Source organism: Choloepus didactylus, chromosome 23, assembly GCF_015220235.1.
Source record: "Choloepus didactylus isolate mChoDid1 chromosome 23, mChoDid1.pri, whole genome shotgun sequence".
NCBI classification, from domain to species: domain Eukaryota; kingdom Metazoa; phylum Chordata; class Mammalia; order Pilosa; family Megalonychidae; genus Choloepus; species Choloepus didactylus.
The window spans coordinates 12,356,642-12,600,434 of record NC_051329.1 but is presented as its reverse complement, the minus strand read 5'-3'; the positions used below and the strand labels follow the sequence as shown (position 1 = coordinate 12,600,434).

The following is a 243,793-nucleotide window of genomic DNA, read 5'->3' as shown; positions in this document are numbered from 1 at the left end:
GTTTTTTAAAATTGAGTGCTAATTATGTGCTAGGTACCTACATAATACTCACTAATCTTCATGACCGCCCTGAAAGGCAAACCCTGATGCTCAGAGAGGTTAGATGGCTTGCCCATGTTCCCACAGGGAGTAAATGGCAGAGCTGGGATTTGAACCCCAAACCCTGTTGCACGTCTTACAGCAACACGCTGCTTCTGTGTTTGTTGAGTGACTGACGAAGGCACCCAGCTGAGGATCTGGTATAATGTGGTCCTTAATGGCTCCTTCCAACTGGATTAATATCCAACTAGGCTGTGAACATCTTGGAGGACAAAGCCTTGTTCTGGGAACCTGGGAGAAAAGGATTTCAAGGAGGAAGAAGACCTATCTGGACTTCAAGGGGTCACTGGGGAGATGGCTTAGAACCACTGGAAAAGCCAATAAGGCAAAAAACAGTCAATCAATCATGAATTCATTTTTTTTTGTTCTCCCACCCATCATCCATCCCTCTATCACCCATCCATCCATCCATCTATCTATGCATTTATCCATGCAAGTACCCTTCCTTCCTCCCAACCTCCCTCCCTTCCTTTCTTCCCTTACCCCACCTATCCATTTATCCGTCCATCCATCCATCCAGCTAAAAAAGACTGAACCAGGTGTGGCCCATGTGCCGAGATAGAGACAACCAAAATAGCTTAGTTCCTGCCCTCTCTAGTCTCAGTCTACAGGAAAGTCAGACATGAGTCAAAGAGATATGCAAAGTGTGATTGTAAACTTTTATAGGGGCCATAAAGAAAAAGTTCAGGAAGACATGAAGGCATCTAGCAGGGGTCCGACCAGATCAGGAAGTCAAGGAAGGCTTCTCAGAGGAGGTGACATTTCAGCTGCTCCCTGAAGGATCCGTAGGTCTTACCTTGGCTAAGGAGGATGGGAGGCTTGTGGAGTGGGAGGAAGAGCATATAAAGCAGAGGAAACTGACAAATGCCAAGGCCCAGAGGAGGGAAAGAGCTTGGCTGTCAGAGGAACAGAAAGGAGGCAGGAGCAGAAATTGAGAACCGAGCAGGGGTGAGGGTGGGGCAAGATGAGGGCGGCATGTATGGCTGTGGACTTTGTGTGCCCTGGTACCAGCTTGGAATATTATCATGAGTGTGATGGGGAGGCACTGAAGGGGACTGGATGTGGCTGAATTTGTGTTTGAGAGTCTGAAAGTATCTAGACTTTATTAAGCACCTACTGTATGCCTAGCCTGGGCTAGGCAGGGGAAGAGGGGCCGTGGGAGGTGTTTTGTGGGCACGCAGAACAAGATGCATGAACTTGAGGGCCGTTCCAAAGGTCTTGTACAATTGGGTTTCAAGCCCTGGGAGGCAGATGTCTCCCCCATCCTCAACCCGGTGGAGCAGAGTGAGTAAGACTTTTCTGAGCTCTTTCTCTCCAGCCCCCTAGATTCTGGTACATGGACCATCTGTGACCTTCCCCCTTTGGCAGTTGAGAAAAAGTTCAAATGGAAAACAGGAAACAGTCACAGAGAGAAGGACTGTTTGGTTGCCTTGGGGAACTGAAAGGGGACCCCCAGAACTCAAGAGATTTCTGCTGAAAGCAGGGGACTTTCTCAGGGCTGCAGGATGAGGGTAGGGTAGGAGTGGTAAAAGGACATTTGCTGCCAGCTGAGAACTGGCAGTGGAATTAGCCAGAACTTCAGAACAGAGACAGTCCACAGCTGGCCTGGTGGGCAGGGGCTGGGCGGGCTCATGTCCAGGTGGTAGACTTGGAAGAAGCAGAGGGTGGAGGCTGGTGCCAGGCTGCCATGCAGGATCTTGCTGAATACAGATTCCTGAGCTTTGCCCTAGAAACTCAGCTTCACTGGGGTCTGGGCACGTCCCAACTGGGAGTACTGGTCTCACCCCTGGCTGCACACAAGAACCTTCTGGGGAGTGTTTGAAGAATGCCCATGCTCAAGCCCCACCCTCAGAGGTTCTGATTTAGTGGCCTGGAGGTCCGGCATTGGTAGTTTTTGGCCAATAGGTCCTTTCCCTGGGGGATTTGGGAGAGTAAAACCGAGTCAACTCATGGGTAGCTGCGCTATTATACATATTGTGAGCTCTTAGGGCCTGTTTGGGTCATCTACCCACTCATTCAGTCAGAATATGCTTATTGAGCACCTACTATGTGCCTGGCATTGTTCTAAGCACTGGGGACACAAAAGTGAACAAAACAGACAAGTTCCCTCCTAGTGCTGACGGCACAACTAAATAAGTAAAATAACCTAGTATACCATAGTGTATCATAATGCATGTCATAGTAACATAGCATATCATAAAGTATATCATAGTAACACAGTGTATCATAAGGCACTATGGAGGAAAACAAAGCCCTCTTAGGCACGGCTGGTGGGGATGTGAATCGGTGCTACCATGTTGGAAAATAGTTTGGCTTTATCTCCTAAAGCTGAGCACACACATATCCTGTGACCCAGCAATTCTACTCCAAGTGTACCCCCTGGAGAAGTTCTTACCCATTTAAAAAAGTCGTGTAGAAGAAGTTCACAGCATCTCTGTTCACAGTGGCCCATCGGAAACAACACTGATATTCATCTATGGGAGAGCACATAGATAAACTATGGTTTATTCCCACAGTGGAATATTACATGGCAGTCAAAAGGGAGGAACTATAGCTATACACAAATCACAAATACATGGAGAAAATCTCTGAAATAGAATATTTAATAAAGCATGTCTCATTATATAAACATGATAGCTTTTTTGTAACATTGAAGGCAACTAAAATTACATATTATGTGTGTATATATATATATATATATATATATATATATATATATATACCACACACATGCAATAATGAACTATATAAAAGAGAAAATAAGGGAAGAATACAGGATTCAGGTTTCAGGATGAGGTGGGGGCCGTGTGTGGGACAGGGGAAACCATATGACTATTAGATGCAGGTAGTTGTCAAGTTCTAGCTTTTGTTTTGGGTGGCAATTTCACAGGTGTTTATTGCATTATCAAAATTAAGTAATTAATTAAAAGCTGATGAGAGTGGGCTATGAACCAAGGATTATGATCAGCCCACTTTTTGGTGAATCAAGGTTAAAGGCAAAAAGCCAGCCAGCAGGGAAGGGGCCGTGAACATCCTGGGGCGCGGGGGAGTTTCCCACTTTCAGTCACAGGTCAGGGTAGCTGCTGCTAGGGTGACGTTTGAGGAAACACCCCAAGGAGGGAGGTGGTGAACTCTGCAGGCCCCTGGAGGAAAAGAGTCCCAAGTAAAGGGCACAGCCAACGTGCAGGCTGGGGTGGGGGGGAGTGAGCTGGGCATCTCTGGGAATGGCAGGGAGGTCAGTGGGCGGGAGAGGAGTGGGTACAGGCTCCTGGGGAGGAATGATGCAAGGGAGGGAGAGAGAGAGGGAGAGAGGGGAGAGGAAGGGAGGTGGAGAGCGAGGGAGAGAGAGGGCGGTGGGGTGAGGGGAAAAGGAGGAAACCTCTGGGTTCCCCGAGGGGTCCAGCCCAGAGGCTGAGTCTGGGCTTCTCAGCCCTTAGATCCACTGTTCATGTTTCCTTGGGCCCCAGGAGGCACCCTAGAGTCCCTGAGGGGGTTTACCTGGGTTTCCATTACTTGCAAACGTGATGAGTCCTACCTGATGAAATCCCTCACCTGTGATCCTGGTTGGGTTTCCTGAGGAGTGAGTGCAGATGGGAGATGGACGCTGATGCAGTAAAAACCCACCTGGAGAAGGGAGGGACCCAGGCTAGCCTGGGAGGGGGGCATGGAATGCTAAGAATACAATCCACTGAGGGCTTACTGTGTATCAGGGATTTTATCAGTTCCTTTAACCTCCCCACCAACCCCATGAGGTATCACTACAGATGTTACAGGTGAGGAAGCCGAGGCCCAGAGAGTTTAAGGCACTTGCCCAGTGGCATGCAGTGTCAGGCAGTGCTGAAATCCCCCAGGTCTGGCTGACCCTTGGCTAAGAGGTCTCTGATCCATTTCTGTTGGGGTGTCCCTTCTTTGTGGGCCTCAGTTTTTCTTCTCTGTAATGTGGGGCAGGTGAGTACTTGTCACCTGTCCCTTCTTCTCCAGCCCCCTGTGGGCAGCTAGGTGAGGTGGGCTGCCCCACGCAGGACCCACTGCGCCCCTAGGATAAGGGGAAGGGACCCAGAAAAAGAACAGGGCTTAGAATCAGGTGTGACTGGAGACATGGCAGGAATGGGAGCTTTTTTGTCCGTCTACAAATCTCAAGCTTTTGTCCAATGGGGGCCGTGGAAATGAAATGGGAGTGGGTGCAGAGCGCCCCCTGGTGGCCTCTCTTGGGCCACCGTCCTCTTGCTGGAGGGATTTCCAGGTACGTTTGCTCCCGGCCATTCAGGGAGGGCTAATCGTTTACCTGGCACCTGGCACCTGGCACTCACTTGCTGTCATTTAGTCCTCCCATTAGCCCGATGGTGAAAGTGTTAGCCTTGCCCACATTTTACAAATGGGGACACTGAGGTTCAAAGGGACAGGTAAACTCAGTGTCACCTAGCAGGTGAGTGTTAGGTCTGTAAAGGGCTTGAACCTGTCTGATGCTCAACCCAGGGGGCTAACGGCTATCCTGTAGGTGCCCATGAGGACACCTGGTACTTATGGCGCGTTCTCCCTGTGCCGGCGCCGTCTCAGCTCTTTACGGAGCGGTGCTTTAACTGATTTAATCTTCAGAACAACCACATGCGATCCATACTATTATTCTCTCATTTTCCAGGTGAGGAAATGGAGGAACTGAAAACTCAAGGTACCAGCCCAAGGTCATATGGCTACTAAGCGGCAGTGCCAGGATTGAGCCCAGGATCCTATTCTGCCTTCAAATGGGCACATGTAGCTTCAAGCAAATCCCACCCACGAAAATCCACATTTCCCCCAAGGTAGAAATGAGGAGGGGTTTTTGCTTCAATAAAAGCATCACCACTATGACTGTTCTGACTGCACAGATGCTGTACAGTTGGCAAAGGACGTTCACATGTCTAGTGGGTTGAATCCTCAGGCCATCTTTGTCAAGGATGTACTAGTTTTGAGTACAAGAGGGCTTATAACTGACCCCAGATGATCTCTGGCTTCCCAGGGGCTGGGACTCCAACCAGGTCTCCCAAGGAACACCCAGCCATTTGCATCAGTTTGAATTCTGGCTCCCTTCCTTTTTTCTGCTTAATTTTATATTTTAAATTAATTTCAGACTTATAGAGATGTCGCAAAGAGTATGATGAATTCTTGTATACCCTTCTCCCAGATTGCTCAAATGTTAACATTTTGTCCTATTTGCTTTATCCTTCTCTCTCTGTGATTTTTTTTTTTTTGTGAAACATTTGAGAACAAGTTGAAGACATGATGTCCTCTTACCCCTAAAGACTTCAGTGTGTTTTTCCTAATAACAAGGACGCTTCTTTACCTAATCACAGAACAATTATGAAAATCAGGAAATTGATACAATACATTACCTACTCTACAGCCCTTATTCAGATTTTGCCAGTTGTCCCAGTTGCTTCTATACATAGCACAAGAAAATCCAGGCTCACACATAGCATTTAGGCAATGTTGGATGGTTCGTCCCAGCCAAGCCGCATGATGTATGAGCGAGCCCAGTCGAGATCAGCAGAATGGCTCAGCTGGCCCATAGATATATGAGAAATAATAAACGGTTGTTGCTGTAGATCACCATCTGGGGTGGTTTTCCATGTTGCAATAAAACTGATACAGCAGGTACATTAATCAGTATGCTCTGGGCAGCAAGTAACAGAAATCCAATTAAGAGTGGCTTATATCATAGGGACACTTAATCTTTACTTCACAAGGGGTCTTGAAAGCAGATCCAAGAAGGCCTAGTGGCCCATCAAAGCCATCAAGGCTATTCCAGTCTTCTGCTTTCTCATCCTTGACAGGTTGGTATTTCAGCCTTAGCACTGTCACCTCAAGGTCACAAGATGGCTGCTGAAGCTCCAGAAATCTCCTCAGACAACAGCATCCCAAGCAGGAGGGGAGAAAGAAGACAAAAAAGGTCTTTTCCTTACCCACTTCCCTCTTAATAGGAAGACAGTCATCCCAGACTCTCTTGGTAGATGTCCTTTTATGTTTTATTGGCCAAAACTGGGTTACATGCTCACATCTAGACCAATCACTGGCAAGGAAAACAGGATGCCAGGATTGGTTTAGACCAATCAAAGTTCACCTTCTGGGGCTGGGTGGATTTGGCGGAGCAAGGAAATAGGGAGGAATGACTACTGAGTGGGCAACCAGCAGTGCTGGCACGCAATTAATGCTGGTTAAATATTTGAGGAGTGAATAAATGGATGACTGAACTTTGGTGGAGGCAAAAGTCCCATAAAAGAAGATGAGCAGGTAGAGGGTTGGCTTCGGTCTCCTTAGCAGGATTAGCTTCCGTGCCAGCTTGCCCAGTGCCCTTGACGGTTAACAGGCTGTCTGGGGAACATCACCTGGTCAGGTATCACATTTCACTCATTGGCGCTGTCTCAAAAAATACCATTTTTACTCATCACTACTTTGCAATGATGATAGTCATTCGATTGGACTCCTGGTTTTAACAAATGCCCGAGGGCTGGATGGATGGGGGGGGGCCTGAGGAGCTGTGGTGGAGGGTATGCATGTGCTCAGCCCTTTGAGGTCTCCCGGGATGTGGATAGGGCTGGCCAGCTCCATGGGGGGCCAGGAATGCTTTGGAGGTTTCTTATCACTCAAGGGAGAATCCTTTTGTTTCTGATCACCCATGGCTCTTGGAACCTCTTTCCTGCGCATGGTCTAGAGTGGTGAACTAGCATGAGATAGGCAGAGGCTCGCCGAAAGCCAGCTGTGCCAGTCTGAATGTATTATGTCCCCCAAAACGCCTTTATCGTTGATGTAATCTTGTGTGGGCAGATGTATCGGTGTTCAATGGATTGCAATTCTTTGAGTGTCTCCATGGAGATGCGACCCACCCAACTGTGGGTGATGACTCTGACTGGATGGTTTCCATGGAGGTGTGGCCCCACCCATTCAGCATAAGCCTTGATTAGTTTACTGGAGCACTATATAAGCTCAGACAGAAGGAGTGAGCTTGCTACAGCCAAGAGGGACACTTTGAAGAATGCACAGAAGCTGAGAGAGGAGCTGCAGATGAGAGACAGTTTGAAGACAGCTGTTGAAAGCAGACTCTTGCTCTGGAGAAGCTAAGAGAGGACAAATGCCCCAAGAGCAACTAAGAGTGACATTTTTGAGGAACTGCAGCCTAGAGAGGAATGTCCTGGGAGAAAGCCATTTTGAAACCAGAACTCTGGATGCCAGCCATGTGCCTTCCCAGCTAACAGAGGTTTTCTGGACACCATTGGCCATCCTCCAATGAAGATACCCGACTGTTGATGACTTACCTGGGACACTTTATGGCCTTAAGACTGTAACTTTGTAACCAAATAAACCCCCTTTATAAATCCATTTCTGGTGTTTTGCATTCTGGCAGCATTAGCTAACTAGAATACCAGGCTTTCAGAAGTCCATATAATTAAGGAGCTTAACGCTTGGACTCTGGAAGCCAGGAGCCTAGGGTAGCCTTTTGCCAGGCTGCATACTTGCTGAAGACTCTTGGGCAAGGGACCTGACCTTGCTGGGCCTTGGTTTCCTCATTTGTTCAATGGGAATGATGACATCCAACCTGGAGGGCCCTTCTGGGGACTTCAGTACCACGAGGCACCCATCACAGAGCTTGGCGCAAGGGAAGCGAGTGCCCCATCGATAGTTGCGGCTTCTCCCATGCCCTCACCTGGGCAGGCTGCAGCCATCCCGCCTCGCTCAGCCTTACCCTGCAGCTGCAGTGGATGCCCGGGAAGAGCTTGGCCAGTCTTCAAAATCAGGCTGAGCAGTGAAGCATGTACTGCCCATTAGCAGGGACGTTGTGACTCAGAGCCACTTAGGAATAGCAGGACCGGGCAGTGCCCTGGAATGAGGTTTGCTGATGAAGTTTCTGTCTCGGCACTTGGCCGTGTCTGGGCTGTTTACCGCAGGAGGCTCAGAGACGCAGCGAGAGCAGGGAGGAGAGGAGGGACTTCGGGCCTTGCCTGCAAAGGCAGACTGAAGATAGTGGGGGTCCCCAGCATCCAGCCAGTGGGGGCCAGGGTCTCCTACTGTGGGGATTTGTGGGAAGCATGGGAATGGGCAATTAAGCTGCTCCGAGCCTCAGTTTCCCCTCCGTCATTTGGAGATGAAAATAGCTACCTTGTAGGTAAGAATCAAATAAGGTCGGCTGCTACTGGGCTCTCCTTCCTGGACAGAGCACGCAGAGCTGAGCCTGGCTTGGCCTGGCCTGAACAAAGAATGGGGCGGGGGTGCAGTCAGGTGTATTTAGTGCACCAGGATTTCTCAAGAGCTCTTGAGAAGAGTCAGCGCTCTGAGCTAGCACTGAGCCTGACTCGGACCTGGGAAGTTCAGCTGGGTGGGAGCTATGCCTGGGGAGGGGGTGGAGTGTGTACTCTGGAGAGAACAGTGGTGTTGGGTTGGGAGCGGGTGCATGGATTTGGTGGCCGCAGCACTGGGAGGAGACAGGCCTCAGTTCCTGGAGGAGGCCCCTGGGGGGAGCTGGGAGAGCTGAGGAAGGACACTGGGTACCCGGCCCCATTAAGAGGCAGGTGCTAGCTCTGCATCAGGGGCTTGCCATGGCATGGAGGACCCCTGCTTGTACTTCATGCTCTTGGAGTGTTGGCCTTTGGGCCTCCAGGCCAGATGGACATTGCAGCTATAGACATGATGGCATGTTCAAGGCTAAGTAAGAGAGACTTGGGTGGTGGCAGCAAGCTTCTCCCTCTTATCAGGGAAACAGAAGTATTCTAAAGCCCCCCAGAAGGCTTCCCTTTAAGCCCCAGCGGCCAGCACTGAAACCCAGGGCCACTCGAATCTGTGAAAGAGGGTAGTAAGAGCCTCAATTTTTCAGTCTGTGCATGAGCAGCAGCAAGGGAGAAGGAAGTGGGAATGGCAGTCGCCTCAGCCACGCTAACCCCACTGGCACCCTTGGGTCCATCCACCATGTCTTCCTTCCTCTGAACTTCCACTGGGCACTCTGGGCTCTCGGCTCCTGCTTGGCATCTGCTAGCTGTCAGCAATGCCAGGCCCAGGTTTGTGGGCTGTGGCCTGTGCAGTCACCCAGGGCCCCGCACGCAGAAGTGCGCTTGGTCTACTGCCCGTCTTCACAGTTTTGAAACTCTTAATGAGTTTTTAAACTAGGGCCCTGCATTTTAATTTTGCACTGAGCCCTACAAATTATGGAGGTGGTGGTGGCTCCTGCTAATCGGTGCTAAGGTGGGTGGTTTCTACAAGTCCAGGGATCCTTAGTTTTCTGTACATTCATAGTCTTGGGGAAGCAAAAGATCTTGAGATGCAAAATCATTCACCAATAAACTGACCGTTATAAAATTAGTGTAAATTCCAAGTCATGAGAAGGCTGATCTCCAGCTTAGAAGCAGCTCACTCACATGGTTGGTAGGTTTCGATTCCTCTTGGGTGGTTGCATGGAGGGCCCCTGTTTCTTAACTGGCTGTTGACCAGAGGCCACCCTTGGTCCCTCACCATGGGGGCCTCTCCTTTAGGGCAGCTCACAACACGGCAGCTTCCATCAGCAGAGCAACCAAGGGAGAAGGCTACAGAGAGGGTGAGAGCAAGATGGAAGTCAGTCTTCTATGACCCAATGTTGGAAGTGACAGCCCATCACTTTTGCCTATTCTATTTATTAGAAGAGAGTCCCTAGGTACAGCCCACCCACAAGGCGAGGGGCTTACAGTGGGGTGTGAACACTGGGAGCCACTTTAGAAGCACCATCTGACAGTTGCAATGAAAAGCCACGTGGTCATCTGTTCTCAAATGCTTAATCATATCCTTGGGCCTTTGTTAGAATGAAGATTCCTGGGTCTTAACTCCCAGAGATTCTAAATTGGGGCAGAGGCCAAAAATCTGTGTTCTTTACAAGCACGCTAAGGGTTGATTTAGGAGGTCCAATCATTCACCAGTAAACTGACTGCTATAAAATTAGTGCATGTTCAAGGCCACGAGAAGGCTGATCTCCAGCTTAGAAGCAGCTCCCTCACATGGTAGGTAGGTTTCTCATGGGCTGTTGGAAAAACCATGTTCACTGGGAGAATCTCACAGACTACAGGGTACCCTGCCCAGGGCTAATCCAATTGAGATACAAACAACAGTACCCTCCTTTGTGCTCGTGGGAGACAGTTTTAGAAAGCTATAAACAAAGTTTATCGGAATTCCAACAGAAACAAATGTTTCCCAAGTCTGAAATTCTGGTCCCTCATCCATGCCCCTGAAACAATGGTTTTACACCATTATTTTTGTGATTTAACATGCTCAATCTCAGATTTATACACATAAAAATGCCTATAGAGATACTGATTTATGATCCCATATACTGCTTGGTTATATATCAAAATTGTTTGATTTAACAATTTCAGACTTAGAGAAAAATTGCAAAATAATATTAAAAAATGTCCCAATACCCTTCACCCAGATTGCCCAACTGTTAGGATTTTGCAATATTTGCTTTATTTACACCCCTAAGTCCTGGCTCTCTTTCTCTCTCCAGACCTTTTGAGAGTGGTTGAAGAAATAATGTCCCTTGACCTATAAATTCTTCTCTGTGTATTTCCTAAAGGGAAGAACATTCTCTTACATAACCACAGTATGATGATCAAAATCAGGATATTAATACTGATACGATGCTACCTGTCTAACCCACCAATATCATATAAAGCTCTCAACAAAATCCTTTATGCTGAAAGTAAGTCCAGGATGATACGTGGCCATCAGCTACCCAGTGTCTGTTATCTCTTCTAATCTGTAATAGCTGCCTAGTTTTCTTTGTCATGATTTCTACATTTTTGAAAAGGACAGGCCTGTTATTTTGTAGAATGACCCTCAATTTGGATTTTTATGATTTTTCCTTGGGATTAGATTCAGGTTATATATTTTTGGTAAAAATACAGGAGTGATGTATCCTTCTTGGTGCATGTATCAGGAGGCACATAATATCAATTTGTGCCACTACTGGTGATGCTAGCTTGATCATTTAGTGAAAATAAATGCTAAGTTTCTCTACTGTAAAATCACTATTTCTTTCTTTGTAATAAGTGTAGGAAGATGATGCAAATACTGGTTACTTCTCAAACTTTTATCCATTAAATTTAGCATCGATTGATCATTTTTGCCTCTCACAGTTATTACTATGATGGTTACCAAATAGTGATTATCAAATTTCTTCATTCTTTCTATATTTATTAGTTGCTTTTTACTACAAGGAAAACATTTGTTTTTCTGATTGATCCATATCAGCATGGATTCATGAATTCTTATTTTGTTCCATGGACTGCAATTCTTTATTATTATTTATTTTGATGTTCAAGTTGTTCCCATTAGGCTAGTGGGAACTCTTTCAGGTTGGCTTGTGTGTCCTTTGACATGTCCCCATCGTTCTTCAAGCACATCCTTACTTTCCGGAATAAGATGCTCCAGGCTCATTTTGTACTTTCCCTGCCCCAGCTGGGTGAGCAGCCATTTCTTCAAGAATCCCTGGTTCCTTTAGTGGAGAATGATATTTAGAAACCAAGAACTGGGTGCTCTGTGTGCAGTCCTTGCTTCTATACTCTCTTAGCAGATGGTGCTAGGAAATAGATGCATGTGTGTGTATCTGTGTGTGTGTGTATGTGTGTACCCCCACATCTGTATCTATTTCAGTATCTACCTATCTATATTAAGAACAATGGATCCACACTGACACATCTGATTCCAGTCCAACAGCCCAGGGTTCATTCTATCTCTTCCCATTTCTTTCTTTGTAACTCACCTGCCTGCCATCATTCACAAATGTATGTAAGTTTTGGAATTGCTAACCCAAGCTATGAGAAAAAAACAGCACATTGGGTTCAAAAGTTACCTGAGTTAGTTCTCTTTCCCCTCCTTCAGGGTTACTCATTTGAAACATGGTTTGATCCGTTTGTTTTTGTTTGTATTTCATTTTAGAGTTTTCCTCCTACTTTTGTCCTCATTTCTTTGAGTATGTGGAAATTAATGTGGTTCCAAAAGTCAAAACTGCACAAGAAAGTATAATCAGAGTACCCCCCCCCCCAAATTCCTTCTATCCTTTCCATCCTATTTCCACCCGTTCCCTGAGGTAACCAATTTCAGTAGTCTCCGGTTTATTCTTCCTGTGTTTCCTTTTGTACAAATAAGACTAATGTCTATTTCCTTGTTTTCCCTTCTTTCTCACACAAAAGGTAGCATGCTATAGGCACCCTTTACATTTTGCTTTTTTTACTTAACAGTGTCTTCTGAAAATCACTCCAGTTTATATAATTTCTTACGGATATTTCCTGTTCTTCTTTCTTCTTCTCCTTCGTCTCCAAGTCTTCCTCTCCACTTCCCCTTCTCCTCCTCCTCCATCTTCTACTCTTCCTGACTTTTCACTTTCTCTTCCTCCTTCTTATAGCCACTCCTCGTCCAATGTACTGTAGTTTGTTCAACCATGTACATATTACTACATTTTAGATATTCTCTAATTTCAGTTTGTGTTTCTACTTTCACCCAATAATTATTTAATAGAAAGATGAAAAATTTTTAGGTGGAAGGATCTTTTAAAAACTTTGTTAGCAAATTCTACTTTTATTGCATTATGATCAGAGAGTGGTGTCTGCAAGATTTCTCCTTTATGGGGCTTTAGGTTTTCTTTGTGACCTGTGATAAAGTTTTGCACATTTTCCGTGTGTATTATCTAGGGGTAAAATTCAATATACATCCCTAAGGTCTATCTTACTGATACACTGTTGTTCTTTTATTTCCGTACTTTCTTTAGTCCACTTGCTCTGTCTTGCCCTGAGAATGTTCCGGTCAAATGTCTTGTTATCAGCAGGTTTCCACGTTGTGAGAATGAGATTAAGTTTAGCTTTCACACAGGACAGGTGTGCCTAGCAGGGTGGGGCAGTTAAGGGATTGGTAGAAGGTTAAAAAGACAAACTGTAATCCACAGTCAGTCCCCCTGCTTATCTGCCCACTACTCACAGTCAGTCCCCCTGCTTATCCGCCCACTATCCACAGTCAGTCCCCCTGCTTATCCGCCCACTATCTACTATCCTTGCAGGGTGGAGCCTCGGAATAGAGGTTCTCAAAATAGCCTCATAACTTGTTACCAAACTAGCCCAGACTGGCTCTTAAGAGGCCTGGGCATACCCATTATAGTCAGGGGTGGAGATTTGTTCCAATGGTTCATAATGTTGCAAATTTGTGGGGGAAACCTATTTCAAATGTTTCCAATTTGCGTGGCTAGTTAGGCTTGTCGAATAGAATGTAACCTCTGGAGTATCCAGCCAATGGAGAAACAGGGGAGGGACTTGCAGTTAGGTGTAGGGAATAAATACTGCTGAATCTATTGTTCTGTGCGCCAACCCCCACATTTGGTTGGGCACGGGTTCTTGCAAGACCGTGAATAAATTCTTTTCTTCTCCACAATCGGGTGAGCGTTTGTTCCTTTTTAGGAACAGTGCTTGTTTCTCACAACATCTCCTTATTTCTTTGGGTATTTTGCTTTATAAGATGGTTGCTATGCTGTTATTGTTACGATGAGTGATTTTTTTGGAAATGTAACTGTGGCGTTACCAATGGTATTGATGAAACAGCTGAAAGCTGATTTGTCTGACGGAGTCACGTGTAAAAAGGCTGGTCATGTTCATGCCTTAACAAATGACAGCTACAGTTAAAATTCTTTGTCATGGTGTCTCTCTCACCAGACTGCTCTCCTTGCCTAATTTATTCATCTCTGCACACCCAGCAGGCTGCACAGCTCATAGTAAGCCCTAAAGCCACTGCGCCATAAATGTAGACTCAAATAAACACAGCAGTTTAGGTTTCCCCACGCTGGACCATGCTTGCACTGTTTGCCCAAAAAGCTGGCCGCTGAGTAAGGTGTTCACATACTTAAGAAAGCCATTGGGATCCTGTTTCACAAAGCGTCAGCCTCCTCTTATACAAGGAATCTTATCACAGATGACTCGTTCCTCTGTGTGTGTTTGTGGAGTACCCCCTAACGTCAGCTCCCCTCCTTTCATTTTCTTGGTTCCTCCAACATCACAGAGCAGCATTTATTTTCAAATGCTCTGTATCTGCAGATGGAGCGTCATCAAGCATGCCTCCTCTTTTTTTTTCATCTATAGTAGCAGCAGCCTTTCACTGATTTGGTGGACAAGTAGTTCAAGGCTTGCAAAGTGCTCTGAGTTCCAGTGCCCCAGGGCGCCTTTCCCTTCCCTGAGCCAAGCCATGCTGCTTGATTTCTTCCTGTACCAGCTGTTTTCTTCCTGTAATCACAGAGAGCCCCTTTCCATCTCCCTGTCCTCACTGCAGCCTACTCATCCTGCCCTCCAAGCCCCAGAGGAGCTGGGTTCCTTAGCATGGAACCAATGGTTTGTTACACTTGGTGGTGTTTGCTTTTTTTTTTTTTTCTTTCAATAATTAGAAAAGTTGTAGGTTTACAGAAAAATCATGCCTAGAATACAGAGTTCCCATGTTTTATCACCCTATTATTAACACTTTGCATTAGTGTGGTACTGATGAGAGAACATGGTTATAATGGTACTATTAACTATAGCCCATCATTTACATTAGGGTTCACTGTTCGTGTTGCACAGTCCTATGTTTTTAAAACTTTTTATTCTAGCAACATATATACATCCTAAGATTTCCCCTTTTAACCACATTCAAATATATAATTTAGTGCTATTAATTGCATTCACAATGTTGTGCTACCATCACCACCATCGATTGCCAAAACTTGTCTATGACACCAAATAGAGACTCTGTACAATTTAAGCATTAACTCCCCATTCCCAACAGCCACGCCTGCCCCTGGTAACCTATATCCTAGTTTCCGACTATGAATGTTCTTATTCTAGATATTTCATATAAACGGAATATTTGTCCTTCTGTGCCTGGCTTCTTTGACTCAGCATCATGTTTACAAGGTTCATCCATGTTGTAGCACGCATCAGAACTTCACTCCTTCACAGAGCTGAAGAACGCTCCCTTGTGTGCATACACCACATTCTGTTTATCCATGTATCTGTTGACGGACACGTGGGTAGCTTCCATCTTTTGGCCATTGTGAATAACGCTACTATGAACACCATAGACAAGTATCTGTTTGCGTCCCTGCTTTCAGTCCTCTTGGGTGTGCACCCGGGAGTGGGACTGCCGGGTCAAATGGCAATTCTACATTTAACTTTTTGAGGAACCGCCAAACTTTCCAGTGGCTGCACCGTTTTGCATCCCCTCCCTTGGGCAGTGATTGAGGAGGGTTCAATTTCTTCATACCCTCAACACTTATTTTCTGTTTTTAAAACAACGAGGTTATTTAAATTTAAAGTAACTGAAATTAAGTAAAATTAAAATTCAGTTCTTTAGGCCCACGGCTGCCTTTCAAGTGCTCAACAGCCAAGGTGGCTGGTGGCTGCCATGCTGGACAGTGCTGGCCTCCGATATCCCAGAAAATCCCACTGGACAGCGTCACCTTTGAGCCCATGCCCGTGGCATCCTCGGGGCTCTGCTTGGTTGTCTGTGTCTCACTGAGTTTTGCGAGTGTTCTAGTTTGCTAATGCTGCTGGAATGCAAAACACCAGAAATGGATTGGCTTTTATAAAGGGGGTTTATTTGGTTACAAAGTTACAGTCTTAAGGCCATAAAGTGTCCAAGGTAAGGCATCAACAATCAGGTACCTTCACTGGAGGATGGCCAATGGTGTCCAGAAAATCTCTGTTAGCTGGGAAGGCATGTGGCTGGCATCTGCTCAAAAGTTCTGGTTTCAAAATGGCTTTCTCCCAGGATGCTCCTCTCTAGGCTGCAGTTCCTCTTCAAAATGTCACTCCTAGTTGCTCTTGGGGTGTTTGTCCTCTCTTAGCTTTTCCAGAACAAGAGTCTGCTTTCAACGGCCGTCTTCAAACTGTTTCTCATCTGCAGCTCCTCTCTCAGCTTCTGTGCTTTCTTCAAAGTGTCCCTCTTGGCTGTAGCAAGCTCACTCCTTCTGTCTGAGCTTATATAGTGCTCCAGTGAACTAATTCAGACCCACCCTGAATGGGTGGGGTCACACCTCCATGGAAACTATCCAATCAGAGTCATCACCCACAGTTGGGTGGGTCGCATCTCCATGGAAACACTCAAAGAATCACAATCTAATCAACACTGATATGTCTGCCCACACAAGATTACATCAAAGATCATGGTGTTTTGGGGGGACATAATACATTCAAACCCGCACAGTGAGGAACAAAGGAGCTGGGGTCTCCTGGGCATCTGGCACATGCGGAGAACTTAGGAAATGGCAGCTGCTGGTTTTATCATTCAACAACCCACACAGAGGTACTTCTGGGCGGCTGGAACAGTAGGGTTAGAGGCATCATTTGATTTGGTCCTCTAACTCTCAACTTAGTCATTGTCCTCAAAGAAGTACATTGCAGCTGGACTTATTTTGGACAAGTGACCCTAATCAAATATCTGGCACAATATTTTCAAAGAGCCACCCTTTTGAGAGAGGAGGCAAATAGTACCACATTTTATTTGACCTTCTAAGAGCCTTCTGTTGGCTAACCTCTCAGGATAGGCGTCAGAGGCTATATTCATGAATCCAAGGTGTATTCCATTTCTGCTCTTGAGGAACTTAAAATCTAGAATAAACGCACTACACCCAATCATGCAGTACATTTAGCACTTTAGTAACTGGGTAAACTAATACGAGCATCAGTCCTTGTTCTGGTTGCCTTGTTCTGGTTCTAGCTGTGTCTCAGGTTTCTACATGAGTCACCTATAGAACAATGAGCTCCTCTTTGGCAACCACTGAGATGTCAGTTGATTATTGGTATGATTGTTAGATTAGAAACCCCCTTCCTCCCAACCAACAGTGTCTGGAAGTAGACTTTTTTTGCAAATATGTCCAAAACCAGAGATGCCAGGTTTTCCTGGAAAGTGCATCACTCAGAAGATCGAGAAGGACCTAAAGGAGGTGGGGTTTGCACAGGCACTGGAGATGTGGGTGCATGTCCACAAAGGAAGGGGGGTACGGGCATTCCAGGTGTGACGGGCTGAACTGTGGCCCTCCAAAGATATGTTCAAGTCCTAAGCCCCGGTCACGTGAATGTGACCTTATTTGGAAATAGAGTATTTTTTTTTTAATTAGAGAAGTTGTAGTTGTACAGAAATAACATGCAGAAAATACATAGTTCCCATATTATTATTACCACCTTGCAGAAATAGGGTCTTTGAAGAAATGATTAGCTAAGATGAAGCCAAACGGGATTAAGGTGGGCCCTAAATCCAATATGACTGGTGTCCCTATAAGAAGAGGAGACTCTGGACATGCAGACAGATACGGGGAGAAGGCCAGGAGACAGCGAGGCAGAGAATGAAGTGCTGCAGCTTCAACCAAGGAGTGCCAAGGACGGTGGGCAAGGACCCGAAGGGGCAAGGAAGGCTCCTCCCTGAGAGCCCTGGGAGAGGCCGCGGCTCTGCAGACACCTTGAGTTTGGACCTCTGGCCTCCAGGACTATGAGAGAAGACACTTCTGTTGCTTTAAGCCACCCAATTTGGGGTACCTTGTTACGGCAGCCCTAGGGAACGAAACACCAGGTGAACAGAAAGCGCGGGCAAGTCCTTGGAATGCGTGTGCAGGAGATGCTCATATTTGGTTAATGATTCAGCATCCCGGGGTCCTCTTCCTTTAAGGCCCTGGTGCCACAACAGGGGGACAGATGAGTCATGCAGAAGAAAGTGCTGAAATAGACCCAATAACAGGGAATTTTGCGTATGATAAAGGCGGCACATCTTACCTGGGAAAGTGGTAAGGGCTTAAGGCAACTGGCCAGACATGTGGAAATAAAATAAAGCTGGATTTCCACCTAATTTCTTACACCAAGAATCAGACAGAAAATGTAAGAATTGAAACTATTAAAATACTACAAGTGGAGACCTTTCTAAGCATGACATAAAATCCAAAGGAAAAGAATGAACAATCTAACTACTAGAATTTATAAACAAAGATATTAGGGGAAAATGTCTGCAACACTAGTCCGAAAGCCTAAATTATTAAACACGGAAAGCATCTGCACAAGTCATTAACCAAAAGAGGGCAAGGCAGAGAACTGGACAAAGGACATGAAGAGGCGGTTAATAGAAGGATAAATGCAAACAAGTACCAAATCTTTGATACGATGCTAGACACAGATCTTTTCTTGTGCATAATGACCTTGACAATTTTGAGAAGGACTGATTGGGCATTTTGTATAATGTACCTCAGTTTGGGTTTGTCTGATTTTCTTCCTCCTGGTTAGACTGGAGTGATGGATTTTTGCAGAGGTGAGTTGTTTTTTAAACATTTTACCACCTAATTTTGCATCTCTAAAAAACAGATTTGGGTTTTGCTTGTATGAGCAGAATCATACAGTTTGTGTTTTTTGTTTGTAGTACTTTTGCACCTAATATATATATTTTTAAGGTTTATTCATGTTGCGTGTGGCTGAAGTTCATTCACTTTCTCATCCCATTATGTGACTATGCCACAACTTACTTATCCATTCTGTTTATCAACATACGGGTTGTTTGCAGTTTGGGGCTATTACCAGTGTTCTGTGTCACTGTGCCAGGCTCCTTTCCTGTTGGTCCCGCAACTCACAGGTGGCCATATAATTTATTGCACAAACTAGGACACTTAGGAGTGAAACAGGGCACTACAGAACCTTATGTCAAGACAGGTGGTGTAAACTGTGATTGTCCTGGACACACGAGGACATGCGGCTGCTGGCCGGTTGCCCCCCTTCTCCACTGGGGACCAGCAGCCCCAAGCCTGGGAAGCAGAGTCGGGTGATCCGCCAAGAACTTGAGCCTCAGGCGTCCAGACAGAGGCTGGGCATGACAATAACTGTGATCACGGAGTAGATGAGGCTGATTCTCCAAGGGGCCCAGCCCCCTCGCCGCTTACCGCCTGGTGAGACAGGTGCTGCCGGACCAAATTACCACCAAGTTAAGGCTTAAAACAGCATGTGCTTATTAGCTCAGTGTTCTGCGGGTCTGGGGTCCGGTAGGCTCGTCTGGTCTCACTGCCCCAGGTCCCCGAGGCCATCATCACTGTGACAGTGGGCTGTGCTCCCTCCTGGAGGCTCTGGGGAGGAGCCGCTTCCAGGCTCATGCCAGCTGTTTACAGAATTCAGTTCCGTGCAGTTGTGGGGCAGAGGTTCCTGCTTTCTTGCTGGCTGTTGGCGGGGGTTTGTTTGCAGCTTCACAAGGACCCCACATTCCATGATTCGTGGTCCCCTTCATCTTTAAGCCAGCAGCAGCTGTTTAGGTCCCTCTCTTGCCTCTTTGGGGGACTCTAACTTCAGCTGGGGAAAGATGTTCTCTGTTTTTAGGGACACATGATTAAACTGAGCCCACCTGAATAATACAGGAAACGCCACATCTCAAGGTCTATGAGCTTATTCACTTCTGCTAAATTCCTTTTGCCATGGAAAGTAACAAAGTCACAGGTCCAAGGGATTAAGGAAAAGACATCTTTTTTTTTTAAATTCATTTTTCTTGAGATATATTCACATACCACGCAGTCATATAAAACGAAGCGTACATTAAATTGTTCACAGTACCATTATATAGTTGTGCATTCATCAACAAAATTAATTTTTGACATTTTCATTACCACACACACAAAAATAATAAGAATAAAAATTAAAGTGAAAAAGAGCAATTGAAGTAAAAAAGGAACACTGGATACCTTTGTCTGTTTGTTTGTTTGTTTCCTTCCCCTATTTTTCTACTCATCCATCCATAAACTAGACAAAGGGGAGTGTGGTCCCTATGGTTTTCCCAATCCCATTGTCACCCCTCATAAGCTACATTTTTATACAATTGTCTTCGAGATTCATGGGTTCTGGGTTGTAGTTTGATAGTTTCAGGTATCCACCACCAGCTACCCCAATTCTTTAGAACCTAAAAAGGGTTGTCTAAAGTGTGCATAAGAGTGCCCACCAGAGTGACCTCTTGGCTCCTTTTGGAATCTCCCCGCCACTGTAACTTATTTCATTTCCTTTCACATCCCCCTTTTGGTCAAGAAGATGTTCTCCGTCCCACGATGCCAGGTCTACATTCCTGCCCGGGAGTCATATTCCACGTTGCCAGGGAGATTCACTCCCCTGGGTGTCTGATCCCACGTAGGGGGGAGGGCAGTGATTTCACCTTTCAAGTTGGCTTAGCTAGAGAGAGAGGGCCACATCTGAGCAACAAAGAGGCATTCGGGAGGAGGCTCTTAGGCATAATTATAGGGAGGCCTAGCCTCTCCTTTGCAGCAACAGGAAAAGACATTTTTTTTGAGAGAGGGATATTCGTTTCCTGGGGTTGCTATAACAAAGTACCATCAAATTGCGTGGCTTAAACAACAGAAATGTCTTCTCATGTGGTTCTGACCATAAGTTCCAAAATCAGGGTGTGGGCAGGGCACACTCTCTCTGCAGGCTCTAGGGAAGGATCATGTCTTGCCTTTTCCAGGTTCTGGATGTCACTGGCAGTCATTCGTTCCTAAGGACCCCCACAGGAAGCCCACAGGAGAGAAAGCCTCCTTCACCTTTTCCTCGTCTGAGGTTCACCCCAGGCCCCGATGCCTATGAATAGAATTGATGGACAGTAACTTCTTACCTGCTCTCATTTGAGCAAATTCAGCAGAAACCCTCCAGCACGCAGGCTCAGGGTAATCCTTTTATCCACAAACACAGTCCGCTGCTCAATCTCTCCCCAAACTCCTCCTGGGCCATTGGCCACTTGCCACGTGAAGTCCTGCTTCTAAATTATTGCTTAGCTCCTTTGAGGTAAGTGGGGATCTCGTTGCTGGGGCAACCAGGAGTGGAGTAGGGGCCTCGGAGCTTGACCTTTCACTCTACTTAACCGGATTCTTGCTGTGCTCTTGGCTCATTTCACTTTTGTGGTTGTAAGAATGCACACAATCCCACATTTCCATCCTGGTTTCTCCTTATTTTTCATTCTTTTTATGATGTCTGTCTGGTCTACACATCTGCTCCTGAGTTTGCTAATTCAATTCCTTTTGTTTCTTACAGCCAACGTTGGAGCCGTTTCTTCCTCCTTACTGCAGGTCTGGCCTCGGAACGCCCCTGCTGACCCATAGCTTCCACTCACCGGGGTGCCTCGCTGTGACGGCTGGGAATGCACAGGCTGGTGTCTTCTGAAGGACGGCTGGACTGGTTCATTCCTTGCTGTTCATATGGTGTCCACCACGGATGTCTGATGCTTGTCTTTTCCTGCTCCCCTGGCCTCCCCTTGCCCCTAGATAGTTCCATAGATCCCTTGAGTCTCCGTCCCATCCTTCCATCTGTCTTTTGATACCTGCAGGCCTTTGTGCAGAAGGCAGTATCTGTGGAACTTTGATGGGAACGCCACGATCAGGTTCTCCAGATCTTGCCCTGACCGTATCAATGGGAACTAAACACAATTTTGAAAATCCCTTCTCTCTCTCACAGAGTCTAACTTTCTGGCTTACTGAGATGCTAAAAGTTCTATTTTGTTAGCCACAAGTTGGGAATTCTCTTTGCATATCCTCTGTAACAAAACCTAGTCTTTCCCCCGGTAGATGGATGATTCGGGATAGCTTGGGAGAGGGCCATGTCCTTGGGAAGGCACACAAGAGAAGTCTACTAATAGTTTTACGAAGCTCTTACCTCTGTTCAACATAAAATACACTGATATTACACCCAGCTCAGACTATGCCTCAACAAATATTAATTTCTGTATTATAATTATTGCTTTGACTGGGTCGTCCCACCAAGGGTTGGCTTGGTCTTGTTATGGAATTAACGGATCTGAAGGCTGGTGCTTCCGAGGGTGGTTCCTTGTGGCTTGTCTGCTTTTTGTTTGGCCTCCTGGGGCATCTTGCCCCTGGCGTGAGTCCTACTCTGGAGCACAGCCCTCAGGATGGTTGGTGCTCCCACCTGGAAGGTTAGGTACGTGTCTTCATGGCCCTAGTGGGTCAGTCCCATCTGATACCCAAACCTCAAGCATAAAACAAGAAGGCCAATATCTTGGAGAGCAAGAAATGAAACTTTCTTCCTAGCATCATACTCAGAAAACTGATGGCATGAAGGGTAGTTGAGCATGCAACATGCTGGCTGTCAGGTTGGGCATCTTTTTTCCACAGTGGCCTGACTGCACTGGGCGCCCCACTGCAGCGCTTAGTAGGGACTGTGAGCCCACAGTAGGGCAGAGGACTGTGCCAGGATCAGGGCTGTGGACAGCCTCTGCCTCGTGCTGCTCTCTCTAGCAGTCTCTGCTGACCTTCTCTACACTCCTGCCATTCTCCTGAAGATGCAGATAAGATCTTCTACTTTCTCAGTTTTTTTTGTGGTGACCTTACCTGGGATGAGCTGTGCTTGCCTGACTTGTTTCTCATGGCCAAGTTCGTCCAATCTGTAATTGCCGAATTCCTGCCCCAAATGCTCCAGTATGTGGCTCGCAGTGATCCTCTTCTGACATGCGGCCATCTGCCGCGAGGGAAATCACAGCCCACAGAGGTGCCGACTGCCTGCATTTGTGATCACATAAACCAACATCTCAATTATCATCTCTGGAGTCACCTTGTGAACTTTCTATTTTTTCCTGTTTTCTTTATTTTGGAAATTTTCACACATACACAAAAATAGAGAGAGAAATATAATAACCCCCCATATATCCTTCACTAGATTCAACAGTTGCTTCAGCTCTTATTTTTGCTGTTGTTATTTCTGGAGTATTTTAAAGTGAATAGCAAGTATACACCTCAGAAGGCATCTCTAAAAAATATGGACATTTTCTTATATAACCACAATGCTATTATCACACTGACAAATTTAACCATAATTCCTTGCTGTCATCTAACACCTAGTCCATGTTCAGATTTCCCTAATGGCTTAAAAAAAGACTTTTTATGGTTGATTTGTTTGAACTGGGATCCAAACGAGGTCCACACATTGCATTTTGCAGTGACAAATATCAAGTCTACTTTAATTTAGCGCAATCCCTTTTTCTCCATCCTTTTTTTGTTGTTGTTTATGCCACTGACTTTATGAAGAAACCATAAAGTCTCCCAAACCAAGACTTTCTGGACCTTGTAGTCGTAATTTCAAAAGGATCAGTTTCCTTATAGAACAGAGGTCTACAATTCCAGTCCACGGGCCAAATCCAGCCTGACATCTCTTTTGGTCAATAAGTTTTATTGGAACGTAATGACTACGGCATCTTTCTCCTCACAATGCAGAGCTGAGTAGTTATGACAGACTGGGTGGCCTGCAGAGTCGAAAATGTTTACTATCTGGTCCTTTAATTGGTCCTGCCCTGCTGTAGAACGTCCTGGATTCTAGATTTCTTTGTTTACATCCTTGTGGTATCATTTGTTTCTTAATTCCCCTATATTTCCTGTAAACTTAAAGTTAGTGCCACAGGCTTGATTAAATTCGGGCTCTAGTTGTATATGTATAAATACGCATTTATATGTGTATACGTGTGTCTGTATGTGTGTATATGTATATATACACATATATACACACACACAGTTTTTGATTTGTTAAGAATCCTTAGTGGCGGTGCTGCGTGATCCATGCTGCCTTGTCCCAGGAGGCACACCATGTCCGGTTGTCTCTCTCTTATCGATGCTAAGATTAAACTGTGGATTCTGTCGGAGGCAGCCTGACCACACCCTCTATTTTAGAGCTCCCCAATAGCATGTCATCCAGTGGTTTCATCCAGTGATAATCTCAGCCTGAATCATTTATTTCATCAGAGCTTGCAAAATGATGACATTTCTAATTAGTCATCCTTCTACATTTATTAAGTAGAATTCTTCTATTAAAAATTTTAAAAATTCCCTTGTAAGTTACAGCTGTTTGTTTATCCTCAAATACAGATTGTACAGGAAAGGCAGGAGTCTTTAATTCATCCTATTCATTGCCATTAATTGTAAACTTTCTGGAGAAAGGGTTGGTCATCCATTGGATGACCAATGACAACAAGTTTCCTGATGACCGTGAACTCTTTCTTCTCTTAATGAACTTAAATGTCTACTGAGCGCCTGGATGTGCTGAGAAGACACTTGTGAAAAATAATGAAATGGTCCCTCCTTGCCTTTGTGTGGCTTTGAGTTGCTCACTTCAGTCTTACTGATCTAAGACCATTATGTACACATCACTTAGCACATGATCAAAACTGTCCTTCATCCCTCTATAGGGGAGATAGGATGAAGTATCGTAGTTCCTCTACCTACACCATAAGCCATGAGAGGATGGGGACAGTGTCTTAGACTTTTCTGCTTCTTGTTTTCCTGTCTATGTATCTAGCACAGGTTTGGGTATCTAGATGGGTCTAGTAACTAGCTGTATATACTGAGTAGATGTGTGCCTGGAGTCTCCATTCTTTCACTCTTCAACCTCAAGTCACGTCTATTTTTTTCACCCTCATCCTGGTCAAAAGTGTTGGTATATGTGGTCTGGTAGTAACAACTGTTTCAGTGTGGTTATTTGAGGTTAAAACGTTAAGACTTTGTGGTGGCTTGGAGTTATGCACCCTAGAAAAACACGTTCTTAATCTTTATTGCTGTGGGTGTGAGCTCATTATAAATAGGACCTTTTGATGAGGATACTTCACTTAAGTTGGGGCCAGGTTGAATCAGGATAGGTCTTAATCCTATTAAGACACATACACAGAGAAAGCCACGGGCAGAAGCCGGTAGCCAACAGAACTCAGATGCCAGGAGAGTCCGCCATGGGCACTGCCATGGGTTTGAAAAGCCAAGGATCAAGGATCACCAGCAGTCAGCCTCAACGCCACAGTCTTCTGGGAGAAAGCATCGCCTCGGTGATGCCTTGATTTTGCACTCCTCTTAGCTCCAAAACGGTGAGCCAATAAATGCCCATTCTTTAAGCCAACCCATTGGATGGTATTTGTTTTAGCAGCCAGGAAACTAAAACAGACCTTCAAATGTCTTTGAAGCTAAAGCCAGAGGGAAATGCCTTTAGATTTGGCGAGAAGATACTGCTGGGTAAGGGGACAAAGCTAGGTCAGAAGGAAAAGGATGGATGGGCAATAAAACGGCAGTTTGTCCTCTAGAACTCTGGAGAGTTTGATTGTATAAGGAAGGGGTTAGCTAATACTGGCTCAGAAGGAGACCTCTGAATCTGCAAGGGCAGAAAGGGTTGTGTGTTGGGAGAGGAAGAGATTGGGGGGGGATGTGAGAGAGGATTATGAGGCAAGACCATGGGGTTATGGGTCCCAAGGTGCAAGTAAAGGCCTTCACTTTGGAGACACGGAGAGGTGCCTTTTCTAAGATTTGAAGGAAAAGGGAGGCACTAATTGGAAAAATACAGAATATTGACAGAAACACAGGACACGTAAAGCTGGACGAGAGCAAATATTTTAATAAAGTAGGACACCACAGAGAGAGGTTCTGCAAGGACAAGACTTCATGGACCCTGTAGTTGTGATTTGAAAAGGATTCAAAGAAGCAAGGGAAGGAGTAAAAGAAATAATGGGATCAGGGCTACCAATTTACATGGGGAGCAGATTCTTAACAAGCAATTGCCAAATCCATAAAATCAGAAACTGGAATGTAGGTTACCAGAGCTGACATGGGGGTAGGGAATGAGGAGTTAATGCTTAAATTGTAGTTTCTATTAGGGTTGATTGTAAAGTTTTGGTAATGGATGGTGGTGATGGGAGGAGGACATTGTAAATGTAACAGCATTGAATTATATATTTGAATATGGTTAAAAGGGGAAATTTTAGGTTGTATATATATTACTAGGGTAAAAATTTAAAAGAAAAACAAACATAAGACTGTACAACACAGCAAACCCAGTTGTAAATGATGAACTATAGTTAACAGTACAATTATAACAATGTTCTTTCATGAATTATAACAAATGAAGCACACTAATGCAAGTGTCAATAATGGGGTGGTATATGGGAACTCCACAGGTTATGCATGATTTTCTGTAAACCTGCAATTTCTCTAAAAAAAAAAAGGGGGGGGGAGCACTTGCAAGATGACCTCGAAGTTTCTTTGTACATTATTATTCCAGGGTCCTATGACTTCTGAATGAGAAGATCTCATAGACAATAGAATGCATCCTAGCTCTACAACTTCCTGGTGTCTGCACTGCTGGGAAGAAAGACATATATGTAAGAGAACGATGCTTCCTAAGCAGTTAAAACCGTTGGGTAAAAGGGCCAGAAGGGAGAGAAGGAGTGGGGGGAGAGGGAGAGAGGGAGAGACGGAGAGAGGGAGAGGGAGAGAAGAAGAAGGGGAGAGAGAGAGAGGGAGAGAGAGAATGAAATGTATTGAGGAGGGTAATTATTGCCAGAGATAATTTTTTTTCTGTCCTTACAAATAGTGAGACTCTCAGTAACAGGAGCTAACGCCAGAGGAAGGTGTTCGCTCCTTTAAAGCGGTGGTTCTCAAAGGGGGTGAATTTGCTCCCCCAGAAGACAGGGGACATTTTTAACTGTCACAACCTGGTGGCATCTAGTAGATGGAGACCCGGGATGCTGCTAAACAGGCTCCAATGCACAGGACAGTCACCTACAACAAAGAAATATCTGCCCCAAATGTCAGCAGTGCTGCAGTTAAGAAAGCCTGCTGTAAAGCAACACAGGTGGTGAGAACCAAAGAACCTCTGAGAGGAGGAGTGGCTTGGACAGGTGTGGCCAACACTGCTGGTTCACAATCATCTTCACCCCCTTCTTTGTAGTCACCTTCAAGTTAAGGGTGACCACAAGGCAGTTCTAGGCAACAAAATGTAAGGGAATTTGCTGGATGAGGCTTCTAATAAAATCCCTCGGGTATCGTCCCCCTTTCTGTTCCCTCCGACTGGAAAGTGAACGTGGTGCCAAAGCCATTTATAGCAAGAAGAAGATTCAAAAGCCAGAAAGAGCTGGGCACGACTGTGCTCCCCAGGAGACAATGGGCAGTATCTGGAGACATTTTTGGCCGTCACACTGTGTGGAGTTTGGCGGGGGGAGTGGTATGTGCTGTTGACATCTCGCTGGTAGAGAAGATCAAGGATGCTGCTAAACATCCTACAATGCACAGGACAGTACCCATAACAAAAAGCTATCTGGCCCCAAATCTCAATAGTGCTGTGATGGAGAAAATCTGCTCAGAGAAATCAATGTTGAGCTATTGCATAAGTCCTGGACAGCCAGCCTTGGGATTTCTTGTAATGCAAAGCAAATAACAGTTGTTTAAGTTCCATGAGTTGGGGTCACTGTTATTTGTAGCTGAATTAACGCCAAGTTGAAAAAGCAGGACACGTCTTTCGATTTAAGCCTGCCACACAGGACTACCTCCAGATTACAATACCTTTAGAGTATTCTTACTGGAACACTCCATGGCTGTACTGGGTGTCCAGTTCCATCTCTAAAGCAGAGAGCTGATAACCACACTTTAGCTTGTGGGCTAGAAGATGCCAACATCACCGAAGGCCTCCACCCATGTTGCCCGTAGGTCCAGCTAGGCCCCAGATCACAGGCCTAAATGTGGGGTTCAAAGGCATTGGACGATGCTTTATGGAGCCAGCAGCTTGAGAATGTTTTGGGCCTGTTCTGCCTTAATAAAACACTATGTGTCTAAATTAAGATGACAATAATTCAATCAAATATAATATTCCCAAGTAGTCACAGCCAGTGGTAGGCAACTTATGCTATCTTGTTCTCCTCCACGTTCCCCTCCTCTATTCTTTCCAATGTGCCTTTCTTTTCTCTTGCTTCTGTTGTTTTCCACCCCCTGCTAGTGGCTCTGAGTGGACATACCGAGATTCCTTAGTATTCTTGAAGGATAAGGGTTTTGCAGGACAAAGGTCAGAAAGGATGGACAGAACCAAACTATAACAAATCCTGCAGGACGAATGGGTCCTGGAATGCAAGCCTCATTTCTCAGGGACACATTTACAACCCCCGCATCTCTTAGACCTTCTAATGAATCCACAGTTTTTCTTCTGATCTAGAAATATGAATGCAACTCAGGGATCTAGTGTCTTAGTCCTCCCTTCTCTGGATAATGTCTTCTCATGCTTCGCCTAGGATTTTTTTTTTTTAAATTTTATTTTGAAATAAATTCAAAGTTATAGGAACAGTTGCAAAAACAATACTAACCCCATACAAAGAATTCCATCATACCCTGACCTCCCTCCCCCGATAGCTCAATCCACCAAACTTAACATGTTGTCACATCGCTATTTCTTTCCCTCCCTATCATCCATCATCTATTGCTCTGTCTTCTGAACATATGAGAGCTAGCTGCACACATCCTTGAACATACACTATAATTCATGTATACACTTCCCATGAACAAGAACATTCTTTTATGCAATCCCATTAAGCGCAACTTAGAAGTACAAGAGGTTCAACAATGATACAAAGCTTACATTCTATATATCCTTTACCTTATGTCTCAACTGTGTCCCTTTGAGCCACCTGTCCTCTATCCTCTAATTCCATCCAAGTTCATCCTTGGCATTCAATCATCTATTTAGACTGTCTTTTTTTTTTTTTTTTACTTGTGGGAACATATATACAGCCTAAATCTTCCCATTCCACCCCCTCCCTAGCCTTCCATTAGTGGGATTAATCACCTTTAGAATGTTGTAATGCTCTTTCCCACCATCCATTACTAGAAATTTCCCTTCACCTCAAACAGCAACTCCATCCTCATTTCTTAACTCCCCATTGCCCCTTCCCCCATTTCTCTTAACCCGAACTCTACAATTCATCTCTATGGTTACATTCTCCAATAGTTTCTTTGTGTTTGCTGTGGGGGTTAAAATTAACCTCTTAAATCCGTATCAATCTTGTTTTTCTTTGATACCACCTCCACTTCAATAGGACACATAAACTATGCTCCTATACTCCTCCATTCCCCTACCTTTATATAGTTGTCTAAAATTACATATTTTACATTGAGTTCAAAACCACTGATTTGTCATTGGGGTTTGTGTAATTTATATCATGTAGGAAGTAAACAGTGGAGTTACAGTTCAAAAATTATTGACTTCTATCTGTATTCCGCTGTGGCCGGAGAACATGCCCTGAGTATATTCAAAATTTTTTTTTTTTTTAAATTTCTTGAGGCTTGTTTTATGTCCCAGCTTACGGTCCCTTCTGGAGAAAGATCCGTGATCGCTAGAGAAAAATGAGTGTCCTAGTGCTTTGGGATGTAAGGTACTATATATTTCTGTTAAAATTCTCTATATCTCTTTCTTCTTTCTGTTGTTTCTCTGTTGGTAGGGTTCCCTTTACAATCTGAAGTAGGGCAGGTCTTTTATTGGCAAAGTCTCTCAGGATTTGTTTGTGAAAAATTTAAGCTCTCCCTCGAATCTGAAGGAGAGTTTTGCTGGATAAAGTATTCTTGGTTGGAAATTTTTCTCTCTCAGTATTTTAAATATGTCATGCCACTGCCTTCTCATCTCCATGGTGGCCACTGAGTAGTCACAACTTAGTCTTATGTTGTTTCCTTTGTATGTGGTGCATTGCTTTTCTCTTGCTGCTTTCAGAACTTGCTCCTTCTCTTCAGTATTTGACAGTCTGATCAGGCTATGTCTCGGAGTGGGTTTATTTGGATTTATTCTATTTGGAGTTCGCTGGGCATTTATGCTTTGTGTATTTATATTGTGTAGAAGGTTGGGGAAGTTTTCCCCAACAATTTCTTTGAATACTCTTTCTACACCTTTACCCTTCTCTTCCCCTTCTGGGACACCAATGAGTCTTAAGTTTGGACGTTTTCTTTTATCTATCGTTTCCCTGAGATCCATTTTGATTTTTTAAATTTTTTTCTCCATTCTTTCTTTTGTCCTTTCATTTTCTGTTCTGTGGACTTCTAGGACACTGAGATGTTGTTCAGCTTCCTCTAGTCTTGTATTGTGATTATCCAGAGTCTTTTTAATTTGGCCAAGAGTTTCTTTTATTTCCATAAGATCTTCTATTTTTTTATTTAGCCTTGCAATGTCTTCTTTATGCTCTTCTAGGGTCTTCTTTATGTAGCTTATATCCTGGGCCATGGTCTTCTTGATGTCCTTTAAATACTTTGCCATGCTTTCATTCCTCGATCGTGTTTCTTCAGATAACTTGATTTGTGTGTTTGGAGTTGGATTCTCCATATCGTCTGGTTTTATCATATGCATTGAGATTTTCTGTTGTTTTTGGCCTCTTGGCATTTGCTCTGCTTGACAGGATTCTTTTAATTTGTAAAAAAAAAACAACCCTGATTTTTCAGAAACACTGTTTGGTGACATACACTTTCTCTAACTAACCAGCAGATGGCGTCTGTGAGTCACCTACACCTCTCAAGTCAGTTCTCCACTTGTCCCCGCTGTGAGTGCGGAAATGATTCTTGTGGGGTCCAACCGGAGAACTCAGCCTGGGTGTGTTGCTGGAGCTGTCGGCCCTGAGTGCGGGGCACTTGTACGGGTGGTCAGCGAGGATGGGCAGCTTCAATATTCAAATCCCCCTGGTTCCCAGAGATTCAAGGCCGCCGCAAGAGACCAAGCCTTCATTTAATTTCAGCCCCAGCCCCTGCCCCTCTCTCTTGATGTCCCACAAACCACTAGATGGCGTATTGTCTCTGGGATCTCCGAGCAGGTCCCCCTGCCCAGCCGTGCTCCTCCAGGACCACTGCTGAGGTAATGCTGTGCTACCTCATCAGCGCGCGCTGTCCCTCAAGGGAAGCCCCGGGCCCCTGGGCCGAGCCCGCTCGCTTTCAGCCTTATGCAAAAATGCCCTAACGGGGCGTCTCCACACCCTCCTCCTTGCACAGTTCCTCCTTCCCAGCTCCGGGACAACTGGCGGGGCTCTGGGCTGTGGGCACGGCCCTGGGCAGGGGTTTATCCAGCCCTCCCAGGAGCGAGCTGCTAGCCGCGGGGATCTTTTGGCTTCAGGCTCTCCGCACTGTTCCCCCGGCCCCAGGGATATCTGCAGCGGACTTTCTTCCAGGCCAGTCACCGAGAGGCCGGCCCAGCCCCCTCTTGCTGTGTTTTACTGTGTGTTTCCCACGATCGCACCTGCAGCCGCTTGTACCTGCAGCTGCTCCTGGGTTCCCCCCCACTTTTATTTTCCCAGACGCCAAACCCTGGCTCCCCTGGATTGCCGCACGGCTGCGGGACTTCCAGCCAGCTTACTCACTCGTTTCAGAATGCAGACTCTCAGTTTCACCAAGTATACAGCCCCTGGGAACTAGCAGATCTCATCCAGCTGGCACATCGCTGTAACCGGTATTCTGGGTCACTCTCTGGTCCTTATTTAGTGTTTTCCACGGAGGTGTTCCTTAGCTCTGTCTCACCTAGCCACCATCTTGGTTTCTCCTTCGCCTAGGATTTTATTGCTGGAGATCGTGGAGGTTTCTGTTGGTTAACATTTACCCCCTTAGTGTCACATGAAGATCTGTGACCTCAGAGGAAGAAGACTGAGGTTGCTGAACTAGTGTGGAAGGAAGCAGTGTGAGAAAAGGAGGGGTCTAGGGTTTGGGGCACCTGGGTTTCTGGATCTGGATCAGTGGGAAGTTCTCCATCTTTGGTCCTCAAAGTTGTAGTTGACTTCCTGAAGACAGAGCTGCTGCCATTTTATGACCAACTCCAGGACTGTTCGGAAACCTTCCGTGGCATCAAATCCAGCCCCACTCCCCTGCTCCCCTGCATAAACAGTTAGCAGCTCCAGGGCACACTTTGGGGGCAGACCCGTTTTCTTCAGTTTCCTTTCACACTGAGGCAGACTGGGAACATTGGATGACACAATGTGCTTGGTGACTGCTGTACAGACTGCACGTTCAGGGCTGCCAGGGACACACCAGGGAAACTGAGTCAGAAGGCTCAGTGCTGGTGGGAGGAGGCTCTTGAAGGCCTCTGCAGTGCAGGTTTGCAGGTGCTCATTTATCACACAGCACACGCAAGGTCTTTGTTTTGCTTTGCGCCACATGTGCCAAAATGGGGTAATAATATGGCTACCTTTTATTGACGCCCTCTCACCCCTGCTGCCGTGGGCTACTTATGGTGCCAGGTGTTTTACCTGTGGCATTCCCAGTCCTCCCACCAACCCTGCAGAGCTTGCATTATGATCCCCACTGTAGTTGAAGACAAGAGGCTTGGAGAAGGGAAGTGATGGTGTAGCCCTATGCCCTCTGCACAGTCATGCCACCCCACTGCTCTGATTTTCAGGGGTGAGAACCATAGAGCTCAGTCTCCATCAGTACTGGTTTGAATCTATTATGTACCCCAGAAAAAGCCATGTTCTTTAATGCAATCTTGTGGGGGCAGACTTATTATGGGTGGGATCTTTTGATTACATTGTTTCCATGGAGATGTGACCCACCCAACTGTGGGTGAGTCTTCTGGATTAGATCATTTCCATGGAGGTGGGACCCTGCATTCAAGGTGGGTCTTGATTAGTTAACTGGAGTCATTAAGGGAGCTCAGGGGCTGACCACAGACCCAGACACTTGGGGATGCAGAAAGAAAGATGTTTGGAGATGCTAAGCCAAGAGATAAAGCCCTGAGTTTGCCCCAGAGAAGCTAAGAGAGAATGCTTAGAGAGAAATGCCCTGGGAGGACAAGCAAGGATGCACAGGAGCTGAGAGAGAGACACTAAGAGAGACAGAAGCCCAGACACATTTTGGAGAAAGCCATCTTGAAACCAGAACCCAAGAGCAAAGGACCAGCAGATGCCAGCCACATGCCTTCCCAGATGACAGAGGTGTTTCGGACGCCATTGGCCTTTTTCAGAGTCAAGGTATCTTTCTCTGGATGCCTTAGTTTGGACACTTTTTTGGTGTTAGAACTGTAAATTCGTGAACTAATAAACCCCCATTGTAAAAGCCAATCCATTTCTGGTATGTTGCATTTCTGGCAGCTTTAGCAAGTCAGAACACCATCTCAGGGCCATGGGAGCTGGAGGTACAGAGGAGGGGTCTCAGGAAAAGAGCTGAAGTGTGCTTGAAGTTTGCGTTCATGACAATACTCGGAAACCACCCTGTGAGCAGACAAGTTGATGCAAGTGATGGGTGGCTAACCAATACAGAAAAAGCAGCCTTGTCCCAGCCTGGAGCCTCCCTGGACTGTTAACTGCAGGCAGCAGATAAGCCAGCTGGCAACTGGTAGGCATGTGCACCCCAACTTCCACCCTCCCTTCTACACATGGAGGCTGGATGCTTGGATTCCTGCAGAATTTTTGGTCAGTGCAAGGAGAAAAGAAACCACATTACCAGGTTTGTTGGTTCTGGGTGCTTGTGCTTGGCTGAATGGTGTTCCCCCCAAATTCACATCTACCCGGAACCTCAGAATGTGCCCCTATGTGATGCAGGGTCTTTGCAGATGTAATCAACTTAAGATGAAGTCAAACTACAGGGTGAATCTAAAGACTGGTGATTTTATAAGAGAAAGAAGAGGGGGATTTGGAAACAGAGACGTGGAAGAGACGCACAGGGAAGACGATGTGACAACGGAGGCGGACACTGGAGTGAAGATGCTGCAGGCCAAGGAGCACCAAGGATGGTGACAACCACCAGAAGCTGGGAGATGGGAGACGGGAGTCTTCAAAAGGGGCGTGGCCCTGCTGACACCCTGATTTCAGGCTTCAGGCCCCCAGAACTGAGAGACAATAAATTTCTGCTGCTTTTAGACACCCGGTTTGTGGTTCTTTGTTATGGCAGCCTGGGAAACGACAGTGCTTTAAGCCTGACGCAACTTAATGGGGTGGGTGATGGGAACTCCCCCAAGTTACCCAGGGTTTAAGGAGTGGGTAGTCCCCAAAGCGGCTCACCCCTAGCATGCTGGTAAGTGCCACTTCAGTGGTCACAGCGTTTATGTTTATTATGTTTTTTACGATAAACATAATAGCCAGAAAGTGAGAATAAGGGCTGCCGTACCTGTTTGAACCAGTGCTTCACCAGGAGAATTAAATTCTTCAGTTTGGTAGGACAGGAACCAATGAAGTCCCTTTGCAGCTCAGTGAAACAGGCAGCCAAGCTCCCCCGAGGTGGTCTGGTGATTTCTGCAGATGGATGTGACCAGCACAGACCCTGGGGCTGAGTGCAGAGCTAGACCTCACCTGACCGAGCCTGGGGGAGATGTTTGCATTATGCCTAATAGGTATAGTGATTAACAGATTTCCAAATATTTTTGATGAATATAACTTAATTCTACAAAATTACTCTGACCTGTATTAGTACATTTGAACAACTACATCTTAGCTATAGGGAGGCTCTCTAGAGCAATGAAATATTAAAATACATATATGGCCCACATGAGTACAGGTAGCATTATTAAAGTATTATCTAGACCTGCCCTGTCCAATATGGTAGTTGCCAGTGAGCGTGGCCATTTACATTTAAATTAACTAAAAGGAAATGAAATTTAAAATTTAGTTCCTTAGTCACACTACCACATTTCAGGTTCTCAATAGCTACAAACACGGATATAGAACAATTCCATCACTGCAGAAAGAACTTCTGGACAGCGCTGATCTGGAATTTGCAAACTGTGGCCCCTGAGCCAAACCCAGCCTGCAGGCTGTTTTTGTAAATAAAGTTTTCCTGGAGCACAGCCATGCCCATGTGTTCACATATTGTCTATGGTGGCTTCAGACTACACCGGCAGATTGAGTAGCTGCGACAGACACAGTGTGGTCCTCAAAGACAAAAATGTTTACGATCTTGCCCTTTACAAAAAAAAAAAAAAAAAAAAAAAGCCTTGCCATCCGCTCATCTAATACTGTGATTCTCTCTCTGAGGGAAGGTTCCAGAGTCTTCATGATTTTGATCTTGAAATGATTTGGAAAATGCTGGAAATAACCTTGCTTTCTTTTAACACACTATTATGTAGCTGTCATCCATTTGCATTGAATTTCTAAAGGATATTTTTGCCCCCAAATTGAAGGCAGATGCCCAGATTACCTGTGTCTTTGCTTCCAAATTCCTCCTGCAGCCTTTTCATTAGCTCCCTTCTTTAATACTGGAGGCATTTTAATCAATGGGCATGTACGGAACTCCTTGTACCCCATTCACTGATGGATACTGTGGGTGACATCTGAGGAGTGTAAATGCAGGCCCTGGGGTCCTTGGGACACAAGAGGAATGAGAATGAAACTTGCCCAGGTGTAAGGTCTTAACTGCTGGGGCTTCTGCGCCCAGGACTGGTGTGCTCTTTTGTGCCCATTACTGTCACGTGGCTTTCAACCCCGCTTTCCACCATCATGTCCGGAATCCATCCTCCTGCTACAGAAGCTAAGGTCCGAAGGGCCCTACCTGGGGCGTTAAAGCTGGCAGAGCACCAAGCTGGCGCTCTCTGGTTGAGCGTTTTGGATCTCAGAGAGAAGCTCAGTGCCTCCCATTTTGAAATCTCAAACTTCAGTTCCAACTGCCTCTTCTGCTGACAGGCTCCCAGCTGTTCCTGGATGTCCTGGGTGATTCTGCATGGCTTGTATTTCTGGGAGGCGAAGCTTGTGAGTGAGTCGGGGAGCACCACTCGGTTGGCATCAGAGCCGCTCTTCAGAGCTGTGCTTTGGGTGGCTGAGCCTCCCTAAGGGGGAGAGGAAAGCTGAGGCAGGGCATTTCCTGGGCAGCAGGGCCCTGGCTCCACGGCCGGCACCAGGCTGCCCAGGGCAGGCTCCACGTTAGGTCAGGTTAGGACTAGTCAAAGCAGAGCATTTCACTCTATGAACTAACAGAATTTTATGGCTCCATGAAGGCAATAACTCTTATGCCCTTTGGTGAACTTACATACACACCAACAACTGAAAGGAGCATTAGAAATGACCTACTTCTCAAGGCAGTTTTCTGAAGCATTCTCCTAAGGAATACTCAGCCTTGTTTGAATTATCATCACCTTAAAGAAATCACACTGAATGTAATCATTATGTTGAAAGTTCTCATCTGTTCCCTGATTTATCAGTTTCCTCCTGCAGTCTGGGGATCATTGAATGAATATTCATAATTTAGGTCCAGGGCTCGGCAAGCTTTTCTGTTAAAGTGCCAGACAGCAAATATTTTAGGCTTTGCAGATCACATAATGTCTCTGTCTCATACTCTCCTCCTCCGTCCTCCCCTTCCTCCCCCCCTTCTCCTTTCCTTCCTCTTTCTACCTCCTCCTCTGCCCTCCTCCTCCTCCATCCTTTTTCTCCTCCACTCCCTCCTCCTCCTTTTTCTCCAGCAACTCTTTAAAAACACAAGCACATTGCTTGCCCACAGGCAGTGGTTGTCAAGCCCCGGGTGTGGCAGCGGACAGGCCCCTTGTGTGCTGGGAGGAACTCTGCGTGGAGGCACAGCTCCTGGGCTGTTGCCTCTTTGAGGGTGAGTGCGGCAGAAGCTGGCACCAACCCTCACCTTGCTGCATGGTTGCTCCCAGAAAGCTCACTCCATTCTGTAGCGAAAATTTAAAAATGACCTCTGGGCAGCTAATGCCTGCCTGCACGGTTTAGGGACAGGTGGGGTCTGTCTCCTGTCTCCAGATCCTCAGTGGATCCCGTCCCAGTCCACTTCATTTGTACAGCTGGTCCTCGAGCCTGGTCTTCATGGCATGCTGCCCGGTTCCAGCCTCGCCGAGGTGCAGCCCCTCCTCCCTCCTGCTGGGTACTGCCTTCCTCGCCACCTCCAAGGCCCACCCCTTTCCAGCTTGCACCTGACATCAGGAAGGGAGAAAGCCATTTCTCATCTCCCAATGGCTTGCCTCCCATTTTCTTCTTTGCTGTGTCCTTATAACATTTCTTATTTATTTGCTAACATTTTCATGGGGTCTCAGGAAGCAGAGCAGATCTATTCTCAACAGCTCTAACACTGACCACGAACTCAGCCTTGTCTTCAGCTCTATTAACCTCAATGAGATATTTTGTTCATCTCTCATGGCATATTGGTTCAGTTTCCCAGACCCGTGTCAGCGTAGCAAGAGCACAGATCTGTTCTTGCATCGCTCTAGACGTTTCTGCACAGATATCACCATTAACCGCCCCCCTTTCTTGTGACCACAGGCACAGGTTTGTCAGGTCTGTGGCCAGCAGACAGAGTGAAGCCTTTGAGCCACCCGCAAGAATTCTCAATTCTCCGAATCTCTCACTCAGTTGATGGGGTGAATCAGGCCCCAGTCAACGAAACACTGAGAAGAGGCTACTTTCTGGTTTAATATACACTGAGCTTCGAATCTCTAATGGGTTGAATGGTGACTCCTAAAAAGGAACCCTGGTCTTTGCAGATGTAATTCAGTTAAGGATCTCAAGATGAAATCATCTTGAATTAGGGTCCTAAATCCAAGCATCCTTAAAGGAGACGAGAAGGGGAGAAGGCCCAAGGAGGAGAAGCCACATGAAGACAGAGGCAGAGACTGGGGAGACACATATACAAGCCAAGGATGGTGGCAGCCCTAGGAAACCAATAAAGAATTGGAAGTGTGATGTTAATGCAAAGTCTGTATTTCAACATCCACCACTGAGAAACACAGTCCCAGATGCCCGAACTCCTCGGCTTCCCTGCCTCTAACCTTGGCCCTCAAGTTCCTGGTGGCCGAGCTGCAGTCCTGCTTATCTGCCTTCCAGTAATATCCCTTGAGCCAAAGGCCGGTGCTCCCCTTGACCATGTCCTGGATCTTTGGAGTTGAACATTGTAATAGGTGGGTTCATGTGCCAACTGGCCAAGTGACAGGGCCCAGGTGTCTGGTCAAGCAAGCACGGGCCTAACCATTACTGCAAGGACATTTTGAGGCTGGTTAATAAACCAGAAGGCTGGTTTATTAAATATCAGTCAACTGATTGCATCTGTGGCTAATTACATCTACATCAACTAAGGGAGTATCTTCCATAATGAGAGAATCCAATCAGTTGGATTTAATCCAATCAGTTGAAGACTTTTACGGGAGAAGAGAGAACTTTCACTTTTTTCTTCAGCCAGCCTCTCCTGGGGAGTTCACTGAAGACCTTCATCCAAGTTGCCAGTTTGTGGCCTCCCTCAGGAATGTGGACTTGTGCATCCTGCCCTTTGGAATTTGGACTCATGCATCCCCACAGCTGCATGAGACGCTTTTTATAAAATCTCATATTTACAGGTATCTCCTGTTGGTTCTATTTCCCTAGAAAACCCTAAACAAACATCGAAAGCAATCTTATTTAAGGAATGTACCGATGATGTCAACAGCTTTCTTGATCTGGTCTAGGAAACGCTGGTCAGGCTGGAGAAAGTTACAGATGATCTTACCCAGGTGAAGGCCTGGAGTTGCATGGAGGGGTCCGGGCTGGGTGGAAGACAGAGGAACTGAACTGGGTGCGTATCCCTGCAGGCAGACCCTGCGGCTTCCTTCCTGAGCGGCTCTGGGGCCTCAGCCCCTCCTCTCCCTGCTGCTCTCCAACCCTCCTGCTGGTGGCACCTCTTCCGTCTTTCGTCTTGCACTGACATGGTGCAAGAACACACTTCACAGTTTAGAGTGGGACTCACGAAGCGCCCTCTGAAACTGAAGCTCTCCTAGTTGCCCCTCCTTACTCCCTAGGAGACACTTGGAAACTTTTCTCGACACATTCGCAATGCCCTGTCTCCGAACTGCTCTCTGGTACCTGCATCCAGCTATGGTGTTGTTTATGAATGGCGAGCACCTTTTTGCTTTCCCGACACACGTGCTCCTTCCTTTTTTTCCTGTTCACTGTGGGTGCCACAAATCTCTGATGATCATATTCATTATTTTTAAGGTTGAAACAGCCTTTGTTAAACCCACCATACTGGGGGATGCTTTGCTCTCCAAGACTGGGTTCATGGGGGCTGTGTTCAGTCTGCAAGGACAATTATCTGCTCCTTAGTCAACTGGGACCATGAGGGTGTGGCCCGTTCACTCTTGCCCCTGCAGTCACTACTGGAAAGCAACTGTCTTCTTATTTCTAACTGCATCTAACACCTGCACAGAAGGGCAGTTCTTTCCTTGGTAGATAAGTGCAGATAGTGGGGTTGGCTCCACATACAGTAAGATCACAGTCACTCCACCTGAGACCGCCTTCTGCTCCCCGATCCACCTGCTATAATCAGTCTCCCTGCAGCACTAGCCTCAGGAGGAAGGCTGCTTACTGCCCATGTTCGGCACAAGGGCCCCCAGAGAGGTCTGGGTCCTGATCCGGGAACCTGTGACTAGGTTACCACACATGGTAAAAGGAATTAAGTTAAGTACCTTGAGATGGAAAGCGTCTCCTCGATTATCCGGGCAAGCTCAATGTAAACAAAAGGGTCCTGACAGGAGGGAGGCAGGAGGGTCAGAGTTATATCGACAGAAAATGTAAGGATGGAAGCAGAGGTGAGAGAGAAGCTGCCATGTTGCTGACTTGGAACCAGTGGGGTGGGGGGCTTGGGGAGGACAGGACAACTGCTCAGAGCATCATGCTCCTTCTTGACTCAATTAGGGGATTTGCCCCATTCACAGACTCCGCCTCCTAGAAACCCCCCGAATTTTGTAAGCTCGACACCAGAATTTTGCTCAGCTGGCCCTCAAATTTCTGTGGAAATGGAATGTAGATCTGCGCCTCCCAAAATTTGGATATAATGTGAATGTGGAGTTCGGTTTACCCACATGGCCTCAAGTTATACACTTGGTCTCCCTGTAATCCCCTATACACTTGGTCTCCCTGTAATCCCCACAGAAGCTGAACGGACCTAGCAGTCCACCCTGAGAGCAGATTCAGTGGGCTGCCCTGCTCTGCAGGCTCTGAGAGGGAAGGGGAACTCTGAGGCGAGGGACTGGCTTCTCCATTTGGGGATGGGAGGGGAAAGCCAACCCATTGGCTTCACAGTCAGCTCTGTAGTTCTGTGTCCAGCTTCATTTTTCACTCTTGCCCTTCACACCTGCTTGACTGGAGCTCAGACCCCATCCAGGCACTGGTAGGGGTGACAGCCACCCACTTCCTTTGGGCTCTGCTCCTTTTCATCTGTCACCTGCTTTCTCTCTTGCAGAAATTAATTGGAGTCTCTCATCCCTGCAGCATGACAGAAGCTGCATCTGTAAAGACCTCCCAACGGAGCATTCTAGGATGGTGCAAGTGACTCGTGATTCAGGCTGGGAGAAGACACCCAGATTTGAGCTTCCAGTTTCAGCCATTCCCAGCAACTCCTTTTAATCTCTACGCACGTTGTTGTTTGGGTCAGCAGGAGCCAAAATTACTGGTCGACGAATTCTCTTACATTAAAAAAAAAAATCTAGTTGAGCTGCTTCTGGGAGAAGAAATGAGTTTTGAGGGAAGAGGCCTCGGCTGGGAGTCTGGAAACCTGGATTTCAATTCCAAGCCTTTCTGCCCCTGCCATTTTCTGCTTTACAGAGCTATTCCATTAATTAAATAAAGAAACCTCCTCCTCTTCCTTCCAACCCCTTTTTCTCTTAGCCCCTTCCTTCTACAAGGGGATGTGCCTCTCCACTGGTTACTACTGGGACTAAATGTGACCACAATTTGGAACATGAAAAACACTGCTCAGGCTTCCCCTCTTTCAAACAGACCCCTCCCTGCCTCCCCACCTGCTGCTGCTGGCTCTTTTCTGGCGCATCATAGTTGCATAGGACAGGACAGAGACCTCATTCAGCACACAGATGAAGAGGTAAAGGGATAGGGCTGCGGGAAGTTGGCACCTCAGTCACGGAGCTGGCACAGCATGGTATCCGGAGGGTCTCATCTTCAGAGTCGCAGGTGACTGTTGTCCAACAGACACACAGATGCTCCCACTGCCCAGAGGGCCCCAGAACAGTTCAGACGCCTTCAGCTACATCAACGTCTTTTGCTCCGTGCCTCTGTTCCCAGGTGAAAACTGTAAGTGGCGCCAGGGCATATGGGGGCAGCAGCAGGAAGGAATCCCCCAGCTTCACCTGGCACTGTGGGAGACCAAAAGGGCTGTGGTTAATTTGGAGACCCAGTTCCCCCGATGTCGAGCCTTTGAAATCAAGAAACCAGAAATTTCTAAGAAGTCCCAGCCTCCCAGCAGAATGCCTAAAACTAAATGGATTGACAATACCAAGTGCTGACAAGGACGCGGAGCAACTGGAACCCTCAGACACTGCTGATGGGAGTGTAAAATGGTACAACATTTTGGAAAACTGGCACTATTTTCTAAAGTTATATAAATAAATATATATATATATATATATACACACACTATATATATTCTTATATACATATATATCATGTGTATATGTGTACACACATACATACATATTCAAATACACAGACATTTACCTTATAACTCAGAATTCCACTCCTGTGTATTTACCCAAGAGAAATGTGTACTTAAATTCAGCAAAAGTCATGTGGGAGGATATCTACTGCAACCCAATTATATCAGCCCCAATTTGAAAACAACTCCAATGTCCATAAACATCAAAATACACAAATGTGTGATACATTAATACCACAAAACAATGAAAAACTACCGCTTCGTGCGACAACATGGATGAATCTCTTAGACAATGCTGAGCAAAAGAAGGCAGACACAATGCAAGTAGAGTAGGATTCCACTTATGTCAGGTTTGAAAACAAGCGAACTAATCTGTGGTGATGGGGTTGGAACAGTGGTTCATTTTGGGGAGTACCGACTGGGAGTGAGCTTGAGGCAGCCTTCGCGGATGCAAGAAATGTTCTCTATTTTGGTCTGGGTGTTGCTTTTAAGGATGTAAAAAGGTGCAGAGACTGGTGCACCTTCCTGGATGCAAATTATCTCAATAAAGAGGAAAGGAAGGTGACAATGCATACAATATGAAAATTACTTGTTGATATCAGTACTTTATCAAGAGGATCAAATACTTCAGTTTTCTGTTAAAAAACTCCCACAGGAGTTTTGTGGAGCAGGCTGAGAACTCACGGGGGGAGGCTTTTGTCTCATCCAAAGATCTTATAGGATCTTGACAGACCGAGGAGCTGGGCTTCTCCCTTCAGCTGATGTGAAAGAGAAACAGAGGCATTTTGGTCGTCGTGTAAGCTGGTCTCTGAGAGCCGGGACACCCACGGGTGCAGGGCAGCTGCAGTGAGCAGCACCCTGCCTGGTCTGTGGAGGACTGCAGATTCACACGACGGGTAATGGTGAGGGTGGCTTGCCTACTAGATAATAAAATGCATTCTAAAATTACTGTAAGGAAAATGGGTTGGTATTGGCCTAAGATCAGCAGAACCGAACTCAGGAACCTGAAACACAATTATAAATGTAAAAGGGGTTTTCTAAATTAGCAAGGAAAGGATAGTTTCTTTATAAAAAATGGCATTGATATTAGGCTTTCATCGGGAGGAAATAAAGTTTAGATATCACATACAATAAATTCTGCCATTAAGCCCATCCAGGAAATGTTTTATTTCAGAGAGCTGAGGGTATAGGTACTTCTAAAATTTTATTTTAACTTTTTATTGTAGTAACGTACACAACTCAAAATTTCCCATTTTAACCACTTTCAAGTATTTGATTCAGTAGAATTAATTACATCCACAATATTGTGCTACCATCGCCACCTTCCATTACCCCAATTTTTTCATTACCTCAACCAGAAATTCCAACCCATTAAGCAACAACCCTTCTCTCCTCACCTGCCTATAATTTCCTATCTGTCTGTATGAAATTAGATTCTTCTAGGTATTTCATGTAAGAGCATACCATATTTGTCCTTTGGTGTCTGGCTTATTTCACTCAACATGACATCTTCAGGGTACATCCCTGCTGCAGCATTTCTTTCCTTTTTTCCAGCTGAACAATGCTCCATTGTGTGTATGGTAAAGGCACCTTGTGGGGGCAGATGGAGGCAAGGCCACGGAAGTCTTGGGGGTAGAGCCAGTGAGGGCAGCCAAGGTGCCTGCTGAACTGGGCCCCCAAGGCCACGTGGTACAGGGCAGTGGTTCTCAAAGTGGGGTGCCTATGAGAACCCCCCGCAGAACTAATGTGGACCATGGAGGCCCAGAACTCTCCCCTATCAATGAGCCCGGGCCTCTGGGTTCCAGCTTAGCTTCGTGGGAGGATTCTGATGCATGAGTGGGAGAGCGCGTGGGCCTCTGTGTTTTCATAAGTTCCCCAGAGATTCTGAACCCAACTGAAGTTTGAGAACCACTGGTGTGGGGTGAAATAAACACGGTGGGAGAGACATCAGAAGGTTATGGAGTTTAATCAGGGGTTTTCCACTCTTGCAAGCTGAGCTCCACAGTTTATAAACACATTTAGATAAACAGCCAGGAAAAGCAGTCTGCTTGCTTGTTTCATTCACCCAAACTGGTGTTTACTGACCCCCTTCTATGTGCCAGGCATAGTTCCGGACACTTAGCATGCAGGGAAGTTGAGGGAAAGAAAGTTTCTGATAATTACTATAATGACAATAATTCAGCTGACATTTATTGCCTTGCCTAGTTTAAGCAGGGCAAACTGAAAAGCCTCACAAAACTCTTACGGGGTTAGGGCAAATGTCACTGTCGATTTACAGATGAGGAAACTGACACACAAAGAAGTGAAGTAAACAGATGTGTCCTGGAGTCAAGCTCCCTGGGGAGAGAGCAAGGGTGGCCTGGAGCTGCGGAAAGACACACAGAGTTGCAGGAAGCCTGACTGGACCTGGTGTTAAAAGTAGGTCAGTTTAAATTAGGCTAATCTTTTGTAAAGAAAGCAATTTAAGAATTCGCCTGCAGGTCACTTTTCTCACAAAGTGATCATTATTGTTTCTTCTCGAAAAGGGATTTTCTTTCAGAATGTGCAGCTCTATCACCTTCTGGCAGAGATTTCTGGATCCCCTGTGGGAGCAAGGGTTTATTTCTGGTTCTCGCACCGTCCCTGCAGGCAGGGGTGGACCCAGCAGAGGGCGCTCTGGCATCGCCTCCATCCACAGGCTCCCAGCGAGGGGAGGGCACAGGTTTTCCCAAGACCCCAGGGTCACGCAGTGTCTCTTCACCTTGGTTCGGCCCTTGTTCGAGGCAGACTCGCTCACAGCCCAGAGCATCCTAAGGGCCTTGCCACTGGCGAAAGTCGGTGAGTGGTGCAGCCAGGATAAAAATCAGGGTTGCCTGCCTCCCAACTAGCCAAACTCCTCTGAGCCAGGCCACCCTCCCATGAATGTAAGCCGTCAGGGTGTATGTGTGTCTATCTTTCATGATTGTGGTTGGATCAACTGTTCATCAAGTTTCCTTGAAACCTGGAAACTCCCTAATACTACGGGTCATGGAAGGTACCCTGGCCTGGGCTTTAGGAGGCCTGGGCTTTCATTCTAGTTGTCAGGAACCAGCTGGGTTGCCATGGGCACATTTCCTTCCCTCTGTGTCCCCACCTGTTTAATGAGGAGTTGGGATTTTGACTCTGGAATTCTTTAATTTTGTGATTATATGCCTGTCTTATTGATCAATCAATTGATCCATAATTTATCTATAGATCTATCCATCTATTCATCCAATCAACTATCTATACATCATCCATCCATCCATCCAACCATCCATCCATTCATCCAACCGTCCATCCGTCCATCTGTCTGTCCATCCAACAACTGTTACTGAGCATGAACATTGTTCCAGGTACCGGAGAACAAACCATCATGGACTTGTCCTCATGGAGCTCACATGAATGTAGAAGACTAACTAAATTATTTCAACATCAATGATAAAGCCCATGATAGAGAAAGTACAAGTTGCTACTGGAACATACAGGGGGTGGATCTAACCCAGACTTGAGGAGTTAGAAGACTTAAATGAGGAGTTGGAATTACCCAAAAATAAAGGAAGAATGTTCCAGGAAAAGAAAGAGCATATGCCAAAGCCTCAAGTTGAGTGAGCATGGCGGGCTTGAGGAGCTCAATAAAGTTGAGAGTGGCTAGGCACAGAGAATGAGTTGGTGGTGAGTGGTAGGACTGGAGAGGTAAGTAAGCAGGGCTGGCAGGACATCAAAGTCTTATCAACCCTGCCGAGAAATTTGCCCCGATCCCAAGTGCAATGAAAAGCCATTAGAGGGATTAATGCAGAGTGGGTCACAAAAACAGATTTTTTCCTTCCTTTGGAAGGAGCATCAGTGTGGAGAGAGACAGAAGGCAAGGAGATAATTAGGAGGCCACTGCCAGATCTAGGCCAGCTCTGATAGTGGCCTCAAGAGGGAAGAAGCAGTAGAGGGGGAGAGAAATGAACCAGATTTAAGAGCTAGTTGGGCAGAACTGGCAAGACCTAAGGCGGGCTGTGGGTGAGGAGGAAGGGGGAGTTAGAGATGCCAGCCGGGCTCGGATGACAGGCAGGACCATGAGGACAATTGCTGAGACAGGGAACACAGAAGAAGGGAAGGGCTTGGGGAAACAGGGATGGAGTGTGAGGTGCCCCTCAAGCCCTGGGAGACAGTTACCCATGGCAGTTCTTTGCTTTGATGTTGACCTTGCAGCAAGGCAGACTTCGAATGCCTGCCCCCGCTGGCCTTTCCCAGATACTGGCCCCATCTTCTTCCTCTAATCACCATTTATTGTCGTCTAAAAATTCAAAGCATGGTGCACGGACCAGCAGCACTGGCCTCACCCCAGAGCTGATTAGAAACTCAGAATCCTAGGGCCCTTCTCCAGAGCTCTTGAGCTGGAATCTGCATTTTAATAAGGTTCCCAGGTGATTAGAGCTTACATTCAAGTTTGAGATGCTCTGCTCTAGATTCTAGAGTCTAGAAAATTTTCTCCAAAGTCAATTAGGAGATGAAGGAGAAGTTCCAGAGAAGAGAGTAAGCCCAGGGTGAGATGCCCCCGTCCCCTAATGGTCTATGGCTCCCTTTCAGAAAGCACCAGTGGTGGTACCCCTGTCCCCAGTCTAGAGAACCCAGTGCAGCACTCTCTTCCCTGCTTTGGCTTTGCCCCCTCAACGTGCCTCTCCGGACCTGCCCTGCACACACACACCCAGGAGCGCTCACCAGAGGGCTGAGGACAGGCAGCTCCTCAACGGCGACGCTCTGCCGTCTTGTGGGCAGCTGGATCTCAGCTGGGCTGCCAGCGTCTTTGTGCACTGACAGACTCTGCAATTTGCAGATTTCATTCAGGATTCTGTGTTGGCTCGCCTGCTGACCTCGGAATCGTTTCAAGTGACTGAAGAAAAGGAAGGCAATACCATCAGAATTGCCCCTGGAGACAGTTTGCCAGCCGTAGGAACCACCCTGCTGGTGATAGAGAAAGAGACGTGCAATCTGGACCCTTTGGGGTGCTGGGAGCTTCAGCAGGCAGCGATATTTCACAACGGTAAGCAAAAACCAGAAAAAATCACTACAGTCTTAAAATTAAGTGGCAGTCATTCGTCTGCCAAAAGACCTGAATCAGCACGTTCATAGTAGTTTCTTACAGCTGAACACTCAACAAACTTGAGTGGCTACTAACAACAATAGAATGGACAAATGCAGTATGTTCACCCAATGGAATACTACACAGCAATGAAAAGGATAAACAGCAATGAAAAGGATAAACACGTGACTCTTACAAGCAAGATGCGTCAAACAAACCACACGCTAGGCGCTCCCACTCCATTTCTATAGGGTGACCAACTTATCCTGGTTTGCCCAGGACATTCCCAGCTTTCACACCAAAAGTTCCCTGTCCCAGGAAATCCCTCAGTCCTGGGCAAACTGGGATGCTTGTTCCCCCTATGTTTACATAAAATTCAGAAACAGGTGGAATTAGTCTACACTGCTAGAAGTCAGGAGAGGGGTTGCCCTGGAACAGGTGGTGACTGGAGGGGGCCAAGGGGGGCCCTGGGGGGCTGGGAATGTTTCATTTCTCCACCTGGGTGTGGATTACACAGGTATATTGTTTGAGTTCACCCACTTAGATCTGGGCATTTTTTTTTAACTTTTAAAAATCTATTTAATATCAGTCAGCTCCAATGCCAATGATCTGTGCACTTGTATTTTTTAAAAAAGTTAACAATATAGAGAGACAGGATAGCACCATCACATGGTTAAACATGGATGTTCCAAAGCAGATGACCTGGGCTTAAATCCCAGCTCTGACACCAGTTGCTAAGTAATTGTTGTCGCTCGACTTCTCTGTGCCTCGGTTTCCCTACCTGAGCCAGGGCAGGGTGGCACCAAGTGTCCAGCTTTCCTTTCCATTAAGGCTAACGGGCATGAGGGGTCAGGGGCTAGAAAGTGCCAGGACCGCAGAGAGGGGGATTCCGGAGCTGGAGAGTGTAATGGTGGGGGACCTCGGCAGCCCAGCCCCAGCCCCAGCCCCAGGGTCCCAGCATCTTCCCAGTGCCCCTCTGCCTTCAGCCCGGGCCCTGGAGCCTAACATTTCTAGCCGATGGCTCCCCCTCATCCCCTCTCCTGGAGAAACCCCAGAGCCACCCTGAGTGGTTTTTCCAAGGTCCTATAGCTCCAGTTTACTCCTCTATAATGAGGGGAGGAGAGGAAAACACACACACACACACACACACACACCAGAAATAATGATAATGAGTAATCACGGCTGGTTGATGGAGTGCTAACTCTGTGCCAAGCCCTGGGCTGGGACCTCTCTGTGCCTAGGCCTCATAACACCCCGAGGCAGGGCTTCTTCCTCTCTCCCCTTTACAGCTTCAGAAACTGAGACCAGGAGAGGATGAAAAACTGCCCACTGTCCCAGTGAGGACGGGGCAGAGCCAGGGTTCAACCGAGGCAGCCTGGCTCCAGGGCCTGTGCCCCTAACGTCTGCCTCTGGCATCTGTCCCAGGAATGGGGAGGACAGGATGACATCCTGGCTCCCAGAAGCCCTGATCCCAGCCCCCGATGCTCTCTGGCCACACCCTGCACTTGGGGGGACTGCTTGGAGTTTGATGGTCTATACAGAGCAGCACGAAGTTCTGGATAAACTCAGCCAGGCACTTGGAGGCACTGAGGACAGCTGTGCCTCCAAGTGCTGGCTGCTGGTGTGGCCCAGAGAGCAGGGTGGGGACAGAGGAGAACAACCGACTCCAATGCTCAGAGCTGGGAAACCGAAACTCACCCAGGCCCCCGCCCCGCCCTGGTGGCTGTGGTTAGCAACCCTTCAGCGGTGCCCGAGGAACCAGACTCAGTGAGAGGAGAGAGGAGAAAGAGACCCAGAGAGGGGCCTGGCCAGCCCAGGGACACACAGAGAGGCAGGGGAGGGCCTGGACGCCAGGCTCTGTTCAGCCTCTTGGCAAAGGTGGGGCCCGGAACGGGTCATGGGCAGAAGTGTCTCTGCCCAGTTTCTTGTGCACACTCACAGGCCTCATCGGGTATGTGCCCCACCCAGCAACGGCAGAAAACAGACCCAGGCTGCACGAGCCAGGCCTACAACCCCTTTTTCCAGAGCCAGGAACTCGAAACTCGATAGAGGGTCCCCACTCAGCTGCCTCTGTCCAGCAATAAGGAGTAATCCTGAAGGTAAACTCCCCCAAGGTGTGGGACAGATCTTTGCTGCCCGTCAGCTCATCCAGCTTTCCAGCAACAACGAGAGGGTCCCGGAGACCCAGCAGGGATCCTAAGACCTTTTTCCCAGATGGGAATATGAAGGCTCAGAGAGGCGGAGAGATTTGCTCAAGGTCACACAGCTCTAAGCTGTCTGCCTCGGTTCTAATTCCACACTGCCTGATGCCAAAGCCCATGCTTTATTTATTATTGTTTTGTAAACATCTTCTTTTGAAATAATTTGAAACACTGAGAAAAGTTGCAAGATGAGTACAAAGATTTCCTTATTTCTTCCTCCGAGATCATTTGACCACATGCGCCCATTCATTCTCTTTATATACATGAGTATTGTATTACTGAACCATGTGAGTGCAAGTTGCAGAAATAATGCTAAATACTTTGACATGGCTCTCCTAAGACAAAGACCTCCTCTTACATACACATAAAACAATGATCCAATTCAGAATTTCAACTTTGATAAAACGCACTATCTCCGATAGGGCTCATATTCAAATTTCACCCGCTGCCCCAGTGCTGTTATTTAACACGTGCTGTCCCCAGTCTAGGCTCATACACTGCAGCTGCAGTTAGTTGCCTGGTGTCACCCATGGGTTCCCCAGGAAGCAGACTCTGAGAACCAGGAAAGGATACTGTTTTTTTTCCCTGGGAAAAGTCCCCTCAGTGTTCTAACCAGCGATCCCTGAAGAATGTTGGTGGCGTGGGGGGAGGAGCACCCCGGCTTGCGGCCCAGCTATCCTGCCCCAGGGCCTCCGTGCTTTATCCGCCATCTCCGTGACTCTGTGGGTCAGGTCCTCTCGGCTGCCCCTCCCCTGACTCATTATAAGAATTGTGTCCACCTGATGCTTCCACTTGGCTGCTATGAATTCAGGGTCTCAGCTTCCCCACTGCTCTCAGCCAGCCTGGTTCTGTAATGGCCCCTCCTGCCTTCAGCCCTGGTCAACAGAGGAGGCCATCTGAGCCTCTCAGCCGTGCCAGCGACCCTCTCACGGACGCTTTCCCTAGGGTCTCATAAAGGTGCACCCCCCCCCCCATGCCTTTCCATGGCACGTAATCATCAGTGGCTTTTCTGGCCTTACATTCTAGCCCATTTCCCTGACTTAAAAGAAAAGTTATTGTGGTTATATGCATGTATATATGTAAATGAGTAATGCATGTAGTTATATGCATGTATATATGTAATGTGTATATGCATGTGTGTGTATAACAATTTGCCATTTTCACCATTTTTAAGGGTACCATTCAGTGACAGTTCCATTTACAATGTTGTGCTACCATCACCACCAGCCACTCACCCAAATGGCCAAATGATCCAAAAAGAGGGACCCATCGCATGCCTGGCGGCACTCCCTCTGCCTCTGCCCTCAGCAGACAAAGCCAGACTCTGCTGGCAGCTCGGCTCAGAGAGATACACTGGAGACCTGTGAGCACCTTCTCCTCCCTGCATCCAGGCCAGACCCTGCTAATTGGTCATGGCTTTTGTGCCACCACATTCCCCTCCTATGTCCACGGCAGACACCACTAATTGATCAGGGCATGCTTCTCTCCAGAATCTCTCCCAACACAGGCTCCACTGCAGGCAGCCACTACCAACTGATTGGGGCTGACAAATGAGATGAAAGCTCTTTGGATCTGGGAAAACGCAGAAGTCACTGGTAGGTCAGCACGGGTTTCAGCAGGAGGAGGGATGTGAGAGGGTTGGGTGGGCAGGGAGCAGTCAGGGAGCAGGCAGGCATTCTTGGCAGGGGCAGGGCACAGTGTGGGATGCAGGAGTAGCACATGGAGGCTGGCCCTAGAAGACTGTTGGGCTGGGGGTGACGGAGAAGTTGAAAACCTGGGCTGGTGCCAAACCAGGGAGTCGGGACTCAGTGTGCACACCACAGGGGACAGGGGAGTGTGTGAGCTGGGCAACGCCCATCTGATACAAGGTGGTATTTAATGAGGCTCAATCAGGCTGGGTAAGCAGAGGGGGCTGCGGAGAGGAGAGGGGAGGGCTGGAGTGAGGTGGAGAGCGGATTCACTGAATGACACACACAGGCTCATCTGGCAGGTGATCCTGAGTCTCCCCACACTGGGGGCTGGTGTCTGTCCATCTGTCCATCCAGTATGACCACTGATCTCCTGGGCATCACACAGCAGCCTCAGGGAGAGGAATTAGAGAAGGTGTTGGTCCCTAGAGAAACTGGGACCACACAGATAATAGGAAACGGAAGCCCAGGGGTAGCCTGGGGTCTATGACCCCCCTGCCCACACTGCCCCCCACCTCTCAGGTCTCTCACCTTCTCTGGCCGTGGCTGGATGGGGGTGCCATCCCTGCCCGTGCAGCACGGGGTGGGTGTGTAGGCTGCCGCTTCCTTGGCTGGCAGGTTCCAGCAGGCTCTGTGGCCCAGGCTGGGTCAGCCAGATACAGGATGATGGGTCTGCAATTACCAACAAGGGTCAGTGTTATTCCTGGCAACCTGTGGGGTGCTCTCTTCCTTCACCCGACTCTGCAGCAACCAGGGGCAGGGCTCAGAGGCTCCTCCATGCTCCAGGTGCACACTCTAGGAGGCAAGGAAAAGAAACCACACTCCTCCATGCTCCAGGTGCACATTCTAGGAGGCAAGGAAAAGAAACCACCGAGGCAGACATTACTCATCAATCACAGTGCTCTAGACCACTTACCCCTTCCGCACAGACAGCAGGCATTGCTGATCAATCACAGCCCCAGCAGCACCATGTACCCTGCATCCCTGGGAGACCTCACTAACTGATTAGGCTACTCTTTTCAGCTGAGCCAAATAAACCTCTGAGTCTTTCTCATCCCATTACTGCCCACTCACCGGAGAAGCATCACGCGTTTGTGAAGACATCTCTGCTGGCTCCATACCCATTTCAGAGGTAGGCAGATTACCAAATAATGAGACACATTTATGTTACCTGCTGGGTTCACAGGTAGGGCTGCCAGATTTAACACATACAAATACAGCACACCCAGTTAAATCTAAGTTTCAGATAAACAATGAATACTTTCTTTCAGCATAAGTATATTCCAAATATTGTACGGGACATACTTATACCAAAAAATGATTCAACGTTTGAAACTCAAGTTTAACTTGGCATTTAGTATTTTATCTGGTCACCCTAAGCACAAGTGACCAGGAAGCTGTCCCTCAGGTGCTAAGGATATCACTTCTAGAAAGGAATTCACTTCCTGAAAGAGGATCCTTCTGACTCTGCTCTCTGCCCTCAGGAGGAGGGAAGACAGTGAACATCCTGGGACTCTGGGACACTGGGGAGGGGTCTGAGCATGGGCATCTGAAGACGCAGTTCTGGGAGGTCTCCAATGGTTGTGTTCTCAGCATCGTAGCTGATGGTCCCGTAGACGCAGAGCTGGCAGTACTGGCTGACCAGCTCCGGGATGGTGCAGAAACCCTTGGCCACATTGAACTAGGAGCCCTTCTTGCCTTGCTCCCAGGCGTACACCATTAGAAGTTTCAGCCCTTTCTGGGGGGCCTGGGGCCTTTTACCTTGGGTATCTTGTTGCACTGGGGGAAGAGGGGAAGGATGTGTTGGCCCCTCTTGGCAAAGATGAAGTGTATGAGGAACTCTTCTTTGAAACTGGCAAACCCACCCCCAAATTTTATTGAGCACCCACACACGCCAGATGCCTTGCCATGCCTTATCCCATCAAATCCTGGGACATAGTTATGTCACCCCCATGAGAATACCAAGAGAATATCAAGGTCTCACAGCTAGGAAATGGACAACTGCTTTCTGTCCCACCAACCAGGGTCCTGGCCAGGGCTGAGCTGTGCCTCCTCCCAGGCCAGTGCTCCAGAGGCAGAGCCCACGGGCAGCTGGTGGGGGGGCCCATCCCTGTGCCAGGCCTGGTGCTACTGGTGCTTCACTGGCTGGATCAGACACTTTGGCTTGGTGGGACAGGAGATGATGAGATCTTCCTGGTTCTGTGAGGCAGGTGGAGAATGTACCTGGGTTGCTGCAGCTCTGGGTGACATGAATGTAGACTTGAGGGCTGGGCTGGGAGAGCAGCTGGCCTGGAGAAGGCGAGAGAGGCAGCCTCACTCCACTTCCTGCAGTGTCCTGGGGGGCCAACTTGGAAAGGACTGCTGAGATCTTCTACCTGAGCATTCCTCTAAGGGTGGTCTGAGACCCACTGGGAGGACACGGGGTGTGGTCAGGTGGGACATGGTCCAGCACTGAATCCCTGCTGAGAACCTCATTCCCCTTCCTGCCCCATCTCCACCCACCTGATAACACATCATGGAGAAAGTCTCAGTTTGGAGCAAACATGTCTTCAGTGCCTCTGTGGCACTTGTTCACCCTGCTGTCTAAGAAAGGGAACGCAGAGCTGAAGTTTAAAGCCTTTTGCAGGTAACAAAACTGTATGTGGCCAGAAGTTGACGTCACCATTCTGGTTTCACTGCACTTAAAGGTATTCCTTGATATTCAAACTCTCAATATCTGAACTGAGGAATTGAATAGATTCATAAATGTTTTCAGATGAACCCCTGCCTTGCTACTTGTTCTTTGAAACTCAGGAACCAAATACATTCAGACACTCTCCAAACTCTCCTCTCCAAACTCAGAACTGAATAGATATGAATAATTCGTGTGTATTTTGTTCAGGGCTTTTTCTGGGTGCCTGGAAGTGCACTGGGTGCACAGCAGGTGCACATGTTGAATGAACCAATGAAATGAGTATGACCAGGAGGAGGTGGCACACACATCCAAAGCTGGGCACGTGCCAAGGCACTTCAACTTCCTCCTTATTAGACGAGGACACTGGGGCTCAGGGCAGGAAAGTCACTTATTCAAGGTCACCCAGCATGTTCCTGGAATTGCTGGGACTAGAACCCAGATCAGGGCCACTCTGCCAGCCCGGAGAAGGCCTTCGTGCACATTAGAAAAGGGCACCCTTTTCTCGATATGCTTTGCTGCCATCTTCAGGAAAGCTGTGATCACACATCTATGATGCCCACGACGTGAACAGACGCGGCCTGGTCGTGCACCGTACAACCTCCTTGACTGTCCGCAGTGGCCCTGCCTCTTCTCAGGCCCGCGCCCAGGCACCTCACCTAGGGCACCCAAGGCTGGCAGCATGCCAAAGTCCACACTCTGGTCCAGCGTCGACTGGGATGCCAGCAAGAAGCTCAGCACGTGAGGATTCTCCCTCTCAGGGATCTTGAACTTCACCTCCTGCTGACATGCCTCCTGCTGACCTCCGCCCACCTGAAGCACCCAAGGGGCACCACTTGGTCGGTGTTGGAGTGGCTTTGCAGAGCTGTGCCTTTTGCTGAATTGCCACCCTAGGAATGATATGGTGGTGGCTTGGCTCTTTGCTGCTCAATATCTCAATATCCTTCTGCCAGAGCCTGTGGGCTCTGGGCTCTGAGTCACAAACCCGCTGTGTGATTTTGGACAAGCCGCCTAACCTCTCTGTCTTAAATGTTTTAATATGGGGTTAATATGGAGCATGGTTGTGAGGAAAAAAAAGTGCAAAAGGTGAGTTTAAGCCCTTCAACAAATGCAAAATCTCTCATTCCATCCTGTTTGGGAGCTGGGAGGGATTTAAGAGAGATTTTTTTTTAGGCCTGTGGTTCTCAAGACTGTCCCTGCACTGGAGAGCTTTTAAAAATGACTGATACTTGATCCTGTCCTCCAGAGAATGTGATTTAATTTGCCTATGATGGGGCCTGAGCATCAGTATATATTTTAAAAGCCTCTCCTGTGATTCTAAATGAAGCCAGGGTTCAGAGGCAGTGAACCAGGCCCCTCTCCTCAAGTGTTAAGCACGAGGAGAGACAGGACCAGAGAGGGGAAGCTATTTGCTTGGGGTCACACAACATATCAGCAGGCGCAGGATTTTTCACTGGCTGACTCTATGCTGACACTCTCTAGAGCTGACCTGGGTGACCAGTGACTTTGCAGTGGACAATGTGACATTTTGTACATCCTAGCATCCCTTCCATCTTCTGGGATTAGCATTCCGCTTTTCTTTGGGGTATCAACCACCCCCTACACTCAGCCCATGAGGTCCAGATGGGGCTGAATCCACCATGTGACCAGGCCTGGCCAGTCAGGGCATGACGTCTCCCCAGCCCCAGTGACTGGTTCTGGGATGGGTATGTAACCCAAGCCAGGCCGAGACTCAATTCCAAGACTCACTGGAATTTTGAGAAAAGCTCCCTTTCTGGAAGATGAGATAAAATAAACTTGGAGATGCCAAGGACCACCATACCATATGGAAAGGGCCTATCCAAGACAGAGGAAAGCAGAGCCAAGAGCTAAAGAGAAAAGCTGAGTCCTGGTGAGTTTGTGTGAGCTCCTTGATCTTGCTGTGCCTGAAGGCAGCGCAACCCCAGGGCTTTTCAGTTACATCAGCCAATACCTGCCTTTTGTTGCTTCTTTTGAGCTGTGCCACTAAAGACCAAAACAGACTTGTCGATCACATCTGAGCCTTCCTTCTGCCATCCACCCATGACCACTTTCTGGCTCCTTCTTTCTGTCTGGCCTTGTGCTGGTCTGCAGGACACTCTTTGCCCCCAGTTCTTTGAGACTCACCTTGACCACCTTGATTACTTTCGTGGGACAAGTCCAGATGCAATTTTCCCTCAGGAATGAGCAGATGGTGTTGATGGCCTGGCCCGGAGCCAGGAACTCGCAGTTGGGCTGGAGAAATTCACTGGTGAACTTGTCAAGGTCCCTGGTGGGGGTTCGGTAAAGGAAGAGCAGGCTGCAGAGGAATCCAGATGGGGTCAGCAACGAGACAGAATTTCCTATGAACATACAGGCACTACCTTTTGGCAGGTTCTTGAGGTTGCATCAGAGGGACTGAGCTTGAGTTCTGGTTCCACCACCAGCACACAGCCTTAGTTTTCCCAACTTTAAATGGGGGCACTAGTGAGGCCCTTTTCTCACTGGGTTGTTTTGAGTACTAAAGCCTGGTTGTGAGAACCCTCTGCAAAAGCAGCAGGCATGGTAAAACATTTCTTCTGGAGCTGCAAATGATTTCTTCCTAAGGTGAGGTTCCCTAGAAGCAAGCCGCAGATGGCCATGTTTGTGCATGTGATGAACTGGGGGTGTGCTCTAAGAAAAGGCAAATGAGGGAAGTAGGATGGGGTGGGGAAAGGGGGTGAAGGAAAAGTGGTGTCTCAGATGGAAGAACGTTTTCACCTGATCTCATGGGTAGCTCTAGATTAAAAGTTCAATAGTTTGGAAAGATTAATAAAGATGACTCACTAGAAAAATTTCTAGGTGACCCTAGGTAGGAGTGAGGCAATTGTAAGTATACTGGTAGGAAGTCATAAAAACTCAGAACTCTGTTCTCACATGGCTTCACAAGATCCTTAAGGTTTTGTTTTCCTTTCAAGAAAACAGAAACTAGGAAAGAGATATTAGAATCACCTGGGGAGCCTTCAAAAATACCATGCCTGGGCCCCACATGCAGAGAAGCTGATTCTGGCCCAAGCATCGCTATAGTCTAAAAGTTCCCCAGGTGATTCTGGTAGGAAGCCAGGGCTGAGGACAACTGATGTGAACGAGCCACTGTGAGTGTGATTTATGCAAGTTAGTAAACATGGAATATTAGTCTTTGGGCCCATTCAAAAATTAATCTTGATCTTAAATAAGAATGTTAGTGAATGAATACATATTTATATGTATTGAATTAAAATAAAACTAAGGTGTGTATGCATCACTTTTGAAAATGATATACCATTTTAAATGACTTTTCAATTAACCAACTAATTTCTAGTCCATCTCACTGGTAAGAAGTTCTAATGTACCATTGTTCATAATCATGAAACCCCCTCAGAAGACAACACAAGTAGATCACCGCCATGGTGGAATACAATGCAGCCATTATATGTGATGGCAAAATTTACCTGTCAGCATGGAGGGGTAACTAAAATTTTTTTAAAAATTAAAGTGAAAAAGCAGGTAACAAAACAGGATGGGCAGAACCCCATCGTATAAAAAAGTCTACAGGCAAGATGGCAGACTGGTGAGCTGTAAGTTTTAGTTACTCCTCCAGGAAATTAGGTAAAAAGCCAGGAACTGCGTGGACTGGACATACTTCATACAACACTCATGAAAACGTGGAACTGCTGAGATCAGCGAAATCTGCACACACCACAAAACTGGGCGTGGACATTAGCCTTCCCTGCAACCTCAGCTGAATGTCCCAGAGCTGGGAAGGTGGAGCAGTGTGAATTAACAAAGCCCCATTCAGCCATCATTTGAGCAGACTGGGAGCCTCCCTACACAGCCCAGCAGCCCAGAACTGCCCTGGGGGGACGGCACTCACCTGTGACATAGCACAGTCATCCCTCAACAGAGGACCCGGGGTGCACAGCCTGGAAGAGGGGCCCACTTGCAAGTCTCAGGAGCCATACGCCAATACCAAAGACTTGTGGGTCAGTGGCAGAGACAAACTGTGGCAGGACTGAACTGAAGGATGAGACTATTGCAGCAGCTTTAAAACTCTAGGATCATCAGGGAGATTTGATTGTTAGGGCCACCCCCCCTCCCCGACTGCCCAGAAACACGCCCCACATACAGGGCAGGCAACACAAACTACACACGCAAGCTTGGTACACCAATTGGGCCCCACAAGACTCACTCCCCCACTCACCAAAAAGGCTAAGCAGGGGAGAACTGGCTTGTGGAGAACAGGTGGCTCGTGGACGCCACCTGCTGGTTAGTTAGAGAAAGTGTACTCCACGAAGCTGTAAATCTGATAAATTAGAGATAAGGACTTCAATAGGTCTACAAACCCTAAAAGAACCCTATCAAGTTCAGCAAATGCCACGAGGCCAAAAACAACAGAAAATTATAAAGCATATGAAAAAACCAGACGATATGGATAACCCAAGCCCAAGCACCCAAATCAAAAGACCAGAAGAGTCACAGCACCTAGAGCAGCTACTCAAAGAACTAAAGATGAACAATGAGACCATAGTACGGGATATGAAGGAAATCAAGAAGACCCTAGAAGAGCATAAAGAAGACATTGCAAGACTAAATAAAAAAATGGATGATCTTATGGAAATTAAAGAAACTGTTGACCAAATTAAAAAGATTCTGGACACTCATAGTACAAGACTAGAGGAAGTTGAACAACGAATCAGTGACCTGGAAGATGACAGAATGGAAAATGAAAGCATAAAAGAAAGAATGGGGAAAAAAATTGAAAAACTCGAAATGGACCTCAGGGATATGATAGATAATATGAAACGTCCAAATATAAGACTCATTGGTGTCCCAGAAGGGGAAGAAAAGGGTAAAGGTCTAGGAAGAGTATTCAAAGAAATTGTTGGGGAAAACTTCCCAAATCTTCTAAACAACATAAATACACAAATCATAAATGCTCAGCGAACTCCAAATAGAATAAATCCAAAAAAACCCACTCCGAGACATATACTGATCACACTGTCAAACATAGAAGAGAAGGAGCAAGTTCTGAAAGCAGCAAGAGAAAAGCAATTCACCACATACAAAGGAAACAGCATAAGACTAAGTAGTGACTACTCAGCAGCCACCATGGAGGCAAGAAGGCAGTGGCACGATATATTTAAACTTCTGAGTGAGAGGAATTTCCAGCCAAGAATACTTTATCCAGCAAAGCTCTCCTTCAAATTTGAGGGAGAGCTTAAATTTTTCACAGACAAACAAATGCTGAGAGAATTTGCTAACAAGAGACCTGCCCTACTGGAGATACTAAAGGGAGCCCTACAGACAGAGAAACAAAGAAAGGACAGAGAGACTTGGAGAAAGGTTCAGTACTAAAGAGATTCGGTTTGGGTACAATAAAGGATATTAATAGAGAGAGGGAAAAATATGGCAAACATAAACCAAAGGATAAGATGGCCGATTCAAGAAATGCCTTCACGGTTTTAACGTTGAATGTAAATGGATTAAACTCCCCAATTAAAAGATATAGATTCGCAGAATGGATCAAAAAAAATGAACCATCAATATGTTGCATACAAGAGACTCATCTTAGACATAGGGACACAAAGAAACTGAAAGTGAAAGGATGGAAAAAAATATTTCATGCAAGCTACAGCCAAAAGAAAGCAGGTGTAGCAATATTAATCTCAGATAAAATAGACTTCAAATGCAGGGATGTTTTGAGAGACAAAGAAGGCCACTACATACTAATAAAAGGGGCAATTCAGCAAGAAGAAATAACAATCGTAAATGTCTACGCACCCAATCAAGGTGCCACAAAATACATGAGAGAAACACTGGCAAAACTAAAGGAAGCAATTGATGTTTCCACAATAATTGTGGGAGACTTCAACACATCACTCTCTCCTATAGATAGATCAACCAGACAGAAGACCAATAAGGAAATTGAAAACCTAAACAATCTCATAAATGAATTAGATTTAACAGACATATACAGGACATTACATCCCAAATCACCAGGATACACATACTTTTCTAGTGCTCACGGAACTTTCTCCAGAATAGATCATATGCTGGGACATAACACAAGCCTCAATAAATTTAAAAAGATTGAAATTATTCAAAGCACATTCTCTGACCACAATGGAATACAAATAGAAGTCAATAACCATCAGAGACTTAGAAAATTCACAAATACCTGGAGGTTAAACAACACACTCCTAAACAATCAGTGGGTTAAAGAAGAAATAGCAAGAGAAATTGCTAAATATATAGAGACGAATGAAAATGAGAACACAACATACCAAAACCTATGGGATGCAGCAAAAGCAGTGCTAAGGGGGAAATTTATAGCACTAAACGCATATATTAAAAAGGAAGAAAGAGCCAAAATCAAAGAACTAATGGATCAACTGAAGAAGCTAGAAAATGAACAGCAAACCAATCCTAAACCAAGTACAAGAAAAGAAATAACAAGGATTAAAGCAGAAATAAATGACATAGAGAACAAAAAAACAATAGAAAGGATAAATATCACCAAAAGTTGGTTCTTTGAGAAGATCAACAAGATTGACAAGCCCCTAGCTAGACTGACAAAATCAAAAAGAGAGAAGACCCATATAAACAAAATAATGAATGAAAAAGGTGACATAACTGCAGATCCTGAAGAAATTAAAAAAACTATAAGAGGATATTATGAACAACTGTATGGCAACAAACTGGGTAATGTAGAAGAAATGGACAATTTCCTGGAAACATATGAACAACCTAGACTGACCAGAGAAGAAATAGAAGACCTCAACCAACCCATCACAAGCAAAGAGATCCAATCAGTCATCAAAAATCTTCCCACAAATAAATGCCCAGGGCCAGATGGCTTCACAGGGGAATTCTACCAAACTTTCCAGAAAGAACTGACACCAATCTTACTCAAACTCTTTCAAAACATTGAAAAAAATGGAACACTACCTAACTCATTTTATGAAGCTAACATCAATCTAATACCAAAACCAGGCAAAGATGCTACAAAAAAGGAAAACTACCGGCCAATGTCCCTAATGAATATAGATGCAAAAATCCTCAACAAAATACTTGCAAATCGAATCCAAAGACACATTAAAAAAATCATACACCATGACCAAGTGGGGTTCATTCCAGGCATGCAAGGATGGTTCAACATAAGAAAAACAATCAATGTATTACAACACATTAAAAACTCGAAAGGGAAAAATCAATTGATCATCTCAATAGATGCTGAAAAAGCATTTGACAAAATCCAACATCCCTTTTTGATAAAAACACTTCAAAAGGTAGGAATTGAAGGAAACTTCCTCAACATGATAAAGAGCATATATGAAAAACCCACAGCCAGCATAGTACTCAATGGTGAGAGACTGAAAGCCTTCCCTCTAAGATCAGGAACAAGACAAGGATGCCCGCTGTCACCACTGTTATTCAACATTGTGCTGGAAGTGCTAGCCAGGGCAATCCGGCAAGACAAAGAAATAAAAGGCATCCAAATTGGAAAAGAAGAAGTAAAACTGTCATTGTTTGCAGATGATATGATCTTATATCTAGAAAACCCTGAGAAATCAACGATACACCTACTAGAGCTAATAAACAAATTTAGCAAAGTAGCGGGATACAAGATTAATGCACATAAGTCAGTAATGTTTCTATATGCTAGAAATGAACAAACTGAAGAGACACTCAAGAAAAAGATACCATTTTCAATAGCAACTAAAAAAATCAAGTACCTAGGAATAAACTTAACCAAAGATGTAAAAGACCTATACAAAGAAAACTACATAACTCTACTAAAAGAAATAGAAGGGGACCTTAAAAGATGGAAAAATATTCCATGTTCATGGATAGGAAGGTTAAATGTCATTAAGATGTCAATTCTACCCAAACTCATCTACAGATTCAATGCAATCCCAATCAAAATTCCAACAACCTACTTTGCAGACTTGGAAAAGCTAGTTATCAAATTTATTTGGAAAGGGAAGATGCCTCGAATTGCTAAAGACACTCTAAAAAAGAAAAACGAAGTGGGAGGACTTACACTCCCTGACTTTGAAGCTTATTATAAAGCCACAGTTGCCAAAACAGCATGGTACTGGCACAAAGACAGACATATAGATCAATGGAATCGAATTGAGAATTCAGAGATAGACCCTCAGATCTATGGCCGACTGATCTTTGATAAGGCCCCCAAAGTCACCGAACTGAGCCATAATGGTCTTTTCAACAAATGGGGCTGGGAGAGTTGGATATCCATATCCAAAAGAATGAAAGAGGACCCCTACCTCACCCCCTACACAAAAATTAACTCAAATGGACGAAAGATCTCAATATAAAAGAAAGTACCATTAAACTCCTAGAAGATAATGTAGGAAAACATCTTCAAGACCTTGTATTAGGAGGCCACTTCCTAGACTTTACACCCAAAGCACAAGCAACAAAAGAGAAAATAGATAAATGGGAACTCCTCAAGCTTAGAAGTTTCTGCACCTCAAAGGAATTTCTCAAAAAGGTAAAGAGGCAGCCAACTCAATGGGAAAAAATTTTTGGAAACCATGTATCTGACAAAAGACTGATATCTTGCATATACAAAGAAATCCTACAACTCAATGACAATAGTACAGACAGCCCAATTATAAAATGGGCAAAAGATATGAAAAGACAGTTCTCTGAAGAGGAAATACAAATGGCCAAGAAACACATGAAAAAATGTTCAGCTTCACTAGCTATTAGAGAGATGCAAATTAAGACCACAATGAGATACCATCTAACACCGGTTAGAATGGCTGCCATTAAACAAACAGGAAACTACAAATGCTGGAGGGGATGTGGAGAAATTGGAACTCTTATTCATTGTTGGTGGGACTGTATAATGGTTCAGCCACTCTGGAAGTCAGTCTGGCAGTTCCTTAGAAAACTAGATATAGAGCTACCATTCGATCCAGCGATTGCACTTCTCGGTATATACCCAGAAGATCGGAAAGCAGTGACACGAACAGATATCTGCACGCCAATGTTCATAGCAGCATTATTCACAATTGCCAAGAGATGGAAACAACCCAAATGTCCTTCAACAGATGAGTGGATAAATAAAATGTGGTATATACACACGATGGAATACTACGCGGCAGTAAGAAGGAACGATCTGGTGAAACATATGACAACATGGATGAACCTTGAAGACATAATGCTGAGCGAAATAAGCCAGGCACAAAAAGAGAAATATTATATGCTACCACTAATGTGAACTTTGAAAAATGTAAAACAAATGGTTTATAATGTAGAATGTAGGGGAACTAGCAGTAGAGAGCAATTAAGGAAGGGGGAACAATAATCCAAGAAGAACAGATAAGCTATTTAACGTTCTGGGGATGCCCAGAAATGACTATGGTCTGTTAATTTCTGATGGATGTAGTAGGAACAAGTTCACTGAAATGTTGCTATATTATGTAACTTTCTTGGGGTAAAGTAGGAACATGTTGGAAGTTAAGCAGTTATCTTAGGTTAGTTGTCTTTTTCTTACTCCCTTGTTATGGTCTCTTTGAAATGTTCTTTTATTGTATGTTTGTTTTCTTTTTAACTTTTTTTTTCATACAGTTGATTTGAAAAAAGAAGGGAAAGTTAAAAAAAAAAAAAAAAGAAAGAAAAAAGACAAACAAGGAAAAAAAAAAAAGATGTAGTGCCCCCTTGAGGAGCCTGTGGAGAATGCAGGGGTATTCGCCTACCCCACCTCCATGGTTGCTAACATGACCACAGACATAGAGGACTGGTGGTTTGATGGGTTGAGCCCTCTACCGTAGGTTTTACCCTTGGGAAGACGGTTGCTGCAAAGGAGAGGCTAGGCCTCCCTGTATTTGTGTCTAAGAGTCTCCTCCCGAATGCCTCTTTGTTGCTCAGATGTGGCCCTCTCTCTCTGGCTAAGCCAACTTGAAAGGTGAAATCACTGCCCTCCCCCCTACGTGGGATCAGACACCCAGGGAAGTGAATCTCCCTGGCAACATGGAATATGACTCCTGGGGAGGAATGTAGACCCGGCATCGTGGGATGGAGAACATCTTCTTGACCAAAAGGGGGATGTGAAAGGAAATGAAATAAGCTTCAGTGGCAGAGAGATTCCAAAACGAGCCGAGAGATCACTCTGGTGGGCACTCTTACGCACACTTTAGACAACCTTTTTTAGGTTCTAAAGAATTGGGGTAGCTGGTGGTGGATACCTGAAACTATTAAACTACAACCCAGAACCCATGAATCTCGAAGACAGTTGTATAAAAATGTAGCTTATGAGGGGTGACAATGGGATTGGGAAAGCCATAAGGACCAAACTCCACTTTGTCTAGTTTATGGATGGATGTGTAGAAAAGTAGGGGAAGGAAACAAACAGACAAAGGTACCCAGTGTTCTTTTTTACTTCAATTGCTCTTTTTCACTCTAATTATTATTCTTGTTATTTTTGTGTGTGTGCTAATGAAGGTGTCAGGGATTGATTTAGGTGATGAATGTACCACCATGTAATGGTACTGTAAACAATCGAAAGTACGATTTGTTTTGTATGACTGCGTGGTATGTGAATATATCTCAATAAAATGAAGATTTAAAAAAAAAAAAAAAAAGTCTACAGAGAGAGAGAGAGGCAGAGTCATAGATGAAGGTAGAAAGACAGGATCAACATTTTAACAGGTTTGAAGGAGGGACCATGCGGGGGGGCATTTTAATGATTTCCCTGTTTATATTTGCTCATTTTAATGACAAATATTAAATAGTAGAAAAAAAGATAAATGTAAATGGAATGAAGTAGAAAATGAAAATCAACCTCTGACTACCACCATCAAATAACCAAATATTGTTTCTGGAGTAAGGAAAAGTAATTTAATAATATTTTTAAAATAGTAAGACTTTCTTCTGAGGTCCAGAAGACCTGTGTCCAGGAAACACATGCTAGGAGGGGGCCCAACCCCCTGGAAGAGACCCTTGGAAGTGTGCAGGTTAAATTCAGTTTATAAGAACTTCCAAGGCCTCACAGAGTGAGAAGACAGGAGACAAAAGCAAGTTCATGTATACATTGTGCCCTCGTTCCTTCACCCAAGTGCCAAGTCCCAAGTGATTTTGAGAGACGAAAGTGTATTTGATTATGCCCAGACCAGGGAGGGTTTCCAGGGGAAAGGTCAGTGGCCAATGCTAAGTGAGGCCTTGAAGGACATCTGCGACCAATTCAATGTTAAGAGTAACAGTTGGCTCATTGGTAGAATCCAATCAGATGGGAGAGAGAGAGAGAGAGAGAGAGAGAGAGAGAGAGAGAGAGAGAGAGAGAGAGAGAGAGAGATGCTGTTGGTAGCTGGAGGTTTTCATTTTCTACTTGATTCCATTCCCATTTATCTTTATTTTCTACCACAAGCATGTTATTCATAGAATATATATATGTATATTTAACTATTGCAATACCTTAGACTGTTATATAATATGTATAGTCCTCCCAGTCTCTAAGGGGGGTATGTACTTCCTTACCCCCAATTTGGGGCTCAGCCATTGACTTGCTCTCACCCAAAGGGACATCAGTGGATGTGACACAAGCAGAGGCAGTGGATGGAGTGGGTGGGACCTCTTGTGTTTCTGACATTGCCATGAGAAGAACAGGTTCCAGTCAGCTTGGTGGTCCAAGGAAGACAGGTGGCATGTTGAGAAGAGCTCGACTAGTGAGTGAGGCAGAGCCTCCTTTGCAGACACACAGATGAGTGAGAAATAAATGCTCATTGTGGTATGCCAGTGAGATTTCTGTGGTGGTTTATTATGCAGCAGTAGCTACATACAACTATGTAAAACTAACAGGGAAACACTAAAGGAAATATACAACCATACTTTAAAAAGGAAGGCATGTCGTCCATGCTGGAGACCCACTGCCACACAGTGTCCACTCCGAGGGTCTATTTCCCCATGAGTGGCCTTGAGTCATTTAGCATGCTAGGTTCCCAGGGAGCATGAAGAGACCCCAGCCCAGGAATTCACAGATGGAAGCACTCCCTAGTCAGAGTGGTGACAGGAGAAAAGGAGCTCGGTTGCCTGGGCTTCAGAAACCAGTCATTTACCAGCTCTGGCTCCTATAGCTGGGTGATCTGGGAACGATTTAGGAGCATTCTGCTTGGGGTGAAGCTTCACTTTCTCTGTTCTGGGCAATTCCCAAAGCTCCTTTTCTCTCCAGAACACCATCCTCTGGCGTGGCAACCCCAAGGGCTTTGGAGCGTCTCCTCCTCCTGCCCCTGAGCTCACCTTCCCACAGACGTGAGGAAAGATCTCAGAAGCCTCGTTTAGTTCACTGCTGCCTCACTTTAGTACAAAGCACCTGGCAAGATGCCCGACAGTTAATGAATGGTAGCTGCAGTGACTGCTTCCCACTTTTCTTCTTGTTATTTTTAATAAAAACAAAAGAAATGGAACTCACGCCAGCGGCGGAAGATGCTATGTGGCTGTGAGCTGGTGGCACGCGGGGCTCGGAAGAGTGCATGAAACGTGGGGTAGAGGCAGGAGGGCGGGCTGAGGAGGAGAGTGGAGAGATCGGAGGAGGTGGCTTCTTCGGCGAGCCCGTCCCTTCCGCAGTTGGCGTTTCAGAAAATGTACGAAGTTGGGAACGGGAGGCTCATGTGTCAGCTCCTGTTGCAGTTAGGAATTACCGAAGAGTGCACACCTGCCGTGAAGCTGGTGCTAGCGGTGGCTGGAAGATCGTCTAGGTCCTCCATGAAGCAGAGGCCGAGACAGGATGAAATGTGCAAGGATGTCATTAGGGGAAGCACCCGTGTGAAGGCTCACGTGGAGGGAGCTGGGAGGCGCTGAGGGAGGGGGAGATGGGTGGAAGCTCTTGGACCCCCGCGCCGCCTAGAGGAAGTTCGGCCACCGCGAAGTCCCTGCCTCCCCGGAACCGACCTGCCTTCGTACCCCCGCGACGCTCCGTCACCGCCCAGAAGCAGCCCGTGGGAAGCGACGCCTTGTACAGACACCGAGATGGACTCGCGACAGCAGCAGCCAGAACCCTCGGTCAATTACGACAATTGCGTCCATTACGACAATTGCGTCCATTACGACAATTACTTCAATTACGGCGAGGCACGTTCTCACCGTCCGGCACACAAGGCGGTGAAACAAACTTTAGAGGGTAGTGGACGTAGAAGTGTGAAATGGTCGAGAGCGTGAGCTTCAGTGAGAAAGGTGAGGTTTCACGTTCACACTCTGCTCCTCACCAACCGGGTGACCCTGAGCAAGCACCTTAACCTTTCAATACTTCAAGTTCCTCGATTTATTACTACGATGGTAACACTCAAACCCATTTCACAGGGATGCTTGACACACCACAGACTGCTTGTCACCGTTCAGGTGACCTGAGAGGAGCGTGCTTGGTTCTTTTGTGGGAGTGGTTATATTTCAGAATCTTAGGCGATGCTGTTTCTCGGCACCAAGGACAGCGTGGCGGTGCAAATTGTTATTACCCTTAATCCAGCCCTTCGTTCACCTTCTAAACCGGCGCTGCTCAACAGAAATATAATGCAAGCCCCATATGTAATTTTATATTTTCTAGTAGCCACAGTAAAAATATAAAAAGAAACAGGTGGGATTAATTTTGATTTAACTTGAGAAAATGAAAATTATGTCCACATGCAATTAATGTAAAAATGATAAGTCATCAAGACTTTTTGTACTAAGTCTTTGAAACTCAGTGTTTATTTTATATTCAACAGCACATCTCAGTTTGGACCAGGCACATTTCAAGTGCTCGACAGCCACGCATGACTAGTGGCCAGTGGATTGGACAGGGCAGTTTAGAATTTTTCCTAGAGAAATAATCAGAGATACGGACAAAGGCTTATGAACCAAGATGTCTGTCGCAGGCTTAAATGTAATAGGAAAATGGGAAGGATCCTAAATTGGCCAACATTAAAGTGTTCTCAAACATCAGTTCCTCAAGGACAGGGATTTTTGTCTGTGTTCAACATTGCTGTGTTCTCAAGGCCTAGTACAATGCTTGGCACATAGTAGGTGCTCCATAAACATTTCTAGTTGAATCAATGAATACACACATGCACACACATGTACATACATACATACAGATCAACGTGTGCACAGACACAATATACATATACACAATACACATATAAATAGCTCTGTGCTTGCTGTTAAACATCCAATAAATGGTATTTGCTATTATTTTTATTATTAGTGATATTGAATTAGACCATAACTACTGCCAAGTACAGAAAAGAAAGTCAGGGCTGGGATTCCACTCTTGTCTATATCTCTTTATTGTCTCTCAGTGATTGTCAGAGATGAGATTGAGGTGGAGCTGTGTGGAAATGCTATCTATGACAGGAGTAAGAGAGCTTAGAATAGTGGAAGGGGCAGGGCTCAGGAGACCTGGATTCTGGTGCTTGATCTGATACCAGCTCACTGTAACCTTGGGGCAGTCCTTTGCCCTCTCTGAACCAAGGGGCCCACGTGGAAGCTGGTGGGCTGGCCCCCAGACTCTGGAGGCCCTTCCCCCTTGTTGCACTGGAGTTCAGAGGATGATGCATATCCAGTCCTCTTCTGCGTGAGCACAGGTCACCTGGTCACCCGCAAGAAAAACCATGATCACATTAGGGAGCTGGTGTGCCCACCTTAACGCTGGGTCTCTGGGTATTTTTGGTGGATCCTGCTTTAAGGAAGGATTTGTTTCCAGTCAGCAGACAGCCTTTAGCTCTTCGCCCCTTGGGGACTGCCTCAGCTCCAGGGAGAGCTGCCTTGCACAAGGCCACACCCCTTCCTGAGTTGCCCACATTCAACGACTGATCTACGTAGGGAAATAAAGGCCTGGCCATCTCAGGCCACTGCAGGACAGCCCTGATGGGCCATTCAAGCACTGGGTCTCTCTGTGGAGTTGGCTAAGGCTATCCTTGGGTCTGGACTGTGGTTCAGCTTCTCCCTCTGCCCAGTCCTGCCCCCTCTCCCTCCTTTCTAAAGGCATTGGTTCCGCGGGCACTCCCCAGTGAACAGCGTGTGTGCTGAACTCCATCTCACAGTCTGTGTCCTGGGGAACCCACCTACATAGCACATCATCAGTCCCCTGGCATCAGAATGGTCCCCCAGAAAGACTGCTATCCTGGGGTGGACAGACCCAAGTTGGGTCCTTCTGCCCCTACCTAGCTGTGTGACCAGACCTAGGTCAGTCAGCTGCTCTGAGACCTGGATTCTGGTCCTTGATCTGATGCCAGCTCACTGTAACCTTGGGGCAGTTCTTTGCCCTCTGTTTGTCAGATAAGTGAAGATGATATGGGGCAACTTTAGTGTGGTAGAATGAGCACTGGCTTTGGAGTCCACTGAGTTTGACCTCCAGTTCCACCACTCCCTAGCTGAGTGTCATTGAGCAAGTGACTCCACCTCTCCAAGCCTCAGTTTCTTCATCTGTAAGGTGAGGATGAGAGAAAACATACCTCACTGGGTGGTTGTGAAGATGTAATAAGATAGTATATATTAAAGGGCTTAGGACAGAACTTGAGCCCATAGCAGATGCTCAGTAAGGGGTGGTTGTTAGTATTCATCATTATTTTTATTGGAAGAGCCAACTGGGGCTGTCAAAACAGTTACCCCAGGCAAAGGCAGCTATGATTACAGAAGGAGCTCTGGACAAGGGATGTGAGAATTCCAGGAACCATCTGTTTGGGACCCAAATGACTGTAAAATATGGAACAGAGCTTGTAACTACATGAATATGGGAGAACTCTAGCAAGAGGCAATTCCTTTGGACAGAATGGTCTCCAGCTACATGCCCCAAGCCGTGTGGGGTGGGTGGGTGAGTGGGGGAATGAACGACAGGGAGCAGGCAGAAAATCTCACCGGCACATCCCAGGAACACACTGCAGATCCATCCCCATTCCTAAAGCACGGATAACTCAGCCAGGCTCTAGCCTCTTGTGCCAACCGCCGCCAGCCCTCTAGGTCTTTCCCACCTACATTTCCTGTGGGGTCGGCTGGGTCCAGGATGACAGGCCTGAAGGAGAAGGGTGGGAGAAGGACAGGTGAGGAACTGGGGCTGTGTCCAAGGCATCAAGATGCTCCTGGGGCAGGTTGGGACTCGGGGCTTGATGAGGGGCCCAGCAGGCCCTGCTCCCTGGGGTTATGGCCTGCATGTCTTGCAGGGCCCACAGTGGGCAGTGGGCATGAAGAGAAAGGGCCTGGCACTCGGGAATGGCAGATGTGGGTTCAAATCCCACCTCTGCCTTTTTGGAGCTGTACCCATGGGCAGATCACTTGACCTTTCTAAGCCTCAGTTTCCTCATCTGTGAAATGGGAAGAGTTGAACATGCCTACCTCCAAGGTGTGGTGTTAGGAGAGAGACAACGGACGTGAAGTGCTCAGTGCAGTAAGTGGAACATAGTAAGTGGTCAATAAATGTCAGTTATAATAATAAAATAATTAATGTCATACTAGAATATGGTTAGTCTTACAGTAAGCTTGCAATGTGTGGGAGCAATTATATTGACGTGCTGTTTATTTCTGTTCAAATTCCAACTACTTATTTTCTGCTAAGGTTTGGGCAAGCTCCTTACCTCTCAGAAGCTCAGTTTTTTTTCATTTATAAAAAGGTTAGCTTAGTGCCTGCCTCACAATGTTGGAGGTGGTGGTTTGAGTGAAATTAGATGGCAGTAATAAAGTGCCTGGAACTGTGCTTGGCAACACAAGATGCTCAGTAAATGTGGGGCCCTCCCACCTCCATCTCCAAGGCACCACAGCTATATGCAGGGACGCATGTATTCGGGGAGCCAAGTCATATGGGGCTAGGGTACCTGGATTTCCTGAGCTGATTTTTCAGGTACTGTCCAATAATGTCATTGTCAAAGTTGTAATATACTGTCCAGCAGATGCAAAGCTGTTGATAGTTCAGGACTAATTCCAGGACGGTCCGAAATCCCTGGGCTGTGCTGAATTCTTTTTGATGGCTTCCTTGTTCCCAAGCGTAGACTGTCAGGAGCTCCAGAGCATACTGTGGTGGCAATGGCTTCCCAAGCCTCTCCTTACACTGAGAAGAGGAAACAACCAGGAAAATGGGTTTGTTCGTTTTTTTTTAATGAAGCACAGGGCCTAGTACATGGCATGGTACCATATTTAAGAACAGGGGTCAGCAAACTACAGCCTGCAGGCCAAATCCACTCCACTACCTGTTTTTTTTTTTTTTTTTTTTTTTCCCTCACTACCTGTTTTCATAAACAATGTTGTGTTGGAACAAAGCTAGGCTCATTCATGTGTTATTGCCTATGGCTGCTTTTGTGCTACAAGGGCAGAGTTGAGTAGCTGTGACAGACACCACAGTGCCCACAAAGCCTAAAATATTCACTGTGGAGCCCTTTATAGGAAAAGTTTGCTGACTCCTGGTTAAGATCACAGGCTGTGGATTCTGAATGATATGGGCTTGAATCCTGGTTTCACCACTGTCTGATTCTGGGCAGGTAACTTAGCAATTTTTCTTATCTTCCAAATGAGTGCTAATAATAGCACCCATCTGATAAGGCTAATAAGAAAATTAACTAAAAATTGTACTGGTAATGTCTCCAGGAGCCTCACAGAAGCAAACCAAAATACTCTCTGGAGAAAAAGACATAATCCAAAGCCTCAAATTATTTTATAAATATTTTTTCAAATACAATGACCAACACATAGATAACCAGGCACACAAGGAAACAAGCCACCAAGAGTAATGACCAGCAGAAAAAGAGAGGTAATAGTAATAAGTCCAGAAATATTTAAATATTAGAGTTTTTCTATCAAACATGGAATTTAAAATGACTAGGAATATTATGTTCAAAGAAATAAAAGGAAAACTTGAAATAGTCAGTAAGGAATTAGAAACCATGATGAGAAACAGCAGATTTGAAAAAGAATGAAATAGAAATTCTAGAACAAAAATGACAAAAACTGTAATTAAAAACTCAACAGCAAATTTGACAGAGCTGAATTAGACCAAATTGGACACAGCGCAAGTGAAAATCAGTGAATTGGAAAGTAGATCAGAAGAAATTATCCAGAATAAAACCAGAGAGAAAAAAATATGGAAAATACGGAAGGTAGAGCTATAGAAGATAGAGTGAAAAGTTGAACATGCATTTATTTGGAATTCCAGGAGATAAGAAGAGAGAGGAGGGAAAATATTTTAGGAGAGTGGCTGAAATTTTTCCAAAACTGATGGAGGACATCCACTTAGAGATTCATGAAGCTCAAAGAACCCCAAGCAGAACAAATAAAAAGGAATCGTTATCTAGACACAATAGAGTGAAACTATTCAAAATCAAAAACAAGGAGAAAAATCTTAAAAGTAGTCAAAAGAATAAGACAGATTACCTACAAAGCAGAAACAATTAGATTGACAACTACTTCTCAAGGGTGATGCTGGAAGGTGGAATTATATCTTTAATGTGCTCGAATGACTACCAACTCAGCAAAAAAAGGTAAAAACCAAAGCATTTTCAGACAAACGAAAACAGAGAGAATTCCCTACCAGCAGACCATTACCAAAGGAAATCCTAAAGGATGTACCTTGGGCAGAAGAAAAATTGTCCCAGATTGAAGGCTAGTGATTCAGGGAATAATTAATAGTGACAAAAGTAGTAAATACGAGGCCATATTAAATAAACATTGGCTGTCATACAATATGTTTTGAAGAATTTGAAAACATATAGAGAAGTGAAGTACACAAGAATACATATATGTTGAGGTGGTGGTGGTGGTGGTGGTGGTGAGTGGAGTTAAAAGTATTGTAAGGTCCTTGTATTATTTGAGAGGAGGATAGAGTTGAGAGAGAATTCTTTGCTGTTCAGGACTGTCTTGCTCATTGTAAAACACCAAGATTTTTGGCTTCTTTCCACTAAATAGGAGTGTCTGTGCCCCCATCACTGTGCCTACCAAAAATGCCCTTGTGAATTTCCAGCATGTCTAGACTGGGGGCAGTGCTGCTCTTGTCGAGAACCACTGTTTTAAGTTCTAAAATGTTCAGGCCCCATGATTAAAATTCCTGGAACATAAAAAACTGAGATGTCTAGCAACTAAATGATTGTCTTGCTTCCTGGAGGTGGTATTTTTTAAAGTGGAGATATTATCACTAATTATTTTGATTCATTCATTCATTCATTCATCCAGCAAATATATATTGATCACTTGTTATGTCAGGCAAACTCTCAAGTCAGTAGACCCAAATTCGTCTTAGTTCTGCTACTTATTAGCTGAATGAGCCATCTGACCCTCAGTTTCTCTTGCTGTAAAATGGGTTTGATAACAACAACTACTCTTACCCAGCTCACAGAATCACTATGAAGATTAAACAAGATCTAGGACATTTAGAAGTAAAAAGAAAAGCATACTGCACCCAGAAAATATTAAATGCATTGAGGAGCCCGGTGTAAGCAAGCACATGATACATGTTAGCTTTTATTATCTTTACTTTCGTGGTGGCTAAAAGAAGCCACATTTATTAGAACCAGTTATTGCTATGCCATGCTACTCTTTCTGCAAATGAGAAAACAGAGCACAGAGACTAAGTGACTGGCTCAAGGTCAGAGAGCTGCTAAGTTGGAAGAGGGATCTGAATACATTAAAGCCCTCAATCAACCCCATCCAACTTCTGAACAGTGTGGTGGACTCTGCGAGGGAGTGTGTGTGTGGTTGTAGCATTTATTGTTAGTTCGTTCATTCCTTCATTCATTCAACAATTATTTATTGAGCAACAGTTAGATGCCAGGCACTGTCCTAAGTTCTGGGGATACAGCAGTGAACAAAACATAAACTAGGTCAGTTTTAATAAGTGCTGTGAAGCAAAATAAAGTGTAAAGTGGTGAAGAGTGATGGGTGGGTGTGCTATTTTAGACGGATAGTCAGGGAAGACTTCTCAGAGGAGGCGGTATTTGAGCTGAGATTTAAAAGAAAGGAGAAAGAGAAGAGCCAGGCGGCCAGCTGGGGGAAGAGCTTTCCGGGGGGAGGGAAAGGCCCTGAGGGTGGGGCAGCTTTGCCTTCTTGGAGGAACGAGGAGTACAGTGTGGCTGGGGGCGAGGGGGAGAGAAAGGGGGCCTTGGAGAGGTAGAGGGTGAGCCTGTGAGCCTCACTTGATGGCGTGGACCAGGGTGAGAGTCAGAGAGGTGGTGACAATTGGTGAATTGTGGATGTATTTTGAATCCACGACCAACGTCATTTGCTGACTGACTGGGTGGGGGCGTGGTGTGAAAAAGAGGAGTCACAGGAGACCTAAGGCTTTTGGGTGGAGGCACCGGAAGGCAACAGTAGCCATTTCCTGAGACGGGGAAGAACTGGGGGGAAGGAGGTACCTGTGTCCACGGGGACCTTCCCAGACCCTGCCCCTTCTTCTCCCTTCCTTCCTTCTCCCCTGTACGCCCCTCTTCCTTTCCTGCTCCCCCTCCTTGTTCTCCTGTCTCCTTCTCTCCTATTTTCTTCCTTCCTCCCTTCTCTCCCTCCTTCTCCCCACTATCTTGCCTACTCCTGGGTCTCACCTTCCCTTCTCTGCACGCCCTTCTGCTCATCCTCTTTCCTCTCCTTCCTTCTCCTTCTGAGCCTCTCCATCCTTTCCCCCTCCCCTCTCTCCTCCCCCTCCCCTTCCTTCTCTTGTCCTCCTCCTCTCTCTCCCCCTTCCCCTCCCCCCTCCTTTTTTCTCTCCCCTCCTCCTCTGCACTCGCAGCTGTCCAGAGCCCACTGGGACCGGGCGGGAGAGCCATACCCTCTGGTACCAGTACTTGACCAGGCGGATGAGGCTCTTGAGCTTGGTTGGACGCTGCTTCAGGAAGTCTCGCTGCAGCTCCGTGAAGCAGGTGGAGAACTCGCCCTCTGTGTTCTGTCTGGTGCACTCCTCGATGAGCTGGATGTAGATTTGGGGATCAGGTCTGTATCCTCCAGTCACTTGTCCTGTTAGGGACGAACCCATAACTGTAAGATGTCAGCTCTTCTCTGAGGTTCTTTCAGTCTCTCTGGGGGGACCAGCTCAGCAGCCGTGGGGAGCAGTGGAAAGGGAGTCAGCCCCAGACAGGGCCGGGAGGCCCGACGTCCAAGGTCCTTCTCCCACCTCCACTGCCCCGTCCAGGCCACCAGCGTCTCTCACCTGGACCATGGCAGCAGCCTCTCCACTGGTTCCCCCACAGCCCATTCTCCACCCAGCACCCCGGGTGAGGGGTCTGATCACGCCACTTCCTGCTTCTCTTGACGTTAGAACAAAGTCCAGGTGGCCAAGGTGTGATCTGGTCCCCATCCCCTCTCCCATCCCACCTCCTGCCTGGTTCTCCTTGCTTACCCACTACCCTGGCCCTTTCTCTCTTCCTCAAGTGTGCCAAGCTCACAGCTGCCTCAGGGCCTTTGCACTTGCTGGTTGCTTTTCCTGGGACCCTCAGATTGTGCTCAGCTCAAATGTCACCTCCCAGAGGAGTCCTTCCTCATCACCCGGCCTGAAAAAGCCCTCCAACCTTCATCACTCTCCATTATATCACCCTGTTTAATTCTTCTCACCACTTGTACGACTCCAAATTTATCTTGCTTTATTGTCAGGCTCTAGGAGAGAGGCTCCCTGTATGGCTTGTTCATGGCTCTAAAGTAGTGCCTGGTACACAGTAGGTGCTCAATAGCTGTCACGCTGTGCTCCCTGTCCTGGCTGCCCATTGCCCTCAGCATACATTTATCGCCAAGCACAGGTTCCTGCAGGGTCGCTGTGCTGGCTCCTTCCGAGTGACTTCCTCCTCCCCCTCCACTCTGTCCAACTCCCTACAGTGCCCCGAATGCAGCGGCCTCTTTTAGAACCTCTAGGCTTTTCCTGTGCTGGCCTCTGCCAGGAGGAGTCTCTCTCTTTCTTTCTGTAACTTTGTGCCCCAGCACCCAGCTTGACAAAGGGGACAGGTTCCCAAATTTTCATGTTCCTTGGTATCTATAAAGTATTTTTTTTGTGGCTTCCCTAGGCCGAAAGAAATACCTAACAGTTTCTGTTATTAAGTAGTTAATTCCAAACAACTTAATAGTAGTAATTTGTGTGGTGTCCGACAGATGTCGCTGTGTTTCCCTCAAAATCGAAAGTCTAAACTATTCCTCGGTGCCATTGTGAGTTCACTGTTGGGTTGTGGGGTGCTCTGGGGTGCCTTGTGCACAGATGGGAAGCTCATGTTTTTCAACACCTATTGTGTGCCAGGCCCTGTGTAACAGCTTCGTGTAGGTCATTACTTAATACTTTAAATAATCGTATGACACGGGTATTGTGGTTTTATGTTTTCCTAGTGTGGAAAGGGAGCCTCTGAGAAGTTTTGTTTCGTATATAAATGTTCCTGTAGAAAATGTGTATCTCAACACTCAGGATAAATTTGACGAGGATTCCTCTTGTTGGGAAAAAATGAGATTAACATGCTGACTTTAAGCCAGATCAGTACTACCCTGTTCTTAAAAAGATAATTCACACACCTTGCCTTAAGTAGAACGGGTAAGCCCCGCAGATACCCTAGAATAAACATCTCTGTCCCCAAATTGTGTCAATTTGCTGTTTGATGTCCATCCTGTGGCTGATTATGATCTTGTCCATTCTTGCCCCTGCAGAGATTCTAAAATCTCCACTCACTTCAAAGGGGAGAAATGAGAAAAGAGAAGGAAAGAAGGCCTGTTGTGCTGTCGTAGGACAGGGGCTAAGACCCCTTGTGGCTGGGAGCACTCACGCAGGGCGTCGAAGGCGGGGAGCACGTCAAACTCCACCCCCTCCTTGAAGTCGGGGGGCGTCAGCACAAAGCTGAGCACACGGGGGTTCAGCCAGGAACTCTGGACCTCAAACTTCACACGAAATGTTTTCTCTCTTTGACAGGCTACCAACTGTCTCTTAATTTCCTGGATGAAGTATTTCCGCTGCTCTAACTGCTCCTGAAAACTTGTGAGATTGACGAGGAAGACAACGAGGTCAGCGTCAGATCGGCCTCTGAGGGCCGTGCCTTTGCCTGAGGAGCCACCCTAGATGACAGGAATAATAAGGAACATTTATTGAGAAGAACCTCCCTAAATAAAATGATGAGAACATTCACTAACATGACTGAGCGCTTACTATTGCTAGGTTTTGTTCTGAGGGCTTGATAAGGATTTAGCCTATAACCCTCACAATGACTATGACTTAGGTCCTATTACTAGTTCCCATTTTAAATGGGGGATGCTCCGAGAGATTGTGTGACCAGCCCAGTCACACAGCTAGTCAGTGGCGGATTTGGGATTCAAACCCTGGCAACCTTGTTCCACATTCTGTGTTCCTACTCCCTGCCCTTTACTACCTTATATTATTATATATCCCAGACTGGCCCATGCCAAGTGCTTTCCATACCTATTTTACTTAATCCCAAGCACTATGGAGCATTGGGAATTATTATCCCCGTTTTATAGATAAGGAAACTGGCACAGAGAGGTTAAGTGGCTTGCCCAAGATCTTACAGCCAGTGGCTGCTATCTGGTCTAAAGACTTAGATTATTAACCAGCTCGTGATATTACAGAAATGGCCAGTCCTCAGCCTGGCCACTAATGAGCTAGGCCTCGGTTTCCCTATCTCTGAACTAGATGTGGCTTAGAACAAATGTTCATAAACTTCACCCAGGGTACCTGTTAAAAATACAGATGGAGGACCTTGCCCCAGAATCTACTTTAACAAGCTATGGTTGTATCCTTAGTATGGAGAAATCAGAAACTCAGCTCTCCCTTGTAACTTTCACCCCCGCCCCGTTCTACATTTTTGCTCTCTCTCTCAGTGGAAGCTCTTGCCCATCCAAGAGTCGGACCTAGTGGGACTCACCTTCACAACCTTTGACACCCGCACAGGGTGATCAGCACCTTGGAAACACCTCTCCTTCAGGAAGCTGCAGATGATGTTGACAGCTTGTTTGACCTGCATGCGGAAAAAGGTGTTTGGCAGAAGATTGTCTTCGATGAACTTGTCCAGATGCCTGGCTGGGATATTTCTGAGGTCTTCCATGATGCTCGCGGCGGGCCGGGAGAGGCAGGGGAGGCAGAGCTGGCTCTGGAACCTGTTAGCTTTTGTCTGCCGGCTGAGCCCGGGCTGCTGATGGTTTCGTTTCCTAGGAAGGGAGGAGCCTTGCCTCTGCTCTTGGCTTTCCTGCTTAGCCGAGCAAACACTCAGAAGGAGGCTCCTCCAATCACTGGCGGAACAGCATCTTCCCTCCCTGCTTGCTCCTCCACTTTCTGGAACTTACTCTGTCCTTTAATCAGCCTACAACTCCAGGTTTTTCTTTGGCTCACATTCTGAAAATGTTTCTTTACTCCTATGAATAACTCTGCTAAAAGAAATAATAATTGGAAGCAGATTTTTGTTTTCCTTCTTTGTTTCGTTGTTTACAAAATTGCTTTATAGTTGTCTATGATTTTTACAGTATTACATGCATATTGCACAAAGAAAAGTCAGAAAAATCAGGTGGTCTAAAGATCACTCCTAATCCTAAAACCCAGAGACTACTGCTATAAAAATTTTGGTATAGATCTATAGATCTTTTCAGATGTTTTCCTGTTTATACACACACACGCGTGTGCACACACACACACACACACACACACACTTGCAGTTCTCTTTTCTTTTTTTAATGGCATCAAACTATACTTTTTATATCTAGATGTATTTTCACCCATATAGATTCATAAGCCATTTTTTTCAGGGAGGATAGATAAGCATTAATAAATAGTAAGCATCTTTCTTTACCACCTTCCTGATAATTGGCTCATTAATTAGTTGGCACTCCCCACACTCAGCACAGCATGTTGATTTATGCCCAAGGCAAGATGTAGCCCTAAGGAGGTGGGTCTCAGACTATGCAAAACTCGATTCTTTTCTTGCCAGTTGGGTTATATGTTTATCAAAGTCAGTTCTGCTTGTTCCTAAGCAATTTTTTTATGGTAATTGCACTTGTTATTGAAATGTATAGTTTTGATAAGATATATAAGCAGATCAAACACAAGTACAAATGAGAGCGGTCCTTAAAAAACCAACACTGAGTTTTCTGGAAAGATGCAAGAAAGGCAAGTTGCTTAAAAACTTAAGTAGTATTAGAAAAAAGAGTGGGGCAGCTGTGAGAGATGGAGGAAATAATTGTGAAAATCCAGGATTATGTCCTCATGCCCTTGCAGGTGGCTTTGAGGTCTTGTCCCCTTTAAGGAAACAGTATCAGCAAACTACAGGCAGCATTCTTGCCTGTTTCATGCAAGAGAGATAAAGCTGGGCTCCATGGGGGGGTGGGGGCTGCCCTCAGGAAAGGTCTCCTTCTTCACTGGATGGCTGGGAAATTAAGGCCCCTTTGTACCTGTCTGGGGTGGGCCCTGGAAGCAGTTGAAGAATCCCAGTACTTCCGTGTGTTACTCGTCTAGTCAACGGTAAATCTCAGACCCAGGAGGCAAAGGCGACTTCCTCAAGGTTACACGGTAAGTTTGGGCGAGACCCAAGCAAAACGTACCTCTTAGGCTGCTTAGGTGGCTCCTGATGGTTTTCAGGGTGCTCTGACCGTATCGGGCCAACGTCCCGGCAAAAGCAGATCGGGCTGAGGGGCCACCCTGGCGAGCTCCCGAGCACTAGTTAATCCCCCTGGCCGTGTGCCCAGCCGCGGTCGGGCCTGCTCTGCTATCACCAGGCACCAGCAGGCCCCTGAGCTTCCCTTTTCCCCGGCCTCGCCTTTGTCAGCCCTAAGGGGAGACTGGAACTCTCCAACTTGGTCTCGCCTCTAACTCCCGCTCAGAATTAATACCACTAACTGTTGGTTGGTTTCCTGTCGGCACCAGCCGGGGACGCTGCCCACATCTGAGCGGAGGCCTTGGAGACTTGTCTTCTGCCCGGCCTGAGCCTCTCCTGCGCTCAGTGCCAATGTCCTGTTTGGATCATCGACGCCAGCTGGAAGGCATATTTCCCTGGTGCCAACTATGGGAGGGACTTTCCATGGATTATCTCGTTGAAATCTCTCAGCAACTGCCTATTTTGTCCCCATTTTCCAGATGAGGAAACAGAGTCAGACTAAAGTGCTTGTCCCAGCTTCCACAGCTGGAGTGTGACAGATTCACGACTGGAAAGCTGGACTGATATGATCGAAAAGCTCTTCTAGGCAGGTGCTCTCTACCACACCATGTTGCCTCTAGCAGGGTGCTTTATTTCAATAGGGAAATAAATCATAACTAACTGGCCCGATCTACCAACACTTACCTGTCCTTGGCTGGTTATAGTCCTCCCAGCCTGTTAGGCAGGCTCCCTGCCTGGGGAAGGAGATCAACCACTGGGGGATGGAAACTAGGTCTCTTTGCAACTGCCACTCACAATTGCCTCGTGGTTGCTGTCTGGAGTGCTTTGATGAGAAGAATCAGAGGCCATTTGTAGGCTCTGTGGAAAAGACAGCATTCGATTTCTGAGCCTAATGGGCCCCTCTCCACCTGGTGGCAGCTGGCTTAACTGCCGGCAAAACTGACAAACTTTTAGGGCCAGTGGTTTTCAAAATCATGGTGTGGGTGCGAAGCACAAGGCATCAATCAGAAAGTAATTTCAGATATTTTCAAGTACGCCCTCATCCCCAGGGTGTAGCAGAATCTCAGAGCAGGGGTGGTGAGGAAAAACCCTCCCCAGCTGATTCTAATATGCCAGCCGCTGCCCCCAACACTGAGAGCCACCCTGGGGTGGGGGTTGGCAAGAAAAGAAATTGTCTCAAACCTGGTCGGGAAGAGAAGTTTCTGTGGGATATAATACACTGTCCCTTCTGGGGGAGTAACTTTCCTGATCAATTGTTTAAGCACCTTTTTGATGGAGTATGGGGAGATTAAGAAGCCTTCTGGGAAGTTAGTTACTTACCCAGCTGACCCTCAGACCTATAACTCTCCTAGTAATCTCTAGCCAGACATTTCTTCATTGCACTTACTCGATAAAGATTCCACGGCCATCTTCTGTCTTTGCAGAAATGTGTCCACCAACAAGAAATCTGACTTGGATTCCCAGGCAACCTTTCCTTATGGCAACCTGGAGAGAAAACTTTGAGCATGTGCTTGTAATTAATATTAGTATGAGAAGCTGTTTTGACGGGGGCATGTGCCTTGCAGATTTGTCCCTAGCTCCATGATAGCAAACACTTATCACTGCGTGATTTCCTAGGTGGTCCTAAGCCCCCTGGGGTGCAAATTCGTTGATTATATATATATATACCCCTCTCCTTGAATCTGGGCAGGCTTGTGACTGCTTTGATCAAGAGAGTGTTGCACACAGGGTGCTGTGTGCTTGCCAAGACGGAGTCATAAAAGGGGAGGCGGCTTCCATCTTGTTTGCAGGAACATTTGCTCTCGGAGCCCTGACATGCCTTCGGAGGCACTGTCTGAGTGCTAAGAAGTCCAACCACCCTGAGGCTGCCATGCCGGACATGAAATGTCCCCGTCAAGCGCAGCCATCCCAGTCAAGGCACAGACCCTCCAGCCCAGCCCAGCTGCTGAGTCCTTTGGGTGACCTCTACCAAGGACACGTGGAAGAGAAAAGTTGCCTGGCCGAGCCCTGCCTGAATCCTAGCCTACAAAAGCATGAGGTACAATGAAATGGGGGTTGTTTGATGCCACTGAGGTTTGGGTAGCCTGTGACCTAGCGCTGGGTAACTGGAACAGCACCTCCCGGGAAGGGCGGAAGGGTGGCCTGAGGCACCAAGCAAGCGGCTGGTCCTCTCGGAGGCCCAGGGTGGGAAATGAAGGCAGATCAGGTGGACGACGGGACGGTGCTTTGGTGCGGCTGGGGGATTAGGGGTCAGAGGCTGTGACCATCGGGCAAAGGCTGCGGAACAGGCTATCGGCATTGTCTGGTCTCCAGGCTCAGACCGGAGGGACGAGGAGAGTGGCACTGACATCGCCAGGGGCAGCAGGAAGAGTGGGTCACAGACCCAGATTTGACGCCAGGCTCTGCCACCTACCGGCTGTGGTGACCGTGGGGGAGGATTTTACCTTTACAGATAAGGCCTCAATCTCTTTATCTGTGAAACAGGGGTGTGAATATCCATCCTGGTAGTCTCTTGAGAATCTCAAGTGAGGGGCCGGCGGTGCAGCTCACTGGAGGCTGGAGGCTGCGAAGCTGTGTGGGAGGCACTGGAGGATCCGTGCTATTAGTGAGTGTGCAAAGAACACTCAGCTGGGAGTCCAGCGAGGTGGCTCCTGTCCTGGCACTGCTGCCGTGAAGCGCTGGGCACGCCATCCCGTCCCCTGGGCGCGGGAGTCTTCATCTGCCTGAGAAACGGGTTGATGGACAAGGCCGGGATTCATGTCCACCGTCTCTTCCAGCTTCGACAGCATCTGATTGCACAACCGCTTGGGAGCTTCCCCCCGGGGTTGGGGTAGGAGGGAGAGGACGAGGATGCCGGCCCCTGAGAGGAAGGGTGTGGGTTTAGCCAAAGTTACCCCGAGCCCACCTGCCCAAGATGAAGACCAGCAGGAAGCAAACTCCCCCGGGGTGGGGGGCAGAGACCGCGCCTGCCTTAGTCACTGCCGTGTCTGTGTCTCCAGGGCCGGAACGGAGTTGCTCGTTATACACAGACTCTCCGGGTGGCCACGTGTCCTGGTGGGGAGGGAGCCCTTCCGGAAGTCAGAAAGGAAAGACACAGACCACCAGCGTTCCTGGACGTTCCTATTTTATTTTTGGCTACATCATCACGAAGGAAGGCGGTGGCCGGTTCTGCATGCACCGGAGAGTGTGTGTGTCTTCCAGGCAGGGAGGTGGTGGCATTTAGGGGTGGGGGTGGGGGAGAGAATGTGCCCAGACCGGGGCACCGAGAGCTGGCTGCATGCTGATTCCAGCGCCAACACCAGCGAGAGGCTCGGGTGACACAGCCAGCATGCTTTCTCCCCCGGGAAGACCGCGGAGGGGAGGGCGGCTGGGAGTGGGTGCCAGAGGGGGCTTAGGAGAAGGAAAAGGGTCAAGAGGAAAGAGGGTGGCTGGAGAGCTGTGGGCCGCCTTGGGGAAAGGCTGAGAGTGGGTGTCTAGAGAACGGTTATTCAAGGCAAGAAAGGAGTGTCCTCCAGTGAACTGTGCAGGGAGCTGGGGGTCGAGGGCATGAAAAGGGAAGGGTAAAAGGCGTGAGTGTGAGGAAAGTGAGAATTTTGGTGTGTGTCTGATGACTTTCATAGAGAACGGTGGTGACTTGATGGAGTGGGGTGGTTCTCAGGGTGGGAGACGTGACGGAAATTGGGGCAACCAAGCCTTTTGCCAGCCATGGGAGATTGCCCGGCCCCAACTTCAAGTTGATGCTCATCTCCATTTCTCTTTGGTTCGTGATGGAGCCAAAGCCTTTGGTGTCAGATCTGCCACTCTCTAAAGGTGTGAATCCACAGTTATTTGTTTCTCCCAACAGACTTGGTGTAGAGAGACAGACAGACAGAGAGATGGAGAAACTCGAGGTGGTTCTGAGTAAGAGACAAGATGCAAGAGAGGCCAAGAATCGGAGTCAAAGAGTCGGGAAGGGGGAATTTTGTCCGTCTAAGTGACAGCAGAGAGTCCTGGAGGAAGGCGACGGGGTGGGGGCTTTGGAGGAGGCTCCCCTCGGACCCCCAGCTCTGACGTCTTCTAAAGGCCTCCTGTACCCTTGGGATGGCCGGCGGCTGAGGAAGCCCCTGTGGGCTGAGTCGGCACCACTCAGGGGGATGCCATGTGCCTGGGCTGCGCCAATGTCCAGGCCGTCTGGCTCTGCCCGCAGGCCAAGTGGGAGGTTTGGAGATGCTGCCCAAGTGGGCCGGCAGGCTTCCTGCCAGTTCTCCGGGTGTGTGCGCGAGAGGAGGCAGGGGTGAGGCTGTGTTAAGATATGCTGGGTTGGTTTGTTTTTTTGCTATTACCCCTCCTTCGAGAGGGAGAGGCGAGGAGAAGCAGAGAGAAGGGAGAGGGTGAGAAAGGGAGTCTCTAATGTGGCAAAGGAGGCAGGGATAGGGCGAGGGAGGGGGGAGGCGAGAGGGAACAGGAGATATTTTTGGCTGGGAAGCAATTAGGCTTCATCCCGAAAGGGGGCTACCGAGTCCGTTTGCGTACTGTGTGTGGCCATTACTTGATCATCTGGAGCAAGGAGGGTGGGTTCCTCGTCCCTGGGTAGTTTGAACACTGCGGCCTCTTTTCCTGGCAATCGGGGGGTGTGTTTTGGAGGAGCAGTGGGGGCTTGGATGTGCTAGTCCTGCCTCCTCCGTGTGTGCTGGCACCTGAGGGCATTGGCACCGCCAAGTCAAGTCGTCCCTGCGTGTCTGTTCAAGGCCAGGAGGGTCTAAAAGCAGTCCCCAAGGATGAAGAGCCTTCACAGTTTATCCAAACGGAGAGGCTATTAAATTAACACCTTCCTTGTAAAACTAACACCCGTCCCATGCCGACTGCTCCATCTGGAGGGACCAAGGAGCCTGCCTTCCAGCATCCGGGAGAGCAGAGATGGTCTTTGGTGGCAGTGCCCAAGGGGAGGGGAGACCTCCAAGGCAGGCTCGGGGAGGGTGGCAGGAGATGTGGGAGGAAGCGAGGCATAAAGGAGGGGACCAGAGTGCAGGGGGCAGCTGGGGCAGGCTGGGGGGTGGCCTGGGCCTGGGGTGGGGCCCGGCCTCCGGGACCTGGGCTCCGTCCTAGTCGCTTGCCACGTGGTTCTCGTTCTGTAGCTGGTGCCAGCGCTCGATTTTCTTGTCCTTATTTTTTAGACACTCGTACCAGTGTTTTAAGCGCTCTCCCTTGGCCGAGATTCCCAGTTGGCAACCTCCTGGCGGACAAGGTGAGAAGACAGAGGCGGGTGTTCAGGGTCATGGGATGGTGCACGGGGTCTCTTTCTGGACCAAAACGTTCAAGTGGGGGAAACTGCTACCAAGCAGTGGCCCCCTCAGCAACTTGGGATCTGTTCTCTATATTGTTATTGATAATAACAACATTATAATCGTTATTAAAATTGGTCTTCCCTGCCCGGAGACCACCTACTCAAGAACCTGCTGTGGCTCCCCACTGTAGCACCAATTTACAACTTCAGCTCTACACTTCTACAAATCACCACCCTCCTCACTGGAACTTTCCTCCCACTGCTTTTGGGGACTTATCTTCTATTTCCCGAGTCAGTTTCACCTCACTGCTCAATACTGCCTCCAACCCTTGGCTCAGGCTGTGTCCTCACCATTTGAAGTGGGACTGGGAAAATTCAAACCTCCATCCTGGACTTGCAAAAAGATTAAGGGGACCTTCTCTGCATCCTCCTTTCTGTAGAAACCACCCCCTGTGACTTAATTATTCCACTGGAGGTGATAATTAAATCACAGCTCAACCCTTCCAGCTTTGTAATCCCTTTCACATAAAGATGTTCCCAAATTCACCAAAAATGGGAGCCTGTGCACCCTTAGTACAAAAGGAATGAAGGAGTGGAGTTGGTGGCTTCCCCTGGGAGCTGGGCACACTCACCGATGTAATCGTTGGACTTGCCGATGTCGTAGTCCCAGACCGAGATGTCCAGTGACTTCTTTGCCAGGTCACTGTGTTTGATGTCATAGAAAAACTCCTGGATGCAACAGAGGAAGACATCTGTCTGAGGGAGCCCCCAGCCTCAGCATCGGGAGCTAAGAGGCTGAGTCCTGGGGGCTCCTGGACCAAGGGGAGGCCCTCACGCTGGGCGTTCTGGAAGCAAGGGGGCCTTCCTGCTCTGAGCCTCTGGCCAGGCCCAGCAGCTCCCCTTCAGCGAACACCCTGTATAACCAAGTCCCTCCAGCCCTGTAATCCTCTCTTCAGTGGACTCTCTGAAACTGGGGAAGGTCAGTGGGGTTTCGTCAAATAGAGCTGGTCCTGCTGAAGCCGTCTTGAAGGCCGATGACCACAGCCCAGGAGCCCAGTCCCTCCCTCCTGGCAGCTTCTGCAGTGGGTTTCTCCCTCTTTCCATTGTTTAGGGATTAGCGGTTGTCCAGGGGACTGAAATTGCTAAATGGATCCGTCTCTGAGGACACGTGACTGTCTTAGGTGGTCAGGGCTTATGTCCCCATATAATCTGACTTTTAAAAATAACTTTTCTCCCTAATTACAAAACAATTCATGTTTATTGTTAAAACAAATGAACAAATGATGCAAAAACTAAAAAAACCTAGAACCCAATAATCCAAGAATAACCACTGTCGGTATTTGCCAAGTTTGTGCATATGGATGCCTTTTTTTCAAAAAAATGAAATAATACTGAACATAATGCATTGTTGTTTCCTTTTTTCCCACTTTATAACATGATAAAGGCCAAATTATCGTAGTAAAATATTTTTTAGTTTTTACTGTGGTATATGTACTGTCGGAACCTTTTGTGTACAAAAAGAAAACTGATGAGGCATATATTGGCTTTATGTATACTTCCCAGAAATGGATAATATTGTTGCTTCAGAAGAAAAAGGAGTGGGGGGCTGAGGTGGGAGGGAGATTTTGACTGGTACCCTTTTTAACTTTTTGAATTTCGAAATAGGTAATAATATTACCTACACCAAAAATAAGCAGAATTTGTATTTAAAATCTTGAAGGCTTTTGGCATGTGCTGACAAATCTCCCTTTGAAGTTGAACCAGTTCAGTTTCTCAGCAGTCACGTGTGTGTCTCCCCACAGGCTCCCCAACACTGGGTACCAACATGGAAAAATATTCTTGTTCCAGTTTGTCATGTGAGATGGTGTCTGGCCTTGCTTTGTGATTTTCTTATCGTGAATGAGTTACACTTTTCATATCAGTTGGCCATTTGGGTTCCTTATTTTGTGGCTTGTTCAGACTCCAGGAGGGGGCAGAGCAGGGCAGCTGTGATCCACTCCTTATGCACACCCCGTGGGTCAGAGCCCAGATTTGGGGAGCAGCCCGAAGGGGGGCCTGGGCGTGGCAAGGGCTGGGCTGGCTGGTCGCGGATCGCCCTGGGCTTGTCTGGTCGCGCGGGACCTCCCTGCTGTCTGTGCCTCTGGATGTGCGCTAGTGATACTGAACGCAGGGCACCGGGGCTTCCTTCTCCCATTTTGTAGCTCACAGTAAACACGAACAGCAGATCGCAGGCGTGGGGTCAAGCAGGGAGAATTCAGTGGCTGGAACCAGCGCCTGGAGCTGCTCCAGACCTGGCGTGGGGATCAGGGCCTGTGGGCCAATGTCTGCTCTGGGCGTGGAGTGAGGCTAAGGGATGGGGGACGGAGGGGGCCCAGGTCCAGAATTGCAATCTCATGGCTGCTGCTGCTGCTGCTTTTTAACCTTCTCTTCTTTATTTTTATGGTTTCTTTCTCTTTACAGCAAGTGATTCTGGGTGTACATTTATGGTAGTGGTATAGCATTTCCTTTCAAAATATGTTTATAACAAGCTACTGAAACAGAAAAGTCTTCTCAACTGTGTACTTCCCTTCAGTTTAGGTTTGAGCTGGGAAGCACACAGCATGGCTTGGATTAGAACTCCCGAGCTCCCCACTCTTTCCTCCACTCGATCCTCTGCTCATTCAGCAGATATTAACAGACCCCTGCTCTGTGCCAGGCCCGCTAACTGCTAACTGCGCTCCAGAGGGACAGCACGAGACGGAGGAGGCACCGTCTGGAAGCACAGCGGAGGTGCGTCTGTAGGAGGGGGCACGTAAGCTGAGTCCTGAGGCATGACCGGGAGTTTGCCAGAGAGGAAGATGAGAGAGAAGGCAGTCTGGGAAGAGGGAGCAGTGGGGGCCAAGGCCGAGCGTACCAGGGACCCACGTGGAGTTGGAGGTAACTCGAGGATGGGGTGGCGGTGACAAGTCGGGGTCTGTGTGTCAGAACACTCACATGCATGGGGAGGGTGTACCAGACACTGGCAAGTGGCCAGGTGTCTCCTGCAGTGGTACCAGCACAAGATGCCAGGGTCTGAACATAAGGCGGTGACGGTGAGGACAGAGAGGAAGGGGTGCATTCAACGGGTACCTAGACAGTGGCTTCCAGGAGGACTTGATGCACTGAATGGGTGTGGGGGTGACAGAGAGGGAAGGGCAGAGCCCACTGGGTGGAGGGGAAAAGACGTTGTCCTGATTTATTTCTCAAATTTCTATTAAAATTGAGAAAGATGTTGGAAATGATTTAGTTCAATCTCTCTCTGAACACAGCTTCCTTCTTAGGCCATTGCTAATCTGTGGGCATTTGGCTTAGGCCTGATTCCCTCCAGTGACAAGGAACTCATTATCTCTCCTTAGATAAATCAAGCTGAACTATGAGAGAATGCTTTTTTTTTTTTAAGTTCTTTAAAACATTTCAGCAAGGAGTTTTTCTTTCTTCACACATAGGCAATATCCCAGGGTCTGGCAAAGAATGGGGGAAGTTTACCTCATTAAATTCAGGATTCAAGGTTTTCTTCTTAATTTGAGTCTTGTGTTTGGCTTTCTTTCCCATGTCAGGCTTCAGCCAGCTGAAGAGACACATAGATTAGGTTTAATGAACAAGAACAGTCCCCCGAAGACCCTAAGGGCTCCTTCCAGTGCAGGGTAATAATTGATGGAAAAATCAGAAAATGAATCAACCTTGACAATGACCAATGAGATATTGACCAATTAGAGCTTCCACTCATGCCTGGCACTGCACAAAGCACCTCAGGGGCCTTTAATCGTCACACAGACCTTGCTCAAAACTATGCCAAGACCTCCCTTCAAACTGAGGTTAAAGTTCAAAATCCTTGGCATGCGTGGCTTTCGGGGGTTGGGTCTCCGACAGCTCTGCGTGGCCGGGTCTCTGCTCCGTCCCAGCCTCATGTCACACAATGCTCTCAACCCTCTCGCTCTCCTTTCCACCTCAGGACCCCCTGCCTGGAAGGCTCTTCTCCACAACATCGTTCATCTCATTTAACTCATTTTATTTTTTGATTCAACTTGAATGTCACTCCCTGGGAAGGAATTCCTTGCACCCCAGTGTAGGTAGACCCTTCCAGTCCTTGGGACTTACTTTTCCTTCAGAGCTTCCATCAAAGAATTTGCATGGTTATTTGACCATTATCTCTTTAAAAGCAAGGTCCATGTCCATCCTGCTCTTCTGGTAGCCTCAGTAGAGGCCCAGTGCCTGGTATATATTAGGTGCTCAATTGTTATTTTCCAGGTGAATAAACAAAATGGGCTAAAAATTCCTAAATGTTGGGTAACCTTGGACATGAGTGTAACCTCACCGTGCCTCAGTTTCCCTGCTTATAAAGAGAGCAAATATTTCTTTCTCACTCATAGAACTGTTTTTGAGGATAATTTTCAAGAAGAGACACATATAGGTACCAAGCTCTGGGTAAAAAGGAAGAGTAATTATGATTTTTAAAAAATGTGTATTTCTAAACTGCTTAATGGTTTCCCATTTCCTTTCTCTCATTTGCAGCCACCAGGGAAGTTAACTGGTGACCACAGCATCTCTATTTCTTCTGGAGGGATTGGGTAGCTGGGAGAGGAGGTGGTGGGGAGAATGATTCAAGAAACCCATTTGCACGTGGCTAGGATTTAATGGAATGACAGATGCCATGCTATAAGCTAATATTCTCTCTTGGGTCATGTAAGAAAATAAAATCAAATTGCTTTTAGAAATCAAACCCATCCCTGGCACATGTGTTCTTTTTAAATCAAATGCCCATTCAAAGAAAATCTGAAGGAAAGCCCCCACTTGTTTCTCAGCCATGGACTTAAGGGAAGTATTGCTTTCGATTATCAGAGGCAATGGTGGAGAGAACAGTAATATGTCCTCTTTGCCATGGGTAATAACAGTGAAGGCACTTACTCAAAATCAGAATGGTGGGTATTTACTGGGCACCTACTATGTACCAGAAGCCATGAAAATGCACCTCTCAGATCCCCAACTGCAGGGGGTGGAAATGACAGAGGCACTGGGCTTGGAGTTCACCACCAGGTTCGTGCCCAGGCCACGCTTCCAGCAGGCTGCCTTCAGCCAGTGCCTGGGTCCGGCAGGGATACTGAGGCAGACCCAATTCCTGGGAGATGCAGGACTCTTCTGATGGGTGACTGTGAGCTCCATCACCCAGGATGAAATGTCCTTAGAACTGCACTGTGACCTAAGATGACGACTCCTGCACCCCCTTCCTCTCCATCTCTTCCTCAGAGGTCAGACTCTGCACTGGGACTGGGGGCCCCACCAGCCTCCTCCGGCTCCTCCCAATTCTCCTTCACAGGCAGTTACCCCAACACGTCTCCTGCACATCTAATCCTGTCTTGGTGCCTGCCTTTTAAAGGACCTGAGCTGATGCATAATACAAATCTCCCCATTTTACAGACGAGGACACTGGGGATGAGCAGAGTTAATCCATGAGCCCAAAGTCACACAGCTAGAGGCTATCTGGGACTACTGGAGCTGGGGATGCAAACCCAGGTGCTCCAGATGCAGAGCCTGCACTCCTAACCGCACCTGGGAAATACATTTTGCTACCATAAACCAAGGAAGAATTCTATTGATGAAGGCAGACATTTTTGTACCCGGCACAATTCTAATTGCTTTACATATGCTATCTCATTTGACACCTACCCCCATGCCTGGAGATAAGTGGAACGGTTGTCCCCATTTTACCAATGAAGAAACTGAAGCTCAGAGAGCCTAAGTAACTTCCTATTGTCACACAGCTAGCAGCTGGCAGAGACGGGCATTGAACTCCATGCCTGACACGGTGGTGGCCACAAGAATGCACCTTGCAGACCTCCAGCTACAGGGACCGTAACCGACCAAGGGCCCCAGATGCTGCGCTCGGACATCTGTGCTGTGTGTGGGCCAAGGTCATGCCCCCAGCCGGCGACAGAGCAAGGCAGGGGTACGCAGACGGGCCTGTGCCTGGGAGACGTGGGACTTGTCTGGTGGCCCATCTTGGCTTGAGAACTCCCTGATGGCTTCCACCTGGCTTCCCTCCCTCTTCCCTTCACTCGGGGTCAGTCTTGCCCTCTGTCCTGGCAGCTCCCCCAGTCTCCCGACTCCCTGCCTGCTCTCCCTCACACAGGCATTTCGCCTCATCAAATCCCATCTTGCCCTCTTCTTGGAGGACCCAGATTAACACAGGTAACAATGTCTCTTATTCCCCATGATGGAGATTACTGGGATAACTTCAAAGTCTAAGGTCTTCGAGCCTTTCCAGATTGAAGGTGGGAAAAGCCAGATTGCTTCTCTTACAGTGGGGCTCTGAGCTGCTGGAGGGGTGTGTAGCTGACTCCCAGGGGCTACACATGGGGTTACACAGCTACGCTGACCCCCTCTCCAACAGGAAGGGACAGAGCCTCAAAGCTTGTCATACGGGTGAGTGACACACCAGCCTGAGAAGCTAAGACTCCAGCCCCACTGTCCAGCTGGTTCTGGGCATCCATCTCACTGTGTGTCCTTGGGCAGTGTGATGGTTAGGTTCATGTGTCAACTTGGCCGGGTGATGGTGTCCAGGTATCTGGTCAAGCAAGCACTGGCCTGTTACTGCAAGGACATTCGTGTCTCTTGTTGATTCTGTTTCCCTAGAGAACCCTAACTAATACAGGCAGGTTCCTTCCCCTCTCTGGACCTCAGTGTACCATGATCAGGGGAAGGTCTCTGATTCTTCCTTTCCAAGGACCTGGGACCCCTTTTGGGAACCATTCCTGGTCCCAGGGCACCGACTCACAGCTTGACGAATGGGTCTGAGTAGCCGTTGGCATCCATGGCGGCCAGGTGCACACAGCGTATGATGCCCACGATGAGGCCTCCCTGCTGCGTGCTGTACATGAGGGACACCAGGATCTTGCCACGTTCCTCGATGTCACCAATACGCTCCACCTGCTGCAGTAGGGGGAGAGGGCGCGTGGGCCTAGAGGGAGGGGGCCAGCCAACGTGGATGGCAAGTGTTAGGGCAGAGCCTGGGGAAGGAGGGAGGAGCTAGGCCACCTCGAGTGGAGTTAGCACCACAGCAGCAGATGCCCCCTCAACCTCCAGGGAGAACAAATGATGGTTAGGTCGGGGGAGAGGCAAAGGGTTAGAAAAGCCAGTGGGGTTAGACTGAGACACATGGGGACTAGTCGGCTCTACTCTGACTTGGACACAGACTGAGCCATGACTGATCCATAGGTGAGCTTGATCCCACTCAGTGACTGGCTGAGACTGAACCTCAACCCTGGTCATTGACTGATCCTGACTCTGACCCAGGACCTAACCTCAGCCCTGGTCATTGACTGATCCTGACTCTGATCGAGGGCTGAACTCTGACCCTGGCATTGACTGATCCTGATTCTGATCCAGGACTGAATCTCAACCCGGTCACTGACTGATCCTGACTCTGACCCAGGGCAAAACCTTGACTCTGGTCATTGACTGATCCTGACTCTGACCCAGGGCCGAAGCCCAACCCTGGTCATTGACTGATCCTGACTCTGACCCAGGGCTAAACCCTGACCCTGGTCATTGACTAATCCCGATTCTGATCCAGGACTGAACCCTCAACCCCAGTCACTGACTGATCCTGACTCTGACCCAGGACCGAAACTTGACCCTGGTCATTGACTGATCCTGACTCTCACCCAGAGCCAAACCCCAACCCTGGTCATTGACTGATCCTGACTCAGACCCAGGGCCGAACCTCAACCCTGGTCATTGACTGATCCTGATTCGGACCCAGTGCTGAACCCCAACCATGGTCACTCACCGATCCTGACTCTGACCCAGGGCTGTACCCTGAGCCTGGTCATTGACCAATCTTGACTTTGACCCTGGTCCCACACAGACTCCTGACTCTGATCTCAACCTTCTCTGACTCAATTGTCTTCTCACAAGTGTGGTTCTTGGGGTCACAAGCGGGACCAGGGGAGAGGGCCTGGATATTTAGTTCAATCCCACCCCCTGCCTGACCCAGCTCAGACAGCCTGCCCTACGCCACTACCTATGCCATCCCTCCATTTGCATAAAATTGTTAGCATAGACTCTGTCAATGAGGCCAGGGAACTCAAGGGTGTGTCCCAGGTGTGGGAGGAAGGGAAGATGATCCACATTGGTCTCAAGTTCTTTGCCTCAAGCCTGAGACAAAGAGCAGCTCTTGCAAGGATGACAGGCAGTTGGGAAAAAGAGTGAAGGAAGGGGCCAGGGAGGGAGGGAAGAAGGAGACACTAGACCAGCCAAGCTGGAGAGTTGACCTGACCATGGCCTTCAATTCCCACCAAGGGCTCACCTCCTCCTCGTAAAGGGCCATGCCTCGAGCTGACCCCGTGGTCCCTGCGCGCTTCATCTGAGAAGGAAACAGAAAGGAAAGATAACATTGTCAACAGGGCTCAACTCCCAGACAAGAGGGACGAGAACTCCCTCCAGTCTCCATTAGACCCAGACCCATGAGGGGTTTCTCCAAGCCATTGTAGTCCTCCTGCTTTCCCCCTTTCAGCTGAAATCAACGTAACACTAACCATATGGCAAATCATGTCAACACTCAGCAACCTGTGACATAGGTTCTAATTCCCACTTGACTGATGAGGACGCTGAGGCTCAGAGTAGTTAAGCCCCATGCCCAAAGTCACACAGCTAGTAAGTGGCAGAGCACCCTTTCTCATACATAAAAGATCAGATTTCCTCTGCTCTGGTTGAAGTGGCATGGGGGTCTCTGGGGTCTGGCCTGCCAGGGCCCCCCACCCCTACCTAGATCATGAGGCCCTTTTGCTGGACGCTAAAACTCGGGTTAAAACCAACCTCCCCACTTTGCAGATGAGGACAACTGAGGTCCAGAGGGGAGGGAACAGGGTTACTAGACCCTAGTACTCCAGGGGGAGAGTTGGGGGAGTTGGTGGTGAGAGGCTCACAGACAAAAAGTAAGGGATAGTCAGCTGAATTCTGTGGCTGCTACAGCTCTTTCCCTGTCCTACAACCTCCGTGCCTGGGGGACGAGCTGCCTCCACCAAAGCAAGACAGATAAACCCAGGAGCTGATGATCCAGGCGTGTTCCTGGCCAGTGTCCTGCCCAACTCGAAGGGGTGAGGAAAGGAAGAAGGAGCCTGGAAAATGAGCTGTTACCAGGCAAAGACCCACAGGATATATTTCAGTTCCTTGTTGTGTCTGGTTCCTCTGCCTGTGCTATAAAAATGTGGCATGGCTCACAGCTCATCCATCCTCGAGCTGGCCAGCTGGTGGGAGGCTGCTGCAGGACGTCCCCTTCCGCCCCCCCATGGCTTCCCCGAGGCAGCTGCTGGTTGCCCGAAGGCTGGGCCCTGGCCGGTGCGCAGGGTGCAGAGCCATCCTGCCTTGCCCTGAGGCCTTGGCAAAGTCCCTGCCTCTGGGTCTGACTTGCCCCATTATCTGTAAAGATTCCTGGGTCCCGGCCTGCCCCACCAAGTCAGAATCTCTAGAGGGAGATCCCTACACATCTTCATTTTGAAAAAGTCTGGTTTTTTAAATCCCCAGGTAATTCTGAGTGGCAGCGCAATTAGAAACCTCCATCTGGTCCTTGTTCTTTCTCAAAAGGTGACTCACATCTAACAACGATGATGACAATAGTTCTACGCTTTATGGGTACTATCACATTTAATCTTTTTAAGGCCTTCTGAGGTTGGTACTAAATTATCCCCATCTTGCAGATGAGAAAACGGAAACTGAGCCCCCATTCTGAAGTGCTGTGCTACTCTGCCTTCTGTTTAGCTACGGGGTGCTTTACGACTTCATGACTAATCGCTGGGGGAGATAGTGTATTTCCCCTCATAATAACAGTTAGGAACTTCTGACCAGTAAGGACGTGTTAGGTTCTGCTCTAAGTCTTTTATTTCACATAGTTCTCCGATGAGGCAGGTACTGTGATAATGCCCATTTGACAGATATGAAAACTGGGGCCCAGAGTAATGCAGTCCCTTGGCCAAGGCCAAAGGAGCAAGGAAGTGGAGCCGGGCATTGAGCCCCAGCGGGACACACAGCCACACCACGCTGCCCTTCCCGGTTTTACCGAGGAGGACTCCGCCTTTGGAGAGGTGATGTTAACTGATGTTATCACAGGGTTGGTGAACGGCAGAGCAGGGATGCACCCCGAAGCTCTGACCTGAAACCTTCACCCTCCTCTCTCTCGAGGCCGCTGCAGCCCCCTGCTGTCTGGCACCCCCAAACTCCCCTCCCCACCTGGAATCTTTAGGGCAAAGGCGCTCACTGGGATCACCCGCTCCAGACAGATATTGAAATTCTTCCTCTGGTTGGGCTTCAGTTTCTTGAGTGAGAATCTGGTCTCGCCGATGAACTCGTTGTGGCCAAATTTGTCCTCGTCGCAGACGGAGATCCTGTGGTGGACATTGGGTTGGTGAGAGAAAGAGGAACATATATCAAGCTCCTACTATGTGTCAAAAGCCATAGTTGATGCTGGGAAGGAAAGTGTGACGTGTATAGGCATGATACGATTTCCTGTTTACTGATCACTGGGCCACGTGCATGTTGTTTCTTTGTTTTAGCAGAATTTAAATGCACACAAATCTTAAGTTTTAGTTTGCTATATTTTTACATATATATACACCTGGGTAACCCCCACCCAGATTAAGATATAGAACATTCCAGCCCCAGAAGACCTTCACCATCCCTCTGAGTCACTAGCCCCTCAAAGAGAACTGCTGTCTTGACCCCTAGCCCCATAGACTCATTTGCCCGTTTTTTGACCTTTTTAGAACTGGAATCATTCCAGATAAATGGAATCTTTTATGTTTGGCTTCACTCAACATTATGTTTGTGAGCTTCATCCAGGCCCGAAGGAATCTGTCGTTTTATTGCTGTATAGTATTCCATGGTGTAAATATACTATAATATATCCATTCTGCAACTAATGAGCATTTGGGCTGTTTCTAGTTTTGCGCGGTTATGAGCAAAGCTGCTATGAACAGTCACGTTTGTGTCTTGGGTATACACACGTGCATATTTCTATTGGTTATATTCCTAGGAGTGGAAATTCTGGGCCATAGTATATACATAAGTCTAGCTACAGTGGTAGCTGCCAAACTGTTTTCTAAATAAAGCAATTATATGCCTGACAGCAATTTAGGAGGTCCCAGATGCTCTTCATTCTTTACAATTTTGATTTTGTCAGTCTTCAATTTGAGCCTTCCTGGGGTGGGAAATGGTATCTCATTGCGGTTTTAATTTACATTATTTTCTGATGGTTAATGCAGTGGAGCACCCTTTTCACATGCTTTATGGCCAACTGGGCATCTTCTTTTGCAAATTTAGGCTAAGAACTTAGCTCACCTTTTTCAAGCAATTTTCTCTGCCCCCAAACATCTGAGTTTCCCACTTTGGAGAGGAGACCTGGGGCCCAGAGAAGATAAATAATTTTACCCAAATAAGAGGAAGAACCAGGAATTGAATCTACATTTCCCTGAATCCTAAAATATCTTTTGTTATCTGCTCTGGGTAGCATGGAGTAAGACAGAGGCACAGCAAGTGGAGGTCATGAGAAATGTCCCAGGGGAGGAAAAGAGCATGGTAAGTCATCCTGACACATCCTAAAGGGGAGAAGGCCTGGGAGGCCCCCTGGGGACAGGCAGGGACTCTAACTGCACCACACTCCACAGCCACCAGCATTTGCTGAACAATGCTCGGGGCCCTGGAGGGTCAGGACACCCTCCTGAGTCCCACGCTCTACAAGATTAGAGAAGGACATCGTCTCTACTCAGCAGGGCCCTCTTACATCGCCAAAGACCTAAGAATAATCACTGGTTTTGTCCCAGTAATTCCACTTCTAGGAATTTATCTCAAAGACATAATGAGATAAGTGCAAAAAAAAAATTTAGCTCAAAGATGTTTTTCACAGTCTAGTTTATAATTGCAAAAAAGCAGAAATAACCTAAAGAGTCTACATACGGGGGTCTGCTTAAAGAATTTTGAAATACCCATAAAATGTGATAGTATACATTAAAAATAGTGTTGCAATCAGTCATCAGGGAAATGCAAAAGCACGGTATAACACCACTACACACCCACTAGGATGGCCAAAATGAAACAGTGTTGATGAGGACGTGGAGCTGCTGGGACTCAAATGCACTGCTGGCAGGGGTGAACAAACATGATACAACAGGCAGTTTCTACTAAAGCTGAACATGAGCACATCTTAGGACCCAGCAATTCCAATTTAGGTATATATGCAGCAGAAACACATGCACATGTGTACCAAGGAGCAGCTACTAGAATGTTCCTAGCAGCATTATTTGTAATAGCCCCAACTGGAACCATCCAAATGCTTGTTAATTGCAGAAAAGTTAAGTACATGGTGTGAAATTGTGTGAATTGTGATATATTCACACCATGGAATGCTATCCAGCAATGAGAATGAACCGTCTACAACAACACATAGCAACATAAATGAATATCACAAATAAAATGGTAAGCAAACGAAGATAGACACAAAAGTCATGCTGTGCGTTTCTGTTTATATGAAGAACCAAAACGATGAAAATAACTTATTAGGACAGTGATAACCACCCCCCCGGGGGAGGGCATCTGCTGCAAGGGGGCACACAAGAGGCTTCTGTGGACTGAGAATCTTCTGTTCTTTGATCCCAGAGACAATTTATCAACCTATGCAGTTCTGAATGGATGTTACACTGAGATTTTAAAAAAAGTTTATTTAAAACAATATGGTAGCTGGTGGGAATATACCTGGAATAACCCATTTGGAAAGCAGCCTGCGCGCCTTGTAGGAAAAACAAAGCAAAAAACAAGCCATATACCGTATGATCCAGTACCACAGTCCTCCTTGGTTTCTACCCTAAGGAAATGCTCACATGTACACAAGCAGGCCTGAAGAATGCTCACTGCAACCTTGTTTGTAATAGAGAAAAGCTGGAAACAACCGCAGTGTCCATCCATAGGGAACTGGCTAAATACACTAGTGGACAGTTACAGAAAATGTAGGAACATGCAAAACAATACCATCTATTATTTACAGATACAAAATGGTGTAGCTGAAGCTTGGAAATGATGGCCAGAGAATTCGGGACAGTGATTAGCACTGGGAGGGGGTGGGGAAGGAAGGGACTGAGACTGGGGGTAGATTCCAGAAGGCGAGCTTCAATTTGTATCTGTTGTGCTTTATTTCTTAAAAAAAAAGGGCTGAAGCAAATACAGCAAAATATTAAGATATTAATATTTTAAAAGACTGAGTATAGGTTTTAGGAAGTTTTTACATTATATGCTTTTCTGCATTTTTATACTATTTAATAATAAGAACATTATAAAATATCAGTGAGAAATCTGTTCTGCGGAATACTGCAATAGTTAGAAATTAAGTAGCTCTCAACATCTTCTCATGACTATAATTCCAAGATGTAACTTTATGAAAAAAAGTAAGTTCCAGTTATACGCAGCATGATACTTTCTATGTTTTTAACTATATATATGTACATATATGTGTGTGTGTATGTATATATATAAACAGTATATATATTCTTTTGGGATGTACACATGTGTATATGTATACACTCATGCAAACAGGAAGGAACCTCACCCTTAAAAGGAGTTTATCTTTCTCTTTACAGGAGAGTGTATTCATTTATTACATATACATTTAAAATGCAGTTTAATTCAGCCGTGCAGAATATGAAATGATATAAATATATTGTTAACTGAGATAGGCTACTCAACTGATGTTCCATATTTATAAGCATTTTTACACACACAAACAACCGGGATGCCCAAACACCAAGATATTAACAGTTTCATTTAACTGTGTTTTCAAAAGTTTCTACCAGAGACACATTGTTTCTGTAGAAGAAAAAAAAGGAAAGAAAACTAAGGAAAGATGTTTTTAAGCACCGCACCCACGCCTCGGCCCCCTCTGGCCTCCCTGCCTGCCCACCTGCCCGGCCGCTACCTGAGGGTCTTTCTCTGCACGTCCTCGTCGGTGATGCCGTGATAGACGAGGGTCTCATTCCAGATCGGGTTCCGGGTGTTACGCAGGGTTTTTGTACGAAGCTTGTTGGACTACATCCCGGAGAGATGGACAGACAGACGTTTGCCTTCGTGGGGAGCCAGCCCTGGAGCCCCATCTTTTGGGCTGATTCTGGGGACACTTCCCCCTTGGTAGTGTCCAGGGGTTCAATTGTTCCGGGAGGGGCGCATGCTCTAGGGCGGGGGCTATAGACAAGTTAACGATGCCTGACGCTGTGCCCTGCAACCCTCCCCTGGGCCCGCTCCTTGAACTTCCCATGGTGAAAGCAGAAACAGCTTCTTTAGAAAAAAAAATGTCATTTATAGGCCAGGGAGGTAGAAATGAGAGTCACTCACTCCTAGGCAGTGAAGATACAATTTCTGGGACATTGAGGGTTATTGTTCTCCCAAATATCACCCTCCATGACTGAAATTCCTTGAAGAGGACAATAATTTTTATTTTATTCTGAGAGAAGGCTACAATGCAACTATATCCAGAATAGGTGACCTGGTGGCATATGTAATTCACACTAACATGTAAATGACTCACATCAGATGCTTTGGCAAAGCAGTTTGGATTTAGGAGAGGGCAAAGTGTTCCAAGAGTAAACAATGTCTCTGGGGCACTAGAGGGAGTGATGACCAAATACGGCACAATTTTGTCAAGGCCAAGTGAGGGACTATCTCTCCTTGATCCAGAGTGAGGCAGTGTGTGCATGCGTATGTGTATGTGGCCTCTTTTGTCTTATGACTTGCAGAGTTTTTTAGCAGATGTCTTCCCAAGACCCTGTAACTAGGTATGCCATCTCCCTTGCTTAAGGACATCTGTGTCAAATTAACACAACAAAGCAAAATGATAACACCCAAGAAGGCACATTTCTATTCCACCCATGTGCTCTGGGTGGGTCAATCCAGACAGGAGAAGTAACCCCACTTTCCATCTCCAAATCAAAGTAATGATCAGCAGGGCAGCTGGAAGGGGAACCAGAAGTGGGTGGGGTGGGGTCCACTGCCTCTCGGTAGTGGAACATTAGGTAACATGATTAGACACAAAATCTGGAGAGTGTTGTTCATTTCTATCGGGAGATGAGGAGTGTTTGGTCGGGGCATATAATGGGTGGGGGAGCTGGGCCTGGGCCAGCACTGGGGAGCCATTGAAGGTATTTGAGCAGGGGAGGAGCATGATCAGGGATCCTGTTTCTCTCGTAGCCTTCAGCAGCTCCCTGAATCCTGGGTTTCTGGGTTGGAGAAGTAGGCAGAGTCCCCGCTCCCCAAGGAAGAGTGACTTCTGGCTCACTCTTCCCCCCTCGCAAGGACTTCGCCACTCACAGGGAGGATTTGGGGCACACAGGACTATTTTAGGCTCTGAGCTGAGAACTGTGGGTGCCTGCCAGGGCCCGTGTGCCCAGCTTGCAGAGAGGCCCAGGCCATATGGTACCTTGCTGGCTCCCGGCAGGAGGTGCAGCTTAACATAAGGATCAGCCAAACCATTGGAATCCATGGGCTTCAGTCCCTGCAAGAGAAGAAGGCGGTGGCCTGAGGGCCTCGGGAGGGCTGGGCACTTGGTTGCCATGGGCAACGGGCAAAGTTCATTGGCCTGCCCTGTGCACCTCGTCTTTCAGCTGCAGTGTCCAAATGCCTGGAGTCAGGCAGACAGAGTTCAAAGCCTGGTCAGGTCACTTCCTGGCTGTGTGACCTTGGACAAGTTTCTTAACCTCTCTGAGCCTCAGGTCCTGCTTCATGAGGTAGGGAGATTTAAGCACAATCTCATCTGTAGAATGCTTAGCACTATGCCTGGTATATAGATGCATTCCATCAGGATTTAACTGTCACTGCCGGCATGAGAGATGTCTCAGAATAGCAAGGGTTGGAGAGAAGGGAAGGCTGGGGGAAGGAGGCCTGAGGTCTGGCCCTGGCCCCGGCACTCACTTCTGAGACCTCAGCTTCTCCATCCATACAATGGGGATAGTGGTCTCTGCCTGGTCGCCTCACGGGGCTGGAATGAGGCTTGAGTGAGAATGGGCAGGGGAAGGAGCTTTGTCAGGGTTAAGAAGTGAGATTTGTTAATATGAGTGACACCAAAATTCCTCGGGTGCAGGCACACCCTGTCCATCTTCTCCAGGCCCAGGCTGGGGCCGGTGGCTCACCTCTGGACTCCCCCAGTCCCAGCACTAAAGCCATATTGCATCCTGTGATCTCTCTGGGCCTCAGTTTCCTCATTTGCTCAACAGGGCTGACAGCAGCCCCTGCTTCATGGGGTTCTTGGAACATTAAATGAGATTCACCCAGACGCCTGAGCTCTGTGCTGGACACATGGTAGGTGGGATCAATGTTCACTGCCGCTAGGAGGGCAGAGGATGCCACAGCATGGGGGTGAGGGGGGAAAGCTGGCACAGTGGCCTAGTGGGTAAGGGCTCAGGCTCTGGAGCTAGATGCCATCAGTTCAAATCCAGGCTCCACCCCTTCCTGGCTGTGTGATCCTGGGCAGGTCACTTAAATCTCTCTGTGCCTCACCCAGTTTCCCCACCTGCAAAATAGGAATGATGGTGGAACCTTCCCCATAGGCTCATTGTGAAGATGAAAAGAGACAAACTAATGCATAGAAAGCCCCAGAGGGGTGTGATCAGGAAATGCTGGCTGTGGCAACTGTTTCTAAAGAGAATCCCTGCCCTAAAGAGAAATGCAGGTCCTACGTACCGCTCACTCTGATATCCCTGGGGTTTAGGATGGCATCTGGTACAGAGTAGTACCTGGGAAATATTTCTGGAATGAATGTTTGGGGGCCTGAGAACGTGAGGTTGCAAGCAGACAGGGTGCTTTTCTGATTTGAATTTGAATTTGAATTTGAATTTGAATTTGAATTTGGGTGGGGCCTTATAGTAGATTGAGCTCTGTACCCAGAAAAAACATGCCCTTCATCCTAAGCCATTCCGGGAGTGTGAACCCTGTGTGTATGAACCCAGTGTAAACGGGACCTTTTGAAAATGGTGTTTTCAGTTAAGGTGTGGCCAAATGACACAAGTTGGGGCTTAATTCTATTGCTGGAGGCCTTATAAAGAGAAAGCCATGGGAGGAGCCCATCTGGAAGTCAAGGGAACCTGGAAGAGAAAGGAGGGGTCATTGGCGGGAAAGCCAGGAACCTGAGGTTTGCCAGCCAGCCAGGACACTACCAACCCAAGAGGAAGCAAGCCTTCCAGCCTCTGAAACTGGGTGCCAAGAAATTCCTGTTGCTAAGCTAAACCACTGGGTCTTAGCAGCTGGGAACACTAAGGTGGGCCTACTTACTCTAGTTAACCACAGTCCCTGCCACTCCCTAATGTCTCCCACCCAACCTGCTCTCCACCACTGGCCTGGACCATGGGCATCTCAGAGGGGGCCGAGACAGTGTGACTTTCCCCTAGAACTGGAGAACGAGGCTGTGTGAATTAGTGGGTAAGGACCCCAAACTATAGGGGAATGGATTTGGATTCAATCCAGCTCCATCCCTTACCCATGGGGTAGCCTTAGGCTTTCACTTTCTAGGCCTCAGTTTCCCTATCTGTGCAATGGGCTAACAACAACCCCTGCCTCAGAGGTTCCTATGAAGATAAACAAGATCATGAATGCAGTCACCTCACTGGGCCGCTGGGAGGTTTAAATGCATTTTGGTGCTGGTTGCACTGGCTGGTATATAATAGGTGCTCAATAAATACTTGCTGAAGAAATCTGACTTGGGGGGGTATGTTGAGCTGGGAGTTGTGTTAAACATTTCATACCTCATTTGTCATCCAAACTGGGACACTTTTAAGAGTGAAAGGGGGAGCGGTTGATTATGACAGCAAGGCAGAAGGAGTGGATGAGACCACGCGGGCAAAGAGGGACACAGGCCACCGCTCATTTGATACAATCATCCTCACGGGCTGGGCACTATTATTATTCCCAGTTTACAGATGGGCAGACGGAGGCACAGAGGGTATAAGTAACTTCTTCCAAGTCACACAGCAAGGAGGTGGCAGTGCCAACATTGCAACCCAGGGCGCCTGGTTCCTGAGCCCTTGCTCATTTTTCTACGTGGACCAGACTGGAGGGTGGGGGAATCCTACTCAATTACTTTCTGGGAATTGCACTGGAAATCACCCAGCTTTCCTCAGCATCTGGAATTGACTCAGCTCGCTACCCCTGGAGCCTGGCAATGCATTTCCTTCCTCATTTGACTTTCCTGCCCCCTTGGAAGCCCATACTAGTGTCCTGGTATTTGCAACCACAGGCCCCTGCTCCAGCCTGACAGCCACATCAGCAGAAGGAGCCTGGGCAGACATTGAGGGTGGCGCCGCTCCAAGGCCATGCCAGCTCCCAGGCAGTGGCAGTGCCTCCACGGTCCCCTCCATCATGGTTGGGGCTGGACAGTCTCCACCCTGCCCTTCCACCCCAGGAGGAGGCTGCAGGTGAGTGAGAGCCCTCTGGGATGACCCCTGGAGGAGGTCCTCACCGAAAGGAATTTACAGTGGTCAATGACTGCCGTCTTTCCATCACCGTCACTGTCACAGATGGACTCGGCAATGGCAGGAAACAGGCCTGGTAACATGTCCCCTCCCCAGGTCCCTGAGGAATGCCAGAACCTCCTGAGTGGTCACCCACCTTGGCCTTTATGATGGTGCACTGTAGGGAGCTGTTGTCCTGGTCGTAGAGAAGGCTGAATTCCAGGGCTCCCAGCGTGGCTGAAGGGGGCCGAGACAAGAACCAAGAGGATGTTTGTTCAGTCATTCAACAAATGTTCCCTCAGCATTCACTACATGCCCAGTCTGGGCTGGGCACTGAGTCTACAGAGGAGAGGAGGGCTCGGTCCCTGCTCTGGACACCCTGTCTGGCAGAACCCCATCTACTTTGGAGCCTTCAGCACATCTGTGATCAATTAATCATCTGAGCAATTGCCTAGTTAATGGCTTTTATCCTGCTAGGTTGAGAGCCTGTTGAGGGCGAAGGCTGGGACTGTCCTGTTCACTGTGCACAGTGCAGGGCACAGAGTAAGTGCTCATTTATCTCCTGAAGGAATCAATGAATCTTCGCACTTGCTGTTCCCTCTGCCTGGAATGTTCTCCCCCTAGATCCTCACAAGGCTGGCATCTTCTCATTATCCAGCTTAAATGTCACCTCCTCAGAGAAGCCCTCCCTGATCATTCCATCGAATGCAGCCACCCTCAGTCTTTCACCCTATTTAATTCCCTTCATGGTGCTCTATCTCTAGTATTATCAGCTCCGTTAGTCCCATTTGCCAGGGTGTCCCTGGTGCCTAGAACACTTTGAGACACCTAATGGGTGCTCAATTAACACTTGTCAAATTTAGAAATGATTGACTGAGGAGCAGAGAGTCAAGTACAGAGGCAGGCTTGTTATAACCCCCCAGGAGGCTCATCACAGGGACAGGCAGCAGGCTGGGAGGGTCGTCCATGCTTGTGGGTCAGCAAAGGCACTGCGGGGAGCAGAGGCTGGTGCTCCAGAATATAGGACCAGCATGAGGGAGGCAGAGAGATGGGGGGAGGGGGTGTAGTGCAGCCCCCAGACAGGCGGGAGGGGGCAAGGTACAACTCCCCCTACTCCTTCAGGTTGAGACTGCAGACCTGACCCGTGGGAGAGCCCAGGAGACCACGGGACACTCCACCCGGCCCCAGCCCTGATGGGCCACCGCAGCGGGACTGATTGTCAGCCCCTCCACTCGCTGGCTGGGGGAGCTCGGGTGAGTCCCTGAACCCCTTGGAGCCTCTGCCTCCCTAGCGGTAAAGTAGGAATAGTAAAAGCAACTGCTTTGCAGGGTTGTTGGGAGGGTAAATGAGCTTATGCACAAGACACACAGAATAGTGCCTGGCACCAACCCAGAGCTCACAGGTTCTGACTCTGCTCACCCCTGATGCCCCTGTCACATCATGTGTGATTTTTAGCTATAGAATAATAATGGTTTCCAGATTACAAAGCACTTTCTCAGGAGGCACCTCAGTCTCCCCTCCCCTCAGCCCTGGGTGGGAGGCAGTGCTCTGCTTCCCATTTTACAGTGAGTGACAGGACGATGGACTAAGGCCAACCAAGGACCACAGCCTTTGGTCCATTTCTTCTCCATGGGTCCAGACTTTCCACTCCGCTGGGAGCTCTTGGAGTGTGCCCCTGCCCATCCATGCCTCCCTCCAGCTGATAAAGGCTGCCCCAGCTTTCCCCTGCTGCTCTCAGCCACATCCAGGAGAAGAAGTGCCACTGGAGTGTGTGTGTGTGTCACACGTGGCTCTGGGTCTGTGTAGGAGTGGCATGGAATAGAGGCTTAATGAATCATTGAATGGATGGATGCAAGAGGAAATGTCCAGCAATTTCAGAATTACTTGTAAAAGACAAAAATTGAAATCTTTTGAAAACTATTGAAATAGATATAGCACCTATTAGTTAGACAGCTGATATCATTTTTTGAATTTAGTATGATAACTTCGTATCTTTATAACTCGGTTAACCCATTGATTAGGTTTGGCATGTTGGGGGTCTGGGGGTGTACAGGGCTATGCCTGGAATGGTTGCTGTTTTGCTGGGGTTGATCCTGAAGCTACTTTTGCCAGACACTTCTCAGTTAAGTGCCACCTACTTGCTTCATCTGAATCATAGCTGTTGGTTTCTTCATCATCATCCTCTGGGGGTGGTGGCTGGTGGGCAGGAGCTACAGCAGGCTGGGGTGCAGCAGCAGAGGCTTGGGAATAGGGGCCTGGGGGCTGGCCGGCTCGGTCCTCCCTGGCTCTCACTGCTGAGTAGCCTCCAACTCCCCCAGTTCTCTCTTCCCGTGGTGCAGCAGCAGCCCCCGTATAGCCAGGGTCACTCGGAGCCATCTCTGCAGGGTGATGGGGAGAAGACAGGAGAGAGGCAGTTGAATCACTGCTCCGTAACAGCGGCAGCCAGTGCTACAGCATCTCCATGAGTTAGGAGCACGTACTGTATACCAGGTGCTTTGCAAACGTTGCACCAGAACCACCCACAGCCCTGCAAGGGGTGATGATTACTTCCAGTTTACAGGGAGACCCAGGATGTCATTCACCGTTCGCAGAATGTTGCCTTTGTCAAAGCCACCTAGGGAAGCTTATGAAAATGCAGGTCCCTGGGCCCATGCAGACTCAGCAGGCTGTGCAACAGACCTTGGAATCTGCAAGCTGACTCAGAGGTAGGCAGAACAGGCCTCTTGGGGGTGCTGATCAGTGGAGTGGGTGCTGGAGCCAAAGGGCCTGGGTTGGAATCTTGGCTCTACCCCTTTCCAGCTGTGTGACCTGTGGCCAGTTTCTTAATGTCACTGAGCCTCAGTTTCCTCATCTGTAAAATGGGAATACCTGAAGGTGCCCCAATAAATGAAGCCATTATTTTAAAAAATTATCTAATATATGTGCAGCATCTAGGACAGTACTTGGTGAATTAGAAAGCATTGAATCAGTTGTAGAGATGACGACGATGATGATGAGGCATATAAATCACAAGTAATCATCACTATTCCTTAGTGTGGACTTCATACATTCTGAGGCAACATGCTAAGGTTTTATATGTATTGGTTTGCTCAATCCTCCCAACAATTCTGTGACGTAGGTCCTATATTATTGCCATTTTTTAGATGCAGAAACAGGCTCAGAGGAATTAGTGCCTTGCTCTGGGTCCCACGGCCAGGAACTGAAAGGTGGGGTTTGAACCCAGGTGGTCTGGCTCCAGCACCCGAGCTCCTAACCACTGTGCACCAACATCCTCCATCTGATCTTAGCACAGATTTTCGAGGGGCACCTAGAGCTCATCAGGAAGGCCTCGGGGTGCAGACTGGACCAAGGCCTCAAGGGGAGCGGGAGAGAGATTAGCATGGCCACCCAGCAGCCTGGGATGAAGCGAACACTTGCCTGCTCTCCGATCTGGAAAGCGACCCGCTGGTCTTGGGCCAGGGCTGGGTCTGCTGCCTCCTGGTGGCCCTGAGTACGGAAAAGAGAGAAAGGGATGGAGCAGAGAAGGCTGCATCTTTTTGGTGTTCCCTCCTTCTCCCCAGAGTGTCCAACGTCCTCATTTCACGGGTGTGGGCACCGACCCAGGGGCAGCAGGGGACGTGCCGAGGCGGCCGGGGCTGTGGGACCTCCCTGACCCTCAGTTTCTTCATCTGCCAAACAGAGATGGGGCTACTTGCTCTTCATGTTTCACTGGTTTTTATGTGCTTCATGAATGATCAGAGTGAGAATAGCTTGTGAGATGATGGAAAAACTGGTGCTTTGGGTTCATTTTTGTGTGGGGTCATTACTGGTCCAGGATTCTTTACATTTCCCAAAGCACGTGTGGGGTGCGAGGGAGCCACAGGGATGGGGCCTGGCATAGCTTTCAGTTTCAAGTTGAGAAAGCTGACTTCTGACACTGGTTCCACCATGGGGGAAGTCTCCTGGGATGCTGCTCGGTCTCTAACCTCTCTCTAACTTTTGTGCATTTCCCTTTTGAATAGAGAACAGGCCTCAGGCCCGGAACCTTCCACAGGCCAGAGTACCTAGTAGTTCATGACACTGTTTGATATTTTTACATTTAATTTTATGATCACTCTCTCTTTATGGCAAGAAATACTAGTTTTCCACTTGTGCCATTGCCATAGGCTGTTTTTTTTTTAAACATAATTAAAAATTTTAACTGTACAAAATAGGCATTATTTCTATGGTCCCACACAATCCATATTTGTTTAGATTTTCCCATGTTATTACCCATTTCTTTGCTCACCATTTCTTCTTGACTTTCACTACACTACTGGGAAACCTGCATTTTTATTAAAGTCTAATGGCCTTAAAATTTCCTTGGGAGACAGAGAGAGGATTTGTAATAGCAACCTCTCTCAGTTATATTTTTTTAAGTGTGCTACTTTGAAGAAAAATAATAAGGAAATAAGAGGCTAGGTGGTACATGTATACGATAAAAACATAAAGTAGACTGTCAATGTCCAAAGGTGGGAAATACGGATCAATGAAGTATTGTCACCTCTTGCAGTTAAGTGGGTAAGACACACACTTACACACTCACATGTGCTCACACACTCAAACTCACACACTCCAGCTTCCAAGCCCAGAGGATTGCTCATTCTAAGGGTCTCAGAAGACCTTAGGATTTAGCAGTGGCGGCAGATTTACAGAAAGCCCAGCGGGCTCTGCGAGCAGGGAGGGGAGTCGGGCAGGGCCGGCTCACGGGTGCATGACAACCTGGGCAGGTGGCTGGGCGGGTGGGTGGCAGGTACCTGGCTGCCCAGGCTGAGATGGCACTGGGCTCTGCGTCGAGGCCGGGGCAGCTCTGGAGGCCTGGACGGAGTTGGCCCTTCTCAAACCTGCACAGGATAGAAAGGGAAACAGCTCGCCATTTTCCAGACACAAACACGGAGGAAACGGAAGGAGCATGGGTCTCGTTAGCCTGGCTGACGAGACAGGCCGCCTGGATCTGGAAGGCGCACAGCTGCCGCTAGCTCAGTCCTGAGACTCTACTCCCTGCTCCAGTGGCTTCTCTCTTTTTAATACTCAGACACCCTGGGTGAATCACAGCAGTGACACGATCGTGAAAAGCACAGGTTCTGCCAGCCTGACTCCACCATGTGCAGACTGTGTGACCTTGTGCAAATGACCAACCCTCTCTGGGCCTCAGTTTCCTCTTCTGTTAAATGGGATGATGGTCCTACCTCATAGGGTTGTGGTGAAGATACAATGATGCAATATATGAAAAGTGACCAAACTGCCTAGTATGTGGTAAACACTCAACATGTCCTATTATTTTACTATAGTTATTGAAAGAATCTGGTCTCTGTCTTCGCATGGACTTGGCTTTGCATCCCAGCCTTTTCCTTTATAAGCCGTGTGACCTTGGGTTGGTCACTCACCCCCTCTGAACTTCAGATTTCTCATGTATATAAGGGATCTCACAACCCCACCAACCTCAAAATAATAATGGGTTAACATTTATTCAGTACCTACCATGTGCCAAGGACTTCACATACAGGAATTTAGTTAATCTCTACAATCATAACTCCTTGAAGCAGGTACTACATTATCTTCATCTTACAGATGGGGAAACCGAGGCACAGAGGGTTTAAGGAGCTCACCCAGTGTCTCTTGGCTGGTTAGTGGCAGAGGTAGGGTTTGAACACAGGCAGTTAGTTTGTAAGCCTGTGTCTGTACCTGAGCCATCACATACTATTGCTTCCTGCAGAGCTGCTGGAGATCGAATGGGGCAAAGTACTAGGCCGTTCCTGGCACCCAGAAGGTTTGACATTCAGGGAAGAAAGCCCCACACTCCCTTGCTTCACTGGGCTTGATTGCACCTTTCCTAAACTCTGCTTTCTGCTGATAGATGCTTGAACATTTGTGACAGAGGGCACTTTGCCACCCCTGGCTGGGGGCTTCCAAATTACCAGGTTTGGTCCCAGTGTCCTGCATTGGTATCACGGTTTGTTGGTTCATTTGGCTCCTTGTTCATTCATTCATTCCCTCATTCAACAAGCATTCGTTGAATCTACCAAGTGCCAACCCCTGAGCAAAGATAGGTAAATGGCATCTTATTTCCCCCAGGAGCATAGGGCCCAGATTGAATGTCACACACTGAAACAATGATTTTAGAAACCAAAAATAACCAACATTTGATGAGTGCTTCAAAAGCATCACCTAGCAGAATCCTTGATGTCATGGGTGATATTATGGTCTCCTTTTTATAGCTGAGGACACACAGCTAGGAAGCAGCCAAGGTGCGACTTCCGTCCAAGACTGCGTGACCCCAGCCTCCAAGTCCTTAGCAATTAGGCGATTCCTGCCCCAGAAGGCAGACAGCAAATAGCAAACACCGAGCCCGCGCCACGTGCCGGGCACTGTCCTGGGATCTCTCCAGGTATCGGTTCACTTAAATCTTTAGAGTAACTCGATGAGGTAAAAACTATGATTGCTATTATTCCCATTTTACAGGCAAATGGAAGCCCAGTGTCTTGGTTTGAAATGGGGAACACGCAACCGGTAAATGGCAGAGCTGGGATCTTAATCCACACCATCTTTGTTCTTAACACAGAACAGAAACAGCCATATATGAAAACAAGTGACATCACGGGGGATGGAGAAGCAGGAGGCACCTCTCACGGCAGAAATGGGGACCGCTTCAGAGCGGAGGTGGCTTTTGCGCTCAGTCCTGAAGGTTGCACGGGTTTGGGTGTACCAATATGAAGGGACACTGACAAAGAAACCACCTCTTTGTAGCATAAAGAAGAGTCAGAATAGTTGTGATTTATTTCAGGGCTGTGGGATGGCAGCACTGGCGGGCGCTGGGATTACTGAGGGGAAAATGCAGAGCTGGGTAGCTTCTTGTCAGGAGTTAGGGCCAGAGTTACTGCTCAAACTCAGCCTCTCCTCATGGAATTACTTCTGGGGTTTATTCTGGTTTGCAGGTGAGGGTGGGTGTCATGACTTCTATTGCACTGGAAGGGCACTGGGAGGGCTTCTGGACTCCAAAAGATTGGGAAGGGCTCTAATCATCCCTTCCTGAGGTGGCCCAGGTGTGGGGGAGAGGGACACAGACATGTCCCTTTGACCAATTTTGTGTCACCAGGTGGAATTTGAGTACCCAGCACGTGACCACACCTGTGCTAGATGTGGGTGATATAAAAATGTAAGAAGGTGGCCTTTCCTCTGTTCAAAATCTATCTATGGCTCCCTAGTACCCTCAGTATAAAGTCCAAACTCATTTACCTGGTTTTTAAGCTCTCAAGCAATTGTTTTCAAACTTCAGCATTCATTGGTCATCTGAGGAGTTTTAAAAATGCAAAGTCTTACACTAATACTAGGAATAAATAATTAGCAGCTGTTAAGAACTCTGGGCTGTATTATGTTATGACAATTTTTTAAAGTTTAGAGTGATGGGGATTCTACAACTAAGTGAAGATAATATAAGAAACTGACCATTTAGCTTGGGATAGAATATATATTAAGTGAAATTAGGAACCCACTACTTAATAAATCAAGCCCTTGACTTGAGGCTTGCTCTTGTAAAACTCAGGGTTGTAAATGGAGGCTGAGCCCTCCTATAAGTATGCCTAAGAGGCACCTCCAGGGAATCTCTTTTGTGGCTCAGATACGGCCTTTATCTCTGTAAGCCCAACTTGGCAAATAAATTCATTACCTGCCCCCCCCCCCCCACACACAATGAGGGACATGACTCCCAGGGGAATGAATCTCCCTGGCGACATGGGACATAACTCCCAGGAATGAGCCTGGCCCTGGCAGCGAGGGACTGAAAGTGCCTACTTGACCAAAAGGGGAAAAAAGAAAGGTAACAAGCTGAGGTCACAGTGGCTGAGAGATCCCAAATAGAGGTGAGAGGCTATCCTGGAGGTTTCTAGCTTCTGCAAGCTCCAGCTAGACATCCCAAATGGCCACAGCATCCCATGCCCTTACCAAAAGTAGTCCCCAAATACCTAGGTCCCTACCATCAGATTCTATTTGTTTTAAAAATGTAAAGTCTGTGGTCCAAACTTTGGTAATTCTGATTTAGTAGGTCTGGAATGGGTTTGAGGGACTGGCCCTTTTAATAAGCGCCCCAGATATATGTACCTGCATCCTCTTCCGCTGCTCATTCATTTTCCAGCCGGATTGTCTAACACACACTCCATGCTCTTCTGCCCTTTACACATCTGCTCATGCCATTCCTCCCATCTGAGATGCTCTCCCTTTATCTCTGCTTATCGAACTCCAGTCAGTTCTTAAGGCTCAGGTTAAATGTCACCTCTTCCAGGAAGCCTTCTTGGATATCGTTTCCTTCTCGAACTGTGTTTGATTTCCTTGCTGTCTAAGTTCCCACAGCACTTGATACTATTATGAGTTCCTTTCACGTTGCCTAGTGCTGGGGCTACCTGGGGTTATAGATTTTCCTCCCATCAAAGGCTCTGAGATCCTAGAAGGCAGGGGCTACGTCTGCTTCTCTCCATTCCCTCTATGGCCTCTAGAACCTTGGGCAAATGGCCTAACTTCCTTGTGTTTTAGTTTCCTCACCTGTAATGTAAATGGGCCTTTAAACATTTAACTTCATTTTCTGATTGTTTGCTTTTCATATATAAAATTACAACTGCTTCCTATATTTTAATCTTGTATTCTGTGACCTTATAGATTTTCTACAAAAATAGTCACGTGACCTGCAACTAGAGACAGTTTTCCTTCTTCTTTTCCAATCTTTATGCCTTATATATACATAGTTGCCTTATAACAATGGCTAGGACTTCCAGTACAATGCTGAAAAGAAAAGATGAGAGTGGACACCTCTCATTTGTAAAACGGGAATAATGACAGCACTTGTCACCCAGCCTCATTGAGAAGATGAAAGGGCTCACCCTGGTGTCTGACATAGAGTATGTGCTGTACAGACATTTGCCGTTATCAGGACAGTAGGCGATCAACGAATGTTGGGTGGGTAAATTAATACTATCAGCTACTGACAGTTCAACTGGGTGTGGAGGGAGCAGGATAATCTCACAGTGGAGAAGGAGCCTTGACGATTTTATTCTCATCCCCAAGTCAAAGACCACCATGGCACATTGGGGATGGAAGAAAAAGTCTCAGGGAATTAGCCTGGGGCAGAAGCAGAACTACCAACTGGGCATATTGGGGAGGCCATTTTGGCTCCAATAAAAGGTGATTTTTTTTTTCCCCCAGTTCAAGCCCTTTTGCTTGGCACAGGAAGTCTTGCACAACCTGGACCCCTGCCAATATTCCAGGCAGGGCTGTGAGGTACAGTTGTACAGGTTGTGTACTGCACAACTCTGCGGCAGGGTGGGGGAAGGGTGGTTCCTCTCTCACCGCTCGCCCCAGCAGTGCTCAATGCCATGACCATGCTGACTACTTTTAGCCTTCTGACCTTGCTGTGTTCTCTCCCTGGGCCTTTGCACATGCTATGCCCTCTGACTGGAGCACTTTCACCCCCCTCAAGCTGCATCTCCTGTCATTTGGCTTGTTGTTTTCTAAGTTCTCCTTTAGAAGTCATCTCCTCTATGAAGCCTCTCTGGAACTCTTGAGCCCGGGTTAGGTGCTCTTCTGGGTTCCCAGACTCCTTCAGGGTTCTTTTGAGGGTTTCATGTGGCAATGGCAATGCATATAAAATATTTAGGCTAGTGCCTGGTGTGCAGTAAGCACTCTCAACTTGAGTTGTTGTGGTTGTTCTCCTTGCCGTCATCGGCTCTGTATGGTGGCATCATTGCTGCATTGTAACGCCCAGGTTACTCAGCTGTTTCTCCCACTGGACCTTGAGCTCCCAAGGGGAGGAACCACAGCTGTCGATCACTTTAGCTCCAGTACTTACTTCTAGGCTCGGCAGGTAGTGGGGGTTTAATATCTACTTGCTGAATGAGCAATGTGTGAATGACAGCTGGAGCCCACCAACAATAAAATGGGCAGGTTCCTGAGGTGGTGGGTTCCCATTACAAAGAGCATGAGCAGAGAGGGTGATCAAGCCTCTTCCCAGAGAAGCTCTGAAGGGATTTCCACCGTGTGGTTGAGGGTGGATCCTCAGGTTCCAGGATTACATCCTGGGACAAGAGAGCTGTACTGGGAATTTGTTACACTGAGCTGCTCTCAGCCCCTCAAGTGGGAGTTACAGGGAGCAGCTAGGAGCAGGGGCTCTGTACAGGGACCTCCTGGGTTTCAACACTAGCCTTGCTTCTACTTCCACGTCACTTTGGCAAAGTTGTTTCTTTGAGCCTCTCTGGGCCTCATCTATTATTAGGATGGTTATAATATTACCTACCCCCAAAGAGTTATTGATGGCATTAAATGAGGAAATGCATGCAAAGGCTCAATCACAGGCCTGAAGCAGAGTAGGTGCTCCGTGGAGCACCTATTGTTGTTTTAACTACTGATTCAAATCTGTCAACACTCAAGAGCCCACACTCAACCAGAATCTTACTGCTGGCTGGAAAATGAGCTACAATTACGGCGGATGCTCAAAAAAATATTTGGAGATACAATGAATTAATGGAAAAAATCGTGTCACTAATATCAAACCAGAGGGAGAGATTTTGGCTTTAATATGTTTTAGATGGTGATAAATGCTACATTAGACTCTGTGTGGGGACTCAGAGGAGGGAGCAAGTATCTCTGCCCGAGGTGCAGCAGGTGGATACTAGAAGCTTCAAGGATGAGGGCAGCATTTGTTCAGACTCCTAGAGGACAGCAGTTCCAAATATGGCTGAGGAATGTCATGTGACTGTCTCTTTCCTTAGGAGGCAAAATAATATAGAGGTTAAGAACACAGGCTTTAGTGTTGGATAGAAATGAGTTTAATTTCTGTTTTAACAAATTATGAGCTGTGACCTAGGGCAAATGGCTTCACCTCTCTGATCCTCAGACCATTTTCTCTAAAATTGGGATAATAAAAGTCTCGTACCTGGATGATAGGGTTGTGGCAAGGATTAAATGATACAGTGGTATGTGGAGAGCTTGGGACAGTGTCTGGCACAGAGTAAGCACTCAATAAATATTCTATGATGTTGCAGATGGACCTGTCTCTGTCTGTGTGAGCCATGGTGAAATAGGGGTCTGGGAAATAGATTAAGCACAGGATATGCACTCAGACTCACTCTTCAAGAGGAATAGTGATCGAGGTGCTAAACCAGTTCAGAGGTAGAAGGCCAGAGGTCAACATGGTACCTAAATATTCAGCCCCTGTGACTTAGACCAAAACTCATCCCCTTGCTACAAAAGAAATAAACCTGCTCCAAGGTCTCACATGAGGAGTTATGGGTATGGATCTCTCCAATCTAGTGGACATTTCATCCAAAATTCAGGAATCAAGGACTCCCATCAGTGGACACTTGCCAAATAAATCCACCACAGGGGAGGCCAGAAGTTCTGGGCATCTGATGACAGCCCCCGTGAGGGATCTCCTGACCAAACTGACCACGCTTCAAGGACAGTAGAGGCCACTTTCAGGGGAAGAAAGAACTTAGATAGACCTGTGAGAGTGAAGTCTCCTTGCTTTGCTCAAAGCCACGGGCATCCCCGCCCCCCAGGTAGTTTTTGGGGGATGGAGGGCAAGAACTTCACATGCTTTTCTTGCATGTGGTATTAGGGTAAGAAAAGGAAATAATCAAAATTAGGGATGCGTGGAGTCAGAATTGCCTCTGAATACTGTCCTTCCTCTACCACAGACTAGGACCAGCCACTAGAACGGAACATGACACATAGTAGGTGCTCAATAAGTACTGAATGAATAAATGAGTAAAAACACCACCCTCCTCACTCGCTAGGATTCGCCTCCTCCAGGAAGCCTGTCTGGATTTGCCCAGCCCTCTCACCTGCTGGGCTCCGGCTGGAGTCACTGGCGGCCCCACCCTGGCTGTGGTCCCAGCTCTCCGACTCCCGGCTAGATGAGCTCATTCGTGCCTCGGAGGCCCTGCGTGTGGGAGGCCCATAGCTTCCTCGCCCAGGAGCAGAGGCCAGGTCAGGGCCTGGAAGGAAAAACACACGTTAAATGGAGAAAGGCAAGGCAGGAATTCGGAGAACGACTTCCATTCCAAAGAATGAGACAGAACAGCAGAACCCACCTGTCTTCTGACCTGGACCCCTCCTGTCTTCAGTGTCACCCAGAGAGAAAGAGAAATGATGGGGAGTGCTGGTTTCCTGGTGTCCGGGGAGCCATTACTCAAGGAGCACACTAAGGGGCCCATCCGCCACTCCCAAGAACATGTGTTAAAAAATTAAAGATCCTCCCTCCTAACCTCCTCTGATGTAGCTCAGGTTTACAATCTCATATTATTTCCTTTGCATATTAAAAACACATATGAGGATATATAAGCTGATAAAAGAATAAAATGGATTCATTGGGTACATATTATTCTAGAATGTGCTTTGTTCACTTAATTAGATTGTCTCCAGGACTCACTAAGCTTGCGCCTACCTCAGGTGCTTTGCATACAAGATTCCCAAATGTTCTACCGGCTCTCTCTACTTCGGTGTCTTTAGCCATGTCAGGTGTTTCTTCAAACGCCTCATACAAGCCTTCTCTGGCCATTCTACATAAAATGGAGCCTCTGATCAAGAACTATCTCCTTTTCCTGCTTTAGTTTGCTCCCCCAATCTTATTGCTACCTGACATTATATTAAGTTTGTATTTGTTGTTTTTTGAGCATCTGTTTCCTCCACTAGAGGTGTAAGGGCAGGGATTTTGTCTGTTCACCAGTGTATCCCTAGGGCATAGAATAGGGCTTGGAACTAGTTAGGTGTTTAGTAAATGTTTGTTAAAAGAATATTGAAGGAGGACATCATGGACATAATTCTAAATCTACAATATACATTTATATCATCCCATTTTAAAAGATGCTTAATATACCATGGGGTGGATATACCATAATAAAGCCAACAATTCTCATATTAATGAACATTTAGATTTTTCCATTGATTTTTTTGCTACTACAAACACTGATGCAATAAATATACATATATTTTTACATCGGTACTTTTATTGCTGTCAGATATACTCCCATATAGAAACTGCTGGGTCAAATGGTCTATGTACTGCAAATTTTAATAAACTCAGCGATGTTACATTCCAAGAGACTAGAGGGGACTTATAGTCCTACCAACAGTATATAGAGGACCCAGTTTCCCACACATGCACCAGCACTGGATATTATTATCAATATTTTGTTTAGGTGCCACTGTGCAAGTGACGTTGTTGCTTCTTTCTAATGGGGGGAATGAGTATTATATCAACCACATTTTCACAGTTATTTTTTTTTCTAGAGTTTATCTGATAAGTTAACGTATACCACTTATGTATGTATATGAGTCTGTGTTTAGGTGATTAACATTATATAATATTAGCCAATATTTACTAAGAGCCCTACTCTGCAAAGCATATTACATCTAGTGTCACGTTTAATCCTCTAAATAACCCAATGAATTACTAATCTTATAAATGAGGAAACAGAGTCTCAAAGAGGTTAGGTCACTTGTCCAAGCTCACACAGCTAATAAGTGACAGAGGTGGAATTCAAACTCAGAATTCTGGCCCTCAGAAATCCAAGCTCTCAACAGTTACGCTATATGACAGTCTTTTCAGCCCACAGCAGGTAATGCTTGATCAGGAAGAAGGATGCTCAAGTAGTGGGAACTGGGGACTCCTTGGGGGCTCGGTGTATGTTGACATTTTGGCTATTTTCTGCAAGGAGTAGAACTTTCTCATGCCTGGTTAGGAAGAAAATATCTGCTGATTTCCTTTTGGTTGCCAGGCACTGTGCTGGATACCTCAAAAAGTTATCTTATAGGAGATACAGTTTGGTGCTTCGATTTTTGAGACCTTCACCTATAATCTTTCTTTCTGAAGCACTGTCTGCACTCTACTTCAGAAATGTCTTTCAGACCAGATTTCATTTCTCAGTGTTAACTGAAATTATTGAAAGGAATTTATCTGATCAGTCCTAGTGGTCTCATTCAAGTAAAATGTAGTCATCGTCGTTTTTAACTGTGGTTGCTTTATTCAAAAAACATATTGACACTCCCATTTTATCATTTTAATAATCATATACTTGAGTAATAGTGGTAATATCAATATTAGTGCTAATTTCCTTTCTATTCATCTTTCCCTTTTAATTAGTCTAATTTCAGATTTGCTGATGGTTGATAGAGGAAATATCAGGGGGTGGGAGGACTTTCTCAGCAACTCTCAAATCCATCCTGGCTCCAATGTGTATTTTGGTGGTGGTGGTGTCTCTCCCAGTTCCTAACTTTAATTCCTACTTCTGTTGTACCTCTAACTACTCTACCAGGCAGCCTGGCATTGCTGGAGAGTTCCTTGTGATACCCTCCTGGGAAGGATGTATGGTGAGCTGTGAAGGGGACATAGGCTGACTGTCCACCGACTGAGTAGAAATACAGACATGATGACAGGACAATCTCCAGGTAGACCAGTTGGCCAGGAGCTGTCCTTCGTCCTGAAAGGTTGAGCTGTTTTGTCCTACCTCGAGCTGGAGGCCGGGCAGTGTGCTTGGGCTCAGGGATGGGCTGCTCAGGGGTAGCAGGCTTGCTGATAGGTGGCTGGGGCGTGGTCTTCTTTATAGGCATGGGCTGTGGGAGGACCTGTTTGGGGAAGCCCTTGAAGAACCATGCTCCGGAACGCTTCCACACCTGGGCGAGAAGTAGGGGACAAAGATGTGGCAGCCCAGCACTGCTGCTCCTGCCTTCACGAGTGCCAACTGTTAACTTTACTCCTTGCTCTTAGCATACCGACATAAGAGCCATCGCAGTTTCTTATCAGTACACAGCCTTCATCTACACAGCAGCTCTGAAGGCTCAATAACGAGGGTCTGAGTGTGCCCATTTTCATGATGGGGAAAGTTGGATGCCAGAAAGGTAAAGGAGGGGCCCAAGGTTACAAGGTTACACAGCCAGAGAGTACAAGGACAAGGGCTGGACACCATGTCTTCCGTCTCTCAAATGTGATACTCTGCACGGGCTGTTCTAAAGAGGGTTACCCACCCACGACCTCCCTAAGGCCTCTGGCCTCCTTCCCTGCCTGTGGGTTTGTGTTCCACCTAGGAGGATGTGCTGAAAATCTTCTATTGGACCTTCAGATCAGTTCTCCATCCTTCTCGCCCCTGCTCTGTACCCTAACTGGAAGGCTGGCCAGTATGGACTGCAGTAACCAGACTCTCTTGACTTCTGTCTCCCAGGTGGCTGTGGTCAAGGAGCTCACCAGTGGAAGATTAGAGGAAAGGAGGAGTGTGAGGTTGGGGTACGTATCCCTGTGGGCCCCCACTGCCAGGCTGACAGTGATGGCATTCCTCTGCCAAAGGTCATGGCTCCTGCTGGGGCACACCCACCTTCCAGTCTGGAAACTGCTTCCTTCTCCAGCCTTTGCTCCTAGGAGTGGTAATGGCTCCCCTGGGGTGCTTTACTGTCCCTTGCTGACTTTCCTGGACTGCCCAGTCCTGTGTAGGCAGCACCTGTATGTATTGACCTCTCCTTGGTTACTCTGTTGGGCTTTGCCATCTGTTTTCTGCAGGTTTGTGGCTGATACTGAGGGGTCATGGTCATGGGACATTCTCAAAGGCAGGACTCTGCAGCAAGGGTGAGTGGTGAGGAAACCGAGAGACGGAGAAGGGACTTAATTGGGATGACATGAGTAATAAAAGGCCACATTCAGGGCTGGGGAAAAGAAGGATTCCCTGGGAGAAACAAGCAAAGTAAAGAGCCAGTGCAGAGAAAGAAGTGTGAAGGGTGAGAGGCAATGAGAAAATGAGGAAGAGGGAAGAAAAGGAGGTAAGGATGAGAGGAAAGAAGAGCTCAAGTAGAATGAGGCAAAAAAAAAACTGGAGACAAGAAGTGGAATAGAGGGTAAAAGAAAGAAAAGACGGTGGGAGAAGAAGACCCAGGAGGTTAGAAACGGGGAAGAGAGAAGAACTGGTTCCTAAGGGTGAGGAACAAAGAGGGAAGAAGGGATGGAGAAATGGAAGAGAAAGGTCCCAGAAGGGGAAGAAGAGAAAAGAAATTCATTCAAAACTCCCCGGGGCCATCCCACCAGTGTTCACAGTGGATCTGGTTCCTTTCATACCAACTGCTTATGACTCAAGACCTGCTCAGCTCCTCCAGCCCACAACTGCTACCTGATTTCCTTGGCTCCAGGGAGAAACGGGGAGCTGGGAAAAGAAGGGAAGGACCACTCACCTCTCTCTGCTCGATGCAGATTTTGCAGAGCCACACGGGAGGTGGGCAGTTTTTGGAGGTCTCTACCCCACATTTGGTGCAGACATTCTAGGGACAAAACATAGCCAGGTGCACATTCAGGGACGCCAGGTTCTGAGCCGACAGGAAGGGAGGAAGGGTTGGGAGGGGTGGCAATGGAGCCCTGTTCTCTCCCGCTGAATGTAAAGAGCTAGAACACCCCTCCTTTCCTCAAATTCCCTCCATGAGCAAGGCCAGTTAGAATAAAGTTACAATTTGAGTCTTCATATCCAATAACAAGAACTTGAGTCGTTCCCAAGCATTGGGTGAAGGAATTCTCCAAGGTGCCTCTGTGGTCTGAGTTTTCAGCATCCACACAGGGGATATCATTGATATGGGGAGGACTTTTTAAGAGGAAAGGCTGGAACTTCATTTTGTTCATTAAATTATTCTTTCTTTCCAAGATGGGTCTGAGGCCACCTAGAGTATAATTAGAAGTTCAACTGCCCAAGAAGGAAGTTATCTGAGTAAACGCCACACCTGTTGTGACAGAACATGATATTTTCAGGTGAGTTTCATGACTGTCAGCAAAAATAGGGAAACCTAATAGGTCATGACATTCTCACCATCTGGGGGACTTCTGGAGACACATTTTCAGAATGGATGAACTTTCCTCAATATTTAATTCTAACTGTTCAATGGAACACCAAACAGGAGATGCCAAGTGACATGAAAGATGTCTCCAGTTGGGTTGCTCCCCTGAACTACTTTCCTGGGAATCAGACATACCCAAGGACAGTCGTATCCTTGCCCTGGAATTGTCAGGCACAGACAGTTGAAAGGCTGGGGGGAGGGCAGAGAGAACACAGAGAGACTCCCCTTAAAGAACAGGTGTTCTTGAAGCCCCATAATTCCAAGTTGGCTGCAGAGGGGCTTTCTAAGTCACTTGCACTAAAACCCAGAGTAAGAGAATACTGGGTAAACCTTCCACATATACACGTGCCCTGCATGCTCTTTAGGCTGGCAAATAACTTACTAAGCCACAAGCAGGATACTTGCAGGCTTAACCATAGCTCATGTCAAACTTTAGGCTCCTAAGGTCATCCCAGGTGGAGCTCAGCTCTCGGGTGACAGAGGGAGCACAGTGACTTCCAGGGGAGGATGGAGCATCAGAACAGCTGAGCATGGGAGCATCCCAGAAAGATTAAGTTCTGGTAACTACCCCCAGGATCCAAGCTCCACTCCCAAGCCCCAGGGCTCCCCCAGGCTTGGGCCCCGGCCCTGGCCCCTCTGCAGGTACTGAAAGAGCAGGAGGGGGTGGAGGGTGATGGTACCTTCTTACAGTCTTCGCACACCACACAGGTGGAGCCCAGCATCCCCAGCTGTTCTCCACACAGCATGCAGCGGTTCACCCCGTCCCCAGCCACATTCTTCCTCATGTTCTCCAGGCGGTCCACCAGGCGCCTGGAAGCAGAGACAGGTAATGGGGACATCGTAGGACAGGAACCACAGCGCATCTGTCCCACTATGCCACCTGGAGGCTCCTAACCTTCCAGGAGTCAGCAACTAGCGTAGCTGATGATGCTGTGAATCTTTCTGCAGAGAAAGGCACGGGCACACAACATCCTGATACCTCTTCAGAGCACTGCAGACCCTCTCCTCATGTCCTCAAAGCCAATCTGTTTCATTGACTTCGCATTATGAACATTATCTCGTCCTTTCTATATCAGGCCATCTCCTCCAAGGAAACTGCCTTCTGAGCTCCACATCTGATTATCTGATTGTCTACATGGATGGCTTCACAAGTTTTCTCTTCACCTTGGCTGCTCTCCATCCCCATCCCCAGCAAACCTGCTCTTCATGCTCAATAAACAGCACTACCTTCCACTAATTTGCTCAAGCTGGGAATCTGGGAGTCCTCCCTGACTCCCTCCTCCCCTGACATTCAATAATCTAATCAGGTTGCCACATCATATTGAGTCTACCTCCCTAATGTTTCTGGAACCCACCCATGTCTCTCCATCTTCACCTCAACCAAGCCACCATCATCTCCCTCCTAGACTATTGTGGTAAGCTCTTAATAAGTCTCCCCGCTTTTCTTCATGTCCTTCTACAATCTGTTCTCCCCACCACAGCCATGGTGATATCTCTAAACCATAAATCTGATCATTTATCCACTTAAAAACTTGTCGTTGGCTTCTATGATATCGGGCTTCCATGACCCTGCATGGTCTGGGTCCATCTGAAAGGTCACCTCTTCTCCCTGTTGGTCTTGCTTTTAATGCAGTGTGGTCATCACACCACCAGCATCAGCATCACTTGGGAACTTGTTAGAGATGCAAATTCTCATTTCCCCCCCGGACCAACTGAATTAGAAACTTTGGGGGTGGAATATGGGTCTTAACAAGGCTTCCAGGGGTTTCCACGCATGCTCGAGTTTGAGAGTCACACAACTACTAAGTGGTAAAGCTGGGATTTTGCTCCAGGCCTTCTGGCCCTGAGACCCTCTTCTTACTGGCTGTATCACAGGCCACCACACAGCTCTGTACCAAGCAGAGCCCAGAGGGTGGAGAGGCTTCCTGAACATGGGGGTCTGCGGCTCAATTCCCCTGCCTTGTGCACCCCAAGGGACCATCAATCGTTGGCAAGTGGCACACACACGGTCACCCCAGCTGGTTCTTTCCCATCTGCCTCTTGCTTCCCTTGGGTTAAGACAAGACACCCAGTAACTGCCCCATCACCTTGTTTCCCTAAAGAACCCCCAACATGGGGTCAGAAAACCTGGATTTTAGCCCTGGCCTATGCCTCTCTGGACTTCAATTTCTTCATCTGTGGGCTAGAGCAGAGGTTGCCAAACTGGGGTCACTTCAGGTTTCATAGAGCCAGTGCAGGGCAGTGATTTTGAGGCGCTGCCATACCCCATTTTATCCAGAGCATGTCGGCATTTGCCACTTTTGTTTGCTTGGGCTGCTGAATTAGATTTCCGTAGGAAAGTTGGTTCCACGGTTTTAAAAAAAAACAGTTTGAAGTTCACTGAAGCAGATAAACATCAGCATGCCTTTCAATGCACCAGAATTATAAAATATTATGAGACAATGGGGTGAGATAACGGAGGCAGGAGCTGGTAATTGCAGGTCATTTTTCTTGTACACACCTGTTCTCACCTATTTTCTCCTCCATCCATTGCCTTAGTCAGACATGATCCGACTCCCCACTGTTGGGGATCCAGAAGCACAGAGAGGTTAGAGGCTTGCCGGGGTGACTCAGCAGGGCCATCATCTAGTTCTCTGCTTCAGTAAATCACCTCTGCTTTCCAGGAAGCCCCCATGACCTCTCACCGCAAGTCAAGCTTTGCCAACACAGTCCAGGAAGAGAGTATGGGTGGATGACCCAACAGCAAACTGCAGTGGGCTCTGTGCTTTGTTAAGGAAACTTAGAAGGCTTTCCTGCCTACTCTCTGAAAGTAAGAGCTGTGGCTGCACCCACCACCTGCAAGCCCACCTGGCAGCTGACTTCCCAGGATACCTGGTCCTTCCATCGTACAATCCTAAATGCCAGAAGGCCTCATTAACGCACGTTGGACTGTGAGTGTCTCATTGGCTTCCGCGAGTGGCAGCAAATGGCATGGAAATACAGCAGATTTAAGATCATTATTAGATGTCTCAGCTCAGGGACCCTTGTTATTTGTGAATTCAGTCCAGACCAATTAAGAGAGGTGGATGTGTAGGGGAGATGAACAGATCTTCCTTCTCTGCTTGGAGGTGGGGAATGGGCAGGGGAGTCCCAGAAGCCCCCCTGTTTGGACACCCTCTCTCTAATCCCAAATCCTGGGGCTGCAAGACAGAAGCATCCAATGGCCAAAGATTTTTAAACTTGGAAATAAAACTTTGCAGGAAGTGAAGTCAAAATTATGTCATGGGAGATCCTGAGCTACAAATGGATCTTTATCCTGGTGAGAAAACATTTCAGCTGCTTCAAACCAGGAGAAATATGTGTTTTCCCTGTCTCAGCATGAGAGCCCTCTATGCACTACTGGGGCTGCTCTCAACCCTCCCTATATCTCACAATCACCCAGGGAGTGTCAAAAAGTATCAGTGCCTGGGACCCCAACTCTAACTTCCCAGCTATGAATTGGATTAAGCCTGGATGTCAGTATTTAACATGCAACCCTGTTGAGAGCCACTGCATGGGGGAACGCTCCCAAAATGTATGGTGCATCTGAGTCACCTGGGGAGGGTGTTCAAAATTCAGAGAACATTTCTGCAGCCTGGGCACCTGCATTTTAAAGTGGCTTCTTGTGTGAGTCTGATGCTGGTGAATCCCTGCCCACAGTTTCAGGAATGCTGCAGTAAGGAAAGAAGCTGTGGGGCAAAGAAAGTCATCAGGGTAAGAACGGAACACACAAGAAGACGGTCACTGCAAACTAGGTTTATGGAAATTCTCAGGTCACATGGAAAAATGCCCTCCTTATTATGTTAAGTGGGGGAAAAAAAAAAAGAACCCAGGATGCAGAATTCTTTTTATTAGATTAGAGTGTGAGTTTGGTTTTGGAACACACTCACCTTCATTGTGTGCACTGGACAAAAAAAATCAGGAAGGGACACACTAAAGCGTTCACAGAGATTTTTCGTCATGTGGTGGGATGAAGAGTAACTTTCATTCGCTTCTTCTAATGCTCCTGCCAGTGTCCCCACATTAAGAGCCCAATGATCTGGACTCCACATTTTCTTAACCTTCTACAGTTAACCTGTATTACCTTAATATTAGAGAAGTTATATTTTTGAAGATCGAGAACACTCGAGGCCAGGAGTTAAAAGATGTGGGGTTTCTTTTTAGGTTCTAATGAATTGGAATGGCTAGCAGTAAATACCTGAAACTATCAAACCACAACCCAGAACCCTTGTATGTTGAAGAGGATTGCATAAAAATGTAGCTTATGAGGGGTGACAATGTGATTGGGAAAGCCATATGGACCACACTCCCCTTTGTCCAGTGTATGGATGGATGAGTAGAAAAATGGGGGCAAAAAAAAAAAAAAAAAAAGGCACCCAGTGTTCTTTTTTACTTGAATTGTTCTTTTTCACTTTAATTTTAATTCTTATTATTTTTGTGTGTGTGGTAATGAAAATGTTCAAAAATTAATTTTGGTGATGAACACACAACTATATAATGGTACTGTGAACAACTGAATGTATGCTTTGTATGACTGCATGGTATGTGAATATATCTCAATAAAATTGAATTAAAAAAAAAGAAAGATATGGGGTTGACTCCTACCTCTTACCAGGTCTACGACCCTGAGAAACCATTGTTCTCTGGGTCCCCTTTTCCAGACTGTAAAACGAGGGAAAGTTAGTTGAGATACCCTCTAGCTTCCCCAGTGGGCACCGTTCAGGGATTCTCTGATTCTGGTGCTGAAATACCAAGATCTCCCCTTCTGCTTTGGCCCGAAGGGACCCTGAACAACAAAGAGAACACCCATCCCTGTGGCTGGCAGGCCTGGTTTTGTTTGCCTGTCAAATGTCTCCATCCCTCTTTGCCATATTAAGTGCCCAATTAGCTGGATAGTAAGTGGCTGTCACTCTGTAGATATGTTTTCACATGCCTGATAAACTTTACGACTACTCCTCACACTTGGCATCCAGAACACATCCATCACCAGGGTTATGCTTATGGGGCGCCGCTGGTTCCTTGGTGAGGTCAGGTGGGCACCTCCCATTTCGTAGGAAGCTCCCCAAAGCACCGGAATGGGGCACCTCTCCTCCTCTGGACACCAAGGGATGACCTCTCAAGGTGGTGGGAAGTGGCTGTCATTGGGCAAATATTTATGGAGCACCTACTATGTATCACATAGACACCGAGGACTGAATGACAGACAAAGCAGATGAGATCTCTGCCCTAACCAAGCTGAGCAACTAGTGAGGGATTCAGACATTATAATCATAATTACATTCCTGAGAAGACTTGAAGGGTAAGTTGGGTAGCTATGGGAACTCATAATAGAGACACATGACTAGTTAGGAAGGCTTCTCAGGGGAAGGACCATTGGGCTAAGATCTGAATGATAAAGAGAAGTCGACCTGGCAAAGAGGGAGAGGAAGGGCACTGCATGGATGAAGAACTTGAGGGACAGTCGGCGTGGCTGGTGAGATGAATGGAGGGGACAAGGCTGGAGGGGTGGGTGTGGGGCCACACCATGCAGGGTCTTTAGTTTAAGAGTGACAGCATGAAAGGGTTTTCAGCAAAGGAGACTCAAGCCTTTCCCCATTTTGAGAGGACACATGGACACGTGAATGGAGCCCTTGTGAAGCTCAGAGCAGTCAGAGTTTCAGATGCAGCAATTCCAGGCAGAGAGGAGAATTCATTTCCTGGCCTTTTCCAGCTCCTAGAGGCTGCCCACATTCCTTGGCTCATGGCCCCTTCCTTCATCTTCAAAGCCAGCAGCGTAGCATCTTCCAGGCTCTCTGTGACTCAACCCCCTGCCTTGCCTCCTTTTTATAGGAACCCTCATCTCCCCACCTCAAGGCCATGCACTTAACTATATTGCAAAGTCTCTTTGGCATGTAAGGTCACATAGTCACAGGTGCCAGGGATTAGGACACGGACATCTTGGGGGGGCATTATTCTGCCCCCCACAACCACATTCATGCCCCATCTGCCACCCAGTTGTGTTTCCACCTGACTCGGGTCTGGAGCGGCTGTCAGCCCTCCCTTCCAGGGCAAGGCTAGGCAATTCCTCCCTGGCTGCCTGCAGATGTCAGACAAGCCAAGCTTTTGACTCTGCAAGGTTCCAGCCACCTTCTCCGTGTGCTTAGGCTCAACCCCAGGGAACTGTGGACTCCCTGTACACATGCGTGCACACACACACATGCGTGCACACACACAGATTTGGAATTTTAAAAATAGGAGGCAGTCCTAATGCCGGGGTCAGGGTGTCATTTCTGGATGAGGTTGCCTGGGTGTGTTTCTGGGTTTTGCCACTTCCTAGCTCTGTGACCCCAAGAAAGTTACTTAACATTTCTGAGCCTCACTGTTTCAATCTATAAATTAGGGAAAACAAAGTCCTAGCCTCCTAGGATTGTTGCAAAGATAAACTAAGATAGTATTGGTAAAATTCCTGGAACATTCCAACTAGTTAGTGGTTGCTGCTAATTTTTTTCTCCTGGAAATCTGTGACTTTTATAACTCCCTGTACTGACATTTTTCTGTACCTAACCAGGGTGCTATCACCTGGCTGTGAAATCGATCTTTCTAAAGCTTTGGAGGGAGGTGCAATGACTAAGAATTTATAGAGCTCATGTGCCCATCTCTAAATATGCACAGACAGACACATGTACACATGTAAGAATGCACAGGCCCATGGGACAAGTGCAGAGGCACAAGTCCACACACACGTGAGCACATACATATGCAAACTTAGGATCAGGCAGGAACACGGCTGCACACACCTTGCTCTTGTGGAGAGCCCAGCCCCAGCTGGCTGCCTTCTACAAACAAGGATATAAGCCAAGAGGATGGACAGTCACTTGCTTTGTTAAGCTCACTAGAGAAAGTCCAAACTGGCCCTAGAAACATAGAGGCAACCGCTTTTGAGCTTTCAAACCAGTCTTGCTACAGCATCTTGATGAATGTTGAAGAGAAGGCTGATAAACGCAAAACTGCACCAGGTCGGTTTCACGTGCCTGCCTCAGAGCCCAAGGAAGACCCCTGGACTGCCAAGGTTGGGGGGTTTGTGCGCCAATCCCTGAATCAGCGGGGAAATGGCTAAAAGCCGGGGTTCCACCCAATGAAAGAATGGGACTGGAGCAGCTGCCTTTAGAAGCAGCCATTGACTATGATTACACAACATTCATAAAAAACCCAGTGAAGCAGGAGAGTGGAGGCTGCGTTGTCTGTCTGTCTGGGTCGGTCTGTTTCTCTCTCTCTCTCTCTCTCTCACACACACACACACACACACACACACACATATCACCAATTCAACCTAACTGCCAAGGGGGGGGTGGTTTACTGTTGAGTTTATTAAACTTGGTGCCTGCTAAAGCCAAGACTGGACCATCTGCTGTGAATGGGGAGTGTCTGCTCTGACGGGGCCGGGCCTGAGGGTCTCAGGACCGGGGTCTCCCAGGTGCCTGTCCCTGAGTGACTCAGCTGCTCCGTCAGGAAGCCGAGGGGCTTGTCTTGGGCTGTGTGCATTTCAGACCCATTAATTCTCCCTCATGCTCATTACTGTCACCACCCAGGGAGCCACAGATCCTAATCTCTTGCCTTGATGAATCGGTGAAAGGGATTCCTGCCTGAGCCTAGGGACTTGGGGATGGTCCCCCCCTCTCAGAGTTGGGGAGCCGAGACAGAGAGACAGCTAGTGGGCTTCGGTGGCCGGGTGCAGGTGCTGGGTGATTATAAAACCAGCAATAGTAATAGATGCTGCTTATGAGCACTTACTACACAGGTGCTGTGTTAACCTGCGAGGTCAATTCTATTTTTCACTCCCACTGTACAAATGGGGAAACTGAGGCACACAGAGGGGAAGTCCCTTGCCCAAGAGCACACAGCCTGTGAGTGGCAGAGATCGCTGGAAGCCAGGTCCAGCCGCCCAGATGCTGTTACTCCCCGTAGAGGCAGGAAGTCTCTGTTTCACTGTGGCTCTTTATAACATCTCTGCCTGCTCTTCCCCACCTTAGGAAACAGAGTTGAGAATGAGGTGCTGAGGCCTGTAGGGGATAAGGATGACTGTAGTGGAGAGGGACAAACCATCCCCTTGATGGATGAGGTATGGGAGACTGTACCGATTAACCAGATGCACATTTGAAGCATCCGGTCAATTACTGATTGCCCTCAATGCCTGAAATCAGTTGTCATTTGCCTTCCCCATCTGCACTCCCAAAAGACAAAGGGGGAAAGTGGAAAACAGATTTGAATTCAAAGCCTGCTTTGGTCACACGAAGGCTGTGTGCTGTGGGCAAGTGTCTTAGCCATTCTGAGCTTCAGTTCCCTCAGCTAGAAAGCAGAGCTAACAGTTTCTCTCGTAGTGAGGACATTACAGGAATAATGAAATGTAGCATATTTGACAGTTCCTAGGCACAGTGCTTGGCAATAAATGTTTGTCTCTAAGGAGCAGCAGATAAAGGTGATCTTGGTTCCACTGCTTATTAACTGTGACCCTTGGCAAGATGCTTAACCTCTCTGTGCCAGGTTTCCTCATCTGTAAAATGGGAATGATAGTAATTGGACATCTTCCATAGGATGGTTGTGAGGACTGCATGAAGGACTTTACCTGAAGCTGTGAGTAGAGTGCTGGCCCGTGGCTCTTTATAAAAGTGGACCACTGTTATTATCTTCTTAGAAGTTGATTTTGGCTGCAGGAAAATTCTGTCTGCTTCTTCTCCCCTTTGTGAATTACCCAACAATAGGGCTAGAGCAATGGTTCTCAACAGGAGGCAATGTTGCCTTCCAGGGGACACTTGACAATGTCTGGAGACATTTTTGGTCGGGACGACTGGGGGTGGGGTGGTATTACCACAGGCTTCTAGTAGTGAGTAGAGCCCAGAAACGCTGCCAAACACCCTACTAGGTACAGGACAGCCCCCCACAACAAAGAATTATCTGTCCCTAAACGTCAATAGTGCTGTGGTCGAGAAGCCCTGGGCTGGGGGAACTTGGAGACCACCTTGACTAATTTTATGGGTGTCCCCGTTTTATAGATAAGGCCAGGGAAGGCTGTGAGGCTGAAGTGACTCAATGAGAGGCTTCCTCAGTTTGGTCCCTGGCTGATTCACTCAACATGTATTTTCTGGCTCTGTCTTTTATGGGCTAATTAAACTGTTAAGAAAACTTCCATTCTCATCTTGTACGAACAGATTCATGCAGTATTAAGGCTGAACGGACATTAGAAAACAGTGGTCCAACCCCTGGGAAAACTGAGGTTCTATACTGTAGTCCTTAACATCGTGGGGGTGGATTCAGAGTCTCCCCCAAATCTGATGAAAGCTATGAAGATTTTTTTCTTAAGAAAAAAAGCACCAAGAAAGATGGATAAATATGCTTATAATGACAGGATGCCCCCATAACCTGAGTCCCATCCACAGAACGCCTAGGACTCCAGGCATAAAAAAAAAAAAACCCAAAATAAAATACCCTTTTTCAGAAAGAGGAGAGCATAAGGGACCTGACTTCTGTCACCTTGTCCACCCATAGGTGGATGCCTACCTAATTGGATGCAGCAAGTTCCCAGCATTGTTATTCACTTTTCTCTCTGTCCCCAGTTTGGAAAAATTCTGTGCCAAAAAGATGGGGCATGTTGGGGCCAGGATGATGAAGTGATGGGAACACAACTGATTCTGCCAACAACAGGTCTCCTGCACCTTTCTGATGTCCTCTTCCATCACAGCATCTGGACACCAGGGTTAATGACAAGTCCCAATTACTTTTTTGGGCCCATCTGTTGAGGGGAGCTGACCTCGAATAGAAGCCACCCAGCTGCCTGTCCCTTTGCAGACAGGATATACGAGCAAATGCCTTTGAGATGGCCTCAGGGAGCTGAGGCGCTGGACAGAAGGGAATGCAGTGTGGATGCAGGGGACCTACCGATGGAAAAAAACCAATGCAAATACAAACTTCCCCAGGCAAATGTTTAATTCCAGACAATACAGGATAAAACTCCTGAGACACCCCGTGTGGATTTCTGTCCATTTCTCAAAGACTCCTGTCATGCCCAGGAGAAGCACTCAGTAGCCATGTTTGTGTAACACAGCCTGGCACCTTTGGGCACTGCTGATTGGACAAGGGGCGGGCACTGAGTGCAAGCTTGGCCAATCGGAATCCCTTCCCTGGGATTTTGGAATGAGGACTAAAAGGAGTAATAAAAATTGGGGAGTAGTAGTGTGGATATATTTTCTGACCTGTGGGATGGGAGGGAGAATGTTTCTGAAGCTAGACTGTGTTCCCACCCTCAGATTCCTTGAGACATCTCTGATTCCTTATATTAAATTCCTCCCTCTTTTTTTTTTTACTTAGGGTGATAGACTCTCAAAGGTGGTCCCCATCATGACTTTCCTCATTGTGCATGCACGTGTCCCTCTTCCCACTGGGAGATGGGATCCATTTATCCTCCCCAAAAGAATATGGCAGAAGCAAAACCCTGCCATTTCCAGACCTAGCTTCGAAGGGGCCTGGCAGCTTCCACCTTTGATCTCTTGGGATCCAACTAACCCATAAAGAAGTTTAGGGCAAACTACTGAATAAGGAAAGATCTCCTGGAGAGAGAGAGGCCACATGGAGAGCATCAAGACATCAGTCATGGAAGTGACACTTTCTTGGACTTTCCATCCCAGCTACCAGTTGATGGCAGCTGAGCAACCCCCACCAACAGTGTGTGGAGCAGAAAAACTGCCCAGCTGAGCCCTGCTTGAATTCTTAACCCAAAGAATCATGGAAAAAAAAAATGCCGCTGTTGCTTTAAACCACGGGTTTTGGGTAGTTTGTCACACAGCAATAGATAAGTGAAACAACCTAGCTGGAATTGGTTTCCTTTCTTGCAGCCAGGGTGTCTTAAGTAATCTAGAAAGTCTGCAGCAGTCAAGGCATGCAAAAATCAACCCTGAGATGCCATTTAGTGCTTGAATAAGGAATGGAGGTAGGGGGATGAGGCTTATAATGATTTTCCCTTTTAGCCATAGTCCCTCCACCCAGGAGGCGAAAGAGAGCTGAGGGCTGAGTAGGAAGTGAAGGTTATAGGCAGAAGCAAAGGGGCTCCCGGGAGAGAACCAGTTTTGCTCTGCTGCCTGGCCTGGGGCTCCCTGGAGCTCCCTGAGGCAGATAACTCTAGCAAAACTGCCCCAGGCAGTGAGTGCCTCCTGGATGGCCTGAGGGCTATTTTTACCATAGGAGATGCTGGGAGCCATGGCAGGATGGAGAGCTGCTTCTGGCAGCTTTGGAGGCACAGACAGGCCACTAAGAGCTGGAAAGAATCACTGGGGCAGCACTGAAGGGATTCCAGCTTCCAGCTTGCAACATGTACCTTCCAAACCTGGATATCACTTGCAGGTTCTGCAGAGCCTAGGATTTTGGGGGAAAGGCCTTCAGGAGACACACACCTGCATAGTTTAGAAAATCAGCCAGACTAGGAAGTGCCTCTTGGCTCTATGTTACCTTAGGCAAGTGACCTAGCCTCTTTGAGCCTCAGTTTCCCCACCTGCAAAATGGGGATGATCATAGCACCTCTTTCCTAGGGTTGAGAGGAGCAGATAATGAGGTAATCCATAGGAAGTTTGTAGGTGAGGTACTTGGCAAACAGTAAGTGTCCAGTGAAATGTCTCCATTATGATGGTGATTTGTCATGCTTATTCCAATGATTTCACACCTATCCAAGATTGCTTGTACTCAGGATTAGAAAAGGAAATTCAGCATTACAGAGCTGGTGTCTGGACCTGGAATGGGACATGGATACATCTGCAATTTTAACACAGCCTCTCTTTTGTGCTGAGAGGCACAGCTAACAATGCAGAGTGGGGTTCTCCCCCAGACACCCCCAAATACTGTAGTCTGAGCAGGAAGGATCCTGAGGCTTGGACCGACTTGCCTTATTGGTGGTAGGCGAAACTAAGGTGCCAAAGGCTCATGAAGCGGCAACCTCGGTTTCCAAAGTGGGAGCCCCAGATGGCACCCCATCCTCAGCCTCGCTCCATGCCTGATATTTCACTTCCCTTTCATCTGACTGTATTCTGATCCCTTCCCAGGAAAGCGTGGGTAGAACAGGAATCAGGGCAGGTGTGAGCTTATGAAACACAAGCAGCACTGGGTTTGCCTCTGGCAATGCTACCAGCGAAGGCTGGTTGTTGGAAGGGTGCAGTGACACAGTCACGGTGGAATCCTCTGGGACCGTCCTCCCCAGTCTGGGAAGCCTGGCAGAAAACACGTCATCTCAGGCAGGGTACATTCTGTCACCAAGGGCTTGCCCCAAGCTTCCCTGGAAGCCTCTCGAATCTCCTTCAGGAAAAGTCAGGGGCTAATGGAATTCTAGGGCTTGCCAAACAGGAATCCTGAGGCATAATGCTAGCACAGAGGTCTTGGCCAATGTCAAAACTTGAGTTTCTTCAGCAAACTCATCATTAAATAATTTGCTGCCATTTATTGAGCATTTTCTCTGGGCCAGGCACTAGGATAATCCTTTGCATGTTAATTAAACAGTCATTGAGAAGTATGTGTTAATGTTATTCATGCTTTGCAGAACGGGAAACCGAGGCACCGGGAGGTAAAATGGCTTAGCTAAGGTCACACAGGTAGTGAGTGGCAGAACTGGAATTTGAACACTGGCCTGTCTTTGGGGCCCCAGATCTCAACCATTATGCAATTCTGCCAGTGTTACCAGGTTAGTCTAGGGAACATGGCAGGATGTGGAGTACAAGGCAGGGACCCCATTTACCCTGGTGCAGGACATTCCAGCTGGGAGAGGTCCAGGCCACAGGGACCCCCTTAGCTTTATCCCTAGCAGCTGCCCAGTAGCCACGTTTGCAAAACATGGCCTGGCACCCCTGGTCATAGCTCACTGGATGAGGGACAGCACCTGACATGAGCCAGCCAATCAGAGTGCTCTCCCTGGGAATTTGGACCTTGGACTACAAGACTCTAAACTCTCCAGGCTCCTGGCAACAGGAGATGGAGAAAGGAAGCTGCATGGGGAGGGGGCAGTCACTATTCACTCATTCACTCAAATATTTTACTGCTAGACCCTGGGGTGACAGTAGTGAACAAAACAGGCAAAAAGCCCTGCCTCTGAGAAACCTATAACCTAGTGGGGAGAGACATAGAGTAATCAAATAAACATGAAAAATATTAAATATGCTAGCTGGTGGCAAGTGCTATGCAGGAAAGAAATGTGTGGGGGGTTCTTGCTTCCAAAAGCCAAGCATTAACCTTTAAAATTCATCCCCCTTCCTCCAGCAAGGCTGAGATCCAATGTTGGCTGTGTGAAGTGAACACACACACACACACACACACACACACACACACACACAGACACACACTCACACAACCTCCCAGCCTGGAGAACTCCACTCCTGATATAACCAAATCTGAAGCCTATATGCAAGCCCCTCAGGACACCTCCCGTGGCAACTGTCCTAGGAAGCTGTCAGAGGGTGGAGCAAGAAGCTGGCATGGCGTGTGGCATGTATTTGTCATTTGTCAACAGCACCCTGATCATCCCTGCCTTCCCTGAGTGAAATGATCTGCAGAGGCTCAATTCAAAGGCACCCACTTCCTCCCTATCCAGGGCGTTTTCCATCTAGGAACTTCATTAACCCGCAGCTGAGCATGTGGGTAGGGAGATAAGCGGCCACGTCTGGGCCTAAATCCTTTGTCTGCAGGTGGCAAAGGCAAAGGTGGCAAAGGAGGGCCCTGGGGATGTAGGTGGGGTCCCAGCACCCCTCCCATTTCTGGTTTGAGAGCTCAGGCCTGGGGGCCTACCCATTCACCTCCCGCCTCCTAGCAGCCTCTCTGCAGGAGGAGCTCCTTCCGCCCAGTCCGAGAGCTCCCCATACACACACGCTCTCCTTTCCTGCTCCCCTCTCTCCCTCTCCCACTCTGATGATCACCCACACTTTTCCCCTCTCCCCACTTCTCAAGCCCACCCATACACTGCTCGCTTTCTCTCCAGCAATGTCCTTGCTTGTAGATTTCATCCCTCTCTTACATCACCCTCCACATCCTTCTTATATCTGTTGCTTCTCCCCCATACATGTTTTCATTATCTTTGCCCTGTGAATCCCACTTTTTTCCTGCTTCCTACCATTTATGAAACACTTAGTATTGCCAGAGCCAGGAATGGTGCATGCATCATCTTGCGTAATCCTTCCAGCAACCCTGGGGGATGATTACCATTCTTATCCCCATTCGGCCACTGAGGAAACTGGCTCAGAGATGGGAAGGAACATGCCTGAGATCCACGGTGGATCTCTCAGAGTCCGGAACCCACTGGGGTAACCTCTGCCACTCCATCACATGCTGACTGCCTCTGGTGATCGGACTGTCCAACACTTGCCTCTGATGACAGTCTCCTACTTCCTTATCAGAAGACCCCTCCTGCCTCCCCTTTAACCACCTCCAGCCAGGAAGCCCCCTTCCCAGCCAGCAACCAGCCCACTTTCCTCTCTCTTGCCTTTTTTCTTCTTCTAGATCCCCCCACCTCCTGCGACAAGGATTCCAGTCCTGCCTGGGCAGGTGGCCTGGCCTGGCCAGATACGACCGACAAACCCCAAAGGTAGCCCTGCCCCACCCCAGCACCCCACAGAGCAGCCTCCTGGGAAGGGGCCCTGGGATCTTGCCCTCAGGCCTCCCCAGCTCTTGGGGTGGATGAGACATGTCAGGCCTTACCCGATTCGCTCCTGCTCCATCTCTTCCATTTTCTCAGCTCGTGCAATCACCCTGTTGATGATTTCCTTCTCCTCATCTGTCAGCTCTTCCTGCTTCCTCTGCCTGTCGGGCTGGCCGCTGGGGCCAATGGACCAGCCTGCCTGGAGCCTGAAAGGTCATTTGGGAAGACATAAAGCTGGTTGGAAAACCGGCAGGCAAGCGAGTCATGGTTAGTGTGTGGACCCTGGATTCTGGTCTCACTTCCAATTCCTGCTGGGAAGATCTCCGAGTGGGAGACTGGGGGAAAGACTCAAGTCTCTTAGAACCTCATGTGGTGGCTTGAAGCTGTACGGACCCCAGAAAAGTATGTTCTTAAATCTAATCCATTACTGAAATCCATTCACCGCATGTAGGACATTTTGATGAGGCCACTTCAGTTAAGGTGTGACCCACCTCATTCAGGATGGGTCTTAATCCTCTTACTGGAGCCCTTTATAAATAGGATGAATAAAGAGGGAGAGGGGGAAAGCCACTGAAGCAAGAAGCTGAAAGCAACAAAACCTGGAAGGGAAGGGAGAGACCAGCAGACGCTGCCATGTACCTTGCCATGTGGCAGAGGAGCCAAGGATCACCGGCAGTCAGTCTTCGGGAAGAAAGCATTGCTGTGATCCCTTGATCTGGACATACTCACAGCCTCAAACTGTAAGCTAGCAAATTTCCATTGCTTAAAGCCAGCCCATTTCATGGTATCTGCTTTCAGCAGCCCAGGAAACGGAAATACCTCCCAGAGAGGGTCCTGATGAGCTTGTTTTTATTCGGTACTTAGCACATGGTGGACCCTCTGTAAGTGGTATCTGTAGGAAGCTCACGACCTGGAGAAAAGATTCCAGAACAGCAGGATTCTACAGCTGGAGTAGAAACAGCTCTGGGTGGGTGTCTGATGCCCTTAGTCCCAGGTCGACTCCAGTCCCTGCCTGGCACAAAGACATTGGGTTTGGGTCACACAATCTTTATCTTAGAAATTTAGAGTAGTTGCTGACCAGGTTTATAAAAATCTCTTAATTTCACATAAACATCCACATTTACATCCTTAAAGGCTCCCATAGCATTCTGAGTTCCAGCCTCTGCACCTCTTGCCTTTATAAAAGTATAACATACAATTTCCCCTTTTAACTACATTCAAATCTATAATTTAGTGCTGTTAATTACACTCACAATGTTGTGCTATCATCACCACCATCCATTGCCAAAACTTTTCCATCACTCCATTTTTGTTTTAGAGCAAACACTGACATAGCATCTAATGTGTACCCACATTACCCCATTAAATCCTTCCACCAGCCCTACAAGGAAGGGACTGTTATGATTCCCATTTTACTGGTGAGGAGACTGAAGCATGGAGAAATTAGATCACTTGCCCAGGATCACATGGCTGGGAAGTGGCAGAGGCGGAATTCTGACCTGGGGGTCTGCACATGTGGCCTCCACAATTCGTGGGGACTTGAACAGCTGCCTTGCGAGGCCCCAACTAGTGTGCAGAGGATCAGGGGATGCTGGATGGAGAGCTAGTCTGTGCTCTATGGCAACTCACCATCCCTGCACTCATCACCTGCTCTAGGCCGGAGGGCACCGAGGTACATCATCCATGGGCAGAAGGCAAGGCTACACACCACTAGAAATCCTTATCCCTGTTATAAAAACAAAACCAGGAGCCAACGAATCCTCAGGAGCCAGAACCAAATTAGCTGCCAGCTTCTATTCCTTCTAGTCCTCTAATCACGTTGGCAGGCATGAAATTGCCTTTTGATTCTCCGAGCTGGAAATGAAAGGTCCCATCTTCCTCCTGCCTCCCATATCCCTCTGCCAACCCCCACCTTAGCTGTTTTGCTCTGAAAAGCAGAGAAGGAAGAGTTTAGAAGGAAAAGGAGAACATATCTTGGGGCAAGTCTTGTAGGGAGAAAGGGAAGGAGGTGTGGCCTAGGGAAATTCTGGTAGAAACAACCTGCCTTCCCAGGGCCTGGCCTTGGAATGTTTGTCTCTAGGCAGGAACGGATGCTAACTGTGCTCAAGCCTCCCCTCCCCCTTGCTCAAAACCCTTCAATGGCTTCTCCTTGACTTACAATTAAACCCCGTCTTCTCGCCTGTTCTACAAAGGCCCCTTATCTGCCTCTCTGCCCCCATGGTCTCCTCGCTCCCTCTTGTCACTGTGCTCCAACCACACAGGCCTTCCTGCCCTCTCTCTCCAACACCCAAGCCTAGTTTCTGCCTCAGGTCCTTTGCACTTGCTGTTGCCCCTGGATCTTCCCAGTGCTGGCTCCCTCTCCTCAACTCAGTCCAGGAGCAAATGCCAATTCTCAGAGAGGCTTTCCTTGATCTTTCCATTCCCTCAGGTTTACTTCCTTCACTAGCTGAAATAATCTTGTTTTCTTGTTTCTTGCCTCTCTTCCACTACCAGGATGTATATTACCGGAGGGCAGGGACCTTGTCTGGGTCTGGTTCACTGTTGCATACACAGTATTTAGAACCGTGCCTGGCAAAGAGGAAACACACACAAAGAGCTTTTGAATAACATGGTCCCTGGTGCGGAGAAGGGATGTTAAACATCTATGTATAAGTGTGACCTGTGGGGACACTGAAACAAAGGATGTTACTTAATCTGGACCAGGTTGCACTCCATGAGGAAGTAACATCTAGGTTGAGACTCTGAAGAGGATTTCCTGGGATGCTGGGGCAGCCTATCTGCAGAGGCACCTCCCAAGGCCCTGGGTAGAGTCCTAGGAATGATTTATAAAAGCAAGATACTTTTTCACATCTTCTTTCTTGAAGGGGACCACCCAAATTATATAAGCTTCAGGGCCCACAGAGCCAGAGCTGCCCCCTGAAAGGTAAGCTGGAGTCGGCACGGGGAAGGTAGAGGAAGAGACTGTTTCTGGTCTTTGCAAGGACCGATGGCCAGAATCCACCTTCTGGCCATGTGAGTGGCCCCCCTGGCTCCCACCGAGCCTTCAGATGACGGTCATCCCAGCTGACATACACCTACACCTGTGTGAGAAACCCTGTGCCAGGACCACCCAGAAGGCCACCCTCCAATTCCTGCTAACAAAAACTGAAAGATAATAAATGGTTATTGTTGGTTTAAGCCACTAAGTCTGGGGTGATTGTTCTGCAGCATTAGATCCAGGAAAAATCCTGGAAGACGCAGAGATGGCACAAAGCCCTGCCGACAGCATCTGTATTCATTTCCTTTTGTTGCATTAAAAATGACTAAAAATTTAGCAACCTAAAACAACACATATTTTGTATCTCACAGTTTTTCTGTGGGTCAGGAGCCCAGACATCTCTTGACTAAGTCCTTGGCTCAGTGTCTTAAAGGGCAGAAATGAGTCATTTGCCAAGCTGCATTCTCATCTGGAGGCTTGACGGGGGAAGACTCTGCTTCCAAGCAAATGCAGGTTGCTGGCAGAACTCACTTCCCTTGCAGCTGTATGACTGACGGCCCCAGCGCTGGCTGTTGGCTGAGGCCACTCTCTGCTCCTAGAGACTGTCTGCAGTTCCTAGCTAGGCAGGCTTCTCCAGCATGATCATGTGGGCTGTTTATTCCATCAAGCCACCAAGGAGAATCTCTAGCTTGAGTCTCCAAAGATAGAGTCTTCTGTTATGTACTATAGACATGGGAGTGACATTCCTTCACCTCTGCCATCTTCTACAGCCTAGGAGCAAGCCACAGGGCCTGCCCACACTCAAGTGTGAACACCAGGAGACGGAAGTCACGGGAGGGGAGCACCTTAGAGTCTGTCACAGCTTTCCCAGAAGCTGTTCTTCCAGCCCTGCTTGAATACTCCCTGCGACGGAGGCCTCACTCTCCCTAAGAAGTCTGAGCTGTTGTTAAATGGTTCTGTTAGAAAGGTCTTCCTTAGGGTGGGTTAATATCCCTCAGCCTGATATATTTCCTCACTATGTTTAAAAGATACAGTGTACTCCACATAATGAAGACCCCCATCATTCCTAAAGAGCAGACATACTCATGGAAGGATCCTTAGTCATAACCTGAGTCAGCCATCTCCCTGGATCCCTTTGGTTTTCCATAGAAATGGATGTCCCAACTGCCCTTCTCCTTCCTTCCTTCTTCCTCATTTTTTTTCCTTGATTGCTTTTCTGATCCCCCTCAACTGATTTCCTGCCTCTATACAGCAGCTCAGTAACCAAAACTGAACATGGGTGAGTCCCAGCGCCCAGAGCAGACTGCCCCAAGGACGTGTTCCTGCAGCTCATAGTCTGGTGATGGACATGGTCACCCCGGGCCACACTCAAGCCAATGCCTCCACCCCACCGCCCAGCTCACTGGGGTCACTGTGCATAGGACACACGTGCTACTGGACAGGCACGGCTCCAGAAACAGAAGCAGGTGTTTCCAAGGGGATGGGGGTCCCCAAGAGTGACTGCCTGGGATACTTGCCTCCATCTGCAGATGAGCAGAAGGCCTGCCGGAGGCTGCCGGCATCTCTCCAAACCCTTCCCCCGTCCTCGGCTCCCAAACGTGCGGTTGACAAACAGCTCATCCAATGTTTGAAAATGTCATGGATTGGTCGCAGTGGGGACTCACAAGCCTCCTGTGGATTTTCATGTCTTAATTCCAAAAGCAAACAGAGGGAAACGAGATGCAAGATCCGATTCCCAAACCAAAGCCTTTGCTCTCAGGGGAGAGAATGGACCTACCTACACTGCCCCTGAGCTGGGAGCAATGCAAGAATGGAAACCCAAGAACCTCTTCTTGTCAAGGGCTTCTGGGCACACAATTCCAGTGCCATGTCCTTAAAGCCAGAGTCCAGTGTTTGGATCTTGTTAAAAACCAAAGCCAGAGAGCAAAGTATTGCTTTCTTTGGACAAGTTACTTGGGGTATTGTTTCCAGTACAGAAAATAAAAATAATAAAGGGCCTACTGTGCACCAGCCTGAGCTCTCCTTGACTTGGCTGAGTTAATGATTGGAATCCTGGGTCTGCACTGATTAGAGGGGCACTGGGGACCTACCCCTCTCTGAACATCAGTTTCCACATCTAAGTGGGAATAATAATAGGATCTACGTCACAGGGCCTAGAGTTAATGACTGTTTCTTTCTAGGCCCCTTTAAGTGTACCCTGACCCTCAGGGCCTAAGTCTCAGTTTACTGAGGGACACTGACCAGCTGAGACAGGTCAGGGTGCATGGGGCTGGCGTGTCTTCACTCCTGCTCACATACTGAGGGCAGTGCTTCCTGGAGAAAGGAACACTGCAGGGCACTGGCAGCCTTGTCTCCAAGATCTCCTAAGCCATGTTTTCCAAGCTGCGCCATGCAGATCCCTGGAGGATCTCAGAGAGCTGCAGGGGAGTGAGCCTCGGAGGGACAGAGTGGGCAGGCAAACAGGTCCTCCAGCCTCACTGCAGCAGAGCGGCAACGCCAGATCACCCAATTCTAGCAGAGAAGGACCAGCAAAGAAAATAAAGAGAGAAAAATATTTGAGAGAATTTCATATTTTCTATTTCAATAAAAGCATAAAATGTGGCTTTTTGCAATGACATCACCCTTTGCCCTTTGCCATGTGGCTTTGAAATTCCTCTTGTCAAAGAGTCAGAGTCCCTTTCCCTACCCCTTGGAAATAGCCTGGACTGGTGACTTGCTTTGGCCAATAAAATGCAGAGAAAGCAATGTTATGCCAACTCTGGGACTAGGCCTCCAAAGGCCTCATGTGTTTCTGCTTACTCTCTTACATCTCTGTCATCACCGTGAGCACGCACCCAGGAAAGCTTGTTGGAGGATGAGAGACTTGTGGTATGAAGAAAATCCTTCCAGCCAAGCCCATCCCAGATCAGGCCAACCCTTAGATGCCTGCGTGAGCCCAGCCAGATTAGCAGAGCCCTCAGCCAAGCCCAGAATCCTGAGAATAAATAATTGTGGATCCAAGCCATTGAGCTTTAAGACGGTTTGTTACACAGCAAAAGCTAACTGATACAGTATCCACCAAGGCAAAAGATGGGATGCTCGTTTGACTTACCTACACTTATTTTAAAATACATTTGCATGACATTTACTATGATATTTTGAATGCTCTCAGCTACTAAAAGTCTTTAACAAGCTCTACTCTTATCTGTCATATATACTTAACTTCTTCATAAAACTTTATTCAAATAAAGAGTTTTACTGCTAACCAAAAAAAAGGCCAATGATTACTGCAGTTGACCCCCTCATTTTCCAGCTGCCTGGGGTTCAGAAGAGGGAAGGGAATTGCCAAGAAATGTGTGGGAGAGAGTATGGACAGGGACTGGAGAAACTGGCCGTCTAGGCACATCTCTTCGCTACCTGAATGTACCTGCCCAGGTATATCTGGAGAGAGTCAGAAGGAGCCCCCTCATGAAAGGCCAGCATCACAGAGGTCTCCAGGACAAAAGCAACTAGTCCCAACTCCAGGTACAAGCCCTTCACAGATATTTCTCCCTAAAAACTGCAAAGCACAGACTTCCACCTCCTTCCTGCCTCCCAGACTGATTCTTTGTTTCATGAACTCAATAGTCACATAATAAATACCCCACCAGATGTCTCTACTAATATATTGTAACTCCCAAAAGGAGTGGGATGATGGAAGTGCTGTCAGGGCATGGAGGCTTTGAAGCATTAAACAGCAGTGGGGTGCAGAAAATTAATCCTTTTCTTTTCCTTTCTTCCCCTCCCATGCCCCACTTTCCCCAGGATACCAGTATTGGCAGGTGTCAGCAGGAAGTCTCTTCACAGCCCAGTGAATGGGATTTCAATGAATCCTGAAGGAAAGGATGGGGAAGGAGGGAGCAGCCACACATGCCCAGTTGGTGTAAAGACCCTTTGGGGTGAAATTTATCCCAACCAGCTTGTTAACCTTTTCAGCCACAGAGAATTCTACCAGTTCTTCCAAAATTCCATGTTCTTGCTCATACTTGGACTTTGCACACACTGTTCCCCCTACTTGGGACCCCCCATGTCTCTTTCTCATCTCACTCTTCCTTCATCTGGTCTCCGCTTATACATCACTTCTTCCAGGAAGCCTTCCCAGCATGGCCCCCCAGTCTGGGCTGGATGCCCCTCTGTGTGCTGCCACAGCCGATTGTGAGTCTACTATGATATCTCCTAACGCACTAGAGTTTATTTGTTGGTGACTGGCTGTTTATTTATTTGTAGACCCCAATCAGCACATGCTCTCCTGGTTTCCCACCCCCCCTCACACTGTGGCTCTCCCTGTAACCCTGGTGGTTAGCACTGTGCTTAGAACACAGGTAGGCATTTAGTAAATATCTTTTAATAAAGGAAGAAATAAAGAAAGGATGGAACAAGGGAAGGAGGATTGACATACATTCTATCTTTCAACCTGCAGCACCCGGGAAGCCTCTAAGCGCCTTGGCACCCTCTGGAGGCATGAACTGCTCTCTTGTGATGTTCATATGTTAATCTGACAATGCCCCGGTGTCTCTCCTTGGCTTGTCTGAATAATATACTCACGACATTCATGAAAAGCAGGTACTGCCTGGCCAGGGTCTAACCAGCCTACAACGGAGATTGTGGAGTATCCCAATGGTCTTTAGCAGTCAGCTTGTTCAAGCTCCCATTTGACAGATGGAGAAGTGGAGGCACAGAACATGGAGAAGAATTTCCCCAAGTTGCTGGTGGTTTAAAGCTGCAAAACCCTAGAAAAATATGTTCTGAAACCTAATCCAGTCCTGTGGGTGTGAACCCATTTAGGCAGGACCTTTTGATGAGGCTACTTCAGTAAAGATGTGGCCACCTCAATCAGGATGGGTCTTAATCCTATTATTGGAGTCCTTTATAAGAGAATGAAATTCAGATAAAGAGGAGAGAAAGGCACCGAGGGAGCAGCCAGAAGCTGAACATCAAGAGAACCTGGGGCAGAAGGGAGAGACCATGAGACACCATGTGACAAGCTAAGGACAAAGGCTTGTCGGAGGCTGGCTTCAGAATGCCACACTCTTCAGGGAGAAAGCACGCCTTGATGATGCCTCTAATTGGGCTTTCTTTTAACCTCAAAACCATGAGCTAATAAATTCCCATTGTGCAAACTAACCCACCGCATGGTATTTGCTTGAGCAGCCTAGGAAACTAAAACCGTGTTTCTCAGCATTAAGTAAAAGATTTAGATGGTTCTGGGTCTGACAATGCAGTCATTTGGGCCCCAAACTGAACCAATTATGAAAGTGCTATATATATTAACATGAGGGTAAGGGAAGGCTGTGAGTCACACCTCACCTGACTTCACCCGGTGCTGTACAGTTTCCAAAGCTTTCCTGTGCATCACATTTGATCCTACAACCACCCTGTAAGGAAGGATGTGATAACCCATTTTATGAAAGAGAGAGCCAGGACTCAAGGAGGTGACGGGCTGTGCCCCAGGCCACATGCCAGTGGGCAAGAGAACAGGACCCAGACCTGGGCCTTTGGATGCCAGGCCCAGTGTCCTTCCTGTAGTTCTGCGAGACCCTCCCTATCGTGGGGAGGCCACAAAGGACTTTCCATAGTTTCTGACACTGTGCAAACAATTGTAGACCCGTCGGCTTTGCAGCTTGGCTGATCATTTATTGGACCCAGCATCCAATCTGTCATGCATATTTAGGAAATGAATCCAATTAAAAACACAGAAGTTATGAGCAAAGATGGGGTCTCTGAGTCAAAGGCATTTCACTGGGGCATCAGGATGACCTGCAGTGAGGTGACAGAGACTGTGTGTACAGCTCATAACATCCTGAAGTTCTGTTCTGTTCATCATCATCTTTTATCAATGACAGCAGTTATTTGAGTTAACATTTTCTTTATCTAAGCAGAGTGCTGCAGAAACAGGGGCATGGCGTGGTCAATACACTTACTGAAATCCCACAAATTACTAATAAGGATTAAATTGAGAGCTGCCCTAAGGAACATTTGCCATCCTTTTATCAAGGTTTTTTTTTTTTTTTTAATTTCATAATAGTTTCTTTGAGATGAATGTGTTTTCAATAACTTGGACATTTTTTTGACATGCAAATTTTGCTAATTCTTTTTTAACCCACTCTCTTTAGGGACAAGCTACCTTGATCAGAAAAGAGATAAAATGCAGTTTGTAGAGAAATAAAAGTGTCATAAAATACTCACTGTTCTTTATCACTGAAGGTAGGCAAAGAAAGGGGAGAAAGAAAAAAATGAATAAAGTTAGGAAAAAAAGCTTGTAATACTGCCAACACTGTATGCAATGATCACACAGTTCAAACCAAGACCTACTTCCATTTTTTTTTCCATCCATTACTCTCTCACTTCAACACATCTGAAACACGGCTGTTTCAATGTAAGGTTATCAAATCCAAAGCTTTAAGAAAATTGATCTATCAGGTCAACATATTGATTATCTGAGTTGATCATTTATGTATCTGAATAATGATTTTGGCAATGGAGATAAATCACTTAATAACCCCAGGCCACCATTATTCTTGGTTTCCATTGTTTTGGACGCTGGGATTTGGACCACAGGGACGTAGAGGAACAAGCCCTGAATGGTAATTGGAGCATCCCAAAGTAGCACTTCTGCTTCTCAAAACCGGGGCACTAAGTTCTTCCATTTCAGAAAGGAGACTGGCCTCTCCATTTGCCAGGTATGTGACCATGGGCAGGTCATGTCCTCTTTCTGTCCCTCGAATTCCACCTCCCATCTCTGAGACTCTGCCTCAAGGATTTGAAATCTATCTGAAAGTATCAACTGTCAGAGCCCAGCATTGCCCACCCTCTACCCCCATCCCCCACTGCCCGAACCAGGCAAGAAGCAGGTGCATTCACTTCTTTCACATCCCTCATGGCTGGTTTCAAATATGATTGTTAGATTCAAGGAGGGTGAGAGAGGAAGACATTTGAAAATCACAAAAGCATTAAGTGTATCCGAGTAGCCAGCAGTTAATTAAGACCAGATTTCTTAATTTACTGGAGAAAGGCATCAGAAGTGTCTGCATTAGCACACTGCCACTGCAGCAGATGAGGTCGCATGTGTGATGACTATAATTCACCCATTAGCATCTATTGGAAAATAATTTTAATATCCAAAGAAAGTGCAACAGCAATCAAGCCAGCCCTGATGCATTCAGAATGCTGACATGTTTCACAGGAGCCCAGGAGCACTTTAATGAAACGGCGTCCAGACTATTTGAATAATTTTAATTTAATTGTAAGGCAAATTGTTTGGCTTCACATCTACTAAAGTAAACTCTGATGGATGGGATTTTAATTAACTGGCATTTCTTAAATAAAATAAATATTTTACCCTATCCACCCTTCAGGCAACTATTTATCTTACAGAGACTCTCTGGCTGATGGAATATTCTCTGCAAAATAAATCTGGCTTCAAAAAGATATCATGGGAAGGGCTTTGGAAACAAAAATTTCCCCTTGAAAAGAAACCCACAGAGTTCAATAGTGTCTTCAAAACTGTAAACTCATACAACTAGAGGATATTTTAGGTAGAAGTAATAGACAGGGGACTTTTGCTTCAGAGAATATGGGTAGACTAGATATCCAGAAAGGCCCTTTACCAATATATAATAAAGTCCTAGAGAAATTAAAACAAACATTTTTAAATGATGCTTTGGAGTTGCTAGAAAGTAAGGGAACTCTCCAAGATTGCCCACTCTTTCAAAAGAAGCAAAAAAACAAAAAAACAAAAAACAAAAAAAAAAAACACAAAAAAAACAACAATACAATGGATGTCATCAAAACAAAAGAACAAAAACGTTTGTTTTTCAAAAGACTATTATGATGAATGTACAACTATGATATTGTCAGCCACTGAATGTATATTTTGGATGGATATATGGTATATGAATATATCTCAATAAAATTACATTAAAAAATAAAAGACTGCTATAAGAAATAAAAGCCAAGCCATAGACTGGCAGAAAATATTTGCAAAATGTCTATCCAACAAAGAACTTATACTAGTGGCATATTAAAAAAAAAATAAAAACAACAACTTGTAAAGCCTAATAACAAGAAGATAGATGACCTGATTTAAAAATGGGCAAATGACTTGAACAGATACTTCACCAAAATGGCAAAAAGTATATGAGAGGATGCTCACTGTCATTAGTCATTAGCAAAATACAAATTAAAACCACAGTGAGATATCATTACACACACACTGAAATGGATGAAACTAAAAGGCCTGATCATACCAAGTGTTGGTGAGGTTGTGGAGAAACTGGAACCTTCATACACTTCAGGTGGAAATTTACAATGGTACAATCAGTTTGGAAAACTGTTTGGCAGTTTCTTAAAAAGTTAAACATCATCAAGCGCACAACTAAGCCATTCCACTAACAGTTATTTACCCAAGAGAAATGAGAGCCTAGTCCATACAAACTTTTATTTGAAATAACTAAAAACTGGAAACAACCCAAATGTCCATCAACAAATGAATGGATAAACAAAGTATGCTACATCCACATGGTGAAATACTATTCAGTGATAAAAAGGAACTATTGATGTGAAAAACAATATGGGCAGATTTTAAAATAATCGTGCTGAGTGAAAGAAGCCAGATTCCATACCCCTAAAAAAAGAGAACATAGTGTATGATTCCATTTACATAAAATTCTAGAAAATGTGAACTAATCTGTAGTTACAGAAAGAAGATCAGTGGTTACCTAGAGGAAGGGACAGGGAGGGACAGTTAGGAGAGACTGCAGAGGGGCATGAGGAAACTTTTGAAACTGGTGGAGATGTTCATTATCTTGACAGTTGTGATGGTTTCATGGGTATATACAAATGTTAAAATTTGGTCAGACTGTATACTGTAAATGTAGGCTGTTGAATATACATTACTTGTACCTTCTTAAAAATTACTTTATAAAAAAAGAAAAGAGAGCTCAGTGAGCTGAGTACAGAACAGGGAGCTGTGAACAGTAAGCTAATGCAAAGATCAGCACTACGTTCCAGCGGCTGGCCCTGAGCTCCTAAGGAGGTGGGGAGGCTGAATCTGAGACCCGCCACACTGAGCCAGGACCTTCAAAGGGAGCTAAACTGATCCTCCCTGTGTTCAGGTTTGCTAATGCTGCCATTATGCAATAACACCAGAAGTGGAATGGCTTTTACAAAGGGGGTTTATTTGGTTACAAAGTTACAGTCTTAAGGCCAAGTGTCCAAGGTAAGGCATCAACAATAGGGTACCTTCACTGGGGAAAGGTCAATGGCATCCGGAAAACCTCTGTTAGCTGGGAAGGCACGTGGCTGGCGTCTACTTGCTCCCAGGTTGCAAAATGGCATTCTCTAGAATGTCAGCTTTCAATGGCCATCTTCAAAATGTCTCTGCTGGCTACAGCAAGCATTTGGGCCTGTGTGGCTCTTTTTAAAGTACTCCAGTAACCAACCAAGATCCACGCTGAATGGGTGGAGCCACACTTCCATGGAAAATATCTAATCAGAGTTATCACCTACAGTTGGATGGGTCACATTTCCATGGAAACAACCTAATCCAAAGATTCCAACCTAATCAACACTAATGCATTGGCCCCCACAAGACTGCATCAGAGAACATGGCTTTTTCTGGGGGACATAATATATCCAAACTGGCACACCCTGAGTAGCATATCTGAATCCCAGTGGGAGCAAATGCAAATTTCCTCCTAAGAAAAATATCCCCAACGTAAGTTCCCACAGCTTGAGCTCACAATAAAAAAATTACCAAGCATTCAAAGAAGCAATTTATTATGAGTGAAAATCTGCAGAAACAATGAATAACACACTTAGATTGTCAAGGACTTCTGGCAGTGGAGTGTTGGTGAGCGTTAACAAACAACTCTACGGAAAAAGCCCCACATAGCTGATTTCAAGCCACCAACATAGTATCAGGAATGTAGAGTTGGGGAGAAATGTGCAATAGCTGTATTTAGTACTCTATATAGTATATAGTATTTCCACCAAATAGGTACATAGAAGTAAATCACCTAAAGAACACAGAATAATAAAATATCGTGAAATCATTAGGAAGTGATGACTTTTATATATTTGTTACCTCTGTGTTTAATGCACTTTAATTGTAAGCTTACATAACTAATTTTTAATAATGTCTGTGTTTAATAACTTGCTCACAAAATTACTGAAAATTTAACATCAGCTCTCGTGAGCCAGTATGGACCAGCTCCAGCACACCATTGATTCAGGGATAAGAATTACTGGATAAAGAATATGAAACTACTGCATGTGACATGCTTAAAGAAATAAAATATGGATTAAAAATTGAGCAAGAAGCAAGATACCTCAATAATTGGTAAGGAAGATATAAAAAAAGAATGAAAAAGAATTTTTAGAAATGAAAAATGTAACTCTTAAAATAAAAAATACAATGAGGTACCTTAATGCCAAATGAATAGGTCTGATGATAGACTATGACCAGAATGACAGATGTGAAGAAATTATCCAAAATGCAGTAGAGAAACAAAGAGATCTAAAAAATTAAGGAGAGGATAAGTGACATGGAAGACCTAATATACATCTATGCCAGTTTGCCCAACAAAAAGCCACGATCTTTAATCCAATCTTGTACAATATTGGGATTAGGTTGTTTCCATGGTGATGTGACTCACCCAACTGTAGGTGAAACTTTTGATTAGGTTATTTCCAGGGAGGCATGGCCCCGCCCATTCAGCATGGGTCTTGATTAGTTCACTGGAGTCCTTCAAAAACTCAGGCACAGACCCAGATGCTTGCTGGCTTAGCTCAGAGATGCTTAGAGTTGTGGACCCTGATGCTGGCTGATGCTTAGACATTTTGGAGAACACCATTTTGAAATACAACCTGGGAGCAAGCAGACACCAGCCATGTGCCTTCCCAGCTAACAGAGGTTTTCCGGACACCATTGGTCTTTCTCTAGTGAAGGTATACTCATGATTATGCCTGGTTTGACACTTTCATGGCCTTAAGACTGTAACTTTGAAACCAAATAAACCCCTTTTATAAAATCCAATCCATTTCTGGCATTTTGCATAATGGCAGTATTAGCAAACAGGAACAACATCTAATTCAATTCCAGATGGGGAAAATAGGGAGAATTGAGGAAAAGGGAATAGTTGAAAAGATAATACTGAGAATTTTCTTGAACTATTGAAAAACATGAATCCACATTTTCAGGAAGCACAAGTACTGAGTTAAAAAAAACAATAACAAATCCACACTTAAACACATTGTAGTGAAACTACAGAACATCAAAAAGATTTTAAAGCTGGACAGAGGGAAAATACAGATCACCTATAAAGGAAGATGCACATAACAGGCACCTGAGACCAAAGTTTACCTAGAGTAGTGCGCTCTTCAAGAACAAGAAATAAACAGGTGTTTTCAGATAAACAAAATCAGAGAGAGTTTACCAACAACAGAAGGCCACAAAATGAAAGGTTGTAGTTCAGGAAGAAGGAAAGTCATCCCAGGTGGAAGGTCTAAGATGAGGGAAGATTTGAACATTGAACAAAGAAATTAGAAAACAGATAGGTAAAAATAAACAAGCACTATTGCCTCTATAAAAGAATAATGTCTAGTGTGTGGGATTGAGTGGGAAGAATAGACTAAAATACTAGAGAAGAAGTGCCGTTAGAGTGTTCTGTACAGCTTCTGTTATTCTGGAAGGGGAAGTTAAGTCAGTGATTAACTTTTAGACTTGTTTTGTTATGATGTTATATTTTATGGATATCCATTAAAATAATAGGAATAGAAGATGACTTCCAAACTAATAAACGGAAAAACAGAATTTTAAAAAATTCAGAACTTAATAAAAAGAAAGGGAGAAAGACCAAAAAAAAACACAGAAAAAGATAAGACATAATAAGATAGCAGAAAAGTTCAACTACATAAGGGATTGCTGAACTACAGCTCACAGAACAAATATGGTGTGCCACCTGCTTCTGTAAATAAAGTTTTATTAGAACACAGCTATGCTCACTCATTTACATATTACCAGGGCCGCGTTCCCACTACAGGAGTGCAAGTTGAATAAGTGAATAGCACAAGACCATCTAATCTGCAAAGCCAGAAATATCTACTATTTGGCTCTTTACAGGAAATGTTTGCGAACCCCTGACAACTACAGTAAATGTAAATGGGTTAAACACATTAGGTAAAAGATAAAAATTGTCAAACTGGATTAAATGACAACAACAAAATGAAACAAAATCCAGCTTTATATTGTTTATATAGTCTTTTACCTAAAATATAAGAGCACTGACAGTTTGAAAGTCAAAGGATGGAAAAATACCAGCCAAAAAAAGCTGGTAACATCAGACAAAATTGGGTTTAGGACAAAAAGTAATCATGATTAGAGATAAAGAGGGACACTGCATAGTAATAAATGGATCAACTCTTCAAGACTATCTACCAGTTCTAAGTCAGTGCCTAATAAGATAGCCTAAACTACATAAACAACAGGGAGAAACTGACAAATCTACCATCATTGAAGGAGATTTTAACACACTCCTTGCAAGCAGACAAAAGAAATAATAAATGTAAATGTTTCATAGACACAATTAATAAGCTTGTCTTGGTATGAATGATCTTGCAAACAATAATTAGAGAATACACATCTTTCTCATGTACCCATGGAACTTCTAAAAGACTGCAGATACCCTAGGCCATAAACCAAATCTTAACATATTTCAAAGAATCAGTATCACACAGATTATGTTCTCTGACCACAGTGTGATTAAGTTAGAGATCAGTAAAAAAACTAATAATAAATTAAAAAGCCTCAAACATTTGGAAATTTTAAAACATACCTCTGAATAACTCTTGGGTTAAAGAAGAAATCATAAGGGCAATTTTAAGTACATAGAACTGAGAAATAATGAAAACGCTACATAATGAAGACTGAGCCCTGGGAGGCCCCAATACAGAGCTGGAATTTAATAACATTATTTCTTTTTAATCATATTTATTTTTAGTTATGTTTGTTCATGAAGACCATAAACTGATCTACTTACATTGTGACCTAAAATTTCCTTGTTGAATAAAAGTGTTTATGTTTTTTAAGTGAGTCGATTTAATAAAAACAATAATGTTTCAGAGATAACGTAAAAATTGTGAAGGTGGTGCTCAGATGACCAAGGTTAGAGAAACTCTGCTTTCCAGTAAGGAAGAAGCTTCATTAAAAAGCCTTTCCACATTCCTTGTGCATGCCACAACCAGTGGCAAATAGCTACAACTGGCATGTATTCCTTCCACCAAAATGACCATATCCTCAACTGCTCTATCCAGAATTTAAAGTCTGAAATTGGCCCTAAAGTACTGCACCCTGCAAACACACACACACACACACACACACACACACACATGCACGCACACACATGTCGCATTAAAAGACCTTGGAAGTCATCTAATCCAGGAAAGCCAGTAGGGACAGATGGGTAGCATAAATAAGAAAAGTAGGCTACGTGTTGGAGACACAATAGGGAATGGTAGGGACTGTGGAAAATTGGAAAGCTCTTGCCCAGTCTAAAGATACCTGCTGCTACTCAGCTCTTGCCGAATTATTGGCATGGTAGAATTTTGGCTTAGGGTTGACAGGTCTTTTTTTTTTTTTTTTTTTAAATTGAAGCCAGAAATCTGGGCTTATATGCAAAATCTCCCAATTTTAAATTTAAAAACGAAATAATTCACTTCTGCAAGTCACAGTCAGCCTGTGGCCTGCTAGTCTGCAACCTCTGATCGAGTGCCAGTGCCCTATATGACTGATGGGGAAATGGAGGCTCAGAGGGGAAGAGACTAGCCTCTGGTCACACAGTGAATTAGCTCAGATCCAGAACTAGAACCCAGGTCTCCCAAGCACCAGCCAGTGCTCTTCCCATTCCATGGGAATCTCTCTAACTTGGGGCACAGAGCTCAGAATTTGAGCTTGTCATTCCAACCCTGCAAAGCAATAAAACCAGGGGAGAGGTTTCCATGACAAAACTCCCAGCACCTCAGGGAAGGAAATCCCACTCCTTTCTTCTTTCAAGTGTAGAACGTCAGGTCATCACTGATCCCAAACAGGCCACTCCCAGGAAGACGTCAGGTCATCACTGATCCCAAACAGGCCACTCCCAGGAAGACCGTGACTTACTTGGATTGAAGGGGCCGGTCACTGGGGCACATCCAGCGGTCTGAGCTGCTGCTGAGCACAGTGTCGGTCATGGTGGAAGTCCGTGCTCCTGAAAGACACCAACCCAGAAAGGACATCACCAAACGGTCATTCGCTCACTCCTTCCTTCACAGGCCCTGCCCTGTGCCAAACACCAGGGGGATTCAGAGGAAAGAAGAAAGGGGGCTGCAGGCAGCTTCTCCACGCCCCAGATGGAGGGACTCAGGCCCAAGAGGCAGTGTCTGGTTGGCAGTCACAGCTACCTAGTGGCAGGAATGAGCCAGAGCAGAGAGCTCCCTCCCCTAAACCCAGCTCTTCCCATTTCACTGTTGATGCAGGGCACAGAGCCGGCAGGGCTGAGGACAGAGTTCTTTCCCTCAGATCCAGGTTTCTTTCTCCTGGAGCATGTCATCTGGCTCATTCACCAGCCACCTTGGCCCTGGCCAGGCCAAAAATAACCTCAGAGTTGTTGAGGTCCCAAACCCTAGTGTTGTTTCTGGCTGTTTTTTTGTGTTCTCCATCCAAGCCATCAGGAAATCCTGTTGGTTCAGTCAACAAAATAGATGCGGAATCTGTCTGCTTCTTTCTGCCTACACTGCTATGACTCCGGTCCCAACCAGGCTTCTGGAGCAGCCCCCTCACTGGTCTCCCTACTTGCTGCTACCCTGGCCCCACTCCAGTCTATTCTCCACTGAGTGGCCAAGGGAACTTTTAAAAACATAAATCACAGCATGTAAAAATGACACCAACACGGTTAAACAGAGAGTTGCCATAGGACTTGGCATTTCCACTCCTAGGAACATACCCAAGAGAAATGAAAACATACGTCCATGCAAAAACTTGTACATGAATGATCATAGCAGCATTATTCATCATAGGCAGAAGTAGAAACAGCTCAACTGTCCGTCAACTGATGAATGGGTAGATAAATGTGGTATGCCCATGCAATGGAATATTATTCAGCAGTAAAAAGAAATGAAGTGCTGACACATGCTACAACTTGAATGAACTTCAAAAACATTATGCTAAGTGAAAGAAGCTAATCACAAAGGACAACACATCATATGATTCCACTTATAGGAAACATCCAGAATAGGCAACTCCATAGAGACAGAAAGTAAATTAGTGGTTGCCTAGAGCTGGGGAAGGGAGGATGGGAAGGATTGGAGATGATGGCTGAGGGATTTCGGGTTCCTTTCACGGTGATGAAAAAGTTCTAAAACTTATTGTGGTGATGGTTGCATAATTCTGTGAATATACTGACAGCCACTGAATTGTATACTTTAAATGGGCTAATTGTATGGTATATGAAATATATCTCAACAAGGCTGTTAAAAAAATGTTACGACCATTTTGGAAAACCGTTTGGCAGTATCTACTAAAGCTAAACGCTCACCTATTCTATGACCCAGGAATTCTATGCTTAGGTACAGACCCAAGAGAAAAGTGCTTATTTTTCAAGACAAGTATAAGGATGTTCATAACCAAAACCCAGAAACAATGCAAATGCCCAGCAACAGGAGAATGGCTAAATTGTGGTATGTTCACAAATTCAATGTGTCTGCAATGAAAGATGAAACTCCTGACAGACATTGTGCTAGTGACAAAAGCCAGGCACAAAGAGAATACGCTGTGTGATGGTGTCTACAGGACGTCTGAGAACAAAGCTATCTGGAGGTCACCAAAATCATAGTGAATCAGTTGTTACCTTTGGGGTGGGTATTGATTGCGAAGGGGCATGAGGGGGGCTCTGTGGGGTAAAAGTGTTCTGCATCTTGATCTGAGTGGTGTTTACACAGGCCTATACATCTGTAAGAATCCACTCCCAAAAAAGTAGTCAGCTCAGATCACTCTTTTGCTCAAAAGTCTTCAATGGCTCCCCACTGCTCCTAGAATACAATCTAAACTCCTTAGCATGACTTGGCTTCCGGTAGCCTCCTGTCCTAGTTTGCTAATGCTGCAGAATGCAAAACACCAGAGATGGATTGGCTTTTATAAAACGGGGATTTATTTCGCTACACAGTTACAGTCTTAAGGCCACAAAGCGTCCAAGGCAACACATCAGCAATCGGGTACCCTCACCGGAGGATGGCCAATGGCCTCCGGAAAACCTCTGTTAGCTAGGAAGGCAGCTGGCATCTGCTCCAAAGCTCCGGCCTCAAAACGGCTTTCTCCCAGGACGTTCCTCTCTAGCAAGCTTGCTCCTCTTCAAAACATCACTCCCAGCTGCACTCTCTTCCTCCCCCCAAGTCAGCTCATTTATGTAGCTCCACCGATCAAGGCCCACCCCGAATAGGTGGGGCCATGCCTCCATGGGAACATCTCATCAGAATCATTGCCCACAGCTGGGTGGGGCACATTCCAAGCAAATCTAACCAGCACCAAAAACATCTGCCCCACACAAGACCACAAAGATAATGGCATTTGGGGGACACAATACATTCAAACTGGCACACCTCCCTCTTCTCTTTTCTTCCCTCTCTTCTCCAGCTCCACACCAAGTACAGTCCCCTGGCTCCTTCGTCTGCCTGGCTCTTCCTGCAGACACAGCTGACCTCACTCTCTCCCTCCCGTCTATTCTCCAATGACACCTTCTCAGAGAGGCCTCGCCGACCACTCAATCTAAAACAACTCTCCCTCTGTCTCCTCCAACTTTGGTTGCCTTTTCTCTGATTTTTCTTCATAGCTCTTACCGCTACCCATATTTATAATACAGCTTACATTTGTTTACTTGCTGGGAGTTTGAAGCCACCTGCTAAAATGTTAAGCTCCTTGAAGAACTTCTGGTTTGTTCACTGCTTAATCTCCAACACCTACAAGGCACTTAATAAATATTTGTTGAAGGGGTGAATGAGTCCCCCTCATCATTTAATAAATCCAGCTGAAATCAGCTATGCCTAGGTCCTCTCTGAACACCCCTACCCCCCACAAACACACCCACAGGCCCAGCCAAAGAAAGAAGGGAAAGAGACCACAGAAATTACATTAAATAGTAAAAAAAACAAGCAAAAGGTGGATCGGTGCGTCCAGTAGGTCCTGATTTCCCCAAAGATCTTGTTACAACACTGTCATGTTTTCTGTGATGCTGGATAGATGAGAAATTGGGAGGTAAACACAGAATGAACTCCCTTTCCTGTCCTACAGCTTTGGCATTATTTCATTTTCGGGTGGGGGAAGTCGGAGAGGGGCTGATGGTTGGGCACGTGGGAGCCATAGGCCCCTTACAGAGAAGTGATTTCCTCTGCTTTCATCTGCTCTCCTGGGGGCTATAACTGTCCCAGATTAATATGACAACTTCATTCTTTCCACTTTAAAAACAGAAAGAAGGAAGAGACGGTTCCTGTTGGGAATGGAGATCTGCTGAAAGGAACCTTAATGCCTCCTTATTGCCTGTGCCAAGAGCTGAGCGAGCTTCCCAGGGACACCTGGATGCTCAGAGTCTCCGTTCAGGCTGCCCTTGGCTGGACGGCCGGACTTGCACTTGGAGCCTCACTTCCTGCTTTGCAGCAGGGATGAAACGCTGCCCTTAGAAGACCCTGGGAGGCAGGGAGGGCTGGGGCAAAGGAGACACCCTCTCCTCCTGGGGACCCTGATCTCTAAATTCTGTTGCCCTCAAGGAGGAATCCAGCCTGCCCACTCTCCTGCAGTCAGTCATGCAGAGAAGTGCATTTCCCACTACAATTTGGCCTACAGAGTCCAAACTCATTGGCTGAACCCCCAACTGGGAACCACTCAGCTCTGTCCCTCCAGGCCCAAAGCCCCCCTCACTCAGCACTGGGTGTTTCAACTTTACCATTCAGAGCTCTCAAAGCATGCAGCATCCCAGAATTGGACTCCTTGTCCAGTGCTCACCCCGCTCTCCCATGCCTGGACCAGGAGAGGGGGATGTCTGAGCAAGCCAGGCTATTTGAACAACTGGAGAAACAGGTCCAGAGAAAGGAAGCTACGTGTCCCCAGGCAGCTCTAGGATGGGGGGGTGGAGACGCAAGTAGGAGGTGAGTGGGCAGTGGACACTGGTCATGCCTCACCCAGATCCCCTTTACTGCTGGTGCAGCCAGCTCCCCTCCCCCCAGCCTCTGGGAGTGTTAGCAACTAAGGGCTCGTGGCTGAACCATTTCCCAGAGAATTGCCCTCAGCCAAGCCACCCTGCCCAGAGATCCTGGGAGGTTACATCGACCTCAGGGAGCAGCCCAAAGCCTAAATGATAAGGGAGAGGGTGTAAAAGCACAGCCCCCTTGTCTCAAGCTGGGACCACCCTGAGGTGCCACTCATGTCCGGAGCCCCTGGTGGGATCAGGCTGAGGCTAGACTCCCACCAAACACATAGCCTTGCTGAGCGTCTTGCCCTGCTCTGTCCTGCTGCCCTCAAGGACTTGCAGGTTCCTCCTTAGAGCCCTCCCTGAAGCTCAGATTCTACTCCTGGAGAGTTTCACCTAACGTGGGTGCAAAATGGAAATTTTCAGGAAAGCTGATGTTTTCGTTTTCCAGCTGCTAAAACAAATACCATGCCATGGGTTGGCTTAACAACAGGAATTTATTGGCTCCAGGTTTCAGAGGCTAGAAGGCTTGATTTCTCCCAGGGCTGGTTTCTTCTAGTTGGCTGGCAATCTTTGGGGTTCCTTGGCTTCTCTGTCATGTGGCAGGGAACGTGGTGGTGTCTTCTTTCTCCCCTGGATTCTGCTGACTTCCAGCTTCTGGCTGCTCCTGTGGCTTCTCCTTCCATGCCCAATGTTCTTTGCTTACAAAGACTTCAGCTGCCTTGGGTTAAGGCCCACTACCCTCACTTGGTCTGGGTCACCTTAACTAATAACATCTTCAAAGGTCCTATTTACAAATGGGTTCATGCCCACAGGACCAGGGTTGGGACCTGAATGTGCCTTTGCCTTTCATGCCTTTAGTGGGGGACTTGCTTCAATCTCCACCAGCTGAGTTCTGATATGCGAGCCTGTCATTTCCCCGCCCAGGGAAGTCACTTAACTCTGTGCTAATCTGACTGGCTGTGATCCTGAGGTGTGCTCCTACCTGCCTGCCAGTGATACTCCACGAAATCCAGCCAAGATCTCAGATTTGAAGGAGAGTTAACAGAAAGCGAGAAAGTCCAATGGGAGCCTCTGACATCTGCAGACAGCACCCCCTTCCCCATTCCCCATTCCAGAGAAGCCATCACCATAATGTGCTGGAGGCCTAAGGCCCCAGGGAGCATCATCAGGGGGAAATCAACTGTTGATATGAGAAGCAAAAGTATATATGCATGTGTCGAATAAATACTAGAGGATTTCAGCTCAGAATCTGGGTGTTTAAACGTCTGGTGCAGTCCCTGGCACATGGCAAACACTTGCAAAATGGCAACTCCCTTCTACTCCTAAACAATAGTTCACCCACTACCAATGACTAATGTTTCCTGAGCACCTATTACGTGCTGAATTCCATGGCTTCACTATTTACCGTAATGTTTATGATCCTCCTCCAAAGTAGGTGGTATAAACCTCATTTTATGAGTGAGAAAACTGAGGCTCAGAGTGGTTCAGCCACCTGCTCAAGATCACACAGCTACTCTGAAGTGGAGGTAGGACTGGAATCTTCACTCCAAAGCCAATGTGCTTACTCATCAGTCTATTTGCATGTGTAGAACATTCCTACTGAGCTTTATTTAGATTGGTCTTGACAATGTCTGGGGAATTGGTGGCTGTCCAGTCCTGGCCCTCTGACCCCTGGTGGCATTCCTGCCCCTCGGCCCAGAAACAGAGACCTGACCACCCACCCCCTGCCTGAGAGACGACATACTCTGGCTCGGACAGGGCCAAGGCCTTGGCGTAAACACATTCCTGCCACCACAACTTCAGAGACCATAAAATAACTGTCTCCCCTGGAAGCCAGATGCTCCTTCTCTCTTTCCTTAGCTGGCTGCAGGTTCTTCTTGTACAAGCTGTTCCTCCTTCCAGAAACACTGGTTAAAAAAAGCAGTGGTTAGCTCCATGACGGTACATCTGTCTGATGAAACCTTATACAGCTGTAAAGAAGCATGAGACTCTGTGACTGACATATTGATTACCAACATAAATCATTTAGTGAAAATGGCAAGGCAGGACAATGTTAGAGAGCACGGTGTGTCAAGTGAAAAGCAGATTATGTCCCTGTGATTTTGGCTTGTATATGCATAAACTATCATTGCAAGGGTTCAGAAGAAGCTAGTAACATTGTTTGCCTCTTGGGAGGGGAACTGGGTGTCTGGGGACTGGGATGGGAAGGAGACTTTTCACAATATATCCCTTTGTATTTGCAACCATGTGAAGACATCACATATTCAAAAATAAACATTTATTTTTAAAAAACAATTTAAATAGCAAAGTCATTCAATGGCTACCCATTCCCCACAGGACAGGATCTAAGGCCCTCTCCATGGCCTCTGAGGCCCACTGTGACTTCTCTGCCTGCTACCCTCTCCACAACCCCAACCCCAGTCCACTCCCACCGGCCCTGCCAGCCTCGGTGGTTCTCTGTGCCCTGACACCATCTTCCTCCCACTCTCACCTGGCAGCTCCTTCTCATGCCCTGCTGGTGTCTCAAATGTCCCCTCCTCCAAGAAGCCTTCTCTGATTACATCACCTGAGTCACCTCCACTCACCTCATTATTCTTTATAATATTTATCGCAATTTGCAATTCTTATTACTTTTTATTTATTTGCTGTTTGTCTCTCCATCGATTCTGGAGCCTGGGTCGGTACTTGTTCAACAGTTGTACCTTTGGTGCATTCAGGGCCAACTTGGTGGCTGTGTGACCACACATGTTCACACAGGACACCATGCTTGGAATGTTCCCAGGTCTGGCTTAATAGTTTACCCATTGTCTTGAGCTTTTTAATAATTTTTTAATAAGGGGCCCTGCATTTTCATTTTGCAGCCTGTCTTGAGTATGGTATATAGTAGGGGCTCAACAAACTCCATGTAAGTCATAGAGCTCAGTGCATACAGCAGGCACTCAATAAATCTGCATGTAAGTGGCGGAACCAAGCCTTATCCCAGGTATTCCTGCCTCCACAACCTGGCACTAACCCTCATGCCATCCCACGTCTTTGACGGCCAAGAAGACCCTGTCCTCACCCCAGAGAAGCAGATTCTGGAAACCTCCTATTATGGGTTGAATTGTGTTCCCCCAAAAGACACGTTTGAGCATGAATCCCCATCCCGTGAACAAGACCTTATTTGGAAATAGGGTCTTCTGCATTTTGTTCTGCCTGCTTCTCCCTGGCTCCCCTTAGCACTGTTTGCTAAGAAACAGCAGCTCCTTCTCCTAGAATTTCTGAGGTCTGCTGCTGCTCCTGGTTGAACTGGAAAAAACAAACAAAACCCTTAATGCCCATTTAGCTTCTGGAGACACTGCAGGTGTCTGAGCGTGACTCTGTGGGGCTGGGCTGGCAGGGGCTTTACCTGACACTTCAGGGCACTGCAGGGAGACAGCAGCCGCTGTCTGCATGGAGCTCAATGCCACTGTCAGCCTCCCCGCCCCTTGGTCCTGGAATTAAACCAGATGCTTCAAAGCAGAACTTGCAGCCACTAACTTGAATGATGCCCAGAGAGATCCATCTGTCTCTTTTCTAGTCCTTCCACCTCTTCCCCTGAGTCCAACTCATCACTGCTCAATTAGGGGCCTGGAAAAACTCATGCAGACTGTCTGATGGGGTATGGAAGGCAACTTACCCAGGGGGCCTCCAACTGGGAGGTCCAGCACCAGGGCCCAGCTAGAAAATATGTTTGGTCCACACAGTATTTTAAAAAACAGAATCAAGCCAGTATTTTAAAAAGCACAATATTTAAGTAAAATACAGATTGCCAGCTTCTCTGGAGAAATGGGAAGAATCCAAAATTATTTCTAGAACACTTACTATGTGCCAGACACTGTTCTAGGCACTGCGGTTACGGCATTTAAAGAGAAAAAATAGACAAGGCAGGTGCATGACATTATGCACCTGTCAAAACCTACAGGCCTGAACAATGCAAAGAGTGAACCCTAAGGGAAACTATGGCCTTTAATTAATGACAATGTATCAATACTGATTCCTCAATTGTGACAAACGTAATGCACTAAGGCAAGACGTTCATGTGAAAAACTGTGTTCGTGGGTATATCTGTGTGTGGGGAGGATATGGGAACTCTGTAATTCCTGTGTATGTTTTCTGTAAACCTAAAACTGCTCTAAAAATAGTCTAGTAAATAAAAAGATGAAAATCCTTGTCCTCATGGAGCTTACATTCTAGTGCGGAAGACAGGTAATTAACAAGTCAACTATTAAGTGTGTTCACCAGTGATGAGACATCTACCAAAAAAAGGAGGGAAGGAGAATTGGGAGGTGTGGAGGAAGTTTGTTTTTAAAAAAAGTGTGGTCAGAGGAACTCAATGAAAGATAACACTTTCACAAAGAACTGAAGGGGGCAATGGATGGAGCATGTGGATATTGGGGGCAGAATATTTCAGGGAAAGGAGAGAGCAAGTGCAAAGGCCCAGGGGTCGGCATGCACTTGAAAAGCTGGAGAAACAGAAAAGAGAATAGAGTGGCTGGAGATGAATGAGCAGACATCAGTGCAGTAGTGGGGTGTCAGATCATGAAGAACACAGAGGCTTCCACTCTGTGAGACGGGGAGCCACGGAGGGGGTCTGAGAAGCAGCATGAGCTGAGTGTTATAGATTCTGCCTCAAACCCACGTCCAACTTTGATTACTGCAAGGCTCTGAGGATCCTGTACACCCTGGTCTGGACATTTTGGACCCTAGAGACCCCAAAGAGAAAGAGGGTGGTCTCTTACACTTGATGGAGCCGAGTGGCCCTCCACCTGCCTGCCTGCCTTGTCATTTCAGCCCGCCCTCTCAGAGCCTTACGTGTCCAGCCACATCCAGAGGGCGCAGGCTGCTGCTGGCTTCTCCAGGTCCCTGAACTTGGCCAAGGCTGGAAGGACACAGGCTTGGCTCCTTCCAGGCTGAGCTCCTGCCAGAGATAAGGACAGAGATGGGGCCTAGAGGTGCCAGAGACCACGACAACCCAGGAACCAGGCCTCTGTGCCCCTGGCTTTCAGACAAAGAAACTCACTGCCACCTCCAGGTGGTTCTCCCACCGCCTGGTACCTTTCACATAATCCCACAGGAGAGTCCCCATTTCACAGGCTTGCAAGGTCCAGCACAGATTCCATCCTCTATCCAGCTGCAATTTACAAGCTGCATGTTCTTGGGCAGGAACTTAATCCTGCAGGCTGTTTCCTTGTTGGAAATCAGGATGGTAATTGTTGCACTACCCACCTCATAAAAATGGCTACTTAAGATGGGCCTGCTGCTGGGCTAAGTGCTTTCCATAGAGGACCTCACTGAATTCTTCAACCACCCATTAAAGAAGATCCTAGTATTATCTCCATTTTATAGATGGAAAGTTAACTCCGCGGCTGGTGACTGGTGGAGCTGGGGTTTGCACCCGCAACTCTGAATGCTTCATCAGTTTACTATCCTGTCCCTAGGATTGCTGTGAGGAATAAGGTATACCAATGCAGGTAAGACACTCAGCATGATACTTGGAACATAGAATGTGCTTGGTCAATGTTAATTATTTTCATTACTATTATGTATGATCATCATCAACACTGTTATTTCTTTCTGGCAGCAAAAGTGGACCAGAGCTTACATGATGTGATTTGAAGAGCACTAAATACCTGTGAAGAGCTTGCCACAGTGCCTCACATTCCCCTCATTAGCACTGTTCTCTAAAGTTGCCTCTGGCCTCACTCTTTCTCACCCCTTCAGGAAGCGGAGAGGTATCTGAGTTGAATCTGAGTTGGCTCTGAGGTTGGCTGGGGCCAATGGAATGGTTGTCAGCACATGTGACAAAGTTGAGGCCTGGAAAGTATTAGCGCTTTAGAGCGTTTTTCTTTCGTAGCTCTTGGATCCCTGAAATCACCAAATGAGAAGCCCAGGCTAACCTGCTAGAGGGTAATGATGTCAAGAGAGGCCTCCGTTGTCATAGCTACTACCGCTGCCCCTTTGGAACCTATCAGCTGCCTGAGCTACCTGAGCAAGTCCAGCCAGGAGCAGCCGGGTGTGACCTAGACCAGAGGAATTGCCCAACCCAAAGAATCATGAGATAAATAAATGGCAGGTTTTTTAAAGCCACTAAATTATGGGGTGGTTTGTTACGCAGCGAAAGCTGACTGATAGTGCACCCACTGTGGCGGGACGACTGCTGGCTTAGGATACAGAGTCCTGCGTTCCAATCCCAGCTCCCCTACCCAGTTTCTGTCCCCTGGCCATTCTGGGCCTTTGTTTTTGCATCTGTAAAATGAGGATATAAGAATTACTTTCCATGACCATGTCACCGGGTTGCCAGGAAAAGCTGGTGAGTTAAGACACGGGACATAAAGGAGTTTGTAATCTAAAATAGTTTTCACATACCAGGCAAGGAGGTGACTATGAAGTTTATTTGAGGGTAGAACTAGGGAGGAAAACAAAGTTCTAAAGCCTAGATACTAGTTTAAGTCAGGAACACACTACACTGGATATCTGGGGTTGACATCTCTTGTTTTTGCCTATTCAGCAGTTTCCCCTCTTCTTTAGGTAACAGCACCCAATTTTCCTTTTGGAAACCACCCCTCACTCAGTTTCAATCTGCATAGCTCATGGAGAAGCACTAAACCCTGCCCTTAGATGATCCACGTCTGACCAATTAGTGTACTGGGCTGCAGTGATACAATTTGGGTCAAGGAAGGCCTGCTCTAACACTTTTGCTGGAACTAGGAGGAAAGAAGTGCTCTCCACTGGGGTTGCTGAGCTGGTAGAACAGAAGCTCGAAGCTCCTGTTGTCACTATGTGGGAAAAGCCTGCCAAAGGATGGAGAGGTGGTGATTCCTGATGACAATGTTGGAGTGCTGGATCCAGCCATGCCTGAATCTGTCGTGGCCTTTTGGACTACCATGGGCCAATATATTCATTTCTTTTCAGCTCAAGTCAATTTAGATTGGATTCTACTGTTGCAACCCTCCTAAGCTCACCTTGGGGCAAACAGGCAACCAGAATTGACAGAGGCCTGTAAAGTAATACACTGGCCTTTAGCATCCCTTTGAACCTCTCTCCTCGCTAACTAACAAGCCCTGCCACCCAAGCTCAGGCCTTGCAGGACAGGAAACATTTAAGCATGCTCACCAAGCCTGCTGAGACCCTGTGCTGGCAATTAGAATTCAGTGACAATAAGCAACACTAATTAAAAGCAAACCTAAGTACTTAATAAGACAAATTAGGTGGCAGTATTAAAAGTTGGAATGAGAGAGCTGGCATTAATTAAAAACGACTTAATTTCTTCCCTCCCCCCAAAAGGCTTTGCATGCATGTGTATGTGTGTGTGTGTGTGTGTGTTTCTTGAAAAGGGCTACATTTCGTTCACGGACAAAACTCCATGGGAGCAGAAGGATTGTGGGATTGCTTCTCCCTGGGGGCAGGGATGGGGGTCTTCCCAGAGGAGGGAAAATTGGAGCTGGGCCTTAAAGGAGGAGGGGACTGGGTGAGCAAAGGCTCAGAGGTTTCAGTGAACATGGAATGTTTGGGGAATGGAGAAATTCATAGGGATGGAGCCTGGGGTGACTGGAGGGCAGGGAGAAGGAGCGAGCAAGGCTGGAAGAGAGCGGGGCCTCAAGGGTAAACCGCTATGCCTGCGGGCCAAGAGTTATCCTGTAAAGTGTCCCTGGCCCTCTCCATCCCAACAAGCCCCAGCTCCCATTTCCAGATCCAGAGGCTAAGACTAAAAGCTCTTTGCAGACACTTCAGCAAGGCGATCAGGGGCATGGGTCTGGGGTCTAAGCCTATTTTGCCCTTTGCGAGCCAGGGAACCTTGGATAAGTTTATTCACCTTCATGAGGATCAGTTTCCTCACCTGTAGAATGGAAACAATATTAGGATCCATCTCCAAATAGAATGTTATGAGGATTAAATGGGATGATGGATGTGAAGGTCTTAGTCCAGGGCCAGGCACAGAACACCTCTTGCCAAATGGAAGCTGTCACTAATTTATGGTATTATTAATAATCATTATCTCAGTTTTGTCTTCCCGCTTCACCCCCAGAACAAAATTTCTCAGGCTTCTCAAAGCCAGAGTAAGTACATGGAGAATGATAACAAAGATGGAAATAATGACAACACTAACAGTCATAATAGTAAGATAATAATAAATGATAGTACAATGATAACAATATAACACTAGAGCAAGGGCCATGTATTGAGTGCTATGGTTTTCCTTAGTGCTGATGACTAAGTATTTCTGGCTCTCACCACATGGTAGGATTTTTCTTCCCCTTTCCCTGAGGAAGCCGGAAGTGGCCCCATGACCTGCTTTGGAAATGGAAATTTCCAAGGGGAAGCTCAAAAGGGAACACCTACCACATCACCCTTTTCTTGTCTTGACAATCACAGATGCAAAAAGCTGGAGCTTCTCTCAGCCTAGGTGAGAGCTTTGCTAGCCAAAGGGAGGACAATGCAGAGGGACCCTTGCCTACCCCACCATATCCAGGTAGCATGAGTGAGACACAACTCTTTGTTGTTTTCTGCCATGGAGACTTTGGGGATTGCTTGTTATCACAGCACAAACTAATTCATCCTAACTGTGCCAGGAACTGTACCAAGTATTTCACACATGCCCTCTCATTTGATCTTCACAATAATCCTAGAGATCATTTTATACCCAGTTTTACAAATGGGGGAACTGAAGCTCAGAGAGGGGAAGTCATTCGCTCAAGGGCACACAGCCAGAAAGTCGTAACAGGGGTGCGTTCAAAATGTGAACACAGAGGCAACCCCTGAGTCACACTGATGGCAGCACATGTGGCATTGCTCTTGCTGGGAAGAAGATCTCCCCAGACAGAGTCACAGAGTCTTTTTTTTCCTGGGGCTCTCCTTGGTTCTGGAGTGCCACTGATCCAAATCTAAAACCCAATCTCTACACAGTCCAGTCAATTACCTGATTGCCTGATAAAGTGGAAACCTGCTGTTGTTGCATTAACCAACCTTATCCTTGTCCTCACTACGCTGTGGCAAACAAGGGAAAGGGGAAAAGCTCAGGACTGATTTTTGGGCTTGCGTACACATGCATGGATACACATGGCCCCGAATGGGAAAATGTGATTAGACAGGTCTGAGTATTAAAACAAATCATTTAGCTTAATGGCCCCTGGCTGCCGCTCAGGCCCAGGCTGCAAGGAAACTCATTCCCGATTAAAACTTGGCCAGAGCTGACTTTTCTGCAGCCCTGGATCCCACCATCACAGAAGAGAGATGAAATTCCCTGGAGCAGAAAGGGACACTTATCCCCTTATAAATGGCATTGGTGCCCACCTCCTTATTCGAGGGTCATATTCACAAATTACAGGTGGGAGATGCAGCATTCCCACTTTTCAGATGAGGAAACAGAGGCCCTGGCTTGTCCAGGTCACACTGACAGCAGGTGGAATATCCAACCTGGGTCTTGCATAAATGAGCCTCCTGATCACCCAGTTCTATAGTCTGTTGGGGCAAATAATACTACTATTCAGTTAAACATATTAATTTGCCATTTTTATTGGATCAGAATGGTGGCAGTGTGGCAGCATCGTATGGTTCAGCATAATAATAGAATAGCCCTGCTGGATATTTTCTGTTCACCCTTCCAGATCCACTCACCCTCCCCCTGCTCTGGGCCCTGGGAGGTTGATCTGTGTGGATGACGCCATCGGGCCAGCTTGCCCTCTGCCTTCTGGCTGGCTTTGTCCAGTGGGAGGCACTAGTGGATGATTGGCGGGAGGGAGGACAGGGAGGCTGGGGTCACCATGGATTGGCTCCGCCCCTCTCCCCAAGGTTATGGCCCCCTGAAGAGGACCTCGCCACACAAGCCTTTTCCATCTGGGCCCAGTAATTGCCCCACCCCAGGTCTAGGGATGGAAATGGCTACCCAATCTTGCTAGTCCTGGGGCTTGAGCATCTCTTGCTGCTTTCCCCTGAGCTTGCTGTCGGCCTACCCCTCTGTAAACAGCCACGTCATTAACTCTCCCCACTTACTCCTTTGTGGGTGCCACCAGCTTCTGAGTGACTGCTATATCCCAGGCTCAGTTCCAGGCAACTGACTCAGACAGTTCTCACAGTGATCTGATAAACTATGATCACTCCCCTTTGGCAGGAAAGATGCCTGGAGCACAGAGAGGTTAGGCAGCTTCCCCCAGGCCACACAGCTGGCAGTCTGGCTTCAGGGCCTGTGCTCCTGACCCGTCCCCTCTTCTGTTCTCAGGGTCTGTACTGAGCAGCTGGGCAGAGGCAGGTCCTCAGGTGGGCACTTTCCAGATACCACCTCATTTAATCCTCACCACAACCCTACGTGGTAAGCACTGAGGTAACTCCCATTTCACAGAGGAGGCAACTGAATCTCCGAGGGGTGAATTAAGGTCACAGAGTGAGAATATGATGGAGCCAGCCAGTGTATAAAGTCTGGTGTTTCTCTTTTTGGGTGCTGTTCCAGTTTGCTAATGCTGCTGGAATGCAAAACACCAGAAATGGATTGGCTTTTATAAAGGGGGTTTATTTGGTTACACAGTTACAGTCTTAAGGCCATAAAGTGTCCAAGGTAAGGCATCAACAATCAGGTACCTTCACTGGAGGATGGCCAGTGGCATCCGGAAAACCTCTGTTAGCTGGGAAGGCACGTGGCTGGCATCTGCTCCAGAGTTCTGGTTTCAAAATGGCTTTCTCCCAGGATGTTCCTCCCTAGGCTTCAGCTCCTCTAAAATGTCACTCTTAGTTGCTCTTGGGGCGTTTGTCTTCTCTTAGATTCTCCGGAGCAAAAGTCTGCTTTCAAAGGCCATCTCCAAAATATCTCTGTAAGCTGAAGTTCCTCTCTCAGCTCCTGTGCATTCTTCAAAGTGTCCCTCTTGGCTGTAGCAAGCTCACTCCTTCTGTCTGAGCTTATATAGTGCTCTAGTAAACCAATCAAGGCCCATGCTGAATGGGCAGGGCCATGTCTCCACGGAAATTATCTAATGAAAGATCTTGCCCACAGTTGAGTGATCACAGCTCCATGGAAACATCCAATCAAAAGTCAACACCAATATGATTCCTGCCCACACATGACTGCATCAAAGATAATGGCATTTTGGGGGACATAATACATCCAAACCAGCACAGGTGCCAACACTGTTACCAGGCTCTTTTAATACAGCTGCCCTGGCCAGATCTAGCACCAACGGGTGAAAGGTGCAGTAAGGAAGAGGCTGGCTTAACGCAAGGAACAGCGTTCTAACATCAGAGCTATCTAAAGGGAGGTATGCTACTTTGAAAGATAATGAGTTCCCAGTCACTAGAGGTAATCAAGCACAGACAGCAAAACCACTTCTTTGGGTTTTTGCAAAAAGGGCAATGCGCTTTCCTCAAACTGCCCCTTTCTGCCTTTGGGAAGAAATGGTTCAAGGCATGGACGCTTCCCTTTCAACATCTTGACGTGGCCTGACCCTCTTGTCAAGAGGCAGAACCAGTCTCTGGTTGCCAGACAGAAAGTTCAAGGGCTCTGACTAGGATGGTTCCTGCCCTGGAAAATCAAACATTTTCACTCCATCCTTGCACAGAAGAGGTACTTAGGGCCCATGGAAGGGCTCTCCTTGTCTTCTTGCCTTGCCGCCACATGTGCACACACACACACGCACACACCCACACGCACATGGCCACTCCATCACCTGCACACCTGGCACCACACTCCCATCCACAGCACACCCCAGGCACCCACCCCCCTCCCCCATGCTCACTCACATACACGCTCATGCAAAGGCACCCCCCCTCCATTTACCCCAAGCCACTTCCAGATACCACGCTCACCTGCATACTCCCATCACACACCCCGATCCCTGCAGCCCCCTTCCCACCCACCACAACCCACTTCCACTTCCAGGCCCCTATACTCACACTATACATCCGCACACCCCTACTGCACCTGCCTCACACACACACACACACACACACACACACACACGCGTACAAACAACCCCTCGTTTCTCCCACAGTAAAACCTGCACGCTGGTATCTTCCATCCAGGGTGGTGATTAGGAGTGCAGGCTTTGGCGCCATGGACCCAGGCTCAACCCCTCACGAACCTCAAGCTGGGTGAGACTGGGCAAACTACTAACGCGAGCCTCGGTTTTCTCCCCTGTCGATTGGGCCCCTAACAGCCCCTACTCCATAGGATTGTTGAGAGGTGGAAATGAAAAGTAACGTGTAGGGAGCACCAGCCTGGTACCTGCACGGGGTAAACCTTCACCTGCCAGGACCCCCGTCCCCCCAAAATCATGTTTGCCTCGAGTCTCTGTCAAGAGTCCAAGTGTGGATTTAAGAAACCCAAGACCACTTCACCAAGAACACAAAGCCTCTCTGTTTCCGTGAATAACAGATCCTCGAGCCTGCCTCCATCCACCCCCTCTCCGGCCCAGGCCCTCCCGCTGCCACAGCTCTTGCCTGAGGGGTCTACAGCTATACCCCCAGCTCTCGCCCCGTTTTGGGGGTGCTGTTCCCTCCCATTTCAGGGCCAGGGTGCTAAGAGCGCCTCTTTATTGCTAGCCCTAGGATGTGTCACTCTCCATGGCTGGTTTTCCTTTATCCCACGCACACCTTTGTCCTTTTTGAGAACTCTCCTCAAATTACACAATTTGACTTGCCGTCTGCTTCCTGCTTGGACCCTGACTGACACCAACAGCATCAACTGTGTGTGTTTTCCACGAAGACAGAAAACATCAGCAACAATAAACGTGAAGCCCTCATTCCTGAGAAATGCTAAGTAGAAGCAGCACTGCGCCAGAGCCAGGGTTCAGGACGGGAGACTGCGGCATACATGCTTTATCCTCCCCTCCCCAAATTAGTGAACAGGTGAAGGAGTGTGTGTATGCGTGTGTGTGTGTGTGCGCATGTGCCGGGGTGAAATCAGCGGTTGATACTCTTTCTAAACGTTGGCATCCACCACTCATGTATGATTTGATTTATACTTTTCTCCCCGAAGTTCATGTATCAGAAGGTACCAAGGTAGAATTTCTCACCCCCTGAAATGCTTGCACTCCTCCATTCACCCCCAATTCCCAGATCAAATCTTATATGTTCTTATATGTCCCGGCTCTAGGTGTGGTGGTCACGTGATCCCAGCCTGGCCAAGCAGCATATTCTCCTCCTCTAGATAGAATCAGTTCAAAATTAGATAAGTCACCCAGTCCAGGCCAATTAGACTCAATTCTGGGACTCTAGTTGGGATTTTAGGTAGGAGGTTTTCTTTTTTTTCCCTACGGGGCTGAAGCTGGGATGAGACAAACGAGGAGTTGGTGGGCTTCCACCAGGTGGAGAAAGCTGCCTGAGTGAAGCCCACCCAGAAGAAAACAGAACCAAGGATGAGAGCTTGGTTCTGACGATATTGCTGAGCCACTGGGTCCAGCCATGTCTGAGCCATATGTTGTGAACTTCTTAGTTCCATAAGTCTATTAATGCCTCTTTGTATCACTTGAATTAGTCTGAGTTAGCTTTGCAAGCAATGCGGTCAACAACAGATACAAGACACACATATTGATACATACACATATGCACAGATGAAATAGATAATATATCAATAATATATAAAATATAATACATTATATATATTATATATATGAAATTCTATAATAACCAGCAAGTGCCCCTACCTTTCCACTTATCCTCTTAAACCGAGGAATATTAAGTGAGACTGATGTTTGATAGTTTGGTCTGTTTACTGTTTTTCATTTTTCAGAGCATGGTAGAAGCAAGGGGCAGATAATGAGATAATTGAGGCAAAGAGGCAATTTTGGAGGAAAGCTGCCAGGCCCATGGCTTGTTTCCTGGTTAGCTTCTCCCACAAGAAACCAAAGGTGCACTTCGATCCCCGTCCTCCACTGTCACCTTTTGGGAGCAAAACAAGGTGAAGGAGAAGAAGGAAAACCAGCCAAGAGTGAACACATTGGCTTGGGGGTTCACCAGGGACTTACAGGAATCATCTAGCACACAGCCTTCCTGGAGTCTGATCAGATAATGAGCCAGGGCTGGGCAGCAAATGAGTTTATAAGTGTATTTTCAATCCCCAGCTTCCGCAGAACATGCTCGGAGGCAAGAGGTTTGCAGTGAGCTAAGGATGAGCCATTGTGGTTGCAAATGGTTCATGCCAACCCAGGCTACCAGCTCAGTTCCTGCAATGAAATGGATCACTGCTGGGAACTGCCACTGAGGGTATAGGAAGGTTCCCCACTCGTAAAGCCAAGTGCAGGTGAGGATTGAGTTCCCTCAGCCCTCATTTCCAGTTCTTTCTTAATGAGAGAAAGGAGGTTTAAAGGTCATTTCTTCCTAAAAGAAGAACTGAAGCTTTGCAAAGTTGTCTGGTTTTGAGCGGCTAAGCTGTCATAGGAAAGTCAAGAAAGGAAAGTGAAGCGTCCCCAACCAGCTTTCTTGCCTCCTCACTTAGCTCTTTCTCATCATAAGAGCTGGGGATGTGGAAGTCTTGAATAGAAAACCAAGCTGTGAAACAGCTGAAGCTAGCAAAAGGAGGCCCTGGTTAAGGGTCTGATTTGGAGGCAAGAGGACACGAAGGCAATGGTCAGCTCCCCCTGAGTCATTTGGCCATGTGGTGTCCTCAGCCCCTCTCCTCAATAATGACCTCTCCAGGAAGGCACCTGTGTTCAGCTTAGGGACCCGTTTGACATGAAGGGGCTGAATTCAGGTACTTCCCTGGGGCTAGTCCTAGATCTGCTGCTTGCTAGCCTAAAACCGTGGGCAAATTACTTATCCCCTCTGTGCCTCAGTTTCCTTATCTGAAAAGTGGGGCTCACCATTGTACCTTCTTCCCAGAGCTGATGGGAGAATTGGATAAAAATGCTCAATAACTGGGCACTCTGATTTTAGGACAATGACGATTCTAGTATGAAGTCCTCATTGAGAACCATAACCTGTAAGGTCTGAACACATACCCAGCTCCTCTTGTTTTTTTTTTTCTGTCTTCAGCACCTTCATGTCAACCTGTCCTCTACTAGGTGTGGCAACTCCAGACTGGGGAGCCTTGAGGGCTTATTTAAAATTCTTGGACTATGAGGGCAACAGGGCAGATCCGGCAACCGGAAGGAAATGGTTAAGAACCGTCAAAAGATACTGACACACTGCAGGGTCACCCTTGGTGTTTTCCGCATTTGCACAACACTTTCAGACCCCACAAGGATTTCACAAGCATCTCTCTTAAGCCGCATAATTTCCCCATAAGTCAGGTGAGATGGGAGGTTAGGAGCCCGCTTTACAGATGCCAGAACTGAGGACCCATAAGGTAAGATGACTAGTGGCAAACAGAGGGGCTGCCTTAGAACAAAGGGCCGTGTCCCTGGCTGTACCCTAGAATCACCTGGGGGTGGTGTTAGAAATGCCAATGCCAGGACCCCATCCCACCCCAGCATAAGCAGAAACTCTAGGGGGAGGGTCCCAGCATCAATACTTTTCAAAAGTCCCCCGTCATTACTATGTGCAGCCAAGACTGAGAACCGCCAGCTCAGAACCACCTGTTTTCCAATCCCCACCAATACCAGGTTCCCTTCCTTCGTTCCTTCCTGTTGAGTGTACAACAGGATCACCCGGGGCGAGATCAGGGTGGGGTGGGGGGCTCGTTAAACATAGCTCGATGCCCTCTCTCCAATCCCCGAGTTTCTGATTCAGGAGGTCTGGGGTAGAGCCCAAGACTGCATTTCTTGTAAGTTCCAGGCGACACTGAGAATTGCTGTTTCATGCAATGCTAGAACGGAACCCAGGGGACCAAATTCCCTGCCCCCCAGTTTCCCTTCTGGGCTATCTTTCCCTGGGTCAGGACAAATAACTCTGGTGTGTTGTTCAACACCTACCAGAGACCAGGGAAAGCCAGGTGAGGCTGAGGGCTTTTTGGCTTTTCCTTCTTTTCTTTTAAAAATAATTCACCACTTAAGGGACTATCCCTGGTCATTTGCTGATTGTTCTTCTGCAACAAACCCTCAGCCTGCAATGCAGGTCTACTTAAATACTGAATAAGCCTGCCGCTCCACCAGCTGCCACTGGCAGGGCTAGCCTAATGTTGATATTGACAAAGTCTTAATGGAATTAATCGGGTTAAAAGATCAGATTGCTGAGCTGGTTTTATAAAAGACCTTCAGTTTCTTCTTGGTCCTGACATCTCCGGGACATCAACACCTTCTCTCTCCACACCTCCCACCCCTTCCTGTGCTTGGGAATTTTCTTTTTCTTTTGCTGCTGTTGCTGTTCAATGAGCTGTAGGTTAGCTGGAGCAGCCTGCAGAGCAGATGAGATTTCAAACAGCAGCAAGGAGCATTAGCTTGATGCAGTGAGTGTTCATATAGCCTACAAGTGTTGCTCGAGCACCTACTGTGTGCCAGGCGCTGTGCATGGCGCTGGGGATACAGCTGTGAGTAAAGCCGTGAATCATCCCTGTTCTGGTGGAGTGGACATTCTAGCAGGGGAAATAGTGAGCAAACGAGTGTGTCACACGGTGCTAAATGCAATGGCTACCAATAAAGCAGGAAAGGGGAAGGAGAGTTCTGGGCATGGGGCGGGGGGTGGGTGCAATTTTAAATAAGGTGATCAGAAAAGGCCTCAGAGAGGTGACATGCAAGTAAAGGTCTAAGAGAGGCGAGGCAGTGTGCAGAAAGGTGGAAAGGATTAATAGTACCCCTTCTAGAAGGGTGAGCTCTGAGCTTTCATCATCATCACCATGAAAATAAAAATGAATGTTCATTGAGCACCTACTATGTGCCAAGCCCTGTTCCAAGCAAAGACTACGTATTGGTTTATTATAGTCCCAAGACAACACAATGAGGTGTTGTTATCCCCATTTTCCAGATGGGGAGATGAGTCCAGAGAGATTTAGCAACTTGCTCAAGGTTATGCAGCAGCAGAGCTGGAATTTAAACCCCGGTTGACTGGCAACCATCCCTCCTCCCTCCCTCTATTCTCACTCCCCATGTTTTCAGACAAGGGTCCCACCTTCTTGGTCAATTGCAGGACAAAATCTCTCCCTGGCGAAGGTTCCAATGACCTCCTCCTTTTCAGGAAGTCCGTGCTGTCAACGGAGGTAGAGCAATTGGGGAGGGCTTGGCCAATAAATGCAGCCCTTTTTGAGGTATTTGTCAAGTCTCCCCAAGTTCCTCTCCTACACATGAATCTGCACTACAGCTAGACTGGCCTTTTCAAAACACAGATCTGATCAGGTCATTCTTCTGTTTGTGAAATGCAGGGAATCCTCCATCGCTCTCAGGATAGACAAATTGCCACACCCTGGTCCTGCCGGGACCACTGGCCTCCTCTCACACTGTGCTCCTCCCCACTCCATGCTCCAGCTATGCTGGCCTTCTTTCAGAGCCTTGGATGCCACCTCAGAGACTTTGCACACCCTGGTCCTACTGCCAGGACCATGAGGGAAGTTATCAATCTAAATTGCTTACTGCTATGTTCTTTTCTGCAATCTTTACTCAGTTAACTCCTATTCATCCTTCAGCTCTCAGGTCAAATGTCACCTCCTCAGGAAGCCCTCCCAGATTTGGTCAGATTGTTTTGTGACACGCTTTCATAGACCTGTGCTCTTCTCCTCAGGGCCCTTGCCTTGGTTTGTAACTATACATCCATTTGCCTGATTATTGATTCATGTCTACTTCCCCAGTAGACTCTACACTCCATGAGGGAAGGTACCAAATAGAAACTGTTCACTGTTACGTCCCAGCACTGAGCATGGAGTTGACAAGTATTATAAATAACCAAATAGTAGATGAGGACCCCACCCAACCTCCAAATATTTCTGAGAAAACAGGAAATCACTTTCTAACCAGGTCTTTAAAATATTTTTCATACTATGCAGCATTCTTTCTTCTTCTCTCCTGATTCACTTTATTTTGAATAACAAAATAACTTAAGCAAATTCTTCCTAAATTTTTCAACCATCATATAACTCCAAATGGTATCTCTTCCTTTTTCCCTTTCTTCAACAAAAGGTATTTGCAGTAGATGATCTTTGTTAATGTTATAAAACTTTACTTACTTACCTGTTTTGCTAAGTGGCTCTTTAAAAATCATGTATCAGTGGAGGAAAAGTAGTTTTATGGATTAACTGATTTTTAAATATACCATGATTTTACGTATGTATGCCTAATACAATTAATGAATCAAATATCATAAATGGATATTTGACAATTGCATCTACATCCCCAAAAGGTTCTTTAAGTTGAGTGAAACATTTCGTGTTGACGTAGGGAGGGGGCTTGATCTTTTTATTGAGAAAATGTGGAATTGAAGGTCTGCCTTGTATTTGGGACCATCTGATTGACATGGTAGTAAATTCTCAATAAATATTTATTGCATGAATGAAAAATTATATGTTAATTGAGGGAGGTCCCAAACGACAGTGCAGGGGAGACTTCCAAATGATCCCCCTAAATACACACTCAGATTTTTAGTTTCATGCATCCACCCCCTAATGTGCATTTTGTTCTCCAGCGTCATGCTCTGTCTTAGGAACTGTATGGCTTCAGTTTAGCTCCAGTAGGCAAAATGAGCAGAAGCAACAGGAGGCCGGCTGTACTGGACGTCAGAAGGAGCGGCCAGGTAACTGGGCCTGTCTGAGAGTGCACAGAATGCCTCTGTAACATGCTGGAGGTATCCGGGTCCATGGTCTGGGAGGTATAAAGAGAATTCACCCACCAGAAAGAGCAGCTTTCCTCCAAGAATGGCCCATGGACCAGCTGCAACTGAACCACTCAGGAAATGTTTTAAACTGCAGATTTCTGGGCACTTCCCCCAACCTCCTGAATTAGAATTTATAGGGATGGATCTTAATCTGTATTTTTAAAAAATACTCCCAGGAGATGTCTGATAACCCCTGAGGTCAATAATTGAACAAAATAAGCTCCCTTCCATGTTTAAGGGCAACCTCCCCCAAGTTTTGTAATTGTTGTTATTTATATTTGCCAAGGAAGGGGGCTGAAAAATAAAATGAAAAATGAACTACCACCAACTATTTCCCATGTTTCATTTTTCAGAAATACATTTTAACATTAAACAAGTAGAAAGGACCTAAGGTCAGGTTAGAGGAAAATTGTTTCTAGGAAAATTTCGTTGGCAGCATTTTACCCATCTATAAATATCTGCTTTCCTCCTTTCACCATGGCCAGGGGGAAATTTATCGTGGACCAGATTAGAGTTTGGAAACCACTAGCCTAAGTAGGTGACCTTCAAGAGCCTTCCTGAACTAGGAGGGTCCAAAGATCTGAGCATCCACATGGGTTGCTAAGAAATAACAACAAAATTGATGATGATGATGATGACAACGAAAACAGCAATGACACTGTCCTATGAGCTCTGCTTGTATGAACCCATTTGATTGTCACAAGACCCTTACAGAATATGTACTATTATTAACAGCATCCCCATTTTACAGTCGAAAAAACTGAGGTACAGAGAGCTTTAGTAACTGGCCAATTCTGCAGAGCTTGATAGGGGTGAACTGGAGATTTGAACCAGAGACTGGCTCTCCCCATCGAGCGCCTAGCAGCTGTGCTATGCCACCTGCAAGCCAGGTTTCACAAGGGCAACTAATGTCTGAGACACAGACATTCGGGCCTGAAACAACTACTGATGGGGTAAAGAACAGAAAGCCCAAAGTTTTGCTGGTGGCACATGCCGCTGAGGTGGGGGGCAGAGGCCAGGAGCTGGGAAGGTCCCACCTTTCCTGACAGCGGGGAAGCAGCCCATGGAGCCCTGTTGGTTTACCCTGGAGCTACGGCTCATAAGGGGGGCATCAGCCACCTGTTGGGGATTGAATCACGTCCTCCACAAAAGGCAAGTTCAGTTCCCAACCCCTGTCCTGTGGGTGTGAACCCATTTGCGAATAGGACCTTTAAAGATGTGTACTAAGGCTGCAGTCTTTGTAAACAAAGGAAATTGGACACAGAGAAGAAGCCATGGGGAGAAGCTGAAAGTCAATGGAACACAGAAGAGAAAGGAAAAGATATTGTTGTGTGCATCACCATGTGATGGAAAAATCGAGGAACCTCAAAGATTGCTGGCCAACTAGAAGGTACGGACCCCAGGAGGAAGCAAGCCTTCTAGCCCCTGAAACCCCGAGCCAATAAATTCCTGTTGTTAAGCCAACCCATTGTACGGTACTTGTTTTAACAGCCGAGACACTAAAACACTCACCTTTTGGAAAGAACCTGCTGCCGTGTGGCCAGGTATTCCTTGGCTTGGAGCAGGTGTAGCCTCCACTTGCACCCACCTGGGGGTGCTCACAGGCACACCTGCTGGGGCCCCCCAGGAAGGATCCCAAGGCCATCACATTAACCATCTGCTTTGTTCTGGCCTGTCTCATGGGGAGGTGACCCCAGGTCTGTCCATGACTGTCGCTGGCCAGTGGACCTGGAGCCTGGAGCTTTGCAGTGTGCCCTTCGTCATCCCTGGAGACTAATCCTGGTCCTAGTTCCTAGCTCACCTTGTGACCTTCAGAAATTGGTTCACCTGTATGGGGCTTAGTGCCAACTCTCTCCTTCAAAAGATTGTGAAATATCTCAATAAAATCTGCAGATTCAAAAAGAAGATTACTGTGAAGCTACTTGCATCTAGAAGTACTTTCTTTTAAAAATGTTAAGTCCTATGCAAAAATAAACAGGTAACATTTATACGGTTTGTCATGTGTTGGGCACTGTTCCAAGTTCTTCATCTATATTAACTCATGTAATCACATAGCAACTCATGACGGAGAGGCTATTATAATTCCCATCCTACAGGTGGATAAACTGAGGCCAGAGGGGTCAAGTAACTTGTCTAAGGTTAAGGCTGGCAAGCAGCACAGCTGGGATTAGAACCACCAAGCACACTGCCCCCTACCAGTCAGTGCGGCCCTGTTCTTTTTCGGTATGACGTCGATGGTTTCAGCTGAAGAAATAGAGAATTTGATTTCCACAATGCTCGCTCTCTATTTTTTAATTTTCTAAGTTGCTTGACCTTCACCACAACTCTAACAGGTAAGCAAAGTTATGGTTATTGTTCCATTTTACAGAGTAGAAAAAATGAAGCCCTGGGAAGTTCATTTCCTTGCTACGAAAATTAAGTGTTTGCTTTGGACATCGGTAAGATTTGGGTCTGAGACCCTGAACCTACCACCGACTGACAGTGCATCTGGGGTGCTGAGGTCACACTGTTCCCTGTAGCCTCAGTGTCTGCCTCAGAATTAGGATGTCAGTGACACGATAACACCTCCTTCCCAGTGCTTTGGAGGGACTCACGGAAATGGGAAGCCGGAGCCTAGTGCCCGGTGAGCGCTCTGTGGCTCCGTGGACCAGCCTGCCCCCAGTGCGTCTGCCGCCTGAACTGAAACCACAGCTCGAGGTGACAAGTGCCTCTGTGGCACGGCTGGGGCTCGATCCAAAGGGATGGACTTGGCTCAGTGTTCTTTCAAGAGGATGACGGAAGGCTGGAAGCAGCAGGTCGGAGGCATGGGGCCACCACATGGCCTGTTCTAACCAGAAATGACAGCCCCACAGTGCCCCATTAGGATAAAGGGCTCCCTTCCCACAACTGCTGCTATGACAACCAGAGGTGGGATTTTCCAGAATCCCAGGGCCTTGGGGTGCCTCTGGGGATCTGTCTGGCCTCTTTCAGGACTCCTACCACCAGCCTCTGTGGCGTTTTACTCTCCAAGCATGTTCAGGGCAACGATGAACCTTTGTATTGCCACCTGTCCATTCCCACAGGCAGGAGACTCTGCAAGAGGAGGAAACCCAAGCCCGGAAACCCAGGGCCTTTTCATATCGAGTGGGAAATGACCACCCAGCAGAGGGGACTGCCTCTCAGCCTCAGCCAGGAACTCACTCCCCAACACACCACTCATGTACACTCACACACACTCGCTCATACACACACAGAGCCACACACTCAAACACACACATATATCCCAAAGACACACACTCACACACACACACTATACACACTCACATACCTGCATGCTCACTCTCACAGTAGATGCAGCAGGACAGGGAGGGGATAAAAACATTTATTTATTCAAACCCCAGGGCTGCCGTTAAAAATATGTATTATATTACAGAAAGCATGCAATGCACCATCTCATTTCACTCTCAAGAAACTTTATGAGATGAATATTATCATCACCCCCATTTTACAGCAGAGGAAACTGAGGCTCAGAGAGGCAAACCACTTTGCTGAAGGTTACACAGCCAGTGAGCATTGGAGTCAGGAATTCAAGTCCAGAGCCGCCTGCTCCAGAGCCTACCCACTCGACACGGCACTACCCAGATGCCCTCTGCACATGCCCGGGCCCGACATCCAGTCGGCGCTCAATGTTTGTTGGAGCAAATAATCAAAAATGAAACAGTAGAAGCATGTACTTGCACCTCCCAAATTACTATTAAATCTCTACTAAAATGGGTCTCTGCCTCCTGAAAGAATCCCAGTTGGGCAGTGCAAGAAAAATCCCAGAAATATTCTGGGTACCTGGAGAGAAACAAATGCAATTTAGGAAAATGAGTATGAAATGGGGGTGAAATGCCTTGGTGCATGGCAACAATTAGAAGAAAAGCTAAAGGATTAGATGCACACAGCAACACGAACAGATCTTACAAACGCAGGGCCAGGTGAAAAAAAGGGCAAAATGATGAGATCAATAACTCAATACCACTTACATAAATTAAAAATACATGTGTTAAAGGTGCATAAACAAACAGAAAAGATGCCCATTAGACAGAACAGAAGAGCTGCCTATGAGCAGAGGGGAATGGGATATGGGATAAAAGAATAAATAATGGAGAAGTGAGACAGGGACCCAAAAGGATCAATGACCTTCATGTTCTAGGAAATGAGAAACCCTCAGCACTTAGGATTACAGCAAAAATTCTGTGCTAATCTGCAAAGGAGATGAGTCCTCCATGGATATCAGAGGTGAGTATCTTCTGTGATTGGCTACAAATGAAGACATTCCCCTCAGAAGCAAAACCTTTCCCGGACACCAACATGTGTGCATCATTTATTTTTCCCTCAGGATTTTTGCTCTAAGCACTTCTCCATTTTCCAGAAGAGGACACACTTCCAGATCCCCTCTTCAAAGAATACACTGAAGGCTGGCTACAGAGGCCTGAAAAAACTAAAGAAACAGCAGCAGACCCCATTCCGAAAGGCAAAGGAAGTGCTTTGCCACACACCTGCAGTCCTGTTCCCTTCTGGGGCACAGGCTCTGTGCCAGGATGGGGGCTTGGCCTGCTCTGTCCTTCGGGGCAGGCCCTCAGCTGATGATTCCCACTTGGGCTCCAGGGAAACAACAGGTAGGTCTCTCATGTTCAGAGGGGAAGCGGCAGATACCCAAAGCCCGCAACTCCCCTCATGTCCGACAGACTTTCCCGCAAGCCCCCTGATCTTCAAACCTTCGGGCGAAAGATTTGGCCAGAAACCCCAGCCTGACATGGTAGCAGCCACTAGCAGTGGTTTCATCGCCTTTGCCAAGTGACAATATTCTGCTTAATCCTGACAGTAATCCAGCCACTACTCATGGGAGAAACCAAATCCCTGTGCTGTTGCCTGTTCTGCTTGGAGAGTGGGACTGAGCAGTTAAGCCAGCTCGGAACGGGCATTTGCAGACCTCCTGGGAAGGTGCCATCACTCTGCACAGCCTGTGGGACTTGCCTCTCAACCCACAGGCCCCTGGTCACAACCAAGGACCTTCTCCATGTCCCCAGAATCACAACTGCTGGACCCTGCCAAGAACACGTCCCACCTCCAGGGGTGGGTCCTCTCTCTTCCCCCACCCCCCATCTGCACCATCAGTGAGACCCCCAGGCTACTCCAAAATACACCCCAAATCTGACTGCTCTGGCCTGTGCCGCCATCACTGGTCTTCCAGCTCCCACACCTGCCTCCTGTGGTGCACTCTCTGCAGAGACCAATACACAGAAATTGTAAATGAGATCATGGCACTCTCCTGCTTAAAAGCCTCCCCTCAAGTAAAACCGAATCCAAGGCTCTTCACCCACCCTAGAAGTCCTGAGGGACCAGCCCACACCCCCTCTCCTGCCTTAGCCACCTCCCTCTCCCCTGTTTTGCTCACACAGGCCTCTTCACTGTCCGCTGGAGACAGGGGCTCCTGCCTGTGCACTTGCCATCCCCCCAGCCTGAGCTGTGCTCCTCTCGGATCTCTGCAGGGCTGGCTTCTTCTAGAAACTCAGCTCTCAATTCAAATGCCGCCATCTCCAAAAGCCTTCCCTGGCCACCCTCTGTAAATCTAAATTAGCTCTCTCCCCCCACCCACCACCTGCCATTCTCTACCATGTCATACTGTCTGTCTCCTTCGCAGCACTTACCGTGGCCTGGAATTATCTTGTTTCAGTGTTTTGCTTGTTTACTGCCTTTGTCTCCCACTAAAGGTATGCTCTGGGAAGGCAAGAAACTTGGGCTCATTCACTGCCACATCCCCAGTGCCCAGGACAGTGCCTGGCACGTGGTAGGACACATTAAACATCAGGGAATGAATGAATTAATGAATGAATGGATGGACGGGGAATAAGTTTGCAGAGAGCAGTGGTTCTCAAAGTGTGGTCCCAGAACCAGCAGTGTCAATATCACCTGGTGTCAGAGATGGAATCATGACCCCACAAAAGGCATGTTCAAGTCCTAAGCCCGGTCCTGCGGGTATAGACCCCCTTGTAAATAGGATCTTTGAAGATGTCACCTGTTAGAGTGAGGCCAGACTGAATGAGGGTGGGCCTCAATCTGACATGGCCTGAAAGCAAAGGAAATCAGACAGGGAAGGAGAAGCCAGAGGAGGAGGCAGAAGGAGAGAGACGGCCAAGTGACCAAGGCAGGGACTGAGCCACTGACAGAATGCTGCAGACTTCCAAGAAAGCATGCCCTGTGATGCCCTGATGTGGGCCTCCTCACCTCCAAAACTGTCGGACAATAAATTCCCGTTGCTTAAGGCCACCGGTAGGTGGGATTTGTCATAGCATCCCTGGCAACTAAGACACCTGGAACTCGTTAGCAATGCACGTTCTTAGGCCCTACCCCAGTCCTACTGATCAGAAACTCTGTGTTTTCAGAAGCCCTCCAAGGGGTTCTGACACAGACTCCCATTTGAGAACTTCTACCATGGAACCATCTCTCACCTGGCTGGAGGGGAATGTCAGTCCAGTCAACAGTGGGGAGTCAGCTCCTTGCCCTTGACTGAATGCCGGGCTCCAGGGGCAGGCCTCTGAGTGCCCAGGGAGGCTTCACGGCCTGGGAGGGCTTCAGGAACCACTGTGCCGTCGCCCCCCGCCCCTTGCTGAGCAGGAAGGCAGGCCATTCATCCTGAAAGCTGAGGCTCGGGCCTTTGGAACAAAATTCCAAGCATCTGGCTTGGTGGTCAGAGACCACCTTGTCCATTTGCCTGGCCTCTCCTGGCTTCAGCACTGAAAGTCCTGCATCCCGGGAAACCCTCAAACCCAGGCAAATGCGGCTGGTCACTCTAATTGGGGTCTCGGGGACTCACAGTGCATTGCCTTCACAAGTCATTTCTGCATGTCAGCACCCGATGAGGCTAAAGATGGGATGAAGAAGGGCCGAGGAGTTGGGGAAGGAAGTGAGGAGGGCAGGAAGTCAGAGGGAGGGAGAAAAGAACTAGAGAAGGGGCAGGAGCAGGGAAACAGAAGGGAGGTGGGGACAAAGAGAAGGGAAGAGAGGAAAGAGAGAACTTTCAAAAGGGTGGAAAAGGTGGAAAGGTGGGAAAGAAAGGGGACAGGGGTAGAGAAAAGGGGGGAGAGAGCCAGAGAGAGAAAGACACAGAGACTTAGAGACACAGCACTATAGAGACAGAGGGAAAAGCAGGCGGGGGGTGAGTGGGTAAAGGGCAGAGAGGAAGGCTGTGGGACAGAAGGGACCACACAGATGCTTCTGGCAGCAGCTTGCATGAAGGCCTCCTGACAAATTTCGAGAAAACATCTCTTCTCAGCAGCCCCAGAACGCCACTCCGTCATCAATGGTTGGCACTCAAATCTGCTTACATAATATGTTCTCTACCAAAAACTGCTTCCATTCACAAGTTTCTGCTTGTCATTGTGTAGGTGCATTAAAGAGAAAAAAAGGAAAGAAAGAAAAGGAAAAGATAGAAAACGGCAGCTGAATGAACTTACTCAGAGGATTATATTGAGAGATGAGGAGAGGGTTTTTTTTTCCTTGCTCTCTAAATAAATCCTTCGCAAACCAAACATCATTATGATGCTGTCAGATGAGTTCCTCTTGTTGATTAATTGCAGGGGGTGGGGGGAGATGGGCAAAAGCCCTAGCTTTCTGAGGCATATTATCGTGTCTCACTAGCTGGATTGCTAAGCCTGAGTCTGACACAGCTCCATTACAATGAAATTGAAGCATGCATTATATCATTAAAGCTAATGACAGCAAGACAATTGCTTGGAGGAAGGCACCGTGACACTCTATGGCAGCCTGGTGCCTCGGGAGGCACCCCACATTCTCCTGGTCCAAATGAGGAGCAGACTTGGGCTGAAAAGAACCATCTCTGTTCCCTCAAGCCCTGAAGGCTTGGCCAGGTGCTGACCATAGCTGCCAACTTGAGTCCCAGGTCCTGCCTGAGAAAGGAGCACCCCCTGGAGTTAACAGGAAATGGGGTCAACCCTTCTGGGTCCAGCTCTACCTCTTGCGGGAAACAGGAGCCAGAGATTCAGTAGCAGAAAATAAAACGCATGTAGGTCTGATTTCTGCCCTGCTCAGCTCCTTGGGGGAAAGGGGGAAATGTGACAAAACATCTGAGGCTCAAAACACACCCAGAACTGTGATACTAACACCTGTGAAGGTGTTTTCCATTAAAATAAGTAAATTAAAAAAACCCTCCTTTCTCTATAGCAGTAGAGGGCTTGTGACAACACACATCCCTGTTGCCTCAGCTCAGAGCTCCTGGGGCAGCAGATGTGGAGTGGACCCAGGGATTTGCCCTTCTAACATGTCCCCAAGTGACACTGATGCTGCAGGTGAGGGGAGAAAGGGGACCACGCTCTGAGAGCCATCATTTCAGGCGAATCAGATTCCCCTAAACATGAAGGGCTTTTTCCCACTCCCCACCCCACCCCACCCCCTGCACAGTGTGAATCCAGCGATATTTGCCTTTCTCTGCTTTTTGCCCCCTCCTTCACCTGCGAACCTAGTACATGCAAAGCACACTTTCCACCCCTCCCCCAAAAATCCACCTCACTTTTAGGAAAGGGTCTTAAACACATGCTCGTTAGGGTGCAATGGCTAATAAGGCTGGATGCATTATCCCAGGCAAAAGCATCTGTCCTTTAACCAAGAGTAAAGCCTTAAGACAAAGAATAAAATTTTAATGATGGAATTTCAGGTTATCAGTGAGCTGTAGAGGGAGAGTGTTTTAGGGGGCCTAAGGGAGCATTCTTTGTAACCCCCCCCTTCAAACGATCACATTTTATAGGTGGCCACTTACTTTATCCAAGCCCCAAAAGGAATTATGTCTTTATCACTATTTTATTTTCAAAGCCCACCATGGTGCCAGGTATACTGTAAGTGTTCCATAAATGTCTGATGCATGAATAAATGGTAATGAGCACTCTGGCAGAAGGACAGAGGACAGCCCTTTGCTGGAAACAGATCCGAGAAGAGGCCAAGCCCTTCCTACCCCTTCACCAATGACTCATCGTAATGAGCAAACACTGACGAAGCTGGACCACTGGCCAAAGGCCCCTCCCCAAACTGACCCATCCACTAATCAATCAGTTGAGGTCTCATTCATTTATTCACTCAGCAAACATTTGCTGAGCACCTCCTGTGTGCTCACCCCAATTTCAAAGGTAAAGATGGAACAATCTCAGCCCTTAAGGGTTTTGCCTGGTAGCCCCTTGGGATCCCTGCCCAGGAGCACTGAGAGAGAGAGAGGGAAAACTTAGATTTCCTAGAGAAAATCCATGGGCCAGAGCTCGTGGGTTGGGATGATTCAGCAAAAGCCTCCCAGGGATTTGGAGGAATAAAAGACTGAGCAGCCATCAGAGCTTCGCCTCCTGGACCCCTTCCTCTGGACCTTGCCCACCACACTGACAACTCTCCTGCCACCTGCTCTGAGCCTTACAAGTCTTAGGAAAAGGAGGTCATTGTGCCCATTTCCTGGATGAAGAAACCGAAGTCCAGAGGCCTCCAGTAACTGCACAAGGACCCCAGAAGGGAGTAAGTGGGACTGGAAGTCCCCTGTCTCTAAGCCTCGTCCTCACTCTCCTGGGTCCCACAGCTGCACGGATGGCCCAGAGGATACACCTTCCTCTTCCTCACACAGCCTTGCTTTGGTCGGGGCCCTTTCACTGTTACCATCACCAACACCATCTCCATCGCTAACATTCATTAGACACTCACTCCTAGCTGGGCTCAGTACTAAGCACTGTGAAAGCATTAACTTCTTGGATTTTCACAACTCCATTATTCTCCCCACTTTACAGATGGGAAAACTGAGGCCAAGAGAGGTGAAGTCACACAACTAGGAGGTGCTGGGGACAGGATTTAAGCCCAGCAGGTCTATTACCAGAGCCTGTGCTCTTACCACGCTATCATAATATATATGATCGAGTGAACTGAGGCTCAGAGGTGTTAGGAGTCTTGCCTGAAGTCCCACGGCAAGAAACCAGAGGAGTCAGAATTCAAACCCAAGTCTGGCTTCCCCAGAGCCCCACACTGCAGCCCTCAGAAGCTCAAATGGCTGGTTAAGGAGGTGGCCGGAATGGGGAACAGGAAGGAAAGGGGGCTACTTCTGTGGTGCCTCCTTCACTCTCGGCACATTGAGGCTCTCCATCTCTGGTGGCAGCTGAATATTTTAAACTCATCGGCTCCAGCCCACCACCACTGGGTGCCAGATTTATTTTTATCCCAGATTACACCTCTTAATAAACCATGCTGTTGGCTTCTCACTGCTTTCACGTCAACTCTCGACTTGTCTGCATTTATGACCAGCTCCCCACTTGCAGGGGATAAAGAGCAGAAAGCAGGGTTATATGTCATGGTGGTTTTTACTAGAAAGTCACAAACCACTCTATAGCCAACACAAAGAGAGGGAGAGGGTTAAATAAAGAGTAACTCCACATCCTACAAACAAAGCTCAGCATGGCCACTCTGACCAGATCACACTTGCCCAGAAAGGAGGCCAGAATGTGTACTGGGCAGCAGGAAAAGAGGAAAGGCAGGGCAAGCTGGTGGGAATGACTCTCCAGGCTGCCCTTGTGGAAATCCAGAATCTCTGGCTGCCGCCTCCCATCCATCAGCAAGAAAGAAAATGTCCCTATTTGTTTCCACTACGCTTCCCTATCACAGTTACTGGCTGGAGCGGTGAGGCTGGAGCTCCCCTCTCAGCCCCCACAAGCTGGGTGGGAGAAGTGGGGGCTGCTGGAACCAGGAGTGAGGGGATGATGCCGGGGTCTTCTCTCTGTAGCCTGATGATTTGAATGCTGCTGTGCCATCACTCGCTCTGTGGGTTTCTTGAAGGGGTTAGGCTAGATCAGAGGTTCTGAATCTGGGGTACCCTGACGGGCTTTCTGGAGGGTCCATGAACCCCCTGGTGTTGTGTGTTTGTATGTATATGTGTCTTTTCAGACAGGAGACTTTCAAAAGAGACCTTGCTATCACCCATTGAGAAAGGTCTCGATGGGGCCTCCCAATGCTGTAAAATCTGCCCCTCTATGAAGCTGAGGCCATCAATAAAGCAAAATTCTCACAAGGGATCCCCATCCCAATTCACTCAAACAGGGCCTCCCTGATACACATGTTAACTTCCCAAATGCTAAGCCCTCCTAGTAGCATGCACGCACACACACACACACACACACACACACACACACACACACACTCCTATCACACACAGAAACTCAGAGCTGGAAGTAGTTTTGGGGTCACCTAGATCAACTGCTTCATTGCACAGATGAGGAAACTGAGGCCCAGAAAGGGGGCAGAGCTAGGGCTAGAACCCAGGTCTCTAGATCGAAGTGCAAGGTTCTTTCCAGAGGCTTCTGTTTCCTTCTCCCTGGTGCAGAACAATGCACCACTTCAAATGTGATAGGAGAGGAGGGAGGGCAGCCTCTTGGATATTGGCCACCCCGAAGGAAGTAAGGCTGGGAGACAGCAAGGAGCTATTCCAGAAGAACCCCCCATCGGGATCAACTGGCCCTGGCTACCTGAGGGCTGGCCCTCATCTGGCATGCTCTGCATGCAGGACCAGTTAACATATCAAAAGACTCCTGCCCTGGGGACCTCATCTCTCCTGCCCTCAGACTCCCCCCAAGCCTCCCCATAATCCAGCAAATAAAGGGTTAATACTCCGCATGACAGGGGACTCCCAGTAACCCCCCCTCCAGGGCCCCAGCCATTGTCCATTCTAATCTGTGTTCAATATTTTAAATATCACCGTGGGCCAGACCCGTGGCTCCTCATTTGAACCCACATTTCCTTTCTTTCATCATTCACCCTTAAGGCTACCCAGGGAGGAAACTAAGGTGACTTCTTCCTCAAGGAACTGCAAGTTCCTCCTCAAGGTCACCCAGCAAGGGAGGCCAGGAAAAGAAGTCAAGGATTTTGAGGCCCAAATCCCTGCCACTAACCACCAGGCAACCCTCCCCCTCTGCCTCACAAGCCCTGCCTGAGCAGGCACAGGCCCCAGGATTTCAGCATCCCTGCTTGGCTCTGGGGCTGGAGAAAAGACTGTGTGTGCCCTGCTTGCATTTCAGGCTTGCCAGTCCCTGGGGCTGATGTTTTATTCCTCCCACCTCCAAGAAAAGAATCTAAAGAGGAAATCCTCAGGGTGCAGAAGCCTGAAGTGGCCCCTGAGATAATAGCAAAGATGCTAAAAATAAGAATATTCATTTTCCCAAAGGTGGATGCAATCAAAGCAGAAAGCAAAGAGAAATCCCTTTTTGATAGGTCATGGATTAGTGGCAAAGACATTTTAAAATTAAATGTGAGCTTTTGGATTCAGTTACAAGGAACCTCCACTTCCTACTCACTAACAGGTTGGTGCAGGCTTATTCCATCAGGATCTGTCAGGAAAAGAAACTAGCACAGGGGTATGGTCTGCCCTGAAACAGATCTGAAGCTGGAGTCTGGAGCCCTTCTCCAGACTCTCAACAAACCCTGTTCCCCTACTTCTCTACCCTGAGACATGTTCGAGGATGGAGTCTCCCAAATGGGTGCCTTGGAGCACCCACCCTCCCCATACACTTACAGGTTACACGACCTGTGAAAATAAAATGTTTGCTCAGCAGCCTGCTCCTTTCTGGTCTGCCTGACCACTTATTCCATGCAAAATGTGGCCTTTCAATGGCTCCCAGGACCCCCCATCTCAGGAAAATAAGAACAGCCAAGCTTGCAAAAACCACCACAATTAAATTACTCAGCTGTTCCTGGAAGATGGTACAATCAGAGCCCTGTCCTGTGCAAGTCTCGCCTGGTATACCCAGGCAAGGGCTAACCTTCCAGCCTCAGGTAACCTGCTCCCATCCAGGACCAAGGTGCTCACCCACCACGTCAGAACACCCAGAGACCCTCCAAGCCAGCTTGGCCAGCTCCATTAAGGGTTAATTCACTCAGAGAACTGCTGGCTACTTTCAATAGCTTCTGCTGCAGGGGAGAGGGCAAACTGGATGGAAGCTGCAATTTTGATCATATTGCCTAAAACCTGATCCCGTTTTATCCCCTCCTTGGACACTTGAGCTGAAATCTCATTTGGTTTGGGGGTGCTGCTTAGGTGACAAAACACCGCAGACTGTGGGCAAATAAATGTGGTCATTCCTCAATACCACCCCCCCACCCAGCCATCCTTTACCCCACCACTCATGCACATACCTCGTTGCAATTGGCATTCCAAGACCCCTAAACCATTTGCACAACCAAGAAGAGTACCACTTACCAAAACCGGAGGATTGCAGGGAAACGGGTGAACCAAATTCTTGCCAACTCCTCCCTTTCCTGCTGGTGGGAAGATGCTAAGTCCTGATGACTTGGTTTGAAAGCTCAGCGGAGGTGCCTGAAAGAAAATTGTTCATTTGACTCTCCTACTCTTCCCAAAATAAAATCAAGGCACCAGCACACACACACACACACAAACACACCAACTATCCCTAAATAATGCAGGACCAAGACAAAAAGAAATACCAGTGCCAGAAGAGGAGAAACTCAGACCAGTCAGTGGACAAGAGACAGACAGTGGCTCCCGCAGGCTGCCCTCCACATGGATGAAGGTTTTCGCTCTCTGAGCCTTTCTGTCTCTTTCTCTCTCTGCCGTCTGCCTAGGCAACTCCGGGCTGCTAGCAGTAGACAATCAATTGCTTCCTGAGCGCCCGAATCAGCAGCGGCTGCCACCACTGCTGCAAAGCCCTGTGTGAACAAGGGGGGTGGAGGGGGCAGCAGCTTCGCGGCGCAGGGGGAATTAAGCCTGCCTCCCACCCGTGATTTATGTGTGAGGTGCCTGGAAAAAGAGAGGTGGGAGGCCGAGAGGATAAGCTCCACGCGCCGCAGAACCCAGCTGGTCGAAATGGCTTGCTGTCAGGGGATTGGCGGTCAGCACCGCGGACAGCGCTAAAATGCAGCAGCGGAGGGGATGGGAGAGAGGCGAACCCCCAGGCAGAGAAGTTAAGTTATTGGATGGTTCGAGCAGAGAAGGGGGAGTCCAGAGACGTGGGGGACGGGACTTCTCGACATCACACAGTGAAGTCAATGACAGCCTACCCACCACACACTTGTTCTAATATTGTCGCTCACTCCCAGAGCAAAGGAGCTGTAACTTCCGCAGTCCCTCTCCCCGCCCCACATACCACACGCCCCCAGACCTTCACTGCTCTTCTCTGCCCAGAGAAGAGTTAGACTCCAATGTTGGTGTATTTATTGTTATTATTATTATTTGCCCAAAGTTCATCCCTACTGACCTGTCATCACCTGTACTGCTGTAGATTTCTGACTTGTGCATCAGATGCCTTAGAATGCAGAGCAGGAGAGACGGGGCTTAGGAAACTGAAATTTTTAAGGTGAAGAATGGCCAGTCAAGAAAGCACTTGACAGGTTGCTGGGAGCCAGATCTAGCCCCCATACGATTTTGGAAAATTCACTGTATCCAAATCTCTCCCATCCATGAAATGAGTATATGACTACTTTATTTTCCTAAAGGTAAGAAGCAAGAGTCTGAAAAGCAACAATAACACCCAAGTTGTGGGCGTTATGATTCAATGATCCACAACCTAAACCAAGAGTCAAATACTTTGAAGGATGGGTAAAGGAACTGACAGCCAACTCAGGATGGCATGTGCCAATCTCACCCTTCAGCAGGTGGTTTGAGTGGGGTGAAGCTGGGAAATTTCAGGAGATAAAATGAGCCTTAGCCAAAGACACCCCCCTGAAAAATCCAGACTGACCTTCTGAAATGAAATCCTTATGTGGACAAGGAAATAAAAATAATTAAAAGGAGAAACATACAAAGAGGAGTTGTTTCCCAAGGTTCCCCGTGTTCCAGACCTCAAGAGCCCTATGCCTGCTAACTTTGGAAAAGGGCATGTGTTGGGGAAGGATAGGAAATCTCAAATAGAAAAGATATGTTTAGAACTTCTCTGGAAAGTGAAGAAAAACCCTCTCTGTCGTAGATTCTTATCTACGGTGTCCTCACCCAGATGGTCCAGAGTGAGCTATCACATTTGGCACTTTAATTTTTCCCTTGGAAGCTATGACTTAAAATGTCAGGAATTTAGAGACCATTTAGGCTTTCACTTTATAGATGATGGTGAGGATGATGATGACGATGATGATGATCTTGAAGGTGATGGTGTTGAGGTTGATGGTGATTAATGATGGTGGTGATGGCAGCTGTAATCTGTTGAGAACCAACTAAGAACTTTACATGCATCATCATGAATCCTCACCATGGCCCTTTGAGGGTACTAGTGTTATCCTCACTTTACAGATGAGGAAACAGACTTGAGAAATTAAGTCTCTTGGTCAAGGTTACACAGCAAGCATTAGAGACAGAATTCAAACTCAGGACTGTATGGTTGATTCCAAAGCCCACGCTTTAGCATGTCTCTCTCTCAGAGTCAAATTCAGAGGCATTCTGGAAATTTTTTCAGCAAGAACTCATTGATGCTTTTCTGGAAAGATCCTACATCATAAGTTCAGTCCTCTTGCTTTATAGCTGGAGAAACTGAGGATCAGAGAGGGTCAGTGACTTGCCCATAGTCAAAAACTAGGAAAGGGTATAATTTAGACGCCACAGCTTGTGTTCTAGTACTGTCTAGAACAGTGCCAGGCACATAGTAGGCCCTCAAGAAACATCTGAAGAGTGATTCAAGAAGCCCAGAGAGGGGCTAAAGTCACACGAGATGCTGGTGGCAGAATCAGAACCCAATTAGTTCCTGGTCTCCTGGCTTCCAGTCCCAAGGAATTAACACAATATCTCGCAGCTTCCCTGACCATTAGGCATGCATCCCAGAGGGGGTTGTTATGAATTTGGCTCTCCCTTAGAGAAGGAAATTAGCTACCCCCCATCCCCACTAAATGCTCATCCCCCTACCATGTGTTGGGCTGTGAAGTACAAAGCACTTTACAGTTATTATCTCCAGTCTTCACAACCACATGAGGTGAGGTGCTGTAATTGCCCCATTTTCAGTTGCGAACACTGAGGCTCGGACAGGTAAAGTGAAGTCTCTAAGCTCACACAGCCAAGCAGTGGCAGAGGCACAGGTGCAAACCCAAGGTCTGTCTGACTGCAGAGCCTGTGTTTTTACAACAGTCCCAGTTTTTTCCTCAGACTAGGCCCCCTAGAGGCCCCTATGGGAGTGAAAGGGAGGCCTGAGCTGACCCCCACCCTGATTTTAGAGCTGTTGTGCTTTTAGCTGTTTTGCATCCTGGGCATCTACCCAAGCCTCCACTGAAGACACAGCTTTGCAGCAAAATTAAAAAATAATAATACAGCTGAAACCAGAGCCCTGCACCTCCCTGGTGACCAGGCCATCTAGGAACTGTCCTGCCTTGTCAGGGAACCACACCTCACCCTCCCACCTCCCTGGTCACCATCTCCAAATGGCTCTCTCTGCCTGACGGCTCCTGGGAAGGACTTTGTCCAAGGAACCAGCTGCTGCCATAAGCTCTGACAGCCGCGTGGCACTGCAGCAAGGATCTGCCTCAAAACCAGACTCCTCAGCGCTGAGCCCAGGCGGGCTCTGATTCTCTCTGAGGCCTCATTAAAAGATGGAACAACACGAAGAGATTTCTCAAGGCCTGGCTTCAGCACACTGTCCTGTCTTGCCCTTGTTCCATGGAGGCCAGAGGTGTTCCATGGAGAGGAGAGATGATGATGATGGTGTAAATTGTAACAACAAAAGCTCCCACAGTGTTCTCGGTGATTCACAGGCCCCTCATTCTTGTTTCATCCTTGCAGTCATCCTATGTGTTAAGATGGCAATCATTTTAGTTCCCTTTTACGAATGAGGAAACTGAGGCTCAGATCCTAAAGCAACTAGCCTGAAGCCAGCTGGTTCATAAGTGGTAGGAATGGGATTTGAACCAAGACCCTCTGAGCTTGTAACCATTGTGCTCTGTGGCACCCCTAATTATAGTGGCTACTCCCATTTATTTTTGCTGCTTGTTATTCCCCAGGAGCCATGATTTATCACCCCAGTGTCATTCATGACTTAGGACAGTTCCATGAGGTTGTGTAACATTATTTACCCATCTTGTAGATGAAGAAATTAGAGTGGAGAGGTCAAGCGACTTGTCCAAGGTGACGCATCTGGAAAGGGGGTAGAGCAGGGAGTGATTCCAGTTTGTCTCAGGGACGACTGTACTCTACTGTCTCCCAGGGAGGCAGGTACTGAGACAGCCTGAAAGGAAGGCAAGAATCTTCCTATTTCACTTAGCAGGTGTGCTAGTCAGAATAACTGCTCCCTCTTGGCCAAACAACCCAGTGCTTCAACCCCATTCCAGTCTGACTTAATACAGTGTGTGTGCTCACGTGCACGTACACCTGCACATGTGTGTGTGCAGAGGGAGGCCCTGCAAGAGAAAGGGCTCCTGCTCGAAGCCTCGGCCCGACCCCGGGGCTCCGTCACAGGCTGGCACCACCAGAGCACTCCTTGTTTGATTCATTCCCTCCTCCTGCTTCTCCTTTGAGAGCCCCCAGGGAAACACTGTCATCAGGAGCACAAAAGGGAAGAAATGTCACAGGGCAGCTTTCTGAGAGTGCAACTCATCATGGGGATAAGTCAAAAACAAAACAAGTAAAGGGAACAGAGAGCAAGAGGGAGGGAAGGAGGGAGAGAAAGAGAGACAGAGAAATTGCTGGGCCACCGAGTTTGAGCTGTGTGCCCCAAAAGCACCCTCCCCACTGGGAAAAGGGGCAAGTCTTCAGGAATCCCATTAGCCTCTTTAGGAGAAAACAGGGTAATTACAGAGACGAGGCAGCAGGGCATGGCGAGACAAGCTTTTAAGTCAAGTGAACAAGGATTATTTATTAATCAGTTAATTTGGCATTATCAGGCAAGGTACCTCAAGGGGAAAGGAACTTGGACTTGCCTTCTGGTGGTCTGAATTTCATTCTTGCCTCTACCAGTTACCAGCTGTGTGACCTTGGGCATGTCCCTTGTATGCTCTGAGCCTCAGTTTCCTTGACTGTAAACTGGGGCTACAATACTTTCCCTGCCTACCTACCGATGTGAACAGGACTTTCATTGCGCTAATATATGTGAAATGTTGCCTACTCTAAATATCTAATACTACCTCCCATTTATTAAAAACCTACTGCATTCTGGGGGTATCACTAGAGTCCTTGTCATCTTCAAGGAGTCTAGTTAAGCCCCCAGCCCCAAACCACCACAGGTACTGGAGGTGGGAAAGCAATGTCAAGGACAGCATGATGAAATGGTTTCAAGGCCAGATTTTAGAGCAAGGCTACCCAAGTTCCAATCCAACTCTATCACCTACAAAATTGTGTGGCCTTGGGGAAGTTACTAAACCTCTCTGTGCCTCAGTTTCCCCATGTGTAAGATGGGGGCTAATAACAGCACTTCCTCGCATGGTTGCCTTTAGGTCACGTTAGTAAGACACATAATAAAGGCACTCAGGACAGCGCTTGGCCTATGGGAATCTCTGAGTGTATTATCTTTATTTAGTATTGTTCCTATTATGGTTATTATTTATTATTGAATAGAGGCATTTGCCAAAGGGTGATACAAAAAGTGATGCTAGGTGGTCTATGGACACATGCTTTTAAAATATTTAAATGTTACATATTTATGTTAAGGTACATTAGAAAAATAGCATTTTCCCATTTTCAGCAGTGACATAATGTTTTCTTCTATGCAAATGTATTTAAGTGGATGTAGGGCAGAAATAAATTGGATTTTCTCTTTTATTTCCAGCACCTCAATAGCATTATCTTCCCTGAAGTCAGCACTCCAGGTAGCCTGTGTTCACCTTCCATACCCTTGCCCTAAGAAACTGAATCTCGCGGGGGCGCCTCCCCACTCACCCCCACCCCCCCAGTTAAGCCACACATCCAGAAACAAAGGTCTTATGCCAAGAGGATAAAGGAAGTGTTCAGGAGCTTCCCTCTCCCAGGCCTCTCCAGAATGTGTTCGTGACCTTCTTGAAGGTTGACCGTGGCAATATCCCTCATCTGAGCTCCCACGGTATACAGCTGCTCCCAGCATGTCTCTATATCCCCAGGTCCACCCTGCATTCTAAGTGACTCACCTATCAGATTGGGGACCCCAAGAGGACAGCTAAGTCTTATGTATCTCTGAGATCTCAGAGCTGAGAGAAAATACGATGTTTGGTCAATGGACTGTGTTGAATAGTGTTCCCCAAGAATTCACATCATCCCGGAACCTCAGAAGGTGACCTTATTTGCAAATAGGGTCCTTGCAGATGCAATTAGTTAGGTAAAGATGAGGTCTTACTAGATAGGGCGGATCCTAAATCCAAAGACTGGCATCCTTGCAGGAACGTCAAGCCCAGAGACACTCACAGGAAGGACACCAGGTGGTGATGGGCACAGGGACTGGAGGATGTGTCCACAAGCCATGGAACATCAAGGATGGCCGGCCACCCCCAGAAGCTGGGAGAGAGGCAATCAATAGGAACAGATGCTCCCTTAGAGCCTCCAGAAGGAACCAACCCCGCCAATCGCCTGGTTTCGGACTTCTGGCCTCCCAAGCTGTGAGACCATAAATGCCTGTCATTTCATGCCATTCAAGTTTGTGGTCATCTGTTATGGTAGCCCCAGGAAACTAATACTGTCCATGTTGAATAAGATAATTATTCTTAACACTTTTGGTGCTTGCACCTTTTGTGTTTCTGGAATCTCGTGAAGGGGACATCAGACCACCTGAAATTGCATTTAGCTCTCACACATGGAACAGGTCAGTGTTCGTGGATCCTGCAGCGAGCACCGTGCCTTCCAGATGCTGTTGTCTTTCAACAGATTTGGGGGGGACAGAGCTAGAGCATCACCTTGGAAGATCAAGGCCAGATGCCAGAGAAGCTGGCGGAGGGAGAGAGCGGCACGAGTGGGGGCAAGGCCAGCAAACCCGCCCAGGAAGTGAGGTTTGAGCTGGGCTGAGTTGGGACAACTCATTCTATGAGGAACAGCAGCTTGAGAAGAAAAGCTCAGGCGTCCTATGCCCACCAAGGCATTAAGGATGGAGGGGCTGACATTTGTTGGAGGAATCTATGTTTCCAAAAGGAGCTTGAAGCCCTGATGGGAAGGGAATGAATCCATAATGGAGGTGTTCTGGTTTGCTAAGGCTGCCATTACGCAAAATACCAGAAATGGATTGGCTTTTATAAAGGGGGTTTATTTGGTTACGAAGTTACAGTCTTAAGGCCATAAAATGCCCAAGGTAAAACATCAGCAATAGGGTACCTTCACTAAAGAAAGGCCATTGGCATCCAGAGAACCTCTATTAGCCAGGAAGGCATGTGGCTGGCGTCTACTTGCTCCCAGGTTGCGTTTCAAAAGGGCATTCTCCAAAACGTCACCGTTGGCTTTCAATGGCTGTCTTCAAAATGTTTCTCTAAGCTGTAGCTCTCTGAGGTCCTTCTGTTTGTAAGCTTTTACAGGGCTCCAGTGAACTAATCAAGACCAACCCTGAATGGGTGGGGCCAAACCTCCATGGAAATAATCAAATCAGAGGTCATATCATAATCAAAGGTGTCACTCACAGTTGGGTGCGTCACATCTCCATGGAAACAGCCTAATCCAAAGATTCCAATCTAATCAACACCAATATGTCGGCCCGCACCAGATTGCATTAAAGAACATGGCTTTTTCTAGGGGGCATGATATATCCAAACTGGCACAGGAGGCATCCCAGGCACTGGAACTGGAGGTGGGGAGGTCAGTAGAGGGGAGCTATTGCGGAATAGTCCTGCAAGAGGAACATCTCAAACCCTGGAAATGAATGGACCAGATTCCACGTCTCTGCAGAGGGTAGATTATTTGTCCAATCTCCTGTGATTAACTGGGGGTGGGGTGGGGCAGGGAGCAGAGGTGAAGCTGGCTCCTCACTTAGTGGCTTAGAAATGCACCAAGCACATAGCAGAACAATTGAAAGAGACCTGGCTTTGAGTCACACCTCTTCAGTTGATCGGCTGTGTGACCTTGGGTGAGTCACTTCACCTCTCTGAGCCTTAGCATCCTCATCTGTAAAATGAGGTTAATGCTAATACTATCTTCATTAGTTTATTGGGATAAATTTGATGAGATCAAACATGTCAAGTGCTTGGAACACAGCAAGTGCTCAACACATTAACTATTGTTATTATTATTATCCTTGTTTTATTATTTTTGTTATCTTTACCCTCTGCCTGATACAGCACATACTGAAATGACCAAGACTCCATCCCTCCTTGCTACAGGCCAAAGGGGGAGAGAGGAGAGAGCCCCCCAAATTAGACAGGCATTTGATAAACTCTGCAAAACAGCCAAAAGAGGCAGGGTGTAGAAAGTGCTTATTTCTGTTGTGTGTGTGGCAGGGTGAGATCGCATGAGGTGACACTCCACTCCACACGCAACGAGGGAAGGGGGTGGGGGGCAGGCCACATGACCAGCCTCCCAAAGCCCCCAGTTTTCTCCCTCCGACTCCAGGACTTGCTCCAACATCTGGGGAACATCTTTCTTCCACGGAGATTTCTCAACTTCACACTTATGTAATCCTAACCCGACATGACAGATACCCAGCAGGCTTGGAAAAGGGAGAGACCAGCTCTCCCCACGATTCCCACTTGGCTGAACAGGGAAGGCAGGGAAAAGTGGTGCTGAGATGGTGAGACTATATTTCAAGCTGCAGACTAGCAGTCAGATTAGCTGATTGCTAATGCCAGGGGCGGGCACCCATTTGGGGAAATGGACCTTCTCTTACGTGGCACGTGGCAAGGTACAAGGGCATGGCCTTTCTGTAGGGTGATCTAGCACTATGCAACCAAACCCTTAAAAATTATATAGACATACCATGTGGCCATGATATTATCTCCAGGAATTCAACCTAAGGACGTAATCAGATGTGTGTATGAAGATGATCATCGCAGCATTGCTTATCAAAATGGCAAATTGGAAACAACCCACATGTCCAACAATAGGGGGTAACTTAAATAAACTGTGGTGTATCAGGTGTACCCGGGGAGGCAAAGCAGCCCCACACGGCGATAGTATTCATATAACCCAGAAAATGAAAACAGCTTACAAAATGGTATGTTTGGTTTGACCCCATTAACAAATAGGGTCCCTAGTAAGAGAGAAATATGAAAGACCTTTCATATGCACATTCCATCCCTCCTCCTAGGTACTGAACTAGTGGTTCATTTATTCATTCAACAAACATATGCTGAGGGCCAACTTATGTGCCAAGTGCTAAGGGTACAGAGGGAAGCAAAACAGATACATTCCTGCTCTTGTCAAGCTTAGAGGCTCAAAGGTCACTTTTCCCAAGAACACCTCCCTGATGACACTAGTCCAAACGGAAGTTCCTCTTGCCTGGTCTCCGGTTATACCCCCAGAACTCCTGAAGGGATGATGATAGCAGTTTCCCCTGACCTCAGCTAAGCTCTTTACATGTGGGATATTGTTTAATTCTTACTACATCCCTGTAAAGTAGAAATTAAGATAAATCCCCATTTCTCAGATGAGAAGACTGAGGCTCAGAGAGGGTAAGATATTTGTTCAAACTCACAGATTAGCAAGCAACCAAACAGGGATTCAGGCACGTCTGTCTGCTAAAGTCTGTGCTCTTAAGAACTGTGTACATGTTGAACAAACACTGAAGTTGCCGCTGGGGCCAGGAACAGAGCCCCTGTCAGCTCCCCCTAAGAGCCTTCCCCAACTTCTCCTGACACCCTCCACCTCTCTGCCCCCACTGCACATTACACAGCCCCCATAACAGCCTCTCCTTCCATTGTCACAGCCACCCGAGACACTCCTGCTCACTCAGGCCGCAAAACCCGTGTATGGGAGGGAGGTGGCTCCTGACCACCTGCAACTGCATGTTTAGTCCTTGTACATGGGATATGTCAGTGTTCCTGAGATCCTGCAAGGAGCACCATGCCTTCCAGAAGCTGCTCTCTTTGAACAGGGATCAGGGGCTGGGGGCTGGCCTAGATCTTCATCACAGAAGATCAACGCCAGAGTTATTGGCTATAGCGGGGTGTCAGTTCCTTGAGGTCAAGGGATTGCATCTGCCTTGTGTACCCAACACAATGTCTGGCACAGGTTAAATGCCAAATAAATAGTTGATGAATGAGTGACTGAATGAATGAATGAATAGGGCCCCATTTTGAGAGCTATTTACTCTCTGGGAAAAGGGTTCTTGCTCCCAGCAGATGCCAATAGCTCTTGGAGCCTCCCACCATCACAACCATACCCAGGAAACTGCAGGGAGCGTGAGCAGAGAGAAATTCAGGCCACCTGTTCAGCCAGGGCACCAAGCAGAGGAGGAGGCTGGGACAAAACATGAGCAGTGGTGGCTGGGGGCAGAGGGGGCAGTCAGATGCAAGCCCCCCTCTCCCATAGCTGATGACTCTAAAGCCACAACCACATGGAACACACCTGTTTGCTAAGGCTGCTTAGCAAATCCAGGAACCCCACATCAGCTCTTCCTAGCAGAGGAAAATAGAAAAACTCCCCAGAGGACACAACTCTGGCTGCACGTATAAAGCTACCAGTAAGTTCCAGAGGGTGCTTTTCCTAAGAATTCATATGTGACTCTCAAGTCAACCTTGAGGAGCAAAGTGCAAGATCGTTTCTCCACATTGGCCCATCCTGATACTCCCATAATTCACTAGCCAGGGGAAGAGGGCAGAGAGATTCTGGGCCTCTGTGTGCTCACCTGTAAAATGGGGAGGAATAACATCTATTTCCCCAGGTGATAAGGACCAAGTGGATCAAAGTAGAGGAAGGACCCATGATAGAGCTCAGCAAACAGTAAGTGTTCAACAAACATCTGTTGATTCTGAAGGCAGTAAAAGTCACCACTAAAATGCCAATGTTATCTGAATTAGCCCTTTCCAGTTAAACAAGATTTAATTTATCAGATTATCTCCAGCAGGGGATAGAGATTTGAAAGAATGGACTCAAGATTGGTGAGATTTGAAGGACAAAGAGAAAACTAGGGAAGATGAGGTGTATTCTCAGAGGTCAAGCCAAGGTGGGCCTCAAGAAAGGAGATAACATGAGGGTGATAGATAAAAGGGGGTTCGGACAAGGAATAAGAAAATTATGACACACTAAAGGATAATGTTGCTAATCTCACTGAAGATTTTGGAGCATGGTGGGAAAACATGAGATGTGGCCTCAGAAGACCTCAGACATAATCAGCATATATTTGGTTGCAAGAAACAGAAAACCCTTAGAGAGCTGGAGTAAAGGGGAGCTTTATTATTAAGACGGATCTCATGGAATCTGCTGTCCACTGTCCCAGCCACACGGACTCTTGCCTGTAGGACTGCAGAAGCCTCTTCTATGGCCTATGGCCTTCCTGCCTTCTGTACTAGTGTCTTATAGTTCATTCTCTCCACACAGCCAAAGAAATATCTTTAAAATCATAACAGGGCATGTAATTCCTTCTCTTGACCACCCCCCTCCCACCCCAATAGCTTCCCACTGTGCTTAGGAAAAAAGCCTCAGCTTGACCGTGACCCACAGGACCTGCACTGCCTCCCACACCTTGCCCTTTGCCCTCATCTCCTACTCCCCTGACAGCTCCTACTGTATGCCTTTAGGCCTTCATTCTGTTCATCAAACGCACCGAGCTTGTTGACACCTCAGGGCCTTTCCCTCTGCTTGGAACGCACCTCCTCTTGTTTTTCACATGGCGGGTTCCTTCTTGTTATTCAGGTCTCAGTTTAAGTCACCTTCTCAGAGAGGCTCTCTCTGACTGCCTCCTCCTCATTGCCTATTTTATTCATCTGGGTAGCATTTATTACCATCTGGTGATTTATTGTTAATTTGTAGAGCTAGATAGACAGAATCTGCCCCCTTTGCTACAACATAAGCTCCAGGATATCAGAGATCTAATAATATGCACATTGCTGTATCTCCAGAGCCTAAAACACTGTCAAATATATAATAGGTGCTCAGTAAATGTTTGTAGAAAAGATGGATGGATGGATGGATGGATGGATGGATGGATGGATCCAAGGACAGGGTATAAAGTTTAGCCCAACCTTGTATACCTCGTATGATTTGGAAGAGAAGCCAGAAACCAATTTTTCTTTCTATGTCTGGGGGACTTGTATTCTTTGCTTTGCTTCTCTGTTTCTCTTTTTAAATAAGCTTTTAGTTTGGGATGATTTCAGATTTATAGAAAAGCTGAAAATACAGTACAAGAGTTTCCATCAACCCTTCACTCAGTTTCCCTAATGTTAACATCTTACATAAACATGGTACATTTGTCAAAACTAAGAAATTAACTAAACTAAACTATGGACTTACTCAGATTTCACAAGTTTTTTCCACTGACGTCTTTTTCTACTGATGTCTGTTCCATGTTGCATTAAGTCGTCATGTCTCTTTAGTCTCCCCCGATTTGTTTCTCCTTCTTTCCTAGTTTTTCCTGACCTTGACATTTGGAAGAGTATTGGTCAGATATTTTGTAGAATGTCCCCCAATTTGGGTATGTCTGATAATTCTCATGACTGGCTTGGAGTTATGGATTTGGGGGAAGAATGCCACAAAGGGGGTCCACAATACCAACATGATGAGGGCTCCTCTTTTCTTAGCCTCTTTCCTCTGACGTGCACACGACCCGAGCCTTCTGGGCCCAACAGTTTCATGCTGCCATGATTCAGCCACAGACTCTGGCTCAGCCCAGGCTTTGGATCTATCCAGTCAGCAGTGCCCATGGGGGTGAGAGTCATGCAGCACAGGGAAAAGAAGTGGAAGGGCAAGGAAAAGTGGCAGGGTGGTGGAGTCTCCCAGGAGCGGGTGCTGTGGTGGGTAAGGAGGCAGTGGCCAGGATGCGAGTCCCAGATTTGCACTAGCTAGCGGAATGGCTTTAGACACTGCCTCACCTTCCCCATCTGTAAAATGGGAGGGGGAGTGGTGATGACATTATTTGTATTACAGGGCATCAACTAAGCAAAGAGCTATGAAAGTACCTTTTAAGCTGTGAGATACTTTATAAACATGAGTTGTTATCTGTGGTAGCCATGAGAATGGGCCTCATAGGCCTCCAGCTACAGGAAGCATAGCTGACCGAGGGCCCCAGCTGCTGCAGCCTCAAATCCATCAATGTAAGTAAGGCCACGCTTGCCCTGGGCTGCTCCCAGCCAATAGCTGACTACAGCAGGGATATGAAAGCAGGTCTGTCGTCTGACAACCTGCTCTGGCTGGAGGATTCCTTGATGCCTGGTGGAACCTTCCTTAGACTGCACGGGAGACTACGATGCTCCCATCCAACCCTCCTTCCCTCTCCCCTTCAGTGATGGCTCTCTTAGCCTTCTTTGGCTCCCTCCCCATTTTCTCCCATAGGTATTTCCCCTAACTAAATCCTTATATGTTTAATACCATCTTGGCATCTGCTTCCCTGAGGACCCAAACTAGCACATTATCTCAGGGGACATCTGCCACCTTTGACTGGTCAGCACACATTTCTCTGATTGTTCTCTGGAGAAATCACCCTTCCTCCCACACTGGTCTGGGTGGAGCTGATGGTGCCTCTACTAAGAGGGGTTGGCACATGCCGAAGCCTAACCAAATCCACCTATTTTATCCCCCTTGCCACAATGAGCAGTACAGAGAAGGGCATATGACCGAACGCAAGCCAGTGAGATCCTTATCTGAACTTCCACTGGAGCTCTTAGAACAGAGGCACAGCTTTTTCACAAGGGCTGCTAAGCCGGTAGAATATAAGCCTGGACCTGCTGAGGGACATCCTTGCCACCTTCTAGCTGACGACTGAAGTCTACGCAGAGAAAGATGTGAGAAACTGATTCCTGATGACATTATTGGAGCACCTGGATCTAGCAATACCTGAAGCTCCAGTATTTGTCCATAATGTAAGTCAATACATTTCTCGTTTTTTTTTTTTTTTTTTTCCGCTTTAGCCTATTTGAGTTTTCCAAGCAAAAAATTAAATTCACATTTCTCCTGACACTGTTTTTGAAAATGAGAACCAATGGATGAGGTTGTGGCTCCTAGAGGGGAACTACAGAGTCAACAGTAAATATCACGAGTGGTAAAACTGTATTCTTTCAATTCTATGTGTGAGCTACTTTCAGGGTGTCAGAGGATTAAAAAGAAAAAGAAACAACCAAAGAAGCAGCAGTGGGAGCCAGTTTGACTTTATGCTGCTTTTTAAAGAAAGCAAGCATCTCCACAATTAGGCTTTCCAAATATAATCCTTCTCTCATTGGACAGAACTCAGTACCTAGACAGCTACTTCTAAAAATAAGAGAAACTAAAATCTGTCTGTTTTCTGATGAATTGCAAATACATTTCATCTCTGGCTCTTCTTCTGTTTTGGGATGAAACTGAAAAGGAATTTCCTTCTTTTAAAAAATTAAGATTCATGGGGATTTCTATCAATAAATTTGTTCAGCTTTTCTCCCTAAATGTAGACTCTTTTTGTGAATGCTGGTGCCTCTCATTTGAAAACGAAGCAGGCCCATAATATCAATCACTGTGTGGGTGATCTTGTATGGTAAAAAGCATCCTGGTGATTCTTTGCTGGGCAGTAAACAGGAGCTCCAACAAAGCCAAGACTCAATAATGCCTTCTCTTCTAGCTCAACATAAAGAGCACCCATTCTGCTGAGGCACTGTGAGCAGGGATTTAAAATTTAGCAAAATTGCAGCCTGTATGGCATTTCTGACTCAAGGCTCAAAAGCTCTCTTTTGAAAATAAAAATAAATAATAAACCATTAACACTCAAGCTGCCAGTGTCATTAATTAACACGAAGAGACCAAACTTCCCTAGGCAATTAATTTCCCTTTCCTGAGTAATGCAGATGGCAAACAGAGGCTCTATCTCCTGTCAGGATCCTTCTGCCCCCATTTCAGAAGTGTCTCCATCCCTGGCATGGCTTTAATGGCAAAAAGCAAAGGCACCTATGTGTTCTTTAAATAGAGCCCTGCCCTGGCTGCCTTGACAGCAAATGGCCAAAGGATGCTAACATGCAGTGGCATCTGTGTTCGCAAAATCAAGGAAGTTTTCCATCAACTGACTTGCTCCTTTATTAAGAGGAAAAGTAACCAGGCATGCAGGAGCAAAGCGGAGGAGGGGATTTGAACAACTGAACCTCACTTAGCAGATGCTCAGGGATGAGGAAGACTCAAATCAATAATAGTAATGGCATTAATGATCACAACAATAGCAGCAAGTAGCTATTATTTGTTGAGTGCCTCTTAAAAGCCAGACTCAAAATCACTGCTTTATATGCATGATCTCACAATAACTCTAAGAGGTAGGTACTAATATTATGTCTGCATAACTAGGTAAGTGTGGCAGACTGGTTGCAAAAATGTTCCTAATTCTTACTTTCCCTGAATGTACATCCCTTCCAATGTAACTCTGCATTGCAATGTGATTTTGCAGCTCTGCCCATCAAGAGAGGCAATCTATTTCTCCACTCCCTGGAATGGGGCTGGCTTTGTGACTTACTTTAACCAGTAGAATGCTATGAGCCTGGACTTCATGAGGCCTTGCAGCATTTACTTTCTCTCTTGAACCCCTGCCTCAACCATGAGAACAAGCCCAAGCTTGCCTGCTGGAATATGAGAAACCACATGAGATGGAATGGAGTTATCCCAACCAAGGTCACCCTAGACAAGCCAGCTCCCAGAGGCCTACCAGCCAATTGAAGATTCATGATCAAGCACAGCCAAGATTAACCAAGCCTTTCCCAGATAGACATTACTGACCAGCCAACTCACAGACCGTGGGCAATAATAAATGTTTATTTTTAAATACCATTGAGGTTTATGGCTTTTTCTCACACAGCATTATTATAGCCATAGATAACTGATACAATGAGGAAACTAAGTAATAGAGTGACTTATTAGCAAATCGCTTAGCACATAGTAAGTATGCAGTAAGTACTACTTAAATAAGGGAGTGAATAAACAAACTGGTTGGAAATTTATATATGTATACTGTGTATATATATGTGACTCCACAGTATACGTGTTTGACCAATAAGCCATATCAGAATGCACATTTCTATCCCAAGCTAGTTTCTTTCCTGTTAAAACAACTCAGCACAATACCTGGCTCAATAAATGCTCTTTTCTTTCTTCTCTCCTCCACTCCCGATCCCTCCCCAGCAGATTTAAGTCAATCCTTGTCTTATAAAGTCCCTAGAGAAAAATGGAAATGCAAGTAGTGATAAAAGATGAAATTGACAGAATTAGCATCCATCACAGATGGAAGACCATATTTCAATTCAACCTTTTTCTGTTTCATGAGCTAGATATAACTGTATATACATAGCCCCTTCCCCCCATCTTTGATCTATATCTTTTAACTGGCAAGTTTAGAACATTTACATTTATTGTGATAACTGATATATTTGAATTTCATTCTACTATCTTATTTTGTGATTTCTATTTACCCTACTTTAAAACCGTCCCTGCCTTTCCTGTCTTCTATCTCCCACATTGCTAGTTTGGTATTTATGTTCTCTTTCTATTCCTTCAGTGGTTAGTGTCAGTATTTTTAAAATATTGATGTTACTTACTGTAAAATTAATCATTATCTCTCTTGTCATCCCAGACAATGATTTATAATACTTTCTGATCCCTCTCTACTGTCTCATACATATACTATTGTTTTCCTATCCCCCCAAAGTAATCATCCCCGTATGCCCAGGGCCTAGCACACTGTACCTGCACAATAAATACTTGTTGACTATATACTTATTTACTTAGTAATACATAAGTATTATGTACATTATACATGTATACATTATATATAATCAATACATTTAAATATATATTATGTTCTTAAGTACAACTTTATATTCTTCAAATGACTTTGACATTCACCAATCCGAACCCTGCAAGGTAAGCAATGGAGATAAAATAATAAGGATGTGAGTATGAGAAACTCAGTATCTTAGGAGGGCAATAAACCAGAGAATAAAAAATGCAGAGAGTAAATCCAGTTCTCTGGACTCCCAACCCAGTGGTCTCAGCAATCTCTAAGACATAGGCAGCTGGATAAGGTTTAGCATCCCCTGTTCATAAATGTTTTATTCACATTTTTAATCATCACAACACTTTGAATACCCGTGACAGCCTGAGAAAACATGTCTCGTGTCCCAGAGAGTCCTCCGTTCATTCCAAACTCTTTTCCCTTATAAAAATTTTTTAATCCAAGAACTATCCCCACTCTCTCTATCTCTTTCTCCCCCTCTCCTCTCTTTCTCTCTCCCCTCTCCTTCTCTCTCTCTCCCTCTTTCCCTACCCATCCCCCCTTCCACAACATAGCTGTTCCTTTGTCAGGGCATGTTTTGTACATCTTGGCATCCTTCCCCTTGATGGTTCCTCTTTACAAAGCAGAGTTGCTACTTAATTTTTCCTTTCCAGCAGCCTTAGCTGCCCCCTGCCCACCCCCCCATCACCTTTCACTGTTGCCCAGTGATGGTGTGGGCAATGAAATGATTCTATCAACTGACACCAGGAAATGAAGGGCGCCTCTGTGGAATGCTGATTATCAACATTAACTTTAAAAAAGAAAAATACCCTTTCCTTCTGTAAAGAGCTTTAAACTTTCTCTTTGGAGGATTAAGATATTTCAGAGTAGCAAAGGAAAACTCATTTCATCTCTCTGTTCAAATATGTTCTATCAGCCTATAGACTATTTTTAAAATGACAGTGCTGAAAGTGAGAAAAAATAAATAAACTCAATTTGAACTAGCAATCAAAATTTCAAAGCTGGGGTCAGGCTTCATAATGGAAAAGAAGAAGGAGATCTTTTCCACACTGGAGAACCAATTCTACTATCATTAAATTTTACTTCTTTTTTCTTCTGCAAAGTCCCTTCTTCCAACAAAAAATCATTTTCATTTTCTCGTCCTCATCAAAACTTCTGTACAGATCTAGCCAAACAATATCCCAAATGGTACTACGACTGCTAATAACTAACAATGTTGAGTGCTTACCCTGAACCAAGTCTAAGAAGTTGATGTGCTATGTAACGTATTTGAGGTCCACGCAGCTCCCATGTGGCACGCACTATTATCATTCCTATTTTACGGAAAAGGAAACCGAGGCACAGTGAGATGATGCACTTCGGGGATGGAAGAGACAGGATTTAAGCCCAGGGACTTTGTGCCAGTCTAAGACCTCTCCAGGTCACACCACTTCTGTCCCTGGAGGCAAATCACTGTGCTGATAACCTCCTGCTTCTCCGCCTTTGTCCACACTGCTGGGGCTGCAGGAGGCTGAGCTGTAACGGCCTGCAGCAGTGAGCTCCTATAGTCACCGGGTTCAGCCCACGGGTCTCTTTGACAGGTGAGAGGGTGGAAAGAGAGAGAAGTGAGAGCACTTGGTCCCCTTCTCCCTTCCCTTGGTGTCACCACCGGTTAGCCAAGGAGGCTGCCCTATACAACCTTCTCTCTCCACGTTGAGGTAACCACAAAGAATGATCCCACCCTAAAGGTAAATAGAGCCCCCATTTGTGAAACAATGTCCTCAGCTCGCCCTCCCCCAAGCCCGGTTCACCCTGACATTTCCCGAGATGGAATTAGGCAATGGGGAGGAAGAGAGACTGAGGTGGATGTGCATCTGCACATTTTTCTCAGAGGAGAGGACCGGAGGGGAAAAGGAAGGGGACCTTGCCAAAAAGAGAGGATTTGGGGGATTTTCCTTTTTCTTTTAGAGTGAGAGTTGAGAGTGAGAGAAGATTGTTTCAGAAAGTAGCTGTCATGGTGACCAGAGCAGTGTTTTCCAAACTTTTTAGAACTACATTTTACATCACGACCCAGTTCATATACACAGCACAGCCCTGTGTGCCAGAAGGATGAGTTTCACAAAACAATACCTGCCCTTATTATACGTGGTGTACTCTGGTATTTTCTATGACATTCTAAGCTGGTTTTTACCTACTAAATTAATTTCACAACATACTACATAGATCACATTTCTTGGTTTCAAAACAGTGCCACAGACATAACTAGAAGGGGGTATATTAAAGATAAAAAAATATGATACGTTGTGTTGGTGAGCATATAGGGAAGATGTACATTCTCATATGCTATTACTAAGAGTGAAAATTAATGCAATCCCATTGGTGGGCCACTTGGCAGTACCCATCAAGATTTAAAACACACATCCTTTGACTCAGCAATTCCACTTCCAGAAATTTCTCTTACAGATTTATTCACACTTGTGTCCAAAAGCGGACGTGAACATGTATTCATTGCAGCAGTGTTTGCAGTGACATAAGACTGGAAACAATACAAATGTCCATCAATAGGAGATGTGTTAAATGAATTATGGCACATCCTCATTATGGAATATTAGGCAACCAGGAAAACAAATGGACTGAAATGGAACAATGTCCAGGATGTATCAAAGAGTTGAAAAGGCAAAGGCCATGTGCTGATAATTGTTGAAGCTGAATGATGAACCCAGAACGCTCTTTACACCTGTATATGTTTGAACACAATAATTAAGAAATTAAAAGGACAAAGATTTCCACTCTGTTCAGTGTGCCACCATTTGTGTTTAAGCAGGTATGTTTTAACAGGGAAGAGGATAGAGAGACTGGGAATAGTTGTGCCAATGACAAGAGAATTAGGGAACCAATATGGAAGGGCAGATTTTAAACTTATAGCCTTTCATATTCTTTTAATTTGCACTCATGTGTATCTTTTATCTGTGTGTGTGATTAAAAATAAGATAGAAACAAAACTGGTCTGTCCACCTCAACAAGGAGAAACATGGTACTATCCGAAATCAAGAGAGTCAAAATAATACCTGAAGACAACAAACACAGCAATTCACTAAAACGAATGTACTCCTAACTTTGATTCCCCCTTCCCTTCGGCCCTCCCACCACCACCCATACTACCTCCGGACGTTTCCTGAGCAACCAAGTGAAAAATGAATTTTTCAATTATATTATTTTCTGTCAAATTGTTTTTCTTTAAATTACATGTAATAAAGACCAGGCCACGTGGGACCCACTTACATCCAGGTCATACAGGAAAGGATTTAAAGTTTAAATTGTTCAATTCCCTCCTTTTAATGGGATAGTTTAAATCTTTCATTTCATGTAATTATCCATATAGTTGATTTATATCTATCTTGATTTTTTGTTTTCCATTTTTCTTTGTTTCTATTTTCCTTTATCCTGCCTTCTTTTTTTTTTTTTTAAGTATTCCATTTTATCTTCTCTATAGGCTTATTAGCTATGCCAATTTGGTTAGCTATTGGCTAGTGGTTTCTCTAGGTTTTATACGGCACATCTTTAACAGATCACAATTTGTCTTTTAATAATACAATGCCATTTCTCATAACGTAAGAATCTTACAACAGTATACTTCTATTTCTTTCTTCCCGTTTTTGTACTATTGTGTCATACATTTTACTTTTAACTGTTATAAACTCCAAATTAATTATTATTACTTTTTCTTTAAACATTCTACTATCTTTTAAATAAATATATGAATGAGAAAATTTGAAAAAAAAAAAAATGAATGCCAGGATCATGATCCAGATGCTCCATTTCTCCATGTATGCCAGGGAGAGCAGGCTGGAACAAGGGTGTTCGTTATAGCAAGGTTTGCTGTCGGGAAAAAGCCAAAACATTCATCAATAAGGAAATGGCTAAATAAATAATGACACACCTGGATTATGGAATACCATGAAGCCATTTAAAAATATGTAATATATATATATTTATAGTATTATATTATAGTAGTCGACTATTATACATTTATGTAAAACATATTCACAAAACAATACTATATATTAATGTACAAATGCATAGAAAATTATCTGGAAATACAGACACCTCACAAATAATAGGCTACTTCAGGGGCGTGGGAGTGTTATGGTCAAATGGGACTTTAGCCTTATCTATAAAGTTTTAAATATTTTATAAGAATGGATTTATGTATTATTGTGTGGTTAAAAGTTATTTCAAAATTGCCTCTCCCCTGAAAAATGAGGGAGCTGAGGTGCAGACAGAGTAGCTTGATCCCAGACCTTACGGTTCGTCGACTCTGAGCTGGCTCTAGGATCCAAGAGTTAGGGGTTGTATTGCGTCCCCCAAAAGTCCTAACCCCTAGAAGTACCTCAGAACGTAACTTTATTTGGGAATAGGGGTGTTGCAGATGTGATTAGTTAAGATGAGATCATACTGGAGAAGAGTGGCCCTAAATCCAGTAGGACTGGTGCCCTTTTAAAAAGGGGAGACGAGACGCACTGGGGAGAAGCCACGTGAAGATGGAGGCAGAGCCTGGAGTGCAGCAGCTGCCAGCCAAAGGACGCCAAGGACGGTTGGCAAACACCAGAAGCCAAGAAGAGGCAGAGAACGATTCTCCTCTCCAGCCTTCAGAGGGAGTGTGGCCCTACTGACGGTGCTTTCAGACTTCCAGGCTCCAGAATGGTAAGACAATACATTTCTGTGGCTTAAAGGTGCCCCATGTGTGGTTCCTTGTTAGGACGGCCCTAGGAAACGAAGACACCCAGTATCCTGCCTCCCAGTCCAAGAGTTTTTCCCACTGCCACTTAGTTCACTAGCTTAATTTTGAAACTGACCAAAATGACATTCTCCTACTCAAGACAGAGTAAGGCAGGATGTTCAACCCCACCGGATGCCAATGAGGAGATAATGTTTTTTATGCACTCAACGTAACATGGTTAGATCTCAGCAAGGTTAACTAAAATAATTAATTTCAAAGCCTTCCAACTGACAGCAATACACAAATTAGCTGCCGCATCAACTTTAGAAAACTAATTTCATTACAGTGGAGAATTCAGTAGGGGTTCTGGTGTCTTTTAAAGGAAAAAGAAGGTTTACTTCAAAGTGAGGGGAAACTATTTTCTAGAGCAACTTCATAATTATGCCACAAGGACGATGTTTACCTCTAAAACCAACACCCAGCGGGGACGAGCTGGAAGGAAGAAAGGAGCCTCAAAGAGGTGTCAGGTTGAAATCCGCAGGGGATGGCGATGAGAAGAAAAATAAAAAGATTAAAAGTCTCAGAAAGTTTGTCATCAATTATAGTAAAAGCTAACATTTATTTTTTTGGACAAAAATGTACAGTTTGAGCCCTGACTGTGCCAGGCAGTGTACTAAGCACTGAGGACAGAGCAACGAACAAGACGCCAAAATCCTGCGCGCGTGGAGCTGACATTCTGGCAAGTTTTGGGATGGCGAGGAGCTGATGCCAGGGAAAGAGGTTTCTATTTTAAATGTAGTGACTGACATTTGAGCAAAGACCTGAAGGAAGCCAAAGAGCAAGCCCAGAAGACAAATAAGGCAAGTTTATTCCGGGCAGAGGGAACAGCGTATGCCAAGGCCCTGGGGTAGGGACACATCTGGTGCACGCTGAGGAGTAGCAAGAGGCTAATACGGCTGGATCAGAGAGAGTAAGGGGAGAAATCTCCAGAGAGGAGCCAAGAGAGGAAGCCAGGAGCCAGAAGACAAAGGGCCCTATAGGCCACTGAAGTGACTCGGGTTCTTGCTCAGGGAGATGGGAGCCATGGGAGAGTTTAGAGAGCAGGAGTGCCATGAACCTTTGAATGCTCTGATGGGGAGGAAAAGGAGAAGTGGAGAGACCAGTTAGGAGGTCACTGCAGTAATCTAGGGGAAAGACGGTTCGTCAAATACTTACTGTGGGCCCTGGATTTTACATGCTGTATCTTTTATTATTGAGATATAATTCACCTACCATAAAACTCACCATTTAAAAGTGTGTAATGTAGTTGTTTTGAGTATGTTCATAAGATAGTGCAATCATGACCACTAATTCCAGAACGTTCTCAGCACCCCAGGCAGAAACTCTCTAACCTTTAGCACTCACTCCCTGCTCCCCCTCTCCCAGCCCTGGCACCCACTAATCTGCTTTCGGTCTCTATGGATTTGCTGTTCTGGACATTTCATATAAATGGAATCACACACTATGTGACCTTTTCTGCCTGGCTTCTATCACTTAGCATCAAGTTTTCAAGGTTCATCCTTGTTATAGCCTGAATCAGAACTTCATTCCTTTTCCTAGCTGAATAGTATTACCATATCTTATTAAATCATCACACCCAGTTTTCATATGAGGAAACTACAGCACAGAGAGTCAGATAGCTTTCCCAAGGACAAACCAGAGAGTGGGAGAGTTGGGATCTGAACTCAGAAGTGTGACTCCAGCACTCACTTGACCACTTGGTCCACTGCCTGGCTGGACTGTGGAGTCAACGAGCACCTTGGCCAAACACCCTCGCTGGATGGATTCAGGAGAGAGGCCCTGGTTTCATACAGAGAGTAGGACCAGAGCTGTGGCTGAAACTAAATGTCCTGGCACCCTGTTCAGTGCAGTTTCCACTCTAGCATCTTGCATCTCTCTGCTGCTCACTCTCTGGGTAGTGCCAGATAAGACGGGGTGGTGTGGAGCCACGAGAGGATGGGAGCAAGGGGTGTGTGGAGGGAAAGGTCAATAGTGTTGCCTGTGCCCCTCCCCTCCAGGTGAACTCAACCAACAGCAGCTCAGCTCACCGTTGACTACGTATCTGCTGTGTGCCAGACACCGTGCTAACCTCTAGGAACAGAAGGCTCAGTAAGATGGGGTCCCTGCCCTTAAAAGGCTCACAGGGCAGTTGGGGAAACTTCTTTCCCAATGTGATCTCAAAGAGGATACTGTAGTGCTCTGTCTGGGCCATCTTTGCATCACCTAGGAGCACAGGGCTCGGTGCACAGGTTCTCCCAATGGACACCTGCCAAGGATAGCTATATCCTGTGGGGGATGTATTTGCTTTTTATTTTGGGAGAAGATAAAGAGGAGTAGATTCTGAAATCTGTCATCCATTGTTAAGGGTTGAATTGTGTCCCCCGAAAAGATATGTCGAAGTCCTGACCCCTAGCACATCGGAAGGTGACCTTATTTGGAAGAAGGATTGCTGCAGGTGTTAATTAGTTAAGATGAGGCCCTACTGGAGTGTGGTGGGCCCTTAATCCAACATGGCTAGTGTCCTTAGGAGAGACAGAGGAGGGAAAAGGCCATGTGATGACAGAGCCAGAGACTGCAGTGATGCCTCTACAAGCCAAGAAACACCAAGGATGGCCAGGAAACATCAGAAGCTAGAAGAGGCAAGGAAGGACTCTCCCCTGTGGGTTTCAGAGGGCACGTGGTCCAGTGGACACCTTGATTTTGGACTTCTAGCCTCCAGAACTGTGAGACAATACATTTCCGGTTTAAGCCACCCAGTTTGTGGTCCTATGTCATGGCAGCCCTAGGAAATAAATGCACACACCCACCACCTTCCCTTGCACTCCTAGAATGTGCACACACATGCACACACTCTCATGCTCTGTTGGTGCAAATATACCCATCCCATAAGCCCCCTGCCCCTGAAATCCCTCCTCTTCTGATAAGCCTCCCTTGAGCACCCAAATTGAAAACACCTCCCTTGTCTTAGAACTCCCAAAATCAGAGTCACTCAGAAGAAAAAGGTCCAAAGAAATTACCTGACCTGCCCAAGTCCACATGGCACAGAGGGGTCAAAGCCGCAACTAGATTCCAAGTTTCCTCACATCTTCCCCCAGACCACAAGATCCACGTCAATGATCTGAATCCCACGGCTGATACTTTTGTTGCCTTGAAATATGTCTTAACTTGAGGATAGCCAATAGCCTTTGTTGTAGCAATGATGATTGATTGTTAGTGGCTGTCTGGAGCTCTGTGTTGAGAAGGATGCAGAGGATTATCCCAATGTGCTCAGTGCCATGATTGATTACCAAGGTCTGCTATGGGCACAGAGTGGAGAGTGATGGCACATAAGCCATAGAGTTGCCATCTTTTTTTTCCTTTCAGAAGCCACTCTAAAAAGTCCCAGGCATGTAGACAGCCCTAAATATCAAGAAGGTGATTAAACAAGAAGGTGTAGCAACAGACAAAATAAGATTTAATAAAGGACCAAGATACTGAAACTTTATATAAACATATTTATTTATATATATATATATATATATATATATATATTTACACAAATATATTAGATGCCAGGGTATTAGAATAGCTAGAAGGAAATAACTGAAATGTTAGAACAATAACCTGTAACAGTCTTTGAAATTTGCTCTCTACTTGTTAAATTGTACTTTGAAAGTTATCGCTGTTATCTATATATGTTAAAGTTCACAATAAAAAATGCATAAAAAAAGAGATTGTGAGTAAAAGCATTTTGGAAAAAAAAAAATTCCCAGGCATAACTGGCTGCTCCTTGACTCAGGTTCTCAGACTACTTTAAACATGTTTGAGAACTTTCCAGTGTGCTATAATTTATATTTGCATCTCCTGGTCTCTCCTATTAGACAGTGAGTTGCTTGAGGTAGAGAACAATTTGTGCATCCCCAGAGCTTCAGGCAGTGCCTGCCTGAAACCAAACCAAGTTCTCAGTAACCATCTGAATGTTGCATTGTGCAGACTTGCTAATTATAACTTCACAAGTTCATGTCTTCTTCAAACAATTAGACAGCAGCTTTCACAATCTCCAGCATCATATTGCATTGTGCTTGGTATTCTCCTATTGAGCCTAGCATAGTGCTGGGCACTTTTATATTATTATTTTGATTTCCTAACAATTGTTAAATGCTTGCTACAAGCCACGGGATAGAATACGGGCTTATTCTATAATCATTATTGCCATATTAATTTCCTACACCCTACAAGGAAACTCCTAACCCCATTTCACAGAGGAGGATGCCAAGACCCAGAGAGGCTATTCGACTTGCCCAAGGTCACACAGCTAGTAAGCAGCAGAGCTGGGATTTAAATCCAGGTCTCTGTGGTTACAATTTTGGCTGACTGATCACGGCTGTAATAAAGAGTAGCAGTCAGTGGGATGGCAATGACAATACTCACGTTTAAAATCTAGAAACTGTTTGGGGGCCTGAGGTTTCATGTTTCATCTGATTAAATGTGGCATTTCAGCTCAGAGGCTCTTTGGGGTAGTTTGTCAAAGTCTGAGCAAGGCTGTGGTGGCCACTGTGCCATGACTCGGGCCGCCTGGCCCAGCCTGATGTGACTCAGCACCTGGAAATGTGTGCTGCTTTAAATAGATCCTGCTCTCAGCTGGTTCTCGGGGCTGATCGATGACTGACCTGTCACTGGAGGCATCCATCGGAGGGAGCTGAGGGAGGCGTTCTGCACTTGCTGAGCTGCTGTGCCAGAGTGGAGCAGAGGGACAGAAGGGTCTCTGGGGAGGGCTAGTACTGGCTGTGTCCCCCACACCCCAAGAGAATTAGGAGAAAGACGGGAGAGATACCAGCCCAGCAGCAGGGGGTGGGCAACTTCCTTACGACCCTGACCCTGCTGGTCCGAGGTTCACACCCATCCCCCCAAGGGGGCCTTTTGGGAACTAGTGCCAGGTACCTGCTGTCCCCCAAGCCCCTGCACAGGGTAGACTGGGATCTGGACACCTATGGTTAAAGCCCAGCTTTGCCAACAAAGAGCTGTGTAACCTTGGGCAAGTCCTTTGCCTTTCCTAGCTTCTCATCAATCAGCCGACACTAATTACAAATGTGCAACAGGAGGCAGGAGATAGCTGGCTGTTCTCAGGAGAGGGTAAGCCAATGACTCATGGTCCATCCATGCCATGGAATAGATGCCACTCAGACCAGAAAGGCAACTGACAGGCACCGAAAGAGCCATCTCCAGGCCTGGTGCCAGAATATTCACAGAATAACTGAAGGACACACACGTGGACACATACACACAAACTGGCCTCTGGGGAATGGAGGATTGCAGACTTATTTCCTACTCTAGGTTGTTTTGTTTTGCTGGACTCTTTACTATTGCATGCTTCAGAAACAATTTTTTAAGGCCGTGACAATAATCACACAAAAGTGCTCAACTGAGAGCAAGGTGAGGTTCTAGAAAAATCACTAAACTGGGTCACAGAACATCTGGGTCTAATTCCAGTGACTGACAAGCTGGTGTTTTTCGGCAAGCCCGCAGCCTCTCTGAACTTGGGCTTTTGCCTCTTAGCAATGGGGTTTACTCAAGACTGGGAAGTTGCCATGTTCCGGTCCTCCCAGGCGGGCAGGAAGATCAGATGTGGAGGCACTTGGAAGCACAAAGCATCACCCATCTGGAAGGTTATTAATATTCTTATTCGCATTCTCTTGCTCCTATAAAACAGAACAGTGAATCTGTCCGACCAGGTACATTGGCTAGATAAATTTGGGAGACTTCCTCTGTTAAGGCGTTCTTTCAAATGCGTTACAGCAGGTCATGTGACTTTTGAATCACATGACTGAGCAGTTAAGAACACTGGTTGGGAACTGAGCAGAGCTGAGTTGAAAGTCCAGCTTGATTATTTACTAGCTTGGACAAGTGACTTAAACATCCAAAGCCTCAATTCCTATATTGGTAAAATGGTGCTGGGAATACGTCACAGGGCTATTGAGAGCTTTCAGTGGTGTAGCTTTTGTGAAACATAGCACAGAGTTATGAAATCATTAACTGCTCAATAGGGATTTTATTTTAAATCTTCCTCATAGCCACACCACAGGCCATTCTGCTTTTAGGATCTAGGAGACACATATACAGTTTCCAGAAACCCTCATCACTGGATAGAAATGTGTTTATTTTCTGTCTTAGCCTGGGCTCCCTGGAAGACTAAGGTGGGACAAAGGTGTATGTGCTAACGTTGTCTTGGGGGAGTGCACTCCCAGGGAGTGAGGGAAAAGGGGGGTGATCTGGGGGAGAAGAAGACAAATGAAAGGAGGCACCTCATGTGGCTTAGCCACAGCTTTGGGACAGGCTGATTGTGTAAGGACCACAGACGTCTTCAGGGAGCCTGCATCCCTGATCCATCCATTTGGGGGCAGGGGCGACAAGTGGGGAACAATTTATCTAGTAGCTTCCATTTCCCATTGGTCAAAGCACACACACACCCCCAGTCAAGTGTCAACTACCCCACACTTTTTGGTTTCATATGTGTGGGTGTCAACCAGTTGCCGCAATGTGTCATGCCTCGGAGGCAACAGGGAAACCCCAGGGCAGCAGGGGACAGGTACTCAGCGCAGGTATTAGGGAACGTGCTCTCTGGTCATGTCCCTAAGTGGTAAAAAGGGAGCAGAGCAGCTGCTGCAGCAGCCATGAGAAATGCTCCTCCGGCCCGAAAGCGAGGCAAGTTCATGGCTCATGAAAGCTGAGTCTGACATACCTTCCATCCAGGTGAGAGCCCAGGATGGCCTCCTTAATTCTCACAAAAGGATGTCACCCTGCCACCTGCCATCTCATGTCTAAGGCACGTAGATCCACTCCCAACTACCCATATCAGAGAACCAGACTTCTGGATGCTGGGAGAGTGTACGACCCCACACCACTCCACTTTCACTAAGTGTCTGGCTGAGGACCACGACATCCCTTGGTGTCCTTGGCTCTTTGTTCCAGAAGCTGCTCTCTTGGACTTTGTTCCCTCAGCCTCCTGCAACAGGAGTGGCTTTAAAGGTGAGATACTGGGCTTCTAATCAAAGAGCAGGGTGAAAACCACAGCCAAATCTATTCTTGTTCTTCTGGGTTTTGCTGGGGACATTGCACCATGGTATCCAATGCCCCCTATTTGAAATTGTTTGATTTCATTCATTCATTTATTCAGCAAATAGGTATCCAGGAAATTAATAAGAAAAAGACAATCTAACTGAAAAAAAAAATGGACAAAGGGTAATGAACAGACAATTCATGGAAAAGAAAACACAAATGGCTCTTAAGCATTTGAAAAGATGCTCCATCTCACTCAAACAAGAGAAATGAAAATTAAAACTACACTGAGATACCATTTTCTCCATCTGATTGGCAAAAATCCGAAAGATTAATAACATACTTTGTTGTTAAAGCTGTAGAGAAATAGGGCACTTTCAAACATGGCTGGTAAGAGTGTTCCTTTAGAGGGTATTATGACAGTATCTATAAAATTATGGATGCACATATTCTTTGATGCAATTCCCTTTCTGGGAATTTATTCTACAGAGATTCTGTACTTGTTCAAAATGATGTATGTACAAGGGTAATCACTGCAGAATTCTAAGAGTCAAAGACTGGGAACAACATATTTATCTTTGAATAGGAGACTAGTTAAATAAATAAGGATATATTCAAATAATGGCATTCTATACATATAAAAATAATAGAATGAGATATCTCTATTCACTTACATAGAAAGGTCTCCAAGCTATATTGACAAATAATAAGGCATGGTGGAACACGGATTTGCCTGCCTATCAAACCATTCGTTCTCAGGCTCACAAATCTGAGTTGGTTGGGGTTCTGCTCATCTTGGCTGGGCTCGGCACCGTGGCCCTGCTTCGGGCTACCAACTACAAGTCCTGTTTGAGTCTGTTCCACATTTCTGGCACTAGGGCCGAGGCTGAAAGGGGAATAGGTAACCAGGGCATGCTTTTCTCACGGTGGATGATGGCGCTCCAAAGAGCAAGACCACTACACAAGAACATTTCAAGCCTCTCATATCTGACGTGTAATGTGCCATTTCCAAAACAAGTCACATGAACAAGTCCAAAGTCAAAGGGTAAAGGAGAACACTCTACACAAACACACACACGTGTGCACGTACACACCCACATATATTCAATTTTATTTATCTTTGCATAAAGACATTCTAGAAGAAGTTGTAACAATTAAATCTGTACTGGGGGGCCAGTAGGAAAAGAGAACTGGGTGGATAGAGGATAGATAAGGAGGAAGACATTTCCCTCTATACCTTTTAATATATTTTTAATCAGGTGCAAAAATATGAATGAAAAATGCAAATTGAGCACCTATTAAGTTGCAGGCACTGGGCCAGGTGCTAAAGATAAAGCTGTAAATGAGACAGACTTGCCTCCTGCTTCTGGGAAGCTAACAGTAGTGTTCAGTGGTTCTCAACCCTGGCTACCAGGAGAATCACCTGGGAAACTTCAAAAAAACAAAACAAAACAAAACTGATGTCCTGCTCCACTGGACATGGGGTAGGACAAGACATTGGTACTTTTAAAAGGTCCCAAGTGATTTTAATATGAAGCCAGGGTTGAGAATAACTAGTCTAGTGAAAGGAGACAGATTTAAACAGATAATCAAACAGAGAATTAATTGACTGTACTGTGCTAAGCACTCCAAAGGAAAAATACGGGAAAAGAATTCATATAGTACCAAGAAAATGCCTTTCCTCCTACTTTCCTCTAGCAATAAAATTCTCCCCTTTCCCTGATACAAAGAGTATAAAACTGGCCACATCTTCCTTTTCACCTTGGCAGCCAGGAAGCTTGGTACCAAATTTGAACCTCAATTAGAGCAATTCCTTAGAAGTATATTGCCTACACATGTGTGGTCTTTTCCCTGATTTGAATTTCTGCTCCTCCCTATTTTTCCTCTGATCCTGGATTTCTATTTCTAGTCTGTCTATAGTTCATGGGTTGTGTTCTTATAAAGTGCCTCAACTCTTATGATATGGAGAAATTAATAATAATAATAATAATAATAAAACTTCTGTTTATTTGCGTGGCATCTATTATGCTCCAGACACTAAGGTGGGCATTTAGATGTATCATCTCCAATAGTTAAAAAAAAAAAAGCCCACAGGAGAGGCATCATTATGCTCATTTTACACACGATAAAATGAGACTTGGAGAGATCAATAGCTTTCCTAGACCTACATAGCCAGAAAGTGGTCTGACTGGTGTCTTCATTTCCTTCTCTTGCTGCAACAAATGACCACAATCTAGTGGTTTAAAACAGAGATTTATTACCTTACAATTCTGGAGGTCAGAAGTCCAAAATGGGTCATCAGAGCTGCACTCCTTCTAGAGGCTCTGGGGGTAATTTGTTTCCTTTCCTTTTCCAGATTCTGGAGGCTGTCTGCATTCCTTAGTACATGGCCACATCACTCCAGCTTCTGCTTTCATCTCCTCTAACTCGAATCCTCCTTTTCTCCCTCTTGTATGGCCTCTTATGGTTACACTGCCTCATCTGTATAATCCAGGATAATCTCTCCACTGTAAGATCCTTAACGTAATCCCACCTGTAAATGCCTTTTGCTATGTAAGGTAACCTCTTCACAGTTCTGGGATTAAGACATGGATATCTTGGAGGGGGGGTGCATTATTTAACCTACCATACCTGGGATTCAGCTCAGGCCTCTCCTACCCCAAATCTGTAATCTTTTTGCTATTCTTTGCTGTCTTTCCCAAACATGGGACTTATTTTGTGAAATCATTAATCCCAGGGACTTCCTGTACCTACCAAGAGAAAGCAGCATACTACTGTATAGATCCGAGAAGCTACCAAAGGAAAAATTTCCCTCTCTCCACCTGGAGCTGGCAGGGCTCTTTGTAATGTAGGGCCCCTAAGGGTCCTTTCCCACCAGCCCCTGCTGTTAGCTGGGGTCAGGGGGGAGGTGGGGTGGCTTCAAAAGTGTTCAACGTGGGTTTTCTGCATCATTCATTTGTTTCCTTGTTTGTTGCCTCCTCCCTCCCCCTAGAATATCAGTTTCGGGAAAGGAGGGCCATGCCTGTCTCGTTCACACAGTAACCCAGGGCCCCAAACAGTCTGGCACAGAGCTGGTGTTCCACTGACAAATGCAAACCCCAAAGCTGTTCTGGTCAAGAGGATAGGATTTCACCTGGGTACAAAATTTCAAGATGGGTAAGGAAATCAGGTGTGCTCTGCCTCAAATCCCCTACCTTCAGGAGGGGTTGAGGTGAAAACTGAGGTCCCTGGCCAGGACCACAGTGGGAGAAAATGTGGGCAAACCTGCAGCTAGGCAAGGTGTTTGCCTAGCTGGTGCCCTTCTGAGGGCACAGATTACATCTCTTGAACATCCTCTGTGAAACACTCTGAATCAATCGTGCTCAGACATCAATAACAGTCCACCTAGGAAAAATTGTCCCACAAGGGTGCAAAGATATATGTACAAGGATATTCACTGCACTGTTGATAGCAGCAAAAAAACTGGACATGACCCAAATGTCCATCAATAGGGGACTGGGGAAATGAATGATGGCCTGATGGAAAGCTATGCAGCTATTAAAAGAATGGGATAGATGGGGAAGATGTTCATAATGTATTGCTAAGTTTAGAAAAAAAACATGATCTCATGTTAATACACAATATATGTCAAACTCACTGAACTGTACACTTTAAAACCTGTCCATTTTACTATATGCAAATTTTACTTCAATAAAGAAAAACAATATATGCATACATTCTAGTTCTGCAATTTTTAAGAAGCACATTTTTTTCTAATTATTTTTGATATTAAGATTTCTCTTCACATATAATGTGCTATTTTATATTTTACTGAAAGACTAAATCAGTAGAGTGGCTTACCAGTGATGGTGGTTCAGAAGAGAAGTACAGGAGATGTATATTAGCATATACATAGAAAATAAACCTGGGAAGTAAGTATATGCATAGAAAATATCTAAAAATAGACATATTTCAACTTTAAGAGTGAAATAATGGGGGTGGAATGGAAGGTGTAGGAACTAAGGAATACATTTCTATAGTCGAAATTTTTATTAGGGATACACATTACTTTAATAACCAGAACCAAATAAAAGTGTGGGAAAATCCCTTTCTGTGAGCTGTATCTTCTGTGGGAAATAGTGAATTCAGGAAAACAAGGGTGTAAAAGGGGCATTTGACAATTTACCAACAGACAGAACTGAACCTCATTTGCATTTCCAAAATAGAAGCTTTGTTGTTGGTCTGATTATAAAAGCAGTATGTGCTTGTTGTAAAATTAAACATCAAAAAAACATGGAAAATAGGCACTGAAAATTATCCAAAATCCCACACCCTCCCCTTAAAGAGAGCAAATCTCAACACTCAGGTGCCTGCCCTTGTTTACAGACGTAACACCAAACTTTATAGACAGCTTTAAAACTTGACGTTGTCTCATTTTATGTGTCAAGAACATCTTGGTGTGTTGATACTATAACAATACATGTCATCATTTTAATGATACCAACATACATCATAGTTTTAATGACTCTAATATATCACATCAGTTGGCTGTGCCACAACTGGTGTAGCAGAGGCCCTATTGTGGAACATTTATGCTGTTTCCAATTTTTTGCTAATTTAAACAATGATGCAAAGAAAATTCTTGTATATATATATATACACCTTTAGGCACTTGTCTGACTGTTTACTGAGGATGAAGTCAGACTGACGAAGTGCAATTTGCTGATTCAAAGTTTTGCACATACTTAAGGCTTTTGATCCATATTACATTTTCTCTCCATAACAGAAATAATCATTAGCATTGGCATTTATTGAGCATGGACTTCACGTGAAGCCTTGTGCTCCTTTAACTTCTGCATAATTCTACAAGGCTGGTGCCATTATTATCCTTCATTTTATAAATGGGGAAACTGAAGCTCAGAGAGGTAGTTAACCTCTCAAGATCACACAGCTTAGAACTGGTGGTCAGAAACCCGAGGCCTGTTTGCCCCCAAAAGGCAAGCTCATCACTATAGCAATGTGCATCCTGCAATCAGTGTGGTTTCCAGAGAAGTTCTGTCAATTCATCATCCAGCCCATTTCAATTTCTACACCCCCTCACCCACACTGAGTATTCTCATTTGAATCACATAGGGAGTAGGAAGTTGCAAGCAACAGAAACTCAATTTGAACGGGCTTATATAACAAAGTGATTCATTGGTTCAAAGAGCCAGAAATCCAAAGGAAGGCTGCTGGTCAAGGATGGCTTGATTCAGCAGCTTGGTCCTGTGAGCAAGACAGAGGCTCTGTTTCTTCTCCCTGTCTTCTGTGGTGCTGGCATCATCTTCCATCTGACTCTCCGTCATGGTCTCCAGACGGTGCCCAATGACTCCCAAGACTATGTGCTTTCTCACCCACTGTCCAGGGGAGGGGAGAAGTTTGACTTCAGAAGCCCTCTGGGAAGAGAGAGCACTCTTTCCAGCAGCCCCCAGCTGCTCATTGGCCTGAACTGCCCCCATGTGCTCACCCTGAACCAGTAATAGAGGGCAGGGGGTGTGATTATGCTGATGAGCTTATGCCTGAACTACATATCCCAGCATTCCCCAAAGACTATCTAGAAAAGCTGTGGAATGAAAGTCAGGGCACTTATCAAGAGAAGGAGGATTGGCTGTTGGGGTTTGCAGCCTGCTCTCTTGAGCCCTACCCATCTCCCTTGGGCCTTACATCCTTGGTGGTGCACATTCCATGCTGCGGCACCCTTGCTCATGGCAGGGAGAAGTACCAGGTAATTAACATGCCGGGAAGCATCCCTCAACCAACAATTATGGAGCAGCATGGAGAGACAATGGAGGGGCATGCTCCCCAGTGGGATTCAGCTCCAGATGCCCGCAGTAGTAACTGGCTTGGTGACACCCATTTGTGGCTCCTTTCTCTTCCCTTCTCACTTTTCCTCTCACCTTCTAGTGTTTCTGGGGCCACCTCCAAAATAAGCCACCTGTACTTTTATCCCTGACCTAGGGTTTACTTCTGGGGCACCCAAACTAAGACAGTGATGCAGCTATGAAGTTCCACTCCATTATTCTTTTTTGTTTTTACCTAGTCTAGGTACATTCTAAAAATACAAAATTGTAGTGTTATGAGACTGGTGATAGACAGTCATGCAGTGGCTCTCTCACTCTGATGAAAGAACAATATCTACCTTGAAGCTTTCTCCTTCACCTGCAATGTGAAGGAGAAAAGAGGCCCCCTTCCTGCAGGAACCACTTTGCATGCACAACTACTTCAACAGTGGCCAGACAAGAATGCATTATTAAGCACCCCATCGCGAGACTGTCCTGCAGATATGGACATCTGGACTCCTTGGCGAGATTCCTCCAGGAAAAAGAGAGAGAATGCTAAAGATTGACTCAGCCCAAGGCAAATTTGGGGTTTTAATATATCACTCCATGGGAGTATTTGCTATAAACAAGCTATTAGTCTGGTTGAGAGATAAAATGCCCTTCCTCAAAAGATGGCTCACATTAATTTTTAAGCTCGCTCCTACAAGATGCAGTCACTTTTTTTGTGCCTGTTAATGGGATTTGTATGACAATAATTTATTTACTGATTTAATTAATTGCCATATAGCTCTACATGATTTGGTGCAGTGTTGGTAAATGGCTGATTTCTATCAGGAAAACATGTGCGGTATGAGCGACTTCATACCCAGGACATGCCTTAATGAGGCAGATTCCTACCTTGGAAATGGCCCTTTTCTAAGGGGCAAAAACCTCTGGACTCTTTAAAATGGGGCCTGATTCCCTGAGTCTGAGAGCAGGAAGGGAATTGAAAGATCATTGAATTCAACCGCTTCCTTTCTCAGATGACAGAGTGGAAGCCCAGGAAAAAGAGCCCTGTATGAGGTCACTATGGGAGTTAGTGCAAAGCCCAGGGAGGCACCCAGGAATCCTGACTTCCAGTTTGGTGCTCACCCTTCTGCACTCTCTGCCCATACCCCAGGGCTGACGAAATAGCCGAAACGTACTCCTGTTCCCACTGGGCTGGGGCTGGGGGGCACTGGATTAAATGGATTGAAGGCAGAGATGGAAAATGGGCAGCCTGGGATGCCCTGGAGAACACATCACTCTAGCTCAAAGGGGACTGACTCTGGGAAAACCCAAAATTTTGGAGATAACCAACAGAAGGTTATTCAGACTTAGAGAATCAAATATAAGTGCCTTTAAGAGTCAAATAGGCAACAAATGGGTGAAGAGGGTAGGAAGTGAGGCAAATGTGTGAGCACGGGCCCATCTCAAGGAGCCCAGTGTTGCCAGATCATCAGAAATTTTTGAGAGACTAAATGTCCAAATTTCTAGGAGAAAAAAAAAAATGTGATGTGACGCCTTCCAGCTTTTAAATCTTAGCAATTGACATAATTTAAAACAATTTAAAACCCCATGCAAGCCAAACAAAACACGTCATCTCCCAAGACATCAGTTTGTAACCTTTCTATCGATACCTGCTGGCAGTCTGGTCATTTATTCACTAAAACATTCGTTCATTTATTTATGGTCTATGGCAGTGAAGCCTAAAATTTTCTCCATATTAGAATCACCTTGGAAGCTTAAAATTCCCAATGCCAATTACGTCATCCCACACCGCATACCAATTACATCCAGAAAATCTGGGGTGGGAGCAAGGTATCAGAATGTTTAGAGATTTCCAGGTGATTCCAATGTGCAGCCAAGTTTGGAAACCACTGGTTTACAATGAATCCAGCTGTGTGTTAGGCACTAGGGAGAAAATGGCAAACAGGACAGAAACATCTCCTGCCCACAGACTTGGGAGATTCAACAGGCAACCAGATGTAGCAGAGGCTGCCAGCTGTATATTCAAACCTGTTATCTCCGTCTTCCAGTGCACATGGCTGGACTACATTTCCCGGCCTGTCTTGCAGTTAGATGTAGTCATGTGCTTCCATTCTGGCCAGTGGAATGCGAGCAGAAGAACCCCTTCTGCTGCCTGAGACTGCAACATAAAGAGGAACCTGGGAGCCATGGGTTGAGGATGACAAAGCCTCTGTCAGCTAAGACCACCTAGTGATCTGGAACATGAAAGAAAGAAACTTCCATATTCCTTATGCCTCTGAATTGTTACAACAGGTTAACCAATATTCTAGGCAGTTACAGTGATAAGGACTATGACAGCAGCAGGACCAGATGCTGGGAGGCCCAGACATAGATTACGGGGGGCATTGGGAAGGCCTCCTATTTATTCACTTACTCATTCAACAAATATTTACAGAGCACTTGCTCTGTACCAGCCAATGTTCTAGATGCAATTAATTAAAACAGTAAAATAAGTCGACATACAAATCCCATTGAAAGACCCCAGGGATACAGCAGTGAAGAAAAGATTCAAAACTCCCTGTCCTTGTGGGTTTTATACTCCTCAAAATATAAGATGACCTTTAAAATCAGGCCTGACACATGAATAAGGGAGGCAGAAATCGGTGGAGGGGAGAGGGGAGGAAGGAAAAAGTTGTTAAATCTATTTGATGAATATTAAGACAAAGAACAGGCTGCAAGGAGATTTAACCTTGTCTGGATTAAATGTTCTTCAGAAGAAAAAGCCAGCAGGATGGGTCTGAAATGACTTTGCTGGGTTTCCCCTTTGTGTCTCTTAAAGAGGGATCCACATGGCCACATCCATGATGGAGGAACAGGGACTCACATACATACATGCTCCAGAGCTGGGGGTCCACCTTCCCACCCACAGTACACAATGTGAAACTGGACAACAGGGAGCAGTCTGGCTCCACGAGGTTATTGCAATCAGCCAAGCTTCCCCAGGACCTGATATGGTTCCTAAAAACCCCCAAACCTTCCCTCTTCTCCCTCCTCTTTAGCTGGCTCCCTTGGAGCTAAAACTCCAGACAGTTGAGGCCTTTGGATTTTCAAAGGATAAAAAGATGAATGGAATTCATGCTGGGAACGATTGAAGAAGTGACAGCACTTTGGGAGATCAAAACCCCTAATGGTTATGGATCCCTGAGTTGATGCCAAGGTAAGTAAATGCGAATCAATGAATAAATGGGGGATAAAGGAAGCTCTTCTTTTCAGTAGCATGCCAGCTAAGAAATGTAAAAGGAATGGCAGAGTTAGAAAACATTCAACGGACGCTAAAACTAACAGGGGTAAGTTTGATGAGTAGCAAGATAGTTACATGTGTGAAAGCATCTCCTCACAAATTACTTACCATTATAAAGGGGTAAATAGTAACTTAAGAATGGCGAAACCTGGCAGACACCACGATAACCAAGGGAGCCAAAGATGGCCTCACCAGGAAAGGGCCCAGGGCAGCACGTGTCTTCTAATATGATGCACTGGGAAGAAATCAGCATCACTTCTGTGTTGGTTCTGTTACTCTGGATCTCAGAGGTAGAGGGCCTGAGACTTTTCATGTTAAACAATTGTGATGCCCACCAATGTGAGAGGACTCCTGCCGAGAAAGCATAACCTGAATCTCATCATGAGAAACCACCAGGAAAGCCCAAATTGAGGGACATTCTACAAAATAACAGGCCTGAATGTTTCTAAGATGCCAAAGTCAAGAAACACAAAGAAAGAATGAGGAGCTGTCCCAGATTAAAGGAGGCTAAAGAGAAATGACAACTCAATGCAATGCAGACTCCTGAATTGGATCCTGGACAGAGAATAAAAAGGGTATTACTGGGAAAATTGACAAAATTTGAAAATGGACTGTGGATTAGTATATAATGTCATAGACATGTTAAATTTCCGATTTTGAAGACTGTATTGTGGTCCTATTTAAAAAAATGTCCTTTTTCCTGGAATACACACACTGAGGTACTTAGGGTTAGAAACAAAACAAAACCAAAACTGGTGAAGAATCTGAACACCAAAGCAAAAGATAAGGACTGCGCTCTGGAGTCAGGAGAACTGTGTTCAAATCCCTGCTCTGCTCCTTCCTGGCTGTGTGACCTTAGGCAAGCCATGTGACTCTTGAAGCCTTGGTTTCCTCGTCTGTAAAATGGGGCCACTAATGATGCATTTCCTCATTGGAATATTGCAAAGATTTGATGAGATAACCCACTACAAGGCCTGAGAACAATTTCTGACATGTATGGATGCTTGATAAATGTTAGAGGCAGCTATATATCTGAAAATCTCAGAGTTGGGTGAGATTCTTCAAGTCTTCCGGTCCAACTTCCCTCCCAAATATGGGTCTCCTTGGGAAATACACTCCAAGAAAAGAAGCAGGACTCTAAACCCCACCGAGAGATCCAGAACTGGGAGAGCCCTTGTCTGACCCTTTTATTTCACAAATGAGAAAACTAAAGCCTAACATGGTCAGTGGCTTGCCAAGTTCAATCTGACTCACCAAATTTTAATTAACGCCTACTATTTATGTGCGAGGCCATTGCTAGGCCCTGAGGCAGGTTACAAAGATAATCAGGCTGAAAGACTGGGTAAGAAAAAATGTGTGTGCCATTGTTATAAAGTGCTGATGAATACAAACCAGATGGCAATCTTTCCCATGTCTCCCCATGAAATCTCATCAGTCCCCAGATCCGCATTTTTAAAATTCCGATCTCCATGTCTTTGCTCAAAGCTTTATCTTTCTGGAGTGTCAAACCTTCCCCCATTTCTCTCTAAATCTTGTCATGCTCTTACTTAACCCCTTCGGTGACTCCCTATCACCCTTAGGAAAATCCGCACACTCTTTTTCATGGTGTACTTCAAACCAACTACTCAGTAGAGCCCTGCAAGCAGAATGACAATCAAGCCACAGCATTAACTGAGCACCTATTACGTGTGTGTCCCTGTGAGGTTGCTGGAAGGATACAAAGAATAGTTTGTTGCCTTTACTGTTGACAGCTTGCAAAGTAGCTGAGGAGCAGACATGCTTGAAATTTTTAAGGGCAACCCCAGAAGTGTGGAGTGGTGCTTCTCCAAGTGTGGTCCACAAGGAACCCCGTGTCCCCATCGTTCTGGGGGCTAGAGTTAGGATATGGATTTCTGGACCCTGGCCTGGACATAGTAACTCTGAATCTTGGAGGCAGGGGGCCTGAAACGTTTCGTGTTAAAACAATTTTGATGCCCACCAATGTAAGAGGGCTCCTCTTACAGAACCCAGTGCACTGGGAGAGTCTGGCAGGTCTGGGAGTCCCAGCGTGTGACCTTGGGTGAGCCACTCACCTGGCTGTGAGGTTCTCTGCTGAGTAAATACCTCTCCTGACATCACAAATGTTCCAAGGACTGAGGGAGCTGCTTGTGGCACAATGCAGGCATATTTACTTCTTATGGCTGCTGTAAATGACCACAAATGTAGGGATTTTCAGCAGCACTAACGTATTCACTTCCAGCTATGGAAGGCAAGAGTCCGAAATGGGTCTAAACGGGTTAAAATCAATGTTTCGGCAGGGCTGCATTCCTTCTGAGGCTCTAAGGGAACATGCATTCCCAAGCTTTTCCAGCTTCTAGAGGCCCTCTTCATTCCCTGGCTTCAGGCCCCCAGGCAGCAATGGCATCACTGATCTCCGCGTTCACAGCTCTGTCTCTCCTGCCCCCTCTTTCACTTATCAGGATGCTTGTGATGACACCAGACACACCCAAATAATCCAGAATATTTCCCCCATGTCAAGATCCTTAATGTAATCACACCCGCCAAGGCCCTTTTGCTATATAAAGTAACATATGCACAGGTTCTGGGGTTTCAGATGTGGATGTCTCGAGGGGCTAGCACTCTGCCTACCACAGTGTGGAACACAGCAGGCCCCCCACTTGTGCTGGCTCTCCCGGAGGAGACCGAACCGCAGCACATTTGCCGCAGGTACTGTCCATTATGTGCTGCCGCGAGTCATTCACTGTCGGCATTCCGGGTGCAATAGTGGTTTCATGGATACTCATAAGACAAGAAGGAAAAACAAATAAAATTTCTAGAGATTGCAGCATTTGGTGGAAGGAGGCAGCTCTGCCTAGAAATTCGATTTAGCCCAAGTTAAAGAAAAGCTGCCATTTTAAAGCTTCTGTAATTTCTTTGTGTGGCTCCAGGCACTGGCTTGGCATACTTAGAACTACTGATAATGAAGTTTACTAGGCCTGACTATGTGCCAGCAACTGGGCCCAGAGCTTTCCACACAGGCTCTCATTTAACCCCCACGACAACCTAGGAAGAAGGCAGTATTATAATCTCCATTTTACAGTTGAGGAAACTGAGGCTCAGAGTGGTAGATTGATTTGCTGAAGATCCCAGTGGAGCCAGGTTTTAATCCAGGCTTGTCTGACTCCAGAGCCTGTGCTCCTAACCACTGCACCCTCCCACCTCTTGTGGAGTTACAGGTCACTTTGGAGCTTTTTGGAATCTCAACAGTAGGCCTAATATCTACTCTGGGATGATGGTTGCGAGTTCATTTGCTCTGAAAACTAAAATTCTGCACCACTATCAGCTGGGTACCCACTCCTGCTATAGTGTCAGAGTTCTAGGCGTCCTCCTAGGTCAGATCCCTTCGGTTTGCCCCTGCAGTTCCACTCTCCTCCCTTCTCCGTCCTGCTCTGTGCCCAGCTGGGGCTGTCCAGTGCGGATGGCACCAAGGGATTCCCTTGCTCTGTCTTCCAGTTGGGTTGGCCAAAGGGGAGCAGGGGAAGGAGACTGAATGGAGGGAGGAGAGAGAGGCCCTGGTGCTGATTTCTGCTGCGCCCTCTCTGCTAAGTTGCTGAGGGCCTTGGCTGCTATCAGGCGGCTCTCTGGGTTCTCATAACCACTCCCCGCCTTGCCCTTAGGACCTGGGTGGATAATGTTTCCCTACTGCTAAGAGCCCCAGGATATGGCAGTATGTTTCTCTAAACCCCACTCATAGTTTTGGAAATAGCCCTGCATTAAATTCTCCTCAAATAACCTAATTGGAGAGTGCCATCTGTTTCCCCCCAGGACCTGACTGATAGACTCAGTCCCACTGCCTGAGGACGTCCAGACTACTGCACATTCCAGCACATTTCAGAACCTGCCATTCCTGCCCCTTAGATGCATGCACATCCCAGTGGCTGATGTCCTCATGGTCCTTTGCAGCCTGACTCCTGGTGCCCTTGAGGCTTCCTCAGACGCACCAGCTCCATAGACAGGGTTGGCAACTTCGCCACCTCTTCAAATTCCCCAAAGAATCTACCCACCCACACCAAGAATCCCTTAACAATGTCATCTGCTACTGAATGGTCCATGGGGCATGAGTTAGAGACTGACATCACAGCGGCATGAAAAATGGTTGGTGGCCACTGCAGAATCACTGGTCCCCAAGTGTCTATTGGGTTTTCACGTGGGCTTTCAACTGCTGCAGGCCACTCTCCAGCTTGCCGAAGCCTCTCTTTCCATCCTTCCATATCATTTCCCCTCCACCCCTCTAGAAGCTTTGCAGCAAGTTCTTGTGGGATAGAGGCAGAAGGCTCACCCTCTCCCCAAACATACATCAAACAGCTCTACACCTATGAGGAATCCCAGAGGGACAAGATTTTCATCTTCAATACAGAAGTAGTGTGAATTTGGAATTTGGAGGCTGGTAGGCTACAACAGAGGAATAAGAAGCAAATGAAATAAGAGAAGGCAAGTAGAAAATGATGTCCATAAGGGGGGCCCAGGAGCAGCACAGAGGCAGGTGGGTGCCCAAGAAAGAAGTGAGTTGAGACACTGCCTGTAGTGGGATTGGCTAAGGAAATTTTATGAAGTTGAGTGATCAATTTTAAATTGTTTTTGTTTGCCTTGAGCCATGGTCCAGAGCAACCATCCCCAAACATTTGGTAAAAGTCTGCTATGCACTGCTCACCTATATTGATGGTGCTCTGAGGCCCAGGAAAGGGACTGTGTTCAACGCAAGGCAAAGAGGAGATGACGGTTTCGGAAGGTTGTCTGGAATTCCAAACAAGAAGTGACCAGGAGGGCAAAGGCATTTTCAATACATCCAATGAGGCATTGGGCTTCCCAGAGTACATAGGATGAGCCCTTGAACAATTTTTATTTTGATTTTCAAGAGACAAGTGGCCCTGGAAGTGCAGAAGAAGAGGGCACTTCCAAATGGCACATGGAGGTGGCACTTTAAGACTTCAAGCCTTAGCACTAATGGTCAAGGCCTAACAATGAAAATGCAAAACAGAGATATGCTGAGTGTCCAACTGGGGTGGAATTATCTGTCTGTGAGGCAGTTGGCAAGAAGGCTAAAATTAGCCAACAATTGATATGTTGATATTTGCCATCAGTAACTGCAGCTTCTATGAAAGGCAGATTTATAAGTTGAGCTTATGTTTCACAATGGCAAACAAGCTTTCAGGATCCCCATGAAATTCTGAAAGTTCAACATCTTCCCTGCATCCACCTGGCTATGCAGGATGTTAGGAAAAGAGGCTGGCCTTCTTCAAGAACATCAACCAGATGTGTCCCTTTTTCCCATAATGTCGACACCCCTTTTCCACATGAACAGGTTAGGGTTGTCACTGCCTAGACATCCCTGAAGATCAAGAAACTGATTAAACTAGAGGAAGGGGTAGCAACAGACAACATAGAATTTAACAAAGATTTATAAATACCGAATCTCTATATAATTTTCTTTTTCTTAGTTGCTGGGATATTGGAATAGCTAGAAGGAAAGAACGAAAATAGTGGAACTGTAACCCATAACATTCGTTGAAATTTGCTCTATAGCTAGCTGTTAAATTGCAATTTGAAAGTTATCACTTTTTGTTTATATGTTATATTTCATAATAAGGAAATAACTGAAACTATGGTACTGCAACTCGTAACATTTTTAGAAATTTCCTATCTAACTACTTGTTTAATCATACTTTGAAAGTTATTACCTTTTTGCATATATGTTATATTTCACAATAAGGAAATAACTCAGACTGTGGAACTGTAACCCATAATATTCTTTGAAATCTGCTCTCTAACTACTTGTTAAATTGCACTTGGAAAGTTATCATTTCTACACATATATATTATATTCCATAATAAAAATGATTAAAAAAAAAAAAGAGGCTGACTTGCCCACTCCTCCAAGTGGAATAGGGAAGATGAGAGAGAGGCAGAAGCTGGCAGACCAAGGCTCCAGTTCCAGTCACTAACGTGTTTCCTGGTGATATTCATTAATATGCATACTCAGAACTAATGCTTTTCAGAACAACGAAGCAAAAGCAGGCTCTGTGGCTAACTATAGAATTAATTATGCTGCTTAAGTTGTTGTGGGAAACTCATGCCAAGGGCTTCAGAGCTGGGAAGAACATTTTGTTTAAATGCTAGAAACTGAGCCAAAGGTTTTACTAAAATTATTTTATCTAATCCTCACAAATGCCTTAGATGGTAGGTACTATTATCCCTATTTTACAGATAAGAAAACCAAGGCTCAGAGAAGTGAAGTCACTTAGATGGTGCCTCAGCCACAGTCTCATCAAAAACTCAGAAGCCATTTCAAGTACTTGCAACAGAGAGAATTTAATGCAGGGAATCGGTTACTGGGTGTGGAGGGGCTGAGAGCCCCACTGGGGTTGGAGGAAGCTGTTACTACCCCCAGGCTAGAGGGGTGAAGGGAGGGGATGGTATCCCTGGAGCCAGGGTCCAGCGTCACCTGGTGGAGATGAACATGAAGGAACCACTGAAGCTGCCAAAAGGGAGGGAGAGAAATGCCCTGGTCAACCCCTTCCTCCCACCTTCCAATCTAGCGCCAGTGCCTCTCCTTGACCAAACCCAGGAGAAGGAAGTCAATCAACAAGGGAGCTGTAGGGTCAGCCCCCTGGGGTAAGAACAGAGCAGAGGCGGACAATTAAGCCTAGAACCAGAGACCTAGCAAGTGGCTTAGCCAGAATTCGAGCCCAGGTCCGAATGCAAAGCCCAGTAAACCACAGCTCCTCTCATGGAAGAACAAAGCAGAGAACTCTAAATTTCCTCAGGGTGGGGCCTGCATCCACACCTGGAAATGGGGGAGGCTCAGAGGCCCTTCCCAGATTCTGGGGGTACTCCTATTAAGCGAAGACACAAGGGAGTCTCTTGCCAGCATGAATTCCAACACCAGCTCAGTCGGTGGCTCCTCGTGTGACTTTAAACAAATGATTCCATTTCTTGGATCCTCCATTTCCTCATCTGGAAAATGGGCGATAGAAATACAAACCTTTCAAAATTGGTTTAAAATTTAGAGAGCACCCGGCTCTCAGCTGGTGCACAAAAAACAGACTTATCACGTACCACCATCACCAACAACATTATGGAACGCACCGATTTCTCATTTTACTAGCAGGATTGTTTTACTCCCAGGTTGGGTGCCCCAAGAGGAGACAGCCTGGCAGAGAAGAAATCTAAATTCTCGGCCATGTCTTCAGAGCTGTCCTGGGCTCTCTCCCAGAGACCCCTCTGCTGTCGGGCAACTCTGGGCAAGTTCACTGACAATTACAAGCTGCTTCTAGGAAAGAATTTCTCGGTATGCTCCAGATTCTGTTTAGGCTGACTTCTCCTTAATTTACCTCTTGCTGTGGCCCTACTTTGCTTTCCTTAGAAAATTATTCATTAGGAAAAAAAAGAGAGACTAACACAGCTGCAAACAAACCCAACTCTTGGGGCCTGCAGGCTCTGGTTTGGAGGCACCAGGGAAATGCAAGGCACGATTAGAATTATTAAATGTCTGACACTGGCACAAGTTCAGCACATAATTAGCAGAACTGCTCTGCTGTGGTGTGAGGAGTTTAATTTGTGCAGCACACAACCATCCAGGTGGGTCGTTGGCTCCTTCTGATTGAGCCAGAGGTGGCGTGGGTCCCACAGGACTACACCACTCACTTTCCCCGAGAGCCTTTTCGTCCCCCCCACACCCATGCAGTTGAGTTGGCAGAGGGTAGAATCAATAGCACTCCAAGTATGGTCTAGAAAATACTCCTTCTCCGTTTCTGCACTTATTGAGCCATGGACCTAGCAACAAACTGTTGGTGCACCAGCACTGGTCCACGGACCACACTTTGAGTAGCATTCATGGAAGGTCTTATGGATGCGGGTTTGGACTCCATCCTTCTCCAGGGGCTGCGTTCCCCAAGGGAGCTTGTCACGCTGTCTGCTCTAGGAGGCGGTACCCACATTGTGGAGAGGGGCAGATGCGGGTGCAGGGGCAGTAGCAAATGCAACCCCGAGGCTCAGGGAAACCGACCTGTTCTTCATATCATTGACCTACAGTCTAGTACCCAGCCCCACCCCCTAGAAGTGTGTACTTAATAGAGCCGCCAAGGGACAATCAAGGCAGGGGTGTTACATAGTGTGCTCGCAGCCGTCTATCTGTCTATCTGCAGTGGCTGCCTGGGGTGGGGATTCTACAGCTCAAAGGAGAAGAACTGCAAGACCAACTAGTCCTGTCTGCCTGGATTGAAGGGGAGTGGCAATAAGCATATGCCACCAAACGCCCCAAGCATTCCAGCTTCCCTTAGGGGAGGATCAAACTTGGAGCCATCATCCACGAGTGTATCTAAAAATTATAATCATGGTGACAGTTCTGGACGGTTAACACTCATGGAGTCTTACTACTCACATGGACAGTTTCTCTGCCTCTCCTTCTCTCTGTCTCTGTTTCTGCCCATTTCTGTCTGTTCTGGGTTGATGTGTGTCCCCTAAAAAGATATGTTCAAGTCCCAAACCTGAGTGCCTCAGAATAGGACCTAATTTGGAACTAGGGTTGTTGCAAATGTAATTAGTTAAGGTGAGGCCACGGTGGAGGAGGGTGGGCCCTAAGTCCAATATGACTCATGAAAAGAGGGGGGGGGACACCGAGGCACAGACACGCAGGGAAGAAGGCATCAAGTACAGAGGCAGAGACCGGCAGGATGCAGCTACAGGCCGCGGGAGGGCCAAAGTGATCACTGAGTGCACCCTGCGACTGGACCTCTCCCTCTGCCCACTCCTGCCACCTCTGCCACCCTCCCAGCAGTGCTGATTCTGAGGGCACTGCTTAATAAACATCCTACGCACCAATCCCAGGCTCAGAGCCATCTTCCTGGGAACCCAACCTGTAATTGGATTAACTGTGCCAAGAGCATTCACATGCATTAATTCATTGAAGTTTCACCGCAACTCCAGGCGCTAGGAATTATTAAGCCCATGTTACAGGAGAGAAATCTGAGGCTTAAAGAGATCACACCACTAGAAAATGGAGAGCTGGGATTCAAACCCAAATACATTGGACTTCAAAGCCTGGGGTTTTAAATGGTTGGAGTGAGCTCATCCACACTGGATCTCAAAATCAAATCCAGCTCTCAGAAGTAACTAAGGCCATAGCCCAAGCCACCTGACTCCCCAGAACCCAGCTTTCTCCTTGCAGTCACTCTGAGGGGCCGAGAACCGAGAACACCAATCAGATAACACTAAAGGTCATGTTACTAAAAGCACTGATTTGAGATTGGAAGACGTTAAAAAAAAAAAAAGGTTATTCTGAAAAGAATCATTGCTGAGTTGATAATGAGTTTAAAAGGATATTTAATCGAATGTGTTTATCTGATTGAAGCTGGAGCCTGAGAAATGAGCCTGAGAAGTTTCATGGCCCACTGGAAGCCTGTCAAAATAATCAAGTAAACACACATGATATGTAGCTTCTTTATGGATTTTTTTTTTTTTAAATTTTTGTTGCCATCTCACTGGGCAAAATAAAGGGAGAGAAGAAAAAAAAAAAAAAAAGAATGCAAAGCCTGCACCAATTTGATGGAAATATCTGCTGTCTTTGGGACCAAACAAAACCTCTCTCCATAATTAAATGCCATCTTCCTAGAAAATTTAATTAGAAAACCTTCAAGGTACAAATCCACCAAATAGTATGAAGTGATACTACCATTCGATACTGCTAAATTAGAAGAGGATGGGTGGGTATGGGGGCGACAAACCATATAGTTCAGGAGAAACCAAGCAGGCTGTCGAGAGCCTCTTTAATAGATGAGAACTGGAAAGGGGGAAATAAAGAAATCTTTTCCTGATTCAGTGCTTGTTAGGAAGTCTCCAAAACATACCCACAAGTGAATAAACTTTTAGAAGACAGGAAATTTCCTCTAAATTGAATGCAGAGCTGGACATGTATTGGAGCCCAAATGCTGCATTAAATGGACACATATTTTGTACTTGCCTGGCATTTTTAACACTCACTGGGGGATGGATAAAATAATTGTCAGTATCTGACAACCTGACATATCAGGCATGAAAGATGGATGGAAACTCACAAGTATTCATTGGCATCTCTCTCTCTCTCACTCTCTCTCTCTCTCTCTCTCTCACACACACACACACACACACACACAACACCTCCCAAGAGGAAATGAACTATAGAACTTCAAACTTCCTCCCTACCCCATCCCCCAAGTGAAAAACACGCCGTCATTCTCCTATCCTCAATATTTAGCATCTCAAACACAACCAGCTCCAACACAGAGCTCTTGTGGAGGATTGACAGGCCAGGATTCACCCTGGAACACTGCTGAACCATTTTCTCGTAGGAAATTGCAAAGACGTTCACAGGGATGTAATGCAAGCCCTGATCAGCATATCTTCGGGGGACTGAGGGTGTGGAGCAGCCCACAGACCCCGATGAATTAGAGGGATTCATGGCCCCGGTGTGCCCAGTAAACCACCCCAGAACAAATGGCCGGTCTCAATTCCCCATATTCTCTTTTCTCGCTGTCAGAGGACCTTCTCATGGCTCCTGTTTCCTTCCTGGGTGAAATGGGGAAAGAAATGGCCAGAGGATAATCAGATTCAGCGCCCACTGGCACTGGCAGCTGGCCATGTGCAAAGGGCTGAGCCAGGTGTTTTCAGGTGACCTACACAAGGACTCCAGAGTGCAGAGGATGAAACTGATGCCCCATGTCACAAGTTGGGGTCTCCAAAAAGCAGGTGCTGAGATGGAGTTTGGGATGTAAGACGTTCACTAGGAATCAACTCTTACGACAGGAAGGAGAATGCCTCCATTTGCCACAGCGGCTGTGACAAAGGACCAGAGACCAATTGGCTTAAACAACTGGAACAGACTGTCTCATGGCTCTGGAGCCCAGATGTCTGAAAGCAATGTGTCAGAAGGGCCATGTAGCCTCCTAAGGGGGAGAATCTGCTCTGTGCCTGGGTCGCGGCCAGCAATCCAGGGCCATCCTTGGCTTGTGGTGGCATCACTCCAAAATCTGCCTCAGTCACATGCCATCACCTCTTGCTCGCTCTCTAGGTCCAAATTTTTCTTTCCCGTAAAGACAACAGTCAGAGTGGATTTGGGCCCACCCTAACCTGGTTTGGCCTCATCTTAACTAATCACATCTTCAAAGATCCTGTTTATAAATACATCCACATTCACTGGACTGGGGCTTAGGACTTGAACATGTCTTTTCAAGAGGACATAACTCAATCCATAGCAGGGGAGACAGAGGACTGGGCAGAGGGACAGCAACCTGTAGTGCCTGCAGGACAAAGCCCCGGCTAATCCCATGTGAGCTCTGGAGCAAATACCATCCATCGGGCTGAAATGGCCAGGCCTTTGTCCCCCTCCCTGGCCTGGTCGTCGATGCTGGCTTCCCCAGGAAGGGCATGACCTCGGGCAAGGGGCTCTCCAAAGCTGGGGACAGCCCTGAAGGGGCTGACAGCCGGGGAGCATCATTTCAGCAGTGTATCTGCGTGCCTCCCTCACTCAGAGAGGCTAAATAACATGTCTGTGTGCCTGCAGGACAGGGGTAGCAGGATCTAACTGAAGGCGAGGGCTTTCAACTTTAAAGCCAATGCTACAGGTAAGACAACAGTCAACTGGATTAGGTGTTATGTCTCAGGTTTAGCAGTCTTAAGGCAACCAGGCAATACTTAGAATGTCAGCACGTTCCTCTGTGCCACCCAAGGTAGGTGGTGAATGCTCTTAAGATTAAATACTGGGCACAGTCTAAGAGTTAGTATTCACCAAGAAGACATCAGATCTTTCACTTTTATGGGTCTCAGACCACTTTGGTTTCCCAATGAAAGCTATGAAAAATGCTTATACGAATATGCAGAAAACATTTTGCATTCATTTGGTGCCCATCCGTGATTACCAAGTTTATATTATTCAGCCACAGGGCACATTGAAAAAAAATAGAAGCTTAAAAGGGAATTCAAGAAGTGATGGAAACATGAACAAGAAGTTATGTGCTGGGCTCTGTCAACCCATGGAAAGGGCTTAAGTGTTCCACAAATCCTGGGGACAGAGTCCTCCACAAGTCTAGTGACTTGGAGATTGGCAGACAGAAGCTGGTAACAAATTCCTCTGGTCCCATGATTTACTACTTCTGACCTTCTGTTACCAGCACAGAAGGAAAAGTCTGCTTCTCCACCCATAAAAGGAACCTACTTGCAGTTGAAAATAAACCCATGTCAAGGTTTCCCCCATGGAACATGAGTTTAAAGGAGAAGAATGGCACTATGTTTTGGTTTTTCTCTTCTTCAGTAGATCTATGTTACATTTCCATGCGTTTTCATTTATTGGACCATCGGGCCGAAGTCTGGATTCAAGATGAACTATTATAGGGCAAGAAACTCTCAGCCTAGGAGAAAAGTTATTGGTTTCTCTATAAGTGAAGACTTTTCTTGGTTGTAAGCAACAGAGAACTCTACTCAAACTGGCTTAAGCAGAACAGAGCTTGTTGCTCTCATTTAATGTACTGATGTGGCCTTCAGGCAAGGTTTGATCTAGGAACCCTTTCAGGCCTCTTTTCTTTTTCAGTCTCTAGACTCAGATTTCTGCTACTTGTCTTTATTCTTTGATCCCATGCAATGTCCCTAAGACTTTCAGAGTTCTGCCCTTCTAAGTTCAAAACCAGTGGGAAAAGAATATCTATATTTCTCTCAATAGTCTCAGCAAAATTTTCATTGCAGTGGTTATGTGGTTATGTGTTAAAGATGCAAACTAAAATACTTAAAGTGGCACAATATCTGGGTTTGCTTTCAGACACCTCAGCCAAAGTATTTATAAAAGTGCTGATAATTGTTGAATCTGGGTGATGGTATGTGGGGGGCTTCCCTCTACTACTCTATTTTTGGTTGAGTTACACATTTTCTTAATAAAAATGTTTAAGAGTCATTGCATCCCCATAGTTCTGATTTGATCACACGCCCATCCCTGAGCCAGTCGCTGTGGCCAGAGGAACACAAACCTCTGACTGACCACACTAGAAGTAATTTCCCACCACTGAGCCAGAGAGGGAGCCAGTGTCACCGGAAGCATCCCTGAGAGGAAAACTAAGATGCTGTTACGGGAGGAGGGCTGAAGGGAGGCCAGGAGCAAAAACAACAGGTGTCTATCACTTCCCACACTTTCTTATCCAGCCATGGCTATGGCCCAGAGAAAGTTGTTGGAGACCTCTCTTTAACAACTCAGCATGCCCAAAATATCTTTCCTTTCTCCCCTCTTCTTCATCACTTTTCTAAGGATTAAGGAAAGTAGTAAAATGAAGTCACGAAAAGAGTGCCTCCTTGGAGGCAGAAGACAAATATTTGTTTTTCCAGCTATCATGTGCCAGGCACTGGGCCAGGTACTGGGGAAGGAGCAGAGGGTTTTACAACCACAAAACCCATAAAAAACAAAAAGGTGTGGATTCGAATCCTTTTCTCTTACTTACAGCTTGGAGACTTTGAATAAACACTTACTATCTCCTAGCCTCAGTTTCCCCATCTGTAAAATGGGAACATATTTCTCATGGTTGTCAGACAAGAGAAGAGAGATTAGATAGATGAAAGAATTCAGCAAATTGTAAAGTTATCACTGTTTCTCCCTCTCTGTCTCCCCCTCCTTGCTCTTGATTCTCATGATTCTTCACTTAGTGTCTAAGGGCTCCTCCCTGACACTTACATAAATTAAGGTTAGGTTCAGCTACATATTAAGAGATAACTAAAATAATTAGGGCTCAAGCAGGGTAGAGGTTATTTGTATTTTGTGTAAAATAAGTCCAGAGGTAGGTAGAGAATCCAGGGCTGTTAAGGCAGCCCTACAAAGTCACCAGCAATCCAGGCTCCTTCTATCTTTCTTCTATCTCTGTCACCCTTAACACATGGCTTTCATCCCCAAGTTTGCCTCATTGTCACAAAATGGCTGCTACAGCCCCTGCCATAAGATCTGTATTCCTAGCAGGAAGAATTGAAGAAAAGTAAGTGGCCAAAGGGCTCCTGTTTCCCAAATGGCTCAGTTTCCTTTAAAGAATTTTCCCAGTGGCAGTACCCAACATTTCCAATTTGATTTCCCTGGCCACGATTACCAACAAGGGAAGATGGGAAGTATAATTGTTTAGCTGGATGCACTGCTGCCCAAACAATATAGAGGTCCATTACTGATGAAGCTGTGAAGAATGTATATGGATATTAGACAACTAGAAGAGTATTTCATAGCACTGCTTAGAAGGTACAGATGCCAGAAATTATATTCTCAACCTTATTAAAGTCCTTACTTAAATAGCTTTTTGAGAGCATGAATTCTTTATTCAAGAATTTCTTTTGGCTCATGTACATTTGGTCCCAGATCTACCTATAGAACCTGATTAGGAACATCGTCTCTGAAGAGTTATGCATTCCCCATTCCCTTCCAAAGAGATGATACCAATAACCAATTCTTACATCTTCTCAAAGTGGAGCACAACAGGAGGTAGGAGGGCTTGCCATAAAAATCCAAACATTATGAGCAAAAATTCTCCAAATCGGCCTAAAATTCATTTCCAGGTGTCTTCACATGTGTAAATGGGGGGTGGGGGGTGGGAGATCTCTCTGACCCTTTCTAGCCCTGATATTCTATAGCTCCTATGTAAAGTCCATGCATCAGATAATCATAGATGCTGATAGATTTTATCTCGAAAGCGTTTGGAGAAAAGGAGTTTCATCTCTATTTTTAACAAACCATTTCAATTTTACTTAATAAGAGGTTTTTTTTTTCCTTTTGTTAATGGAACTTGGAAATGCATAAACACTGGAGACAAACTCCTCGATAAAAAGTATTAAAAGCTCCATTTCCCAGCTGCCTTATCGCCTTCATTTCATTGAGTCATACGTAACTTGGGATTACAACATCTAATATGGCCATACCTCAAAAGCAATTACCATTCCGAAAGTATGCATTACTGAGATTAGCAGCTCTTGCCAAAGAGTTGAAATATCTAAAAAAAGGCAGACCACTACTAGAAAAAAATTTATTATCTAATCTTATTATTCATTTACACTGCAAAAGCCATTTAAGCACATGGGCTACTTTAATATTTTTATAAAAGGATATTATTTTGCTTTCAATTCTTAGTCCAACAAATTTAAAATATTTAACTATAATGAATACATTAATGTTTTCTAATATATTCCTCAGAGTCTAGTACAGTCTCAATCTGGCCTTCCATCTGTTTGCTTCTCTGAAATATTGCTACCCTGAATGACTGCTGTTGTTTCTTTTCCCATTGATCAATTTGAAGATCTCTCCCAATTTCCAGGGCCTCAGATAACTTTAAGATCATCCATCGTGATTCAAGCTGGGCACATCAGGCAATTCACAACCTCCTTCAGGTCAATAAAGTTCCAGTATGAGTAATGAGGCAGTAAATTTCATGGTTAACGGCAAAAGTAGAAGCTTATTTCATATCCACACTCCTGAAAGAGTTTATTTTAGTATTAGAGCTTTTGTTTTCAGCTACAATTTATTTAGCCCTTGCTACATGCCAAAAACTGCTAAGTGGCTTATGTGCATCATTTTGTTGAATCCTCACGACACCCGCAAAGTGTGGGTACCATTTTTATAACCAAGTTAAGAGAAGCTAAGTCATTTACTCAAGACATAATTAATAAAGGGTGGAACAGAGGTTCAAATCCAGGTCTGTCTGACTCCAAAACCAAAGCTCTACATACTGTGATAGATTGAACTATAATCCGCAAGTCTTCATCCTTTCCTCTATCCACACCCTGTGCCATGTAATTTCGCATTTGCTCCCTGTATTACTTAGGGTTCTTTAGGGAAACAGAATCAACAAGAAATATCTATAAATATAAGATTTTATAAAAGTGTCTCACGCAACTGTGGGGATGCATGAGTCCAAATTCCATAGGGCAGGCAGCAAACTGGCAACTCCAATGAAGATGTCTGACGAACTCCTCTGGCAGCAAACTGGCAACTTCGATAAACTCCTCAGGAAACACTTCGCTGGCTAGCCAAAGGAGAAGCAAAGGTCCTCTATCTGTCTCACTTAAAAGTCTTCAACTGATTGGATTAAATCCAGCCAACTGCTTTCTCTCATTGTGGAAGACACACCCTTCATTGATGTAATCAGTCACAGCTGCAGCCAAATGACTGATGATTTAATAAACCAGCCCATGGTTTACTAACCAGCCACAAATGTTCTTGCAGAAACGGTTAGGCCAGTGCTTCCTTGACCAGACACCTGGGTACCATTACCTGGCCAGGGTGACACATGAATGTAATCATCACACTCCCACAAAAGATGAAATGCACCTCCCTGTCCTGTGACTCTGGTCTCAACCATGTGACTTGCTTTGGCCAATGGGATATGTGCAGACATGACACAAGTCTAGGCTAGAAATGTGCTTGCTTGCTCAGGAGGGCTTTACTCTCTTGAAATCCTACTATTGTCAGGTAAAGATTGTGCTTTGGCTGGTCCACTGCTTCCAGGAGTAGTACAAGAAATGTGGACAGAGCCACCCAGCTGACCTGCAAACTTGAGAACAAGAACTAAATATTTTTTGTGCTGTGCCACTGAGATGTTCAGGTTGTTTGTTATGCAGCAATAGCCACCTGATACAAATGCAAGAGTTTATTGGCTCTTGAGTATCAGAGATCTTCACTTGGGAGGAAACTCCCAACCACAACTGGAGGGAAAATCTTATTCTTTTTATTCAGCATTAGCACTAATAAAAAAAGAAAACTATGTAGCCACCAACATGTGGAAGACATACCCTTCCTGCCACTATCTGACATCTGAAGACTTCTTAGTTCCATATTGTTCATCATTATGTTCAGACACTTGACTTGATTAGCTCATGTGAAATCTTTGAGTCTGACATTGGACTTTGCAAAATTTAATAGATTCCGCTAGATATCTCCAAAGACATGCACACACATGTCTCCTCACTAACCAGGGAGACAGTTATCAATCTTAAACTTCAATCTGATTATCTACCACTGCAAAGAGATTTAAGAAACAATCTGAGTGCAAAGTGAGCCTGAAATATATTGTCCAGGCAGTGATTTTAACATTTCTTCATAGAGTCTTTTATAGCAAAGAGGAGAGGGGTGATGACGAAGCTACAGGGAAGTTGCTTCAGGGCAGAAAATGAGTGATATGCAGAGGGGGAAACTAATGAATAAAGAAAGAAAAGCAAGGTAGGGATGAGATCTAGCAAATAGAGGGTTCAATGATTCCTAATTCTGTTGGCACTGATTCAAGTTATACACAAATTGAGGCTGTCGTCGACATCAAGATCTGCAGCAATTTCTACCATGGCTTCTATCAGTAAAACAAAGGGGACAATTTTTGATCACATACAAGAATACAGATTGTTTAGCTCCTCCCGTCTTCTCCATTATGCTATTCTACCGAGCAGCCATAGCATATCAATCAGAAGCCTCTAACTTATTACGAAGACCATCTGATCCCAAAAAGATCGTTAGTCATTTGTTCATTTGACAAATCTTTGTTGAATGCCTGTTACATGCTGGAGCTACAACAGTAAACAAGACAGATATGAACAAAACTGATATGGCGTTTTCGCCGTGCCCTCATGGAGTTTTTGCTCTAGTCGGGGAGACCATTATATAAACTATTACCTCAGAGTGCAATGCATGCTATAATCAGGGAATAAATGGTGCTCAAGAAGCAAGAAGGAAGTGTCGTCGCCTGGGTTCCTCCAGAAGCAGACCCTGAGATATATATTTAGGAGGTGAGCCTAAGAAACACTGATAGAGACCTGGGGGCGTGAGAGAGGAAAGGGAGGGCAGTCCATAAAGGGCCTGTTATCAAACCATCGACCAGAGCTTAGTCCCACCCGGGAACTCTAGGAGTCAGTGTAGAACACACACCTCAGAGTTATCCCATCCAGAGGGTGAGAGAGCTGGGGTATTTACAGGGATGAAATGAATAAATGAAGGAACTTGCTGCTGGAAGCTGGGCTAGAGAGCAGCAGTGTCTGCTACAGGGAAAACAGGCCAGGCTTGGGGTGTGGAGGGGGCATGGTCCAAGTGAGGCTTAAATAAAAGGTAGGAGTTAGCCAACCAAAGAGAAGGGGAAAGAGAGCTTCGGAAGGAAGGAAAGATGAGGCACAAAGGCTCAGGGATGCAAAAGAGCCTGAGAGTGTGAAGGAGATCAGTGTGGTTTGCGGAAGACAGTAAAGGAGACAATGGTGATGTGAGTCTGTCCACGAAAGCAGGGGCTGGCTCATGTATGGACAGACACATGGTATGAGCATATAACACATGATATAATTATATCATATAATATATAATATGATGTATGACACAATTATAGGAGCCAATGCTTAGTCTGTTCTGGGTACTGCCTTAAATACTATGCACATATTATTTCATATATTACTGGTCACAACAGCAACTGAACCTATGAAACAGGTGCAATTACTGTCTCCATTTTGTAACTGAGGAACCTGAGGCACAGAGAGGTTAAGAAACCTGCCCACAGCCACACACAGGAGTGGTGGAGCTGAGATTCGAGTCCAGGGTCCTAAGCACTGCACTCTACCACCCTTCCTGTTATTCAAAATGGGGCTTTATTCTAAAGGCAGTGAAAAGCCACCTAAAGGTTTTAAGGGGGTGACTAATGGGTAGAGAATAGACCAAGGAGGGACAAAGGCAGAACAAGGTGTGAGGAAATTGAGGTAGTTAGATGCACAGCTGTGGAAATGGTATTGAGAAAACTGTTCCTGGGTTATTTCCTTCCCTAGGACTCTGAGTTAGTGTATCCAGAGCCCTATCTTGCCCATCTTCCTAAACTAGGCCCACAAAGAAGGACAGGGACCCAATCCCCAGGGCCTCCCCCAGGGTGGCATACCTTCTCACCCTGGGCTGACCACTCCTTCTTCTTTAAAAACTCCTTTGCCCCTACACTATGTTACCTAAGACAAGGACCCAAAAGGATTAGTTTCCTTCATGCAGTCCAAAGACCCCAACCCACCTGCCCCCATCCATCTCAACAGGGAATGGCCTACATTGGCCACAAGGAGGACTGGATGTAAGAGGGGCACCGAGCAGGGTTTCTCAGCCTTGGCACCACTGACATCTCGGGATGATAATTCTCTGCTGCAGGGGATGTCCTGTGCATTGCAGAATATTTAGTCACATCCCACCTGCCAGTAGCACCCCCTTCCTCAGGTGTGAACTGCCAAATGACAAAGTTGCCTCCAGTTTAGAAGCACTGGAACGGAGCATTATAAATTTGTCTCTAGACCTGGAAAACCATCTCCAAGATGAAGCGTTACCAACGTCAAGAGAATTGTAACTTCTGTGTAAACAACGAAACCAAGCGTCTTTGGAAGATTCTTATTTCAAGGAGAGGAAACTCATGGTACAGACCTGCAAATCTCCTGGCCTATGTCTATGGCAGGCATCACCAAACAACTGCTGTCCTCTTTCCTTCTAAGCCTGCATAAGACCTTCATCTTTCTCCACGCAGCCCTGCAGGCAACCATTACCAGCGGACTGAAGTTGTTATGGGAGACTCACATGCACTATTGTCCTATTGCTCTCTTTGTCATCCCCACATTGAGGTTCACAGTTAGAGA

General features: G+C 46.5%; 3 protein-coding genes and 2 long non-coding RNA genes across 7 annotated transcripts; 1 reads left to right on the top strand and 4 right to left on the bottom strand.

Annotated features, from left to right (window-relative positions):
• Positions 1–770: 770 nt before the first annotated feature.
• Positions 771–47,110, bottom strand: LOC119519283 (2'-5'-oligoadenylate synthase 2-like). The gene is given in 7 exon segments (XM_037816867.1): positions 771–917; positions 2,495–2,573; positions 9,480–9,644; positions 22,445–22,612; positions 40,674–40,913; positions 45,923–46,275; positions 47,065–47,110. Coding segments are annotated over 5 exon segments (852 nt in total). The 3' UTR covers positions 771–917; positions 2,495–2,573; positions 9,480–9,599.
• A 3,346-nt stretch (positions 47,111–50,456) lies between these two features.
• Positions 50,457–65,890, bottom strand: LOC119519240. The gene is made up of 3 exons (XR_005213992.1): positions 65,295–65,890; positions 50,704–50,844; positions 50,457–50,564 (listed from the first exon to the last, which is right to left on the bottom strand). It is a non-coding gene; the product is annotated as an uncharacterized LOC119519240 (long non-coding RNA).
• Positions 65,891–67,246: 1,356 nt separating this feature from the next.
• On the bottom strand, positions 67,247–77,031 carry LOC119519237 (2'-5'-oligoadenylate synthase 1-like). The gene is made up of 6 exons (XM_037816809.1): positions 76,666–77,031; positions 75,556–75,841; positions 73,593–73,777; positions 69,664–69,896; positions 68,714–68,867; positions 67,247–67,445 (listed from the first exon to the last, which is right to left on the bottom strand). The coding sequence occupies exons 1-6, from the start codon at positions 76,843–76,845 to the stop codon at positions 67,398–67,400; spliced, it is 1,086 nt and encodes a 361-aa protein (XP_037672737.1). The 5' UTR covers positions 76,846–77,031; the 3' UTR covers positions 67,247–67,397.
• A 1,082-nt stretch (positions 77,032–78,113) lies between these two features.
• LOC119519238 lies at positions 78,114–88,258 on the top strand. Of its 2 annotated transcripts, none has more exons than XR_005213991.1 (5): positions 78,114–78,299; positions 80,175–80,422; positions 83,538–83,608; positions 86,343–86,563; positions 88,178–88,258. It is a non-coding gene; the product is annotated as an uncharacterized LOC119519238 (long non-coding RNA). The 2 variants fall into 2 exon arrangements; XR_005213990.1 differs by having other exon boundaries at positions 86,343–86,416; positions 88,178–88,255.
• RPH3A (rabphilin 3A) lies at positions 81,500–187,487 on the bottom strand. Of its 2 annotated transcripts, XM_037816807.1 has the most exons (21): positions 187,037–187,487; positions 186,792–186,908; positions 150,808–150,895; positions 142,839–142,850; positions 133,717–133,863; positions 119,682–119,811; positions 118,351–118,437; positions 116,646–116,811; positions 113,982–114,134; positions 106,911–106,997; positions 105,553–105,621; positions 104,274–104,513; positions 102,293–102,372; positions 99,114–99,188; positions 97,620–97,729; positions 93,918–94,044; positions 91,971–92,027; positions 90,438–90,592; positions 87,152–87,233; positions 84,280–84,376; positions 81,500–83,596 (listed from the first exon to the last, which is right to left on the bottom strand). In XM_037816807.1, exons 3-21 carry the CDS (start codon positions 150,876–150,878, stop codon positions 83,466–83,468), a joined length of 2,076 nt encoding a protein of 691 aa, XP_037672735.1. In that variant the 5' UTR covers positions 150,879–150,895; positions 186,792–186,908; positions 187,037–187,487; the 3' UTR covers positions 81,500–83,465. The 2 variants fall into 2 exon arrangements, with proteins under 2 accessions (XP_037672735.1, XP_037672736.1); XM_037816808.1 differs by lacking the exon at positions 142,839–142,850.
• Positions 187,488–243,793: the final 56,306 nt, after the last annotated feature.

What these genes read in the sequence shown, in the direction of transcription:
- LOC119519237 (XM_037816809.1), bottom strand. Translation starts at nt 76,845, where the DNA reads ATGGAAGACCTCAGAAATATCCCAGCCAGGCATCTGGACAAGTTCATC. An exon ending in TCAAGTACTGGTACCAGAGG is followed by an intron (nt 69,897 to 73,592) that starts GTATGGCTCTCC and finishes TCCTCTTCTCAG; the next exon opens with TGTAAGGAGAGGCTTGGGAA. An exon ending in AATCAGCTCAGGAAATCCAG is followed by an intron (nt 68,868 to 69,663) that starts GTACCCTAGCCC and finishes CTTCTCCTTCAG; the next exon opens with GCCTGTCATCCTGGACCCAG.
- RPH3A (XM_037816807.1), bottom strand. Translation starts at nt 150,878, where the DNA reads ATGACCGACACTGTGCTCAGCAGCAGCTCAGACCGCTGGATGTGCCCC. An exon ending in CTTTCCAGATCGGAGAGCAG is followed by an intron (nt 104,514 to 105,552) that starts GCAAGTGTTCGC and finishes ATCACCCTGCAG; the next exon opens with AGATGGCTCCGAGTGACCCT. An exon ending in CTATGATTCAGATGAAGCAA is followed by an intron (nt 102,373 to 104,273) that starts GTAGGTGGCACT and finishes GGCCCCCTTCAG; the next exon opens with CCACGCTGGGAGCCCTGGAA.